Below are 265,550 nucleotides of genomic sequence, written 5' to 3'. Positions count from 1 at the left end.
CAAAAAGCAAAAATTAACAGAATAAAAAAAGACAAGAAAAAAGAAAAAATACAAAAAATTTTAAAAAAAGAAAATACAAAATACAAAAAAGAAGTAAGTAGAAAAGGTTAAAAAATAAATCCATTTTTTCATATCTTTAAGCTCGTTTGCTTGTTTCCTTGACCTCCTCACGCCTCCCTTTTTTGTATTCCAGTTTACATAGTTAATTCAGCAAATCCTTACCCTCTTTGTTTTTATCTTAACTCTATATCTTAACATATTGAACTTCATATTTTCATCTAATTATCAATCCTTTTTTACATATTCTTTTAACTTTGTTACTAAAGCCATCTCATTTCAATCCTACATCATTTTAACATTCATTAATTTTACAATGTTTCTGCAAATAGTCTTTAAATTTCTTCCAATCTTCTTCCAATCTTCTTCCACCAACTCTTCTCCCTGGTCTCGGATTCTGCCAGTCATTTCCGCCAATTCCATATAGTCTATCACTTTCATCTGCCATTCTTCCAAGGTGGGTAAATCTTGTGTCTTCCAGTACTTCGCGATAAGTATTCTTGCTGCTGTTGTTGCATACCTAAAGAAAGTTCTGTCCTTCTTTGGCACCAATTGGCCGACAATGCCCAGGAGGAAGGCCTCTGGTTTCTTCAGGAAGGTATATTTAAATACCTTTTTCATTTCATTATAGATCATTTCCCAGAAAGCCTTAATCTTTGGGCACGTCCACCAAAGGTGAAAGAATGTACCTTCATTTTCTTTACACTTCCAACACTTATTATCGGGCAAATGGTATATTTTTGCAAGCTTGACTGGTGTCATGTACCACCTGTATATCATTTTCATAATATTCTCTCTTAAGGCATTACATGCCGTGAATTTCATACCTGTGGTCCACAACTGTTCCCATGTCATTATCACAGCAAATACCAATCGTTTCTGCAGCAAGTACAGCTGTTACGTAACGTGTAAGGCTCAGGTGTGATTTCTTCAAAAGCTTTTCACAAGTTGCAAAAATGCATCTGCTTCGGGGTGATTTGTCTTTCTGTGGGAGCACAGTGAAGAAGGGTAAAAACATTCAGAATGAGGACAATAAGTTCTTACCTCATAGAATCCTAGAATTGTAAAGTTTGAAGGTATTCTCCCCTCCACCACAAGGGTCACCGAGTCCAGCCAGGAATGATAGCTAAAGGATCCCTGACAGATGGTCATTAGACCTCTGTGAAGGAGAGTCAACCACCTTCTAAGGTAGTCTGTTATGCTGTCAAGCAGCTCTTATAATTCTTTCTAATGCAGCTGTTTTAACAGTGGTCTCCAGTGGCATAGCGACAGTTGCCAGCACCCGGGGGAAGGAAAGTATTGTGCCTCCTAATCGGCACTATGTGCTGCTGCTAGGTGGAGCTTGGGAGCAGCGACAGGACATGCATGTGCGCCTCCTTGGACTGGGGTGCTGCCACCACTGAAATCTCGCTTTCCGCCCGCCTCCCTCACTGGCAGGGGACGCCACAAGGGCTGCAAGGACCTATCCTCTCCCAGGTCCTGCTTGGTGTGCTGTTAAGGTGAGGCCGGTGGGTGGAATGGGGTGCAGCTCCAATCAGGGCAGCAGCTGCAGAGATGCGCCCCTAAAAATATTTGTGCCTGGAGCAATCGCCCTGGTAGCTCCCCCTCCCACTATGCCTCTGATGGTGTCCTATGTTATTGACCAGATACCCTCACCAGCAATCTAGCTGCCCTATTCTGCACCAGCTGGAGCTTCTAAACCAGACCCAAGGTCAGCCCCACATAGAGCGCATTGCAGTAATCCAGACTCAAGGATACCAACACATAAGAGGTAAGTAACTAGCTCTGCCTTCAGTGACAGGAGGACCCTCCTTGCTTCAGGAACAGCCTACTTTAAACATCAATCACCTCTAACTGAATAGGGGAGGCTCTGCTCCATTGGGAGCTTCTGAGCTGGGGTCCTTGGGGGAGGGAAGTGCAAGGTCCAATGCAACTGGAGAGGTGCTGGACAAACATGGTTGGCTCACGGTAGTGTACCTGGGTTGTTAGAAACATCTGGGGCTGGCTCCAAGGTTAACTCCTGTTCTCAGTTCCCAGCCTCATATCTTGAAGATGGGGAATCCAACCCCAGGGTCATAAGATGATTCCGTTGTGGCATTGTGGAAACATCATGTTATCCATATTACATTATCTATAACTGTTATGGATTAAGAGACCCGGATTTCCCCCCTCAAATAATGTAGTGAAAGTACTACCAAGTAGGAAAAGAACAGCTTTCAAGCAGGGTGAAATAAGTAAATGGGGGTTTGTGAGAGTAAAGGTCTCCAAAAGCACATTTTTTTTTGGTCAGAAATGTTTCCCTGTGTGAAGCAATGCTGCTGCCAACGCGCAAAATTACTTGGTTCATAAATTGAATCGAGTAGGTTTGCAATTCCCGAATGTATTAGCAAACTCCAGCTTTGTTGCAATGAAATTTAATATTTTTGTAATTCAAACTGAGATTGATGTGTATTAATTCATGTTTTCTCTACTTGTGTGGTCTGTATACCTGATTGTTGAACCCCCACATCATGTTTGTCTATGCTCATATCCTGGTTGTTGTAATATTTTCACATAGCCAGTCTTGTGTAGTGGTTAGAGTTCCAGACTAAGGACTTGGGAGGCCTGGGTTCAAATCTCCACCAAGAAATGAAGCTCACTGGATGTGACCCTGAGCCAGTCACTATCTCTCAGCCTAAACAGGGAGGAGGGGAATTATGAACACCACCTTGGGCTCCTTGAAGGAAAGGTGGGATATAAATATAAAACATGTAATACAGGTAACACATACATACCTAATTCTGAAAGGAATGAAAACTTTCTCACCTTATATTTGAGAGGAACAGCAATCATTCTTCTTGCACCATTGACTTTGCCTTCAAGCTGCTCAACTAAACAAAGCATCCTGAAAGCAGGCAGTCTGATGCATTATTATTATTATTTATTGAATTTATATACCGCCATATACCCGGGGGCCTCAGGGTGGTTCATAGAATAAAATCAAGATATAAAACCACAAAACACCTAATAAAAATAAAAACAGCAACCCAATACCCCCTCCCCCACAAAAAAACACATTTTAAATGAGCATAGAATGTCAATCAGTTCAACCAAAGGCCTGGTTAAAAAGGTACGTTTTTGCCTGGCGCCTAAAGGTGTATAATGAAGGCGCCAGGTGAATTTCCTTGGGGAGAGCATTCTACAGATGGGAGCCACTGCAGAGGAGGCCCGTTCTCGTGTTGCCACCCTCTGAACCTTTCAAGGAGGGGGCACACGAAGGAGGGCCTCAGAAGATGATCTCAGGGTCTGGGAAGGTTCATATGGAAAGAGGAGGTCCTTGAGGTATTGCAGTACTGAGCCGTTAAAGGTCAAAACCAGCACTTTGAATTGGGCCTGGAAACTAATTGGTAGCCGAAGATATGCTCAAACCATCTTGTTCCAGGGAGCAACCTGGTCGCTGAATTCTGCACCAGCTAAAGTTTCCGAACCATCTTCAGAGGCAGCCCTACTTATAACACATTGCAGTAATCTACAGTAAACTTGAGGTTACCAGAGCATAGACAACAGTAGTTAGGCTATCCCTGTCCAGATAGGAGCGTAGCTGGGCCACCAGCCGAAGCTGGCATGGCTCTTAGGAAAAGCTAAATGTGATGGTGGAAGCACTTTGTGGGCTTCGAGCATGGCATTGTCCCATGGAAGTTGGAGCAAGCTTGCTTTCTGCTGCTCCAAAGGTTAAAGCCTGAACTGATGGATTCAAACTACCAGAAAGGAGGTTCCTACTAAACATTAGGAAGAACCTTCTGATGGTAAGAGCCGTTCAACAGTGGAACAGACTTCCTCGGAAAATGGTGGATTCTTGTTGGAGATTTTTTAAAACAGAGGTCAGATGGCCATCTGATTTAGCTGCTATTTCTGCATTGCAGTGGGTTGGAGTAGATGACCCTTGGAGTTCCCTTTGAACTATTCAATTCTATGATTCTATGAAATTGGGTTGAGAGCTTGGGCGCCCTGCCAAGAGATGGAATTGTGTTCCTCACAAAATATGCTGCACTAAATTTTCTACTCCACCACCAACGTGTGTGTGTGTTTGGGGGGGTGAACAGGCTTGTGGTACAGGAAGTCCCAGATGGTCTTGGAAGGGGGAGCAAACCAGACTTATTTCAAGCCAGCTAAAGAATTGCCCAGTAAAAGAAAGAGGCATTGAACCCCTGCCTTCGAGCTCCCAAGCCGGTAATTGACGACAGGATCATCTTTCCTCTTTCTCCAACAAAGAGCCTCCAGAGGCCTCTAAAACACAGCAAAAACTCAAGTTGTTGGCTCCGAGCCGCCCCACAGCCCTATGGCACTTGCTCCTTCCTGCATGCAAATTACTTAATTCATCTCTCCCCTCCCTCCCTCCGCCTAAAAGCTTTATTAGCGTTAGGGGAATAGCAAGCCTCATGTGTAAAGTATTGAGCTGGCTGAGAAAACGCATAGCTCTAAATAGCGGCAACAGCGGCAGCAACATCATCAGTGTGCAAGGTCTTTAGCCTCCATTATGGACAGTGTAACACATTTTCTGCTCTGTCTCGGAGGCAGAGAATTTCTGCTTACCCCGTGCACTCCCAGAGGAAGCTGGTGTATTATTCATGCTAGTTTATTGAATCACACGTGTGCCAACAGAAAGCCTTAACCCCATTATTTCCCCTTGCTCCTTCTCCACCCACTTCTTAGTGCCACCCTGGAGAGAATCACATAAGAACATGATATAAGAAAGCTGGGAGAGCCTGCTGGATCTTGTCCAGCAACTGTTCTCACACCGACCAACCAGATACACTTGTGGGTGCTTGTGCACGAGTAGTTTTGCACTGGCAGCCTTGTACCTGGTGTTCTTAGAAGACCCCACCAAAAAACCCCCACCCAAATCAGTGCAGTTTTGAAGGGTTCAGTCCACCCATCCTGGTTCAAAATGGCATGCAAGGGTGCAGAAAAGTCTATTTATGTATGCGACCACGTCTGTGCGATTGCTACTGGCCCAGAGATGGAAAGAAGATAGTCCCTACCAGAGAAGAAAGGCAGATCAAGTTGATGGAGTATGCCAAAATGGCAAAAATGACCGGAAGACTCAGAAATCAAGAAGACCAAAATTTTAATAAGGAATGGGGAAAATTTATAATCTACCTTATAAACCATTGTAAACAGCTAAAATCATTAGTGGGATTGGAATAACACGTGTAGTTTAATGGTGAATTTTGGACATAATGGAGATGCAAAAGACTTAGATTATTATAAAAGATGCCGGAGGAAAGGACTATTTGAAAAACCCAAATGAATAAATTTACCAACTCCCCCCCCCCCCAATGGCATGCAGACATAGATGAAAACCTGCTCCTTTGTATCAGGAACCATCATGCAAAAGTTGGTTATGACGTTATCTTAAGAAGTGTCTAGATGCACAGAGAGCAAACAAACAACTTTCCAAAATGTCTAATCAATTAGTTTGTATGTCTTACTTTATATTAAAAATAGAATCATAGAGTTGGAAGGGACTCAAAAGATAATTTGGTCTAAACCTCTGAAATGCAGATGTGGAATACAAATTATGTCTATATGTAAGGAGCAGTATGGTACAAGAGGTTGATCCATGTGGCATCCCTGGAGATGAGAACTCTGTCCTGGGTGGAAGGAAGGACTTCTGGCACGGCCTAAGGCTTCCACCTCTCACATCTCCATCAGGACATACCCAGCATGACTCTTGAAGGTGAACACCCGCCATTTGCCTATAATAATAATAATAAATTTTATTTATATCCTGCCCTCCCCAGCCAAAGCCGGGCTCAGGGCGGCTAACAACAATCAAATAATCAAACAATCAAATAAACCAACATTCTAAAAATATTTCATTATAAAAATTAATTAAAATCAAGTTGATGGCAACCATTAAGCAAAACTCTGTGCAGGTTGCCAGAGGAGGGAGTCAGGCTGCGCCCTGACCAAAGGCCTGGTGGAACAACTCTGTCTTGCAGGCCCTGCGGAAAGATGTCAGGTCCCGCAGGGCCCTAGTCTCTTGTGACAGAGCGTTCCACCAGATTGGAGCTGCAGCCGAGAAGGCCCTGGCTCTAGTTGAGGCCAGCCTAACCTCTCTGAGGCCTGGGACCTTCAGGATGTTTTTATTTGCAGACCGTAGGTTTCTTTGTGGGGCATACCAGGAGAGGCGGTCCCGTAGGTACGAGGGTCCTAGGCCGTATAGGGCTTTAAAGGTTAAAACCAGCACCTTAAACCTGATCCTGTACTCCACCGGGAGCCAGTGCAGCTGATATAGCACCGGATGAATGTGGTCTCGCAGCGAAGACCCCATAAGGAGTCTCGCCGCGGCATTCTGCACCCGCTGGAGTTTCTGGGTCAGTCTCAAGGGCAGCCCCACGTAGAGCGAGTTACAATAATCCAGTCTGGAGGTGACCGTCGCATGGATCACAGTGGCTAGGTCAGGGCGAGAGAGATAGCTGCAAACCTCCTGCCACAGACCCTTTCTGGAGAAAGAGAAAGTATAATCCTGGCTGAAATTTGCCCCATCCAAATATATGCTTTCCCAAGGTGGGGGGAGAAAGATTGCTCAGTTGTTCAGAGCCGGATATCAAAATTGGTCTATTAGAGCTGATTCTTTCAAGTCAAATATATGCTTACCTGCTCCTTGCCGAGAGATTCAGATCTTCGCCATGGGAAGGGAAGAGGGAGGCTTTTAGCAATTACACCTGACTGATCCTGTCTTGTTCCAAAGCCTCAATATTGGAACGCTGGCTTCTTAAGGGATGTGGTTTTAAAAGAGCAAAGTCTTAAGGCAAATTAACTCCCGTTAGGAACTAATGAAAACTACAGCCGGTGAAGTATCAATTGGCTCTCCACAGTGTGCACAAAACCATTCAGTGGTGCCAAAAGTCCTCTTGAGAATTGCCTTAGACTCATCACAATGGCAGTTGTAGATTGATGTACTGACTGAACCAGTTGCGTCTTCTAAAACTTATTTGGGACAGAGGGGATGGCTGGCGACGGTGCTGCAAATTTAATTTTATGTATAAATCTGAATTCTGGTTGGGGCTATTGGAGCACCTCTCTTGTACTCTAGAAGTGAGAGGGAGCGGGGGAGAGAAATGTGTTATGTTGACATTTTAATGCTTCAATATTTGCACATCCTCAAATGTTGTGATGCATTCCTCTGAGCAAAAGATACATGCAAAAAATTGGCATTTTGGGAGGAAAGTGTGTATTAAAAGGCATATATATGTGAAAATAACACACACAATGTATTAAATTAGGAGAAAGGTCTTGTAAACTAGGTATATTCGGCAGAATTACATGCCATCTGCTGACGTAATTTTCACGATGGCTTCTTTAAAGAATTGCAAACTGGTGAAGAAAGATGTATAAGAATGGGGAAATGTGCAACAGAAATTGACAGCTCTGTCCATCACTATCTGCTCTGCTCAAAAAGAAAGGTACCCTTGGTTACAACCCTTTGTCAACTGCTGTGAGAATCACAGAACTGTAACACTGGAAGTGAACCCAAGGTTCATCTAGTCCAACCCCCTGCAATGTAATTCACAAGTAAAGAAACCCTGACAGATGGCCATCAAATCTCTGCTTAAAAACAGCCAAGGAAGAAGTCATTGTTGCTGTTGTTTCTTGCTGTTGTGAATGGAAAATAATCATTTTTTAAAAAACCAGTAGCCTCTTTTCACTGCCTGTGTGTGCAAGGATGAGTGAGGGGGCACAGGTAGGCCTCTCTACCAAGCAACAACAAGAGAGTGAGGAGCTGTACAGCTGTGGCAGATTCAGCTGAGGAGAAAGGTGGCAAGCAGGTTGCTGATCACCTGCCATTTACTGCAGCCCCCAAAGGTATCTCCACTTTGTCGTAACACAATGCTAACACATTAACTACTGGGAGAAAATGGGTCTCTTCCAATTTAGGACTCCAATGTTTCTTTTGAGGAGTATTCCAATGTGCATTTGTTCACTTGGTGGCTTGGCAGAGGTGAGACTGCCACCTGCTACTTTTGGAGCAGCAATGACTGGGATGGTGCCATGCAGTCGGTGGGCTTGCTTGCTAATTCCTTTTGCTGAGGGGAGCAGTAGGAGACTGATTTGTAGGCAGAAGTTCCTGGGTTCAATTTACTTATTTATTTGTTTATTTGTTAAATTCCTTTGCTGCTCTTCATCCGAGGATCCCAGGGTGGTTTACAACATAAAAACACAAAAATATGTAACATAATAATAAGCAAAATGAAAATCCCACCCCCAGTTTAAAGGGCCAAAGGTCTGAGAGAAGAGAAATGTTTTTGCCTGGTGCCTAAATATATTAACAAAGGCACCAGGCAAGCCTCTCTGGGGGGAGAGCATTCCACAAATGGGGAGCCACCACAGGAAAGGCCCGTTCTTGTGTTGTCATCATATCTTATTATATCCCAGTAAAGCTGGGACTGACTCTAGTCTGAAACCTGAGAGCACTGGTACCAGTCATTTTAGGTGATACCAAGCTAGATAGCATCAGGATCTGGAGTTCTGGATATGGTATTAAAACAGACTGCATTCCTGGAGCCTTTGCTGTTTTCCTTGTCTCTGAGGAGACACACAGGCCACTGTCTCCATTGGCAGTTTAAGTGAAGCATCCCCACCACTGCATGGCTGTGACAGATGACGAAGCATTCAGAACTACAAAGCCTTCAGCAAATGCATAAAAAAGAGACCATTTGGTTTGACTCACTGTTCTTTGACCACTAATGGAAATTCTTTGCAGCCATTGTTAACATAGATCTTCAACTTTCCGAAGGATTGTCACATGGAAGACGGAGCAGGCCTGTTTCCTGCTACCCCAGAGAGAAGGACCCAAACCAATGGATTCAAACTGCAAGAAGGGGGATTCTGACTAACGTTTAGGAAGAACTTTACAGTGGTAAGAACTGCTTGACAGTGGAATGGATGACCTCAGAAGGTTGGCGGTATTTAAACAGAGGTGGGATGGCCATGTGTCAGGGATTATTTAGTTGTGATTTCTACACTGCAAGGGGTTGGATTAAAGGATTCTTTGTGTCCCATCCCGCTCTACAATTCTATGATGAAGGTGGAAATGGAACTGAAAGGCACAGTTACAGCTGGAGACGGATGAATGTGCCAGTTTGGATTTATTTCTCATTTTTGCAATCTTAAATCCAATTCTCCACATTTTGACACAGTTCAGCATTGGAGCAGATTGGTGGACTCTCCTTCATTGGAGCTTTTTAAACAGGTGCTGGTCTGTCAGTGATTTCTTTGGCTGTGATTTCTGCATTGAGGGAGTTAGACTAGATTTACCCTTGGGGTCCCTTGCAGTTCTATAATTTTTTGTTTCTATGATACCTTGTATGTTCTTGCAATATGACTTCTACAGCCCCTGAAGCCAACCCATGATTTGCAATGCCCAGATGTGACGCCCATGAGATGGATGGGGCTTCAGAACCATCTCTTCCTCAGAGCTGCAGTTGCTGGAGGACTCTGTCTCCCAGATCCAGGCCCATTACAATCTTCACATATGCTGGACCTGCTTTTTTCCACATTACAGTGGTACCTCAGGTTACATATGCTTCAGGTTACATGCCCTTCAGGTTACAGACTTCGCTAACCCAGAAATATTGCCTCGGGTTAAGAACTTTGCTTCAGGATGAGAACAGAAATTGTGCGGCGGCAGCGGGGTAGCAGCAGGAGGCCCCATTAGCTAAAGTGGTGCTTCAGGTTAAGAACAGTTTCAGGTTAAGAACAGAGCTCCGGAACGAATTAAGTACGTAACCAGAGGTACCACTGTATTGTTATCAACATACTAAGGAAAAAAGAGAGCAGCAGAACAGTGAAAGTTAAAATGATGTTCTAGAGAAATCTATTAAATAGGACATTGCCGTATATTTCTTATGTAGAATAAACTTATTAATATGTAATTATTCAATAAATATTAATAAGAGCTCATTTCTGGTGAAATAGGAGTTTACATGTCCTTAGAGTTTAATTAACACAAAGACTATATTAGTTCTGCGTTTGCTCTTAGCCTAAAACAACACCTCAGGAAATGCTGATGAATTTTGGTGACTTTTGTAAATATATTCTCTCTTTCCTCCTGAACCCCTCAAGCCTCCCTCATACCAGAACAGTTTTGTGGTTTGTTTTTTTTAAAAAAAGATATTCTACCACAACCCTCCTCCCCAGAAAATATAAATTCCTTTTATCTGGATTTTGTTTTTCTAATTTCCTGGCATTTTTTATTTCTAAAGAGAGAACTTCAAACCTTCTCTCAACAATCTTGACAAAACTTTGAAATGTTGTGATATTTCCAGGATTTTTGACAAGCTGGAATGTCAGTGAAATGTCATGATCAATTTGTGTTCTTTCTACGGCAGAATTCAAAGCTTCGGCTTTCCCTGCTTTTATTCATTTAATTTTTAAACGACTGGATGTTATTCTCCCACTCTGAAGGAGAAAACACATCTACTCCTCTGAGCGTACAAATATTATTTTCTTTAATATGCCACCTGACTACTCAGTGTTGTTTTGGTTGTACCTTCGAGGTCTAAGAATAATGGCTTTTCACGTCTGCAGAGTTCCTACAGATGGAGACTGTTTTGCAAGGGAGGGGGGCTCTTGCAAGGGGGGAAATGTCAGATGTTGGGGTTTGATAAGAATCTGGAACATTCTGTGCCTTCTAAGATCTGTGTGTAAGACATCAGAAGGCAGTTGGCTTAAGATTGCCAGGCTTGTTTTGGTGGAAAAATCTCCCCCACGAAGACCTGAAAGAACAAACTAGCAAATTCAAATAACACTTAAAAGAATAGGGATGGGAGTGAATTTTCCTCAGTTCACCTACTTCATTTCCCCTTTCCCAAAAGTAATGCACTGACACCTCAGAATTTGCAGTTTTCCGAAATATTTGTGTTGCACTTCCATGAAGTAATGCAATAATTGTGCACAAAACAATTAATCTATTATTAAAAACAAATGCAATATATTCTGGGAAATAGCTTGTAGAATAAAGCAGAATTATGTGCAAAAATATAAATCAGGAGAAATGTGTATAACAGTGCATTCAATTTTTGTAAGAAATGTTGTGGAAAAGGTGAGGGGAACTGAACTTAAAACTAAGAAAAATGAGGGACTGAATGAAACCAAAATAAGAAAATTCATCAAACCCTAGTTGTTTGTTTATTATTATTATTATTATTATTATTATTATTATTATTATTATTAAATTTGTATACCATCAACAACTGATTGAGGTGAAGATTCACGCCTTATCTGAAATGCACATGCCTTATAGCTAAACCTTAGCTTTTAGGCTGTGCTTCTCATGTTCTCAAATATTCTCCAATAATGGTACTTTCAGATGGTTGTTTATTGTGGGGTTGACAATTCTCCATGCATGCTTTAAAAAACATACAACACCTTCCATATGATGTCATCAGCTCAAAAGGCTAGGCTGTATCTTCACCATCCTATTTAATTCAGATTTACCCTTTCTGGGGGAAACCCACTAAGTAAGAAACTTGTTGCCAATTTCCTCCTTTGTGATATCTTAGTGAGTTCTCTGCAATATTAAACTCCTCTCTGGAGACAATGTGAGCAATCCTTCCCTTTCCACAGCCCTCTAAAGCAGGTCAGTTGTGTTATGGGCTAGGAGTGGAGCTGGAGGGCTATGGCTTGGCTGCAAGAGATCCCACTGTAGAGAGAAGAGTTGAACTGTCGCCATCCTGCCTCAAAGACTTCATTTGCCCAATCACTGCAGCAACATCCTGAAAAAAACTGATGTTGGGATCCCCCTCCAGGACCCAGGAGTCATCACTTGTGCAAAATATTAAAAACAGTGCTTCTCAAAAGTTCATATCCCATGCTCAAAATTGAATATGGAACGTTCTCCCTAAATTGAAAAAAAAAAAGTTTGAGAAACTTTGGTATTGCTCTTTTAAAATTAAACTTTCACCTTGTTTCCATGGACAACTTTACCTTGTTAGCTACCAGTGACCTACTTTAACTATTCCTTCTCTCTTGGGGAGCCATTGATCAGAATCTCAGAGGCCTTCCGCCTGGGTTCACATTTTCAAACCCTTCAGATTTCCAGCAGGTTATTCTAAGAAGCACTATTCTCTGCCTGCGCAGGAACTTTTAGAGACCGATTGCAAGAGCATTGATGGATTCTCACTTCCCTTAGACTTTCTGCCTATTATCCCTAATAGACGTCCAAGCCTTTTAAAGAGCACTTCCCATTGCAAGCTTATTATTTTGTTAACTTTTTTTAAAAAAAACAAAACCTCTGCCATGCATTGCTGGCGCACAAATTACCTTCTGCTTTCTTTACTCATTTCTAGGAAAAGGTGGAAAATAATGTTACATGCTCTGAGCAGTGAGAGATTTCAGGGATTCCAGGCACTTAGCCAGGGTTCGGTTTCCTTGGAACGAAGGTCAGCAGAGACTGTGGTGTCTATAGGGTATATAGAATCATAGAAGTATAGAATTGGATGGGACCCCAAGAGTCATCTAGTCCAACCCCCTGCAATGCAGGAATCCCAGCGAAAGCATCCCTGACAGATGGTTCTACTTTCTAATGTATATGAACATTAAGGTGGAGGCGCTCACAGCACTCACACCCCAACAGATCTCGCTTCTCCATTAGTCACAGCATTGGACTCCAGCACAGATCAAGGATGTACCGTATTTTTTGCTCTATAAGATGCACTTTTTCCCCTTCAAAAATTAAGGGGAAATGTGTGTGCGTCTTATGGAGCAAATGCAGGCTCCTTGGCTTCAGCGATAGCAACGTGAAGCCTCTGAAGTGCAGAGGGAGAGCTCCCCCCGCACTCCGGAGGCTTCGCCTTGCTTTCGCTGAAGCCACCTGAAGCCCCCGGAGCGCAGCGGGAACTCCTGCTGCTCCGGGGGCTTCAGGCAGCTATCCACAAGCCTTCGGAGCGCAGCAGGAGTTCCCGCTGCTCTCTGAAGGCTTGCGGATAGCCGCCTGAAGCCTGGAGAGCGAGAGGGGTCGGTGCACACCAATCCCTCTTGCTCTCCAGGCTTCGCTTCGCTGGAGAGGTGCTGCACAGTTTTCCCTCTCTGCACAACGCCCTTTCAGTGAAGTGGGAGGAGAAATGGAAGGGGCTCCGTTTCTCCTACCGCTTTGCTGAAGGGGTGCTGCGCAGAGAAGGAGAACTGCACAGCACCCCTTCAGTGAAGCGCGAGGAGAAATGGAAGGGACTCCGTTTCTCCTGCCGCTTCGCTGAAGGGGCGCTGAGCAGAGAGGGGGAGATTTTTTTCCCCTGTTCTCCCCCTCCTATGGTCCGGTGCATACTATAGAGGGAAAAATACGGTATTTCTGTCTCCAGCTTCTAGCCTGCTTTCTGCCCAGCTCACCCACAACTACATTCCTAGTGTTCTCTCCACCTAGTAGCTAGGTGAGGGTTGGGGATACCCACCAATTTGCCCAGAGGACACCATCACTTGGTTGTAGCTCTTATAGCCTAGCCCATTCTTTTAGGATGCTGATGGAGGTACCTAAGTGGCCAGCTAAGGCCATTTTCTTACGATCACCTAGTTATTATTTGTTTATTTAATAAAACTTGCACACAGCTTGATTGCAAAACAACAACAACCTCAAAGTGGTTTACGAAGATAATTAAACAATGAAATTACCAGTAAAAAACAACGTTCAAAAGATAAAACCAGTAATCAACTAAAAACAGATTAAAACATGCATCAACATTCTACATGTTGGGACAGGCTTGTCTAAACGAGAATGTTTTTTTTCAGGTGCTAAAAAGAGTACAGTGAAGGCACCTGCCTGATGTCAATAGGCAGGGAGTTCCAGCGTGTAGGTGCTGCAACAATGAATGATCAGTTGCTTGCAAATGTGGAATGGGAATTTTTTGGCACATGTAACAGTGCCAGTTCAGCAGATCAAAGTGGTCGAGTGGGCATACATGGGGCAAAGCAGATAAACTGGTTCCAACTTGTTAAGGGCTTTATATACGAAGAGTATATGCAAGAACCTGATTCAATCACACGAGGATCACAGTCACAGCTTGTGCTCCTGAGCTTTGAAATGCCTTCAAATCTAAAAACAAAATCCGAGCCTGTGATGAAAAACTATTGTACTAGCTCCTCTATAGCTACCACAGAATTCAGCAGAGATTGTTTTGGTTTTGGCTGATAAAAGGCCTCCTGAGGAATGAGGCAGAACATACTCTGTCACTAAGGAGCAGCATGGGCTTGCTTACAGAGGTCTATGCCCACGTAGTTGGCACATGTACAGAGCCCTTTCTCACATGCATTGATGTGTGGACAGCAGGTAGGGGCAGATTCCGAGCAGAATAGCAGATCTGCTTCCAAAAGAAGTAGCAGGAGTTAAGGTTTCCTCTCAGTTTCTCAGTTGCCAATCTTCAGCTCAGTTCTCTACATTTCCATATCAGTTTGGAATACATTTCCTTTCTTTTCTCTTCTCCTCTTTTCTTAAGTCCTCATGGAAATTCACGAGCATTTCAGCACAATTTTCTCCATATGCACACTTTTGCATGCATGTAAACATATTTCATATGCAATTTTGCCTAACAGACACATTTTTACCCAGCAATTTCTCTCTAATATTTTTGTTTGTTACTTTCACCAACATATTCATTTTCATGCGCACTTTCCCCTGGTATATGGGTTGTTTTTCTTTTTTTACATGGTGCTTTGCTGGAGAACTGCCTTGCAAAATTCAAAGACGTACACAGTTTGAAGGACGGGTGTGTTTTGGTCCATGTATTATTTCAGGAAGTGCAAATTAGGTAGTTTTGCTTTTAAGGTAAAGGTAAAGGGTAAAGGGACCCCTGACCATTAGGTCCAGTTGTGGCTGACTCTGGGGTTGCGGCGCTCATCTCGCTTTCTTGGCTGAGGGAGCCGGCGTACAGCTTCCAGATCATGTGGCCAGCATGACTAAGCCACTTCTGGCGAACCAGAGCAGGACACAGAAACACCGTTTACCTTCCCGCCGGAGCGGTACCTATTTATCTACTTGCACTTTGACGTGCTTTCGAACTGCTAGGTTGGCAGGAGCAGGGACCAAGCAATGGGAGCTCACCCCACTGCGGGGATTCGAACCGCCGACCTTCTGATCGGCAAGTCCTAGGCTCTGTGGCTTAACCCACAGCGCCACCCGTGTCCCTTAGTTTTGCTTTTAAGTGCAAACTTAATCAAATACGCCCCCACTCCCCAAACCCCTATTAGGACCTTCTGCATCTGTAATGTAAGTTGGGAGAGAGGAAGGATGTGGTGCTCTCTTCATCTCTTTAGACTGGACAGATTGATGCATTGCCGCTAGTCCATCTTAATTTGTAGCACCACAAGGCAGAAAGTGTAAGCAACAGTTCCCAGGAGTGATCCATGAGGTGACTCTGTTGTTTTACACCCTTGCTTCCAGGAGAGCCACACTGAAATGTCCTAAACAGCCATGATTTGTGCCGCTAGGAATCTACAGCCAGTGGCTGCCATTTTTGTCTGAGGCTATAAACACATTATGTAGGCAGTTTTGCATCGGACAGATCTAAGTTGACGACTTGCTATTATCTCAGATCAGTCTAGAAATGCACACTCTTTCCCCAGACTTCAGCTGGATGGCTGTGATGTCATAGAACATTCATGAACATTACTTCTGGGGGCAGAGAGCAGAATGTCAACTTAGCTGAAGCCAATAAATAAATAAACAAACAAACAAATCTTCTCATGGAGATTAGGGAGAAAAGAGACTCAGGAAAAGGGGTGGGGAGACGCAGGGGTGGAGCAAGAAGTCAGGAGAAGGACTGGGCAGTGTGTGTGTGGGGGGGGGGGAGAGTTGGCATAGGCCATACACGTAGGCCATAAAGTGTGCAGAAGAAGGCAACCAAGATGATCAAGGCTCTGGAAACCAAGCCTTATGATATGATGGTATTAGTAAGAGGATATGTTAATTATATTTAATCCTCTACAGACCCACATGTGTGGGTTAATGGAGAAAGGAGAAAACAGCTGCTGCCTGTTTTTAAAACTGTGGGGTGAGCACATAAGGAACCCCAGTAGCGAAGTATTAAATCCCATTATTAGGCAGATGAATGAGGCATAGGAATAGGTTATTAAACATTTTTATGCTGCTCAACTGACTCCCATTTTGCCCCCTTTTCAAGAAACATACAACAGACTGTGAAGTAAGTTTAAAACACTTTACTTACAGTTTCTAGTTCTCAGACATGCATCTTTCCTTACACAAGAGCAATAAAATAATGCAGATAAAAATATTCTTAGAAATACGGCAAAGCAGCCTTGAACATGTGTCTGAGGCTGGGAACTAAGTTGAGGCATGCCTGCCTTTGTTGTTTGCAGCATGAAGAGAGGGGGAGACAGGAAACAGGCTTTACTTCCTCTCAGGAGAAGAGGGTGTGTCACCTCACTGAGTCTAGTCATTAGAACTCTGTGGTCTTTAACCCCTTGTTTTCTGCTGCTCTAGAGGGGAGGACTCTAGCCAATGGATTCAAATGACAAGAAAGGAGATTGGAAGTCACTTTGGAATGCCCTGGGCAAGATAAAGCGACTAACAAGTTCAATAAACAATCAGAACACCTAAACATTAGGAAGAACTTTCTGACAGAGCTCTTCAACAGTGGAAAGAACTCCCTCAGAAGGTGGTCTCTCTCCTTCTTTGAAGGTTTTAAGCACAGCTTGTATGGCCACCTGTCAGGGGTTCTTTAGTTGTGATTCTTGCATTCCTGGAATTCTATGATTTTACATCCTGAAATTATTCCCACCAAGCACTTTCGTTGTAAGCCTGTGGACACCAGAAGTCCAGTCTGCTCTCTGTGCCTGCACCAGGTACCTTAAATAAGCCAAATGGAGATACAGAGGGATGCTTGCAATTTGTCTTCCTTAAAAAAAAAGTTCTCCAAATTTGCTGCCATAGGAAATGCAATCTGTCTTGCTTTCCCTCTTCTGCTGACACAGTGTTGGACTAAGGCTGGCTCCTTCAAAATTAGGCCAGCAGATGCCACTTTCCTTGGTTTTTATGGAACATTTTTTTAAGGCAGTCTGTAAATGCTTTGCCATCTTGGTAAAAAGCTCAATATGAGGGCCTGAGATCCACAATGGCTTGCCTTGCTTTCCATTTGTTAAAAGCCACTTTGACTGACCTTTTCCTTCTTCTTCCCCTCCCCCCTCCCTGTTAATTTGAGAGGAGCCCCAGAGTACCCTGGGAGAAGAACAAATTGAAGACTTCCACTGTGGCACTTGAGAAACGTGGATTCAGAAAGCCAAACCCTTTCCACCTTCAGAGATATAGCTAAATGTCGCCGAGGAATTTCTCATCTCTTGAGGCAAATTAAAGAGATATTGGTCTCCTTTGCACGTCTGACAGCTGCAATTCAAGCTCCCGGGGTACCCTCTCCACACCACCGCCACTCCAGTTTCCTTCTAGAAATTCATGTCAAACTGTCTGCACATTGGAGCCACTTTTTAATAGCTATGCTGAACTTAAAATGAAATAGAGATATGCTTGCCCACAATTAAATTTTCATGCCAATCATATTCAGAAAAAGAGGGCGCTGGTATGAACTCCGGAGGACCTTAACCCCATTACGACTGACGTTTGAATGTACCCTTTGCACACAGACTGTGGTATTTTAAAGGTTAACCTCATTCACACTTGAAAGTAAGATGGAGAATTCTTTCATTATTGCTGCCGCAGAGGTTTGCACGGCAGCAAAACACCGCAGGATTAGGAGACTAGCACAGATGCCCCAGAAAGATTCTAGGGCAGCAGGTATGCCCTCTGCCCCAATGTTCTTGGTTATTTGCAGTATCTTTAGAGGCAACTCAGGAAGCAACTGGGCAGGGTAGCTTCCAATGGCCTGGTGTCAATTTTATTTATTAAGAACATAGCAAGAGCCTGCATGATTTGGCCAATGGCCCATCTAGTTTAGTATAGACATTAGGATAAATACCTGCCTGCACTTTACAGATTGAGCAGGCCTTCCTTTAACTGGGCTGTATTCACCGTATTTTTCGCTCTATAAGAAGCACCAGACCACAAGACGCACCTAGTTTTTGGAGGAGGAAAACAAGAAAAAAAATATTCTGAATCTCAGAAGCCAGAACAGAGGGATCGCTGCACAGTGAAAGCAGCAATCCCTCTTGCTGTTCTGGCTTCTGTGATAGCCACACAGCCTGCATTCGCTCCATAAGACGCACACACATTTCCCCTTACTTTTTAGGAGGGAAAAAGTGAGTCGTATAGAGCAAAAAAATATGGTAATTCACAAAGGAATTCACAACATGGAGGGAGTTTCAAAGTCTGGGAGCAGCCACCCAGGCTGAATCTAGACATATATAAAAACCCCCCTGTGAAAATGTTTTTTAAAAAACAAAAACAAACATGTTTTAAAATATATTGAATTTGCCATTAGCTCACCATCACCATCTAGTGCATTTGTATAATGCATTTAAAACACACTTAAAACATTATATTTGCAACTGTATAGCTGAATCTCAGTAATGCCTATGACGGTGGCGGGACTGCTAAAAGATGGAACAGAATGTCTCAGAGGAAAAACCAGACTGCAGACTTTGATGTAATGTGTGCCTTGCTGGGTATCAACAAAGAAGTAAGGGAAACATAAGGGATAGGGTAAACAAAGAGTTACCAAATGTTATTTTGTCAGGATAGAGAAAACACTTGCTGTGAAATGTATTGCCCTCTGACATTAACTGCAGCTGTGGTTACAAATGCAAACTGAGATGCTATCAGGGCAGGTGTCAGAAGCAGGGCAGCGATAACTCTCAGGGTGTCAGTGAAGTTAACTCTTTATTCAAAGAATCAAAACAGCTCAGGAAGCCAGGCCTAGTGAGCACAGCAACTTTCCCCCATAGATCTTGCCCCAATGAGGCAGTTGTGAGGACTTCCCACAGCTCCCTGTCTCCTCCTCCCCTGGGTCCTTCACAAGCAATCTGAGACACCAACGCCTTGTCATTCTTTGCTCCACCCTCTTCATACCTCTTTGGGTTTGGAGAGACCAGGGGGAGGGGAGCTGGGCATCACAGGAGGGGGAGACAGCCTGACTTCCTCACTAGCCTGACTCATTGCTGCCTTTTGCCCTCCTTGCCCTCCTCTTCTCCAGCCTCCTCTTCTGCCTCTCGTTCTGGACTACTTTCTGCCACAGACTCTTTCAGATCACTAATCCTTGTCAGCCCTTCAGCTTCTGACACCTCCTCCCTGTCTGCTTCCTCTTCTCCCTATGACCACTCATCATCATCCCACCACCGGCCCTGGCTCTGAGCCTTCATCCCTTGGGGGTTCCTCAGCTGGTGCCTTCCATCACTCCTCTGCATCCAGTCAGTGCATGACAGATGCTATCACCAGAAAAATTAAATTTTGCTGAGATTTCTGCATGCTGCTGATTCGGCTATTTGTTTTTCCTGCTATGCAGTGAACCTGGAGTTTCCGGAAACAAAATATCAGCTAAGAAATATAGCCAACTTTTATGCAACAGAACAGAGAACTAATTACAGTGGTACCTCGAGTTACATACGCTTCAGGTTACATACGCTTCAGGTTACAGACTCCGCTAACCCAGAAATAGTACCTCGGGTTAAGAACTTTGCTTCAGGATGAGAACAGAAATTGTGCTCCGGTGGCGCGGCAGCAGCGGGAGGCCCCATTACCTAATGTGGTGCTTCAGGTTAAGAACAGTTTCAGGTTAAGAACGGACCTCCGGAACGAATTAAGTACTTAACCCGAGGTACTACTGTATATCGTAAACCACCCCATGATCGTTGGATGAAGGGCAGTATAAAAATTTAATAATTGTAATGGTTATAGGGGTTGCTCGTGCGTAAGTTGCCGCCACTCCTGGCTAGGTTGCCTGGTTAAACCTTTTCTGTCTGGACAGCCCTTCACTTCGTGGCTGCTTCAGTCGCTAGCAGAATCCGTCAGTGGGCGTTTCTTGAACCTCTTCCAGCATAGAAGTTCTTTGACGCCAAGTCTCCGCCTACTCTCCCTGCGCGGAAGTCTTCTGCGCAGGGTGGGTGTGGGCAGCGGAGGACCCGTGCTCTCCCCGCTGGTCTCCGGCGAGGAGTCCTGGAGCCCTCTCGCCGATTCCCCCATCTGCCCCCCTTTCTCCCTGGTGTCACGCTGATTTCCTTCCCCAGCCGATGAGCTGCCTCTCTCCCTGCTGGGCCCTTCTCCAGCATCGCTTTGGAGCCTTGCCTCCGCCTCTAGCTCCGATGGCAGTTCCCTGACAATAATGAATAAAAAAAAATAAGAAGACCAGGTTCACATAAGAGAATATGGTCTTTCAGATAACCTAGGCCTAAGCTCTATAGGGCTTTATAGGTCAAGACCAGCACTACTAGTACCACTCACAAACTTTACTTCATCTCCCAGACAAGTTGAGAGTGTATGATGCCTATGGACAGACTCACAAAAATGGACCAGGGGCAACCAAGACAAAACTGCTGTGGTGCCACATGGAAGGTGGCCCAGGAACAGGAAAATTAAAATGCAGTCTTAGAAACAGTCTCGTGTTTTCCAGATGGCTGCATATTTGAAACTGCTTTGCCAGGGCCAGGAAAAGGTTCTCTCCATCATTTTTCTTTTTATGGTGAGAATCAAATCTCTCCCCTCTCCCCTACCCCCTCAAAAACAGTTTCTGGGCATGTTAGAAAATAGCCTCTGCTGGGCTCTGAAAGAGAGCCTGGGTTCCGCACAAAAGGGCTTGCCTCCGAGCCTCCGTTTGAAATGCAGGCTGTTCCTCTGCCTTTAAACGGCGGGCAGGCTTTTCAATAAAATATATAACCCACAGACTGCAAAATGATTAATGCGATAGCATTTCAGAATTTTCCAACCTGCAGGGTATCCCCAGCGCTCGCTCCACATCTCGGAGCAAAGCTGATTAGAAATTCTAATGGGCCATCTCATCTCACCTGGTAATGAGATGCCTGCCTACCTCGCTGCCTCTTTGCACAAGGCTGGCGTGCCAGTGATGGAGCCGCACGTTTGCCTGGTCACGGGTTACTCTGCAAGGTTGATGGGGAGGGAGACTTCCATTAACCTGAAGAAGGGAGGGGAGAATTAACTCCATGGGTGTGGTGTGGCCGTCCATCTTTCCCTGAAGGCTAATGGCACAAGGAGGGGATGGGTTGAGGCCTCAATCACAATTTAGACTTCACGTTTCTCGGAGAGACTTTGACACATACAAGGTCTCCTACTTCCTTTGTGAAGGGCACAAGGGGGTGGGTGGGATGGCAATAATTGACTTGGTGCCCTAATACAGAGCTTGGTCTAGTTGGCACCAATAACTGGCAATACCACCAGCAGCAAAATGAATCTGGTCTTCCTCTTCCCTTCTCTCACAGAACTGACTGATGAATCACAGAATTGTAGATTTGAAAGGGATCCCCAAGGATCATATAGTCTGACCCCTTTCAATGCAGGAAGCACTGCTAAAGAACCCCTGGCAGATGGCCATCCAACCGTTGTTGTTTATTTTTTTAATACATACAATTTTTAATGTTCTTAACAATAAATATAACAAGGAAAGAGAAATAAAGACCAGATGAGTCCACCACCTTCTGAGGGAGTCCATTCCACTGTCAAACAGCTCTTACTGTCAGAAAGTTCTTCCTAAGTTTTAGCTGGAATCTCTGTTCTTGCCATTTGAATCCACCTGTTCTGGTCCTCCCCTCTGGAGCAGCAGAAAACAGGCTTGTTCCACGTTCCACGTGACAGCTCTTCAACTACTGGGAGATGGATATAATGTCATCTCTATCTCAGTCTGCTCTTCTCCAGACTAAACTTACCCAGTTCTCTCAACATTGGGCATAGCCGGGGGAGGGGCAGCTGCCCCCCATCAAATAGATAAATAAATAAAAATACTCAGTGCTTTTTTTCTATAAAAAATGTTTAGGGTATTCCTGTGTCCCCCCAGAAAAAATCACCGGAAATACTTAACTAACTGACCAATTGTGTCACAGATAACTCAGTTCTGCCCCCCACCAACATAAAACCTTCCTCCCCTAAAATAAATTCTGGCTACACCCATGTTCTCAACCATTCCTAATGAGGCTTGGTTTCCAGGCCCTTTATCATCTTGGTCACCCTCTTCTGCACATGTTCCAGCTTGTCAATATTCTTCTAATGTACCTCACAGGGTTGTTGTGAGGATAAAATGGAAAGAGGAAGACCTCCAGCTTTTTAATACTAATACTAATACTAATACTAATACTAATACTAATACTAATACTAATACGAACACTAATACTAAAACTAATACTATTGCCAGCAGCATCCCCCACACCCAAGATCTGCATGGGACAATATTAGAATATTATAGAATATTATACAACCGATACAAATAAAATAGCATTTTATACGGCTGATACAAATTTGAAACACCACATTTCAGCAGATGCATTTAAAAGGCAAAGGTTTACTAAAAATCAGACCTCTTGGTTCCCTCCTGACCTGACCTTGGCATGCCACGTTTCAGAAACTCTGAATATGCTGTGGGCTTCAAGCTGAGGGCGCTAAATTGTTTACCTGTTGAAGGATGAATGAACAAGAGAAGGTGGAAACAGCGCAATTCAATGAATAGGGAAAAAATCTGGTGTTGTTGACATGGCCCAATATCCAGCTCAACAAGAATTGTCTGCATCCCTTCAATAAGAGGATTGAGCTGGCTCTGTCCATTAAAAGTGAATGAAATAGATTCATACACCACAGAGGTTTAAAATTTAGGCTGCATGTTATGAGCGTTCACGTTTACTATGCTCTTCCAGTTTGATATCTCTGTTTTCATCATCTGTAATGGAAATATAATAATCCTGTCAATATTACCCTTGCATTCTTGAAAAGTATTTCTGTGGGAGTCAACCTGTCATGTTATCTTAAATTACAAAATTGTGTATCCAGCTGATTAGATAACCAGAAAATTGTAGAATTGGAATGGAATCCAAGGGTCATATAGACCAACTCCCTGCAATGTGGGAATCACAGCTCAAGAATCCCAGACAGATGACCATCCAACCTCTGCTTAAAAGCCTCCAAGGAAGGAGAGTCCACCACCACCTTCTGAGGGCGTCTGCTCCACTGTCAAACAGTTCTTACCACCAGAAAGTTCTTCCTAACTTTTAGTTGGAACCTCCTTTCTTGTCATTTGAATCCGTTGGTGTGGGTCCAACCCTCTGGAGCTGTAGACAAGCTTGCTCCATCTTCCATGTGACAGCTCTTTAGATATTTGAAGATGGATCTAATATCACCTGTTCGTCTTCTCTTCTCCAGGCTAAATATACCCCCCAAACCCCACAGTCTTTAAAGGCTGCACCTCAGAATAGCACTTTTGAGAAGAATTCTAAAGCAATAATAAAGAGGGGTGGGATTTCTGGTGAAAAGCAGATGGGGTACTGGTTACTTTTAGTTTGACAAATAGGTCCTCCATTCTCACAATGTTCTGATTTTTTCATAACTTTGGGGTAAGTACTGGCATACTAAACTCTTCTGCTTTTCCTTATTTATAAAAAGCAGAGACTGGTTAAAATGCCATAGAAGTTTCGTTCCTGAAAAATTTGAGTTTAGTGTCTGCATTTGCCATCTTGTGTTTTGTAACGTAACCTTACTGTGGCTCCCTTTTTCACTATCCTTGTGGTCATAACCTCCTGGGATAAGAATATTCTCTAGCATTTGGAACTTCTTTGCATTCTCATGGCACAGTGTTGGTATAATCCACCCATGTAAGGTAATTATAGAGGCTGCAAATCTTATTTAAGAATCCAGCAGGGCACATTTGCGGCTTTTAAGGCTACTGTTTTCCTTATGCCACTCAGCAAATGACAGTGTTGTCTACTTCCCCCACCCTCCTGCAAATTTGTATGAAAGTGTTTGCTCTTTCCATTATGTGTTTCTTCTTATAATTGTAACGGATGCGCACAACGTGCTCCAGGGATACAGCAAGTCATAATGTGGCGTTGAAATGGGGTTCCGTGCCACCAGCTGGGTTTGAAATTAAGGGGAATAATACACAAACAATATACCTTGATGGGTAATTTTAGAAAACTACTGGACCAAATAAAATTAGATTTTTAAAACCTAAAACATACAGCAGGAAGTTGGCTTTCTAGCAGGATGTTTGGTTAGTTCACAGCTTTAATCAGCCATCAGTGCTCACATCAGCCTCTCAGAGTTGCTGTTAAGCATCGATTTCCACACCCCTGCAGCACCCAAGGATGTGTTTTAAACTTGGACCAAATTGAATTCTAACCAACTTGAGCTTTCTGCAGCCTGATCCGTCCAAAATGCTCTCTTTCATGTTGGGAAGTTAGATGCCACAGTTAAATTGTGTGATGTACTTTCATTTTGGTCCATACTCACAACAACCTCATCACTTGTTCCATGGAAGTCAGTTTTCAATCAGATCGCATGATGACCTCTTGCCACTCATGTGTAGATGCTCCCTTTTCTTCCTTTCCCTGCACTTCTTCCCACCCCTTTGCCAAATGTAATAGGATCATAGATTTGTAGAGTTGGAAGGGACACCAAGGGTCATCTAGTCTAACGCTCTGCAATGAAGCAAAAAAAAAATTCTTGACAGATGACCATCCAGCCTCTGTTTAAAAAGCTCCAGGGAAGGAGAGGCCACCACCTTCCAAGGCAGGCTGTTCCAACATCAAACAGCTCAAATGTCAATGGAAGAGCTGGTCATTTGCTTCCTTATTAACATTGATTTCATGTCTCAGTTTATTATTAGATGTTCATTTTGATTAAAAAAATGTATATTGAAAAAAAGAAAAGAGTCCATAAAAATTAAAACGTACAGCCATATTTTTTTTAAAAAAATCCTTATAATAGTGAATGTGGAGGCATGAATCTGGATCTAAACTGAATCAGGCAATCTCAAGATTAGTTTGGGCAATTTTCCAAAGTTCCAAACTGGGGTCTGAACAGAATCTTGTGCTTGATGCACACTCCTAATTAAGACTGCTGTAACATCAGCCTATGAAGAGGAATCGCAACAGATTAAAGTTGAGAGGTTCATGCTGATAAGAATATAAAAATCTGTTGGATGTTAACAGGCTCCCCAGTGCTCTGTTCACTATATGCTGTCTGGCACCTGGTGAAGGCCTGGATCTTTAAGGGGGCCTTTGAGGGAAGCCGAACTGACAAGCCCCTCTGTGTGCTGATTCTATAACGGCAATAATATTGATATTGGTTATTGTTTACTTATTTGTGTAGCCAAAGCCATTACAAAGCCAGATACATAAAAATAACACACATTGTGACAAATAAGAATTCGCTCCACTGATGAATTTAACGGATCACCCCCACAAACTTTCTGTCCTGAAAAATTGTCACTCTAAAGGCAAAACATGCTGCCTTTTCAGAAATGTAACGGAACCTGTCCCCTAATAAAAGGCTATTCAAGTACAGTCATACCTTGGTTTTCGAACAGCTTAGTTCTTGAATGTTTTGGCTCCTGAACACCACAAATCTGGAATTGACTGATTCAGTTTGCGAACTATTTTTGGAAGCCGAACATCTGACGGGGCTTCCATGGCTTCCAATTGACTGCAGGAGCTTCCTGCAGCCAATCAGAAGCTGTGCTTTGGTTTCTGAATGTTTTGGAAGTCAAACGGACTTCTGGAATGGATTCCGTTCAACTTCCAAGGTACAACTGTATTCAATTGATCTGTTAGCTGAGAGATTTAAATCTTTGCACAAGGCCTCTTAAATTGGGCAAACAAGTAGGTAGCGGGGATATTGATATTTATGCCTGATTGGCTATTTATCAGGTTGTAGAGAATTACGGTTCACTTATCCCTCCCTGTTTGTTCTGTGGTCAGTTTGTATGCAAATATAATGAAAATCTATCTCTATCACAGAGCTGCCTGAAAGATATGAAACCTGCCCAGTGCCAGAAGGGTTAGAGAGGAATGCTGAGTGTTTGGGTGCCTATTCAGTGCAGAGAGGATTTGACCAGAGTGGCTGGACCAGGGAAGAAGGGGTGAATGAAGATCTACATCAGGAAAAGGGGGAATAAGAATCTACAAGGGGATCTGCTGTCCCAGTGGAACATGGCACCTGAGGTTGTCACCTCACCTTGCCTCATGGGAGGGCAGAAGAAGCCGATGGGATGGCCCAGCATTTTCCAAGCAAGCACAGCTAGCAAAGTGGACACAACAGGCAAGCACAAGATGATGAATGACTCCCATGTCTCTTTGCTAAAGCACTCTGATAAAATCACAGCTAAAAATAATTCTCTCTGATTAGGAGCTAGGCCTGCTTATCACAAAAGAGCTCTCCCGTTTCCCTCCCCCCAGCCTAGTTTTTAAACTTCTTTGATAGTCTTGGAGAGAAATGTTTTCACTTTTGTGGACAAACTGTCCGTGCGCAGTTGTCTTTTTTTTTAGGAGTGCGTAGTCAAATGATGGAACTTGCTTCCACAGGAGGCAGTGGCCACCAGCATAAATGGCTTTAAAAGAAGATTGGACAGAATTGTGAAGAAGAAGGCTGTCAATGGCTGCTGAACACAATAGCGATGCTTTGCCTCCACAGTCATCAATGCCAATTGCTAGAAACCACAGGAGGGGAGAGGGCTCTTGTGCTTGGGTCTTGCTTGTGGTTGGCTACAGTGAATACGCTGGACTTGAGGGGCCATTGCATAACCTCCAATATTTGTCAGATGAAAATAGGGACATTTCTCACTCCCCTACAACTGTCCCTCCTCGACCCCCCCCCCCCCATTTTTTGGTCATGCCCTCCCTGCAGAGCATTTCCTATCAGAAGAAGAGTGAGTATGGTGTAGTGGTTAAAAGCAGTGGACTCGTAATCTGGTGAACCGGGTTCGATTCCCCACTCCTCCACATGCAGCTGCTGGGTGACCTTGGGCCAGTCACACTTCTCTGAAGTCTCTCAGCCCCACTCACCTCACAGAGTGTTTGTTGTGGGGGAGGAAGGCAAAGGAGAATGTTAGCCGCTTTGAGACTCCTTCGGGTAGGGATAAAGCGGGATATCAAGTCCAAACTCTCCTCCTCCTCCTCCTCCTCCTTCTTCTGAGTGCCACCCCCACTACACCAACACGACACAGCACACACACCCTCCACAGTCCTGAGAAAACTTTTTAACCCCAATATTTTATTTTATTTTTTCTTTGGTAGATTTACAAGAAGAAAAACGCACTGCAATAAATAAATTTTAGAAAGGGACAAAATTAGACTTGGACACAGAAAACTCTGCTCACTCCCCCTTTCTTCCCGCCCAGGGTGGCCCAGAGGCGGAGCAAGGGGGTGCGGTGGGGGCGATTCTCCCTGGGTGCCATCCTGAGGGGGGGGGTTGACATTGCCACGCTGCCCCCTGGGCCGGTCGCCGCTTGCAGTACCCCCTGAGTCTGTTGCCACATGTGGCACCCCCCTGGGATGCTTGCCCCGCTCCCTGGGCACATGCCACTCCGGGTGCTGGAGCACCTAGCTCTGCCTCTGGGGTGGCCCTGCCCTCTGCCTACCCCTCAGAGCCAGAGGGCTGGGCCTCGGCAGCGGCACCCTCTCCTCCTCCGCTCCCACTCTCCAGCATCTGCCACAAGCTGCCCAAGAGGAGGCCAGCAGTGGTGGCCATGGAGAGGCAACAACATGTTGCCTCGCAGCCATCACTGAAGCCATCCCTCAAGACAAGTGCCAGCTCATCCTCCACCCTGAGCTCATTGCAGGCAGCACTGGCAGGGAAAATAGGGACATTCCAGGATCAAATAAGAAACCAGGATGGTTTCTGTGATTCCAGGACTGTTCCTGGAAAATCAGGATGCTTGGAGGGTGTGCCATTGGCCTGATCCAGCAGACTGTTCTTTTGCTGTTATGCTCATCTGGTTGATCCTGTGAAAGCAGGATGCTGTAGACATGTCATTGGTCTGACCCAGCAGGCTCTTCTCTAAAATCTCTAAGCAGTGTGGAACATTCAACAGTAAACCAAGAAATATAAAACCGTAAATATAAACAACAATTTCTGGATCTAGAACACTGTATGTGGATTGGTTCCTCAGCATCCTTCCCCACTTCAATCTATTGACAATAACTGCTGCTTATGTACATATATATATTAACTTAGCCTAGCCTACCTCACAGGGCTGTTGTGAAGATCAAACGGGAAGGGGAAGACAAAGTACAGAGCCTTGAGCTTTTGGGAGAAAAATCAAGATACAAAAGTACAAGTAACAAATATGCAACTCTCAGCAACAAGCACACGCACACAAGATTTTGTCAACCTTGACAAACAAACAAACAAAGACTGTTAAACAACAGTCTATAGGAATTTAAACTTGCTGTAGCTGTAAAGTGTTCCATTATTTTGTGGTTGTACCGTACTTGCTTATTCATTTTCTATTTTTGGTTTAAGGATAGTTTATATTGATATACTTTATGTTAAGAAATAACAGTCCAGTGATGATGAGCAGACCAACAGCAGCTGTGTGGGGAACTGAAATATCATTTTGTTTCTCAGTAGGAAGAGAACCTCATTTATTTCAACTGAGTTACTATTGTTTTATTTTCCAAAGGCAGCACACTTGTGTTTTATTTTCTAAAAGCAGCACACTTGGGGAGTGAATGAAATAATGTGGACCCAAGGAAAGTGCTTTAAGATACCTACTGCAGCATACTCTTCCATCCATCTTTTCCTGCTTTCCCTGCTGCTCTGGGAGGACCCCGTCCTGAGTCCCAGGTGGGGGTGGTCAACATACCTTCCTCTGATGGCTTCACACCAGTGATTAAAGGTAAAAAGGTAAAGGACCAGTCAAAGGTGACTATGGGGTTGCGGCACTCATCTCGCTTTCAGGCCGAGGGAGCCGGCGTATGTCCACAGACAGCTTTCCAGATCATGTGCCTAGCATGACTAAACCACCTCTGGTGCAACAGAACACCATGATGGAAACATGAGCACATGGAAACGCCATTTACCTTCCTGCCGGAGCAATACCTGTTTATCTACTTGCATTGGTGTGCTTTCAAACTGCTAGGTTGACAGGAGCTGGGACAGAGCAATGGGAGCTCACTCCGTCATGGGGATTCAAACCGCCAACCTTCTGATTGGCAAGCCCAAGAGGCTCAGCGGTTTAGACCACAGTGCCACCCGCATCCAACACCAGTGATTAAGTGTTCTTAGCAATGGTGCTGCCTGCCAAACACCAAAGCTTTCAAATTGTCTCTACATTTTCTTTTATCATTTTCTGTAGAAATGTCATGGATTTAATTTTATTAAAGTAAAGCCTAAGATTCTTTAAAAAATAAATAAATCTTGAGTCTTTTTTTAAAAAAATGAAAGCAAGGAGCCTGGGATCCCTGTACACCCCTGTTGGTGGCCCTGCTGCCATCTTTCATTTCATTTCTCTGTTTTCTATGTTCTATCCTAGCTGCATAAGGAAAAAACTATGACTGTGAGAGAAAACGCAGCAGACAGGAGAAATTCTGATAACGTGCTTTGGCTAATGGCAAATAATGGGGTGTGGAAGAAGAACCAAGAGCAACTGACGTATGACACAGTGACAATGGCTTGTCTGCATGGACACACGCTAACTCCCGTTCTCTGCTTCCACCAGCCAGCTAAGCAAACAGAATTCTCCATGGCTTTAAGAAATATATGATAGGTGATAACTGTGAGGGCATCAATCTTCATGAATTGGTGGGTGGGGAGAGAAAGGAGCAATCAAATGAGAGTTGCTTTGTCTCTTCTGACAAATGAAGATAAATGCAGGGTAATGCTGTTGACAGGCTATTTAGTTAGTTAGATCTGCAGAACATACATTTGGGGACTGGAGACACAGGTGTCAGGCACAGGAATAACGTGATTGCCTTCCCATATGGAATGCATAGTGGGATGTCAAAGCGATCCATATAGATATCTTCTCCATCAGATAATTTAAATGTGCTGATCAAAAGCTCAAGCCCGTTTGAAATACCACATTTAGTTGTGAAAAATGATTGCCAGCCAGGAGAAAGTGCCTTAAATAAAAATGATGTGGTGAATATTGATACCTTGAAGCCTTGCATCCGATTGTGATTCAGCCCAACAGCCCAAGTGCATCACCCCAATTTCTCTAAAATTAGGGATGGGTGAACTTGTCTCAGTAGAAATAATTTTTCTCACTATTGACTGAATCCTGTGGTATAATCTCCGACAAAACTTTGCCATTCTTACATGCCACCCCCCAAACTTCACAGCAGAGTGAGATTCCAGTGGTTCCAGTTGCACTTACCCAGGGTCTGGGCTTCCTTTTGGAGATGAGGCATGACACAGACTGTGGTGTCTTCATGATATATGGGAGTTCAAAGCATTCCAAGAGGGTCTCTTGCTTCTCCCAAGGAGCCTGGAAAGACCATGGAGATGATAATGGCAAGGTTGCAGGTTTGATCCCCATAGGGACAGCTGCACAGGGGGTTGAAATAGCTGGTCCTCAGGGTCCCTTCTAACTAGAATTCTATGAATCTGTGATAGACACAGCAGGCTTGGGTCTCAGAACAGAGAAATTAGCCATGCTCCCTATCTCTTTGTTACAGCCTGTCACAGCCAGTCCACATGGTGCCCCTGGCCCCACTGCTTCCTTGTTGCTGCTAACAGATGGAAAAGGGTTTTCCTCTAGCGTACATCATCCAAACTGAAATGCTAAACCCTTCTTGCCTCTGTCCAACTAACACACACTAGGAGGAACTCCATCCTCTTGCTTTCTGGCACGGAATGTCCTGACGGCTCATCTTTTGATGGCTCATCACCAGGCTTTGTCTCCCTAACGACCCACACTGGCCTGGCTTATTAACATAAATTTAATCCAAGGGTTCAGTGTTTGACAACTCCCCAAACCTTGATTAATTCTAACTTTTATTGGACCCAGGAATTTAGGGTGTATTGCACCCTACAAACTCATAACACTATTTCCCAAGATCCTGGAAGCATATTCAGTGTTTGCACCTGCTCATTATAAAGTGTGCCTTCCGAATGTGTCATGTGTGATTTGACGTCATGGCACATGGCTTAATGTCCTATGTCAATACACTCCGTTCTCAGATTTAGCAAGGTTTTTTCTGCCCCTGTGATGAAACTGAAGGGAGGAGGTGCAGCTGGAGCTGCTGGTGGTGGCAATGATGGATGGGCAGAAATGTGGTGGATATAACACCAAAGAGCAGCTATTGGTTACAGCAATCAGCATCTGAGCATGTGCAAATATCGTGACAGTTTATGCACAGTCATGCTGATTGTGCACTCACAGAAACTAGCTTCTAATCAATCTCGGCTTGAGTTGTGCAAATATTTCAGTTTGCATGACAGAGGACCAGGCATTTCCAAATCTATCAGATTTGACCTTGAAGCTGAGCAAATTCAACTTTCAGTGGCATCGCTACCCATAATCAATTCCTGAGGCACTTCTAATCCCAGAGTCAGGTATTTCTGCCTATAACATGCCATTCTACAGTCCTAACTTTAAGCATTTTGCTCCATCAGAACGGAATAAGGCATCAGTTTCTCAGAGCGAGATGACCCTTCTCCATGTAGCAGAGGCTGGTAATGTTGGTGCATCAATCATATTTTTAGGGTTTGGGGGGAAAATGTTATGGATGTTGGATGTAGTCCTGCTTTTCATAGATAGCTCACTGGCTACTACCATCTCGCTGAAAGGAAGGCAGTATTTTCCCCATGATGAATACAGAATGTTTATTCCCCAGCATTTGATATGAGGAGATTCTTCCTGCAGAGAAAAAGCCCTGTGCCAAGCTAACCAGAGACGGGGGAGAACTAGAGGGCTGAGGGTGGGATGGGTCATCCTTCTCCTTGTTTGTACACCACAAAACCAGGCCCTCACCCCCCACAGACCTCTCTCCACAAAAAGGTGGCCAGTGGAGCATGGCTAGAGACAGAGTCACGAGACAGAGACAGATGCAGGCAGAATAAAAAGGCTGGAATGGATATGCAGCTTCTGCCTGCAGAGAAGCAAGCCCCTCCTTCTCCCTTACATGCCACCCTTACTGTTGTTGCTGGAGCCAATCATCCCATTGCTGTCCATGGAGGCGCAGGTCAATTCTGTGTCCAGGGCAGCTGTCTACCAGCTCTATCTGGTACGCAGGCTGAGACCCCACCTGCCTGTGGACTGTCTTGCCAGAGTGGTGCATGCTCTGATGATCTCCTGCTTGGACTACTGCAGTGCGCTCTACGTGGGGCTACCTTTGAAGGTGACCTGGAAACTGCAACTAATCCAGAATGCGGCAGCTAGGCTGCTGATTGGAAGTGGCCGCTGAAACCATATAACACCGGTCCTGAAAGACCTACATTGGCTCCCAGTACATTTCCGAGCACAATTCAAAGTGTTGGTACTGACTTTTAAAGCCCTGAACAACCTCGGTCCAGTATACCTGACAGAGTGTCTCCACCCCCATCGTTCTGCCCAGACATTGAGGTCCAGTGCAGAGGGCCTTCTGGCAGTTCCCTCACTGTGAGAAGTGAAGTTACAGGGAACCAGGCAGAGGGCCTTCTTGGTAGTGGCACCCACCCTGTGGAACACCCTCCCATCAGATGTCAAAGAAATAAACAACTATCTGACTTTTAGAAGACTTCTGAAGGCAGCCCTGTTTAGGGAAGCTTTTAATATTTGATGAATTATTGCATTTTAATATTTTGCTGGAAGCCGCCCAGCATGGCTGGGGAAAACCCATCCAGTTGGGCTGGGTATGAATGAATGAATGAATGAATAATTACTGCTTTTAGAGACAGGCAGAAGCTGCGGGTCAATTCCAGTCTTTTTATTCTGCCTGCGTCTCTTTCTGTTTGCTTCCCTTGAGTCACATTTTTCTGAAGCATTAGGGGGTCCCTGGACACACTCCCTGCACATGCCTATGTTCTTGATGCTCCAACTCTGGAATTTTTTTGTGACACTTCAGCTGCCTTGATAATTACCGTAACTAGCCAAGCACATTTGAAATCTTTACCTAATTGATCCAGGATCTCAAGTGGTGGCAGAGTATTAAGACTGCCTTTCCATCACTCAAGATAAAATAACATTTTGGAATATCTGGGAACCATACTTGACTTGAAGATATTTTTCTGTGTTAGGACCCTCCAACCTGACCCAGCACGATCCAGTGTATGAGGCATGTAACCATACTTAGTGCTGTGTTCTCTCTGCTGCATAGTGGTCTCAGTCTCTCAAAGAAACCAGATACCACTCTCTGGGAAAGAGCAGGTTCAGCAGTTGTAAAGATGATACACAATCCTTTTGTGGTAGTCATTTGGAGTCCTGGGAAGACAGATAAAAATGTATATATGTCAAAGCAAGCAGAAATATCTCACCCTTAACATCTATTCAGAAAACCCCGACTCAGAACTATTCAGGAACTTGGAATTGTGAGACCAATACTCCTGTTTAAGAATGAGAATCTGCTTTCTTTTCAGAAATTGTCTGGAAATAAACATTTCTTGAAAATGTCTGGTAGGAGACATGCTTTTTCAATATTTACAATGTTCACAAATGTGACATTTGTTATATATTATAACTAGACATTAGAGAGGGATAAGGAAAGATCATAATATGAAAATCTGTTAGTCCAGGAAATGGAAATGGGGAAGAGATCTGAACATCACTTATGTGGGAATGCATTTAGTTCAATGCATGTTCAGAGTTAATTTGGGTAAATCTGAAACATTCGACATAAAGCATATACCCCACTTCTGCACTGTAAAACTGTCTTGGCTAACATGATGGTCCACCATGTGATTTGCTTCCTAATTAGTGGTAATGTCAAGACATAAAAAATGTTTGTGCAAACTGCATTTCAGATTACTGAAGACCATTGCAGACTTTCAGTGAATCTGTTAACTATTCTCCTTGTAAAAGTTCGAGTCTTTTTTGTCTTCTCCTCTTCCTCCTCCTCCTCCTTCAGTGTATTTAAATCCTGCCTTTTTTTCAAGTTGGGATTCAAGGCGGCTGACAACATTTAAAATTAGTTAAAAACAATAGTTAAAGTACACCAGAACATGTTTAGAACCAGCAATTAAAATACAAGTTTGCTCTTACAGCAGCCCAGTAATCAGAATCATCTGCATAAGTTTATTAATAACCTGTTATGTGCTTCTAAAATTGTTAGCAATAAAAGAATTACCCAAAGCTTAAAGGCTGTCTGGAAAGGATGTAGCAGAAAGCTGACATGGGGGTAGGAGGAGTCATGCACAAAATGGCAAAATTATATTAGAATGCAATTAAATTAGGGTTGCCATATTTCAAAAAGTGAAAATCCAGACAGAAAAGTTTTAAGCTGATGAGCCTTTTTTTTTGTTTTGGCTGTTTTTAGAAATTGGATGTTTCTGAGCTATTTCTGAGGCAAATCAGCAAAAATGACACTGCCAACATGGACTGCCATAAGTCCAGATTTTCCTGGACATCTAACTGATTTCCGCCCAGACACTTCTTGCGGCTGCAGTATTCTGTATATGTCTAGGGAATTCCAGATGTATGGCAACCCTAAAATAGGCTGGGTCCTGCTCAGTCATTATGGACAACAATAAACAATGACAGGTTTCAATTGCTGCATTTAAAAAGAAGACTTCTTTTTCTTCATCATTGCTATCACTGCATATAATTCATATTGTGTGTGTTTATATATGTGTGTATATAGATAGACATAATGTCCAATTGTGGATACAATATCCAATTTCTATAGTACCATATGCATTTTTAAAAATACTAAAAATAGCAATTTTAAAAAATGATCATCTTTGATTATTTAAGAAAGCAGCTGAACTTATTTCTAGCCAACCTCATTGTCTTGGGGTCAATGCAATCACTTTATTTGGTAGGCAACTGTCACCAATTTATTTACCATCTAAGCATTATGAAATGGAGACGTCATGTTATTTACGCTAATAAAAAGTAATAGGTAATGAATTTCCAATTAGCAAAACAGATGGCAGCCAGTGGTATTTTAATGACACTTGTCAGGGGGGTGGGGTACTCTGCCTTCTGCTCCAGCTCTTGGAGAAGAAATGCTTTGATTATATGGAACGTTTTAGAAATAGTTTTTGGCAATGTGAGGTCTACTCCCTGTTGTACAGATCGGGTCATGCATCATTTCTAAGGGAAATTGGGACTGTTAATTTATTTCTCAGGCTGCTGTGCAGCCAGGGGGTTTAGATATCTCAAAGCTTGGTACTGCCTGCATCCTGTGTAGCCATCTTCTAAAGGAAGTAGAAGTTTTTTGGATTCACTGGAAAGGGGAGGCAGCAGAGATAGGTGCTTTTGCTGCAACACTTTTGCAAGAATTCCAGCTGAACACTTGCAAAAGCTTGAGGTACATCTGAGGTACAGTGGTACATCTGGTTACAAACTTAATTCGTTCCGGAGGTCCGTTCTTAACCTGAAACCATTTTTAATCTGAGGTACCACTTTAGCTAATGGGGCCGCCCGCTGCCGCTGCACCACTGCCGCAAGATTTCTGTTCTCATCCTGAGGTAAAGTTCTTAACCCAAGGTACTACTTCCAGGTTAGCGGAGTCTGTAACCCAAAGTGTTTGTAACCCGAGGTGTTTGTAACCCGAGGTACCACTGTATTCAGACTGCGGTCTTGTACTTCCAGTCCTCATGGAATTCAGTGGGGCCTATTTCAGAGTAAAGTACAGTTTCTTTGGCATGACCCTACACCAGAAATTGGGACAGCAGGGATCACTTCTGATGGTAAGGTAACTGCTGAGTATTAACAAAACTGCAGTGTCTTAAATGTCCACTATTTCTGTGCAAAGGAGGAGGTTGGGGAGAGAACCAGAACAGGTAGAGACCACACAACCTTTTTCCCAGCAGGAAGGTAACTGTGACAGCAGAGAGCCCTTCTGAACCAAGGTAAGAAACTTTAGGTTGTAAGCATTTGCACAACTGGTGCTGTGGTCTAAACCACAGAGCATAGGGCTTGCTGATCAGAAGGTCAGCGGTTCGAATCCCCACAACGGGGTGAGCTCCCGTTGCTCAGTCCCTGCTCCTGCCAACCTAGCAGTTCAAAAGCACGTCAAACTGCAAGTAGGTAAATAGGTGCCGCTCCAGCGGGAAGGTAAATGGCATTTCCGTGCGCTGCTCTGGTTTGCCAGAAGCGGCTTAGTCATGCTGGCCACATGACCCGGAAGCTGTCTGTGGACAAACGCTGGCTCCCTCGGCCAATAAAGCGAGATGAACGCCACAACCCCAGAGTCGTCTGCAACTGGACCTAATGGTCAGGGGTCCCTTTACTTTTACCTTTACTGCTTAAATGTTTACTGTTTTGTTTTCAAGGGTGGAAGACAAGGACCTCTTTGATTGGGTCAAATCAGCATATTATCTTACTTTTGTCCTGGGAAGGAGGGCTGGATGGCCTTGCTAGTCCCTTCTGCCCCCATGTTCCCTGTTTTCTACAGTGGTGAGCATGCTTCCAGCCCCTCCATGACTGAGAAAGTTAGGCGGGGTGATCTGGATTCAAAGGCACTATCCTGGAGTGACCCCATCAGACCCACACAGCATTTCTTGGCACACGTAGATAATTGACTCCACCAAGAGGTTGGCAGGACTAGCAGACCATGGGGAATATCAGACACACTAAAACATATTCTGCATCTCCAAATTAAAATTAAGCCCCAGCTCGGTCAGATCCCCTTCTGCTAATCCTTTCACAAAGGCCCAGCTTTCCAATCACATCCCAGACATGAACTAACTGCTGTTAGAATAGCTACCTAGATTAGTTCCATATTTACAAATAAAATCCCTTCTCCAAAGGCAATTTGACTTCTGGCCATCCTTGAGAGGCAGCCACTTCAACCAGGATTGTGCTGAAGAGGGAAATCTGTTTGCCAGGCAGAAGGGGATACCCATGACCAAAGGGGGAATGGAACACCAGGGGATTTTGAAAATTTAATCCCAGGGGCACCCTCACTCCCAGTGGTGGCTGGTGCCCCTTAGGACTGGTGGGGCAGAAGTCAGTGAGCCCAACAGTAGGTGGAGCCAAAGCCGGTGTCAGGCAGAGCCAGAAAAATCCAATTCTGCCCCCATCATTCTTCTCCTTGCTGAGTTCTATGGAGCCAACCCTGAGCCTGGAGAAGAGAAGGAAGTGGCTTGTCTCTTAGTCTTGTTGTAAGGAAGGAGATAGGAACATGGAGGCTAGCTGAGGGCAGACTGCATTGGTATGGCAGGGAGCTCTTTGCCCTAATGGAGCAGTCTCCTGGTCCTTACTCCAGTCCCTGACTTTGATCAGGGCTGCACAAGGTTTGGTGAAGAAGTTCAACTTTGCCCCAGCCTTGATTCTGATGAAAATGACCCCTTCCCTGTAATGCACTTAGTGGTTATTTGCATCATTAGTGTCCCCCTTCCAACAAGGCTAATTGCAGCACAGCAGGCCATTTTTCCACCTCTATGTGCTACATAGGGTGGAAAAGAGGGCAGGATTTCTCCCACCTGCACCTTTGATAGTTGCACAGAGCATGAATGGAGAGACCAGTTCATTTCTTTGGTCCCTTTCAGTTTTTGCATGCCATTGCAACTTTTTGCTCATTCATAAGTCAGCTCTGTCCTGCTTCTGCCTCAGTTCCAAAAAGATAGGGCTTTTTTTCATCCAGAACTCAGTTCCGGCACCTCTCAGGTGGCACCATTGCCATTGTAAGAGAACAAGGGTGAGTTCTGGCACCTCTTTCTTTAGAAAAAAAAGCACTAATCATTATCATCATCATCTACAGAAGATCATGAAATATACATTTAAATATAATTTTTAATCTCAACATATGCATTTCTAAATATATTTTGGTATGGTATTTTTTTTTAGCTGAGAGCTGTATTATAAACTTTGGTGAAATCCAAAGACTAGCTCCCTTCCATTCCCTGTATTTCTAGCCTGGGAAGTGCCAGTTAGGCAGGATTCATTTTTAAGGAAACAATTTTCTCTCCCAACCCCAGATTTCATATTGGGAAGGGCACCTGCTTTGCATGCAGAAGGCCCCAGGTTCAATTCCTGGCATCTCCAGGTAGGGGTAGTGTTTTCTTAATTATATGCTCCCCAGGTAGTTTTGCTGACCCACTGAATAAGTGTTTTAAGAAACAAAATTGTGGCTATTGAGCGTACACATGTAAGTGGGCACACATGGAGACGAATGGAACGGGGCACAGATCCCCTTCCTTTCCTCTCCAGAATGCTAAATGAGTTTGAGCTACCACTGTTCTCTACCAAGTAGAATGTGATCCATTGTGAGATTAGATGCTCCTGTGCTTTTTGAACATAGGGAGCTGCCTTACACAGTCAGATCTTTAGTCCTCCTTGCTACGTACTGTCAGCACAGACCAGTAGTGAGCCTCCAGGGATTTAGAGAGGGGGCATTCCCAGGCCTTCCTGGAGATGTTATGGGGATTGAACCTAGGACCTTCTGCATGCAGGGCGGATGCTGTACTACTGAGCTACAGCCTTGGGAAGTCAAGCAGAGTGGACAGTTCAATGTATGGCAAGTAAGCTAGGAAAGCCTTCAGCAGCATGTTGGGGTCTGTGTCGGACAGCGCTCCTTGCCACGCTCACGGCTGTTTGGAGGGATTTTCAGCTTTGCTTCCAATTTTGTCGAGCTGCTTTCATATACCTGTGATATTTGCAAGGCAAACAAGGACGTAGTTCTACACCTCTGCCAGGCTTCATTTCCAATGCTAATTGGCTGAACTAAGCCAAGCTTTCAGTTTCACAGAGCACACTATAATTTGTGATTTGAATATATATAAAGCAATAAAAACTGGTGCGCACATTCAGAACATATTTCTCTACTTCACGTTGAGGAGTCACCAGTTTTTGAGCAGTGGTGGCTCATGCCTACTATGACTGGCAGGGCAGAAGGCATGGAGCTAGCTCAAACAAGAAATTGTGCTATTTGACTCAAAGGTGAATAGGGCATCCCCACCCCCCACCCCAATTCAATCTACTGAAACAAATTGGACTGGTAGTTGAGTCTTGCTCACTTGTGGCCATCTGCATCTTCCATTACACTGCGGGTAGCATAGGAGGTGCAGAATATGTTCTGTTTTCCCCCTGCTCTGTTCTCCGCCCCCTTGCCACTGCTGCCTGCCTCCCTAGAATTGGCCACCTGAAGCAGCTGTTTCACACTGCCTGGTGGTAAGACTGGCTCTTTCTCAAGTTCATTCCCTGGCATCTACAGGTAGGGCTGGGGAAATCCCTTTTCTGAAACCCTGGAGAGCAGCTAGATGGACTACTGTTCTATCCCAGTTTAAGGCAACTTCTGATATGTGAACAATGCTCTGCTTCAGGAGCGCTGAAACATCAGGAGATCCTGTTTTAGCATGTTAGACTAGAGCATTCATTGCATTTAGTTAACAAATGGCGCTTGGGGGAATGCAGTATCACATGTGGCGGTGATTACCTGCTATCTTGCATCAACAGGCTGATAAACTGTTATCATTAAATTATGCTCTCTTGGATTCAAGGCCATACATCAAGCTGGTATAAAATCCATTGCAAGCCTATCAGAGTGCTCGGCTAATGGGGGGGAAAGCCTTGTTATCTTTTGCTAGAACTTGGCCAGGGCATCTATCTGTCAATTATCTCCAACTCCCTTGTAATGGAATTGGCCTAATATGAAATGGCAAAGATTCACAGAAGGTAATGGCAAAGTTCCTGATCCTCTTTTATACCCCATGTGTTCCGGGGGTGGGAGTAGAATTTAAGAAATGGGTACATGGCACCTTTATGTGTGAGGGTAAACAAAATTTTAGATATGTTTGTGCTTCTAAAAATCTGTTTCAACAAGTTCAATTGAAATAATAAAATCATAGAATTGTAGAGTTGAAAGAAATCTCCAAGGCAAGGGTCATCTAATCCAACCACCTACAATGCAGGAATCTCAGCTAAAGAGGCCCTGATGGATGGCCATATAACCTTTGTTGAAAAACCTCTAGTGAGTCCACTAGTTTCTGAGGTAGTCTGTTAGACTGTTGAACAACTCTTACCATCAGAAAGTTTTTCCTACTGTTAGATCAGAATTTCCCTTCTTGTCATTTGAGTCCTTTGGTTTAGGTCCTACCCTCTGGAGCAGCAGAAAAGAAGCTTGCTCCATCTTCCATGTGACAGTCCTCCAGATATTTGATGATGGCTCTCATATCACCTCTCCATCTTCTCTTCTCCAGTCTAAGATTCACCAAGATTCACTAGCTAAATGCTGCTCACTCTGCATACTAGAGGGTTTCAATAGTTTCAGACTCTGCTATCCCAACATGTTGGGACGCGGGTGGCGCTGTGGGTTAAACCACAGAGCCTAGGACTTGCCAATCAGAAGGTCGGCGGCTTGAATCCCTGCAACGGGTGAGCTCCCGTTGTTCAGTCCCTGCTCCTGCCAACCTAGCAGTTCAAAAACACGTCAAAGTGCAAGTAGATAAATAGGTACCGCTCCGGCGGGAAGGTAAACGGCATTTCCGTGCACTGCTCTGGTTTGCCAGAAGTGGCTTAGTCATGCTGGCCACATGACCCGGAAGCTGTACGCCGGCTCCCATGGCCAATAAAGCGAGATGAGCGCTGCAACCCCAGAGTCGGCCACGACTGGACCTAATGGTCAGGGGTCCCTTTACCTTTACCTATCCCAACATGCCAATGAGAAGGATGTTTCTTCCATAGCAGAGGAAACTGGACCACAGGTAAGGAGAGGACCATCATACTCTCTCTGTCCTTTGTGTTCCCCCAATTCCCCTAACAGCCATTGATAACCCCCCCTTTCTCAAAGGTAAGGAGATGTGTGTGTGTGTGTGTGTGTGTAACACTCTCTTTTTAAAGCTCCAAAAGACTCCAAGTTTTCTCTGAGCATTAGGATAAAACGTTTGCTGGAATCAAGTGAAGGCAAGTCAAGGAGAGTTTGCACATCACTAACCAAAGCATTTGCTGGAATTTTGGAGCCAAAACTAGAGGTGTGAGTGGGTACCTAGCTGAACACTAGTGCTTCTGCCCCTTTGAGCCATTCCAAGTTTGACAGGATGGGGAGGAGAGCAATTGCTCATTGCCCATGATCTAGGCTCTTTGTTAAATCTTTAGACAAACTTTGCATCTTGGATTATGCTTAAAAGACAGAACAGAAAGCCCCTTGATGTTTTTTATCTTATCATGCTATTCAGTAAGAAGCATTTACACTGGTATCACCACACCCGCCCTGTCCTCCTGCAAACTATCATCTATAGCAAATCTTTAACTCTGACAATGCTACTTAGCAGATAACCTTTCTTTTCCTGCATTTTGTTTCAAAAAAAAAAATCAATGAACAAAAATATCAAATGTTGTGCCTTTTCCATCCTCTTAAATGCCTTATTTTCAGACGCCTTGTTTGTGCTATGATAGACCCCTAATGTGCAAGTGTTGTTTTTTGAAAATCCATCTTATGCAGGTCCTACAATATTGTCGCGTCTGTAACTAGTTCTCTGCTCACCTCTCCTTTTGCAGATATTAATTTTTTGTTTATAGGAAAATCTATAGAGTTTGAATTATCAAAAGCCTGCTTCCCTGGTGGGGAAAGGCACAAAATCAATACTGAGATATTGCCTTATTTAATGGTTGTTGTGAATAGCTCTGTTGTGATGCTTTCAGAGAAGTGAATTAGGAAAGCTTTACGGAGTTTAGTTAACAGCGCCGGTCAGTACCTGCCTTCTGTTCTAGCTGCAGACATCTCTGGCCTGTCTTGTCGGAGATTAGATGAGAACATGTTACAGGTGTCCCAATTTACCAATATGTCAGGTAACTCTCCTGGATTTTGGAGGTGGCAGGGTGAGCAGATCATATTTGCACACAAGTTTTGCACGATGTGCAAAACTATAGTTCTGATGAGGAAATAAACGATTTCCCCTGCAGCCTTGTGGCTAAGACTGACTGACGTACAAGAGCTGAGCTGAATGTAGACCCCACTTTTCACTGACAAAGAAGATACGCATCCAGAAGAATCATGTGGTGGTTAATTTTTTCCTGACTGGCATCACTTCAAGCTTTAGCTTGGGCTGAGGAGCTTGAATGCTCCCCACCACCAACCCTCCACTTCCCTGCACAAAGAAAATGAATATGACAGAAGATGGGTTCAGTGGCCCTTTTCATGAGAGGCTACATCTCTATGTTCAGGAAATAGTAGTGGTGGTAGAAGATTTCTTACCTGTGCTTCACCACCAGGTCCCAAAGTGGGTTACAACAGTTTAAAATTCAGTATTAAAAGCAATTAAGTCAAGCTAAAGGGCTGTCACATGGAAGAGGGGGCAAGCTCATTTTCAGCTGCTCCCGAGGGGAGGTCCCAAATCAATGGGTTCAAATTGCAAGAAAAGAGAGTCCGATTAACATTAGGAAGAACTTTCTGATGGTAAGAGCTGTTTGACAGTGGAATGGACTACCTGGGAAGATGGTGGGCTGCCCTTTGTTGGAGGGTTGGAGGGAAGGAGGCGGTCTCTTAGATATTTGAACAAGCCATAGGTGGAAATAGACACTCCTTACAGGGGCCACTTAGGCCTTAACTGACAATGTTGGATCCAGGTGTAATCCTAGGACCTTAGCTATGATCCTGCTCCTGGCAGGGGAGGCAATCTTCCCACCATCTGGACTCCTCATGATTCTGTTTGCATTTGTTTAGACCAGGCTTCCTCAACCTCGGCCCTCCAGATGTTTTGAGACTACAGTTCCCAGCATCCCTGACCACTGGTCCTGCTAGCTAGGGATCATGGGAGTTGTAGGCCAAAAACATCTGGAGGGCCGGGGTTGAGGAAGTCTGGTTTAGACATCTGTATTCAGGGATATTGTAGTGAGTGATACATATATATAATATGAGAGAGGACCATGCAATATAAAAGCAAGAGAAGAAAGAAAACACTTGCTGAGCACTAGTCCACACTATTCCATGGTCCACACAGAGAGTCAGTTTCGTGTAGTGGTTAGAGTGTTGGACTAGGACCTGAAAGACCAGGGTTTAAATCCTCACTCGGCCATGAAGCTCACTGGGTGACCTTAGGTCAGTTGCTGCCTCTTAGTCTAGCCTACCTCACAGGGTGGTTGCGAGGATAAAATTAAGAGGAAGATGGATCAAATACACAACCTTGAATTTTTCAAAGGCAGTGTGGTATAGTGATTAGAGTGGCAGACTAAGACCTGGATGACCAGGGTTAAAATCCCTACTTGGCCATGAAAGTCACCAAATGACCATGGCCAGTTCTCAGCCTAACCTACAGGGCTGTTGTGGGGATGAGATGAGCAGTGGGAGAACCATGCATGTTGCCTTGAGCTCCATGGAGAAAAATGTGAGCTATAAATGCAAAAAAATAGTAGTAATAATAATGATGACTACAGCAGTAACCAATTAGAGTTACTGGTTTAGTCAAGATGACATTCTGACTCCACACTCCCATCATCAGAATTTGAGTATCCTTTCTAATTCCTATCCTAGCACACATGACTGATATATGGAGGAGTACCGTCCAAGGCATTTGTTGTTGTTTAGTCATTTAGTCGTGTCCAACTCGTCGTGACCACAGCACACCAGGCACTCCTGTCTTCCACTGCTGCCCTCAGTTTGGTCAAACTCATGTTAGTAGCTTCGAGAACACTGTCCAACCATCTCGTCCTCTGTCGTCCCCTTCTCCTTGTGCCGTTAATCTTTCCCAACATCAGGGTCTTTTCCAGGGAGTCTTCTCTTCTCATGAGGTGGCCAAAGTACTGGAGCCTCAGCTTCAGGATCTGTCCGTCCAGTGAGCACTCAGGACTGATTTCCTTCAGAATGGAGAGGTTTGATCTTCTTGCAGTCCATGGGACTTTCAAGAGTCTCCTCCAGCACTGTAATTCAGAAGCATCAATTCTTCGGCAATCAGCCTTCTTTATGTTCCAGCTCTCACTTCCATACATCACTACTGGGAAAACCATAGCTTTAACTATACGGGCCTTTGTCGGCAAGGTGATGTCTCTGCTTTTTAAGATGCTGTCCAAGGCATAAAAATCCCAAAACAATTAAATGTTCCATTTGTTGTCATGGCAGGAGTTTAGATGGGAGTCACCCAGGGAACAAAAGCCTCCAACTCCCAGCCAATTAGGCACCAATTGTTTGGGAAAGTTTTGAAACGCTGCTCCCTGCCAATTCGTCAGGTGGGCAAAACATCTTTGCCAACCAAGAGCTGCCTAGCTGCTGGGGCACAGCAAGGGCTGCTTGATTGCTGCAGCCCATCGTGGTGCTTGCCAGAGATGGCTCCAGTCCTGGCTGGGAAAGAGCCGTACTCCACAACAGCTGCTCTCTTCACCAAAATGGCCCTTTTCAGGAGCCAAGATCATCGTTAGTTGCCCTGACAAAAATCCTTGCCTCTCTCACACCACACACCCTGTCCCAAATGACATCCAGAATAACCCAGACACACCAAGAAGTATTGTACTGCATCCTGCCATTATCATATTGTTGTTTTATTTCTGTGCTTTGAAAATAAATAAGAAGAGAGAGGCAAAAGAGAAACCCAACTACAACCTGCCCAGCGTGGAGGCATCCACTGACATTGGGTGGCTAACTTTTGGGGGCCTGAGAGTTAGGGTATCATTGGTCAACCCTCCAGGGGCCACCCGACTCTCTCTCTCTCTCTCTCTCTCTCTCTCTCTCTCTCTCTTTCTCTCTCTCTCTCTCTCTCACACACACACACACTGCCTGTACACAAACAGGACACACAGTCCTCCTTCTGAGCTCAGGACAAGGATGGTCGCTTTCTTCTCACTCATCAAATGATGGGTTAGATGTCCAGGGATGGGGCAACTTGCATTTTCTCATGGCCAGGGTTAACCAGCCAAGCCTGTTCTGTGATTGGTTGTGATTCCTGCATTGCAAGGGATTGTACACTTTGGTTTCTGGTTCTGCAACCCAGTATTCAAATTAGAAGAAAAGAGATTCTGACTAAACAATAGGATTAACTTTCTGACAGTAAGAGCTGTTTGACAATGGAATTGACTACATTGGAAGGTAGTGGACTCTCCTTCCTTAGTGGTTTTTAAACAGAATTTGGAAGGCCATCTGTCAGGGATTCTTGAGCTGTGATTTCTGCATTGTAGGAAGTTGGATGAGATGACCCTTTGAATCCCTTCCAATGCTACAGTTCCTGATTCTCCATTTTCAGTTCTTGATTTTTTTGGGGGGGGAACCCTATCATGGTCGTGCAAATATTCATCATTTTCCAAAGCGCTGGATTAGGTCAAGGGTGATGAGCACAATTCAGCAGCCTCCCACAGACCCATCTCAGCCCTTCCACCACAAACCCCGTGCTTTGCTCTCTTGCCTTGTTCCCTTATCACATGATGAATTTTCCAACCCAAGCACTAGCAATTAGGAATTCCACTCTCGTCAAGGAAAGTGATTAGCAAGAATGTACGTCGCTAACAAAAGCCAGCTCAATTAAAGAGAATAACAAGCTTTTTACAGCAACAAAGGACGTTCTAAGTAGGCCTGGGTGAGTAAATAAAGCAGTAATCAGGGTGATTAATTTAAAAATTCTCAGAAAGGTCTGCAATGGATTGATATTCTAAAAGTCTAATGGATCCCCCGAGAAAAGCGAAGGAATCATTTGGCTAAAGAGTGAAGGAAGCCTCATTAATTGCCAGCAACAAGGGGGAAGCAGCCACATGCTGTCAAACATCCTTTCCTCAAGCAGAGGAGAGCAGCTTGCTTAGGGAGACTCCATGCTGTGGTGTTGGGAGACAGGCACCTTGAGTCTTCCAACGAACCTGGAGTCTTCCTCTTTGACCCCAGTTGACTTCCTGACTCTGGGCTAGCAGGAAGCATACCCGCCAACTCCCTTAAACCGGGGCACACGTCTCCCCAGCCATGCTCCTGTGGGATTCACATGACCCACATGAGATCACGGAGCCCAAAAGACACACTTTTGAGGCGGCCATGTTCTCACACAAGAGCACAGTGCCTTAAAAATGTACAGTGGTACCTCAGCTTACATACGCTTCAGGTTACAGACTCCGCTAACCCAGAAATAGTACCTTGGGTTAAGAACTTTGCTTCAGGATGAGAACAGAAATTGTGCTCTGGCGGCGCGGTGGCAGCGGGAGGCCTCATTAGCTAAAGTGGTGCTTCAGGTTAAGAACAGTTTCAGGGGGGGCCACTAGGTGTAGCATCGGAAGATGGCTGACAATAACATCTCTCCGACCCACACGAGGTAATTTGGAGGCTATGATGGGGGTAATTAGTCTCCTTAAACCCCCCCAGGATTGTGGGGGGGACGGCCCTTGCCTGCTGTGCCCTATACCACCCCCGAATTTGTGGGGGTGGGGGCACTAGGCACAAAGCCCTCCTGTGGGATTCCGGCACTCCTGGACGCCGTCCCTGATTCGCGCCACTAGTTGCAAGCATCTTCAAAAGAAACAATTTGGACGAGATAAATTGCACATGCTTCAAGGAAAAAGGGGGAGTAAAGACTGCTGACAGAAGAGATCTCTGATAACAAGACAAGAATAAAATATGAGAAGATACGTCAAGATACGGTACAACAAATGACTGAGGGGGGAGGGGGGGAAACCTGCCTTCCCTTTTTTTATGTGACTTAATAAGAATCCCCTCCCCTAATGAGTCAGAAACTAAGGACTTAAGCTGTGGATTTAAGGCTGTGTGGAGATAAACTTTCGAACCAAAGCAATGTTTCAAGATGAAGCTGGAAAGCTAAGAGTTTTGGAATGACGCAGTTAAAAATGCCGTTGCCATTTTGGGAGGCATTGTTGGAGCTCTTGGGTCTGGGAGGAGAAAGAGAGAAATAGAGTTGTTTACATATCGTGGATCAACTCCTCGGTGGGACTTAAGAGCGACAAATGCCAAATTTATGATGGAAAGAGCGATGCTATCTACGAAGGAGATATATGGAAACCATCTGGACTTAGTTGAGGAACGGGAAATCCACACAGGATTATTATTTTGCTTATCGGCTTAAGGAAACTAACAGAAGAGATCGTAAAGGAAAAATAGAAATTATATGAACAAGATATGATGTGGAAACACCAAGATAAGACTGGATAGAATTATGAACTTTGTCTGGACTGATTGGGACTGATTTGGACATTAACACAGTAATAAGAAGATGATCTGAATCCCCCTTTGGATCTTGAAGTATGGGTTCCCCCCCCCCCAAATTTAAAAATTTGGCTTTGTAATTTGGAATTTATGCGATGTGATTTAATTTGATGTGATTGGCCAGTTAATAAAAATTATTTTTTTTAAAAAAAGAACAGCTTCAGGTTAAGAATGGACCTCCGGAACAAATTAAGTATGTAACCAGAGGTACCACTGTACTTTTTGGGGCATTGCGATAGATCGTGACTCCCATGAAAACACTTTTTGGGGGGGAAATCTCAGTGGGATATTATGCAAGATTACAGTGCCCAAAATGGCTGCCGTGCTCTAACAGAGAGAGAGAGAGAGAGAGAGAGAGAGAGAGAGAGAGAGAGAGAGAGATCCCCTTTTCCGGGACACTTGTGGAGTATGAGGGAAAACCTCTAGTTGACTTCCCAGCTCCTGGTTAACAGGCAGACCCCCAGTTTATGTCCCACCTTCAAGCTAACAGGCAAAGCCCTAGTTACAGATAGGTAGCCGTGTTGGTCTGCCATAGTCAAAACAAATTTTTTTTTTCCTTCCAGTAGCACCTTAAAGACCAACTAAGTTAGTTCTTGGTATGAGCTTTCGTGTGCATGCACACTTCTTCAGATACCAGCACCTTAAAGACCAACTAAGTTAGTTCTTGGTATGAGCTTTCGTGTGCATGCACACTTCTTCAGATACTAAGTCCAGAAAAAAAAAATTGTTTAGGCAAAGCCCTGGTTGACTTCCTGCCTGTATCCTTCCCCTAGTATCTAGGGGGTCCCCAAAGAGCTGCTTGTCTTCAAAAAGGACACCCTTCAAATTGGCCTTGAATGTCACATAACCACTACCCCAGATTACATAGCCAAGTGCTGCTTCTGGCGGCTACACACTAATGTAGATGCCATGGCTTCCAGTGAGGCACCTGCACCCTTCCACTTGTCCTCTGGTATGTGGCTGCTGGTTGTGGCTCATGCTCAAAAAATCACTCTGTCTTCAAGGGAGGAGGGAGGATGCCAGCTGTATCTCTTACTACCATGAAGTGGCACCATGCCACACATGAAGGCTTTAATTGGTGCCCCTGGGGAGGAGCCTTAGATTCTGAGCTGCTTTTTTAAAAAGTCTCAGTGGAGGAGAGGGCTATTGATGGCTACTAGCCACAATCGCTGTGCTCTGCCTCCACAGCTGGAGGCAGCAGTGCTTCTGAATACCACTTGCTGAAAGCCACAGGAGAAGAGAGGGCTCTTGTGCTCAAGTCCTGATTGTATGTTTATCACGGGCATCTGCTTGGCCACTGTGAGAAGAGGATGCTGGACTAGATGGGCCATTGGCCTGATCCAGCAGGCTCTACTGATGTTTGTATTTCCTTTCTAAAAAGAATGTTACGGGGCAAAATGTGCTGCTACTTTCTAAGTCATGAAGTGAGAGTGGTGTAGACCCCATGCACATTTTTCCTGCACTGAGGAATTTCCCCAATTTTTATTAGACAGCAATAGCATCGATGTGTGTCTCTGTGTGCACCCACATGATCAATACTGTGTGATCTCAATAACAAGAACCAGCAGGACACCGCTGGCTTCTCATGGTAAGCATGAAGCTCTCGCAAGTGATTGACCCTCTAATTTTGTGTTATTCCACACTCGCCATGGCAGTCCTTTCTGAGTGGTGGCAAGAGCACACATCAAAATTTGTAATGTGCCAACTGGTCCAAAAAGCTTGGCAACCCCTGCCATAAATGAAGTCCTAAATCTCAGCAGGAGTTTTGAATGCTGGAGGGAGCACGTGAGTAGCCGGGTGAAAACCAGACCTTGGATATAATGCTGCCAGTGGCTTCACAGCTGGAGAGTTTTGTCCTGGGGCCCCACAAATCCCCCCCCCAATGTGAGAACTATCCTCTGGTAAGGGTGGTGGCAGGGAATATTGAAAGACAGGGATTTCAATTGCATCTCCAGTTTGGAAGAACGTGCACCCGACCCTACGCACTTCCTCTGTATCAGCAGGAAATTCAAAATAAAAGGTATTTTTGTTGTAAGGAGGAAGGCAAAATAAAGGCCCCTCTTTGCTGAATGCTAAATGCAGGGGATAATTTTAGATGCCTTCTGGTGTTGCGTGGGAGATATCTCATCCCCTGGCAGTAAACAAAGGGGGAGGCAGCCACTGAAGTGAAAAGGAATTCGGAGTGAAGTGAATGCCACCCAAACAGCAGGGAGCTGCAGCTCTGAATGGACGGACCGCCTTGCTACTTAGCTTTCATCACAACAGCATCTTAGTGTGCCGAGTACGTCTTTTGCACCTGGTACTTGGAATTCAATTGCCTGATGTTTGGAATAACAACAGAAGACCAAATGGAGGAGAAAAAGAAAGGATGCTGAGTTCAGAAAAGAACCAATTCTTGGTCCCCATAGAGACAGGGAGGGGGAGGGAACAAGTCTCAGATTCTCATTTAGATTCTTCATCATGGCTACCTCAGCTGACATAGAAGCCAGGTGAATGAGGCCCTCAGTGCCCTCCCTGGAGCAAAAAGCGTCCTCTCTTTATGGGTGCAACATACTCAATCTATGTGCCAATTAAGGAATGCCAGGGAGTGCAAAGAGGCACCCTTGGTGGCCTGCTCCCCACAAGACTCACCCAGACCCAAGCCTGAGCATTTTCCAGAAATGGCATAAGATTTTCTTCTGCTTCCGGGAGGTGGGGGGTGGCGGTGGCTAGTATTTAGTGACTTGGATAGGACAGAGTAATGGCATATTGTTATCTTGCTGTCAGTGCTTGGGATGGGCTTCAATTAAACAAACAAGGGTTTGCATATCACAGATTAGGAAAGGTACCAACAAGTCCAAGAAAATACCAGTGTGGCTAATGAGCAGAGTCCCCTAAAAGGGACACAAAGCTGGGGAGTCTTTCCCAAAGGAGAAAAAAAAACAAAAAGGAGCACAACTTCTAGTAAAACAAATGTCCATTGATGACAAGTCCAGTGAACAGGATGTCATAGGAGGCTTCCATCTTCTGCAAAAGCAAACAGGACAAAGCAACACACACACACACACCCCTCCCCCATTTTTAGGGAGATCATTTGAAGGAGTAGGTGTCCCATGTCATTTTTAGTGAACCAATGGCCAAAAGCTTGATTTGGGTTTTGCATTTGTTTGACCTTTGAAGACTGCTCAGAAGCATCTGTTCAGAAGATTGTTCTCAGCTGTTGCTCACAGTAGGTCCCACCTCCTGAGGGGACAAGATCCTTGCTTTGAACAAGATACTATCTATTAGCCCTGCAGGTTCACCCCTTCTTCACTCTGGGTTGAGCTCAGAGGTCTCCTTGTGGCTCATGAAGACCAGCAAATGTCTGTCCCTTCTCATACAAAATGCCCTGCTCAACGAGATCTTATTATTGTGACAAATTACCTGTGTCACTTAGTCATGTAGCATTTTTCTTTCTTTTCTAAAGAATATATATCCAGCAGTGGTGCAGTGTACAGAAGACTGATGAAAAATTGGAGACAGCTTCTGAGCCCTTTCCTCCTGCTGGTTTTTCCTCCAAACACCATCTTCCACTGGGGGTGTCTGTGGGTTTTGAGAAGAAAACAGCTGAAGGGTTAAGAAGACAGTAAGAACTGTTCAACGAGGAACTAATGGACTCTCCTTCACTGGAGGTTTTAACAGCTTGGATGGCCACCTGTCAGGGATTCTTTAGCTGTGGTTCCTGCATTGCTGGGGTGGAACTAGATGACCCTTGTTGGTCCCTTCCAACTCAACAATTCTATGATTCTAAGTCCTTCCCTTCTTGCCAGTCTTTTACTGGTCTCTGTGTTATATAGTACAGCGTTGTTTGACATAGGAACTTTTTTTTTATTTGGTAAATATTGATGTGCTGTGAACCATATCACTTTACTGTATTTGATTCTTTTTTCCCCAGTTTGATGCCCGAGCCTTTCTGCATACATGGCACTAGCCTGTTCTCTCCTCGCAACAACTTTGTGAGGTAGTTTAAGCTGAGAGATGTAGATTAGATGCCACCCTGGTAATCTTTCTGGGTGAGTACTGGCTTGAATTTGGATTCTCTGCAGAGAGTGCCTTCCTTCCATCTTCTTCTAGCCCATGTACCACATTGGTTGTCTAAAGTCCATTAGAAATGAGAAATAAAATAGCAAACACAGTAGTCTTCATGGAGGTTTTGCACATCTGTTTTTGACAACAATGTATACAAGACCAGGAAGAGCATTCACCATTAAATTATGCCTGTGTGTTGCCAAGTGTGTGTGTGTGTGTGTGTGTGTGTGTGTGTGTGTACAGCACCTGGTGGATTGCTCCCAATATCTCTGTCCCTGATCTTTTATCTACAGCAAAACAATCTGTCCCTTTGGGATTGCAAAGAGCCAAGCAAATGAGAGCGGCAGCGTGAAGGCTTGGAAGGCTTCCAGAGGATTAGTTAAGGAAGACCTCCCTCTTGCAAATACAAGTTGGCCGCCACTAATCAAATTATGCTCCTCAAGGTCTTTCCCTTGCTAAGCGCTGCAAAATTGTTTCTTGACTAAGCAAAACAAACAGCCTGACACTTTGCTTTTCACGGGGGGTGCCCCCCACAGGTGCCCCAGAGAGCTGTGCGGTATCAAAACATGAGTGTAAACAGGTAAGAAAGTAAACAAACCATGATTAAAAATGCAGCTGGATAAATGAAATGCTAATGAGTCTCTGTAATGCACAGCGCAGGTCTTGTGCCAGGGAGATTCCTATGTCAAGAGCCCACATGGCACAGGTGGCACTAGGTGGCACTCTTTCCACAAGAGCCTTTGCATGCAACTCCCAGGCTGTTTGGGCATGTCTGTGAGATGCTGCATTTGCAGGCAGCTTTTCCTGCTTGTATCTAAACGGAGGTCATCTTATGGAGCAACCTCAGGAAGGGAAAACAAGCAACTTATTCCCAACATTTAGTCAGATTCTCCCTTCTTGTAATGGAATCAAATGACAATAAAATTCCAACTAAACATTAGGAATACTGTTTCTAACACTAGGAGCTGTTTGACAGTGGAATGGACTCCCTCAGAAGGTAGTGAACTCCTCTTCATCAGAGGTTTTTTAAGCAGAGGTTGGATGGATATCTGTCATGGATGAAATTGAAGAAGGGATATAACTATTTTAAATAAAATCTAGTCATCACCAGCAAGCATTGGGGGCGGGGGGCAGGGAACATGAACTCTATTTCTAATGTGCACTGATAATAACATACAGAGAAACTGAGGCATCATTTACATCCAAGAAAAAAATATTTTCCATCACGCTTGCCGAACATCTGCCTCCACCCCCTACCACTCCACACATAGCAAGCTAACTCTCCAGTACCGTCTTCTTCTGTTGCAGATTCCATTTGCTGGAGATCAATGCTTTATGGTCACATTAGTGTTTTTCAAATTGCATTCCCCCCAGTTTTAGCCTAATAAGAATTTGCAGCACCCCTCATGCAAGAAAATGGGGGCCTTTCAATACAAATGAAAATTCCCTTTCATCAATTATTTCTGAAGGGAATCTTTAGTTCCCTGATTAATCTGGCTGATAAGTTATAAAAAGTGATTACTGCAAGTGCAAAAATAATTATCAATGCGCTGAAGCAGCTAGCCAGTAGCTCCTGTGCTCTCTGCTGGTTCTGACTCTTTCATAAATGGAGCATCTGGGTTTTTTGGAGGGGTGCTGTACTTCACAGAGGAGACAGTCTTTTATTTGAAGGAGTCCTTAACATGAAGGACTATCCTACCCAAGTATGGTTTACAGCAGGGGTCAAAAAGCTTTTTCAGCAGGGGGCCGGTCCACTGTCCCTCAGACTTGTGGGGAGCCGGACTATATTTTAAAAAAATAATAATGAATGAATTCCTATGCCCCACAAATAACCAAGAGATGCATTTTAAATAAAAGGACACATTCTACTCATGTAAAAACATGCTGATTCCTGGACCATCTGCGGGCCAGATTTAGGAGGTGATTGGGCCAGATCCGGACCCCCGGGCCTTGGTTTGTCTACCCATGGTTTACAGATAAAAAGGAGAATGAGGCAGGTGTGTGTATGTGGCAGTAGGAGTAAGAGTGGCAGTGAAGTTGCTCATCCACAGCTACCACCTAAGAACACCTGAACATCAGAAGAGGCTGCTGGATCAAGCCAATGACCCAGCATCCTGTTCCCACAGTGGCCAGCCAGTTGCCCCAGTAGGAAACCTGCAAGCAGAATTCAAGCACTAAAGTACTGACCCCTCATGTGGCTTCCAGTAACTGGTATTCAGAAGCATTTCTGCCTCCAGTTGTGGAGGCAAAGCACAGCCAGTATGGCAAGTAGCCATTGATAGCCCTCTTCTCCATGAGCCCTCAGTTTGCCCTCAGTCAGCCGCCACCTGCCAGCTGCCTTACTAAAAACCAGATAGGGAGTGTCTGCTTCTTATTGCTTTGAGCTCCACTCAAGATCTAGGAGATCTAGGATCTTAGTCCACCAACCTCCACTGCCTTCCACCCCTTCAGTCCCAGCAGGCTCCAGCCACCACTGCTTCTCCACCATGGGGAGATTATTGTATCTGTTGGTAGTTTGGATGCAACTCAGTTTGCCAAAGACAGGTTAGGGACCTCCAGGCTTCAGGCTCTCACCTGTACCTTTCCCCTCTAAGCTAGTGGTGTCCAAACCTTTTCCCAAGATGGCCAGATTTGATTAAGTGAAGGGCCGTGAGGGCCAACCAAAGGGCTGACCAAAGTTGTTAACCTTCTTTTATGGTTGAAGTTGTTGTTGAGCTTTTTTTAGGATTGAAGTTGTTGAGGGTTTTTTTTAGGATTTTACCCCAAGAAATAAACTGCCACAGGGGCTGGGTTAAACTGACCGGCAGGCTGGATTAGGCCCTCGAAACAGACTTTGGACATGCCTGCTCTAAGCTAACTTCTCTCTTTGTTGTTTAGACTGACCAGGAAAACATGCCCTTCTGGAAAGGCAGAGCTATTCCCAGTATCTGACGTCACCAGAGTGGGCATGTCAGAGAGATGTTCTGGCAAGCTTGGAGAGAGACGTAGAGGTGGGGATGGAGATGACACTCACGGTTCCCACCTTAGAAGGGAGGAGATGAGAGAGCAGGTTGAGGAAGCCCTCTTCCAGGTTCCTTGCCAGCAGATTCTCCTACTCCTGGTAGGATCCCCCAAATTCCACTGGAGCCCTCCCCCAGATCTTCAGCCAATCCTCCATCTGCAGCACCTGGACTTGACCAGCCCATGGCATTGCACAAGAGGAGCTCTGGTACAATACATTCGATTCAAAGCTCTGTGGCTTGCTTTCCCAAAGTCCTTCTATCATCAGGACTCATCATCTGCATGGACAGAATTCTTGTGCTTTGCATTGTTTTGCAGTTTCTTCAGGGACTTGTCATTTGGGGAGGGGGGAACCAAAGTTTGTCCCTAGAGCTGGGATGGGGGGGGGTCAATACATGCCAGAATCAAGTACTGCCTTTGGTGTAAAATCCGCAGCCAGCTGATAAGCTAGCATTGCTCAATTTCCTTTTACCCAAATTTCCAGAGGCAGGCCAGGTTTAAGTAACTGCCTTTGTTCAGTTTAATGATCCCATTGATTTTAATAGCCGACCTGCATTTCCATTGACTTTAATGGGAGTTTTGTACAGCTAATAAAACACACACAGAGAGAACAGCAACACGTTTGCAACTCTGCGAGGAACTACGTTTAAAAGCATTTTAAGTGGGCCTATATTTTACCTATTATAGTATTGACCCGTTTGCCTCCCTGCGAAAGTGCAGCCCTTGTGAATTCATTGCCTAGTAAAATCTTGCAAGGCGAAAGCATAAAATAAACACTGGACATTTATTTCTTTGGAGTTACATTAGCATTGTGCTTATGAGACAGGCACCCCCACTTCCCCAACTTATCACAAAACCCAGTTCAATAGGAAATCTTCTATCTAGCCAAGCAATGCTCATGAACCTAAACCCTAGTATCACAAGAAATCTGCTGCAAGATTAACTAGGGGTCACCAAAATTAAGGAAAAACTGAAAGAATTGAATCTGGGACATTAAAGATGATTTCAAGACCCTTCCCCATTTTTAAAAGAGAGAGAAATGACTCCTCCAGCCTCCTTTCCCCTATCCTTTCTCAAAGCAAACACCATTCTGCAAAGGAGAAGCCCCCTCCCCAGAATGGCAGCCCTCCCCTCCTGAGTAGGGATGGAGAAAAAACCTGCCCATTTCAGTTATCCCAGTTTCTTAAATTCAGTTCTCCACATTTCTTCAACAATTTGCAGATTCCTTTTTCTTAAAAACAAACAAACAAACAAACAAACAAACAAACAAACAAACAAACAAACAAACCCTATTGAACATTTTTCAGCATTTGAGTGCAAATTTCTCCTAATGAGTGTGTGTGTGTGTGTGTGTGTGTGTGCACGCGCAATTTTGACAAATGTACACATTTGTGCAAGCAATTTTGCTGAATATAATGCATTTTGGTATGTTGCTTTCACCAATCGGTTGGCTTTGATACAGACTTCCCCCTAACATATGCATTGTTGTAAATGATCTATGATTGCAGAACTACATTGCAAAATTCAGATAGGTGTGTATTTCGAAGGATTGCTGCCTTTCAGTTCTCGCATTGTTTTGGCAAGCATGAATTTGAAAGATTTGGCTTGAAATGTGAACTGCATCAATTTCCCCCCACATCCCTCTTTCTGAGTGTCAGTAAGAACCCCCCACTCTAGAGCTGGGCTTATGCAAGGCTGTACATGGAAGAGTTATGCTCTCCTTAGTTTGCTGATAAATGCCTATGGCAATAATAATAATAATTCCTGAGTTTTGAGAGCAAGCTATGTAAGGTTGGTGAGGATTATTGCCCCAAACTGAAGAGAATGGGTCTGAGGCTGCAGGAGAGAAAGGGACTTGCTTGCTTAAGGCACCTCTTGATGGAGTTGCGCTGATTTGGGATGAGGATTTTCCTGACTCACTTTTCTCAATAAGATGTGTGGATCTTGTCTGAAAATCATACTTGGACCAAAAGTTTTCAAAAGTTTCAATGGAATCTATCTAAACCAGCAAAAAATAGAAAAAACCGGAGCTGTGTTGTGGATCCACAAAACAGGTGAAAACTCCATTTCATGGAGAAATTGTTAAACTGCTTTATATCAGCCATTCTTATCTTTTTGACCAAATATAGCTCTCAAACAGGAGACTCTGTAAGCAGAATGTCAAGAATGTGGGACAAATAGTCTTGATTTCATTATCTTTGTTTTTTAAAAAATCATTAAAAACTTCACAATAGCCATTCATCATTTAATACTCAGTATCTGACACAGAGCCTGGTTTGCACTGAACTACAGTATGAAACAAGCTGTAGTTTACTGTGACTGAGCAAGATGCTGGGGAATCCTACTCCAGAATCCCCACAGTGCTGCGCTTTTTATCCAGGCTGCTACAGATGGAACAGGCCTGACTCTAACCTGCTGTGCTGTCCCAACTAGGGCTTGTGAATTGTTTCCCCTACAGCAGCCTTTCAGCCACATGTACCCACACTCTGCTGCTTCACACGAAACCATGGCTTGCTTTAAATAATGGTTTGGTGTGATGGATGAACTGTGCCACAGTCGGTTTCAAAATCCTTCTTGAAGTCATCCATAGTATCTGAAGGACCATATTCTCCATACGAACTTGCCTGGGCTCTGAGATCTTCAGGGGAGGCCCTCCTTTCAGTGCTGCCACCCTCACAGACACGTTTGGCGGGGGCGCAGGAAAGAGCCTTCTTGGTGGCTGCTCTCGGCCTTTGAAACACCCTTCCTAGAGCAAGCTAGACTGATTCCCTCCTTGCTGTCCTTCCACTGGCTGGTGAAGACTATTTTACCTGACAGGCCTTTGGGAACACTATTTTAATAGTGTTTTTATTGTTTTTATTATCTGTATTTTAATACATTTGTTTTTTATAGTGTTTTAGTTTTATGAAAGTTGAATTACTTGTTAATGATTATCTTTCGTGTTTTTAGCTTTTTGTACTTTATCTGTGAGCTTTTTGTACTTTATCTATGTTGTTTTTAAGCTGTGTAAGTTGTCCTGAGTCTGGGGAAAAGGCAGTATTATTATTAATATTGTTATTATTATTGTTGTTATTAGTGCTTTACCTTATTACATGTTGATCTACAAAATCTCTAACAGCCAAAATCAAGATGCAGCAGCCAACGGAACCCTTTCTTCAGAGCCCCCTGATTATCTTTCCTTCCAACCAGCCTCTCTCTAATTTTGGAGACACTGCTTTGAACCCAGAGGAGCTCCAGCCGCCGGGGAGCTTGAACTCCGTTGTCCAAGCCTGCCTGTGTAACGAATCTGCCCATATAACGAGTCATTTAAAAGGCTGCCAAAACGACAAGGATTCTGAGCGGTAGAATTTCTAAGTCGGAACGGGAGAGGCCTCCGTTTGGGAAATGTGCGATCATTGCCGTGCCAGCTCAAGCGTGACTCTCTGACATCAAGCGCTGTGCAGCAGCCTGCAATTAAAAGGCTGTTATTAAGTGTCATTTATTAGGAGGGGCTATTGCGTACGACTCTTCAGCAAGCCATGTGCCAGCTTCGCTTAGCTACAGGTTTTATGGGGGATATTTCCCCCCACCGCCACACACACTCTTTTTGCTCTCTTGCTTCTTGGCTGCTCTGGAGAGCGCTTTCTCTCCCTCCTCTTCTTTCACGTGTCCTCACTGAGAGTGTAATTTGCCTTTTGCTCAGGTTTTCTCTTCTTCTTCTTCTACTTCTTCTTCTTCTTCTTCGATCACTCGTAGTCGAGTAAGAGTAAGCAAGTCTTCCAACTTCGTTGAACAAAAAGAAAGGCTAAGATGCAAAGTCTCTGTACAAAGGCCATAGAACTATGTCACTTTCCTTGTCTTGGCCAGAGGATTCATGAGTTCCCAGAGCCAGGCACCCCATAATGGTGAAATGCTGCAAAGGACATTCTGGGCTGGTTATGCAACAATCCCACAAAACCCTTTTCCAGCCTGACTGGAAATCTTTTAGCTTTCCTCAGAATCTCTCAGATGTTTTGCCTGAGGAATTGATTGTTAATTTTATTCTTTTTAAAAATTGGATATTCTAAGTTGAACTATGAGGTTCTTCCCTCAGACTGTCTTGGAAGTAGTTCCAGAGATGGTGAATAATTATCATCATCATTACTATTAATATTATATTATATTTATATCTCTCCTTTTTCCTAGACAAGGGTTCAAGGTGGCTTACACAAATTAAAACAACACAGAAAAGATACAAAAAGCTAAAAACATGTAGAAGAGAATCATTAAAAAGCAATTAACTCTAGTAGAATTGAAACAATATAAAAAACAAATCCATTAAAATACAGATAATAAAAACAGCACACACTATTTAAAAGTGCTTTCCCTAAAAAAATTAAAAAGTTTCCAAAGGCCTGTTGGAATAAAACAGTTTTCACCTGCCATTAGCAGGACAATGAGAAAGGAGCCAGCCTAGCTTCTCTGCTCGCCTTATCATCAAAACGACGTGTGTTTTAGCAACTATAACACAACTATACCAAACACACAGGCAAAGCGTACCTCAGGGGCCCAAGCCAGTGAACTGAAAGGCTGCAGCCTATGATCATGCCACAGTTGTACAGGCTGATGTTGCTTCCAGATTAGACTACCGCAATGTTGCACTGTATGTGGGGCTGCCCCTGAAAAGTGTCCAGAAACTTCTGTTGTCACAAAGCACAACAATTAAGGTTGGTAACAAGAGCTTGGTCTTTCAACCACATCACCACAATGTGCATGGGCTCACGATCTGTTGCTGGATCCAATTAAAGGGATTGGCTCCTACCTTTAACGACCTTGGTGGTTCATGAGCTAGATCCCAGAAGGACTCTGTCCTGCCCATGGACCTGTTTGCAGCGTGCTGCGGTTGTTGGGAGAGGAGCAGCTGCCCATGTCCCACTGCTCAGAGGGTGTGTGGAGGCTGGTGGGATGGGGAGGCCTCAAGGCCTTGTGATAAGTGGTCCTCGCCAGTGGTACTGTCTGCTCTGGAAGATGCAGCTGATTACCTCCTTGGACTCAGGTTATCGCAGGCCTTCTGAGAAAATGCTCCAGCTGATTTCAGTTCTCCCTTGATCTGTCTGCCTGCTTCTGTTTTCTGGGATGTTGATTTGGGTTCTTTCCCCCCACCCCCTGCTAATGACTGCCTGCTGTCTTGGCTCTTGTAATGTTCTAGTGTTTCATATCTGGATTGTTTGCTGCCATAAGAATCCCACCGGAAATGGAAGCTGCAGGGGATAAGCATTTTTATAAACACAATAAATTAACACATAAAGCACCATTTAATCACCCCAATGAAGTGTGAGGGAATGCCCTTTCAATTGTTTCATATCTATATTAATAATCATGGAGAAACTCAGGTTGGGAGGAGAATCTTAATCCCCCCCTGTTTGTTCTTGTGATGAATTCCTGGAGGGGGAAAAAACCAATCTAATTTTGCCTCTCTTTTTTTTGAAAAATATATGTGATTTTTTTACTTTTTGATAAATCATTCATGCCTGGCACCCTGACCCAGGCTGGGAGGCAAAGGGGGATTCTTTGATGGATGAGAATGATGGGACCACTTTTGCAGGGGGCTTCCCCACCCCAACACTAACAAGCTCTGTTGACGACCCTCCATGTTGCGATTCCATGACAAACGAATTCTCCCTGACCTGAGTTGATCCGCTGCTAGCAAAGGAGTCACCACCATTTCAGAAACAGACGCTTCATGCAGAGGCCTAATTACCGTGCATGGGGGTAAGCATGTTGGGGGAAGCAGCATCAAGACATCAGTGGGTTCCTGCTGCCTTTGACAGCTTGGCTGCATATTGAACGAGGCTCAGAACTTGAAAGCCTCTCCTTTGGGTGGGGATTTCAGGCACATCATTAGAAGAGGAATGAGGGAGATTTGAGGGTGACACCATCAAGGACCAGAGAAGGGCACCGCATTGAATATCTCTGTAGAACAAGTGCAGGCTGTTTTGCCTCCTAAAAATGCACAATGTTAGATTCTGCCAGAGGATTTCAAAGTGGCTGAAGTCATTCAGCATTCATAGAATTGGATTTTGGCAATCAAGTTTCTCTTTTTCTACTGGCTTCCCTTAACGACTTGGGTGGCATCTGAACAGTATTGTTCCATACCACCCCACTCTCTGGGCACTGAGAGTTTCCAGTGGTTTCAAGTGCATACTCAGGACTTGGTTTCCTTGGAAGGAAGGTCAGCAGAGACTGTAGTGTCTTTAGGACATATGCTATGATTTTATACATTTATACAACCTGAGCATAAGGCAGAGTCGCTCACAGCATCAACGTCCCCCACAGGTCTTGCTTTTCCATTAGTCACAACTTTGAATCAAGCACAGAGCAATCATATCCCTGTGTCTTCACCTTCCAGCCTGTTTACAGCTCAGCTAACACACTCTCTCTCTCGCTGGCTTTTGTTCTCCTATCTAGCAATTAGAGCAACTTCTTTGGTTATGCTAATTGAGGGTCTTAACTGGTCAGCTAAATCCATTGAGTAGACAAAGGGGCTGGTCTGACAAGCTTGCTCTCCTACCTTCTACCCCTAAAGATACAGGACCCCAGGAACTGGAAGGGACTCAGAGCATCATCCGGACTGAACCCCCCCCCCACAAACCTACAACATTGTAAATACAAATGTCACATGGGTTAGCTCCATTTTTGTAAAGAAGCAGGAGCCCAAGAGAGGATGCGGTTGTAGTGGCCACACTCGCTCCAGGAACTCTGAGTGCATGAAAGAAGGAGAAAAACATACACAAGAGCTACTACATTATGCAATCAGAATTGATAAACTTGAAAGGAGAGAGGAGTCTACCCTGAGGTGATTCAGTCTCTGCCCTTCTCAACAGTTGCAGGAGAAGCCAGTGTTTTTAATTGGCTCCCATGTGATCATTTTCATAGGAACATTGATACCTGCCTTACAGTGAGTCAGACCATTTCAGTCTTGCCTACACGGGCTGGCAGCAGTTCTCCAGGGTTTCAGACAGGGATCTCTCCCATCCTTACCTGGAGATCTCAAATATTCTATCTGGGACCTTCTGCATGCAAGACAGATGCTCTAGCCTTCCCCATCCATCCTTTCAGTGGACAATCACTTTGTTACTCTAGAACTCTATGTGGTGAGCATAACAACTCATGGTTTTGCTAGGCCTGGGGCCACATTTCCATGCAAAAACTGAAGGAGGAATATTACTTTGTGGTGACTTTTCTGTCACCCCAGGTAGCGTCTTTATTTCCTTGTGATGATATTTCTGGCCCCTTCCATTCCCTTCAGAAGGTTAGAATTAAGATCTCTTCACCACCTCAAATTGCATTAAGCTCTGGCACTAATTAAAAAATGGCATTTTGGAGTTCGCTTGGCTTTCATCACACTGATGAGAGATTTTAATTGCATTTATACACATCAAATAGATGGAGGGATATAAACAGGTTTTTCCAGGGCTTTGAGCTAGCAGGGAGGCTGGAATGAGGTGTATTTGATATCAAAAACACCTCTGCTTAATAAAAGGCAAAGTCTTCGATAAGAAGATGGTGAGGGAAGAGCAGCAGGGAGGAGAGGCCTCTCCAACTCCAGCTTCAACCAGAAAAGTGCTCAAGCTTTTATCTCACAATGCTGAGGAATTACAGACAAATTACAATATTTTTAAAAAATAAAATTCTCTTCTCCTTGCCTGAACACAAAGGGCTGATCCACACATGCATGTATGCCACTAGCTAATCCCTGGATGACTTGCAGCTGAACACAGAATCATAAAACAATCTATTCCAATTCCCCACAATGCAAGAATCACAGCTAAAGAATCCCTAACAGATGGCCCTCCAAACTCCTTAAAAACCTCTGACGAAGGAGAGTCCACCACCTTTCAAAGTAGTCCATTTTGCTGTTGATCAGCTCTTACAATCAGAAAGTTTTTTCAAAATGCTGAGGTGGAATCTCCTTTCTTGTCATTTGAATCCATTGGTTTGGGTCCCACCATCTGGAACAGCAAAAAATAGGAGACCTGTTTATTGAGCATTCCCTCTGATTTGCTTGCACGAAGCTTATGTGGCAGTTCAACCTGTCATGGCTGGGGCTGATTGTGGCTGGCGGGCTGGAAGGCAGGGAGCCCAAGCGGTAGGTGGAATCAGAACCAATGACAGTCAGAGTTAGCAAATTCTAGTTTTGTCCCCATCTTCTTCCTTTCTTGATTCTACTAAGGTAACTGTGAGGTGGACGAGGAGGAAACTGACAGGTGGGGCTGCCCCCTGGACTGCTTCTAAACCAGAAGGCAGGCACATGAGGGCTGGCTGAGACTTGACAGAGGTTGGTTGGACAGTGCCCCATTTGCCTTAATGGACCAGCCACCATTGGGTTTAGACTATGCCTCGTATTTATTGAGTATTCATTCTGATTTGCTTAAGGAGTGATTATATGACAATGAGCATTCACCCTGATTTGCTTCCAGGGTATTTAAACATCTTCCCACTAGTCCTTCATTTTCAAACTTTTCAATGCATTTCCCTGTTAATTTCCAAACCTCAAAAAGGATCTGTGTAGAGCGACAGAGAGCTTTCATCCATTTCATTTGCAGAAATCTAAAGCTGTAGCATGCCATTACCTCCCTCCTGCAAAATACTGATAGTCTGCAGGCCCCTCAATCAATCTGAATCCTCACTGCATATTCTGTCATGGAAAGTGGCAAGATAGGCTGACAAGTTTATTGACCCTGAATTTGGATCTGATGTGCAGGCATTTGATTTATTCTGTCTTGAAGAATCTCAGCTGGACATTAATGCTGCTCATCGGCAAGGTTTCAAAATGCTGGCTTTCCCAGATTTTCAAGCAGGTTAATTGGGTTATGGGAGTGGAGCCTTGGAAGTTCCCATTTCAAGAGACACACAAGAATCATAGAAGGGACCACGAGGGTCATCTAGTCCAACCCCCTGGAATTCAGGCCCAACGTGTAGGCTGGAACCCATAACCCTGAGTTTAAGAGTCTCATGCTCTATTGATGGAGCTAGCCCTTCATGGTTGGATATAATAATAAAAATATTTTTTTATTTATATCCCGCCCTCCCCTGCCAAAGCCGGGCTCAGAGCGGCTAACAACAAGTAAAAATAGCACATAAAATCACACAGTCAATTAATTAAAATACATTCTAAAATCAATTCAGAATCAAATTAATGGCAACCATTGGGCTAGAGTTGTATGAGGATTACAGAAGGAGAGAGGGGGTCAGACTGTGCCTTGGCCAAAGGCTGGTGGAACATCTCTGTCTTGCAGGCCCTGTGAAAAGATGTCATGTCCTGCAGGGCCTAGTCTCTTGTGACAGAGCATTCCACCAGATTGGGGCCACGACCGAAAAAAGCCCTGGCTCTGGTTGAGGCTAGCTTAACCTCTGGGATCTCCAAGATGTTTTTATTTGAAGACCGTAAGGTCCTCGGTGGGACATACCAGGAAAGGCGGTCCTGTAGGTATGAGGGTCCTAGGCCGTATAGGGCTTTAAAGACTTGAAATTAATAAACAATGGGTTGTTCAAACTTGGATACTGAAACACTTCTAGAATTACCTCTGTTTTCTGTTAAAACGTTTGACAGCTGAACTGGCCTAGCCTCAGTTGTCTACACTCCAGTGACCTCCCACTTGATTACTGTAATGTGCTTTATGTGGGGCTGCCCTTGAATACAGTCTGGAGGCTGCAGCTTGTGCAGAATGCAGCTGCTAGGTTGGCAACTGGGCAGCCCAATGGAACCATGTACTACTGGTCCTGAAGGCACTGTGCTGGCTGCTAGTGATCTATCAGGCCCAATTCAAGGTGTTAGTATGCACATATGACATCCTAAATGGATTGGGAACCAAGTACCTAAAAGAGCACCTTCCCCAGTATCAACTATATTGAATCCTATGATTGGCAAGTGAGGCCTTGTTGGTGGTGTCACTACTGGGGGCTGCCTAGTTGGCTCTGACCCATGGTAGGGCCTTGTTAGTGGTGGCTCCCTGGTTGTGGAATGACCTCCCTGGGAGGCATGTCTATCTTCATCATTAACTTTCAGGAGGAATTTGAAAACATTCCTGCTTACTCAGGCATTTGATGGCTGAAGAATATTGTTCCCGACAACTCTGAAAATTCCTGGATGGAAAAAGTTTGAATCTAACTGCCTTTAAATCTGTTTAACTGTAATTGTTGTTAGCATGTTTTTACTGTTTTAGGATGCTTTAAACAAATTATGTATCTTTTTGTTACCCTGGGCTTCAGGAGGAAGGACAGGACATAAATTCAATTAATAATAATAATAGTAAGTAATAATAATAACAGATATGACTTGCATTAATGGCATGTTCACTTTTTGGGTACACAAATGAGGGAGGAAAAATTTTTTGGGTGTTTCTTTTGTATAAATTCTTTTTTATTATTATTTAAAATTTAAAACAATGTTACCTCATACAGCAAACTGTGCACTTTGATATATCACAGTGTCTTAAAAAGGAAAATAATCAGATTTTTCTTTTTCTTTTAAAACGTTAAACTCAATTTTTTGTTTTGTTTTTTTGGAAATTTTATTTACATCTGCCTAGAATGATCTGCAAGTAACACAGTTACTATGAAACCAAAATTATTACAAAATGTTTACAAAAAACTATATTCATAGAAATTTCTGCATGTCCACAAAGGAGTATTTCCCCTGAATGTCACAGAGACCAGTCCTGTCAGTTGTTGTTGTTGTCAAGAGGGAAGTTTGGAATAGACAGCAAAAGGGCAGTTTTGACAATGATGGTCCACAGTCCTTATTCTGGTACAGCTGCTGGCTGGGTCACCTTCCTAGAGCCAAACAGGTAATCGTGATCAAGCAATGTGAGTTTGTGTGGTTGTGAGAACGTGTGCGTGGTTGGGCTGGCACTGCAGCTCCACATCTTGGTGACAGTTCAAGATCTGAAGGTACCTCCCAGAAGTCACCTAGGCTGTCCTGTTGCAGAGCCACATGGATAGAGGTGCTGGGCACACCACAACCAGGCTGAGTATCAGTCAGTATTTGCTGGCCAACAGGGGAGTGGAGAGGACATCTTTGCTGGAGCTTCCAGGGCACTGCCCTGGCCAAAGGTTCAAGGGCTCCATTTTCTCCTTTGCAAGGCCTTTGGCAGAGTAGCGACAACCTTGACCATTTCCCTTCCCTGTGTTACCTCTTATAACTTGAGCAAAAGCAAACTATATCCCCACCCCCACCCCAAATCACTCCCGACATTCTCTCCAAGTCATCATAAAATCATGGTTGGTTGGCTAGCCAAGACACTCCCGCTATTGAGTTCAGTATCTTGTCTCCATCAGTGGCTGGTCATATACAGCCAGGGCAAAAAGTGGTGAGCTGTTCCACACATACACTCATGATACAGGTGAACCTCTGATTCAGTCTGGGTAGCAGGAAAGCTCTCAATCGTTTTTATGCACACACTGAAAACATTTGCCTGAAGAGGCCTGGCGTAGAAGACAAACATATGAAAAAGAACAGGTATAAAGACTTACAGCAACATTAAAAGCGCACAGCCCTCCCCACTGTTTTACATGAAATTCAGAGACTGGCTTTAGTAGGTTTTGGGCAAATTCACCTGCGATGACAAACTGATGTTGCAAAGAATTCCGAGATAGCTGAATGGTTGCTGATCTAATCTGCTGAAATAAATTGATGATTTATTCAACTGGAGATGAATCAACAAAACCAGCAGCAACTTCAAGTGCCACTATGAATTTAAAAAGTTTTGAAGCCTGTCTGAGCTAATGGATTTGAGAATGATTGAACTCTTTTGTCTTCTTGGCAAAATGGCCTCCTGCTTCCCAGTAGGGATGGAACAGTGACCCCAGCCTCCTTTTCCTAGGTGGCAGGGAGGAGTTGTGTGAAATTGATTGGAGGTCACTGGCAGATGTTTCAGTGGGTTACAGTGGCCTTGTTCGCACAACACAGTAAGCCAAACGAATGTGCACAAATCTTGGCTATGGCTTGTAGTTAGTGCGGAGAGAGCTGGGTTCAGAAAACAGGCTTAGTGGGTTGTGGAAATCCAAAAAGACCCAGCTCCTCTCTGGGAGCCCACCCCAGTAAGCCATATTTTGGGCGGATACCCTTAAGAACATAAGAGCTTTTTGGATCGGGCAAGTGGCCCATCTAGTCCAGCATCCTGTTCTCTCAGTGGCTGACCAGATGCCTGTGGAAAACCAGCAAACAGGAATCAAGCACAAGAGCATCCTCCCCTCCTGCTGTTTCCAGCAACTGGTATTCAGAAGCAACCCAACCTCCAATTGTGGAGGCAGAGAACAGCTATCATGGCTAGGAGCAATCACTAGCCCTCTCCTTCCAGCTAAATTCCCCTCTCATTAACTAGCTTGAGGGCTGTTCTTGAATGCTTTGTGATAACTGTTTCTTCAAATTTTGCTAAGAAGGTCAATTTCTGTCCTATTTGGTAGGGCAGCTCGATGGCAGAAAGTAGCAGGTTGGGCAACAAGGGTAAGAAATGGGGGGAATGGGGGCGTAGAGAAAAACCTTTGCTTGCGGTCAGAGCCCAGAACAACTGGAGGAAAGCAAGGGGGCCACTGGGCGGGAGGCAAAGTAGCGTCAATGATGGGTGTGAATGGCCAAGCCCAAGACTCTGGCCTCCTATGTGTTATATGCCAGGGACACCCATTGTTTTTGTCAGTGAGATGCCTCTTGCCTCTTAATGTTTTGGTGCTCTTCTCCCTACTGGGTTTCCTACACCTGTGAAGTCAGGCAGCTCTGAATGACTTTGGAGCTGTGCCAGGATCTGTATCACTTTGAGGGTCCCTTGGCCAGCAGAACCTCTCCCTTCTCTCCTTTGGAAAGTCTCATCTGTTTTTGAAGGCGGCAGGAACTCTGGTCCAATCTGCCATGGGTCTTTAAGAAATTGCAATTTGCATGAACTTGGCCTTATATGAATGCTGGCAGAAAGAGGCAAGACTTCATGAAAGGAGGGTTAGAAGGTGGACTAGGGAATCCGCTCCCATCTTATCAACTGTTACCAGGATTTAGAGTCATTCAATTAGACCAGGGCCTGATTCTGAGTCTCTCTCTGGCCTAGAACTGGTGGCAACAGTGTTGTGGGATGCCTTTCCTGCTGCGATATAAGAGGCCTTCCATCACTACTGGCATTCTGCCAGCTCTGGAAAACACGGCCATCTAGGCCAGCATTTTCCTGAACTTGCACTTCTTGATCCAACTGTTTAATTGTTCTGCTTTTCTATTGGCTTGTTTTAGTATATGGGAGTTCTAAATGTTTTGATGAAATTCTTTTATTGTGCATTTCAATTATGTATGGGTTTTATAATTGATTTTATGCTTGTAAGCCACTTAGAAGCCATTGTGGTATGCAAGCAATATATAAACTGATCAATGAATGATAATAACTTTCCCCAGCTGTGGACTGAGATGAATTAGACTTGGCAGGTAATTGACTACTGAAATTTTGAAATTAGGAGACTGTTTGGAAACTTGTCTTGCAAATGTGCCTTAAGTCAAGTCAAAACAAACCATTGCATCAGTCTTAAAGCTGACTGAATGTGGAAAGAGGCAGCTTTGCATGCAGTTGCACAACCTGTCAGTCTCCTGCTAGGTTTTCAGGGAAAAGACAGTCAGTATTTGGCAATACCACAGAGTCGCCCATTCACTGTGTTCTTTTGAATGGCAGGCAAAGGGCAGTCTTTGGTCATTTGGAGAGAGAAAAAAATCTGTCTGGAAGGAAAAAGACAATTCATGGTACCCAGGGGAGAGGCTCTTCTGCCTGAAGTACACTTTAATGACTTCTAATGGTAGAGATTTGCGCAATGAGCCTATGCACACAAAATTGGGAATAAGCCCCACTGAATGCAGTGGGACTTATTTTTGAGTAATGCACCCAGAAATGTACAGACTTCAACTCATCCAGAATCCAGATTGACCACCAACAAAATGCCTAGAGTGTTGCCAAATCTTCCCCAACCACAATTAAATGCTGAATTATAATCCACTTTTCTCATGCCCCTCCTCTATCAGTGAAGTCATCATGGTCATCATTACCCATTTGCGGATTATGTTAGCCTTCCTTAGGGCAACCTCTTTCGCCCCAAGGATGGTGGCTTTGCTTGGTCTCACATAACGGACTTGGAGCAGACGGCACCCAAGTGTTGCAGGAGCCACTGTCTGAAGGATACAATTCCTTCTTCTCCTCCAAGTGCCAGGAATTCACACCTCCAAGTAGAGGCAATGCTTGCTTGTGTCACTGTGGACATACCCTCTCTCCCCTTAACGGTTCCTGTCAGACAAATGGAAACCCAACCTCCCTCCCCCTCCCCCTGAATAAAAGAGGCTTCCCCTGCTGTCTTCTCTCCCCAGGTAGGAGCCCACAACACACCCATGCAAGACAGGTGTCTGGTGGCCCACTGGGGGCTTCCTGGTGCATGAGAGTCCAGCACAGTGCTGAGGCCACCATTGGGTTCCTTTACGGGAAAGGCTCGTGACTTTGACCAGGAGTCTCCTCCCCTGCTCTCCAACCCACAACTCTCTCCCACGCTGTCTCTGGCACATGCTGCGCAAGCCAATCCAGATTCCACCCCCCCACCCCCAATGTGGTTGCTTTGTTTATTGCCATACTGAAATGGAAGCGTCGGATTCGCAAGCTTTGCGGCGGCTCTCCTCTGCCCCAGATCAGTCCATGCCCTGGCTTTATTTATGTCTTCCATCCATTTGAATGTAAACATGAAGGCTCCTCCTGGGTGTGTCTTGGGGAAGGGCAGGGCTTGGGTGCCGAGGAGTCCATGGTGCTGCTTAAACCTTGATCTGGAAAAATAATAATAATCAAACAACGACTCCCAACTGAAGGCGTTGCGATCCATGCTTCGGGTTCTTGTATCCAAGTTGGATGATGGCTGAAGTTACATTGAAGGCCTTGTTCTCAAAAACTGGGGGTTTGTTCTCCCTCCTTTTCTCTGCTTCTGCAGTCCTGGTACGCCTTTCTCCCCACACATCTCCAGCAAGCCCCTCCCTGGTGTTTGACCCTCCACACCCCATCACGGGAACACGGGGGTCAGTCCCGTGTTGCAGGCCATGTTGTCCTTGCCTGGAAGCCGCCTGTCATTGAACGTGTGCATGTTGATGACGGCGTCTGTCTTCACCATGACGGGGGGCTGGGGCTTGTGTTTCACCCGGCGGTGGCAGGTGAGAGAAAGCCTGATCTCGTCGGCCATGGCGCTGCAGAAGGAACGCTGGAAGAAAGGAGGAGGCACAGGAAGGAGGCTTGCATTAGACTTGGGGTGAAATAACCTTGAGGCAGAAATCAGCACGTGACCTGGGAATGTTGCAGGCACAGTGAACCTGCAGTGGCTCTTGCTTGCTGAAATGGGAAGCATGCAGGAAACAGACTTGTCAAGGACCAAGGGACCATTACAGGCCGGTGTGCTGTGTGTACATATGAGCATGCTGCCTGGGGCAGAATTGGAGCCAAGAGGACAAGTTTCTAGATCTCATGGTTGTTGTACTGTTACTGCTGCATTCTCATGAGGAAAGGATTTATAAAACACTTTTGTATGTTCATTGTTGGCAGCTCTGGGGGCAAAGTCAAACGGATGCATTAGCAACACTGAAGGTTATTTTATTCATTCATTTATTTAGACTAGAGTATTATTCTCAGTATTAAGGTATTATTATTACTAAAGTCCCAGGGCGGGTTGCTGTGTTAAAACACAATACAAAAACAAATTAGAGCTATAAAAATAAGGGGGGGGGTTCCTGAAAATATGCACCTCAAGTGTCAAAAGCCAGAGTAAGGATGTACGTCTTCAACATTCTCTGGAAACTATTCAATGTGTATGTGCCAAATACTACCTCTGTGGGGAGGGAGCTTCACAGCTTAAGGGCTACCACATATTGTTTTTTATATTGTGTTTTAATGCTGTAATCTAACATAGAACATTATTGCGAAGGGCAGGTAAAAATTATTAAAACATAATAATTGTAACAATAATTAATAATAATAATAATACAACCCCATTTCAAACATCACACTGAATGTGCACAAGCACATTCCAGAAAAGGGGAGGGGCTGCTTTTGGACAGAAAGTTCCTTTAAGGAGCTCATAGGGGTTCAGGTACATCCCTTCCTTGTTCAGATTGTGGGTTTTTTGTGGTGGTCAGATTGGTGGTCCCTGTGTGGTCCTGCCACAGCCCATACCTGCTCCCGTTCTGCCGTTTTGCGCAGCTTGTAGATGAACTCCAGGGAGGCCACGAAGACGGAGAGGACCAGGCCAGCCGCCAGGACGATGAAGAGCCCCCCGATGTTCTGGATCCCAAGGGCACTGGCTTCTTTGTTCTCCTCCTCAGGGCAGCCATTGCTTCTCCACCACTTGTCCTTCAAGGCATGCAGCTTGGCCTCTTCTTGGAGCTGGAGGATCGCAATGGTGATCTTGTCCCTGTAGGGTGAACCTGAAAGTGGGAGGCATAGAGAAGATGGGCATGCCATTATATGCAACGCAAAGAAAGCCAAAGGCTCTGCACTCCAACAAGCTGGATCCCTCTCCCGCAACCCAACCTGGAAACACTGCAGGAGCCAGTGAGCCCCCAGCCCAGCATTTGGAGCAGCTACTACGAGCATGCCCTTCGCAAACCCAGTTCTTGCATTCCCCTGGCCAGGCACTGCTTTTCCTCACCCATAGGAGTGCCGATCCCATAGCCCTTGGAGTCTATAAGACCCCCAATCTGAGTCAGGTTGCAGTTTCTTTGGGTGATGTACTCAATGGTGGTGGATTCCATCAGCAAGGCATAGTCAGAGGTGAGGGCACGCTGGATCCCTTCTTCGTTGTTCTTAACGAGAGCTGAGGGCTTGCTGCTCATGAAGGCCCACATCTTTTCAAAAGTGGAGATCCTGGATTTCTAAAATGGCAGACCCATGGAAAACAGAAAACAATGTATTTAATAATGGCAGGAAGCCCAAGGCTGCAAAAAAGCATCTCTGCCACACAGACACTCTTCCCTTCTCTGCCCAACCTGAAAGCATCACAGCGCTTCCTCCTTCCACTGATCTGTCAAAGGTGTTTCATGTCCCAGGAGATGCTTATGGAATAAGGCATGCCAACCCTGGAACTCAATTTCAGCACTGCAAGAAAGCAGTTGGTCTGCAAAATGCTGGTGATGGACTATGGCTTGTACTATGGTTGCACAGGAAAGGCTTACTCAACTGTACTCTGCAGTTGCCCAGATTGTTTGTTTATTTGTTTATTTGTTTGTTGGTCTGTCTGTCTGTCTGTCTCACTCTCTCTCTCTCACTCTCACTCTCACTCTCACTCTCACTCTTACACAATAATTCTGGGAGCAACCAACTGTTCTCCTATTGCTTCTCATGATGGATGGTGTCTCAATTCTGGTTTCTAAGTTGGTTGATAGTACTTTCTGTCAGTACACAGAACAGCCTTTGCCAACCTGACAGCCTGGCTATACAAAGGAGCTAAAGGACTGATGAGAGTTGTAGTGCAAAACATCTAGAGAACTGGCTTGTGTTGTGTATAGGATGCACACACATTCTTGGCTCATCTTTTTTCTGAATGTAACACCCCTAGAATACCAGTGGAAAGGGAACAAATGGATGATATTCTTCTCCCTCTCTCTTAATGCTGGAATTCTGGGTCGCCCAATGCAGTTGTTGGGCACAAGGTTCAGGCATGGGCATAGCCAGGATTTTTGTTAGAGGGGGAGACTTTTGATAAGGGGGGGGCAGAAGCTCAGTTAGTTAAGTATTTTTATTGATTTGGGGGGCAACTGCCTCCTTGCCCCACCCCTGCTACACCCATAGGTTTAGGACAGGCCAAAGGAGGTATAGAGTTAATGAATGAGTAGAATTCATTGCCCCAAGATGCAATGATAGCCACTGCTTTTGGTGCCTTAACAAAATAAATGAATACACGGAGAGGGATGTGTCTATCAACATCTGTTACCTAACCAGAACTTTCAGATACGAAAACAGATACGAATATCAGAAATGGGAGACAAACAGGCAGCTGACATCACCTCCCTGCTGGGGGGCCTGAGCTAGAAGCAGAATGAAGGACCTTTGCTTCCTTCCAGCAGGGAGTATTCTTTTGTTCCTCTAAAACAGGGGTTGTCAACCTGGTCCCTACCGCCCATCAGTGAGCGTTTCAGGATTCTAGGTGGGCAGTAGGGGGTTCTACGGCACAAGCTGAATCCTCCTTCCATTGAGCACTGGTGGGCGGTAAGGAAATTTTACCATCAAGAAAGATGCATTAGTGGGCGGTAGGTATAAAAAGGTTGACTACCCCTGCTCTAAAACAATCTAAGTTACAATTGGGTAGTCCCTACTCAAATGTTACTTAGTCTTTCCTACCCCGGAAAGCTATTGTGAAGTTAAATTAGGGAAGAGCTGCAAAATATTTCACACACTGAAGATAGCTACAGAAATACAATCTCAGCTGGCAGCAGCCAAGTTGGCAGGATGGGGGGAGGGGCGGCAGCGCTGTTATTGACTTTCACCTAAATCATGCAATGAAGACGATATGGCTCAGTGCTTCAGGGTATGATATACTACTTCTTATTACCATCAAGTTCTCTCAACCCAGTTGTGGGAGTTTTCCGCCTTGGAGGAGGGAGGCCTGCCTCACATCACTGAAGCCATTCGGGGGCCCCTCCTGTAGGAGCCATTATCTTGTCTTTAAATGCACTCTGGACTGTTTGTTGTTATTGCTTTTGTATGGGAGGGAGGTGCAGCTCATTTCATTTGCTGTTTTAAAAGTGAGAGTCATAAACGGTAGCTAAGGAGTCATATACCAACCATTAGGCAAAGAACATTTGAATTCCAGCACTTTCCACAACAGATTACACACCAAACAGAACAGAATCCAGCCACATTTGGGCATAACCCTGAACCATAACACATTTATCTCATTATTTCACTTATATCCCACCTTTTTCTCCACGGAGCTCAAGGTGACTTACAGAGTTCTTCCCCGCATTAATTAATCCCCACAACAACCCTGTGAGGTAGGTTGGGATGAGAGGCAGTGGCTGAGCTCAAGGTCACCCAATGAGCTTCATGGCCAAGTGAGGATTTGAACCCTGGTCTCCCAGGTCATAGTCCAACACCCAAACCACTACACCGCACTAGCTCCCCACCACACATGCTTTTATAAGGAGGGGCCACCCACTTTGAATCTAGCATGACTACCTGTTCCCCTGACCCAGTGCAATAGCCAGACGTCCACTAAAGATTTCTTTTGGGTGAATCCCTCAAATGGCCTTGGGGAATTACATTTTCTGCCTGCTCCATACTGTTCTGGCATTGGGGTTTAGAAGGCTTTTCTCTTTAGCATGCAACAGGATGCAAAATGTGCCATTGGGAACAAAGGTCCTTGCACCAGTGGGAGTGTCACTGATTTGGGATTTACAGTGATGCAGGGGCCATTGGACTGTCCTGTATAGTAAATAAGAACTGTTGACTCCTACAGAGAAACTGCCCCTGTGGGTGGGGAGAGCACACTTGTGTTCATTCAGCATTTTTCTCTTTTAGTGTGGGGTGCCTGGTAGGGAATTTGTGCAGTTGGAAAATCTGCTTTTAAAAAACCTTGAGAGTGTCATGTTTATTGATTTGATTTACTGGTGACTTTGTATATTTGGTCACACCTGGAAGGTCATGAGGGCAGATACAGTAAGGAGGTCAGGTGGGCTGCCCTGTGTCCAGTTTTATGGGAGTTATGAGGCTTGCAGGAAAACCAGGCCATGGCCAGCCAGAAAACTTAACCAAGCAGAGGGCCTTCTGGACCTTGGACAGGTCCGCTCCACTTTACCGTGGGGAGGAGTTGCTGTGGACCACGTGGCCACCCACTCTCCTCAGGGGGCAGGGGACAGAGTCCCATGTTGCCCCGGGGGATCCCGGCTACCTCAGCGACCGGCCAGTCAATCCGATGGCTGGAGGGGGCGTGGCTGGGACCATTTAAGTGGAGGGGTGAGCCGGAGGGCTTCCTCTTGGCTCGCTTCCTCAATCTCCCACCCTCCCTCCCTATTTTTTGCAGGTTTTCTTCATTGGCCTTGCTATGGACCTTGGTTGGTTGCCGTTGAGGGGCCTGGTAGGAATTTTTCCACTTGGCAAATTGGCACGGGCCATTTGGCTTTCGCCTACCTCGTAGCAATCGTCACAACTTTGTTAGGTTTGCGGTTAGGCATTGTTTGACCTTATGAGGGGGAGGGGAGCTGTGGCCATCACCTGCCTCTCCAAGCTTAAGGGTATTCTGTTAAAGGAATCCAGGGATGTGGATCTTGTCCAAAGCCCGGGGCAGGGCTAGGGCCATGACCAGACCCCGACGGGAACACCAGGGGGAGCTTGAGTTGGTATGCATTGACGAGGCTCCCCCTTCTGGTGGTTTACCATTACCGGACTCCCTGCACAACGGGCAGCAGTCAGATATAGTCGGGTCCATTCAATGCCTAAGCCAATACCGCTCACATTCTGTAATCAATAAAGTTGTCCTTGCGTGTGTTATTCTTCAATGAGGGGGTGGTTTCAGGATCTCGACACGCAACTACCTGAGAGCTTGTCCCTGCAGAGAGCAACAGCCAAGAGGTTATGAGAGGTGTAGCCACTTCCAGATTCTGAGCCATAATAATAATTTAAAAAGGAAACACATGAAAACAAAATATGGCACCAAAAAGAATGAGACATAATTGGACTTAAAAACAAACAAACTTTCCAAGCAGATCACATATTGGTCTGATGCCCATAAAAACAAGTTGTTAATTTTTTGGCATTTGATAAGTTCAACAAGTGTCTAAATCTGAGGTCCCCTTTTGGGCTTGAGCTTTGGGAACAGCCAAAGATGGTCCCTTCAAACCGGATCATCAATACTGAGCAGCTAGTAAGGCCCCAAAGTTCAAGAAAACAGAAATATTATTTGGATAGAAATATTCCAAAGTAGGTAGCCCTCCCAGCCCTCCCTCTGATTGTCACTGGATATAGCCAACAAACCAGCTGGGGTCGGACCCAAGCAGAATAGTGATATTATTGCTTTCCTAGATCTGGACACTATAGATTCTTGATGCAACCTGTAATTTTGAGAAACAGCCCCCAAACCCCTAAACTTATTTGCCTGCAAATTGGCATGCCTAGGGGCACCTATCTTGTTTTTAAAAAACACATAAACAATCATTCTGAAATTTTGTAGAATTCGTGCCTTCAGGAGTGAACTAGCCTGCAAATTTCATCCAATTCTGTCCCATAATAAAAAGTCATAGATGTTCTGCTTTTAAAAATAATCAAACTTAAAAGTAACTGAGCATATTATCCCTCCAACTACCTTTTGAAATGGGATGGGGGGTGGAAGGAACATACTTGGATAGGAACCCCCCTCCCTCCCCCCCCAAAAAAAACAGATCACCAAACAGACCAGCTGATGAAGGGCTGGACTGAGGCTATTTTCCATACTGCCAAAACTAGGTCTGACCTGAATCATGTGGTCTGTGCACCCCATTACAACAAAACATATAGGAAACTGCTTTCATTTTATCACCTTCAACTGTTTTTAAAAACTATAGCTTGTCTCTAGTCTACGGTCTTCAGCAGGCTTGATTTCCACTAAAAAGTCTTGGGGAGCAACTATAAAAATATAAAGCTATATCTCCACTGACCCCCCCCCCCGTTTAAAGGCCTAAAAGCTATGGTGGGGGGTGGGGGTATGCATGCCATGTTCTTTTTTATTGCTGTAAATGTCAGTCATGCTCCAATGGAAAGCATCTTCAATTAGGGCTAGGCTTTGATTACATGCAAATTAACTCCCACTTTCTATTGCTGCATCACCTCGGAGAGAGTATATTCTTTTTTTAATAACCATATTAGTTGTCAAATGTCCACTGTAATTGCTTGCCATTAAAAGCTAACAGTCAATACAGCAGGCAATTAACAACATCAGCTTTTGAAGTTAATCAGGTATCTGTCATCTATTGATTTAAGCGCCATGCAGAGATTAAAAAAAAAAAACCCACACACCCAACAACAACGGAAGATTTATTGAGATGCTACACCCTTTGTTACATCATGATTGGATGTTATAAACATACTCTAGTCTCTAGCAAGTGAATTTCGGTTTAAATGGGTTGTTTTGTTCAAATTAATAGAAGCGCTTTGCAATAGCAGCTGTTTGACGGGCAGCCCATCTGCTAATTTTGGCATCCATTCTTCTTTCATGGCAAGCACACCCTCTGTGCAGGTTGCCAGGAAACCCTGTTGCAAATCTCTCTCACACACACTCACACACCCTGCCAGAACCATCCCTGGACTGAGGAGGCCAAAAGACTCTGGGTGCTGCATACACCAGCCTTTGCTAATTTTAATGTTTAACATTTTAATGTGTTTTTATATGCACTGTAGGATGCCAGAGTGGCTAGGGAAACCCAGCCAGATGGGCAGGGTATTATTATTATTATTATTATTATTATTATTATTATTATTATTATAGCAAGAAATGCAGAGGTCAGATGGGGGCACCAGTGGTGTGAGAGACTTTGAGGTCTTTGCCTGAGCTAGTCCTGAATGAAAGATGTTGCTATTCATGGAATGACAGCAGCATTTAAAGAGACAGGACACCAAGGCAATGCAAGTAAGCTCCACGGTTAGGACCCATGTGAGCAGCAGGAAGCCACTGTCTGAAGGAAACTTATAGAATTGTAGGGTTGGAAGTCCAACCCCTGCAGTGCATGAATCACAGCTAACAACCTGAGGCTTTTGCTTTGAGTGTTTGAAGGGGTCTCTATCCCTCTCTTTCTTTCTCCTGCCACCCATCTCCTCCCTATCCCCTTTGCCCACTGGGACTGCTACCAGGTTTCTGCCTGTGCTCAGAAGAGTCCACCACCCATCAGGACTTGAAGAAGGCAGCCCACCTCTCAGGCAAAGCAATTCCTGAACCATAACATTTATATACTCCTTGAATGTAAAAAAAACCTTCCAAGCAGAATCATCCCACACACATTTCAAATGCTTTTCATTTCTAAGAGGAACATCTGCTTTGTCCAGACACATGTCAAAGCACTGTTCACACATGCATGCTCCTCACTCGCTGATGCCTTACCTGTGTGAAGCTGCACGAACAGAATTTTGCTATTAACCTCAGTTTAGATCAAAAAGAAAAAGCCTTTCAGTAACTGGTTCACAGTACAGTCATAATTGTGGGGCAATTATGTATATGCATGTGTGAACACCCTGATCCACAAACTAATAAACTGCCCCTCACTTGCAATAGAAGGCAAAAGCCTTGTGTTTGCATCTGTCAAGAGGCTGGAACAAGAGGATGCAAGGTGGCTGTCAAACAGAGCACATCCTGCTCCCTCCTTCTCTCTCACTCCTATAACATCATCATGCTTCAGGGTTTCCTCACCCTTACTTGTGAAGGAAGCTGTATTTTTAAGGTTTGGTCAGCTGCAAACACATATTAAACACCAGTGTGAATAAGCACCAACTCTTCAACATATGTTTTTCAGTTCCAACCGGGATCAGCAGTTAAGTGAAGCTTAAGTATTTTCTCTCAACAAGTGGCCCAGGGTATTGAGCAAATGCAGCTCTCCAAACATCTCTGTTTAGGACTCTTCCCAGGACACTCCTTTACATTTCCCCAATTTGTACAACAAATTTAATTCCCACTTTATTTCATATATTATGTTGTTTTTGGAACAAGAGAGTTACGTACATGCCTATGCTAAAAGGAGTCCCAAATCCAGGGACCAGCTCAAATTTCATGCAGCTAATTAAGAAACACAAATTTGGCTTGACCATTGGTCGCTTTCCCAAGAGTCAGGTCTCATCCAGAGCCAGTGTGGTATAGTGGTTAAGAGTGGTGGACTCGTAATCTGGTGAACCAGGTTTGCGTCTCCGCTCCTCCACATGCAGCTGCTGGGTGATCTTGGGCCAGTCACACTTCTTTGAAGTCTCTCAGCCCCACTCACCTCACAGAGTGTTTGTTGTGGGGGAGGAAGAGAAAGGAGAATGTCAGCCGCTTTGAGACTCCTTCGGGTAGCGATAAAGCAGGATATCAAATCCAAACTCTTCCTCTTCATCATCATCCATGCCATACATTGAAAATACATGGCTTCCCCCCAAAGAAACCCGGGAACTATTGTTTGTTAACTGTGCTGGGGTTGTAGCTCTGTGAGGGGAAACAACAGTTTCTTTGGGGGGAGCCATGTGCTCTAAATGGATAGTGGGTGGATGTGACCTGTCCAGATTCCACCCCACAGCAAACAGAATTTCACAGGAGGCACCAGTGTGGGGGGTGCAATGAGCAAAGGGTTCTGGCGTCTGACAGGGAGTTCAAATCCCAGTTTCTCCTTGAAGCTCACCTGTCTTAGCAACCGTGTTGTCATGAGCCTAAAACTGAGAGGCCTCTTTTTGAAGAAAGGATGGGATAAGAATGCAACATTTGCAATGGTCTGCTTTGAAAACAATGCCTGACTTTCCAGGGACAGCATTCATCACAGGAACATAAAACGAGTCTGATGGATCAGACCAATGGCCATCTAGGGCAGCATCCAATTCTCACAGTGGCCAACCAGTTGCTTCAGTGGGAAACCCACAAGCGGGACCTGAGCACAAGAGCCCTCTCCCTTCCTGTGGTTTCCAGCAGCTGGTATTCAAAAACTGCGCTGCCTCAAACTATGGTCATCAATAGCCCTCTCCTCCATGAATTTGTCTCATCCTCTTTTTAAGCCACCCAGCTTGGTGGACATCACCATCTCCTGTGAGGGTCGGTTCCATAGGAGGTGATGACTGTGGCAGAGTGTGTCTTCATGGCGCCTGGGGTGGGGTGCGGAGGGTGATGTGAGGAGGGTGCAGCAGGGCAAGCACACACCCTTCCAATTACTCGGATTGGACTGATTTGAAGGGTGCATGCCTGTTGCATCCTTCTCATGCTGCCCTGCCAGTGCTCCCCAGAAATACAGTGGTACCTCGGGTTACAGACGCTTCAGGTTACAGACTCCACTAACCCAGAAATAGTACCTCAGGTTAAGAACTTTGCTTCAGGATGAGAACAGAAATCATGAGGTGGCGGCAGCGGGAAGCCCCATTAGCTAAAGTGGTACCTCAGGTTAAGAACAGTTTCAGGTTAAGAATGGACCTCCAGAACAAATTAAGTTCTTAACCCGAGGTACCACTGTAAGTGCCTGAGGCCATTGCTCTGGCAGCCCCCCCAACACTACACCCCTTTGCCCAGGAGTACCCAAACTTTTTTCAAAGAGGGTCAGATTTGATGAAGTGAACATATGTGAGGGCTGACCACAGTTGTTGAGCTTTTTTCTAAATCATTTTATCCCAAAGTTGTTGGGCTTTTTTTAGGATTTTACCTCAGGACATATACTGCCACGGGGGGGGGGGCGGATTAGATTGACCGGCCCCCAAAATGGACTTTGGACATGTCTGCCTTTGCCTGACTCTTATTGCAAGCCCACAACTTCCCTTCCCACCCTCACTGGCCGTCATTTGCCTTTGCACCTATCCCCTCTCCTCTAAAAGCCACACTTTAGGTTAAATTGTCAAAGAAGGAAATTAACTTTGCAACAGGGATAATCCGCCTGCAAGGCACTTCCCCCTAGCTCAGGCTTCCCCTCTTCACACACGCATTTACAACTGAAAGACACTTTCAAAGCCCCCTTTAAATCTCTTAATTAATTTCCGTCTTAAGCAGCATTGTGTTAAAAAAAGAAAGAAAGAAAAGAAAATGTGATATCGTAGTCTGCTGGCTGTCTCAATTAATTTCTTTTCAAATTGTGGAAATAAATGCAAGTCTCTTTTCATGCCTTGATGTGCTGAGTTGCTGAGAGGGGGGACAGCAAGAAAACTGTCCCACTGATGGCAAAGAAACTGTAGAGACCCCAACCAGACCAGATAGGTAGACTCCTCTTCTTCCCTCACACTCCACTCATGGCCACGGGAGTGTTTTCTGAACTTCCTTTCACTTCAGAGCCTTTTTGCTTGAACAGGACCAGAACCTGATGAAAGGTTTACAAGGGTTGAGCCCAAACTCTCATCCTAGTGAATGACTGAAACCAGAAGAGCCCTCCTGCTGGGTGGGAGCAATGAGGGCCTGTCCCGTCCAGTTTCCTGTTTGTGCCTTTGGAAAGAGGCCTTGCAGGCAGATCAGGAATCTGGGAAAGCAGAAAGTTTCACAGCAAACTATGAAGAAAGAGCTGTTTGACAGTGGGAGGCTGGGGTCTCTCCTTCCTTGGAGGTTTTTCAGCAGAGGTTGAATGGCCATCTATCATGGATGCTTTAGTTGCGATTCCTGCATTACAGGGGCTTGGACTAGATGACCCTTGGGGTCCCTTCCATCTCTATGATTCTACAAAATCTGGTTTAAGCCAGTTGTGGGTCCTGCCTCTTCAGAAGTGAGCTGGATATCGTCTTGATGGAAGAGGTGGCAGTGGAGGGATGGAAGTTTATAAAATTATGCATAGCTTGGAGAAAGCAGCTAGAGAAAACGTTTTCTCCCTCCCTCATCACACTTGTGGACATCCAGTGAAGATGCTTGATGGAAGATTCAGGAAGTACTCCTTCACACAACACATATCTGAACTTTGGAACTCCCTCCCTCAGGAGGCAGTGAGATCATTCCTGCCTGAGATCATTACACCATCTTGGATTGATTTACAAGAGGATTGGACAAATTCATTGAGAAGAGGGATATTGATGGCTGCCAACCACGAAGGCTATGCTCTGCTTTCACAGTTGGAGGCAGAATTGCTTCTGAATACCAGTTGCTGGAAACCACAAGAAGGAAGAGTGTTTTCCCCAACTGTTCAGCCCCTGCAAGGAGGCTGGACTAGATGGGCCATTAGCCTTATCCAGCAGGCTCTCCTGATGTTCTCATAGTCTCATGATGGGCGAGGGTCAGGTAAAGCAGTTCTGGCCAATGACAGCACTGTCATGTGAGACGCCAGGAAAGAGTGACTGCGAACAGGCCGCATGATCACAAAGGCAATTGCTTGAATCCTGGGTCTGAGAAATGACAGCACCAAGTCTCATGCAGAGAACCAACAGATGTTGGTGCAGAATCTGAGCACACGTCTTCGAGCTGCTGCCTTTGCTGTGGCCTCACAAAACCTCCTGTGTGGCCTATTTATACCCTTTTGCTATCAGCATGGCAGAGCAGGCCAATTGGTTGAAACTAAACACCTGCAGGGCATGAGAAACCCCTGCCTTCCCACATCCTAGCTCAGGAGACATTTCCCATGGCAAGAGGAGATGCGGAGAGATGCTCATTCGGCTGTGCGAGGACCACCAAGGCATGTGCACGATTGTGCATTAGCACATCCAGGCAGCAGCAGCAGCTGCAGCAGCTGACATCTATTCAGCTTTTATCCCTGGATCCCTTGCTGGATTTGGGTGAATTTCCAGCGCTGCTGTGTTGCTACTGCTGTGGTGTTTTTTCCACACCAGTTCATCATTAGAAAACCAGGCCTTGCATGGGGGACACCCCTAGCTACGAAAAAGGCAGATTCCATGCTAGGGATCATAAAAAAAAAGAATTGAAAATAAAAAAATGCCAGTATTATAATGCTGTTAATACAAATCTATGGCGCAACGACTTTTGCATTACTTTGCACATTTCTGGTCACCTCACCTCAAAAAGGATACTGTAGAGTTGGAAAAGGGCAAGCAACATGATCAAGTGGACCTATGAAGAAAGGCTGCAGAGTTTGGGACTTCTTAGTTTAGAGAAAAGGTGAGGAAGATACGACATGGTAGACGCTTATAAATTTATGCATGGAGAAAGTGGCTAGAAGAGAGTATTTCTCCCTTGCTCATAGCACTAGAACTTGTAGTCATCCCATGAAGCTGCATGTTGGAAGATTCAGGACAGATAAAGGAAATGACTTCTTCATGCCACACATAGTTAAACTATGGAACTCACTGCCACAGGAGGCAGTGATGGCTACTAACTATGAAACTTAGGAACTCTGTTTTCTTGAGAGAACAGGATACCTTGTGGGCCTAACAATATCCAAACTTTTCCTTTTGGATGGGGGTAGAAGTAAAGTCTGCTCCCTCCCTCCTGCCCACCACCCAGAGGAGGGCTTGGGCAGGGAGCACCCCTTCTAGAATGTCCCTTGTTCTGTTCAAACCTAGTTTCTCACTGGCAGCATGAAACCTCATCACAAGGCTACCTAGACTGGAGATAACTTTGAGCAAACTTCCTCAAGCATCATCTACAATTAAGCTTCACAGGTCAGTTCCCACCTCTGCATTGGCCTCCGGGCCTGGTATATTGCCTTCCCCTCTGCCTCTGGGTCCTGCCTCCCCACTCATTGCAGCAGGTCTGGGTTTAGGCACAGAGTCCTGCTGCTGTCATGCCTCATTTCAGCCGTGTTCTCTGTTGCTTTACAAGACATGGACACACTTTTTGTTGCCATTGACAACTCTGACTATATCCAGGAAGGATGCCTCCTAAACAGAACAACTTTACAAACACATTAATACAAAGAATAACTGTGCAATCCTTGTCCTCACCTGTCGGTCACAGCCAAAGAAAAATGCATCCCATCATTTATTTACACCCCACAGTTAAGCTGCCTCTCAGTGTACCCCTAGAGAGGTCATTATCCAATATTATAGCCTAGGAGCTTGAAAACGGCCCTGGGCTGTGCCAGGGGTCTTCTGCAACACTCACTTTCCCACTCTCCAGCCTGCTATTCTCTTGGTGCAGTGTGCTGGCAAGACCTGCCCCTGTGCTAGATTTAAGTTGATAAGCATTTCCTGCATTGATAGGTAGGAATGATTTCCTGCTGCTTTCCGTACTTTCCGCACAGGTCAAAATCGCACACACACACACCTGGCAAGACCAATCTGCCATAACCAGTAACCAGCAGTGCAAGACTCATTGCATTAATTGAAATCAATGTGTGAACTCCAGGCCTCTGGCCTCAATTCCCCCTTGGATCCTGATCTTCCAGATGCGAAAGCTCCCTTCCTCGTTTGCTCCTTTTTTTTTTTTTTGCTAATTATTAGCAGCTATACAGCATTTAGCCATTGTGTGTGTCTAGTGCTGCATGATGAGTTCTCTCTCTCTTTCTCATGCACACACACATGCGCACACATGCACGCAGCACACGCACACACACGCGTGCGCACACACACACACACACACTGCAAGCTCCCTCCCTCATTCCCAAGTTTCTGCTTCTCAGCCGCCTGGCTTGACAGTTGCTCTCTGGGCACACAACTTGCTAGTCAACCCAGTGCTTTTTTTCTGGGAGCACTCAAGGGTATGCAATACCAGCACCTATTTTTCTAGAAGAAAAGCACTGAGTCAACCCACATTGGCAGTGACCTTGGAAAGCCAAAAGAGGGTTGGTGGGTATTGTTCAAGGAAGATGGGTGGTGCTACCAGCCACAAGCACATTGCTCTGAACCAACCCGCCTCCCAGTGCATTTTTGGGTAGAGGAGAAGTGAGGAAAGGCCAGCCCTGACATTCCCAGGGAGAAGCAGGGGAGAGAAGGGGCCTGCATTCCTCTTCAGATGCTCCTCGCTGCCTTTATCATGATTGATGCTCCAATCCCACAGCCTGGCTGTGCATTTCCACGTCTGCCTGGAAGTGAGGATCGAACACACTCAAATCTCACCTTGAAGAAAGTCATGGTGGCGCCATCCTTCACCGCCCCATATTCGATTTTGGTTTGCTTGGCCAGGTCGTCCGCCGAGTCGATGGGTGACTCCATCCTTTCCACGGTCAGGAAGGCAGCCAGGTTGGCCGTGTAGGAGGAGATGATGATGAGGGTGAAGAACCACCAGATGCCCCCGATGATGCGGGTGGAAAGGGCTTTGGGCATCAGCTCAGAGCCTGGGAGGAAGGAGAATAGGGTGAGAGTGGAACAGACTGGAAGGAAGTGCAGGAAACACACAACCTTTTACACACAAACACACACACACACCTCAAACCTTATTCATTGACACATAGAACTGTAGAATTTTAAAAGGCCCCAAGCAACCCCCCTGCAATGCAGGAAGTACGCTAAAGAATCCAACCTCTGTTTAATGACCTCCAATGAGGGGGATTCTGTCACCTTCCGAGGGAGTCTGTTCCACTGTCAAACAGCTCTTAATGCCAGAAAGTTATTCCTAAGATTTAGTCAGAATCTCCCTTCTTGTCATTTGAATCCACTGGTTCAGGCCCTACCCTCTGGGGCAGCAGAAAGCAAGCTTGCTCCATCTTCCATGGGGCAGCCCTTCAGGTATTTGAAGAGGGCTATCCTATCGCCTATTTGTTGCTGAATTGTAACTGTTGCACAAATTAATCCATTTTAAGAATGGAAATGAGCCAGACTGCTGTGCTCAAAGAAATAGTCGTTTACCTTGTAATGCTTCCAGACCCTGCCGCCGCCTGCCCACCCCCTCCACCAGCTCCTGCTCCTGACCTTGGGCACAGCCAGCAGTTGATGAGGAATTTTCAAACCAAAGTAATTAACGGAACAGCTTTCATGTGATTTAAATAGAAAGCCGCTTGTGAACTTTTATGGGTGTTTTGTTCTACCGTTTAAAATAATAATAAAAAGAGGCGCTTCTTTTATACAGAGTGGTTTTTCAGAAGGGCTCACTCTAGGGAGAGGCTTCAAATGCACAGGCATTTTTTAAAAAGTATCCAATTTGGGGGTGGTGGGGAGAGAAACGATCAAGGGTCTAAATAGCAGTTGGAGGTAGGAAAATATGTGGTTTTTTTAAAGGGTATAACGGCCCTGTAATGACTTTGAGTGAGGAGGGATGAAGGACATGAAGGGCTCCTCTATTTTGGTACTGGCCCCTCCTGGTGCCTATTAAAAGCAGAGAAGCTTTTTTTTTTGGGGGGGGAGCTGCTGCTGCTGCTACCGACCTCCAAGGACATCTCTGGTCTGGAATTGGGGGATCAAAAAGTCAGCTGAATCAGGGCAGGATTAATTCGGGTGGGGGCAGTACCACCCTGGCTATGCAGACGGTCCACAGACCCCAGACTTATACTAATACTAAAATTTATTAGTCAGTTTTTTTTGCCACGGCAACTCAAAGTGGCTCGCAAAACAACCTACAACCTTCCCTATACGTATGTTAAAACCGGGAGGGGGCATTAAAACATCCCACCCACTCCAAAAGGCCATAGATAGCTAAAGTCAAAGTCTTGGTTTGAAAGGAATGTTTCTGCATGACACCTGAAGATGTATCATGACGGCACCAGGTGAATCTCCCTGGGTAGAGCATTCCATGAATGGGGAGCCACCACTGAAAAGGTCCGTTCTTATGTTGCCACCCTCCAGACCTCCTGTGGGTGGGACACATGGAGAAGGACCTCACGTGATGATTGCAGGGTATGAGCCTATTCATATGGGATGAGAGCGTCCTGAGCCATATAAGGTCAAAACCAGCACTTTGAATTGGGCTCTGGAAACTATAGCATCCAAACCAGGATTGTGTTATGTGCTCAGACCGTCTTGCCCCACAGGAAGCAACCTGGCCACGGAATTCTGCACCAGTTTCCAAACTGTCTTCAAAGCTGGAGAACACAGAGCATTGGAGGGCCAGGACATCGGAGACTCGGGTTCTGAGCTTCAGGAGGTGACTTCAGCTTGTTTTTATTTTATTTTAAGGTTTTCATTTCTCAATATATAATAAACAAGGCTGGCTTGTTGAGCCCACAGAAGCATCCTGTAGATGCTGGGCTAGTTAGAGCCACATTCTGCCCCATGCCACACCCTTGCTGGGCTTGACCATGTAGCATTTGATGCCAGTGTGCATCTAGTCACTTGATAATCTAATTGCTAATCTCTATCCTCTGGCCAAATTCTGATATATTATCCTCAAGTTATAAAATCTCCTGATTTCACCATCATTGGCAATTGGCAAAAATGGGAGAGATTTCAAGGTTTTCAGGAGGGAGTGAAAGAGAAGTGACTGGAGACCACCACCATTATTATTATTATTATTATTATTATTATTATTATTATTGCTTAGCCTTTGTCCCAAGGTCTAAGGTAGGCCAAAGATCTGGCCCACTAGCAGGCAGCTCCTCCTCTCTCCCCATGTGGACATCCACCTCCTTGGGAGGAGGGAGGCCTGCAGGAACAGGGAATCATTGTAGGGTAGCCAGAAGATAGAGAAGAGCTGCCTCCTAGGTTTAGCGTGGTTCAGATACCAATAAAATAAAAGGTCATGCTATAAACCTTTTAAAATGAGTGCCTAGTGCTTCTCCTTTTTCCTGAGGCTTTTGTACTCAGTGGACTTGCAAGTATGAGAGAGCGAGGCAGACCCACGAGGCTACAATCCTAGCACTGAAGAAGCGGTTCTGAATCCAAGGGCTGCATGCAACCCCAGAACCCCATTTGGTGAACCGAAACAAAAACCAGTGTGGAGATGCAGCTTGTTTTACAAAGCAAGTTGTGCAAGACACCTGGATTTTTGCCTCTGGAGCCATATAGCAACAACCATTCCCCGTCCTTTCTCGGAGTTTCCTGACTAGCCCACAGTGCTGATTTGCTTCTGGGAACTGCCTTAGACTGAGTCGGACCCATTTGCCCATACAGCTCAGCATTGCCTACACTGACTGGCAGCAGCTCACTCACCAGGGTTTCAGGTGGGGACTCTCCCAGGCCTACTTGGAGATGCCATCAGGGATTGAACCTGAGCAACCTCACGATCATAGGAAGGTGTCTTATACTCAGCCAGACCACTGGTCCATATAGGTTAGTATTGCCTACTCTGACTGGCAGCAGATCTCCAAGAAGGGTTTTTTCCCAGTCAAACCTGATGCTGATGGGAATCGAACTTGGGAGCTTCTGTATGTAAAACAGATGCTCTACCACTGAGCTATGAAGTGAGCGGCCCAGGCAACAGAGGCAGATCCCAAGGGCAGTAAACCTGCCCTCGGCTGGTACAGCTCTATTAATGGGCAGAGCCACCAGTGAGGTGATGGATTTTGGCCCCTGGCTTCCACAAGGCGGTGTTGTCAAGCACTCAGGGGAGAAGGAGGAAGAGCGAGTTGGCTCCGTCATGGCAGCACCCGAGAGCCTCCTCAGCAGAGGAGAGACAGAAGCCGGTCTTGACAAGCACTCCTGTAATTGTTAAGAAACAGACTCCACCATTTCAAAACCAATGTCTTTGCTTGTCATCGTCTGATGACAGAAACTCCCCGGCTGCCTCGCGACAAAAAGGGAGAGGAGGCGCAACATTATTTCTCTTGCTCCAGAGGCAATTTTTTCTCTCTTTTGACAAGCGCAACTACGTTTATCTTGCACCTGTCAACACACAAACACACACACAGGTACACACCAAACAAGAGTGGCTTGCGGGAGGGGGGTGTTTGCTCAGGGGAGGGGGGGGGCCTACCTTGCTGCATCAGCGCTCCCATGCCAAACCAGAAGCTGTTGAGGAGGGTGAAGTTGTTCTCCACAATGTCCGAGCCTGGGTTGCAGGGGTGGGCGTCATACCATTCGTAAGGGCTAAACCTGCAGGGAGAGAGAAGGCGGGCATCGAGGGAGGACTCCTAACAGACAGGGCAGAAGAGGCTGGTGCAAAGAACAAACCAGCTTCAGAGGCAGCTGGCACAAGTTTGGCGCTAATCCAGCTGGTCAAGGGCTATCTGGGGCTCATACATTTTTGTCTGTTACAGAGGAGTGCAGGGGGTCAGGGACCTTTGTGTGAGAGAAAGGGGGGGAGAGAAGTGCCTCTTTCATGTGTTTTCACCCTCCTTGCCCTTTCTTGTTCAGATGACGTCTGCCATTCAGGACTGACTTTTCTTAGGATACCATTGCCATGCATGGCACTTGATAGAGTTGCAGGAGCAAATGAAGGCAAATCCCTGTCCGGAGAGGATTGCATATGCCTTTACATTTTAGAAATCCCTTTCTTTTTGAGTAGCCGTATCATCCCTGTTTAATGATGATGATGATGGTGGTTGTGTCATTGGTGGACTGGTGCTTTTCTGAGGACAGGTCTCTGTCTGCCCTGACCAGCTGACAGTCTAAGATTTGACACTGAGAAGGCAGTGGGGGAGCCTGTGAGTGGGGTGGAGTCAGGGATAAAAAGGGGGTGATGACAATAACCTCTCTTAGCCGTGGATCTGGTCCTATACCAGCTGCCCCAAGATTGCCACTTTTGTTTTACTGGTAGTTTCCAACAGAAGGGCAGAGCAGGTGACCTGCTTCCCCTATCACCCAAATTTGGCTTACAGAGCTACATACAGCCGTACTTTGGAAGTTGAACAGAAGCCATTCCGTTCGGCTTCCAAAATGTTTGGAAACCAAAGCTCCTGCAGCCAATCGGAAGCCCCGTCAGACGTTCGGCTTCCAAAAATAGTTCGCCAAAACGTCCGACTTGCAAGGCGTTCAGGATCCAAAGTATGACTGAATTGACTCCCCCTTCGAGCATCTCAATGATCAGGCCAAGATGACAGTGGTAGGCCTTTCCCAGGAAGCCTTGGCTGGCGTTGTCATGTAACATTCTCATCTCTGCTCCTTCCTCTTGCTGCAAAGATCCAGTCAAAGCCAGACCAGTTAAAGGTGGATTTGAGGAAGAATGCAGGACCTTTGGAGCGCCTTACTCACATTTTCCAAAGGTCCTCCGTTTTGCAAGATAATTAAATTCTGCATAATTGGCATAATTGCTTCGGAACCAAACAAATTAATTAGCATTGCAATTTCTCCCTCTGTGATTCCCCCTGGCTTTACAACAGCCTCATCTCCTCCAAACACTCAGCTGAAATGGAAATGGAGAGATCTGCAAAGAGGAGGAGGAGGAAGAAGAAGAAGGAGGAGGAGGAGGAGCTTTGGCACATTTTATTATTTTGCCTCATTCATTTCCTGGTGTGTAAGCAGATACCACATTCTTGAATGACAGAGGGGGGGGGCTTTGGCATTCCCAGACAATAAGGAGCCTCTGTATTTGCAAAAACAAAGTCATGGCCCAATCCAACACCCCCCCCAAGCCCCTCCAAATACAGAACTTCATGCCTGCTGGTGTGTGGCAGCAGTAGCAGCAGTAGCAGCGGGGCTGTCCTGAAACCCCAGGCGTCAATGCACAGCCAGCCACAATTAAACGTTGTCATTCATGTTGCTGCCTTGACTACACTACAAAGCAACACCAGGCAAAAGTGGCCACCTAGAAGGTATCATTCTACATCTCTAACCTCAGCGACATTTGGTGGATTCAGGCTGCAGCTCCATCAATAAGCTTCAAAGCCTTATTAAAAGCTCTGATGGATCAAAACACTGCCATTTTGGGTCTCCAAGCAGCCACAGAGCTGGTTTTAAGCAGCAGTGACCTATGGTGGAACTGATGGAGGCCTTTATATGGTGGGGAGGCAGGGGGAGGCTGGTTTATTTCAAGAGAGGCTCATGCCTTTGAATTAAGGTGTGCCAATTTTGGCAACATTTTCCCCCTGCAGGCTAGAATTCTGGAGCTGGGCAAGGGTCAAGAGTGAAAATGTTCCCTATTATTGCTGGGGGCGAAAGATCCAATTTCCTCCTTCCCATGTCCTGGGACCCTCTCTCTGCACCCTCTTCTGCCCAGAACCATCTGTGCACAGCCTTAATTATGCAGAAGACCAGGTGCTGCTCAAAGAGATAGATAAAAGCCAGGAAGGTTTAGAGGGGAAAGTTACAGTCACAGGAACTTTAATTGAAACCAAGCCAAGGGGAGAAATTGCGCTTTGCTCTGAAATACACTCACACACACTCATGTGACTTGGGGTTTATTTTGCCTGGAAATCTGTGCAGATGAAATCATCAAAGAGCAAATGTGGATGGAAAGACAGAGAGGCAAAACTAAGCGGAAGACTGAAAAGCAGAAAGCAATTCTCTCCCATTGTGGCCTGGCACAATGCAAAAATGGAGTGGAATTAATTCATTCTTTATAAGAATTTTAACTGTTGCCCCAAGGCCAGACAGGGAGTGTGTAGCTAAATCAGGTTTTGAATCTATTTCTCCCAGATTATAGTCTATCCCCCAGAAAACTTATTCTCTTCACCTGCTCTTTTCCCCTTTTGAGCTGCTCTCTTGCACCGGGACACTCCCTTGAGGACTAGCCACTCCACAAATATCAGGTTCTTTGGAGATGACTCTCCTCAAAATTGGTGTCTAAGCCTCCTGCATTTCCCCCAACCCCTTTTTAAAAGCAGACCTCTTTGCCAATCCAGATGTGCCAGAGCAAACAAAGAGTCAGCCTTCCTCCCTGCGGAGCTGATTTTGACAAGTGCATTACATGAAATTAGAGTATTAGGCACTAAGCTCAGGTAATCGCCTCCAAATGCTGTAATGGCCCCAGGGAGCCAGCAAAGCATCATAAAAGCCGGAACACCGGGGCTAATGGAGATAATGATGCTGCCACCGCTGTGGTTCCATTCTGCCCCCCTCTCTCCTCTCAGATCCCAGCCTGGACAGGCTATTTTCCTGAAGGCAGGAACAGAGCTGACCCAGAGGGGATGGCCAGGGCCCCCAGCACCCACCATGTCCCCCCACTTCTCCCAATTATATCCTATTAACCCAACATGGGGAAGGAGGCCAGCAACCTCCCTACCTGCTACCAGCAAGAGACAGACAATTGCCTTTAACTGTGGGATGTGCTTTTAACTGTGGGATGTGCTTGCAGCGCGGAGTTTCCCATTGCACCAAATGCCTGCCATTAGCAACCGGGTCAGTGCCATCCTCCACTTATTTTTCAGGACGTGCTGGGCTATTGCCATTGCTCATTGCGTGTGCGCTGGGAATGGGGGCAGGAAGCTATGGGGACTGGAGCCAGGACTGGCTGCCATGGACAGAGGAGGGGAGACCCTTTGTAGGGCTGCTCTTTCCTCAAGTGCCATAAAAAAGGGTAAAGGACCCCTGACAGTTAAGTCCAGTCGCAGACAACTCTGGGGTTGCAGTGCTCATCTCGCTTTACTGGCTAAGGGAGCTGGTGTTTGTCCGTAGACAGTTTTTCCAGGTCATGTGGCCAACATGACTAAGCCGCTTCTGGCGAAACCAGAGCAGTGCATGGAAACGTCATTTACCTTCCCACCGGAGTGGTATCTATTTATCTACTTGCAGTTTTTGGCGTGCTTTCGAACTGCTAGGTTGGCAGGAGCTAGGACCGAGCAATGGGAGCTCACTCCATCAGGGGGATTCGAACCGCCGACCTTCTGATCGGCAAGTCCAAGAGGCTCAGTGGTTTAGACCACAGCACTAAGTGCCATGGTGGGAGTCAAAGTGGTACCCCTACACACAGACACCCTATCCCTCAAAAATGAAGGGACTTAGCATGCAGGGGAGAGGAAGGGATTTCCCCAAAGTTCTCTTAAGGGGTTGGCTTGTTCTTTGAGAAAAGATGACTGGCATATGTGTATGCAGGCTACCTGAAAGGCCGTCTTCTCCCATACCAACTTTCCTGGGCTCTGAGATCTTTAAGGGGGACCTTTCTCTCAGTTCTGCCACCCTCACCGGAGTGCTTGGTGGAGACACAGGAGAGGGCCTTCTCAGTGGCTGCTCCTAGACTTTGGATCTCGCTCCCTAGCATAGGAGCCGAATCCTAGGGACAGAGTTCCTTTTGGCGCCCCTTGTAGCTGGTGAGCTCCTTACCTGGCTATCACAAACAGCACGCAGCTCACTCCCAGGTAAGCAAGGAGGATGTACATCCAAATGTCAGGAGACAGAGGGTTCAGGAAAGAGAAGACACTGGGGTTGGTCCCATTGGCCTTCCGGTAGAGAATGCTGATCCCCAGAGTCATGAAGGGCTTGGAGAAGTCAATTGCTTTCTCCCGGACATGGGTGATGGTGAGTGGAGCGACAGCCAGGTCAGCTTTCTGTGGAGCAGGAGAGAGAGAGGGAGCAGTTGTTAGAAATGGAGGAGGAAAAGGGCGGTGGGCAAGGCTCTTGGGTCTCTCGAGTCACAATCTTGTTTCCCCAAGGGCTGCTATGAAGATCGATGTCTTGGGAATTTCTGGCCCACAGGTCAAATCAGGCCTCACAGTTGGGCCTGCAATGCCATTCCCCCCCCCCCCAGCCACACCCATCTGATGCCATGTGATGTCCAATATGAGTCAGGTAAACCTGCAGCTGCAAAGGAGACATTGGCAGCTTCAGAGCGCTGCCCTGGGGTTCCTTTGCAAACTCTGCATGCATTCTGGGTTGCTTAAAATTTAGCCCTGAATGGAAGCCACGCTATTGGGATTGGATTCACTTGGCAGCTTCTGAATCAGAGTTCCCAAATGTCCTAGCACACCCTTCCCCAAGCCAGTGCCCTCTGGGTGTCCTGGACCACAATGGCAAGCTAGCTGGGGCTGATAGGAGTTATAGTCCAGAACACCAGGAAGGTAGCAGAGTTGTCCTAGGAACTCAAGGGTTGAAATCACATCCCTGTTCTTATCCCTTTTGGTTTTTTGTGGGGCCTATAAAGTGTTTCAAAGGAAAGTTAAGAGAAAATTATACTTTGGTCTGATTGGCACAAATGCTTTTCATAAGGAAGACAGACACAGCAGGACCATCCCTGTTCTTTCCATAGCAGACCCAAACTACTGGTTCTCCATTCATGCCAGGGACTGTGGCCACTCCACCCTTTCAGTGGCCATTAGTGTTCACTGATGCCAAGGTGGATGGATGAGAATAAGGTTATCTATGACTACTAGCCAAGATTGTCATATTCTGTTTCCACAGTTGGAGGCAGTAATGTTTCTGAGTACCAGTTGCTGGAAACCACAGGAGAGGAGAGGGCTGTTGTGCTGGGATCCAGCATCTAGTTGGCCACTGTGATAACAGGATGATGAACTATATGGGTTATTGGCCTGATCCAGCTGGCTCTTCTTGTGTTCTTAAGAATGCATTGCATTTGGGGAAATTGCTGCAAAAATGCATATATCAGGAGAAATGTGCACAAAGAAGCAGTTGTTTCATGCATACTTTTTAAAAGTTTGCAAATGGGGTGAAAAGAACTTAAGATAGGAAAACAATGATAAACTGAGAGAAGTAGGAACTGACCAGTTCACTCATCCTAGGCTGCTACAGGAACAGCAAAAGTATACCAAGGTGGAAAAGGAGGGAACATCACATGTATACTTTAGATATTAGATAAATTAATTGTCTGCACCACTGGGAGACAAGGTAAATAATGCATATTTTATTGATTTTACTGGAGAACACAAGAGACCATGGAGAAGAAGATACTTGGTTGTTAGTTCCAGCAGATTTCAGCAGATGACTAGCAAAAGATTCATAATGGCTGATTCCAACATTATGTTCCTTCCTGGTGGGAGAGCAGGACAGTCTTCCCACCACACAGGGAACTGGAAGGTCACCCAAGAAGTAATGTGGACAATCTGATCACAGCATGTCTCAAAATGGTCAGCTGGATAACTGCTTTCCATTCCAGCTTTTTATTCTGCCCCACGTACATCACCATTGACAGCAAAATTTGATCATGCCCATGTCTGTCTAGTTACCAGCCTTCACCAAAACAATGGCTTGTTTGAACTTCATTCTCTCCTGCCCTTGTGGTTTGCAGCTGCAAGTGTCTGTTAAAGGATCCCATTCCCCAAATTCAGAATTGAATAAAAGGGATAGACAGCAGTGCAAAAATTGACATGCAAGTCAAGACTGCTAAAGCCACATCTCCAAAGTCATTTTTTTCAAAAGGCTATCAAGAGATGCACAAACATAACAAGATTTTAAAAAAGCCTAGATCAGACCACATTTAAAGACATCTAGGTTGGAGGCACAAAGCCAGCCTGAGAATTTTCACCAATCCTACTAGAACTTTTTTAGCTTGAGAAATTCATTCCAAGTGTAACACAGCAATGTCTGACAATGCGTCTTCCCTGAGAGAGTTTGTGAAGATCTCTACATATGTTTTGCCTTCAAATTTACCTTCCTTTCAGGTCAGCTGAATCAAAATATTTAGTGGACTCAGGCAAACATAAAGAGGCAAAGATAAACTGTGTGTTTCAGGAGTTCCTTCCCATCCTCTGGGCCCTTGTTTTCTCCATGCCAAATTCCTGCAGCTCAGAACATACAGGGCATAGAATCAGGGCATATCTTGAAAGCTTGCCCCTTTCCATTTGAGGGCAGTGATTTTGCCCGCATCTGCACTAAACAATCTCTCAGCATCAGGTGCAAAAACATTCCCAAACCAGGTAGCTGTAAGGACATAAATTGCTGGAATTTACTGTCAATAAATGCTCTGTTTATGGTGAAAGCATTAAATCAACTGTCAAATCATCCCCCAGGGACAGAGATTAGGACTGAGCTGCAGTTATCAGTGGGGAGGCATTTCTGTTCAAGAAAAACCCTCCGTTTTTTCTGTGTTCTTCATGCCAAGTAGAAATCACAGAGAACAGCTTATATTGGTGCAAAATGTCCAATAAGGACAAAAAGATGTAGCCGCTTTTGATACAAGCCTCTTCTGCGGTAGGAGTGTCAGAACAAGGCTACCTTGGAGCTATAAGGAACAGAAGGCAGAAGGAATTATGTGTCATGAAGAGTTTCTTTTGAACAAATTTTACTGATGCAGTTCACTGTCCTGGGGTGTTACAATGGGCAGGAGCTGAGGTGGCTTCAGCAAAAGATGAATTCATGGATAGAAGATTAACCAAGCTACCATCCCTGATAGATACATGAAGAACCACGCCCAGGATAGCAAATTTCTGAGTACAGTCGTACCTTGGAAGTCGAACGAAATCCGTTCCGGAAGTCTGTTTGACTTCCAAAACGTTCAGAAACCAAAGCACGGCTTTTGATTGGCTGCAGGAAGCTCCTTCAGCCAATTGGAAGCCGCGGAAGCCCTGTCGGATGTTCATCCTCCAAAGAATGTTCACAAACTGGAACACTCACTTCTGGGTTTGTGGCGTTCAGGAGCCAAAATGTCCAAGTACCAAGGCATTCGGGACCCAAGGTATGACTGTACTAGATACCGGGGGTGGGGGGGCAAAGAAGAGAGGGCACTGGTTACCTTTATGCCTTTCTTGTGAAAATCCCAGGCGGTATCTAGCTGGAATCAAAATGCTGTTCTAGGTGGATCTTTAAGACCAAAGACCACAACTTTAACCTTCTGCTATTTGATAGGATCATCTATGGATATACCGTTCATTAACCACAAGCAAAAGTGAGTTTTGCACAACACCAAAGAATCCTATATACCCAAACCTATAATGAATATGAAGAAAGCCAATTCCCACATAAACACATAATTTAAGAATGTAAGAAGAGCCTGCTGGATCCAGCCAATGGCTCAATAAGTTCGGCATCCGGTTCCTCCAGAGATTTCCAGCAGCGTCCCGAGGTGACAATGCTCAGGCATGAAGATCTGTGGAGAGGGTCCCCTTCAACCGCAAGTTGTTTGGGGATGCAACAGAGGAGGGGTGGAGCTGTGTCCCTGATCTCCTCCTCCTTCTCCTCCTCCTTCTTCCTGTATTTGCAGGATCTCGCTGTCTTCAAAGGTTAGCATCTACATTTTTGAAAATTGTGTGTGAAATGAATGGCCATGGTGTGGGATGGTCCTCTGAGCCAGCTGGGGATTTTCCCAGCTGCAGGAGGAAATGGCCATTTTGAAGGGTGGGGGGAACTGAACACATAAACCTTCCAAGGCACTAGATGTTCTTGCTTTTGTTGCTTCAGGCCAGCCTCAAAACAAAGGACTTTCTAAAAAGCTGTTTTTTCCCTTAAGGCTGCACTGCCTGTGGCCAGACCTGCCAGGATCACACAGCGGGGGGCAAAGTAGAGTCCCTGCAATCCCAAAATGCAAGTGCTGACAAATAAAGGGCAGCACTACTGGTTGTCCTCATCTTCACATCACAGGCCACCTGTGGTGGGAAACAGTGTGCCTTGGGCGAGTCACGAGTTACGTGACTCATTGACTTTCTGCACAGGGGGGAAAGTTGTGCGTCAAACGATGTGCTGACCAAGTCAGTTCTCTTGACAGAGAACAAGCATCACAGCTTTCTGCAAGGTTCCACAGAACTCAGGCATTTGGCCTGAAGTTACAGTGTACCCCCCTCAACACACACTGCAAAAGGATATCTATAGGATGCATCTATAGTTTGCTCAGACATGCACCTAAACACACTGACATTCATACTGTGGATGGCAGTGCACACACAACAGCAGTCCTCACACCAAGCCCCAACTATTGGAGGAAGGCTTTGCTTTATTGTTACATTTATATGACAACTTTTCCTCCAAGGAGCTCAGGGCGGTGTACGTGGTTCTCCCCCCTTCCTTTAATCCCCCAACAACTCTGCAAGGCAGGCTACACTGAGAGGCAGTGACTGGCCCAAGGTTACCCAGTGAAGTTCATGGCTGAATGGGGACTTGAACCTTGGTCTCCCAGGTCTCAATCCACCACTGTAATCACTACATTGCGCTGGCTTTTTAGAGTAGTCTGACTTGGAAGAAATAAATGCTGCTTCCTGGCTGGGCTGATGCAGTGCTGTGTATGTACATCTTTCTCCCACTCTTAAACCCAACAAATCAATTGCTAAGGGAGACATTCCGTGGGGTCGGTGGATGTAAAAGAGAGAGCCTCCCCCCACTTTGATGCCTCCAAACTGCATTCGGAGGGTAATTATGCCATTAATTATTTTGTTCTGTTTTACAGGTTCAGTCTGAGGAGGCCTCTGAATTGAAATTTGCATGGAAGACACTTCAGTGGGCTGGGAAATTAGAAGTCCCTCAGATTGCATTATTTTCTTCATGGTATTATTAGAGCATCAAGAAATTGATGCCGTTCTGGAGCCTCATGTGACTTCCTGCACACAGCAGCCCAGATTAATCACCAAATGGTTAAAATAAATGGTGAAAGGTGGATCTCCTATTAATAAAAGGATTATTAAAAAGACATCTTTCCCACAGGGAAGCAAGGCCCCTTTGCTCTCGTGTTATTGTACTACACCAACTGATTATCTGCGTAAAATGGTGCAAGCTGTCAGAACCATGGTTCCTGTAAAACGACAGTAGCCAGGCCAGCCGCAGCCATGGCAGCCAGGTTTTAGGATCTGTGGCTCCTGCCTCCCTTCTGCCCCGATACGGTGCACAGCTCTGAGCAAAGTCATTTACAGTTTCAATTAAAACGGAACCCACTTAGCATTGCAGGGGGGTAATTAATGTTTGTGGAGTGCTTTGAGGGACTCCGATAAAAAGATGCTCTCAACAGGCAGGTGGTAATTACTGTTTGAAAGTGCTCTTACGAGCGTGGTTGCTTTTTTAAAATTGCTGTTTCAAAGCGTTTCTTCTTTTGCAAAGTGACTTTGTACCTGTTGCTTGTGCGAAAGCACGTTGGCGTGTGCTCGTCCACAAGTGCCAGTGTGGTGTAGTGGTTAAAGTGTCAGACTAGGACCTGAGAGATCAGGGTTCAGATCCCCCATTCAAGCTCACTGGGTGATCCTGGGCCAGTCGTTCACTCTCAGCCCAACCTACTTCACAGGGTTATTGTGAGGATAACATGGGGCAGGGCAGAACTAGTCCAACCCTCTGCTTGCACCCTGGCATGCTGTAATATTATTCTTATTCACACCTCCTCTTGTCCCACTGGTTTCCCATGGGGAAAACTGCTCTTTAGTGCTCAGTTGGAGCAAACAGCAATTCAGGTTTTCCCCAGATGGACGTTTGCTCCGATTTAGCATTGAAGAGTGGTTTTCACTAGGAAAGGAGTGGGGGCAAGAAGGAAACTGCTCAGACCTAAGCCTAGAAAGCTCAGGTCAAGCGAAAAATTGATTGGACCCATGCTTTCAAGGCAGGGGTGCCACCTTTCTCTCAGGATTGTGGGTGCCCACCACCGCAACATGGACATGCAACATTGCCTGGACGTAGTGCATGTGATCTCACTCACACTAGGTGCAGGTGTGGGCGAGAGATGTTGCAAGTCCACATTGCGGCAGCCAGCAGCAATGACTCCTCTTCCTCCTCCTCCTATCTGCAGCCAGCGAGGCATCCTTCTCCATGGGGAGGGGCTTGGAGGCAGAGAGACTACTTCCATGTCTGAGCCCCACCCCCCAGAAAAGGGTGCCTCACTCGTTGGCCGAGGAGGGCAGAGCTGAACTGCTTCTCTTTTGGAGGCAGTGCTGCTGCCACCTGCCGGCCTTCTTCATTGACTTTGTGGGTGCCCAGCCCCCACAATTATATTATTGTGGGTGCCCAAGCACCCAAGGTCCCCTGCAGTTGGCTCCTATGTTTCTAGGCATGGGGCAAGCAGAAGCGTGGACAAGCGCTCAGACCCAGGAGAACAGAAACAAAAGGCTTCTCTCTGCTTTCCACTTGAGTGCCAGAGAACCAGGAATGGCTCAGAAATGGGCCAAGCTATTTTCCTGCTTTTTTATTTTATTAAAGATTCCAGTCCAACCAAACCTGAGTGAGGAGAAGCTTGCCCAATAATGCTATCCACGGAGGCTATCGAGCTTAGCATTTTCAGAGAAGGGTGTATTACTGCTAGGCGGAGGAGAACTGCCTCTGTCGCCTGCAAAAGATTTCTGCATCTACTCAGCTGGAAGGAAGAATCTGTTTACGTTCTGCTTTTGAAAATAAAACTGCATTTCCAAATAAATGAAATTGTTCCTCACACACCTGGTCCTGCTTTTTTTTTTTTTTAACAGCTTGTCCTCTGCTTTGCAGCAGGGTCAGGCTATAAAAGTGCAAGCATGGATCATCAAGCGGAGATATTGCCTCTGGGATTCTGGACCGCAGGCCACAGCTTAACTCCTTGAGAGACAGATTGCTTAGGGCTGGATGTGACTCCAGCCCATGCCTCTCAGAAACACTCTGCTTTTGAGTCTGCCTCTGATTCTCTGCCTCTTCCTTAGCAAGTCTTTCTAGTTGTTTGGGAGCTAAAAGGTATGTTTCACCAGACACCTTTTCTAGGGACTACAACAACTACCTCAGAGCATATACACAGAGCAATCTCTCCAAAGAAGCACAATATTTGGTTCTGTTTCTTGGTCACACTCAAGAGGAACATGTGGAAATGGATGATGGATGGACAGACAGATGATGCACAGCATAGTCTTAAGAAGATTGTAGATCTAAGTAACTACTAATAAACAAATGTATGAAAATTCAGATTCTCTCTCTCCACCAACACTTCAGTTTCAGTCCAAGCTGTTAGTTTCTGTGTGTTGCCACTGTGCAGTGCTCTTGGAGTCACAAGACTCTGTTTTGCATTCCAGAGCTTCCAGGCTATTGGAAGTCTCACGGAAGACAGGAGACGGATGTGATGTTACTGGTTTCCTGTTCCTTTGTTTTTCAGTTGCTCTCTGCTCTCACAGAGAGAGGATGCATTTTCTTTTCTGTCTGCGTAGTTAGGAATAAAACTCTTTTTGCCATGTAGCTCATACTATCTCGTCCTTCCCTGTGCTGGATACTCTGCGTAATGGGGGAACGTGCTTGGAACTTCATCAAGGCTCAGGTTGTTAATCACGTCGGAGGAGCTTGGAGGAGCTCGGTCGAACACAAGTCCGACACAAGCCAGTTTCAAGTGGATAGTATCCATGTCTCTTTCTCCTTCCTTCAATTTTCCTTCAATTTTTCCTTCAGTTTTTAATTTGATCATGGATGGGTTGGGGACAAACAAGCTGAGGCTTAATCCAGACAAGACAGAAATGGGGCAGAATCCCTCCCTTGGAAACTCAAGTGCACAGCTTAGGGGATGTTCCTGGACCTAGCCTTGGGCACAGATGCTCAACTATTGACTGTGGTCAGGACTGCATTTACCCAACTTAGGTTGGTGCACCAGCTGTGCCCATTCCATGAGTCACCAGAGATGGGCATGGTGACACATACCTTAGCCACATCTCAAATAGACTACTGCAATGTGTTCTCTGTGGGGCTGCCTTTGAGAAGTCTTCAGAAATTCCAGCTGCTCCAGAACGTTGTGGCCAGTCTGCTGAACAGAGCTGGGTACTGGGAGTATGTTACTTCTTTATGACAGCTGATTCGTGGGCTTCTGGTTAATTTTTTGAGCCCAGTTCAAAGTTCATCATGACCCTAAATAAATGGCTTGGTATTTCTGAAGTCTGTCTTCTCTCCTCCACAACTGTCCAGTTATTAAGATCTTCTGGAGAGCCTCTCCTCCCTATCAAGAGTTGTGTTTGGCTGAGGTGCAGGTGAAGGCCTTCTCTGTGGCTGCACATAGGTTTTTGAACTCCTTATCCAGAGAGGGTAAGGCATGCCCTCTCTTTAAGGGCCTTCTCCTGCCATATGAAAACTTTTCTTTTCTTTTTTAATGAGCATCTGACCTGTGAAGTGGTTAAGTTTTAACTGTCCTGTTTTTATCTGCTTTTCAAAACAATATCCTTACATGTTTTCTGGTTGCATTTATTGATGTTATTTTTTGCTGCTAGCCAGGTTGAGCCTCGTGGGTCCCTTCTGGAAAGCCAGGATAGAAGTATTTTAAGCAAGCAGGCAGACAAATGAAGGTGGGAGAGGGGGGTGATGCAGCACATAGAATCATAGAACTGTAGAATTGGAAGGGATCCTGAGGAACATCTATAGATAACAGCAAGGTACTTACATGATCAATCAGCTCCCTGATCATGCCGTTCCACTGCCCCTTCTCATCCTGGGCTCCGTACTTCCCATCCTCCACCACACGGATCTCATAGCTGAAGCCAAGGATTCGGGAGACTTCCCTTAGGAGATCAACGCAGTAGCCTTCAAAGCGCTCATTCCCGGAGAGCACGGTGTCCGACTTGATGAACATGACAAAGGGTTCCTCCTACACAGGAAGGAAGGAAGGAGACAGAGAGTAGCTAAACAACCACATGCAAGCTAAACCCACCAGCCACAGAAGCCCCTTTAAGTAGCCACAGGACAGATCTGGGTGTCTCTCTTTGCTTTCTGGCACTGCAGCCAGTTTGGTCGTTATCATGCCTGCTACCATTATAGCATTATAACACTAATGAGAGCCAGTGTGCTGTAGTGGTTAGATGGTCTGACTAGGACCTGGAATCTCCTTGGAGAAAACAGGAGGATATAAATGCAGCAGATAATTCAATATCATATTCCATCCTTAGAACTTGTTTTATTTTCAATGTGCTTCAAAAACTTCAGTGGCCACAATTCAAGGCAGAAGTAAACACCCTGAAAGAAGTCATTGAACACTATTGATTTTAATGGTTGCTCATCTCTGCTTTGGATTGCGGCCCCTCATGCTCAGCTGTTTGGAATGTTCTCATTTTACAGATCAGGAACTGAGGCCATCATACATTATTTTCCTAAGGATGTGGTAGAAGGCCAGAGTGGCTTCATGGCCACCTGCCTTACCACTGGACCTTACCGCTCTTTGGAACTCAGCCTGACTGCCCCACATAAAGATTGCCTTCCATGAAAGACCCATAAAAAGAGGCTTTCTCCATCTTTGGAACCTGCTAGGCAGGGTGAAGGAGCTACTTCAGTAGTACTGATTTTTGGGGGGCCAGCAGCCCTTTGGTTCTATAAACTCTTCCCCAGTTTCCCCTACCCTACCCTTTAAAAAGCACTCTTCAGAATAGCAGTTTGCACAACCCCCTAAGGACTGCAAGAACACAATAAAATTTGAAACAGTGACAATTAATTGCCCACTTAATCAAAATCCAATTAAAATTATTTATTTAATTGATTCAACAAAACCGATGAACTTGCTCCAGGGATTCTAGCATTTCAAAGTCTCATAGTCATTTGCACCTCTGGTATCTGCCCCTCCCCCCCAATGGCGTCACCATCTTGCCTCTTAATGCCCACCCTTGGTGATCCCGATGCCCCGCAAGGAGGCGATACCACCCACTTTGGAAACCACTGGGTTACCCAGTCCTTAAAATAGGACAAACAACTTGCAGCACCCAAAACTGGTACAGCTGGTGGACAAGGAACAGCTGAAAGCAAGGCAGCAGGCAGTATGCCCATCCAGGAAGCTGGTCCTCATGCCTTTTGCATTTGTCCTCAAGTCTAGAGGCCGGCAGGAGCAGCCATAAAGCCCCATTAATCTCGGGAGGCACAAAACAGAGTGGAGGGGGGCGTGTTCCTCCATATTTAACAGTTGAAGAAGCAGCATCATGTAGGAGCTCTGCTCGCCTCTGCGCCGCTCCTGGAGGTCTCAGACATTTCCTAGGGGGTAATTCTTGAACTCTGCAAGGCACTTATTCACGGGCTGTTTCACAATTTATTACTGGAAACGGTCAGACATTCAATTCGCAGGCTTTCAGGGCTCGCTAATCGATTTCTCAGCGAAGGTGCCCTCAATTTCAGGATCTTCACAGCTCTCCTGTGGCTCGAGGAGGAAAGAGCGGAACGGTCTGTTGGAGAAACATCATCGGCCAGCTGCCACCGACAAGGCGCTGCAGGATGAGCAGGAGGGTGTGAAAGGGGGAGGCAGGGAGGAATCCCAGCACCACGTCTTGGTGGCGGCAGCATCAGCAACAGCAAACAGGCCATCAAGTGGCAGAGCGGGAGGGAGATGTGGATGATTCCCTGCTTGAAAAGGGAACTGTTGCAGAACTCAGGCAAAGCAGAAGCGCTCGTCTCCACCTGCGTCATCAGCACAGAATCATAAAACTCTTGGAAGGGACCCCAAGGGACCTCTAATCCAACCCCCTGCAACCCAGGAATCACAGCTAACGAATCTGAACTCTACAATTCTATGATTCTATGACTTTATAAGGCAGTCTAGGGCCCCATCTGCACTATACACTGAAAGCAGTATCACACCACTTTAAACCTGGGAAGTGTATCGTGGATTCATAGAATTCTAGAGCTGAAGGAACCCCAAGAGTCATGAAGTCCAACCCTCTGCAATGTGGGAATCACAGCAAAAGGATTGCTGACAGATGGCCATGTACCTGTAGATGCTGAGAGCAGTTAAAGGTAAAGGTAAAGGTACCCCTGCCCGTACGGGCCAGTCGTGTCCGACTCTAGGGTTGTGCGCTCATCTCACTTAAGAGGCCGGAATCCAGCGCTGTCTGCAGACACTTCCGGGTCACGTGGCCAGCGTGACGAAGCTGCTCTGGCGAGCCAGCATCAGTGCAGCACACGGAAACGCCATTTACCTTCCTGCTATAAAGCGGTACCTATTTATCTACTTGCACTTAGGGGTGCTTTCGAACTGCTAGGTGGGCAGGAGCTGGGACCGAAAGACGAGAGCTCACCCCGCTGCGGGGATTCGAACCGCCGACCATACGATCGGCAAGTCCTAGGCACTGAGGTTTTACCCACAGCGCCACCCGCGTCCCTGCTGAGAGCAGTTAGGACATCCCAATTCTCCTCACAGAGCTACAGCTCCCTGAGGCCCCTGGGAAGAGGTATTTGTAGCTCTGTGAGGGAAATAGGGGTCTTCTAAGAATTCTCAGCACCCTTAACAAACTACAGTTTCCGGATGACTGTTTCAAATGGTATGATTCTGCTTTAAATCTATAATAGTGATGAGGCCTAGGTTTAGTATGAGGTACTGGCTAACCTTTTCAAGGTGACCAAGGCCTCCCCCTGCAGGCCCAAATGATGCTGTGATTCCTGCATTGTGAGTGGTTGGACTATCAGGCATGTCCAGCTCCCAAGAGACTGCAATCTACTCCCAGTATAAAAAAACTGGCAGTGATCTATCCATTGTCATTGGAAGGAGGAGCAGCGCGTGTGGGGTGGGTGGATTGCACAGAGTTTTTAAGCTTCCCCCCCCCCCCCCGTAACTTTTTGTACACGATAAGGATCCCACGATCTACCAGGATCAGCTGGGGATCCCTGGACTAGATGATCCTTTGAGTCCCTTCCAGCTCTACAATTCCATGATGCTATGGCAGCTGATCTAGACCCACAAGGACCAGCTGCTGATGCTGTAGCAAAGGCTTAGAGAAACTATCAAAATGGGGGGCTGATTTGGAATGGGGAGAGAGGAGCCTTTGTGTGCGGTTTCAAAGAGAGAAACTCTTCAATCTCGCTGCAGCATCCTCTCCAAGGGATTCGCCTGCCCCCGCCCTCCCCCTATCTTCCTCCTGAAGTAACAAAGCTCAGCACTCTGTCTAACACATCTGAATCTAAACCAGTGGGCCTCATCATAATTCATTAGAGACTGGATGGAAATTCACCCTGAACTGATGCCTGCCTTCAAATCCAATAGCAGGCCCGTGTGCTAAATGTGCTGTGACAGTTAGTGGCCAAGGAGACCAGCTGAGTATCCAAGCGTCGCTGGCTAAGTGAATTACTTTGGGGTAGTTTGTCACTTGGGTGCCTAAGTGTGTGTGTGGGGGGGGGGAAGGGGGAGCCCCAAGGGATGCTGAGAAATGTCAATAAGAGCTCCTGAGAGATGACAAGGGCTTGGTTGCAGTTTCAGAGCGGGTGGTTTGTGGGCTGTAGGAAGTTGCTCCCCAGCATAGGGCTGAGCAGAAGATATATTGGAATCCACTGGTGAGAGGAAGTGTGATCATGTATTTGTTAGAGTGTCAAATCTCCCACTCGACCTTGAAGTCCACTGGGTGACCTCAGACCACTCAGTGCTTCTCAGTTTAACCTACCTCACAGGGTTGTTGTGGGGATTATTTAAGGAGGAGGAGAACCATATACACCACATTGAGCTCCAATGGCTTCACTGAACCCCAGTCTGGATGCTGCCAAGGAGAACATTGTTTTGGACAGTTCCCTGCCATGCCCAAATAGTTCAGCCCTTTTGCTATCAGGATAATCTGTCCATACACAATGTAATGTATGAAAACACAGCTCAAGCTCCTTAGAAGGTGGTGGTGGGGTTACGATCTAGAAGTGGAAACAGCCAAATCTAGGAGGGGTTAGATAGAACCCTGCAACCACTTACCAGGACTGTGGTGACAATCAAGGATCTGTTGGTGAGGGAATCTGTCACATTGGGGCCTTGTCTTCGGGAGATTTCAGTGATATTCAGTCCATCAGATGGGCTCCACACACCAACCTGTGATGGAGGCAGACAAGAAATGAGCAAAAATTCAACCAAACCATCAGGCCAGACCAGTCAGGCCACTGAAGAGAGAGAGAACGGTCAAGGGAGTGGAGGTCAGATATTGTGAAATCAGTCTCTAGTTCAGGGGTGAGGAACCTGATGGCCTCCAGATATGGCTGGACTACAACTCCCATCATCCATGACCACTGGGTCACGTTGGCTTTTGGGGTTGATGGGAGTTGTAAGTCCAACAGCATCTGGAGGGGATTGCAAATGATCCCCATCCCTGCTCAAGTGAAAACAGGCAAAAAAATGAAAGAGAGGACTGGGCAGTGCTCGTACAAACTGTTACTTTGATGTAACACAACCTTAACATGATTTAAGAACATAAGAAGAGCTTGCTGAATCAGGCCAGAGTTACCCATCTAGTCTAGGCTGCTGTTCTCACAATGGCCAACCAGATGCCCCAACAGGAAACTCGCAAGCAGGATCTGAGCACAAGAGCACTCTTTCCTCCTCTGGTTTCCAGCAACTGGCATTCAGTATCATTGCTGTCTCTGACCACGGAGGCAGAGCATGGCCATCATGGTGAACTTATTGAGTCCTCTTTTAACACCATCCAAGTGCGAACAAGTTCCATAGTTAAAGTATGTGCCAAATGTATTGCTTTTGGCTGAAAGGGGAGGGGTCACATCATCTGGGCAGTCCAGGACCTCCATACACACTACCCAAGCTCGTGCCCTGGGGAGGTCACTTCATTGCTGCTAATACAGCTGTTTAACTTTGCCCCCCAAGCATAGTTCATTTTCTCTTGAGACAGACAGATGGCGGCAACAACAACAAGAACAACAAAATAAACAAGATGTTTATGTGTCTGCATGTGCGTATAATGACTAAGTGATGTTTCAAGCTATCTTAGGAGAGGATTCAAAAGACTTTGTAAAAACTAACACAGGAGGAAGCTGGCACATTTCACAGTTTCACCTGTGGATTATCTGAGAACCCCTGAGTCTTAAATGACACAGTCTGCAAGGCAAGAAGCCCTGTATTACATTTTAAAAGACCCCCCGCCCCAATCTGCACAACCACACAAAGTAACCACACAACGTTTTACTGATATGAAGTAAAACTTCATTGCATTGCAGGGGGTTGGACCAAACAACCCTTTGAGTCCCTTCCAGCTCCATAATTCTATGATTCTATTAAAACACCAACTGGCCCCCTTTCAAAATAGTTGATTGTTTATATACAAAAGACAGTTCCCTCCCTTGGTCCTCTCCTTCTTCCTGCAATAATCCATGTGTGGAAAGATTATTAATGGGTAGAATGACGTGGGTGGCGCTGTGGGTTAAACCACAGGGCCTAGGGCTTGCCGATCAGAAGGTCGGCGGTTCGAATCCCCACGACGGGGTAAGCTCCTGTTGCTCAGTCCCTGCTCCTGCCAACTTAGCAGTTCAAAAGCACGTCAAAGTGCAAGGAGATAAATAGGTACTGCTCTGGTGGGAAGGTAAACGGTGTTTCCGTGCACTGCTCTGGTTCGCCAGATGCGGCTTAGTCATGCTGGCCACATGACCCGGAAGCTGTAAACCGGCTCCCTCGGCCAATAAAGCGAGATGAGCACCGCAACCCCAGAGTCGGTCACGACTGGACCTAACGGTCAGGGGTCCCTTTACCTTTACCTTTATGATGACACACAAATGGCAAGCAAGAACCCTCACTGCAGTTTGTGACGATGATTTGGCAAAAGAAAGAAAAATACCCTACATGGGAGACCCAAGCCTGCTTAAATAAAAATAAAAATCCCTCAACAACACTGTCCCACTATCCCACCACTGCCAGCACTGCCACCATGCTAGCTGGATACAGGATTTGTAATTACACATGTTTAATGCCTCCATAATCCGTTAACTTGCAGGAGGCAAGGAAGATCAGAAGCTCACCGCTAAACCTCAGGCAAATGTAAACTATTAAACATAATGCAAAAGTACATATCAGGATTTGCTCCCGGTTTGGGCACACAATTAATTCAGATTACCTATTGACTGGAATTTAATGTCCTGACTCCACAGAGATTTGACACAGACACTCTAAAGCCTTTCTTGAGCTAAGAGAGAGCTTAAGCACACACACTCGAGAGAAAGAGGGAGAGAGAAAGAGAGCGTGAAAATGTGATAAGAACTCGCTGGAAATGACGGAAATTAACTGAGTCCCAGCATCCTTGCAGAGCATACAAGAAGCTGTTGTGGAATTTTAATGCCACATGCTGGCCTTAAGTAACAGTGTCCAAAAATTATCTTGAATAAGCACCAGTGCTGGAAGAAATACGAACACCAAAACCCTGAGAAAGTCTTGCAGAAGGTAAAAAAGTCTGGAGATATTTTTAGAATGGGATATATTTTTTTTCTCCCCTGGATGACCCAATTAAATGGATGTGAACATGGCAAGAGCCAGTGTGGCACAGTGGTTAGAGTGGTGGACTAGGACCCAGGAGAGCAGGGTTCAAATCCCCACTTGGCCATGAAGCTGACTGGGTGACCTTGGGCCAGTCATTGCCTCTCAGCCTAACCTACCTTATTGGGTTGTTATGGGGCTTAAATGAGGAGGGGGACAGACCATGTATGACATATCAAGCTCCTTGGAGAAAAAGGCGGGATATAAATGCAATAAATAAAATAAGACATCTTCACAATAACACCTCCCGTTTCCCAGAAAGCAACGTTTACTTGTAGAATCCACAGAATTAGACACATTCCTGGAGGACAGCTATTGGCCAGGAGAGCTAAAATAAAACCTCCATGTACAAAAGAAGTCCACTTGCAATGATCAGATGCTGATTTGCTGATCTCACAGCAACCATCCACAGGCAGTTAGGCTGAAAGATGGTGAGCTGGCCAATGAGATTTGGGAATGAGCAAGGGATGAGCAGGATTCACCAGTGCAATGCCAACCCTTCAGCTCCTATATAGTTCTCAGGGTCAATGGATAGTCTGGGGGAGCCCAGGAGAACTGCTCTGATCTTTGAAAAGAGGAAAGGAAGCCATGAGGCAACCCAACTGACCTTTTCAAGCCCGTCTTCCTTGAGGCTGATGATGTCCAAATCGAAATCCGTCCTCAAGCCGCTGGTTTTGTTGAAGACGATGCGTCCAGTGAGACCTTCCCACTGGGCCTGGGGAAAGAAGGGGGGAACATTGGAGGTTGGGGGATGTTGATGAATAGTGGGGGTGGGGGTAGGGAGAGACAAAGGAGCCATTTGTCAAGCTCATAAATCACAATCTGCTCCAGAGAAGCACAGTGCTTTATTTTAATTACTCCTTCCACCATGACTCTGCCCCTGAAGAGCCTGATTAATTAATAATCACCCCCGATTCCTCATGGGACTGCAGAGACTGGGGAACCCCATAAATCCCACTGTACTCTCAGCCCTGATTTACGCTCACCCCTTCCAGGTTGCTCACCATGGAGGGGAAATAACTCATTGGTCTGTTGAGATTTTGGCCAGTCACAGTCCTGGGGAGAAACACACACACACACACACACACACACACACACACACACACACACACACCACTTGCCTGGAAGAAACCACAAAGAGATTTACACAAAAACAACAACAGTAAAATAAAGAAAAAAAATCCAAACCATACTTTAAACCATACAAAAGTTAAAACACAAAAACAGATAGCCTCAACTTGCTAAGCACTTTGTTTAACCAATAATGTTTATGGCAGGCACCAAAAAGACTACAGTGAAGGAGCCTGCTTGAACTCAATAAGCAGGGAGTTCCAAAGTGTAGGTGCTGGCACACTAAACGATCAAGTTCTTTCAAATGCAGAATAGATATTATGTGGCACCTGTAGTACTGAAATTCTGCCAATTGAAGTGGTCACATGGGTATGTGTGGGACAGGGGTCAGCAAAGTTTTTGTGGCTGGAGCTGGTTCACGGTCCCGCAGACACTGCGGTGGGCCAGAGTGCATGAGTGTGCGCACACACGCATGTGCAAACACTGTTTCCGGTGTTCCTTCCGGTGTGGAGGAGGTGTGCACAGCTTCCCATTGGCTGCAGGAGCTTTCTGCAGCCAATGGGAAGCCGGCCAGTGTCGCAGAAGGCAGACCCCACTCTGCTCCGCATTGGTTTAGTGTGGCGAGAGCCGACCGGGCGTTGGGGGTCTCTGAGCGGGCAGCGGGGGTCCATGGGCCAGTTAAACAACTCCCATGGGTCGCTTGTGGCCCACAGGCCTTAGGTTGCCAACCCCTGGTGTGGGATAAGGAGATCTCATCAATAAACTGGTTCCAAATCATTAAGGGCTTTATATACTAACAGATGGTGACAGCAGTCACGAAATTAAAAGATGCTTGCTTCTTGGGAGAAAGGCGATGACAAACCTAGACAGCATCTTAAAAAGCAGAGACATCACCTTGCTGACAAAGGTCCGTATGGTTAAAGCTATGGTTTTCCCAGTAGTGATGTACAGAAGTGAGAGCTGGACCATAAAGAAGGCAGATAGCAAAAGAATTGATGCTTTTGAATTATGGTGCTGGAGGAGACTCTTGAGAGTCCCATGGGCTGCAAGAAGATCAAACCTATCCATTCTTAAGGAAATCAGCCCTGAGTGCTCACTGGAAGGACAGATCCTGAAGCTGAGGCTCCAATACTTTGGCCACCTCATGAGAAGAGAAGACTCCCTGGAAAAGACCCTGATGTTGGGAAAGATGGAGGGCACAAGGAGAAGGGGACGACAGAAGGCGAGATGGTTGGACAGTGTTCTTGAAGCTACTAACATGAGCTTGACCAAGCTGCAGGAGGCAGTGGAAGACAGGAGTGCTTGGCGTGCTCTGGTCCATGGGGTCACGAAGAGTCGGACACGACTAAACAACTAAACAACAACAACAGCAGCAACAACAATACTAACAGTAACACCTCAGCCTGGTAGCAAAGCAGCAACCAGTGAAAATATCTGAGAACAGGTGTTTTATGCTGACAGGGTCATTGCAAAGGGTCATTCAGCAACCATTTCTCTCCCACTACCACACATGTGAATAGGGCTTTCAGACCACGGCAGGTCCAAATGCAGCATTTTCAGCTTCCTCCCTCTCGTGTCACTCAGAGGGGTTCTGTGCACACTTAGGGACCAGCACCCTTCAACAAAGCTACTTCCATGTTTCAGCACCTATCAATCAGCAATGGTTTAACTGTGATTCCTGCATTGCAGGGAGGTTGGATTGGCGGCCCTTGGGGTCCCTTCCAACTCTACAATTCTATGATTCCATGAATCATTCTCCACTTTCAGCACCTCAGCAAACCTGAAATCACTGTTATTCTCAGTTTCCAGAGCCACCAGAACAATTAAACTCGATGTCATAAGGGAGCCTCTCCCCTATCTCTCTATCTCACACAGAGTGCCAATGGAGCAGGAGGCCAATGGGGCTGGAGAGGGGGGAGGTCCACCCTATCAAATTCCGTGCCAGCTTGTGACATTTGAGCTTTTGCATGGCCAGTCCTTGCCTGCACTTAATGAAAGCCGTTTTACATGCCGTGAACTTTAGGCCTGGTATTTCCCTGCTCCCGTCCATGAAATGCCAAGCCGTTAACAGGGTTTAGTGTTTTCCTGTCATATCGCAGTGAAGGAGGCACAATCTTTCATGAGGCTCCTTATGACATAGTCATTCCCACCACACGTCCTGGGGAAACCAAGCTCGAAATTACCCCAGTGAGCATGCTGCCCCACATCCCACGTTATGATTTCATACACAATGAAAATAAAGGTACTGTTAAGAAAAAGGAGACATATGTCAATATTTGCATCCCCCCCCAAGCCTGTCCCTAAGTATTTGAAGATGATGATCCTATAATATTTGCAGCTGGCTATCATATATAACCTTTTAGCCTGGTGAAGTGGAGACTGAGAGATGATATGGTAGCCATCTTCAAATATCTGGTGGGCTGTCACATTAGGGTGGTTCATAAAAATCTTTATTTAAAAAAAAAAAATCCCTGCTCCAAACGTCTTATCTTACGACACTAGGGATTATAAAGCTATATGTGAAATTTCATGCATATCAGTTAATACCTTGACCTTCCTCCACAAAAATAGCTGTTTACTCAGCCGTTTTCCTATGTCGTGAAGGCTGAAATTTCAATTCAGTGGGGCAGGGTCAAGATATTAACTACAGTTTTATGATATGAATTATTACCATAACCAAGACTAAATAATGCTATTTGGTGTTTATAACTGAGCAGAATGGAGTTACAATTCTACATATTGCAAACACAACCCTAGGTTCCCCCAGCTTACTGTTGCTTGCTAGTAAGGGATCTATAAACTTTGCTAAACCTTAGACCCTAAGAGACTTCCAGGCTAAGGTCTCCCAAGATCTCCTGATTAAGTTGCAAACCCTGCAAATGATCAATCCATATGCCAATAAAGGCTTGAGAATCTGAGCATATGATCGAGCTATTCTTCAAAGGGCTTGTTTTGATCCAGCAGACAAAAAGCTCAATGGAGGTTTAGTGGATCAGAATAAATTCTGAAGAACAGTTTGCAAAGCAGGGGTAGATTTGGAGGCAGGCACAGAATGGCTATAAAAAGTCTAGGCACTTTCCTGCTTGTGACAGAAGCTTTGGAAGGTCTGGCGCACACTGGCAAAAGCAGCGCAAGTTGCTACCTCTGCAGTGGGAATTGTCAGCTTCTTTAGCAGAGAAATGCCTTCTGTTTGGGGCCTCCCAAAGGACAAATGTTGCCTCTTTATGGTCTCTGCTTCTGGCAGCAGATTTTGCAAATGTGCAACTGGTTGAAAACACAGGGAAGCAACAGCCCTGGGCATAAAATAGAGCTCAGAGGAAAGAGGAAGGTGAATCTAAGGAACTGAAGACAGAAGCACACTGTCAGCATTGTCACCTCCTCACTTGCTAAGAACATAAAAACAGCCTGTTGGATGAGGCCAATGGCCCATCTAGTCCAACCTCCTGTTCTCACAGTGGCTGAACAGTTGCCTGGGGAAAACCTGCAAGGCAGACCCAAGCACAAGAGCCATCACCCCTCCAGCTGTGGTTTTCAGCAAGTGGCATTTAGAAGCATTGTTGCCTCCAGCTGTAAAGGCAGAGCATAACCATCATGGTTAGTAGCCACTGATAGCCATTGCTGTGTTTGCCTAGTTCAAGGAGCCAAAGGACCAAACTGATCCATAAGGAATTGTACTTTCAGGGAGAGGGAGAACAGAAGAGTGCTCAGGCCCTTTGCTCATTTTATGGCTTCCTGTTGCTAATGGATTAGCAATGACTAGCCTGTGAATTGCCCCCTTACTAGCTTCTCTGAATTGCCCCAATGTCAGTTTCTATTTCATTAGTGGATGCGGGGGGGGGGGGGGCAAGGGAAGGCACTTCAATTACTCATTACTTGCATTGTTTTTCCTTTTGAAAAAAACAAAACAATATTAAATTTGTACATCACCCTTCATCCGAAGATCACAGGGTGGTTCAGAACATAAAAATACAAAATGAGAACACAAAATACACCAAACCAAACCAATAACCCCCCTCCCACAAATATATTTAAAAGGTCATAGGATGTTAATCAGCCAAAGGCCTATTTAATGTTTTTGCCTGGCACTTAAAAGTATATAATGAAGGGGCCAGGCAAGCCTCCCTTGGAAGAGCATTTCACAAATGGGGAGCCACTACAGAAAAGGCCATTCTAATGGTGCCCCCCCCCCAGACTTCTCATGGAGGAGGCACACAAAGAAGGGCCTCAGATGATGGGTCTATATTGGTTCATATGGAGAGAAGCGGTCCTTCAGATATTGTGGTCCCGAGCTTTATGGGTCAAAACCAGCATTTTGAATTGGGCCCAGAAACCATGCAATTGGACCAGAATCACTGTAATGTGCTCAAATTGTCTTGCCCTGGTGAGCAATTTGGCTGCTGAATTCTGCACTAGCTAAAGTATCTAAATCATCTTCAGAGGCAGCCCTACATATAACATGTTGCAGTAAACTAAACTAGAGGTTACCAGAGCATAGACAACAAAAGTTAGGTTATTCCTCTCCAGTTAGGGGTGCAGCTGGGCCACCAGCCAAAGCTGATGGAAGGCACTCCATGTCACTGAGGCCACCTGAGCCTCAAGTGACAGCAAATGATGCAGAAATACCCCCCAGCTAAGTACCTGCTCCTTTAGAGGGAGTTTAATCCCATCAAGAGCATTAAAAGTTTACTGAACAGTGAAGTAGTTAACTAAATGTGGTATATAAAACTCTTGCTAAATTACTACCAGACTTTGAAAAGCTGGCATCACTGGATCAAGTTCACCAGTTTTGTTGAATTAATTAAGCTAAATAGTTTTAATTAGGCTTTGAATAAATGTGCAATTACTTGTTACTGTTTTGAATTTTACTGTGTTACTATATTCCTTAGAGAGCTATGCAAACTGCTATTCTGAATAATGCTTTTTATAGGGTAGGGGGCTCTGGGGATGAGTTTATGGAAGCAAGGGGGCTGTGGCCTGAAAAAGTTTGGGAACCACTGGTGTAGATATTCCATAAAACTTGAGTGAAGTGAGAGAAAAGGGCAAGCAGAGCAGCAGTCTGCTGTAGTCGGTTGCACTATTAGGAAGGAAGGAGACTTTAATTCGAGGCCAACATGTTTACACAGATTAACTCCTGGGCTTCTGTTCTTCTTCTGTCTTTGTCTGCAAGGCTCAAAAGAAACACTGCCATGGAGTGCCTCTAATTTCCACATGCATAATAGCAAGGTCAACCCTCAACCTCTTCCTTGGCAACCTGAATAGCACTCCAGAGCTTCTCTGTGTCTCTGTTGTTCTCATGGTAATTGCTCACACTTGAGCTGTGAATCTCTCATTTCTAGTTGCAGGAGATCACTCAGAGTGATGCACCTTGAGAGAGGGGGTGACAGGTGAAGTGGAACTGAGAGCTGGGACCAGAGGTCAGCTGGCCTCCCCTCATTCAGTGGTGCTTGGCTGCTCTCCAGAAGGTCTTTGCTGAGCATCACTTGAATGAGGCACCAGCCTCTTCCTCAGTGAGATGGAAGCTCCTCAGCTTCCTTGGTGATTTAGGAGGTTGATGACCTGCCCACTCTTACCTAAAGCTTCAGGCTAGTATCAGTCGCTCTAGTTGCCACCCCTTGAGATGCGGCCACCAGCTTTTCATAGCACATCTAGGAGCATTCCCACTCAGCCCCATGCCATTTATGCCACCCAGGGGAATGTTTATACAAGACCAGCTTGCAAAAGTGCACCTGTGCATACATGCAACCTGTAAATCAACTCTCTGCCCTGGAAACTGGAGGCATGACCCAGGCAAGATGTTCAGTGGATTGGGCACTTTCAGGCCCCCTTGCCAATCAAAAAGTCAAGTTGAGATGGTGATGTTGGAGGGTAATGGAGAGGCCAGCCAACAGCACAGGATCTCCATTGCAACAGCATAATTTGCTTCCACAGTTTGACAGGCTCCAAGTAAGTCAACAAGGCTTCCCATTGTTCCCGTCTCTGTTGACAACCAGTGATGGGGGGCTGTATGCTTGAATCATGCCAGAATCCATAGACAGAGGTAGCCAGGTTGCCAACTCTGAGAACTCTGCACAAAACCACTCAAAACTGGTGATTGGAATCTTTCAGAGGTCCTATGGCTGTGATGCCTTTTGATGATTTCTTCCAGGAGTACACATTTTTAAGGGAGTGGCAGTCTACCATTAAAAAATAAATACAAATTCTTTGCATGGTTTATTTTCCAAGAGAACATCTCCCCGAAGTGTGTACTGGGAAGTTCAAACATCCCTGCTTTGGCCTCTTGCAATGGGGAGACTCAGTTGGCTTCTCTGCCTCTTGGATCCAAGTGATGCTCCCTGCATGCCAAATGCAGTCAGGAAAGCTGTTTAGGCTGCAGGCGAGGGAGATGGTAATTACCCAAAACACAGAGAAAAATGAAGTCCCCACTTCATTCCCCTGACATTCAGCTCACTCAAGTCTGTGGCTCTGCCAAAACAGAGGCGTGCCTGCTGCCAATTTTCCCACGAGAGTTTTTGAGCTGTTCACTAAGTGGTTGACAGATGCACCAAGTAAACACTCCTCAACAAGAGAGAAAGGTGGGAAGGAAAGGCAGCAGATGGTGTTCCTATTTGACAGAGAAAAATACCAGGGGTGGAGGGGAGGCTGATAGTTTGGCGGAAGTACCCCTGTGCTGTGTGCCAAAGGTCCCGAGTTCAATCCCCGGCAACTCCCTTGGAAAACATCTCAGGTGGAAGGAGTGGGAAAGGAGTCTCCAGGAGACTCTGGAGACCTGCTGCTGCCAGTCGGAGTAGAGCATTATGGGTAAGATAAACCAAGAGTCTGTTTCAGTACAGATAAGTTTTGTAAGTTCATGTGACAATAGGCCACCATTCTTTGTGACAGAACTCAGTAGCAGAGCATCTGCCTTACATGCAGAAGGTCCCAGGTGTCTCCAGGTAGGACTAGGAGAGGCTATTGTCTTATGCTCTGGAAAGCAGCTGCCAGTCAGTGTAGACAATACTGAGCTAGTTAGATCAAGGCTCTGACTCAGGATAAGGCAGCTTCCTACATTTCTATTAAAAGGATTTGCCAGAGAGATCTTCAGTGAAGCCATCTATGGCATTGTCAAAGTTTTGAAAGGCAAAAAACATGGTGTGTCTAGCGGCTGGAAGGGGAAGCAAACAGCCCTAATCTGTACATTTATATAGGTAGGTAGAGAGATAGAGAAGTTGGGGGCTCAACACCAGCCATGGCTAGGCGTTGCAGAGACTGAAGCTTGTTCTACTCTTGTTTCACCTCTGTCCCTAAGATAAATCATGTTCCTTTGGTTGTGATCCAGCCTAGAGGACTGGTATTTTACATATGTATGCTTAGTCCTGGGTTCTCCTGAAGAATATGGGCAGCTGTCTCTCAAAATAAAGGTGCCAGATGGGATTAGAAGTGACACTGGCACAAATGCATTCAGAGTCAGACCCATTGAGCACAGTATTGTCTAGACTAATTACACTGTCTATTCAAACTGGCAGTGGCATTCCAGAATGTCAGGGTGTGTACCCCCAACCCACTCTATCTAGGGATGGCTGAGATTGAATTTAGGCTGTTCTGCAAGCTAAGTACGTGCACCTGGAGCTAATTACGACCTGTTACTGGGCTTAGGCTCATCTCCACCACCTGCCTAATTCAAAGCAATCTTTGCCTCCAGAAAGAGGCAATGGCCCAAGCAAAGATGCAGGCTCAGAATCATCCGAGCTGGCTTTCTGCTAGAGTGAGATCAGGACCATGGACAGCAACAATGAAGACTGCCCAGGGTGCAAATGCAAGAGTTTCAGGACCATAGACAGCAATTCTGCAGCACTGAGCACGCATCCCTTCACTCAAGATGCAAAAGCAGGTTCCATCCAGATGCATTGTACTTCTTACCTCTTTGATGAAATTCATGAAGCGTCCACCAAACCGCCAGGCTTTATGCCGATGGCACTGGAGGGAGTTGACAGTCATCTGTGGAGCCCGTTGGTAGCACACGGAGACAATGTGGACGGCATCGTACAACAGGGCAGCATCTGTCTAAAATGAAGGGGAACAGGATTTGCTTTGATAACAGCTCTAGGAGCAAGGGAGCCTTTCACCTCCCAAGTGATGATGATGATCATGCCACCTCCACTATAGGAAATCCTTTTTGGCCAAAATAGTCTTTGGTTCCAGCCTCCTTAGGTCAACTGAGCCATCTGCAGCATGCTGCTACTTCCATCTTGGTAGTCTCTGGTCCAGTTTACATGGACATCATTGAATGGCCGTCTGTCAAGATCATGCATCTGGAATCCTACAGAGGCAGGAGTAGCAGCAGCAAAGGGAAGGCAGTGAGCAGGGGAAGGATGAAACACTGTATCCCATTGCAGTTTCTTTATTCTAAATTGCCTCCTCCCAAAACACCTATTCCATAGAAGCTGCTGTCAAGATTTTGTGACATGCATTCATGTGTAAGGTGTAGTTCTGCTGATGATTCACAGCTGATTGCGTTAACTGCCCCCCACAGAGAAGCAACTGCTTTGTCTTCCCAACACGTTGTCCAAAACAGAACCAGACAAAAATAGAGTTTGCAACAGTTTGACATGCAAACTCCCTTGCCTCTTGCCCTCATCAACACAGGTTTGCACCACACACTAAAAGGCAGGAGTAGTTTAAATGGGCCATCGTACCATCATCACCCCTGTGATCAACCCTGGCTCAGGCTTGGGGGCTGCCTGCAACCTCTCCATAGACCATTTATCAATGATGGCAGAGACATGGGGATTCTCCACGTTCAAGATGCGGAAGCCAGTCAGGTTCACTCCAGAGTAGCGATATTGCTCTAGATCCAATGCATAAAGATCCTTTAAAAAGAAAGAGGGAGACTTCATTTCAGCGCTTTATCTACTTCCCCTTTGACTTCATTTAGTTCTTTTTTGGGAGGGAGGGGCAGTCTTCAAAGGGGGGCCAAGTCCTCTGAGACACTTCACCACTCTTATTGAAACTTGGCTCCCCTTGAAATTCAAAGCTGCTCTGCCTGAGCAAATTCCCACTGAAATTGGTCCTCCAATGTTGCTTTAGGAAAAGATTCAATGGTGTTTCCAGCTGGGAGGCATTTCCCTGTCTTGCATCAGTTAATTATGGTGCTGATTAATTATGCATTAATTCCAATAAGAGAATATTGAAAATGTTTGAAAGGGGGGGAAAGAAATAATTTGGAAAGTATGGCATTAAATCTTGTTATAGTTGCCACTTCCAAGCATCAAAACCCATCATTCTGGAATACTAGTATTGCTAATATTTTCACCATCTTGTAATTTTTCAAGTGCGGGGAGAGGTAGAGTAAGCATACAATTAAATTTTCTCAAAGCCACAAGCAGCCAAAATAAACCTTGGCAATGATGGTGCTTCAGTCTAAAATGGCAGTCTATTCTATTCATGAGAGAAACACAAAGCCCATGGGAAAATGACTGACTGTTTCAGATTTGTGCCATCTCTGGTCTTTTAGACTGCCCACCCCTCTAAGATCTGCATGCGCAGTGGGACACAGGAGTAATTTGCCCACTGCAAATTTACCATTCATTGCATGTAGAACATCACGCAGAACACCACATCTCCACCAGATATTATCATTTTGGAATATCATTAACCATTGTACAATAACAGATTGAGTGATTTGTTCCAGTTCCAGTTCTCAGCCTGTGGGTTTTACTGGTTAATCCTTACTCTACGTCCCACTGGACAGCTGATGAGCAAATCTGAACCTTGTTTGGGGGAACCCAGTTAACATCACTGCATTGGCCAGGATCTGGCAGGAGAAGTGCGAGCATTGACTGGATCACCAAATTTTCACCCACTTCCCACATATACAACCCAGAGTTTCTCATCTTACATTCATTAAACTGGATGGAGAGAGAAAAATGTGGTATTTTTTCTCTTGACCATCTCAAACCTCTACAAACAGGCCTGGTCCCCTGACCCAGAATCCTCCATTTCTGCCTAATAGGAGCCTCTTGTAGTCGGAAGATGTGCTCTTGGCCATCTTCCAGTTTGAGACCAATACATGTTACAATGTTAGGAAGAATTTCCTTCAAGTCCTCAAAAGACTTTTCTTTCTTTAATTGCAGGGCCAGCCCAAATACATTTTGACACCAGAGTGCCCCAAAATGGCACTCTCTCCCCACTAGGGAAGAAGGGGTGAGAGAAGATATACATCAGGAACAAGGAGGGAAGAAAGATCAAAATTGGGATCTGCTGCCCCTGTGGATTCTGCTGCCTGAGGTGGTCACCACACCTTGCCTCATGGGTGGGCTGGCCCTGTTTAATTGGTAGCCTGTTGGCTGTCAGTGCCAACAGCTAGAGTGCTCAGTATTTGAAGACCACCATCAAAGAGGAGCTAAGATGTTTCTTGACTTTATGATCCACCTCCACTGTCTGCAAGTGAGAGAGCAATAAGTGGAGGAGAGGTGGAATGGGAACCATTCAGGCAAAGTGCTGGCAGGGAACCCAGGCCTGCCTCTTGGCAGTCAGTGTGCACAGGGGGCATTTGCAAGTCCCACTCCAGTGCACTTCCTTAATACTTCCCAGGGCTTTGCAGAGCAGAGCTGGAATATTAATTCCTGCCGTCAAAGTGAGGTCTGCACTTCAGGAGGTCTGCAGTTTAAACCTACCACAAACTCATCTAAATGGGGCTTGAAAGAGAGGTGAGTGAGGCAGTTGCTCTGCTTCACAGGAAGGAGCAGGAACAGCTGACCCCAATGGAAGGGAAAGGAAATGGCACTCAGCAGCATCCCAGTTAACATTTGGCTGGGAGGACACAACAGCACCAGAAACATCTGTAAAGAGTTCTTTTAAACCTGTATCTCATGCTAGTGAATGGTTGGCCTGTGAGCCAATCTAAGGCAGAGCCCAGGGAAATAGCAAGGAATCACACACACACACAATTTCCCACCTTCAACAAAAGCCATAGCTACTGATGGTGCCAAGGTTAGAATTAACCTGGTTTGGCTTGCTGGCTGGCTTGCTTGCTTGCTTGCTTGTTTGTTTGATTAATGTAACACCTTTTCCTCTAAGGAGCTCAAGGTGGCATACATGGTTCTTTCCCTCCTCATTTAACCATTCCACCAGACATTTCCCAAATGCAGTGATCAGGAACCACAGGTGGGGGCTATAGTCTTCACTTGTTGGTGGCTAACTCAGACCCTGCCCCCACCCCCAGGCTCAGACCAGAACTTTTGCCACTTGGTCAAAGAAACAACTTGGAAACTCTTGGATTAAAATCAGCTCCACTATTCTTTTTGACTTTGACTTCGCCCTGACTGGTTTCACTCCTCATTTCAACCATCCTCATTTAATTTCCACAACTACCACATTTAGAGCAGGCTTCCTCAACTGCGGCCCTCCAGATGTTTTTGGCCTACAACTCCCATGATCCTTAGCTAGCAGGACCAGTGGTCAGGGATGCTGGGAACTGTAGTCTCAAAACATCTGGTGGGCCGAAATTAAGGAACCCTGGTTTAGACGGAGAGGCAGTGCCTAGCACAGCTTTGTGGCAATGTGGGGATCCAAACCTTGGTCTCCTGGGCCTAGTCTGACATTCTAACCACTACCCCACATCAGCTTTCAAATACGAATTTGTCTGGAACTTGTCTCAATCAGCTGTATTGCAACTTGAGTGCCATTCCCCTCAAAAGTTCTCATTTGGCTTGGAATGTTAAATGAGATTCTGCATATGCTCAGCCAGCAGTCAATGGACCAGGCACTTAAAGCTAGCTTGTATTGATTGCTGTGGAACTACATGAGCTAGTTAAATGGCATGTGATTTATAAAACAAGGCTCTGCTGCATGAATAAGCAAACTGAGTGTGCGTGTCTAGGGCAGGGTGCTGAACCATCCACATTCACTGCATGATCAACCATACATGTGGCCCCAAACCACAATTCCCCGGAAGCAACTTGATGGTACACGTGGACCCAGCACCAGCACCACACATGATCAGTTAGGAAAGAGCTCCAGGAAAGCTGGTGAGCTTTTTCTGAATGTAAATAGAGAATGATTGAAAATGCTGAGCCATCTCTAATCACAGCCAATGCTGATACCAGCTGCAACATTTCTTTAAGGCACACATACAGATGTGCTCTATCAGAAGGAAAATACAGAGGGTGAAACATTGGGGCTTCCAGGCAGGTCTATAGCCAAAGCTGTTTGCATTTTGTGGCTAGTCATTGGCTGTTGCTTACATTTTTGTATTGCCTTCTGTTGGATCACAATCCATTTTCTCATTCCACAAAGCATGAATCAAAAATCTTAACAGGGTCACATAAATATTTTGATTAAAAACTGCACATTTCAAAAGTTCACAAACAACATATTCTAGTTCTTTTATTTCCTAATTTTTTATTTCCTTCTGTTCTCACGATTTCACCTGATGCTTCTTCCATCCTAACAGCTATTAATAAATTAATTACCATTTCATGATACTCTGCTGTCAAGAGTACCCCTTGCACATCCCCAAAGGATTACATTTTTGTGTGTGTCTGTGGCTATGGGACATAAATAGTCACAACAATGAGCAGTTCTTGAGGCAGGTCCCATCTGTGCTGCACATTTAAAGCAGTACAATACCACTTCAAACAGTCAGACTCAGGATGATCCTCTGCAAGGCTACACACCAGCATCCCCCAAACTGGTGCCCTCTAGACATTTTGGACTACAGCTCCCATTAGCCTCAGTATCCTATGGCTGTACTGGCTGAGGCTGACGGCTTATAGTCCGAAACAGCTGGAGGGCCCCAGCTTAGTGAAGGCTGCTCTACACTTTCAACGTTTCTGTTTGGTAGGAACAGTTGCTCCCTTACCTTTGTCTAATGCCGACCTCTATTGCTTGCAGGGTCCACTGGGGACCTTTTAGAGAAACACAACAGACTAATTCCATCCTCCCTCCCAGGGGCCTCTTATGGCAGAAATGGCAGCTCCAAAGAGAACAGAGCCTGGAGCAGCAGCTGCTTAAAATATCTGTCCCACGATACAGCTGTTATTTCAGGGAAGTGGCACTAATTGTAATTGCTTATCTATTAATTTATTATAATTCTTTCTTGCTCTCTCCCCCCTCCCACACACTCTTTCTTCATCTTCACCTCCAGGCTTGTACTTGTGTGCAAAAAAAAAGTTCACAAGACTCAGCTGGGCCTGATTAATAGGAGGTTATCAGAGAGTTGCAAGAAGCTGTTGCAAATAGATAACGGTGGCAGCAGTAATTAAAATGTATTTTCATTTTGGTGGAAGGATGGAATGTTAAAAAAATTAAATGTGGATGTTTCCAGGCATGTGTTCGGGGAGCGGGGTATCTGGTTCTGTGACGTGGTCTGAGGGTGGGTGGAGCATCATTCTTGCTAATACTAAGCAGGTCTGGGGGTCTGTCCAGGACCTGGATGGGAGGCAATCCAGGAAGGAATTCCAGGTGTGTGGCCTTGAGTTCCATGACAACAGGAGAGGAGTTTATTAAAGAAATGAAGAGAGGAGAGAGCAAGATGGCAGGCAGAGGCCAGGATTTCCCACCTGCTCTACAGTGGGCTTGCTCTGCACACTTCAAAACTGAGCCTTCTGTGTTATTTGCCCACTCCTATGGAAGGGAGCTGGGTGAGTTTAGCTTGGAGAAGAGACAAGTGAGAGGTGATATCTGAATGTCTGCCATATGAAGGATTAAGCAAGCTGGTTTTCTGCTGCTCCAGGGGGTAGTACCTGAACCAATGGACGCATGTTATGATAAAGAAGATTCCAACCCAACATTAGGAATACTTTTCTGGTAGTAAGAGCTAGTCACCCTCCTGTATTCCTCATAAGGTTTGGTTTCCTGACCTTTGGTCATCTTGGTTGCCCTCCTCTACACACCTTCCAGCATGTCAATACCCTTCTTAAATTGTGGTACTCAGAACTGGGCACAGGACTCCAGGTGGGGTCTGACCAAGGCAGAAAAGAGCAGTGCTATTAATTCCTTTGATGTGGACACTACTGTTCTTTTCTCTCTTTTTAAAAAATGGTTCTTCCTAACTCTAACTTAGCTGGTGCAGTTTGAGCCAGAGAGCAGGTAACCCCCCTCCTCCTTTGTGGATACCAATAAAGGGCAGTAAGGCAGGTGTGTGGTCAAGATACTTTACCAGTGTGGTGAAGATAAAGTGGTAGTATTCCGTCATCATTCCCATTGCCATGGCCTGAGAAGAAAGCAAATGAAAGGTGAATTAAAAATAGAGCATGTGAATTTGTAACAGAAAGAATGAGCCCACAGAGTCTTGCGGGAAATAGGTTTACCAGCTTCAGTGGCTGACTTGGGTACTTTGGCACCCTGTGCGAGGCCAAAATTTGACACACACACACACTCATGCTACCTTCCCAGAGGCAGGTAAGGAGGTGCCAGGCTTTGGGAAGGAGGTGCTGCCTTACCAAAGGAGGGTAAGGAGGCACTGGGCTTTGTGAAGGAGGCTGGGAAAGCATTGACTAGGCTTTGGGAAGAAGGCAGGAGGACTCTAGGACCCTATCAGAGTCTCATGCCTCCATCCCAAAGCCCAGTGCCTCACTTACTGAGCTTTGAGGTGGTGCCCCCTGGCACATTGCCCAGTGCGTGTGCACTGCTTGCACAGCCCAAAGTCTGCCTCTGGAAGCTTTAACACTTTGGTGTCTGGGAATGCAATGTCTCAAGGCCCAAGGCAACCAATGAGTCCCCCTTTGTCACAGGGCATTCAATGCTGGGACTCACAGCAACAGAACCCTAAAAACCTTGACCTCCACTTGTTGGCAATCCAGCCTCCCAGGTTTGACTACTGACTCACTCACAAGAGCATAAGAAGAGCCTGATGGATCAGGCCAATGGCCCATCTAGCTCAGCATCCTATTCTCACAGTGGCCAACCAGGTGTCCCAAAGGGAAGCCCACAAGCAGGATTCAAGCACAAGAGCACTTTCCCAGCAACTGGTATTCAGAAGCATTGCTGCCTCCAGCTGTGGAGGCAAAGCACAGCCATTGTGGCTAGTAGCTGTTGATAGCCCTCTCCTCTATGAATTTGTCTAATTCTCTTTTAAAGCCACCCAAGCTGGTAGCCATCACGGCCTCCTGTGAGAGCGAATTCTATACTTTATGCACTGTGCGAAAATGTCCTGAATCTTCCAGCCTTCAGCTTCATTGGATGTCCACGAGTTCAGACTGAACTTAGTTGTCAGCTCCTCTGTCAGGCCTGCCTATATCCTAGAATTGTGAACAAGTGTGGTCCTCCTGGGTGCTAGATTCCACTTTCCTGAGAATTTCAACTTCCTTTTAAAATGCTTCTAGCAGAAAGTGTTTCACCTCTGGACATGAGTAAGTGCCTTGATGAGTCATTTGCCCCAGCAGTGCACTCTGTGGATTCACTGTTCAGAATTCAGTGTTCAATTAAAATAGACGCTTTGCTAGGTTTATTTAAAGATTCCCAGGAACAGTTTTATATATTATGTTTCAATAGCAGCTGCCAGAATGGAGAGAGCTAAACAATGGAAAACCCTAAATCACCTTTGCCAACCTGGCACCCTCCAGATGTCTTGGACATCAACTCCCATCAACTCCAGCCAGCACTGCCATACGATGCCAGGGCTTATGGGAGTTGTAGTTCAACACAACTTGGGGGGGGGGACCAAATTGGCAAAGTCTGCCCTAGATGAATGTTGCAATTCAATTTGCAAAGATCTGGAAAATAGCTTGGGCGGGAAGCAATGAACAGATCAGAGTCAGCTCACAGGGAAATTATTAAGTGCTTTCTGGAATCGTGGTTACCGTTTGTCACATAGGTCAATAAAGGAGGGTCCCAAACCCAGCCCCCATTCCCACACATGTCTGTTGGGAGTGATGTCCTCACCTGATTTATAACACAACTATTCTGTTAAATGCTTCCTGGACAAGCTATTATCTTTGAGGCAGACATGAAGAATGAAAATTGAACTCTTCACTATTTGTTTAACATATGTTGTTGATGCTGTAATGTACCTTTACAGACTATCTATCTATCTATCTTACTGGATCCTCTGGTTTGTTCTGCCAGCTGTGGTCTTGCTCAAGGGCTACAGTTCTGGCACAAGGTCAGTTTGAAATAAATAAGCCCCAAGAGGTGCTGCCTGATAGACCCACCTGAATTAGCCTAGCTACTTAAAGATGTGCTATGGAGACCAGCTCATGGATTTTGTTTTATACTCTCTCCCTTTCCAACACATTTTTTCTGATCTAAGATGACTGCAAAGGTACAAAGTCTATATATACATATATACACCTCCCCAATAAATCCCAAGCTTCATAGAAAGTGTGATGAAAGGAAAGGAGCTTTCAACTTGTTAGATCTGAATTAGCTCTGATTCCCTCTGTTTTGTGTGGGCCTTTAACATGCAACCTCACACACACAGCTGATTAAGTAATAAACAACCAGGAGTGGACCCCTCAGTCGTCAGAAGGAGGATTGCATTCAGTGCTTGGAAACTCTAATTAGAAATATTTCAATGGTCAAATTAAATTGCAGAGGTAAGTGTGTGGTTGGGAGTTGGAGAGGGTGACCGGGGATGGGAACAAAAGCTGTTCTCCTGTATTTGTCAATGACATCAAATCAATTAGTACAAATTGAAAGTGCCTGGCAGGTTGCAGAAAATGCTGCCGATATAGCCTGGGAAGGAACATTGCTGCTGGCGCCCACAAGAAGATTCAGCGTTTCCAAGGAGGAGAGGGATGGAGCTTAATGGGTGGATTGGAATCAAGATCCATCACTGCAGTGGCTAGCAAGAAAAGGTTGCTGCAGAAAAGCCCCCAGATGCAGCACATCTATGGCACTGCTGATGATTTGTGCAGCAGAGGATGGACAACCCACCATCTGACAATGGTGCTGCTGACAGACTCGTTTTAAAGAAACCTCAGTGACTGCTTGTGAAATCATGCAGTTTTATTCTGAAAGAAGCTGCAACAGAATTTTCCTGGATCAGCACACCCTGGATCTGGTCAGAACTAAGGGCAGGGGGAGGCGTGTGCAGGAAGGGGGCCAGGATAGAAGAGGGTGGCTGAGGGTTGCCAAGAGGCTTGGGAGGAGTTCCCATAAGAATGTAACATAACAATAGCCTGCTGGATCAGGCCAAAGGCCTATTTAGTCCAGTATCCTCTTCTCACAGTGGCCAACCAAATACCTCTGATAAACCTGTAAATCGGACCTGAGTACAAAAGTACTCAGGTCTTTCCTGTGGTTTCCAGCAACTGGTATTCAGATGCATTGCTGCCTTTGAACATGAAGGTTAAAGGGAGGCATGAAGATTGTTAGAAGAGCGGAAACACTCTTGCTTAGCCTTGCTGGGCTGAGAGTTCCAGCTGAGAGGCTGAAAATGGTGCACAGAGGCCCAAGAGGCAGCAGCAGCACTGATGCTGGCACTCCAGGCATTGATTCAGCCAACCCCCACCCTCTCCTGATGCAGGTTTATTGTAAGCCAAGTTCCCAGATTGCTTCTGCTAAGTGGAAAGGCAGGAGACAGGGTGTTAGCCTGACGAAGGGTCCCTCCACAACCGCACACAGTCCTCTCTCCTTTTGCCATACCTCTGAACTGCTGTCACTGAAAGCAGGTGTTTGAGGATGCTATGATTTCCAGTCTGACTGACAGCACCCTCCCCCTCCCATCCCGCCACTCTCTAGCCAGAGGGCCTCCTGGTTTTGTGCTGCTTCTGCTGAAATTACTAGGGCAGAATTTTGCTTGGAGGGACAATGGAGCAGTTTGCAGAGAAGTAGGAAACTGGGGACACTGGGAGGGAGGGAGGGAGGGAAACCACAAAGCACAGCAGAGAGTCTACTATACCTCTGTTTTCCTTTCCATCCTTTATCTGACCAGGATGTCACTGCTGGTGGGGGCAAGACCCAAGAGGTCTGATTTCTGAATCAGTGATGCAGAGGGAAGGGACCAGCCATATGACTCTAACATGCGCTGAAGTGTCAGCTGACTACACTGAGGCTAATCTGGGCATGGGGTGAGCTGGTCATGCATGGTTAGACTTGTTCAGCATGCATCTCTCTTTAAAGAGGCCACTCACGGCCAGCTCCAGAGAGCCTTTATGAAGGTGCAGTCCTGTAACATCTGTGCACATCACTGAATTGGGACTCAGAAGTAAGAGATGGGGTTTGATGCCTCTGATGTTACTCCTCAGTATATCAATAAGGTGAGCTAGGATAGGAACAGAAAGACCAAAACTCTGGTGGTGGGGATTCCAAGTGTCACCTTGGCTGAATTGGTGGCTATTATTACTATTACTATTATTTTTTATTGCATTTATATCCCACCTTTTTCTCCAAGAAGCTCAAGGTATCCTATAGGGTTCTCCCCCTGCTCATCTAATCCACACAACAACCCTGTGAGGTAGATGAGGCTGAGAGTCAGTGACTGGCCCAAGGTTACCCAAGGAGCTTCAGGGCGAAGTGGGAATTTGAACCCTGGTCTCGAGCTCCCTGGAGAAAAAAGGTGGGATATAAATGCAATAAATTAATAAAATGTCAAACTGAAGAAATAGCTCCCTCCCTCCTGCAAAATAGCTCATAGTTCCAAATGAATGCTACATTTGAGGATTTCCCCAAGCCGTCTGCACATGCTCAAGAGCACCCTAGCTATCCTATGAGTGAAAAATAATAATAATCCATGCACTATCAGCCTGTTCTGCAAAGAAGAGGCAGAAGGAGCCACTGCCTTGAAAAGACGTAAACTAACAGGCGCTGCAGGATATATCAATGCAAACACATTAAAGTGCCACTTTGCAGTATCTTCCAATTTGTGTGGAGCCACAGGCAAGCTCTGCACATTCCCCAACTGCCTGTGTCCTGGAAGGACCACACAGGATTTTCCCAGGCTGTGCTGCGCCTCCCCCTGCTCCCTCTCCCCACCCCTCAGATTCCTCCCGTCATGAATGGAGCAGACGGGCACAATGAACGATAATAGAACTGCCTAATAAAGGAAGAGTGCCCAGCACAGACGGCACATGAATATCAGAGGAGGCAGGAGATGTCAGTTCTGCTCACCCATTTGCAGAATGATCCCTCCCGGGCCCAAATCTCACAGTAATTTTGGAGCAGCAGCACAGAGTTGCAGAAGAAGGGAGGTCACCAAAGGCCCAACCAGGCCATTCGGGAGACAGCCGACCTCAAGCATTATGCTCTCTTTTGTGTGGCAAGACCCTGAAAAATTCTGCCCTGTACATTAATAGTTTTAATAGAGTAACAGCAAGCAAACAATTTCCCTCCCCGGGGTCTTTGCCCACCCTCCAGACAGAATTCAGATGTTTGAATTAAAGTATATCTTAGCTTAGCCTTGCATCCAAAGATTTGGCTAGTTGTTTTGAACCCAGCTCCCTGCCTCCCATGACTAAGGCCTTATCCACACTTACCTTTTGCCTCTCTCTTTCCAAGCACAGGTCCACATTTTAAAGCTGTGTGTCCAAGCGCTCTTTAAAGCTGAATTGGAGCAAACAGCAATTCGGGTTTTCTGCAGGTTGCCATTTCTCTGATTGAGCTTTAAAGAGAGAGTTTTCTCAGGGAAAGCTCTGGTGCAAAAAAGAGAGACCATCTCATTTTCATTGTATGTAAAGTTGAAGGTAAAGGTAAAGGACCCCTGGATGGTTAAAGTCCAGTCAAAGTGTTGCGGGGCTTATCTCGCTTTTCAGGCCAAGGGAGCCGGTGTTTGTCCGCAGACAGCTTTCCGAGTTACGTGGCCAGCATGACTAAACTGCTTCTGGTGCAACAGAACACCATAATGGAAACCAGCGCCCATAGAAATGCCGTTTACCTTCCCGCCGCAGAGGTACCTATTTATCTACTTGCACTGGCATTCTTTCAAACTGCTAGGTTGGCAGGAGCTGGGACAGAGCAACGGGAGCTCACCCTGTCGCGGGGATTTGAACCGTTCACCTTCTGATCAGCAAGTCCAAGAGGCTCAGTGGTTTCGACCACAGCGCCACCTGCATCCCTTAATTGTATGTTAGCCACTTTGGGAGCCATTCTGGTTGAAAAATGGGGTACTAAGGCTTGAAAGAAAGTAATCTGGTTGGCCACTGCAAGAACAGGATACTGGTCCAGATGGTATGATCCAGCAGGGCTCTTCTTAGGGTTGTTGTGTGTGTTTTTTACTGTTTCTCACTCATGTTCACCCCTGTTCTTTTATACCGCCCTCCTCCTTTGTATTGGCCCATGTGGTGAACTGGCTTGTCCTAGCCCCACCCACCCAGGCTCCGGACACCACATAATACTGGCATTCTCTAAGGCAGCAGATCCCAAACTCTGCCCCCACTCAACAAAAAACACTTGGAATTTTCTGAGGGTCTTAGCAGACCACTGAATAGTGTCGCAATTGCAGTGCACAGTGCAAGATGCTTCATGGTTTTTAATTGCAGATGGAGCTCTTAGATCACTGCCTAGGAGCACCTGCCCAGAAGCACCCCCCACCCACCCGATGGACCCACCTGCTTGAGGATGTGGACAGCCATGGTGTGGGTGCAATCAAAGATGATCCGGAACTCCCGGCCCCGCTTCATTTCCTTGAGCAAGGGGCGCGTGTCATCTGTGTCAAGGGGCAGCTGGCGGATTTTCAAGCGGATGTTGTATCTCGACGGGGCCATGATCAGCTCTTGCAGCCGGATGAGGCCTTGGAGAGAGCATGGACAACCACAAAACACCAGACACAGCTGAAGCCAGGTTTCAAGCCCAGGCAGCAACCCATCTCCAGAAAGCAAAGCTAATGGCTGCACCATCTTGGGTAGCTCCAAAGGAGAGGAACTTCTCCCCATTATGGTGCTACTTTTAACAAGAAATCCACTTGTGAGGGGATCCTTTCCCTTGTCCCCCCCACACCTTAACAGTATTTTACAGATCAGTCAGTAGAAGGCCCCATATCTTCTCCTGCCCACTCCACCCCTTTGCCAAGACCACAGCGGTAAGACCACTTTGTGGTGGTGGCTGAATCAGTAGCTCCCTCGGCTAGTCCACTTGTAGGGAAAATTGGATGGGGTTCAACCTCCACTCCTCAAAGTAGAGTTTTAAAGGGCATGTGGGAATCAGCTGAAAAGGGGGTGCCACAAATACACAAGTGCTCAGAGCATCACCCCCCCAAATGGTCATAAGCTGAGGCCACTTCCCCCTGGAATGTGAGGTGTTTACACAGAAGTATCCAAGGGGTCCAGGTGATAAGCAAACTTATATGCCACCCCACCTGTGGAGTCTCCCCTGACATGAAAGCCTGCTTTTTGGTGTTTTCACATTGCTGGCATACAGAGTATACTCTTCCTAGTGGCTTCAACAACTCAGCCATTTGAATTATCTCTTTGGAGTTTAAAATCCCTTTAGGTAACCTTGAAACATCTCAAGCTCATAGCAGCATCCTCTGGATTCGGCATCAGCACCACACATCTCATGGTGGAAAACCTCTCTGTGCACAGAGCCACAGTCAGCCACCTTCTCAAGGTCAAGTGGAATTGAAACTTTTGACAAATTGACTTCTTAGGGGTAATTAATTCCATTATGGAAAAACATTGGCCTGCTGCTCGCAATTATGATATTGCAGGAGCCAGAAACTCTCTGCCTTAAAAAACAACAAGACAAACCAACAAAATACTTTCCAACTGACACAACACGTCACTCTGGATGGGGAGACTGAATTGAAACACATACATATTCAGAGCTGTGTGCTTGTGTCTCTAACACAAGGAAGGGAGGATGTCCTTGTGAGTGTGAATGAGCAGCATATACGGTAACTTAGGAGGCAGCCATTCTGAGTTGTAAGGGTGCCCTGATTATACTCTTCCCAGAGATATCTGTGTTGTGTTCATTGAGCAGGTATTCACTGAGGGTAACACTAGATGCTTTGCATACATAATTTATTAATTTGTTTTAGTATATTTCTGGGCCGCCTTTCCAGATAATACCCATCCAAGGTGGATTGCAACAATAAAGACTATAAAAAGAGGAAATTGACAAGGCAAAAGCTGAAGCCATTAGATGCCACCAAAAAATAAGAGCCAAGAAAGTATACTTAGACAGCCAATAAAACAAGCTGCAGTAACCACAGGTTCCAGCCCAGTTGAGGTATCTAGTTCAATCCAAGCACAACCATCTAAAAGATTTCAGCTCCTGGGAATGGAAAACTATGTTGCCTGGGACCTTGGAAAGTGACCGTCAGGCAGCCCAGACAAAAGGGGGACTAGAAAGACTAGCAGCCTGTCTTCAATTAGGACTTCTTCATATACACATTTGGAAAGATGGCATATGATAAGCCATTTTCCCAAGAGAGCCAGGCTGCAGGAAGAGTGTGGGGTTTGGGACTTTTTTTTTTTACCAGAGAATGACAGAGTGCATGCAAAAAACGACCAAAAAAATGGACAGTCCTATCAAGAGCCAAACAACTCATTTGTGATTGTCAAGACTTCACAGGCTAGACTGCACATCCTTTGGTGAGATTCTGTATCAGCCTCTTCCCAAACATGGTGTCCTCTCAAGATGCTTTGGACTGTAGCATGGCCATGCTGGATGGAGCCGATGGGGGCTGTAGTTCAACAGATCTGGAGGGCATCAGGTTGGGGAAGGCTGGTCTATATTCTGCAGCAAACAGCAGATTGTGAAGACTTGGCTTTATGAAGGAAGATTTTTCTTTCTTTGCTGACTTGGCTTCAAATTTTTGATGCCTGCTTTGGAATTTTATTTGTATGCTTTGGTTGTTGTGACTGGGTTCAATTAGGTGGTTCTTTGTTTTTATATGATTTGCTATCTGATTGGTTAGCTGTGGTGAGCAAGCTGAGAGAAATAAAATAACATTCTGGCCACTATGAAGTGACTTAGAAAATGTCTGAAGATGAATAACTGGGTCAATTTTCCATTTTCATGTCAATGCCTCCCAACGTATGATGACTCCCATGTTTCTTGAAGGCCACTGTGTGGTCCAGAGGCTTCTGCAACATAACAAGGGCCCTTTGTCCCCATCAGAGCCAATCCAATGGGCTCCCACTAACCCTGCTTACCTGTACTGTCGTCATACACCACAGTGGCTGACCTCCATTTTAGGTACTGTACAAGGTCCAAGATAGCATGGCTGAGAGAGGCATAGTCCGGGTAAAGGTTGACATAGAAAGTGTCTTTGTTATCCAAAGGGTGATGCTTCCACCGCAGCTGGATGTGGGGGACCTCCAGTGCGTTGCAAATGGACTGGACGGCGTTGGTGCAGGAACCCTGGGAAGGCCCGAATATTGCTACAACACCAAGCGCCAGCTGGTCACAGGCTGGAATGGAAAGGGATCAAGTCCATCAGTCACACCAAGGCAGAAAGGAAGAAACAACCAGAGGAGATCAAGAAAGACGCTGGCCCGAGTCAAAGGCCAATTTGCACGATTAGGCAGCTTGCAAGATGAAGAATCTGGGCTTTCAGCATGAAAGGAAGTGTCAGAAGATTGCCTCCCTAATTCACTGAGCCAGCAACTCAGCCCACCTGAGGATCTTATTATTCATACCACCACAGACCATGATGCTTATGTCAAAGGCCATGCCTCCCTCCCACATGCTAATGGGGTGAGCTACAGAAAGGCACACATCTCACTTGTAATGTATTGTATTGTATTGTAATGTTTGAAGCAGCCCTGACCAGTCATATTTAATCAGTCACACCGAAATGTGTGCTCTAGGATAATTTTTGGGGAAACAGCATGCACAACCCTCCCACTTAGCCTGTTTTTATGGAGGGCTCATCCTCAAGGCCAGACGAAGCCCTTCATTTAGCAGATTAGGAGAGTATTTTGTTTAATCATCCTTTCGCCAGGGAAAAGATGCTTGCTTATGGCTGGTGGGGGAAGGAAGCCAACAGAATATATTTCATCTCTTGTTAGACAGAGAATTTTACTGACAAGACAAAACAAAACTGAGTCATTCAACTGGTGATGGATTTAGCAGCCCATTCAGTGTGTGGGATTTCCACCCTACATGAGCCGTTTCAGGTTTTTGCCTGAAAACACAAGGGTTAAAAGCGTGTAGAGGAGCAGGAGGGTTTATGCAAGCCCCGTGACCTGTATGTGGGAGGTTTATGAGAGTTACTGATTGCATGAAGGCTTCTATGCACTTTCAGTCAAGCATGCTTTGAAGTCCCCTTTGGACTTTCAGGCAAACACCTGACAGTGGCTATTAAGGAAGGCAGAACTGAAGACCTGAACCTATCCATTGGGGTAATGCATTTTGCATTTGCATTGCCTTTGTTACATTTATATCTTACTTTTTTCTCCTAGGAGCTCATGATGCTGCACATGGTTCTCCCCCTCTTCATTTAATCCTCACCACAACCCTGTGAGGCAGGCTGAGCTGATAGTGCGTGACTGGCCCAAGGCCACACCCAGTGAGTTTCATGACTGAGCCAAGGTTTGAAGGCTGGTCTCCCAGGTCATAGTCTGACACTCTAACCACCTCCCCACACAGACTCTCTGATGCAGACAACCAGTTCAACCCTTGAGCATACAAATCCCCCCTCATCTTTCCAGTGATTTGACATACTGTGCATGAATCTTCAGAAAAGCTGCACATGATGCTTACATGTCATTCCCAAGATAACATGAAGAAGGGAGAGTCTAAGGAAACTTCAGTGGCAAAAAGTATAGAAGACACCAAGACACCTGCCTCTTGTTGAGCAATGTTGTTCTCTTGTCCCAGAAGGGCTCGTATTACCTTCAGCAGAGATCCAAACAGAGAGCCATGATCATAGAGTCATAAATTCTCTTTGGGATCCCACCCTCAGAGCCTATATCTACATGGGGCTGTGCATGAAGACGACGCAGAAACTTCAGTCGGTTAAAAATGTAGCAGTCAGATTTGTGACTGGTGTTCCATTTAGATCTCATATAACCTCTGTTTTAAAATTGGTTGCCAGTTTGTTTCCAGGCCCAATTCAAGTTGCCCCAAATTACTCAGGCCCCAAATATCCGAAAGACCACCTCCTTCCCTTCAGATCCTCTCAGGTGCTGAGATCAACAGAGGGGGCCCTGTTGGTAGTTTCTCCACCTTCAGAGGCTCAGGGTGGGGTGGCCCAGGAGAGGACCTTCTCTGTGGTGGCCCCTAAGCTGTGGAACTCCCTCCGCACAGAGGTGTCTGCCACCCTCATTGTACAGCTTTTGGAGAATGCACCTTTTTAGCTTGGCTTATGACACACCAGGTACATCTTGTAGGACCCACCTTATTTTTATGGTTGTAAGTTGTTTCAATTTGTTTTTAATAGTGTGTTTTAATGTTGTGACCCACCCTGGGACCTTAGGGTGAAGAGCAGGCAATAAATAAATAAAAGTAGTAGTAGTAACAGCAACAGCAATAGCAACAACAACAACAACAACAACAACAACAACAACAACAACAACAACAACAACAGATCCCCGCTTCCTCATTAGAAAATCACAGTTGTTACTAGATAATCAGTTGCCCCACTGGATCTCCTAGGACATGTAGCTGGGAGCCCCTGAATAAAGGAGCAGCAGAATGATGCACTTCTGCTCTTGTAAGAACACAGCAGATGCATCCTAAGGGTCTCCCCACTCCATTCACAGTTCTCACTGGCATAGTAAACTATGGTATTTACAATGAGCTCTACTGGAAGAGCAACACATATTTTCAGCTAGGTCCATAAATTTTCAGGCTGCCACGTGCAAAATTAATTTTAAGGCACTGAAACACAAAGGAGCAGCTAGAAGAAGCTCTTTTTCCTCATGAGAGAATTTAGGGTGAGTACTTTTGTTCAGGGAGGTTTGTAACTGGGGGAAGAAAACAATCCAGGCTGAAATGTTGACTCAGCCCTGGTCTAACTGGAGAGACTTGGCAAAGCCCCTATTCTCCAGCCTCAGTTTCTCAAGCCTGGAAAACAGAAACAAAGTTGACAAGACACGTTTGAAAATGTGGTGACCCACAATAAGGTAAACTCCAGTATAAACTTTTTTTTTTAACATAGATGTGTCAACACAAGATTACAAATCCCCATCATTCCCCAAGGTCACTTGTTCTTAGCCACATCACATTGTGAAACAAAAATTAGGAACGAGCTAACCAAAAAAATAAAAATAAAAAAGTGTAACCATGGAAATGTTACAGGGATTTCTAAGCTGGAAATTAAATTTCCCCATTTGAAATGTGAGTAATGTAGCCTGGCAAATAAGCCAATTAATGTGTGGGAGATACAGGCAAACCTGTGGGCTCAAGAATTGCTTTCTTTTTCTTACTTTGTCTATTATTTCATGATACTTATATACCGCTCAATTATTTTTTAAAAAAACTATTCAAATAGATTTACAAAAAATGATCAAGCAATAAAATTATTGTCAAAAAAATTAACAATAATTTAAGACTTTTGAAAAGTTAACAGCAGATTTAGAACAAATTAAAACATGTATCAACTTTCTAACCATCTGGGTAGGTTTGCTGAAACAAAACTGTTTTTGTCAGGTGCCGAAAAGAGTACAAACAGTGAAGGTGCCTGCTTGATATCAATAGATAGGGATTTCCGAAGTGTAGCTGCTGCCACACTAAAAGTTCATGTTCTTACAAACATGGAGCAGGTATTATGCGGCAGCAGTAACAGTGCCATGGACAAATTCAATGATATTTGGAATCCATTCTTACAAATACTGTAATGGGTTACGATCTGGTGAAGTACAATAACAACCTTGTAAAATATACAGTTTTGGGGGTTTCCCCCTCCCCCCTTTGTTTTCTCTTCTGCACGGGTTCTGTTTCTCTTTCTCTCTCTCTTTTTTTTCATTTGTGTCTCACCACATTTGGTGCACGTATGGTTATGTACTTTTTGAACTTTCAATAAAGATGTTACCCCCCAAAAGAAAAACAGTACCGTTCTACCAATCGAAGTCATATTCAGTCGAAGCTATGTGTGCATGGTTTTTGTTTGTTTGTTTGTTTTAAAAAACCTAATCCTTATTTACTTGTCACATTCCATTAGCTTCAGCTCTAGATGGAATCACGTAAGATTTTATTTTTATTTTTTTAAAAAGCTTTAATTAGGTTTGGGTTATTGGATGTTTAGTCGCCTGGACAGAGGATAGCAAGCAAGGCTTTCTGTGGCACCAGGACTTCTTGGCACCAGGCTCAATTCCTGTGGAGATCTGATTCAGCAATAATGCAGAACTAATGCAAAGAAGTGTGGCACTTTGGTGACCACTTTTGCTGGAAAGTGATGATGGCAGCGATCATTAGCAGGGTTTCTCTCTTTCTGTACAACCCTTCAACTGTGCCTGGCGCTCTTACAAGGACAGAGCCCAGCCCCTCTACCCACAAAAGGCTCAGTTTTCTAGTTTTCTCTGGCCTGCCCACTTCCCTCCTGTCAACAGGCCAAATCATAGAATTGTAGAGTTGGAAGAGACACAAGGGGTCATCTAGTCAATCCCTCCTCCCATCTCTAGACCTGCATTCAACTTCCTCTCTGATTTTCTCCATTCTTCACACCATGTTCCCATCATCTATTCTTCTGCCTGTGGTGTAGTTGTTAGAGTGTTAGACTAGGACATGGGAGAACAGGGTTCAAATCCCCACTCAGCCCATGAAGATCACTGGATGTGATATTGAGCCAGTCACTGCCAACCTCACCCTCTGCTAACATGACTTCAAGAAATGATTGCCCCAAGGGTGGCATCCATGTATCTCCCACAGAAAGCTAAACCCTGTATGTTCTTCATGGGTTTCATAACACGCCAGGCCCACTGAGGAAGGGCAGCAGAAATGGGGTTAGGTCATGAGCTCTTAGGACATATCAAAGAGCCCAACAACTCCTGAGTTCAGCCACAACAACCAAGCACATCAACCTGTAAATGTTCTTGTCCGTGAAGTCCTTCACTGGACAGGACCCAAAAACTATGGAGAAAGAGGGACTTGTTCCATACTCACCTTTCTTCGTGGCTTCAAAGCTATCATGGAAGCTTATCCTCTGGATATCATAGGTTAAGGTTGTGTTGGGTAGCAGTGTTCTATTCCTATTGATAATGTTTGCTGAGAATCGGAAGGCTTGCTCCTCTGCATTCATTATCTGGGCATTTGGGCCGTCTGTATATTCAAAGATTCCTCCTGCAAGGAAATAACAGAATGTCATCACTGTCCAAGTCAAGGCTGCTCAATATCAAGACTCCAGTTGCACCTCTCAGCACTGCTTCACCTGTTTGGGGTCCCCAGAGGCACACTAGGGTTTGAGGCATTAAACACACCTGTGTGCCAGGGAGGCACAACCAGCCATGTGCATTATGTGCCCCAGATAAATGCCTATTACATATCTGGCGTTGTGCATCTTTGCTTTGCTTGTTCCATGTTGACCATGGAAAACATCAATGTGCCTTTAGTGTAGCCATATTGTCACAGGGAGTATGAAATGACTCTGTGAAGGTACAACTTTCTGTCTTGCCTTGCCTTCCTAGAGTCAGATGGCACATCTCTGCAAGAGCATAGTAGCTTCTTCCCTCAATCTGAATGTAGTAAATGTTTGTGAATTGTGGGTGTCAGTGTCGGGTGGAAGGGAGATAGGTGAGACACATGACTGGGTACAGATTAGGAATTCTGATTGGTCAATCAAGCCAAGGCTCACCCTAAAATATAGCTCTCTTTGGGCATTGACTGGATGAAAACAAGGCACTATTTGATGTGGTATTTAAGCTGCATATAGGCTGCCAACAGCGAAGTATGGGATAACTGGTTGGCTATTATAATTGTGTGAAATTCAGTTTTGCATCTGTTATGTACTGAGTTGAATAGGATCCAAACTGCAGCAGTCTGATTGGTCCTAGAACAATAGGATTCAGAATGCAGCAGTCAGATTGGTCCTAGAACAATGCAGCAATATGATTGGTTGGCACGAACCACCCAATCATGCTCCAGATAGAAGTGAATCCACAACCTGATTGGCTTACAGTAGAATTCCGGAATTAGCCAATCATGTGCAGCCCATTGTGTAAATAATGTATATAAAGCAGATACCTTGAGGGGACATTCATTCATTCCTCCTCACCACTATGAGCTGAATAAAGAGCATGAAATCACTTTGCGACTCTGAGTATATTTCACTGGCGACGAAGGTGGGATCCCGCTGAGCTGACTGCCACACACAGCACCGCAGCACCGCCACCTGCCGCACCGCTGCCTCGCACCGTGTATCCAGGCTTCAGCTCCGGGACACAAGGAACTCAGAATGGCAACCGACAGCAGCTTCTCGCCGTTCAACCCAGCATCTGGAGACTGGGAAGCGTATGCCTCCCGTTTCACCTTCCTCCTAGAAGCCAAAGGGGTCACCGATGAAGAAGACGCCAAGAAGAGGGCGATATTCTTCAGCGTCTGCGGAGAGGAGACGTTTGAAATCGCCCGGGCTCTCCTTGCACCCGAAGACGTCGCTACTGTTCCATACAAAACAATAATGGAACAGCTGAAGGGGCACTTTTCGCCACAGCCCTCTGTGGTGGCTCGTCGAAATGCCTTCTATGCAAAGCGGCAAGCCCCTGGGGAAACCATAACTGGGTTTGTGACCTCTCTCCGCCAAGCTGCCCGGTTCTGCAACTTCTCAGAGCTGGAGAACATGCTTCGTGACCGCCTCGTCGGTGGCCTGAAGGATGAGAAGCTGCAACGACGCCTCTACGCTAAGAAGAACCTAACGTTCCAGGTCGCTCTGGAGGAGGCCCTGGCAACGGAAGCTGCCGAGAGGTCGACGCAAGAGGCACGGCCGAGCCAGCCGTCCCAACCGAGGGTCCACCACGAAGACCTCACCGACGACTCAGGATCCAACAGGGAGGAGGTGCACTGAGTACAGCAGCGCACTCAAGCAGCCCACATACCACAGCTGCCTCGACGAGAAGCAGGGAACTGCGCAAGCTGTGGAGACAGTCACGAGAGGAGGACCTGCCGTTTCCGCAACGCAGAGTGCAGGCAGTGCAGAAAATTGGGACACATCGCCCGGGTGTGTCGAGCTCGGCCCACCCGACGCCAGGCATCAGATGACCAATCCAAGAGCCCCAGGTCCCGGGGCCCAACACACCAAGGCAACTCGACGGAGCTCACGGACTTCCAGGTATACCAGTTGCCCCACCCCAACGTAGAGAAAATTTATGTAGAGGTACAGATAGAGGGGGCCCCATGCCGCATGGAGCTTGACACGGGTTCAACTCTATCCATAATCTCGGCAAGGACCTTAAGGAAACTGTGTCCTACTGGGGGTCCCAAACTCAGGCCGGCCCCATTCACCCTCCGGGACTTCCAGAAACGTAAGGTCCCCACAATGGGGGTGGGGACCTTCAGGGTGCAATACCGAGGGCGGACGCGGCAACTGGACTTGCTTGTGGTCAAGGGCCCCTACATTAGCTTACTGGGATTGGCATGGTTTGGACCACTGGGGCTAGCCGTCACCGGGGTGAACCACACGAGCTTACAAGTGGACGTGGACGCCATATGCAAGGAATTTCCGGGGGTTTTTGATGGGAAATTGGGACAGTATACGGGCCCCCCCATTGCTCTACAACTTGACCCCGCAGTACGACCAGTCAGGCTCAAGGCCCGCCGGGTCCCGTTCGCCCTGAAACCCCGTATAGACGAGGAATTGGACCGACTCGTGGAGCAAGGCGTGCTGGAGCCGGTGCCTAATGCCCCCTGGGAAACCCCAATCGTCACACCCGTCAAGCCGAATGGTTCGGTCCGCATCTGCGCAGACTACAAATGTACCATAAACAAGGCCCTCACAGCCCATGCATACCCAGTGCCAGTGGTCAGCCATGTCCTTGCCACCCTGGCTGGGTCGAAAATTTTTGGCAAGCTGGACTTGGCCCAAGCATATCAACAACTGCCAGTAGATGAGGCCACAGCAGAGGCACAGACGATTGTGACGCACAGAGGAGCGTTCAGGGTAAAGCGGCTGCAATTCGGTGTCAGCGTGGCACCAGGCATATTCCAGAATCTAATGGACTCTCTCCTTAAAGGGATTCCTGGCGTCACCCCCTTCTTCGATGATGTGTTGATTGCCGGGCCCACACCAGAGGAGTTTGAGGACCGCCTCCGCACCGTTCTGCACCGTTTCCAGACGGCGGGTCTCAAGGTGAAGCGGGAAAAATGTCTACTAGGAGTGCCTCAGGTGGACTTTCTGGGATTTATGGTGGACGCAGAAGGGGTCCACCCGACTGGGGACAAGGTACGGGCCATTTGTGATGCCCCAGCGCCCAAGAACAAGACTGAACTTCAGGCCTTCTTGGGACTATTGAACTTTTACCATTCCTTCCTTCCCCACAAGGCGGCGGTAGCGGAGCCCCTACACAGACTCCTGGACAAGCGGGCCCCTTGGGTGTGGGGCCAGCGCCAGGAGGCCGCATTCCAGGCAGTCAAGGACTTGCTTGTCTCAAACTCGGTCTTGGCACACTTCGACGAGAGGCTGCCGGTGGTGCTAGCATGCGACGCCTCACCCTATGGCATTGGTGCTGTCCTGGGACACCAACTCCCGGATGGAAGAGAGGTACCGGTGGCATACTTTTCCCAGACACTCAACGCAACCGAGCGGAACTACTCGCAAATCGACAAGGAGGGTCTGGCAATCGTGAAGGGAGTAAAAAAATTCCATGATTTCTTGTACGGGCGGCCCTTCACCGTGGTGACTGACCACAAGCCCTTGCTTGGCTTGTTTGCCTCCGAAAAGCAGACCCCCCAAGTGCTGTCTCCTCGTGTCCTCAGGTGGTCAATTTTCCTTGCCAGCTACCAGTATGCACTGATTCACCGCCCTGGGAAGGCGATGGGCCATGCGGACGCCCTCAGCAGGCTACCACTACCGGAAACAGGCCCCGACCCAGCACCTGCACAAGAGGTTATGAGCCTGGAGCTGCTTCCCGACCGCCCCATTCAGGCACAAGAAGTTGCACACCATTCCAAGAAAGACAGGGTCATCTCCCGCGTCCTGGACTGGGTGTGGAGGGGATGGCCCAGCAGCAGCCCCGGGCCAGAATTCGCCGGCTACACAACCCGCAAACATGAACTGTCGGCCCACAAGGGGTGCCTGTTATGGGGAAGCAGGGTCGTTGTTCCCCAGCCCCTCCGCAAAAGGGTCCTCACAGCCCTACACGAGACACACCCAGGGGTAGTAAGAATGAAGGCCCTTGCCAGGAGTTATGTGTGGTGGCCGGGGATCGACGGAGAGATAGAGGCCTGGGTCAAACACTGCCAGGCCTGCCAAGAATCCCGCCCAGATCCCCCAAGGGCCCCAGTCCAGTCCTGGGAGTCCGCCCGAGCACCATGGTCACGCGTGCATGTGGACTTCGCTGGCCCCTTTCAGGGGAAAACATTCTTCATAGTGGTGGACTCCTACACCAAATGGCTGGAAGTCGCACTGGTACCGTCCACTTCTACGTCCGCAGCCATCCGGGTACTACGCAGGCTGTTTGCAACCCACGGGCTCCCTGACACTCTCGTCTCAGACAACGGGACTGCATTTACGTCAGGAGAATTCCAAACCTTCACAGCGTAGAACGCCATCCGCCACATCCGTTCGGCGCCATTCCACCCTGCCACCAATGGCCAAGCAGAACGCATGGTGCGGACCACCAAGGACACCCTTCGCCGCATGACGCAAGGGGATTGGGAGTACCGCCTTGCCACATTCCTCCTAGCACAACACAGCACCCCCAGCTCAACGACTGGCCGGAGCCCCGCTGAACTACTAATGGGTCGGCGCCTTGCAATCAGATTGGACCGCCTACACCCCGATAGAGCTCAGGATGAGGTAGTGGTGGGGGAAGGCAGGAACCCCCGGACCTTCGAGGCCCAGGACCCAGTGTACGCAAAGAATTTTGGGGCAGGCCCAGCATGGGTACCCGCCACAGTCACCAGGGTCACTGGTCCCGTGTCGTACGAGGTGCTAACGGATGGGGGGCAATGCTGGCGCCGCCACTGCGACCAGATACGGCGACGATTCCCGGGAGAAAACCAGGAGGAGGAAAGGTCAGAGGAGTCCCAAGGGAACAGAGGGGCAGTGAGGCCCATAGAGCAGGAGGGGCCAGCAGGAGAGGCAGAATCAGTAAATACAGAGAGGACCCGCGAAGCCAAAAGGACACCGGAACCAGAACCACGACTGAGCGAGCCGGTTGCACCAGACCAGACAGGCCCATCACAGCCAGCATCCTTGGAACATGAGCCAGAACCTGAACCCCGGACCAGGGAACACCCCAGGCCGCAACGCACACGTAGGCCACCGGCGTACCTCGAGGACTATGAATGCGACCTCCCGGGCAGGACTGGAACTTAGAGGGGAGGGGTGTTATGTACTGAGTTGAATAGGATCCAAACTGCAGCAGTCTGATTGGTCCTAGAACAATAGGATTCAGAATGCAGCAGTCAGATTGGTCCTAGAACAATGCAGCAATATGATTGGTTGGCACGAACCACCCAATCATGCTCCAGATAGAAGTGAATCCACAACCTGATTGGCTTACAGTAGAATTCCGGAATTAGCCAATCATGTGCAGCCCATTGTGTAAATAATGTATATAAAGCAGATACCTTGAGGGGACATTCATTCATTCCTCCTCACCACTATGAGCTGAATAAAGAGCATGAAATCACTTTGCGACTCTGAGTATATTTCAGCATCCCTCCCACCAAGTCCTGCAAGGTTTTCTATCTGGGGGCAATTGAGGTTCTGGCCAGCATCCATGTCAAGAATTCCTGAGATGAAACTTTTCAATTGATTATCCCATAGATTTGGTAAACAAAGTTGTGGTGAAGTTAGAATGGGATGTTTGAAGTGTGCAGCATCATCTATGTAGGATTCTACTTCATTAGCACTCCTCCCCCTCCATACATTAAAGGCAAGTCTCTACTCTCTCCGTTTAGCATACAAATCCCTTATGTGTTTGGTTCATCATAAGGTTTAAACACCAACGTTCCTCATCTCTCACACCAGTTTAAGAGTATAAGATCAGAGTACAAGCTCCCAGTTCCACTGGATCACACAAAAGGCTGCTCATGGAAATGACTAGAGGGGATGGGAATTTTGGACTTTATCCTGAGTGGTGTCCACAAGCAGCTGCAAGATACTAGTCCAACTGGGACAATAGCCGCAGTATTTTCAAATTAAGTAAACTGTATCCATTGTTCCTGACTGCACTAATACCTTGCAGCAGATTGTGGACATCACTCAGGGTTAACTTTAGGGTAGTGCCCCTTCTACTCAGTTCCATGCACAACTGCTCCATCTAGAAATTTAAGATTTTACTATTACCCAACTTTTCAAAACAAGCATATTTCTTCTGAAATAGAATGTTCATGAAGATTCTGTAGCACCCAACAGTTCAGCAAATGGCTTGGGCTGTTGATGAGCAAGTTAGCCAATATAAATCGATTTTTCTTTCTTCCCAGAGTCCTCAAGTTCTTCCCTAGTTTTAGACATCAGGTTCTCTTTGCCCCCCTCTTTTCTGCCTGCTCTCCTCAGATTTGCCTCTGAGTTCAGACAAGCAGAAACTTCACTCTGAGCCAACTTATAGGAGCAGTCTGGGTTGCTGGAATGCACACACCATAGAAGGCCTGCTTTTTGCTGTTCAGAAGTTGTTAATGCCATTATCTCTCCCCAAAGGCAGAGCAGTTCATGTCACAGCATTGCAAAGCTTTTTCTTTCTTTCTTGGCTCTGCATTTTCAAGGCTTGTCCTCTATTCCCCACTGACACTCTCTCCAACTGAAGCACCAGAACCCAGGCGGAAATCATGTAATTGTATCTCCTTGTTTCAGAGACGTGGAGAGGGGGAATCTCATGCCTTCCTTCCTTTCCTCCTTTCCCCCTCCTTGCTCTCCTGTGAAACAGTGTTGAGGGACCTCAACCAGGCACTCTCTGATTAACAAGCAACTCAAAATAATTAATGGATGAATGAAATACGCAGATGCAGCCAGTAACAGATGGATCTCCCGATTCATTAGCGGAAAGCCAGCTTCCCTTTCCAGTGTCAGGAGAGCTTGTCTGTTGCTGTTTCTTAACACGGCTGGATCCTTTGCAGTTCTCCAGGCACTTAATTATATTTTATTGATTTGAATGCTAGCCTGCCTTCTGCCAAGATAATCCATGGGAGCGTTATCTCCTTTCTTATCTTCACAACAGCCCTGCGAGGAAAAGGAGGCTGAGGAAGCAGGGCTGGCCCAAGTTCATCCTGGGTGCTTGATGGCTGAGTGGGGATTGGGATGAGAGTCCTCCCAGTGGGATTCCAAAGGAAGCTGCAGCCAGCAATTAAATCTCCATTCTTGCCATCAAGATGCCCGAATTCTACACTAAGGAGAGTCTCTGAAATCTGCAATTTCAGAGCAATTTTGTATCTGTTTATTTTGCTTTTGCCTATGGTCAGGTGGGAGGGACACACACAAGAAAATCCACAGAGAATACAGAAGCACCATTATGCATTTATCATCATTGAAGGTCCCCCCACTCCCACCCCCAAGAGCTTCCCAAATGTCACCTGGCGCTAGTTATGCATTTTTCAAGCTGATCGCTGCAGCTATAAAAGCTGGGAAATGTACTCTTAAGAATGCAGGCAGAGGATTTGTTTATATATCTTAGTACTGTACTTTAAAAAGTCAGAGAGCAGTCAATCAGAAGACTCACAAAGATGTGTCCATAATAAAACTATCAATAAAAGCACAGGTAAAATCAGCAAAACCTTTAAGACAAATATAGATAACTAAACTATATCTTTGGGTAGGGTTGCTAAAATAAATAGGTTTTCAGCAGCTGCCCCATGAGAACCTAAGAACAGCCTGCTAGATCTGGCCAATGGCCCATCTAGTCAAGCATCCCATTCTCACAGTGGCCAACCAGATGCCCCAGAGGGAAGCCAGCAAGCAGGATGCGAGCACAAGAGCCCTCTCCTCTCCTTTTGCAATTTCCAGCAAGTGGAATTGAGAGATATTGCTGCCTTCAAACATGGAAGCAGAGCGTAGCCTCCACCATAGCCAGTGGCCACCAAAGCCTTCTACTCCATGAATCTGTCTGATCCTCTTTTAAAGCCATCTAGCTTCAGGGCCATCACTACCTCCTGTGGGAGCAAGTGCCATAGTTCAACTCTGCACTAGGAAAGGACATTCTTTTATCCATCCTGAATCTTCCAACATTCAGCTTCATTGGATGTCTGCAAGTTCTAGCATTTTGAGAGCCAGAGTAAAACTTTTATCCGCCCACTCTCTCCATGTAATGCATAATTTTATAAACTTCTATTTTGTTGCCTCTTACTCGCTCTTTCTCTAAACTAACCCCTCCCCAAAGCAATATTTCAAGGGAGGGGCCTGCCAGAACCTGACCAGCAATTCTAAGTGTCAGCAGAGGCACCCTGCCCCCACCCTGTGAGTCCCATGTCAACCTGCTTCAAACATGTGACTGGCTGGCTCTTATCAGCCAAAGGGGAAGTCTTGCCCATACCCTGACCACTCCCCATCACCAGCTCCCATCACTCGAGCCTGTCGTGAAACAGTCAAACAAACTGAAAAGAGTCTGATAAAAACACTCTTACCAGCTAGAACACTCAAAGGGAGCATTCTCCTCCTCCTCCTCCTCAATTAATTGCACACTTCAATGAGAGCAGATCAAGCAAAATGGCACAGGATGGTGTCAATAGCCTCTACCAGCTCAGTCCTTCTTGATGTTCTCAAGAATGGAGGATAAAAGAGTACTACAACTCTGTGAGACAGCTGAGAGTTGCAGTTGCCTAAGTTCACTCAGCTTGCTGTGTGGTCCAGCACTCTAACTACTGCATCACACTGGCCCATTTGTTTTCAAACAAGGAGGGAAGTGGCTCTGGTGTCCCTCAACATCCAGAAAGCCCTCAAGTTCCTTAGGAGTTCTTGCTTGCATGTTTTGCTGCAATTTTGAGATAGTTTGTTATATTCTTTTAATATGTGGGTGGCTGCCAGCTGCTGTTGGTTGTCCTTGGGCAAGAATGGTGGCATAGATTTAAAACAAATAAATAGATACTGCAATGCTCTGAATTCCACATCTGAGGGGAGGATCCTTCTGGGGCCAATCTAAGGTGGCACTCAGCTCTGCTAGCAATGAGCTCTGCTAGCTTTTCCCCACCCCCAGTACCCTCCGAGATGACTCCCATCATCTTCCCCATGAAGTATTTATGAGATGACAACCCTTTTCCATCACAGCAGCACTCTGACTCCAACTTGAAGGGATCAATTATTCAAAATAATACAGTCAAAGAGGACCTTCTTGTTTGAGCGCTACATTAGGAAGAGTCCCGAGCCCTTGCCAAGCATCCTCCAGCAACAGAAACACTTAATGTGGAGAGACAGGGGAGCATCTGCTCCTTCTGCCCAGCATGAGCTGAGACGGGGAAGGCGGCAGCTCCAACTGGCAGACAGAGCAGGGAGCTGCTCCCCCGCAGTTAAATGGGGTTGTGGGGTGGATATCTGGGCTGCCCCACTCCCTCTCCATCCTTCATGGAGCACCTGGGACCAGCTGAAGCAGCCTAGCTATAAGCGCCACCCTTTCGCCACCAAATGCCACGCAGAGATTTGCGCTGCCTTTCGTATCACATTGAAGTGACAGCCGGCTTTATGTCGCTTTGGTTAATAAACGGAGGATATTGTGTCCCTCTCAGGCTGCTCCCTTTCAAGAGAAGATTTTCTGTTTCCTGCCCTGCCTTCTTATACGATACAATACAGCAGCTTTGGGATTGGGATTACATTTGCACTTGATCCGAAATAAATTAGCACTCCAGGCATCCATTTGGACATAATAAGCTTTTCTTCCAAGGAAGGCAATACAACTGGGATTGGGGGGCTGGACAAGACGGCAGCTGTGAGCCCCAGATTAGGCAGAAAGGGCTTTGCTGCAAACACAAGGCGACAAAACAAATCTCCCCTGCTGCATCCAGGGGGGCTGCAGAAAACCTGGAAAGCGACACCATTGCATTCAAGCAGCCCATTCTGAGGGTGGCTTTGAAAGGGATTTAGACAAATCCATAGAGAGGGCTAGTCACTGGCTACTCGCTATGATGGCTATGTGCTGCCTCCACTGTCAGAGGCAGTGGGCCCTTCTGAATACCAGCTGCTGGGAGCCATAAATGGGAAGAGTGCTCTTGTGCTCATGTCCTGCTTGCAGGCTTCCCAGAGGCATCTGGTTGGCCACTGTGAGAACAGGATGCTGGCCTAGATGGGCCTCTGATCTGATCCAGCAGGGCTTTTCTCAACTCTGAGCATCTCCTGAGCTCAGTGGCAGAGGTTCTGCCTTGCAAGTAGCAAGTCCCAGATTCCATCCACAGCAGCTCCAAGTAGGCTTGGGAGAGCATACCCTCCAATCTTTCTCTGATGGAAATAGGGACATCCTATTCAATAATGATTCCTGCCAACCTAGCAGTTCGAAAGCACATCAAAGTGCAAGTAGATAAATAGGTACCACTTTGGCGGGAAGGTAAACGGTGTTTCCGTGTGCTGCTCTGGTTCACCAGAAGTGGCTTAGTCATGCTGGCCACATGACCTGGAAGTTGTCTGCGGACAAACGCCGGCTCCCTCGGCCTATAGAGTGAGATGAGCGCGCAACCCCAGAGTCGGTCACGACTGGACCTAATGGTCAGGGGTCCCTTTACCTTTTTATTCAATAAGGATGGTGATGATGATGATAATGATGATTGCTATGTATACCCTGCCCATTTGACCAGGTTGCCCCAGCCACTCTGGGCAGCTTCTAACACATATAAAAACATAATAAAACATTAAACACTAGAACACTTCCCTATACAGAGCTGCCTTCAGATGGCTCAGGGGTCAGATAACTCCATACCCTTCAACATTTCTCCAATGAAAGTAGGAACATCCTACCAAACCTTCCAACATTTCCTTGAAGAAAATAGGGACATCCTAAGGAAAAGTGGGACATTCCAGGATCAAATCAGAAACTGGGATGGCTTCTGTAAATCCGGGACTGTCCCTGGAAGATAGGGACCCTTGGAGGGTCTGAAAGAGACTCCTTTCTGAAATCCTGGAGACCTGCCACCAGTCATTATACACAATATTGAGCTAGGTGGGCCAATGGTCTGACTTGGTATAAGACTCGCCATAGCTCAATAGACAATCTGAATGCCTGATCCACTGGTGAGATTTATCAATAAGGGAGTCACCTCTGTTCCATGACTTGGCAAGGGTCAGCTACTGTTCTGTACGGCATGCTATACAAGGGCAGACTGCAAGAACTCTAGAATGATGAATTGGAAAACCCATCCTTGCCTCTATGCTATATTAGGAGACCTTTCATGTCCCATTTCGTTCAGCTCTGTTGCTACAGTTCCTTTGTGCTGGAATCCAGATGCACATTGCCTGCCGTGGTCCATGCGCTCATCCTCTACTCACAGGATGGAGCAACTCAGTGGCACCTGCGTGCAAATTCCGGGGTTGCTGCCACTGCAGCACCCGACTCCTTCTGGGTGACAGCTGCGCACACCCTCCCACACCTCCATGCAAGTTCTTTGCAGTCATTAAAGAGCCTAATCACTAACTTGGAGCAGTTGATTAATGCATAATCTTAATCATGATTACACAGTGTAATTGGCGTTAATTTGGAGAGTCAGTTAATTATGAAAATAATTGTCGCAGCTTCTCTGTTTTAATAAAATGGAAGAACTGCGCCTGAGTTATAAATTAAACAAGGGATGTAGCCACTCCAAGGTTTCAGGAAATATCCTTCCAGATTCTTGTTGTTTCTAAGGAAGGTACATTTTCAAAAGAGAGCACCAGCACCTAAGAAACTTAGCAGGAGCAGGAGACAAGCCCTTGATATCACACACACACACACACACACACACAACATACACACATTTGTGTGGCCATTTGCAGTTTCTGGAGCTGACATCATGATGGGCCAGAAAGTGAGAGACTACAGGCCTGACCTCTGTGGCATATACAACATAGTGCTGTTCTGCAACTCCCATCCATTCCAATCAGGTTTTATTTTGTAGGATTGTGTTCCGTGGGTAACAAATCTCTGAGATCATATGTAGGAACATTGTTGGTCATTCCCTGAGCTGGCAAGGCTCATTTCACAGTAACAAGAAACTGAGTCTTTACTGTTATAGCCCAATCCTGTGGAACTCTCTGCCAATGGATTCAGTGGGTGCCTTCTGTACCAACTTTTAAATGCCTGCTGAAAGCTTTTCTATTCAGCCAGGCCTATGCAGGCATTTAAGGGTACAGGCATTAAGAATACATCTTTCCACAGTGGTCAAGTGATGTCAGTTTTTAATCGTTTTACTGTATGTTTTTATTGCTGTAAACCAACAAAGATTGGGCAGGTGGGATGGTAGGAGGGGTGTCCCACTTTGCCCTTCCAAAATGTTGGCAGGTATGTAAAATGTGATGACAGTTTCAAGTGTGATGTTGTCAATAAGGATCAGGGCAGAGTATTATAAAACAAAGGACTTTATTTAAAAACAAGCTTTCTTTAACTCCTAACTCTCTCTGACCCTCCTGCTCTCGCTCTCTCTACTTTGTGTGCTGAATCACTTCCTGGTAGCTTTCCTCTTAACCTGTGCCTTCCTTCTGTGTCACTAAGTTTTTCTCTCCTTGACTGCTGTTCTAACCTTCCTACTTAGTTCCACATCCACTGATACAATGGCCAGCACTTTGAACTGCACTTGGAAGCAGACTGAAATAGAAGAGAAGTAACACACTTCAGTGTCACCACCCTCAGCTCTAGATATATGTCTGACAGCCCCATGTTGAACAACTAAAGTTTCCCAATGTTCTTTGAAGGCAGCCAGAGATCAGATGAACCCAGTCTTCCTTTGTTACAGGAAGACTTGCTTGACAAAGGCCACATCTATGTCCTACTGCAGGGGTGGTGAGCCACTGGTCCTGGTCCCATTCCAGTGTATAACCCCCTTCTGGCCCATCAGTGCCTCAGCCAAGGGCCTTGCCACTGGGACTGGAAAGGGGACAAACTGAAGGAGAGTGGCTCCCTCAGGCCTATGTTCTTTTTGCTGCTTAGTCTTCCGAGCTCCCTGCTGAATTTTTCCAGCCAAGGAGCTGCTAAGAGTTTCCTCCCAGTGAGGAAGGTGATTCCATCAGAGTACCTGGAAACAGAGATCCCTGAAGGCTTTCCACATGTCTCATCTTGGAAAAGTGAATGTTCCAGAACAACCAAGATCTGCCAGAATAAGGCTCTGAGTAGCTAGCTCCCTGTTGAAAAGACCCAAAAACTTCACCAAGGAGCTCATGGAAAATTGGAGAGAGTTAGCTCTATGGGTGATGGCATCTGCCCAGATAAACTGTGGGGGTCTACAAAAGGAGTGGAGGCTCCTCCTCTTGTTGCTGGCAAAACCTCCCCACCCACAAAAGCCGTAAAAAACAAAACAGATGTTGGGAAAGGTCCCAAGAACAAACTACATTCCTGACAGTAACAACCACATTACGATCAGCGGTGGCGGCAGCTTGCAAAGTAGCGAAAGCTGGCAGACAACCCAACGTGCATTGTGTTAATATTTTAAAGTCAAGATTCGCTTTGGTTCATGTTGTGTGAAAAGATTCTTCACACATACAAGGAGAGGGAGGGAGAGAGGGAGGAGGCATCGGAAGGAACTCTGTTCTTGCAAGTTCACAGCAAAGGCAAACATCACAGCATTCACCTTGATTTACTGCTTAAAGGCCACCAAAGTGCCCTTAATTTTTTATACATATAAAAGGGAGAAATATTGCTGGGAAGATGCTTTGAGTGTCATGCAGAGCCACAGGGAACGCCTGCACTGCCATCTTCAAACCCCCTCACTGCTTTCTCTCTCCCTCCCTCTTCCCCAGCTTCATTCACCAAGTGTTCAGTCACACCAACCTCCCTACAGAGCTGCCCCACACAACAAACAGAGGCTGGGTGTTTGCACGCCATGTGAACCATGCACATCCTTCAAAGCTTCAGTGACAAATTGGCCATGGAAACAATGGGGAAAGTTGCTTTGAAAGAGAAATCTAATATGACCGAGCAGATCTGCCGTCTCTTTCAGCATCCCCACAGAGGAAACACAATGGCCTTCATCAACTGGAACATTCATACTGGATGTCCCTCCAAAGGGCACTTTTGTCCCTCTCAGTGGCAGTGTGGGTCAAACTGACCTAAGCCAGAGCCCCCACAAAAGCTGTCATTCCTGCCTTACAGCTTCCCTGACTCAGAATCAGCGGTCAGAGCAGAGCAGAGCAGAAAAGACAGCCTATACTGAGCTCTTCCTTCCCTCTGCAGGCACTTTTGCCTCAGGGTATTCATTGTGGGTCATATTGCCCCATGTTTCTGTGAGGGAATATGTGGCAGTGCCCCAAGGTGAGAAGAGCTAGGTTAAGGTGACAGGACCAGATCCACAGTAGAGACACATTAAAAACCACTGGGTATGGGAAGGACCCAATGAGTCCTAGTATTGCCTCAAGGCACCAATTCATAAGTTCAGCAACGGAACTTGAGTGAATAGACAGGGAAGTGAAGGAGAGGAGGGTATCATGGAAACATAGAATTGTAGAGTTGGAAAGGATGTCAAGGGTCATCTAGTCCAACCCCTGCAATACAGGAATTGCAATTAAAGAATATATGGAAAATTGCCATCCAACCTCTGCTTTAAAACCTCCATTGAAGGAGAGTCCACCACCTTCTGAGGGTGCCTATTCCATTGTCGAACAGCTCTTACCCCCAGCAAGTTCTTCCTAATATTTAGTCAGAATCAAGGAGAGAAGTAGGTGGTAGAGTCTTGGTCCTCCAAGACAGGTCAATGTGGGGAAGTTCCCTGAAGGTGTGAGGGTTTAAAACTATGGCTTCACAACAATAGAGCACATTTGCCACACAGCAAAATGTACACCTGGAAATGTCCACTCACAATGTCCACCCTTAGATCCCGGACATTCTTTTCAAAAGGCAGCATTTCCTAGGTTAAAGTCCACATTGCCTACTCATGGGATGTGATCCTGCTGGCATGCTCCAAAACGAGAAAAACTTGTAAAATGGGTAGTTGATCCAAATTCTGCCCTCAACATACACAATTCCCAAATTAAGCTTTCTCAGCCCTGATTATGCAGAAGACATCAAGAGAAGGATCAAACATAGCAATCAGCCCTTTCTTTTCTGTCCTGAAGATTGCATTAAACCTCTGGCATTTCTGTTTCTCAGAGCATTTGATATTGTGGTTGTTGTTGATGATGATAATGATGATCTTCTTTCTGGCCACTGGATAAGAACTCATGGCAACACTGCCCAAGTATAGCAGTATAATCACATACGAACAAACCATCAACTGGCTGTATGGAAGAAACATTTCTTTTGAAAATCGCCCCTTGTACAGATTGATTGTAAACAAGGTGGCTAAATTTAGCACACTCTGTCAAAGACCAAGCTACAAAAAGCAGCTCAACAGCAGAAATGCTACCCTGGCCAGCTCCTTTCATACAAACCTTGGCTCAGCAGATGCCAAAAGCAGAGAAGGAACTGGTTTTCGCAAAACTCAGCTGTCCCAGGCATGAGTCACCCTGCACAGGATCAGATGAATGGGAACCAGCTCTTCCTGCTGTTCATTGGTTACTTGGCACAGAGCTGGCATGGCATTAATGGCTGAGCAGGAATCAGAATTCAAATCCCCACCTCTGCTATGGAATCTCAATGTGGCCCTCACACCTGCCATTCTTCTCCCCCCCCCCACCCCTGTATCATCCCTTCTTCTGCAATGTGTGTCCTACCTCACAGGGCTGCTCTAAGAAAACCAGGTATTATTATTCAGTTGGAAAATGCTTTATGACTTTAGTTTATTTCCATTGCTCCCATTTTGCAAATGTGGAATGGCAAGGAAGATCAACAAGGCCTTGCTCAGGGCCACATGAATAGACCTAGGAGAAAGACCACAAAGACGAGGTTGCCCTGCTCTTAAACAGAATAATCAGTGCCACAATGCAAACATCACAACTGACTTGGGGAAGGGCCAATAGCTTGATTTATTGTGGCCTGAGGTTCTGAAGGCTACAGCTTTCATCTTTGTCAAAGAAGGCACAGGAGGCAGCAGGGATATAACACATCTGGCTGGAGATGGAAAGGAGAAATAAGTCAAGTTAATGAGGCGAAGACTAAAGAAAACAAGGAGGCTTCTGAGCTGGATGAATGAGCACAATCTATGTCCAAAACGTTCACTGGAGAATGTTGTGTAGATCCTAACAAATGGCTGGGATACTGAATATTAACATATAATCAAGTAAACTGATCATTTGGAACAGTGATGTTGTTGATCTTTGTTTTGCTTTGTAACATGTCCAACCTGTTCTTCCTCCAAAGAGCTTGGAGAAGTTTGTGTTGACCCGGTTCTCAGCTTCCAGGACCATAACCATTTAGCATCATGGATGGATGGCCATCTGTCAAGGGTCATTTACACGGGGTGGACTAGATGAGCCTTAAAGTCCCTTCCAAATCTACAATTCTATGCTCATCAGTATAATCTCAGGTCATTTTCTGGGTCAAATGACCCTGAGATTGGTAGCCAATAAATGCTCTCAGACTGTCGGGGGGGGGGGTCCTACCACCACGAGGGGCTGACTTTTGCCTTCTGCTTTCTAAATGCACGTGGCATAATAATATGCCCACTGGTCTACTTTCCACCAGACAGGAGAGAGGGAAGAAGTCAATTTACAGCCTCCAAAGTAGGACCCATAATTGCAGCTGAATCAGAGGCAGCTGGAACAGCAAGTAGCCAGCAGATCAAATACCATCCTCAATGAAGACGTCAAGTGGTGAGAGGCAGGCATGGCCCTGGAGAGATTCCAGAGAATCTGCATTTGCTGCTGTGCTGAACAAGGTCCAGGGGGCATTTATTTCCTCACCAAGTAAGTTCATTTTAGTGAGAGGCATCATGAGGGGTGGGGGTGGGGAGTTGGACAAATTCACACGATGTACCTCCTGGCGAGGCACCCAGAGGGTAAGTCACAAGGCTGTTATCTAGGGTGGGAAAACCCGGGACAGAATGCCTGCTCATTAGCAAACATAAAATTAATAAGCTTATTTGATGAATAATTAAGTCAAGAGCAGCTCTACCTCTCCATCCCAGCCAGAGGGTTGAATCCTCCCCAATCTTTTGTCTTCCTCCTCCAAGGAATTGTCATATCATGAAAGAGACTGGTTATTTGTCAAAATATGTAAAGCGCTATGGAGGGGCGGGGTAGAGGAGCCCACTCATCAAATATTAACTGTACGCTCCATTTTATTATGCCTGCCTCCTTGTATTTTAAATATCAATTGGCAGGCAGGTTAAGCACTTATTCACATCCTCTGTTGGATTTCAAAAGCGGGCTAATTGCTCCCTGGAGTGCCTCAATCAGCAAATGAGAGAAGGCACTGATTAGAACCAGCTCCCCTCTGGAAGGGATTGACCCCCAAAACTGTGGCAAGCACTTTGGAAAGTTGTATGGGGGGAGAGGTTGTGGGTAGATGGTCCCTACACCCATTGCTCCACCCCTATCTATAGCTTCACATCTCAAGCTGTTTCCCAGTGTTAGGAAGGGATCATAATTATCCTCCCCAACACACAAACACGAGATCCCTGCTCTGCATTAATTAACCTGAATGAATCTTCTGACTCCACATTTACAAACATGCACTTGCTATCAATAACCTTAGCCATAAACAGGACCTGAAAGTGTGTCTGTGTGGCGTTGGAAGTGGGATCCACACCTGCTATCTCACAGTGAGCAGATCAGGCTTGTATTTGACACTGATCTGTGTTACACACTTAAATGTCCCAAGACATATTTCAGTACAACCCAAACTTACCCACTGGGGGCGGGGGTCAAACCATGGATGGGGAGTTCCATCAAGATCACAAAACCACCACCACCACTGAATTTCTTGGCCTGAATGAGGCCTGCAGATGAGGATTTATGGCAAACAGTAGCTAGCTAGCACACATACGTATAACTGCACATCCTAAAGTTTAGTTGGGATAATGCAGAAGTCCAAGCAGCGGAGAGACCCTTCCTCATCCTAGTACCCTCTTGAGGTTTCAGACTCCAACTCTCATCAACTCCAGCCAGCAACCAAGTTGGGGAAGACTGGTGTGGGGTGTGGCAAACACCCTGGAGGTCACAGATATGCAATTCTGTAAGCAGGGGAAGCTATATTCCAGAGCCAGATGTCATAGTGAAGAGATGTAAGATAAAAGCATGTGGTACAGTTCTCTGTGGACACCATGCAACTGCAAGGGATGCCGAGGTGGAATGTTTGAATTTTCTGCCACCATTTTCTGCCACCATTTCTGCCACCATTCCCTGTGCCCAGAAACCTAGTATGTCAAGGAGAAGAGCTTCAGCCTAGTCCAGGTGTGGGGAACCTTTGACCCTCCAGATGTTGGTTAACTTTAACTCCCATCACCCCTGGCCATTGATCATGCTTGTGGGAACTGATGGGAGTTGTAGTTCAACAACATCTGGAAGGCCAAAGCTTCCATACACTCCTGGCCCTAGCCAAACCTTTTATCTCTGAAACGAAACATTATTTTAAAAAACAATTCCAGGCAGAACAAAAGTTTTGCTGGTCAGTTGTGGCAGAGCATGTAAATATCTGCTGTTGTGTAGCTGCATAGTTTGGTGGGAACGACCATCACATGCAGTGTTAGCTGTGAAACGTGTAGGAGCTAGACAAAGCCTGAAGCAGCCAGGACCTCATGCCTTGCCTGAAGGAAGTTTTCCCAGGAAAAGGCACTTTACTGAGCAGTGGCAGAGCCTAGAACAAGACTCAATTCTCTTTGGAAATGTGGCAAATGCCTACAGACATTTGCAAGTCCCTGTGTCAGGCTTCCAGAATAGCCTTGCCAACTGGGCTGTAAATCAGGAACAGGCACGCGACTTGAAGGCAAAGAACTTTATTGCTTCACAACCAGAGACACTCGACACCGACGCTCTAGGGGCATGAAAGTTGTAGAATTTAGAAACCCGTCCCCTCCTTCCCTTATTTAAGCGTTTCTCTCTGTACATTCTTCCAGCATGGTTCAGTTTTTCTTATCCGCTCTTTCCATTTTTCAGCTCTCCTTTCTCACACTGAGAAAGGTAAGGGGGAGGTAGACGTGCCCGCAAGAGGACTGTCCTGCAATGTAGAAGATGTAGCCTCTGCTCTCTCCCTATCAGGCCCACATTGTACCTCTCCCCTTTGCCTCCACTCTCTGGCTCCAAGACTTCCCTGATGGCTCCCTCTGTGGATTGCTCTTCCCTGTCCCGCCAGTCTGAGTCAGGCTCAAAATCTCCCTCCTCCCCAGTGTTACTCCCTGGTGCTTTCTGGGCAACTGGCAGCCACACCACTCCTCCTCGTCTAGCCAGTCCCTGACACCCTGGCAGCATGAGAGGCATGTTGGGTCTGAAAGCTTCTCCTGAACCTAAACAGTGCCCAGCCCTTTTCAGCACTGACTCCCTCTACTTCTCTTCTTGCCAGTTTCACAGACAAATTGTCAGCCCAAATGCCACTTATGCAAATTGCTCATTATTGTTGCATTTGCAGCAGCAAATTTGCAAGAAAGAAGATCCTCTGAGGCTCTTGCTTAGAATAAAAAAAAAGTTAACAAACCCAAACCTAAACTAGCTTCTGCTAAAGAGGAGGCATTCAGAGGCTTTTAACTGCAGCACCTACTTCCTTCCAATATAAATCACCAAGTTGTTTCACTTTGGCAAACAGTCCCTTTTGACAACACCACTTGCTTCCCTGCTAACACATCTAGGCAGCCTCTGAAACAGTCAACTTCTCTGCCTCCCATCAAAATAGTACTAAAAGGAACACATGAAAAAGTGGGTGCAGAATCCTGCCTCCCCTCCCCTAAATGTCACAGGAAGCAAAAGAAATTGGGGGAGAGAGAGTGATTTATACAAGGCACAAAAGGAACCCTAGGCATTAAACTGCTCGGGGCATCAGACCTCCTGCCTTGGAAATGTGCCACTTTAGACTGTTAATGGTGAAAGAGCAGGAAAAAATGACCAGAACTGAAATGTTTAACCACTACCCCACAAAGAGCCCTCAAATTGATCTATGCTCCCCAGTTTTCAGAGCAGTTCAAAGGAGCCAAAGGGGAGAGGGATTTCTACAGGAAAAAATAAAATAGGCACAGCAAACAGCAGCAAGTAAGTGGTCAAAGCTAAAGCAAATGTGGGTCTCCTGGAAATGCCTGCATTCCCATCTTTTCCCTGTTATTCATTTATTGCATTATTTGTCTCCTCTTAAGTGTGCCTTATAAAAACATAGGCAAAGATCACAGAAAGCTTTCAATGAAGTTTCTCCCCCTTTGTCCCAAACATATTCCTTTTTTATTCAAGGACCAGACAAGAATGATAAATTTCCTTCACAAATACTATGAAATGTGAAAAACAAGAGTGTTGCCACCATAATGTCAGATGGGCTGATACTTCCATAACAGAAGTTGATACACACCTCTTCCAAGGTTCCCGAAGTACAAGATTACAAAGTACTTTGCAAGGTTCCTTATAAGAGAATGGCCAGAAGGGAGCCGAGCAAGGCACATGCGTAACAATAAAGGCACACAGGTGATCTTGCCCCTTCACTCACAGAATCGTAGAATTGGAGAGTTGGAAGGGAGCCCAAGGGTCATATAGTCCAACCTCTTGCAATGCTCCCTAGATCTGTCCTCAGGTCAAGGAAAGGAGGACAATTTATAATGGTAGCCAGGAACCGCCATACCTGCTGCTGAATATAGCAGAGCTGTTGTAAGTCATGGGGACAAACTGAGCACATCGGTGCTGGAGCTGAGTGTAGTGCCCTCTTCCAGCTGTAAGAGGGGCCAGAGAGCCTGTGAGCTTCAGGGGCTAAAAAGAGATTGGTTTGCCAGGCAAGTTCATTAAGTGTGACAAGGGGAGAGCAATCTGCTCGACCCCACATGCCAGTTGTGCTCAGCTGCCTTAAACATGCCAGACTAAGTCTCTTACTCTGGTAAGAAAGGAGTCACACTGCTGTCCCTTTAAATATACAGTGAAAGCTCCCCAACCTTGCCACTTCAGTTTGACCTGGCTTAATATGATGGGACACAGTAGCACATCAAAAGCATTGGGCAAGGACTGAAGGGAGGAAACAGCAGGAAAGTCTCTAAGGCGGCAGAGGGGGAGGGGGCAGAGGTTACTTTGTGCTGGAAGTGCTGTCCATGGTCCTGAAAAGAACCTGGCCAGGATGGGTTTGAAATGCAGGGAGTCTATAGTGGAGTCAAGAGTCTTCTTGCCAGATTCTGTGTAAATTCTATACCCCAAGCTTCAGTACGGTTAAATGGCAAATGGCAATTCAGTGTATACAAGTATAACTTGATGCATGTCGGGGTGTGTGTGAGAGAATCTTATGCATGTGGCTAAGGAGTTAAGCATATATAAGTATTTTAGTTTTAATGATAAAAAATATGTCAAGATATTTATAATATGACAGAAAATAGAGAAAGATGGAAAGGATTTGCTGAAACAATTAATAGAAGTGGAATACAAAAAGGGAGGTGAGAGGAAGTCGAGGAAACAAGGGAATGAAAGATAGAGTATGGAAAAGGTGTGATGTATGTTTTTAAATGGTTATTGTTTTGTTTTGCTTAGGGTTAAGGTGGGTTAGGGTTATGTTTAGTTTAGTTTAATGTCTTTAGGTTGTGTTTTGTATTGTTTATATATTGTATTGTATTGTTTTTGTTTTCTTTCTTTGTTTTTTTATTTTGTCTTTTTTCTTTTTCTTTTCCTTTTCTGTAAACTTTAAAAGTAATAAATATATTTTTTTTTTTTAAAAAAGAGACTCTTATGCATGTGGGGTGGTGACTGAGCAGGAGCAAGACCTTGGGGTCCTAGTACATAGCTTGATGTAGATTTTGACCCAGTGTCAAGCAGCCATGAAAAAGGCAAACTCCACGCTAGGGATTATTAGGAAAGCAATTGGGGAAATTGCCAATACTATAATGCCATTATAAAAATCTACAGTGTGAGCCCATTTGGAATACTGTGCATTGTTTGGGTCAGCTCACCTCAAAAAGGATATTCTAGAGTTGGAAAAAGTTCAGAAAAGAAAAACCAACATTATCAAGGGACTGGAGCAACTGCTGTACGAGGAAAAGTTGTATCACTTGGGGCTTTTCAGTTTAGAGAAAAGACCAGAAAGAGGTGGCATGGAAAAAGTGGGCAAAGAAAAGCTTTTTCTCTCTCCTAATTCTAGAACGTGTGGGCATCCAAAGAAGCTGATTGTTGATTCTGGACAGATAAAAGTAAGGGGTAGATGGAAACACGTGGCTCCCCTCCTTAACACACAGGGTTAAGTCCATCACTCACAGCAGAACAGGAGACATCCGGAGTCATAAGAATATAAGAAGAGCCTGATTGCTGTATCAGGAAAATGACACCCCCCCAGTCCAGCATCCTGTTCTCACAGTGGCCAACCAGATGCCTGTAGGATTCGAGCACAAGAGCCCTCTCCCCTCTTGTGGTTTCCAGCAACTGGTATTGAGAGGCTGTCTCCAACTATAGGGGCAGAGCAGAACCATCATGGCTAGTTGCCACTGAAAGCCTCCATGAATGTGTGTAATCCTCTTTTAAAGCCATCTAGGTTGATGGCCATCACCGCTTCCCTTAGCAGCTGCTTCCACTGACATGTAGGAGGCAGGGAGCCACCACTGCATGCTGGAAGCACAGGTAGGGACAGCTCTCCACCCAACACAGCGAATCTGCAATGTATTTGGATTTCCGACTGCCACCAGGAAATTAAACATACAAACCCTTCCACTGGAAGAGGCAGCTTGTGTTCAGTGAGTGATGAACTCACTGTGCCTCTTGTGCGTCTTCTGGAGACCCAGACTTTGCTGTGATTGGCTGCAGGAGGCAGAGCAACACAGGAGTTGAGGGATTCTATGAGGACATAGAAAGCTGAGCAGAAATCAAAATGTGTGTCGTCCCCTTCGTCTAGAGGAGGATTCGCTTGGTTAGAGAACAAGAAACCGGGGGAGAACAGTAAGGTTTTCCCCCACCACCAACCTGTAATACATGCTCCCAAGAGACACTCTCTTTTTTTGTTCGTTTTGGCATTAAACATTCTGTTTGCATTATATTAGATATTTCCTGTCACTTAGGGTGACAGTATTCTCCTGTGCATAAGCTATTTAACAGATGAGCAGTCAAGTGGCAAAGGAACTACATTATTAATGTTTCTGGTTAAATTAACTGATTAAAAAAACACACACACCCTAGGTAAAATGTACATATCAGCACTTTATGCAGACTAAATGAGAAATTAATGGAATATGGCGGGTGATTTTTATAACGAACAGCAGATAGAAACTGCCTGGAAAGGTAATGGAATTTACATGTTAGGGATATATTAGCTGGGACAGAGGGGCAGAGTGAAGGGCACCAAAAGTGATACTCAAAAGTTCTGAATTCTCCACCAACATTTGGTAGCCGAGGAGGAAACTTGAGTCAGACTTGTCTTCTTTCTGCAGTATAAATCTGGAAGGTGCAGATCTTCTTGCCTCAACTCTAGTCCCAAACAACCTCCTGGAATGAAGTTTAATGCTTCATTCATCAGTGGAATGGACAACCTTGGAAGGTGGCGAACTTTGCTTCTCTGGAAGTTTTAAGCAGAGCTGGACGGCCATCTTTCAGGGATTCTTGAGATGTGATTCCTGTGTTGCAGGAGGTTGGACTAGATGACCATTGTTGTCCCTTCCAACTCTACATTTATATGAAAACAGAACCTGGAAAGATGCAAGATAAACTCCTCCATGTAAAATGCTCACGCTCCCTTGCTTCAGGAGGCTGTGTGTGTCTGTTCACTTTTGTGTGTTTACTGTAGCTCCACTGGCTCAAATGCTTTCCTTTAGAGATGAGGTGGATCAGGAAAAGCCACCCAGCCAAAAATAAACTCTCGCAGCTTTGCTGGCTGTCAGAGGCTCCCAAATGAGGCTGGTAGCTCCAGATAAATGCTGCACTGGGGATTATAACCAGGTGGTGCTGTAAATCCCAGATGTTTGAGCTGTAACAAATGCCATGGCACGAAAAGCCCTGGGTCCCTGCCATACTGCCATGTAAGCAACCACTGCGAAGGAGGGGAGAGGAGGGAAATGGAGGTGTGATGCTGGCAGCCCACAGTCCCTGCCCACACCTGCTCTTTCATCTCAGCAGCCCCCACATGGGCAAGCTGGCACAGCAGATCTTCTATTTTTAGCAAGACTGACATGTGTTTGGCTTGGCCTAGGCAGGCCGTCCCTCTGCCATTATACTGCAACTGCTTGTCAATCATGGCAAAACTCACTCTGTCACAAAATGCTTCCATTTCCTATGGATGTGAAAAAATGGAACCTGTGGGGTGGGCAGGCACCAGCATGGCAGGTAGAATAGCGGAGGCTGAGAAAGAAAAGGGCAAACCAAATGAGCAGGTTTTCAAAGATGGAGTGGCAGGGAAAAGATGCTCTGGGTCCAAGAGGGATCATAGAATTGGAAGGGACTCAAACCTCCTCCAACCTCCTGCAATGCCTGAAAACCTGGTCCAACCTCTTGCAATGCAGAAGACAACATGGTGCATGGCAAGAGGCAGCCAATGGTAGCAAGGAGACCTAATAGAAGAAAAGAAGCTCTTTTGAAAACTCCACTGAGGCTTTGACAGCCTTGTCAATTGCCACTCATCTCCCCCCTGGTGTGTGTGTGTCAAGGACCTCTGGGGAACCAGGCAAGGACATTCAGCAGAGCACGGTCCCCATTCTTTCTTGGACTAGGTGAGCCAGTTACATATGAGGACTTATTTGCAAGGTGAGGCATAATTCATTTGTTTATTTCATGTTTATCCTACCCTTCCCACCAGAGACTCAGAGCAACAGGTATCATTCCCCCCCCCCCCATCCATAAGCATATTATCCCCAGAGCAACCCTGTGAACCAGTGTGATGTAGTGATTAGTGTGATGTAGTGCCTGAATAGGGCTTGGCAGACAAGGGTTCAAATCCCCACTCAGCCTTGGGTCAGTCCCTGCCTCTCAGCCTAACCTATCTCACAGGATTGTTGTGGGGAATTAAATGAGAGGGAAGACCATGTGCGCCACCTTGAGCTCCTTGGAGAACAAGATGGGTATAAATGCAACACAGTGGTACCTTAGGTTAGGAACTTAATTTGTTCTGGAGGTCCGTTCTTAACCTGAAACTGTTCTTAACCTGAGGTACTACTTTAGTTAATGGGGCCTCCCGCTGCTGCCGCGCCGTAATTTCTGTTCTCATCCTGAAGCAAAGTTCTTAACCCAAGGTACTATTTCTGGGTTAGCGGAGTCTGTAACCTGAAGTGTCTGTAACCTGAAGCATCTGTAACTCGAGGTACCACTGTAGATAGATGATAGCTAGCTAGTTAGATATAGGCCTGAGAGATAGCATCAGGTCACCCCACAACTTGGGTATTCCCAGCCTAATAAAACAACCAACCACTGCTAGTTCTTGCACAAGCCACAAACTAATCTCCCACAATTCAATATTCTTCATTCACTGACGAATGTGGACATTTGAGAGGAAAGTAAAGATGACTGCAGGCTTAGCTGTAGATGTCTTGAGGGGCCCTCTTATCTAAAACAGTATTCACACTCACACACCTCCACTCCTTACATCTGGAAGTCCCAGCTGCCTTTGTAGCATGGTGTTTGCTTGTGTGCTTGACTAGAAGCTGCTGTTTTGACATTTCTTTCAATGACCCACTTTGACTCTGAAAAAAATGTGCCAAAGAGCAACCCCTGGTGGTGCACCATGCAAGGTTCCTGATCAAGGAAGCAGATCAAAGCGCTAATCTGAGATCAAAGGCCTTCAGCACTGCTACGGCAGAAACAAATTAAGTTAGCAACAGATTTCTTGAGGATGTTTACATTGCTGATTAGCATGAAACAAGATTAAGCTAAAATAACCCATCCCCAGCTTTTCTGGCATGCTTTATTAATTGGAGAAAACAAAACAAAACCCATACAGCCTTACAAGAATAACTCCAGATCAAGATAAGAGCCAGCCAAAATGCCAAATCAGCTTTTAACTTTGGAAAGGGACATTTCAGAAGGGAGTGACATTTCCATGGAGGCTGGGCCGGCTCAGAGTAAAAGGTCAGTTCACATGGCCATTTTTAACTCTTGAGCTCCATACAGCTTGTCTTTTCCTGTATATCTTTGATGAGTTAATAGCACAGCCTTACACCGAGACAGACCATTTGTCCAACTAGTTCAGTATTGTCAACACTGATTGGCCATTGCTCTCTAGAGGATCTTCCCCAGCGTTCTCTAGAGATGTCAGGGATGTTAGGGTCTTATGTATTCAAAGCATGGACTCTACCATGGGTGTAGCCAAGGGGGGACAGGGAGGGGCAGGGAGGCCTGGCTACACTCATGGATCCTACCACTGAGCTAAATCCCTAAACCAGCCTTGTGATTAAATGATTCACTACGCATGCTAACTAACAGGTTCATACAGCAATGGAACAAGCTGCTGCAGGCAGTCATGAGGGAATACTCCTTGGATGCCATACAACCATCTTAGGGACTCCATTCTGGATTTGTGTAGGGTTTACTCCTTAGCTTTTCTTCTCCCAAAGTTGTCCCACAAGGCAGTGGTTATGGATTTTTCGTCAGGGTTTACTCCTGAAGCCTTTCTCATGAATGAGTACAGCAGCAAGACAGAGGACGTTTGTGGTCAGGGTTTTTCTCCTCCATTAGCATGTCTACGTGTCCTGTCTCTTGCAAGGCATCAGTCCCTTGTATAGTAATTCCTAGAATTCTGTAGAAAAGCATGTACAGTGGTACCTCAGGTTAAGTACTTAATTTGTTCCGGAGGTCCGTTCGTAACCTGAAACTGTTCTTAACCTGAAGCACCACTTTAGGTAATGGGGCCTCCTGCTGCTGCCATGCCGCCAGAGCACAATTTCTGTTCTCATCCTGAAGCAAAGTTCTTAACCTGAGGTATTATTTCTGGGTTAGCGGAGTCTGTATCCTGTAGCGTATGTAATCTGAAGTGTATGTAACCTGAGGTACCACTGTATATCTTCACAGTCTGAAAGAATCATAGAATTGTTGGGTTGGAAGGGATCCTAAGGGTTATCTAGCCCAACTCCTTGTAATGCAGGAATCACAACCAAAGAATCTGATTATTACCCAACCTCTGTTTAAAAACTTCAAATGAAGGACTATTCACCAGCTTCTGAGGGAGTCTCTTCCACCGTCGAACAGCTCCTACTGTCAGAAAGTTCTTCCTAATATTTAGTTGAAATCTCCTTTCTTGCCAGTTGGATTCATTGGTTCAGCTTCTACCATCTGGAGCAGCAGAAAACAAGGTTGCTTCATCTTCCATGTGACAGCCCTTTAGATATTTGAAGACTGCTCTCAATCTGTTCTTCTCCAGGCTAAACATACCCAACTCCCTCAACCGTTCCTCATAAGGCTTGGTTTCCAGACCCTTTATCATCTTGGCTGCCCTGCTCTGCAAACGTTCCAGCTTAATTTTCTTTATTTAATTTCATAAAAATTATAGATCGTGTGAGTGTAAAAAAATACCCCACCTCAAAGTGGTTTACAAAAAAAATGTAAAACAGAAATATTCCCAATAAGAAAAATTAGCAACAATAAAGCTTTAGAAAAGTGAAAATAACAATAGACCAAGAACAGATTAAAACTCACACCAACTTTCTAAACATCTGGGTAGGCTTGCCTAAACAAAAATATTTTTAGCAGGTGCCAATAAGAGTATAGTTAAGGTGCCTGCCTGATTCAATAGGGAGGGAGTTCCAAAGTGTAGGTGTTGCCACACTAAAAGATTACACAAAGCATAATGGATCTGCTCCAGTAGAATAGCTCCAGTAGAATAGCTCAAGGACATGGTGTAGGCTGGAGATCTCTCTCTTGCCGAACAGGTCAGCATTATTATTTATTTATGTAATGAATATATATCATTAGGCAACAGTTTGCTCGTTTTGTAACAGAAGGAGATATGAGCACCCTCATTCCTTCCAACATCTCCTGGCGTGAGCCTGAAATGCAGAAACCAGAAAATGATTTGTGAATGGGTTTTTTAAAAAAATTTTAAAAAATCAAGCAATCCTCTATGATTCTATCTATACTGAGCCGCTGAACATCAGCTGGATAACTCAGTTGGCTAGAGCACAGTGCTGATAATGTATCCTTTTAATGAAATAGATATAAATAAATAAAATAAGCAGAACTGCCCCCAAAGCGCTTAAGGCAGAGTCTACATGGCTCTCCATCCACCTGCCAGGGCCACCGTTTTTAGAATTCTTGCTGCTGCAACATTCAGACACCAGATCCTGCCTGTATCTTTCAGCTCCTCATCACCCACTAGCTTCATCCTACTGCTAGCCCCCGGGAATAAATCAGGAGCCCAGAGCTTTGGCATTTACAGTCGACTTTCATCCTACAAGCACCCTTTAAACCTCAACACATGGTGGGAAAACTGGAACGGTCTGAAAGCTAACTGTTATTGGGCATCTGTAAAAGGCAGCAGGGTTTATTCAAGGCAACCAGGCCATAAATAAACTCTCAGCTGTAGTTTTATTATTCTGCCATGTGGCCGTGTTTACACAGGAGCCTTACGTCCTCCTAAAACTGGAGTCCAAACAGACAAAGAGAAGGGGAGGGAGCAAGCTAGTAAAATAAAGATGGGCCAAAATGGTCAAACAGGCAGCTAGTCAGTGAAAAAAAATGTTTTAGTCTGGTTAGAATAAATTCCCATAAACTGAAATTATCTAGGGGGTCGAGCAAAAAAGACAGAATTTTTGCAGTATGTTGTGATTTCATATCACTTATGAATAAGGGGGAATACGCATGGTCCCTCCAACTGAAGTATGAGTTACTTGAAAATATGGTACAATAAATAAGTTACAACCCACCTATGCGCCTCTCCATTTTATTTTATTTTGTCATATGTTGCACTTATCATACCTCTATTCATATGGTGTACACATGATAAGAAAACAAAAAAATTAAGTTTAACATTTTTGTTTCATCCACCTCATGGTTAACATATTGGTAATCACTACAATATTTTATTTTCCTAAATATGTAAAAGTATTTGTTAAGCCCAGTGCTTTTTTTCCTGGGGGGACGCAGGAGTACGCATACCCCTAAACATTTTGTGAATCTTTGAACTTTTGTCCATTTACTGTATTTATTTTCCCCGATTTGAACTATAAAATGGTGATTTTCATGAGTCAAAATGAGAGTACCCTTAAACTTCTTTTTTAAGAAAAAAAACACACTGGTTAAGCCTCAAAAATATTCTGCTGCTCTTGTGTTCCATGTCTGCACTGAGGATGCATAATGGTTTTCTTTTGGTATCTTCTCTCTCTCTTCTCTTTTTCTTTTCTTTCTGTAAATTTCCCCTTTTCTTATAATTGTACAACTTCAATAAAAAAATGTATGAAAAAAGAAAAAAAGTGTGTTGTGTGTGTCCTTACCAAGATTTAATGGAAGCGGCTGAGTTAGTTCGTGGCCCAATATGTGAATTATGCAAGTGCAGAATCTGCCACCATCTGGAAAGGAATTTCATATTCTGAGAATCTCCATATTCCAATTCCTGGCCCTTATGGCTGTGCAAAAAAAGCCTCGAGGCATCTTCACATTCTCCCTCTCCCTGTGTTACCCAACCACCTTCTGATCCCACTTTACGCCAAGCAATTCTGGATTACTGGAGCACCTGCATCTTTGATACAGAATTATGTGCGCACAGAGAGCAAATGGCTGAGGAGCCATTTTCTGATCAATGCAGGAGCCCATCATCAGCTTTTTAACAAGCAGTGGGGAGAAGTATAAAAATAAAATACCCTCTTTACATAGGTTGTTACAAATTCTGATCCTATATAATATACTGTATAGGACTTTGAAGGACCACACAGGGCTCTTTGCAAAGGAATCATTCTATAAATGATTATATGAAGGATAGACTCATAGAACTGGAAAGGGCCCTCCTGTGTTGCAGGGATCATAGCTAAAGAAACACTGAGCAACCTCTGTTTAAACTTTTAAGTGAAGAGAGTCCCCCGCCTGCCAAAATGGTCCATTCCACTGCTGAACAGCTCTTACCATCAGATAGTGCTTCCAAACATTTAGTCAGAACCTCTTTTCTTGTAATTTGACTCCATTAATTCATGTCCTACCCTATGGAGCTGCAGAAAACAAGCTTGCTCCATCTACCATGTGAAGGCCTTCAGATATATGAAGATGACTATCCTATCACCTCTCAGTCTTCTCTTCTCCAGGCTAAATATCCCCAGTGTATGCTGATGACACACAGCTCTACTTCTCCTTTACACCTGCAAATGTGGCAGTGTAATGGACTGGACCATAGAATCATAGATGACAGCCAATAAACTGAAGCTCAATCCTGATAAGAGGTCCTGATGAGGTACTGTTACTGGATGATTCCCTAGGCTGGATAGAGGGGAGGCTGCCTGTTTTTAATGGGGTTGTACTCTTTCTGAGTGAGCAGGATGAAGCTTGGGGGTACTGCTGGATTCACTGCTGTCACTTGAGGTTCAGCTAGCCTCAGTGACACAGAGGACCGTCCATCAGCTTTGACTGGTGACCCAGCTGTGCCTCTATCTGGACAGGACTAACCTAACTTCTGTTGTCTATGCTCTGGTAACCTCTGGGCTAGATTAGTGGAACACATTATATGTGGGGCTGCCTCTGAAGACGGTTCAGAAACTTCAGCTGGTGCAGAATTTGGCAGCCAAGTTGGTCACCAGGGCAAGACAGTTTGAGCATATAACACAAGTCCTGGCCTGACTACAGTGGCTGCCAATTCTTTTCTGGGTCCAGTTCTGTTTTTGACCTATAAAGCCTTAAATGGCTCAGGACTGCAATACCTCAGGACCACCTCTCCCCATATGAACGGACCCAGACCCTGAAATCAACATCTGACATTCTTCTTCATGTGTCCCCTCCATGAGAGGCTCAGAGAATGGCCACACAAAAATGTGGTGGCTTCCCATTTGTGGAATGCTCTCCTCAGGGAGGCTCACCTGGCACCTTCAATATATATATATATATATATATATATATATATATAGGCATTAGGTGCCTTTGGTTAATTAGACAATCTATGGCCTTTTAAACTGTTGGTGGGGGGAGTTATTGTTTTGTTTTTATGTTATGTATTTTTGTGCACTCTTTCATTGTCTCCCAAGACAGGCAGGTGTCAACCAACTACAAATTGCTCTGTGATCCTTGGATGAAGGGTGTTACAGAAATCAAATAAATAAACAAACAAAAAACAAACCCCAACCCTTCCTCATAAGGCTTGGTTTCCCGATTCCTGAGCTCTTGTCTGCACACCTTCCAGTTGTCAATAACCTTGTGAAGAGCCCTGCACTGTGCTTTGAAGTCCTGACAACCAGCTAATTGGTGACACTTCAGAAGCCAGCATAGAGCACTTCTGAAGGGCTGCCAACCAGCTGATTGCCTTCAGAAACACTGCACATGGGGCCTCTGAAGTGTCAAAAATCAATTGATTACCAATCCACACCTGATGTCATATATGATGTCAGTGACTAGCAGGTGGACATGGTGGCTAACTGGGGAGACCCCTAACTAGCTCCATAGGTGAGATCCTCCCTACCCCTCCTCTATATATGAATAGCAAACTCATTTTTTGCATGTGAATTTCGATGTATCCAAAACCACATAAACCATACACAAGAGGGAAATGTGAGCAGGCCTGAGGGAAATTTTATGGTTTGCAAAACTACCCCCCCAAAAAAAAACTACCAAAAAAACCTATTTGGCTGCGGGAGGCATGAAAAACAGTCCAATGAAGACTGTGTATGCTCAGTATATGCAGAGCATTGACTGACTGCTGTGGAAGTGGTGCAGAAATTGGGAGGAGGTAGAAAGAAAGCAAAATCCTGGAAGAGAATATGGTTGGTTGGTTGGCTGCCAGGCTCCCTGAACAGGAGCACACAACACAGCCACGTTTTGTTTCTTTACAACATTCACATGCATTTTAGTACAGAATGCACATTGTCCTGTCTTATCCCCACCCCCACCCCTGCAAATGTTAGAGCAGCAGTCTTCAAGTGAAAGAGGGGTTAGCTGTGTCCAGTTCTGGGCACCACAGTTTAAGAAGGATATTGACAAGTTGAAATATGTGCATAGGAAGGTGACCAATATGATCAAGGGTTTGGAAACTAACCCTTATTAGGAACAGTTCAGGGAGTTGGGTATGTTAGCCTGGAGAAGAGAAGATCAAGAAGGACTGAAGGGCTGTCCCATGGAAGATGGAGCAAGTTTGTTTGCTGTTGCTCCAGGGGGTGGACCCAAGCCAATGGATTCAAATTACAAGGAAGGAGATTCCAACTAAAAGTTAGGAAGAACTTTCTGGTGGTAAGAGCTGTTCAACAATAGAATGGACTACCTTGGAAGGTGGTGAACTCTCCTTCATTGGAGGTTTCTAATCAGAGGTTGGATAGTCATCTACCAGGGATTCTTTAGCTGTGATTCCTGCATTGCATGGGGTTGTACTAGATGACCCTTGGTGTATCTTTCAACTCTACAGTTCTATGATTCCCTTGTAGCAGCCATCATACCTGACAGATTTATCTCAAGTCTCCTGAAAGACATGAGAACAGAAGAAACCCTAGCCATGTTTGAGCAGGCAACAGGACACATTTTATGAACCTATTCCCCTTTCTTATGCCAAACTAGTTGGTTTGCCATGTGTTTTTTCCTCATTCCCCCATTGCTAGTAACACAATTACTCTTTATTACATAATGACCTTATTCCCAGGTCATGGTAAGCCTTGCAAGACAATCAAATGACAAAGCAGCTTCCATGCCAGGATCACCAGCTCCCGAGCATAAATTGAATGGCACCTGCAACATGTCCTTCAAATCACTAAGAAAGAAAAGGAGGGAGGGGAGAAAGAATGTTGGCAGGGGAAGCTGTTTCTGTTTAATCCCATTCATTCTCCACAGCCAGCCCTTTATGAAGGGGAAGATCAAAGGTCCATAATAGATTTCAACAAGTTTCAAAGGACGCGCACGCTGAGCAGACTTGAAGGTGCAGTGCCAAATGGGTGATTAAATTGCTCTGTCCGGCTCCTGTGCTGAAGATATAATTGTTGAGGGAGAGGGCTGAGATTTAGAGGCCTTATCTTCTGCATCCAGGTAGGAAATGTGTGAGCAGGCAGAGCCTGGGTTCTGGCAAGGTGCCCCAAAGGAGCAGGAGCCCAGAGCTCAAATGAAATGTTGCAAGTCATGCTGATGCAGGAGGGATGGAGATCAGGGACTCTAGGATTAGTCAGAGCTGCTTTCCATCAGGGTTGGAACAGGACCAACATAACCCCCAGGCCTTTTCCGTTCACGGTTCCTGCATTTCCTCGTTTTCTTTCTATGTAATTTTTTTTTTTAATGCAAGTATCGTAGAAGATGTGGGTGGCACTGTGGGTTAAACCACAGAGCCTAGGGCTTGCTGATCAGAAGGTCAGCGGTTCAAATCCCCGTGACGGGGTGAGCTCCTGTTGCTCGGTCCCTGCTCCTGCCAACCTAGCAGTTCAAAAGCACGTCAAAGTGCAAGTAGGTAAATAGGTACCGCTCCAGCGGGAAGGTAAACAGCGTTTCCGTGTGAATCTCTATTTCACCAGAAGTGGCTTAGTCATGCTGGCCACATGACCTGGAAACTGTACGCCGGCTCCCTCGGCCAGTAAAGCGAGATGAGCACCACAACCCCAGAGTCGTCCGTGACTGGACCTAACAGTCATGGGTCCCTTTTTATCGTAGAAGAACATAATTGTAGAGTTGGAAGGGATCCAAAGTATCATCTAGTCCAACCTCTTGAGAAGCAGGAGTCACTGATGGGTGATCATTCAAACTCTGCTTAAAATCCTCCAATGAAGGAGGGTCCACCATCTTCCAAGGGAGTCCATTCCGTTGTCAAACAGCTCTTACTGTGAGAAAGTTAATCCCAAGGTTTAGTCAGAATCTCCTTACTTTTCATTTAAATCCATTGGCTTGGGTCCTCCCCTCTGGAGCAGCCATAAACAAGCTTGCTCCATCTTCCATGTGACAGCCCTTCAGACGGTTGAAGGTGGATATCATATCACCTCTTAGTCTACTTTCAACACATGGAAAAGTTAAAATACACTTCATAAAAAAACAACCTTTCTGTAAGATAAAATATATTTAGAGCAGTCATGGGAGGTGTTGGTAGAGTGGGAGCACTTACCCAGTCTCCCAGCAGGTAAGTCTCTGCTGTTTACTGGAGAGGGAGAGGAAATGCACCAGGGGATCCAATTCAGTGGTGCTGCTAGTGTGGTGCAAAGGAGAGTGAGAAACATTTGCTTCTGCAATTGTTATAACAACTAAGATCACTCCTGGATCAGGAAAGCTTGGCCACAATAGTTCATGCATCGGTTGCTAAAAGACTAGATTGCTGTAATGTGCCCTATGTAGGACTTCTCTTGCAACTGATCTGGAATCTGCAGTTAGTGTAGAATTCTGCAGCCTTGCTTGCACATAGCAGCTGTGCTCCAAGATCAGCACTGGTTGCCAATTTGCTACCAGGCCAAGTTGAAGGTGCTACTATTAGTATATACAGGGTGTTTTCTTCAGCCAGAACCCACCGGAACTGAGTTCCAGCACCTCTTTTGCTTGGGGCTGTATGGCGTGGTGATTGGGTTTGCGTGATGATCGGGTTTGCTTGTCAATCGTTGTGACGGAGGTGGAGGTCGGCGTCAGCAGAAAGTGGCAGTGAAGAAGAGAAGGTGGGTGCTCCCATTAAAAAAGCTCAGCAAGTTCCACCATCTCTTTTTTTCTAGAAAAAAAGCCCTGAGTATATAAAGCCCTTAACAATTTGCAACAGGTTTGCCTGCATGGTCACCTTACCCCATATATATGCCCAGTCAACAGCTTTGATCTGTGGAACTGGCACTTTTACAGGCACCACCTAATTCCCATTCTGCATTTGTAGGAAATCAATCTGTTAGCATGGCAGGTCCTACATTCTGGAACTCCCTGCCTACAGACATCAGGCAGGTTCCTTCACTGTACTCATTTTGGCACCTGCTGAAAACATATTTGTCTGGGCAGGCCAACCCAGACATGTAGAATGTTTTAATCTATTTGTACTTTATTGCTGGTTTTATCTTTTGAATGTTTTAAAGAACTTTCTGACAGTAAGAGCTGTTTGACAGTGGAACAGACTCCCTTGGGAGGTGGGGAGCTCTCCTTCCTTTGAGGTTTTGAAGAAGAGGTTGGATGGCCATCTGTAATGGATGCTTGTTGAGATTCCTGCATTCCTGGACCCTCGGGGTCCCTTCAAACTACAATTCTGTGATTCGGTAAGTAGATAATTCACCACTGTTCCCCATACAGATTGCTTGGAAGAGCTGAAGGCGCAGAAGGGAGAAAATATCAGTCCATCAGATGAGAATGGCAGACATAGGATTTCAACTGGAGCATTTCTGATCCACAGGTCAATCTCTCAGAGCCTAGCCACGTGTGGCACTAATGGAAAAAGCTAATGCAATTCTAGATGCATAAACAGGAATCTAGTACCTAGATTAAGGTAAGTAATAGTGCCACCCTATTCTGCCTTGGTCAAACCCCTCCTGGAGTGCTGTGTCCAGTTCTGGAAACCACAATTTAAAAAGAATATTGACAAGCTGGGACGTATGCAGAGGAGGGTGACCAAGATGACCAAGAGTCTGGAAACCAAGCCTTATGAGGAATGGTTGAAGGAATTGGGTATGTTCAGCCTGGTAAATAGGAGGCTGAGTGGTGACATAAGAGTCACATATCTTAAGGGCTGTCCCGTGGAAGACAGAGCAAACTTATTTTCTCCTGCTGTGGATGCTGGACAACCAATGAGTTCAAATTATTAGAAAGGAGATTCCAACTAAACATTTGGAAGAACTTTCTGAGGTTAAGGGCTGATTGGAAGTGGAATGGATTACATAAGTTAGTCAACTGTCCTTCATTTGAGGTTTTTAAGCAGAGGTTGTCTGGGAACCTTTAGCTGCAATTCCTGCATTCTATTATATTACTGTATTATTCTATTTTCATTTGGTCCAAATAAAAGTTACACTTCTGTGATTTTTAGAAGCACTACCATTGTTCTAAAGCCCCAAATATTTTTTTTAAATAAATTTTTATTGATTTTCCAACATATATTGACACAATACAACTAACAACACATAAACAAACAAACATATAAACACATATAATTTCATAACCTCTTTTTCTTAAACCTTGTTTCAACGACTTCCCCATACCTCCCTTTTCTGCATCCCTGTTTTAAGCTTTTCCAGCAACCCCTAATTTAAATTACTTATAAGTCACTTTCTTTAATCCTTTTTCTCTTACCCAATTATTTGTCACTGCAATTCTGTTTTACATTACCCATGACATTTTAGCACTCATTAATTTTACAACAGTTCTTAAGATAAACTTTAAATTTCTTCCAATCTTCTTCCACCGTCTCTTTCCCTTGGTCACGGATTCTGCCAGTCATCTCAGCCAGTCCCATATAGTCTATCACCTTCGTCTGCCACTCTTCCAGCGTGGGTAGTTCTTGTGTCTTCCAGTACTTTGCTAAAAGAACTCTTGCTGCTGTTGTAGCGTACATAAAAAACGTCCTATCTTTCCTTGACACCAATTGGCTCACCATGCCCAGGAGAAAGGCCTCTGGTTTCTTATGAAAGGTACACTTAAGTACCTTCTTAATTTCATTATAGATCATTTCCCAGAAGACTTTGATCCTTGGGCACGTCCACCAAAGGTGGTAGAAAGTACCTTCAGTTTCATTACATTTCCAGCATTTATTATTGGGCGTATGATAGATTTTTGCAAGCTTGACTGGGGTCATGTACCACCTATACATCATTTTCATAATGTTCTCTCTTAAGGCATTACATGCCGTAAACTTTATACCGGTGGTCCATAACTGTTCCCAGTCAGCAAACATAATGTCATGACCAATGTCTTGTGCCCATTTAATCATAGCTGATTTAACCATCTCATCCTGTGTATTCCATTTCAACAGCAAGTTATACATTCTTGACAAATTCTTAGTATTGGGTTCCAACAATTCTGTTTCTAGTTTTGATCTCTCCACCTGGAAGCCAATTTTCCTGTCCTGTTTGAAAACTTCATTTATCTGGTAATAATGAAGCCAGTCTCTTACTTTAGACTTCAATTTCAATTTCTCATAAGAAGTTACACTTCTGTAATTTTTAGAAGCACTACCATTGTTCTAAAGCCCCAAATAGATGATACAGAGTCAGACGGTGTAAGTCTTTCAGCTGAAACAACCAGCATCAAGCAACTGGGGTGGATTACTGATTCAAGCAGAAAGTGGGTGTTATGCTTTCCTGGTGGAGCCATGCACACTCCCTCTCCCCACAACTCATGCAAACCAGCTATGAGTCCAGAAATTAAGAGAGTCAATTACGAAGTCTCATAATTGGAACTCTTGTGATTTAACACCAATTACAGGAGAGGCAGAGCAGGGGGAAGCTTATTAATGGACACAAATCCAATTAACGGCAAACTTAAGTCACTCGGCAGAATGAAGAATTATTAAGGGGTGAAATGCAGGAGAGCTGAACAGAAATACAGGCTGATCCTTGAATGGCTAACGAGGGGTTATTGCTGCCATCGCCCCACCCCAAGTGCCAGGTGTGCCACAACCTTCCACAGGTGTTGAATTTGGAAGGGACGGACCACAACAAACCTGGAAAACCAACCTTTGCAAACAAGGACCCAGAAACCTTGACAGGATTCAATAACTCCTTATTTATATTAGTATTGCCTTTCTATGTCACCTTTCCCTCCAAGGAGATTGAGGTGGCATGCATGGTTCTCCCTTTCCTCATTCAACCCCCACAACAACTCTGTGTGGTAGGTGAGGCTGAGAGACAGTGATTGGCCCAAGGTCACCCAGTGAGCTTCGTGCCAAGTTGGGATTTGAACCCTGGTCTCCCAGGTTCCAAGCTGACACTCCATCCACTACACCAGCCTGGCTTTCCTGGCAGGCTTCCTGTGGGCTGCCTTTCCTTTAGGATTCCTTCCAACCTAGCATGAATGTGGGCTCTCTTAAGGGCTGGGTGGGGGATTCCAAGAGGAAGGCTCTGAGGCTCCAGAATGAGCCAGCTAGTGGAGAAGGCAAATGGACTTGGAGGACATGGGAAAATAAGGAAAGGGGTGGCTTTCAAGGCACCTGTATGTAAGGTGCCTTGGGGGGTTGAGGCAGAACAGGGCAGGGTGCTTAGGCAGAGAGGGTGCATGGCTATTGAGGGCAACCTGGGAGAGTGCTAGCCTCCCAGCAGGAGAAGGTGGGCTGTTGCAGTGTCCAATCAGAGTCCAGGAAAAGGAAGGGACTGTCCCTCAGCAGAAAAGATACATCATTTTCTCACTTTGTGATTATATTTCTCTATGTTTAAAAATGATTTTGTAAACTCACCGTGCACAGTTGATGGACAGGTAGGGTGGCTGAAGCTGTCCATGTCTGTTTGCCTGCTCCTCAACCTGGTAAACTTTGGCTTTCTCTCTCCACCATTTCTTCCCCTGTAATTGAGCTTCTAGTTTGCATTGAATATTTATAGGTTAGAATCCATTCTCTTTTTCTCTATCAAACTGGGGGAGAAGATGGGGTTTTGCCCATGTTTTCCCCCTTCCAGCTCGACTCCGATTCTGCAGTCAGCCCACAGAGCTGGGTGTAGCTGCCTCAGTGACATAACCATACGCTACAGAACCAGCAACAGCAACATTGATTCCCCCCCCCCCAAACAATCAGATCATATATTTTAATTATTATGGCTCTGAAATCCATTTGTATGAGTTACTACTTGTTTTTAATTAAGGGAAGTCATTGCAGCAGTACAACATTGCTGGGCAACTTGAAGTGAATTTTGGTGTGTATGTGTGAGAGAGGATTTTGTTTCTGAAGCCAAAGGATATTGCAGAGTTAGAAAATGTTCTGGAAAGGACAACCAGAAGGATCATACGGATGGAATTATTCCTCTACAAGGAAAGGTTGCAGCGTTTGGGACATTTTAGTTTAGAGAAAAGGTGAATATGGGGGAAATGACTATGTTCTGCCTCCACAATTGGAGGCAACAATGCTTCTGAATACCAGTTGCTGGAAACCGCAGGAGGGGAGAGGGCTGTTGTGCTCAAATCCTACTTGCAGGTTTCCCACAAGCATCTGGTTTCCCACTGTGAGAAGAGGGAGCTGGATCAGATGGACCGTTGGCAAGCTGATCCAGCAAGCTCTTCTCATGTTCTTAGGCCTCTTTAATGTCCAGGGAATTCCTGGGCATTATGTCCTTAATAATTCCATTTATCTTCCAAAGGAACTGTTTCCCACAGAAAAATGCCTTTGCTCCTTTGCCAACCTGCTTCGGCTTCCAGTGCCCTTTATTAGGACAATGGCATCAAGGCATGCCTTCAGTGGTTGATGGCTCCACCTTCCCCCACTTAAGCACAGCATGGGTGGTCCAATTAGTACTTGGCCTGTCCCTCCCCCGTGCTGGAGAGACATGAAAGCTCCCTGTTGGGGAAGGCTGCAATTGTTCTACTCTCCATCTGGAGGATGAAAAGGACAAAGGCCACTCCCATCCTTTCATGATGAGTTGCTGCTGGTTCCCTGCCCGCCCAGGAACCACCACTCCTCTTTCCTCCTCCTCGTCCTCCTGCTGCTGCTGCTCACATCTCTTGCAGTGGCCACTTAGCTTCTTCCTGCCCTCCGCCCAAATGCATAGCACAGATTTCTACATAGCGCACATAGCTCTGGGAGCTGCAGCAGGTCTATTTGCAGAGACAAATGTGTACGCAGCCTTATATCTGTCTGGGCACCACAGTTGAAGAAGTGTATCAACAAGCTGGCAGGTATGTAAAGGTGGATAACAAACATCATTAAGAGTTTGGAAGCCAAGCCTTACAAGGAACAGGAACAGTTGAGCGAGTTGTGCATGTTTAGCCTAGAGAAGAATGAAAGGTGACAGGACAGCCATCTTCAAAGATCTGAAGGAGGATGGAGCAAGCTTGGTTTCTGCTGCTCCAGAGGGGAGGACCTGGACCAATGGATGCAAATTACAAGGAAGGCAACCCCAAGGAACCATTAGGAAGAACTTTGTGACAGGAAGAGCTGTTTGATGGTGGAAAGGATTCATGCAGACGGTTATGAACTCTCCTTCATTGCAGGTTTCTAAACAAAGATTGGATGGCCATTTGTCAGGAATTCTTTAGCTGTGGTTCCTGCAATGCAGGCAGTTCGACTATATGACCCTTAGGTTCCCTTCCAGCTCTGCAGTTCTGTGATTCTATTGCCGTGATCCCTTTGGGGTTCTCTCATCATGGGAGGCTCCCATCTTGCCCAAACCTCAGGGGGAGAGGGGGAGGGAGAGTCCCAAGAGCCAAGTTTCCTTCTGAGGAGACAGCTGGCTGGATGCTCCCATTAGCAAAGAGCTTGCCATGCTTGCTGAATCAGAGGCAGGACACAGCAGTTAAGGCAACACACATATGCCCTCCCACTGCTTCGGCAAAGAAGTGGCTGTAATTGCTTTTCTTAGATAAAAAGAGAGCACACCAGCAGCTGAGGCCCAAATTGGAGCCACTTTCACACATTCAGCAGGAGTGGGAGAGAAATCCCTCCATGGTTATAAACTGTAAGAGATTACAAGGCTGTTCCTCTGGGCCCTGCAAAAAAAACATCTTCTGGGGCTATCACCTATGCCCCCCACTTCCACTTAAAATATCTGTCTGTGTGTGTGTGTGTGTGTGAGAGAGAGAGAGAGAGAGAGAGAGAGAGAGAGAGAGATCCTATTCAAAGAGGGACTTCCTTGACTCAAAACACATTTATTTTTAGATGCTATGTGCAGCCTCCCCCTCCCCATCCACTGAGCCTGCAGATATTCCTCACACTTGAGGAGCGCATGGGAGGGGTGGGGGCTGCCCCAAATATGCGTTGCCCCAAGGAGATGCCATCCGTCATCTTAGAGAATGGCGTTCGGGAGCACTCAAGTGGAAGAAGGCAGAGCAGAGAAATGGCGTGTGGCTGTTCAAACAGCACCTACGGCCTGGACGGAAAAACAACACAGCTCTCAGCCCAAGGTAGCACGTTAAGTTTCCAAAGCTCTTCGTCTCTTTATTGTACCACTTGGCGTAGTGTGATTTGAAGAGGCAACATTATTGCCATCTTGCAGATGGAGGGCTGAGAACGTACATACACACCACCCCGATGGAGAACCAACCTGAACATAAGAATATGAGAACAGCCTTTCCTGTCTACTCCTTTCCTGCATTGCTTATGTAAAAGGGTGTCACACAGGGGGAGCAAGGGCAGGGATCATTGCCCTGCCTCCAGTGTTGGTCGCAACACCTGAGTTTGCTGTCTCTAGAAGTCCACCTTTTCAGAACTGCCACCTGCCAAAGAAAAACCCAGGAACAAGCAGCAGCTTATGCACAGCATTCTGTCCAATCAGGGGGTCCTTTACCTTGTAGCCAACCAGCCTAAGTTAAGGACATAAGAAGAGCCTGCTTCATTTTTCCAAGACAAAGGAAATGCTTTTTTATCCAACAATCCTCTGGTGTCTGTTTTCTCATTCCTTCCACCACAAATGTATTCAGCAATAGGCAAGGAGTTCCAAAGTATAGGTGCCGCCACACTAAAATATCAAATTCCTAACAGTGTGGATTGGGTATTATGTGGCACCTGTAACAGGGCCCATTTCAGCAATCCAAGTAGCCAAGTGGGCATATATGGCATAAGGCATAAGGCAATCTCATTTTTAATTGACTACTGCAGGAAAGAGTGAAATAAAAATGGCAGGAAAAGATTAAAGGCCTGTTTGGTCCTTGCAAGCTGGCAGGGTCTTGGAAAGGGATAGGTGGTGAGGAATGGGATGCTGTGCTGATTCCACAAAGGTCCCCATCTCCCTTCTGTCTCCTGCCCCCAACATCTTATTCGCCTTAAGGGTTGTCCCAGGTTAGGGAACGCAGGTGGCGCTGTGGTCTAAACCACTGAGCCTCTTGGGCTTTCCAATCAAAAGGTTGGCGGTTCAAACCCCTGCAATGGAGTGAGCCCCTGTTGCTCTGTCCCAGCTCCTGCCAACCTAGCAGTTCAAAAGCACACCAGCACAAGTAGATAAATAGGTACTGCTGCAGCAGGAAGGTAAACAGCATTTCTGTGCATTCTGGTTTGGTTTTTGGCATGGTGTTCCATTGTGCCAGAAGCGGTTTAGTCATACTGACCACATGACCCAGAAAGCTGTTTGTGGCCAAACGCCTTGGCCTGAAAGCAAGATGAGCACCACAACTCCATATTCAACTTTGACTGGACTTAGCCGTCCAGAGGTCCTTTACCTTTTTACCTGTCCCAGGTTGTTCCTGGGGTAGCTTTGAGGGACTTTGGAAGCAGATCCCCTCCTCTGAGCAGTAACAACTATCCCCCACAACTCCCCATTAAATGATCCTTATTTGCTTTGGGAAGACAATTTTCCAGAGCAAGCATCTGTGTCTCTGAGATTTGAATTCCTTCCCAAGAAGGCTAATGTGCGTTCAAGCTTGTTCGTTCACCTCCCTTTGTTGCTGTCCTTTCTTGTGATGGTTTCTGAAAAGGGATAAAGGCATTTAAAAGGCTTCAGAAGGGAGCAGCAACCTGTGGTTGCAGACGGGTGATGCTGCCGAGCCGGGGAGGCTGGTGAATTATTTATCAGGACCTAGTCTGCAGTGAGTGAGCGAGAGGAGCAGAGCGGCATCTTCAGTGGAAGGACTCCAGCTGTGCAAAGCAGAGGTATGCCTGGACCCAGGCAGGCATGACCGAGAAGGACGAGCGGGGAGCGAGTGAGCAAGCGAGCACGGGGTGGGTGTCCATGAACTCTGGGCAAGGGGCCAAGGAAAGAGAAAGTCATGCTATGAGTTGGGAGGGGTGTCAGTCTGGATGATATGGTGCGCCCTAATGTTTAGCAGGAATCTCCTTTCATAAAATCATACGTAGAGTTGGAAGAGACCTCATGGGTCATCTAGTCCAATGCCCTGCAGTGAAGAAATCTCAATGAAAGCATCCATGACAGATGGCCATCCAAGCTCTGCTTAATAATGTTATTCCACCCACAACACAAGAATCTCTGTGAAGAGGATACTTGAATTGACAATGCATAAATAAACCTACAGTCATACCTCAGGTTACAGACGCTTCAAGTTGCGCTTTTTTGGGTTATGGACCCGCTGAAACCCGGAAGTACAGGAATGGATTTCTTCTGGGTTTCGCGCATGCACAGAAGCACAAATTGCAACCCACACATGTGCAGACACAACTCTGCGGGTTGCGAATGTGCATCCTGCACGGATCATGTTCACAACCCGAGCATCCACTGTATTGCTTGTGTACTGTGTACTGCATATGAAAGGTAAGAATGTACCGCCAGTGGCGGAGGAAGCTGCTGGGGCACCTGGGGCGGTGCGCCAAGGGGCAGGGTGGGGCGGGGTGGGGTGGTGTGCACCGTGGGGCCTTCAGAGTCTGCCTGCCTCCTCCCACTCAGCTGTCCTACAGCTGGGAGAGAAGGCAGCGGGTGGACCGTTTGGGCAGCGTGGAACCTGCGTGCGCCCAAGCCACCACGTCTCTCCCAGGAGAGATACGTGGCTTGGGCATGCTGCAGGCCCTGCAGTGAGTGCCACCCGACATTTTGTCACCCCCCTCAGTGATGACACCTGGGGTGGACCGCCCCCTTCCTCCGCCCTTGTGTACCACTTTACAAGTTTCTGTTGTTATATTTTGTTCTTGTATTTACATGAAAATCAATAAAAATTATTTGGATTAAAAAAAAGGAACACCTCCAAGGAAGGAGAATCCATCACCTTCTGAGGAAGTCCACTCCACTGTCAAACAGCTCTTACCATCAGTAAGTTCTTCCTGGTGTTGAGTGGGAATCTCCTTCCTTGTATTTGTGCTGGTCCCCCTGCTTTCCAGGCATGGGTCCAAGCACTTTGCCATTTGCCCTGCTGCTTTCCCTGCTGCTTTCTGCTGAGTCAGAACAAACATTAATCTGCAGAAAAACCAATGGCATTTGTTCTGCGGTAAACAGCAGGGTTTCCCTGGGGAAAGTGGCGGGAGAAGTGGAAACGTGGAGAACAGTAAAAGTTACATTTCAATAAGGAGCTATAAATCAGTACATTTCTAACCAGAAAACTTTGGTGTGGGTGGGTGGAGTGATTTTCTTGGTAACCATCTCAAGAGGGAAATGTTGGCCCCTTCCCTAAACATTCATATTGCTAAGTATATTTGCCTAACCCCTTTTTTTAAAAAAAAAAACCTAAACTAATATTCGTAATAACATTAGAAGAGACTACTGGATCAGGCCATTGGCTCATCAAATCCAGCAACCTGTTCTCATGTTAGCCAACCAGATGTCCCAATGAGAAGCCCACAAGCAGAAGTTGAACACAAGAACACTCCCCCCTCACCCCTGTGATTTCCAGCTACTGCTATTCAGAAACATTGCTGCCTCCAAATGTGGAAGCAGAGCACAGTTTCACCACAGTGAGAAACTATCAACAGCCTTCTCCTCCATGAATTTGCCTAATCCTATGTTAAAAACATGTAGGTTGGTGGCCAATCTTCCGATATTCAGCTTCACTGGATGTCAGCGAATTCTAGTGTTAAGAGAGAGGGAGAAAACCTTCTTCTCATCCACTTTCTCTAGGCCATGCATGATTTTATAGGCTTCTATCACGTCACCTCTTACTCTCCTTTTCTCTAAACGATAAAGGCATAAACACTGCAACCTTTCTCCACAGGGAGTTGCCCTTCCACCCCCTTGATCATTTTGCTCGCCCTTTTCTGAGCATTTTTCCAACTCTACAACATCCCCATTGAGGAGAGGCAACCAGACACTACATAATATTCCAAATGTGGTTTCACCAGAGTTGATCTAAAAAAATGTAGTATAAACACCGGCAACTGGGAAACATTGGCTTGCGAGCGCTCCAACTGGAGAACAGCCTTTACCAAAGGTGTCATGTGCTTTCAAGATGCTTGAACTCAGGACGAAGAAACGTGCTAAGAGGAAGGCACGCTTGGCAAACCCTCCCCATGATCAACTCCCGCCCAGAAACCTTATGTCCCTACTGCAGAAGGATGTGTAGATCCAGAATTGGCCTCCACGGTCACTTACAGACGTTTAAACCTGTGTTTATGGAAGACAATTTTACTTGGCTACAAGTGATGATGATGATGATGAAGAAGAAGAAGATTCAGCTGCAAAGGAGGCATTAGAAGGCATCATCTACAGACATGATAACTGTTGAGTGATGGAAGGGAGAGCCTCACCTTTCTTCCTTCCTTCCTTCCTTCCTTCCTTCCTTCCTTCCTTCCTTCCTTCCTTCCTCATCCCAAACCACCAGGCTTCCTTCAGCAGCTAAGATGATTCTAGTTTTTCTATCAGGTGCAGCCCAATCCCTGCCATGCCTTGTGATTCCCAGTAACTGCAAGGAGGATCACAGCATAACAATCCTATCCTAACTATGTCCACTTAGAGGTAAGTCCTGAACATGGTGGGGTTTACTCCCAGGTATATGGGGTTAGGAGGACTGATGCTTTAATCAGCAACACTTACTCCCCTCACCCCCCAAAAAACCCCAATTCTGTCACCACTCTTTCTTCAACTGTCATCCTAATGCAGCAGTTAATTTTGCAATGTAGGTATGACAGGGGAAAAACTGAATGCACACTTTGATGGATCTACTGCTGTGCTTTTAACTGCTCAATTAATTTAACAATTAAAAAAGATTATCTCACAACAGGAGTGATATTTTGATTATGTTTCATGAAAAATGCCATTTTCTCCTAAAAACAACGCTAAAAATCATTTAGGCATTCTGCATTCAGAAGGTGGGGAAGTGGGAATAAACTCCAGTTGTTTGCCTGGATACAAGGTAATCCAGTCTTTCACACCAGCTGCATTTTTAAACTACCTCATGGTTAAAATGCTGCTGTGGGGACACTGAAAATGTCACATTAAAAAAAAAACCCAACAAAAAATTTCAATACATCACATACATCAATTTGAAATGCAAAAAAGGGATGAAGGTATAAAAAGTACAATATTCTGTCACATGAGAATTGTAAATTGCAGTTCACTCTCAACTTACACTGGGGTTAGGTTCCGGGGATAGTGCATAAAACACATTGTGTGTAGTTAAAAATATATTGGGTTCAATGGTGGGTAGAATTGCCAAAGTCTTTTCTCCCAAATGTCTGCCCCCTTTTCACCTCCTTTTTAATTATTATTATTTAATTGCCAAGCTGAATGTGCACAAGTTAAATGCGCATGAGTTGTGAGTTAGCTGTATATTCGTATTTGATAGTTATTTATTTTCATAACTTTAGCACTCTTCCTAGCTCCTATTACATTGTGTTTTATTACAACCAAAATGCAAATATCATTTCATAGAATCATAGAATCATAGAGTTGGCCCACAAGGGCCATCGAGTCCAACCCCCTGCCAAGCAGGAAACACCATCAGAGCACTCCTGACATATGGTTGTCAAGCCTCTGCTTAAAGACCTCCAAAGAAGGAGACTCCACCACACTCCTTGGGTGTTTGCAGCTTAAGGGTTAAGGCTGTTCTCAGCGTTAGTCAACCACCCAACAGTGTGGGAGGTGAGTGCATAGCAACCAGGAAAGCTGGCATAAACTTTACTTAGGTAGCCCTTCCTCTGATAGGCTTTCTAGCTTTGAGGGAGTTTTCTTCCAGCTGTTTAGCTGAAGGTCTTCCTGCCCTGAACAAGGTGCAACAAAAAGGCAAAACTTCTGTTTCTTTCTGCTCCAGTTAAATACTAATTGGTTAAGTAAGTAAACTCTTACCAGGATTTTCTCTTTGAATTCTGCATTTTTAAGTGCCTCTGCTAACATCTAATATAATTCTGATTATTAGAAACATCACTTAATTATTGGTACTTCAGAACACATAAAAACTATGCAGAACATTAGGGAGTTAAGGATTTCTCTGCCAACATAATACAAAAAGAGGCCTTATTTCCACAGATTTATTCTGTTCACAGCTTGTTTCTCTTGACCTTATATAGTACACTAGTTTTGATGTTAAAGCTAATTACCAAAGCCAGGGGTCATAGGGGGAGGGAGCCTTTCATTTTGAAGCACATCATATTTTTGCTGCTACGATCATATAGGAAGGTAATTCTGTATGCTTCTTATTTTTTGCGCAAGAGGTAATTTTGCAGCAAGATTAATGAATCCAGTGCTTTAGCATATCGTAACATTTCATATATTAATTTTTCAATCTTTCCCCAGAATTTCTGTCCTGAGGGGCATGACCACCATGTATGAAAAGAGTTGTCCACCTCTCTTCTGCACTGCCAGCACATTTCTGAATATTTTTTATTTATAGCATTGACAACAAGCATCATCTACTGCCTTGACATAACTTTGTACCATAGCCTGACTTCACAAGAATTTAATGATCACTTTCCTAGATTTCTAACATTATTACCAGTGTCTTTTGCACAAATTTCATCATGTCATCTTGATTTGCAATCATATTTTAATAACAGATGGTAAATTCTAGATAATCTGTGTTTCCTTACTTAAACTGGCTCCTTCAAATGCTGCTAATTTTCTTAACCTTCTATTTTTATTTAGATGTTTCAGAACAGTCTCTTGGTAGAAAATACTCAAACCATACTAAATTCAAAAGATATTATTTTTTTCCTAATGTTGCATAATCGATCATTCTTCTATTTTTAAATAAATATTTCTACCTAAACAGATAACTTCTTCTTTGATACTGATATTTGTTTGGAGCTCAGCTAAGAGTGATTGCAAGGGAGGTTTAGGTCTTGGGACCTTTTGTTGCGGTCCCATTTTTTTAACCAACTATATACTAAAAATTCCTTTTCACTGCCATTGTTCTGTACATTCCCATAATATTTTATGCAACAGCAATTATTTATTTTCAAATTTATTTTGGGGTCTTGATTCACATTTTTTAAAAAAAAACAGGGAACGTACGTACAAGTTTTGGTTAATAATTGCACAAAGGTGCTTGCAAAGTAGTTTGAAGGCTTTAGAGTTGATGCAGGGCTGTGGACAGAGACCCTTTGTCTGGAATGCCCTAAAACCAACACTTGAGCTATTGCATGCCATTTACAATTTGCCAGCCCCACTCTGCCAAAGAAAAGAACAAAATAACATACAATGAGTCAATTAGCTAATGACTCATCTAGTTCAGCATCCTGTTCTCACGGTAGCCAACCAGGTGCCTGTGGGAAATCAGAGAGCAGAATCCATTCACAAGAGCATGATCTCCTCCTGTGATTTCCAGGACCTGGTGTCCAGAAGCACCTCTACTCCATGAATTTGTCCAATCTTCCTTTAATTGCATCCAAGTTGGTGGTCATCTCTGCCCACTTTCTTTGGCCTAAATCTTCCAACACTCAGCTTCACTAGCTGTCCACAACTTCTAATGTTACGTTTCTCTATCCCCTTTCTATATGTCATGCATAATTTTATAAGCTTCTTTCATGTTGCCTCTTACTTGTCATTTCTCTAAACCAAGAGGTCTCAAACACTTCCCCAACCCTGCCCTAGCTAATGGCTGAGTGGGTGAGATGCTAGGTACACAAATTACTCCTTCAGACTAGTAGAGTCCAAATAAAAGCCTGTTCCTCCCTTTGATCTCTCGGCAACATGCGGTTGATGCTGGAGATGCACACAGGCAAAAATATCTTTACAACTATTTTTGATAAGCAGAGCAAAGCAGGAGTAGGTTGTGGGGGGAGATAACCCTCAGACTCTGAATCAAACTGCAGGAAGCAGGTTGATGCACTGTGATTATCTTGCTTCTAAGAGGGGAAGCTGCCAAAGCAGAGAGAGGGGAAAGCACTGAGGGAAAACACATCAAGGGCAAGAGAGCCCCTTGACACATCTTCAGACAAACTTTGGATGTTCCCCCTCAGGTAGCAGAAATGTAGAGAGATGACTACTCATTTCCACAAAAGAAAGACATCCAGAGTCATAAAACTCTTCAAGGGCTCTGAAGTTCTGCCAATGTAAGGGAGATTCCACTTCTTCTACCTGGGTTGTGGAGAGAGTGTCACTGTAGAGTTTAGTCACTAGGAGTGAGATGTATCTCAGTGGAAATATGACTGAGGCAACCAAGATGATACAGGGTCTGGAAACCAAGCCTGATAAGGAATAGTTGAGGGAGTTGGCAATGTTTAGGCTGGAGAAGAGACGACTGAGAGGTAATATGATAGTCATCTTCAAATATCTCAAGCGCTGCCATGTAGAAGATGGAGGAAGCTGCCATGTAGAAGTGGAGGACCCCAACCGATGGATTCAAATGGATTGCGACTAAACATTAGGAAGCACCTTATGATGGTAAAAGCTGTTCGACTCTGTAATGGACAACCTCAGAGAGTGGTTAGACTCTCCTTCCTTGGAGGTTTTTAAGCAGAGGTTGAATGGCCATCTGCTGAGGATTCTTTGGTTGCAACTACTGCACCACAGTAGTGAGCTCCCGTCGTTCGGTCCCAGCTCCTGCCCACCTAGCAGTTCGAAAGCACCCTTAAGTGCAAGTAGATAAATAGGTACCGCTTTATAGCAGGAAGGTAAATGGCGTTTCCGTGTGCTGCGCTGGTGCTGGCTCGCCAGAGCAGCTTCGTCACGCTGGCCACGTGACCCGGAAGTGTCTCCAGACAGTGCTGGCCCCCAGCCTCTTAAGTGAGATGGGCGCACAACCCTAGAGTCGGACACGACTGGCCCGTACGGGCAGGGGTACCTTTACCTTTACTGCACCACAGGGGGTTGATCACAGGGGGATAACCCTTGGAGTCCTTTCCAACTCTACAATTCTATGATTCTATAATTGGATAGAGCTTAGTAAAGGAGGTCTGAGGCACTTGCTGCATTTCCAGTGCTGGGTTTTTAATCTGTGTTTGTAGGATATTTTCCAAAAAGCAAAGGCATCCTGTACTAGTTGTAAGAGATGTTGCTGTTTCTCCACCCACCATCACACCAGTTGGGATCCTTAAACTGTTCCTAATTTGCTCGCTCAGAGAGCTTCATGGTTCTGCGTTCCTGCACTGCCCTACTGCCATGCCCTGTGGGCTCCTTTAGCAGGACAGGACAGAACACTAGTCCTCACTATCCTCAAGAAAACAATGACGCAGAATGGGCAGGATAGGCTGTAAATGAAATCTTGAGACAAAATTACCCATTTATTGTTCTCTTAAGCTACTTTTCAGCACCACGGATAGCTGCTGGCTATAGCCTTGCAGAATTGCTAAAGGGAAGATAAACCAGAATGCCCATTTCAACTCTAAAGAAGCATCGCATGCCAAACTGGCCTGACCCAGAAAAAAATGCTGCTTCAGATGACCAAGCTAAGAGAAATTGTGGACATTTCTACAACCAGTGCAATTTAGTGTGAGAACTGTCACATTTGGAACCAGGAGACAGAGTTAATATCAAGCTTGAGGGAACAAAGACATGGCAGCCTCCATCAAGGGACAAATAAACAAACATCTCTTTGAAATCAAACACTGAATCATAAACAAAAAACTGGTGACACCCTCTTTCGACTCCTGAGTAGGTTCAATTGCCAAAAGTACAAGTTGCATGTAATTGAGATTCTGCCTTCTAAGATTGACAGCAATATTACTACTCAGCTCATTACACACTCTGGTCAAGTTATTCAGAAGCCACTGAGATGCAAGACCACTTCAGAAGCTACAAATTTAGGGTGATAGAAATCAGATGGGGGGCAGCAGGTTCTAACACACTCAGGGAGCCTCCATAGATACTAAATGCTCCTTATAGGAGGACCATGAGCGGAAAGGTGAAAAGAATAGTGAGGAGGGTGCATTTAGACAAATTCATGGAGGAGAGGGCTATTGAGGGGTACTAGCCATGATGGCCATGCCCTGCCTCCACAGTTGGAAGCAGCCATGCTTCTAAATATCACTCGCTGGAAACCACAGGAGGGTAGAGGACTCTTCTGCTCAAATCCTGCTTGCAAGTTTCTCAAAGGCATCTGGTTGTCCACTGTAAGAACAGGATGCTGGACTAGATGGGCCACTGGCTTGATGCAACATAATTCTTATGTTCTAATGTACATCAGTCTAATTTGTACTGCTTTAAGGAGTTTAGAGAGGAATGGCTGAAGACTTAGATCAACAGTGCTGGCTTCCTTTTTGTCTCTTTAAACCAAGGGGGGGGGGAGATGTGTGGAAAGTGTCCTTGGACAGCTGCAACACTAGATGGTGCTGGATTTAGTTATTTCTAGGTGAGTCAGTCCTTTCCTCTTCTGCTCTTGTTTGAGAGACAAACAAAGATTGTCCTCCTGCTTCCTGATTGGTGCGTCCTCAAAACATCCAATGACATGGGCCTTCCCAAGAGATGCAAATGGAAGGGGAAGCCAGAAAGTCACAAGGTGGAAATGCTGAAGGTGGCGGTGCAGAGGTTTGAGAGAGATGGATTCTGTTGCTCTGAAATAAGGTTTCTGAAAGCAACGTACCCCACTTCATCCTGATTTCCGCTGAGCTCTGTTCCATCCTCCCCCCATTTCCCCCCTGCTCTTTGAATACTTAATAGAGCTCCTTTACAGTGAAAGAGCATACACTGATTTCAAGCCTGTTTTACATGTATTATTTATTGCAGACAGTGAAATGTTATATTTTAGGAGAGATCTCTCCAAATCTTATAAATATGCATGGGGTAGGAAAGAAATAGCCAATAGGGGTTATGATTTTTTCCCCCTTTTTCTTCCCACTTAAAAAAGACTGAAATATGCTCAGATGCTAATAAGCAGAGACTCTTTTTGGAGTTAATGATGGTTCAGCTTGGGTCACCTCCTGCCTGTGTCAAAAGATGCATTAAGATCCACTTAATGTAGCAAATAACTCTCCAGTACTTGGGTGGTGACCTTTGTTGTCCACATGGAGACACATTGTGTATAAATAGGCAGGGAATGTACGGCTGAAGGACACGGTTCCCTTCAGCTCAATAGCAAAGAGGGCTTTTGGAAAAACAAACATCCAATGTGGGGGCAGGCTGGGGATTTTGAAAGTCAAGTGCCTGACTCTTGGGACTTTGATGGTATTGAAAATCCAACATGCTTTGGGGGTAAAATGACATTGAGAAGAAAAAGCAGGACAGGACACTAAATAACATTGCAATCCTGAGTTGCCTCTTGCTCCACTAAAATGAAGGCAGTGGTGGAGGTGGTGGTGGTGTTGTGTGTGTGTGTGTGTGTGTGTGATTCACACCTTCGGATTAGTCTCACACACACACACACACACACACACACACACACACACACGTCCCTTTGGATTAGTTATGAGATCAGCAGTCAGCCAGTCCTCAAAAGTCATGACACTTAAGGAAAAAGGGACAGAGAGGGAGAAGGAAAAATGTTACCATTCTTAATAAATCCAGCTGGGATGGAAACGGTTCATGTAGCCTAATAGGTTTTAATTCTTTTCTATTCTGAACTGTTGCTATTCTGAGTTGTTGTTACTAGTTTTCATTTCATCTCTATATCACTTTATATTTTGAGAAAAAAATATCAAAGTAGTTTACAACGTACATTAAAACATCAAATAAAACAATCCAAAATAAAACATTACAGAAGAAAACCAAATATAAACTATATATTCAAAGCAAAGTAATGAACAGGAAACTAAAATATTATCTTAACAATTTCAAAATGAGACATAAAGGAGGTCAAATATAGAATGCACATTTAATACATATAGAAAACATTTGATTTTATTGTAAATATTTCAAAATAAGACCCACTCTGGTACCTGCTGGTGAGGGGCAGGTAATAAAATTATTATTATTAGTATTGAAAATAATGCACAATATTGGCCAACTCTCCTGACTTTATGGGTCTTCTGTTCTGAAATCTGCCTCCAGTGAAACACACAAACCTGTATCTAGTTTGCCTTCTGGGGAAATGTTGGTGTGCTTTTTATAAATTTGTATTACTGTGTACACACATGCAAAAAGATTCCAGTCTCCTCTCATTGTTCCTCTTTATTATCACCATTATCATCTTTCTTCCAAAAAGCTTTTAAGAGGCTGCACATAGTTTTCCAGCATTCTATTTTATTCTTGCAACAACCCTGTGAGGTAGGCTAGGTTGACAGGTGGGGCCTGGCCCCTGATCACCCAGTGAGCTTTATGGCATAGTAGAAATTTGAACATGTGTTTCCCCAGGCCTAGTCGAACACGCCAACACCTGCACCACACGGGCCCTCATGATTCCCATGAGTCTCTAGAAGTCAAATCTCACAATCTGGAGAGAAAATATGTATTTTAAAAGGTTTATTTAAACATTCACAATTAGTATGGAAGCAGCCCAAAATCAAGGTGGCACAGACCAGAGATTCGTCCATGCTTATCATGTTGCCAGCAAAGTGTTGTGGTTTACTCTGCTTCAGAAAAACAAAGAAACAACACCCTTTCCTGTTCTCTGCAACCCCCTCACAAATCTGCCTCCCATTATCTTGCAAACATAAAAGCAAGCAGTAATTATAATGAAGTGGTTGGTTTGGGTACTTGTGGAACATGTGCGGATACTGAGATCTTCCCCACTGGCACGGTGCATGGATGCAAACTGATATATTCTAATCCCTAAAGTATTTTTCTTTTCACAGTCTACTGTGTGCCTCACTCTAATTAGGCCTAAGCTTGTGTAACAGACTTCCACTGCTTACCACAGTCTCCATTCCCTTACAGTTGTCTCCCTTGTGTTCAGTTTAAGATTGTAAACCCCTTTGGGGCAGGGAACCGTCCTCTTGTACTCTGTAAAACACACTGCATATTGATGGTGTGGCATCAGTAACAGCAACAAGAATAAAACTTAAGGCGAGCGAGTTGAGAACCGCATCATTACTGAATCTGCCTACTGATAACAGAAGACGCACACAGACTGCCTACCATCACCACCGGTGTATTCCCCCCCTCCCCCACGTAGCACCATTCCTGTCCTACTTCTGTCATGGACACAGATGGGCTCCTCTCACAGACGAATGAGAAAGCATTCCAGGGCACAGCCTTAGGGAGTCTGGTTAATTTCCAGGTCACAAGAGGTGTTTGGTCCAAAACGAAATCAATTTCTCCACTTTCTTCAGTTGGGCAAGCTTAGAAGCCTGTTGTGGTGCTCAGGAGAGCATCATTTGGCCAGCTCCCATTAGCTGCAAATGCTCGAGCCAGCCATCCAAGGAGATGGAGAAATGGGTCAACATGCCTCAGTCCTAACCGTGTGCGGGTTTGGTGTGTTACAAAAGCAAGCAAGCGAATGGTGTTGTGCACACTGCTCTCTAACCAAGGTGTCATCAGGACAACCCTAGTGTGGCCATTGAGAAGAGGGGCCTGAAGGTGTGGGAGCTTCAGAGATACCTGAAAGAATCGGCTTAGTTGTGGGAAGGGGGGCAAGAACAGGGGGAGGAGGAAGCTACCCTTGGCTTGTTGCAGAAGAGTATGAAATGAACAGACTCAAACTGAACATAAAATGAAAAGCGGGAAATATAAACCCCTAAAGCCTTAGATTTTTTTTTTAAAAGGATTAGACAGATTCATGGAGGAGAGGGCTGTCAAAGGCTACTTGCCATGATGCCTGTTCTCTGCCTCCACAGCTTGATGCAGTAGTGCTTCTGAAGGCCGGAAGGCTGGAAACTATAAGAGGTGAATATCTTATTGAGCTCAACCCCTGCTTGTGGGTTTGCTGTTGCGGCACCTGGTTGGCCACTGTGAGAACATGATGCTGGACTAGATGGGCAACTGGCTCCTCATATGTTCCTAAAGAAAAAGGCAAATCTTGAACACAGTGCATTAAGATCTGTAAGAGAATAAAAACCAGAAGCCTCCTTTAAGAAGCCAATATAGTTATACAGTGGTACCTCGGGTTAAGTACTTAATTCGTTCCGGAGGTCCATTCTTAACTTGAAACTGTTCTTAACCTGAAGCACCACTTGAGCTAATGGGGCCTCCCGCTGCTGCCGCTCCGTCGGAGCACAATTTCTGTTCTCATCCTGAAGCAAAGTTCTTAACCCGAGGTACTATTTCTGGGTTAGCGGAGTCTGTAACCTGAAGCGTAGGTAACCTGAAGCGTATGTAACCCGAGGTACCACTGTATATAGGTTGGAGATAAGATGCGCTGGTCAAGTGCAGGCCAGAGAGAAGCTGGCAATCGGGAATACTCCTAACAAACATAGAGCAAATATTTTTAGACAGTCAACAGTTAAAAATTAGGCAGAGGGAAACCCCCAAAAAGGTTTGTTGCCCCTCAGGGAATGTTGAAGGAGGATTATGTGTTCACAAGAGGACCAGATTCCATCCTCATGGTGCCCAAGAATGAAAAACTCAGTTGCTTGTGACACTGGCATCAGCCTCCTATCCTTCTCCTTCACTTATTCCCAAACAAAATTTGGCATAGTTAGCACGAATGCAATAGACAGCATCTTTGCCCCCCCCCCGGCTTTATGGCATTGGAACGTCCATTATTGGCACAAGGTGGGGATGACACTGGCCTTTCCCATCCAAGAAGAGGTGCCGCCAGATCTGTCATCCTCACTAGAGCCACCTGCTACCCCATCCTTGGGTTTTTAAACCCTAAATTCTTATCATTCATTGGTGGGGGTTTCCGGGAGGAAGCCTAACAAGGAGAAAGGAGACTTTACAAAAGACTGTCCTTGAGCTCTGTGGATGCCTCCTTCCAGTAGAGATCCCGAGGCTGCTGCACACAGATGACAAACATCCATCATCTAGCAGAAGCTCCCAAGTGGAAGCAGAGCAGAACTCTTCAAATTGCAGGCGACATCTCTTGTCCTTTACAAGCAAAGTGCAGCAGGAGAGAAATGGCTTCCTAGTCATTTGCATTTGGATCATTTACTGCTCTGTGCTCATCGGCACCCTCTCCACTCAAAATCTTAAAGCATCTTTTTACATAGCTGTTGTGAGCAGAAATTAGACCTATGGATTAAACAGTGGCCTCAGTCTGATGTGGTACCCAGCAGATACTGGACCACTGCCAAATGCGAGACTTTTAATAAAATATGCTGAGCATGCTTCCTAGAGGCAGCTATATTTTCTTACTAAATTTCTTCAGTTGCATGAGTTCCTGTGGCATTGAGCCACTTCGTTCACTTCTCTGCAGGCAACACATGTCTATTAGAAACATTTGAGTTGTTCCCTTGGCAATTATCCATTACATGCTGGGTCAGACATCAGAATGACGACCTATCTCAGTACTTTGCCACATCACTTGCTGACCAAGTGTCCCTTGGAAGTTCAAAGATGGGAAAAGATGGAGGCAGGCACCCAGTGTTCTCCAGCTGGTGGGAGTTGTAGTGGGGGAAATGGGGGGGGGGAGAGAATCCCTCCATTTTTTCCCCAGTTGCATTTTTCCCAAGTCCACTACTAGGGAAGTGATGCTATTTATTTATTTAGAGATCACAAAGCTCTCTTGTGATGTACATAATAAAACTGCAGATAAAACACAGCTAAAATCCAAAAAACTAATACATACATGTACACATTACATAAAATAATTATCAATGAAACGCAGATAAAATCAGTGAATTTTACAAAGCAGATGTAAGTCACTAAGTTATATGTCTGAGTAGGCTTGCTGAAATAAAGAAGTTTTCAGCAGGCATCTAAAACAATAGAGGAAGGATACATGCCAGCAATCATGCTGCAGCATTCTGCAATAACAGTAGTTTCTGGATCAATGGCAAGGGAAGCGCTACATTGCAGCAATCCATTACTGAAGTTATCAATGGCTGGACTATTGTGGCCAAGATATTTTTAGTCCAGGGATGACTGCAGCTTTAATATCAGCCAAAGCTGATGCAGTGAGGGTGCCTGCCTAAAGTGAGAAGGAAGAGAGTCCCAAAGCGTAGGTTGCTCCCACACTAACAGATGGACTCTGCAAAAGCAGGTCATTATTTTGCACTTGTAAAAGTGAAAGTTCCACAGATCAAAGCAGCCAAAGAGGCACAAGGTGATCTGTTAAGGAAACTGAACCGAAACAGCTAATATGCCAACTGTGACCTGGTAACAAACTAGCAGCCAATGCAGATCTTTGAGCACAGGTGAAACATGCTGACAGGGTCTCACTCCTCCCGGCAGCCATGTTGCAGCATTCTGTACTAACTGCAGTTTTCAGTTCAGCCACAAGGAAAGCCCCACATTAGAATGTGGGCTCATCCACACTTCCACCTGCCCCACAGCTTCCCCTTGGGAAAACCCACTGTTTACCACTGAATCAGGGCAAGTGTCAACTGGGTTTTCTCCAGATGGCTGTTTGCTCTGATTTAGCACTAAAAAGTAGGTTTTCCAGGGGAGAGTGGCAAGGCAAAGGCAAAACTGCTCAAATCCATCCATAGAAAGCATGGGACAAGCAGAAAACCACTCAGACCCATGCTTTCTATACACAAGGCAAGTGGTAATGTGGACAAGCCCTGTGTTGCAGTAATCCAATCTTGAGCTTCCCAGTGACCAGACAGCTATGGTGAAGCAATCCTGTGGTAGAAATCTGTTGCCTGTGATGTGGGTCCTCAAAAAATTTGTTGAATTGGGGGGGGGGGAATCTCAAGCAAACTGTGGTAATTTGCACTAGGGGGAAAATCTGTTTGCTTTGGAAAATCGACTGCTGCCCCTAGATTTAACTTGGCATCCTTAGTTTACTTGTATTTAGTAAATAAAGCTAAAAGCTTGGAAACTAACAACCCTGCGTAATATTGGAATTGAAAGTGGCACCCACTCATTGTTCCTAATGGACTTATGAAACAGAAAATACTCCACTGAATAACTTTTTTCCAGTTTTTATTGGTTATAAATAAGCAAGCTCTTTATTTCCATCCCAGGTCACTGCCTGTGATAATGTTTTGAGGCAACTGTCCTGGGCAAAGTGTGTTTCATGGGTCTGGCACAGATATATGGCTTTACATATAAATTATTCCATTTGATGTTTCTTTCTCTTTTGTTTTGGTATGCACAACACACTTAAAGGACATGATAGAAGTATTTAGAACATGTGCATAAAAAGAGGATTCTGATCTGCAGTTATTTAGGTATGAGTTTTTGTAGGTCATTCCAAGTGCAGTATTGTAACTGGTTCCTCCATTCCATCTCTCATCACTCCATGAATCCACACCAGGACCTGGACATTCCTACCAGTAAGACTTTCACACTGCTTGGTATCAGCTTTAATTCATTCACCATCACCCACTCAACCGCAAGCTCCAAGCACTCATTCAGAACAGAGATGGCAATTCCTAGTTCCTTGGGTTAACACTTAACATCATCATCACTGCAGGAAATGAGAGAGGCTGTCATATAAAGTGTTATGGAACTTCAATGGCATTTCTTGGGACCTGTTAGGAGGTGTGAGCTATTAACGGCATTTTTTCATAGGTTGGTAAAGGGGGGGAAAGTTACATCTCATCTGCAAGACAGAGTTGCCCTTCTAAACCCTAATGCAAAAATAAAGACATCCGCCCCACAAATCATGATGATGCCAAATGATCCGACAGCTCATAGAGCTGGAAGGACAGGCAGCCTACATTTGGAATGAGATCCCTCAAGGGAGGAAGCAGGCAGCAGGGACAACAGAGGCGTGAGCTCAGAAAAGAGGGCTGCGTGACTATGATTAGGAGGCCACTCATGTTTCCAGTGGGAGTATCTCAGATCTGGATTAGCCTGAAGTCTTCAGCCTTCTTTCCCACTTCAAACATTGACACAGTTGTCTCTAATGCTCCTTGTCATACTCTATAACTATCAAACCAGGTTCATGAAAGCCTTTGCTAGCACTAACAGCAACCACAGAGACCAGAGTTTGCTCTACAGATGGGATGGGGAACCAAGAGTCCGATAGCATCTACAGAAGTGGATCCAAAAATGGGTGGTACCACCTTCTAAGGGGCAGTGGGAGGAGGGAGTTAAAAGCAAGGGGAGGCAGGGGAGGAGCTGGAGATATAAGTAGCTATCAGACTTTGAAAAGCTGGTGCCACTGGATCAAGTTCATTGATTTTGTTGAATTAATTAAATGAAGTAGTTTTCATTGGAATTTGAATAAATGCACAATTAATTGTTATTTTGAATTTTTACCTTCCTTAGTGGGTTGTGCACAACGCTATTCTGAACAATGCATTCTATAGGATAGGGGGCACTGGGGATGAGTTTATGGAAACAATGGGCCAGTGGTCCGCAAAATTTGGGAACCACTAATCTAAAAGAACACAGCTCCCATAATTCTTGACCACTGGCCAAGCTGAGTAAGGCTGATAAGGAATCTGATAACACCAGGAGGACCACAGATTTTCCCTCCACATTCTACAGGAGTTCAAAGATTTATCTCATTATTTGCCAGAATATTCAGATGTCTGAGATTGTCCAAACTCCTGGTCATTAATTACAACATTTCTGCTGAAATTATCATGTCACAAAGATGGTAGTGAGACAGCAGCTGAAGGACATGATAACTGCAGCTATGTAGGAGAAACAGCTAGTTGTCCATTGGGTAATGAGGTTACCCTCTACAACTAGTTCCCAACTAGTTGAACTATTTGGTAAATCTATATGCCAGTCCACAGTGCAAGTCTCACAGGTTAGGGGTGGATTTTGTGGATGTTGGCTGCCATAAGATTCAGGCAGGCTCACATGGTTAGAGGCAGCCCCCTCCCCCCCTCCGATAGCCAGTCCCTAGCCTGTTTTTTACCCTGGGGATTGGGCTAGGTAGGGCTAGGGGATACATCCCATGGTGCCTAGAAGAGCTAGAAGGCTTTGCAGCCACAGGTTGATTCATCTTGGGTCAGGACATGGATGTGGAAGAAGAGAAGAAGACAGTAATGGAGGTCAAGAGTAGAAAAATAAACTGTTTCCACACTGGGAAGGTGACACTCTTGTCAACAACAGTCTGTACCAAAGAGGAGTTTGCTGGCTTTTCCACCCTGTAATAAATTAGCAATTAGCCCCAAGGTCCACATCAATGTAAACCTGATTGAACCGAACGTCCAGGGAGTCACATATTAGATTTACATCGTGGAAAAGCACATCAAGGAAAGCAACCCTCATTATTAAATGTCCCTGCAGCACAAGCCACCTCCGAGGACAGGCTTCTTCCCGCTGAACGGATTGGGAAAAAATGCTTTCAGAAGCTGTACACATCTTTCTTCATCTGCCCTAAATGAAATTATTTAGCACTTGACAATTACACAGTCAAGGGAGCCAGGATTTACTGAAACATAAAGATGCCACCAATAATTTATCTGCGAGGGAGGGGGGCATACAAGGGGAACAGCAGAGCGGTTATCTCAAGCAGCTTGTAAACTGTATTTGAACCGCAGCTTATAAGGAGAGAACAAGAGCCATTTGCAGCCACAGCGAGCTCCCGATTGCTGGCTCCACACTCGCCATAGGCATGGATTGCAAGACAATCGCAAAAGCTGGAGAGATCACGCAAGACATGTGGTCACACCAGGGGAGTAAACAACTTGCCTGGTTGCCTGGTTTAGGGTAATTTTCTGAAGTGTTGACTCATGGGGCTTTGCATCCATCCATCCATCCCCTTCATGGATCTGTATCCAGAGTTCACCTGTAAAGAGACGAGTGGGCTAGCCATTGTCATCACTCCTGTTGCCTTCCATGGATGCCCTGTACCCATGGTGGTTCAAAAACATGTGAGGTGCAAGTTAATGACTCCTAAATGATCTCTTGCCCTGCAGAAGTAACCAGCATAGGTTTGGTTTTGTTTGCTTTGCAAAGATACAGCCTAGGTGCCCTTTTTTTCCTCTCTCTCTCAGGTGTCCTGTGTTAACCTAAGAACTGATTTTCTGGATCACATCATCTATACTATTTGCCACCTTGTCTCCAGGTGCAATTGAAGCTTGTCAAATTTTAATTCCTAAATAGGTTCAGCATCATCTGTACTCCCCTGGACAGAGGCCCTTCTCTGTCTCCATCATTGGCTGGAGTGGGGTCAGTGGGAACAAGGGAGGGGATGACTTTCTGTGTGACAGCATCCACCTTGTGGAACCCCCCTGGACCATCACACAGAATCTTCCCCAACAGGTGAATACTTTAGCTTGGCTATGTCTCCCTCTTATATTTTTGGGTGCCCCTGCTCCACTGCTCTCTCATCATTTTAATGTATAAATCATAGAAGTTGGAAGAGACCCCAAGGTTCATCCAGCCCAACACCCTGCAATGCAGGAACCACAGCTAAAGAACCCCTGACAGATGGGCCACCATCTTCTGTTTAAAAACCTCCAATGAAGGAGAGTCCAGCACTGTCCAAGGTAGCTCATTGCATTGTTGAACCACTCTTACTGTCTTACTTAGCCAGTTTGTATTATTGAAATAATGTTTTGGTCTGCCTTGAGTGTTCCCGTTGCAATGAAAAGGAAGAGCAGAAGCCTATAATAAATAAATCAACACATTATAGTCACTGGCTCCTTCTAGCCTCATCAGTGCAGCTGCTTTGACATCCACCACAGTGCATTAGAAATCCAGATCAGCCCAGAATGACTTCTCCTTCTTGGGCATCCGCAGACAGCTGGGACACTAAAGGGCCTCGGCAGTGAGTTGACCTCATCTGCATTCTTCCCAAAGGGACCAATAAGCATCCCAGACCAAAGCGCACCCCAAGCCAGGTGCCAGAGTCAGCACCAAAGTGGGCTGGCTGCTTCGTTCTTGGACACCAAAGACAGCTTGAATGCTGAGCCAGCAGGTGCTCCGGAGGTGGAAAGGTACTTAGGGAGATTAAAGTGCTCAACAAGCAGCATCTTGGCCACAGATCCTTAAATCACTCTGATGTCTCCAGGTTGCGGAAATGGCTATAGTTTAAAATGGATGGAATAATTCCCAAAGAGGCATTGCAGAGAAGCTGGCATGGGAAGGAGTGGGGAGAGAAATTGGCTGTCATTTCTCCCCAGCAAGGGAAGGCTATTTCAGACCACTGACCCAAGCAAAGCTATCTTTCTGGCAGTATCTATCAGAAAGGGAAATATTCACAATGCTAGACCTGCAGCAGGCAGTGATCTGGCTGGCTGTCCCATCTATGCAAACGCATTGGCTCTTAAGTTCTGAGCATTTCCCCCCAACAACAGCCTCTCGTCCCTCTCAGGGGCACCCTTCCTTCCTCCACACCACCTCCCTCCAGACATGCATTTTTATAAATGCAGTAAATAAATTCAGCATGCAATAGAATGATTGCATTAACAGGATGCTTTTATTTTAATCAGTGTTCAGCCTCTCAAACTATTGATTGCTTTTATACTTCAAGGAATTTCATATTTTTAAACACACATACACACATCAGATTCCCCTTCCCCTTTTAACTGCAGAGATCTTCTAAGGATGCTTTGTCTGGCTGTTTTAATTTTTGATTATGTGAACTACTTTGTGTGAGCGTTTAAATGGAAATGCATGGTATTCATTTTTAAACAGATACAGAAGTAATCTCATGTGGTTCTCCCAAGTGAGATCAAATAAAGCCCAGTTTCAAAATATCAGGGATTCCCTGGACATTAAAGAGGCATAAGAACATGAGAAGAGCTTGCTGGATCAGGCCAATGGCCCATCTAGTCCAGCACCCTCTTCTCACAGTGGGAAACCAGATGCCTGTGGGAAACCTGCAAGTAGGATTCGAGCACAAGAGCCCTCTCTCCTCCTGTGGTTTCCAGCAACTGGTATTCAGAAGCATTGCTGCCTCCAATTGTGGAGGCAGAACATAGTCATTCTGGCTAGTAGCCCTTGATAGCCCTCTCCACCATGTATTTGTCTAATCCTCTTTTAAAGCCATCTAGGTTGGTGGCCATCACTGCCTCCTGTGGGAGGGAGTTCCATAATTTAACTATGTGCTGCATGAAGGGATTATTTCCTTTATCTGCCCTGAATCTTCCAACATTCAGCTTCATTAGATGGTCACAAGTTCTAGTGTTATGAGAGAGGGAGTTGTAGAGCCTTCTGGAGTGGCTTACAAAGATCAATACAAAATATGGTTTCTAGCCTCAGACATATAATCCAAACATGGCATTAGGAACATAAGAAGCTGCCTTAGGCTACAAATGTATCCAATTCAGTATCGTCTACTCTGGACTGGATAGGGCCGCCCCTGGATTTCTTTCAGTCCAAAGGGTCCCCTCCTGCCCATCACCAGCTGTTCGGGGTGAAAGGCTTCCATATTGCAAATCCTCCCTCTCCACAGTGATTTATTAACAGAAGATCAAAGAAGAGGAGAAATGTACCAGAAGAGAAGTAGATTTGGGTTCCTTGGAAATATGCAAAAATTGTCCATGCATTTTGTAATTGCATGCATATAATTTTTGGGAAGCCACTGCATTTTGAATATTCAGGGTTTGATTAAGCTGCAAGGCAGGGTTTGCGGTTCAGATGTGCATTACCATTGTTTGCATTATTCTGATGGCATTAGCAAATTCTCTCCCCCCCCCACCACCACACTTTTGCACAATCAAAAGAAAGAAAGAAACTGATTCTGCCCCATTTTGAATCCCAGTCCACCCACTATGTGAATACAGCCTTCGGTGGCTTTTTAATGGAGTAATGTGGCTGTTAGGCTGAAAGGGGTTCCCCACCAGCTTTGAAGACTGTGGAACACCTTCTGCTTCATACTGGCAGAACCTACATTACTCAAATTTCCATTCTGGGAAGCACAGCCTTTGCATAAACATCCAGTTCTTCCCAATTTCCCTGCTGGATACTGCTACTTGGCAGCGCTGAGTCCAAAAGCCCTGCAGAGACATCCTGCTGAGATGTATCTGGAGAGCAGAGACACAACATGGCCCAGGATGAAGGGTAAGGGAAAACATGCCATTGCCCACCCAACCAAAGCTTGTCACCAGCAAACAGATTTCCTGTGTGAAGAAGCATTTCAACTACTCTCACCTAGTAGGAGGCCGTCCATGATTTGCAGGAACTTCATCTCATGGGACTCTGTTCTTCTTAAAATATACTTGATCTGTGTGGGTTTCCCCCATTTCTGTTTAAATGAAAGGCATGTCTCATAGAATCATAGAATTGTAGAGTTGGAAAGGACTCCAACTCCCTACAATGAAGGAATAACAGCTAAAGAATCCCTGGCAGATGCCCATCCAACCTCTGCTTAAAAGCTCCCAAACAAGGAGAGTCCACCACCTTCCAAGCAGAGGTGTAGAAAGGACAGGTGGTACCCGGTGCGAATTTTTTTTTGTCAAACTCCCTTCCCGCCCCCCCCAATCGACGGCTTAGGGTACTGCTGGATTGGCATTCCCCCTGGTGTTCCTGCCACGCATAAAGGGCACCCCAAAGGACACATGTCAAGGCAACATATATGATATAAATATGATATGATAAAGGGTCTTATTATTATTTTCTCTGTCTCTGTCTCTGTCTTTGTCTTTCTTCTCTTTTTTTCTTGCTTTTTATTTTTTAGTTTTTTATTATTCTTGTTCTGTAGACTAGTTTGATTCTTATTGTATTTTATATTGAAAAATTTCAATATTTTTTTCTAAAGAAGTGCAAAGTAGCCTCACATTAGAATGGGAACTAAGGATGGTATCCAGCTAAGTGTTACTCAGAATAGACTCATTGAAATTAATGAACATGACTAAGTTGGGTCCATTAATTTCAAGAGCTCTACTCTGAGTAAAGCATAATTGAACACCACCCTAAATCTCTCCCCCCCCAATCCCTATCTGCTATAACAGGCATAGGCAAACTCCAGCCCTCCAGATGTTTGGGACTACAATTCCCATCATCCCTGATTACTGGTCCTGTTAGCTAGGGATGATGGGAATTGTAGTCCCAAACATCTGGAGGGCCGGAGTTTGCCTATGCCTATGCTATAAGAACTCTTTGCCCATCAGGAAACTGTGGCTTCCTTTTAAAATACTCATAACCTTCCTGGAGAGATTGTGTGCGCAGTGATGGGGTTAGCTGCATGGGTGCCCAGAGCGGCAGCCATGCCATGCACCAGGGGGGAGCTGTGGGGGGGGGCACGATCCACCGCATGCTGTGGCATCAGGCACTGGGGAGAACCCCCCACGGTGTGCCTTTTTGTCACCCCCCAGGGATGACACCCAGGGTGGGCTGCCTCCACCACCACCCCTTCCTATCCCTCTGCTTCCAAGGGAGTCCATCTCACTGTCAAATTGCTCTTACCGTCAAAAAGTTCTTCCTAATTCTTCCATAAGGAAAAAGTTTGCTTTTAGAGTAGGGCTGGATAACTTTTTCCTACTGTTACCCAACTCTCTGAGGGACAAATAATAACAGCAGGTATCACCACCCCACGCGCTCTCTCTCTCTCTCTCTCTCTCTCTCTCAGGTACATTCCTGGCTGCACACACAGGACACAGACAGGTGAAAATTAAGTATCTTTTTAAAGATGCTTGTGCACAAACAGGCAAATATTTGCAAGCCTGCTCAGAACATTTGGTGGAAAGTAGGACTTGCCGATCAGAAGGTCGGTGGTTCGAATCCCTGTGACGGGGTGAGCTCCTGTTGCTCGGTCCCTGCTCCTGCCAACCTAGCAGTTCGAAAGCTCCTCAAAGTGCAAGTAGATAAATAGGTACCGCTCCAGCAGAAAGGTAAACGGCGTTTCCGTGCACTGCTCTGGTTCGCCAGAAGCGGCTTAGTCATGCTGGCCACATGACTCGGAAGTTGTACGCTGGCTCCCTTGGCCAATAAAGGGAAATGAGCACCGCAACCCCAGAGTCGGCCATGACTGGACCCAATGGTCAGGGGTCCCTTTACCTTTACTTTACTAATTGAGAGGAGGGCACAACAACACACATTATTAATGCATTGTCCATTAGTGTGGACAGCAAACAGGGAGATTTTGGAGGCATGAACTTGAAAGAGCTTGCGTGTGGACAAAGGTACACTAAAACACACATGAAAACAGACACATGGATGCCATAGGATTGTATCCTACTAAGTTTTACTCTGAGTATTCCCACCAAAAAAAAAGGATCTAACTTAGTCATGTTCCTCAATTTCCAGTTTGTCCTTGCTGCTTAGGAGTACACCCCCCAGTCTGGCTCACCCTCTGTTTCTCTGGCCTGGTACATACCCTCCAACATTTCTCTGACGAAAATAGGGACGTCTCATTCCATAATGATAATTTTACTATTTATACCCCACACATCTTACTGGGTTGCCCCAGTCACTCTAGGTAGCCTCCAACATATACAAAAACATAGTAAACCATTAAACATTTTTTAAAAAACCTTCCCTATACAGGATTGCCTGCAAATGGCTCAGGGGTCGGATAACTCCATATTCTCCAAGGAAAATAGGGACATCTAAGGAAACGTGGGACATTCCGGAATCAAAACAGAAACCAGGACAGCTTCTCTAAACCAGGGACGTCCCTGGAAAATAGGGACACTTGGAGGGTCCACTGGTACACAACCCTAATCTGCTTCTTTGTGGGCACAAAGGGCCTTTTGTGTATACACACACATGCAGCCTTGACAGATCAGACTTAAAGTCCTTTCAAGAGTGTTTACAGAAAAGGGATTGGGCAGGAGAAGAGAAAGAGCCTGTTAATTGCAACTACTGGTCATTGGCCTGACTGTCTGCAGTGTTGATAGGACTGAGGACCACACCAGGACTGAGTGCTAAAGGGAGAGAAAGAGAGACACAGGGTGTCCTCAGCTAGGCCTGTACGGATGGCTCCCTGCAGCAGGTCTCATAACACATTTCAGAAATAACTCGCAACAAACAGCTTCATCCTGCCCAGTTAACAACAGTGCCATGCAGCTCCAGACAGCCATTAAGGCACACAACACAGCAAGCCTATTAAATTGCTTTCTGTTTAGAGGCAACTAAGAGGCCCCCAAAGTGTCTAGAACAAAGGTCGGCAGTAACTGGACAAAGCCGTTTATTTCCATGGGATAAAAAGGAAATCCCCAAATATATGTATGTCCAGTAGGCTGGTCAAGAGAAAATATTTCAAAACTGATTACGGCAATTTTTTTCCCCATTTGCATAGAACAAGTCTGGCTCCAATCAGCTAAAATTAGCCTTGACTAAGCCCCATTGAAAGCTATAGGGTGTACGTTAAATCACAAGTGTGGTATTCCTCAGCATTCAATTTATCCCCTATGGGGTTCACTTTATCCCAGGGGGTCTGCGTAACCCACCAAGTGGGGGGGGGCATCCATTGCACCATTCACAGAACAAAAACTACCATAGATACATCAAAAATTTCAAAAGTAAGGGGTCCATGGCTTGGCTTTTGAAAAACAAGGGGTCCAAAGTACCATACTTTTCTGTGTATAACACCCACACACCCACACACACACCTGTGTATAAGGTGCCTGCCCAATAGCCACAGCGACAGCAAATCAACAGCAGCCCTTGTCGCACCCACCAATAACAAGCACACAGCTAGTGGAAGCAAACAATCCCACGTCACCAATATGCACTGACCGTGTATAAGGACCCCCCCCCCATTTTTTAGCTTAATTGTCTAAGAAAAAACTCTCATCTAATACATGGAAAAGTATGGTAGTTGGAAAACTGGGAACCACTGCCCTATGCTGTTTAACATCTACATGAAACTGCTGGGCGGGGTTCAACTTTCTAAACATCTGGCTCAGATTTTCTAAACATAAGTATGTGTAGCAGCACTGAAAAGAGAAGAGTAAATGTGCCTACCTGGAATCAATAGGCAGGGAGTTCCAAACTGTAGGCATTGCCACACTAAAAGATTGAGTTCTTACAAATGTAGAATGGGGTATTATGTGGCACCTGTAGCAGAGCTAGTTTTGCAGATAAAAGCCACTGAGCGGACATACATGGAGTAAGGTGGTCACGCAGGTAAACTGGTCCCAAATGGTTAAGGGCTTTCTATACTAATAGCAACACCTTCAACTAGGCCTGGTGGCAAATCAGCAATCAGTGCAGATCTCTGAGCACAGGTGTTACATGCTGACAAGGCCTCACTCCTGTCAGCAATTGTGCTGCAGCATTCGGCACTAATTGCAGCTTTCAGACCAAGCGCAACGGGAGCTCCACGTAGATTGCATTGCAGTAAGTTAAATTATTGTTAATGGCGCCGGATTGTAGCACTGAGCTCTGCCACCGGGCAGCAGATGAACCTGCCTTTCCTTCAGTCTCTTAATTCATCTGTTTCCTTTGGTAGATTTTGAAAAGCCTGATAAAGAAGGTCTTTCTCAACATCCTGCTACCAGGGAGCACAACCCACTTGGGGGCGCCACAGCTGTGATGTAGAATGGAAGGCGAGAGGCGGGGCAGAGGGGCATCAAAATTAGGCATCGCTTGGGGCGCTGCTGGAATTTAAGACCCCAAGGTCTGCCACTTCTCTTCTTTAATGCTGCAAATAGTTTGTGGGACTGAGCACTTCCTCTGATGAAGCCTTCTGGTGGAAAGCGGGTTGCAATCTAGCTCCTTGCCTAACTCACTCTCTCTCCACCTCTCCCATTAATACAAAGGGCCAATTGCTCTGGCAGGTGCAATGTCATTTTGCCATTTACATGATGTATTAGGGTGGTCTTCCCGCAGACATGAAGAAAAATGGATCGGGCAAAATATTTATACGTTTGTGTGACTGGAAAAAAGCCAAGAGTCCGCCTCTTATGTTTATTCAGCAGCCACAGCCAATCGGGAATCTTGATAACCTTAGAAATTTTGCTGCAGCTACGAACTATTCAACAGGAACCTCCAAAAGGCAGTGGAGGGAGCAGAGGGTGGCAGGTGGGGTGCTTGCCCCCAATTATAAAGCTACTTATCTGTTTTAGTGCATGGAAATTCAGTCTTCAGCAGTTTTCACTAGTCAACAGGGGGACAGAAGATCTGAAGGTAGATCCATGATATCTAAGACACATGTGTCCCCTTCCCCCCCCAAAAAAAATCTAGGAAGTATAGTTTTCCCCTCACAGAACTACATTTCCCAGCAGCTTTAACAAACAACAGTTCCAGAATTTTTGGAGAGAAACCAACCTGGGTGGCTTTAAAATAGGATTATACAAATTCATAGAAGAGAGGGCTCTTGATTCCTATTAGCCATGATGGCTATGCTCTGACTCGACAATAGGGGGCAGCAATGCTTCTGTGCAGGAAACCACAGAAGGGGAGATCTGGTTGGATATTGTGACAATGGGATGTTGGACTAGATGAGTTATTGGCCTGATCCAACAGACTCTTATATATATATATAAATATATATATACATTTTTATTGGTTTTTGCATATATTTTCCAAACAGAACATCTCATCTCATCTCATACATCATTTGGCTATTTTAGCCTAAGACTTCCATCAACCACGTCTAATGATTTTCAAACCTCCTCTTTTAATCTTACATTTATTGCCCTAATTATTACTTTTAATAGTCAATAATTTATAATCCCCCAGCAGACTCTTCTCATGTTCTTATGTCCTTCCTGATGCCCCCATTGGCACACTGCAGCTTGCAATCACCACTGCTACCTCTCTGAGATCAACTGAGGGCCTCCTAACCTAGGTAGCTGAGCCCTAGCAGAGCTCCTGCAAAGATCTCCCTGCCCTGGTCCATAAGGAGCAGGCAAGGGTAGGTTGTAGAATACGTCCTTCCATCTCCCCCCTCCCTTGGACTGCTCTCCCAATTATCCCACAAAGAACAGAATATAGAACACAGCATAATTCTCTTGTAGAATCGTTAAAGTTGTCACTCAATTAAATCATGCTCAGTTCACTCATTATCTTAGTTGGTTAATCAAGTTTGCATAAACCCAAGACGTAGGCAAATTGTAAAGAGAGCAGCATGGGGAATACCTTCATGCACATCCCCCCCCCCACTGTTGTGTTGCTGGAGAGACTGTGAGGATCAGTGGTATTCAATGCATGGCCTGTGGGCCGCATCCAGACCTCCAAGCTCCAGGAAGCAGCCTGCTAGCCCCTGTGGTTTCACCTCCCTGTTGGCTCTGGAAACAGGGTGCTCTGCCCACACTTTGGAGACTAATCTCCGAAGAGCCCAGGCCACTTCATTTCTCAGTTAGGAGGGATGGTTTACCTGCATTCTTAGCACTAAGCACAGTGCTAAAATCTGAGGTAAAGCCTAATTGCTCTTTTAGGCTAAAAAGCAGCATTTTCAAGCACCTCAGTGCTGAAGTGCGGCAGGGCAAGGGAACTCTGCATTATGCTTTGTGCACAAAAAGGGCTAGATGCCCCTGGTGGAGTGAGAGTGCAACTGCAATGACTGGTATACAGAGGGCAACCCAGTGGAACTGAGCTTCCGACAGGAACTGACCAGTCGACCAGCCAAATGCACCTGAAAAACCCACTGATATTATCACACACACACACACACCTTGCTGCTGTGACCTCCCATCTTCTAGCATCACCACTGAGGTACAATTATGTTTTTCCTTCATTTATTCTGCTGCTGCTTGCCTGCTCCCCACCGTGCTTCAGGACTAAGCATGCAGGCATTACCTTTGGGATAATCCAGCACAAGGATGTGGGGGGCGGGTGAGGGGGAGCTTTTCCAGCCCAAGGGTCACATTTCCTCTTGGCAACCTAGATTTACAGTTTAGGCTTAGGCTACTTGAAGGACAATATTCTCCCATACGAACCTGTCTGGGCTCTGAGAACTTTGGGGGAGACCCTCCTCTCTCACAGCCATGCTTGGTGGAGACATGGGAGAGGGCCTTCTTAGTGGTGGCTTCTCCTAGACCAGGGGTCGGCAAGGTTTACCTCGCCTGGGCTGGTTCACTCCAGTGGAGATCCCTCCGTGGGCCAGACTGCACGTGAGCGTGAGCGCACGCACCCGCGATTTCCGGCATCTGCATCTGCACAGATGTGATTTCCGGCATCTGCGTCTGTGTGGACGCGATTTCCAGCACCGCAGAAGCGAGTACCCGCACCACGCTGTGCTGCTTTAGTGCAGCGCACGGGAACTCGCCAAGCAGGTGTCTCGGTTCAGGGGTGGCTTGGGGGCCAATTAAACGACCCCCATGAGCCACTTGTTGCCCATGGGCCTTAGGTTGCCTACCTAGAACTTTGTAACGCCCTTCCTAGAGAAGCCAGACTGGCTCCCTCTTTGCTGTGCTTCTGCCAGCAAGTGAAGACTGTTTTATTCTGACAGACCTAGAAAGGACTTTAATAGCACTGTACTGTTTTTACTATCTGTATGTTAATAAAGTTGGTTTTGATTTTCTTTTCATTCCTTTCAACTATTGTCTTTTATACATTTTTAACATTTTGTATTTTATCTGTGTTGTTTTAATTTGTGTAAGCTGCCTTGAGCCCTGATCTGGGGAAAAGGCAGGGTGATGATGATTTTGCGGCAAAGTCTCCTGCCCAGCCAAAACATCAGCAACAGTCCAGACGTGCCGACATCAGAATTCCTGCATTGCAGGGGGTTGGACTAGATGACTCTTTGGGTTCCTTTCAACTCTACAGTTCTATGATTCTATGACAACAGCACCACTGTCTCCCTTTCCCAATACAGTGGTACCTCGGGTTAAGAATTTAATTCATTCTGGAGGTCCGTTCTTAAGCTGAAACTGTTCTTAACCTGAGGTACCACTTTAGCTAATGGGGTCTCCCACTGCCGCCACGCCGCCAGAGCACAATTTCTGTTCTCATACTGAAGGAAAGTTCTTAACCCGAGGTACTATTTCTGGGTTAGCAGAGTCTGTAACCTGAAGCATCTGTAACCTGAAGCATCTATAACCCGAGGTACCACTGTACTAGGCTTGTCTCTGAAATGTAGACTGGAATCCCCTCCAGGCAAGGACCCTGCACCGTTTTTGTCCTGTGTCCTTCTACAGAGTCCGGCACCACAACCAACAACCGATAAATATTTAGCGAGTTGTTTAGCACTAGGAGCCAGAGGAATACCCACCAGCCCTCCCATGGCAAAGACAGCCTAGCAGGGCCTAGAAATGGACAGCAAATCCTCCAGCCAGCCTTTGCTCGGCCAGGAGGGCCAGAGCAGTCTCTCATCATCCCAATTACTCTGCTGGAGAACAGATCAAGGAAAGATGGTGGAGGAGGCACAAGCTTTGTTCCCGAGCATCTGGCAGTTTCCTTTTCTTGCAGAAGGTGAGAAATAATAGGGCGGGAAGTGGGAGGCTTTTCCAAACACATAATCAACTCCCCTGGCCTGATTGATACTTGCAGGGTCTCACACAGAACAGGGCAAGGAAAAAGGCTTGCCCTGGTGCCTTGCTGGCTGCCTCTTCTCCCTGCAGGCCTCATTCTCTGCTTTGCTCTGAGCGTGCGTCACCATGCCAGAGAGCAAGGGGCGTCCCAAGTGCTTCTGAGTCAGTCTGCAACCAAAAACAAGCATGTCCAAGTGCGTGGAATGGATGCCTTGCTGGGCGCCACATCTCAGAGGCAGAACACTTGCTTCTCAGGCAGGAGCATCTATGCTGTTGAGAGCAGTACTGGGAGAGCCCTTTGTGTCCTCAGACTTTGGAGAGGAGAGCAACCAAAATGATCCAGAGTTGCAGTGTTTGAGACTTCGTGATTTAGAGAAAAGGTAAGAGGTGACATTAGAAGTTTCTAAGATTATGCATGGCATGGGGGAAGTAGAGAAAAGTCGCCCCTCTCTCATGACACTAGAATTCCTGGCTATCCAACGAAGCTGGATATTGGGAGATTCAGGACATATAAAAGGAAGAACTTCTTCACACAGTGCATAGTTAAACCATGGAACTCTCTCCCACAGGAGGCAGTGATGGCCACCGACTCAGATGACTTTAAAAACTTCACTGTTTGGTGTTCCCTCAGGCAGACTTGTGTTCATATGAAAGCATCCACAATCAGACAGAAGTATCAGCGTGGAAGGGCCACTGGGGGAGGAAGAGGAGTGTAGGGGGAGTGCGCTGCCCCAGGACGCACGCCAGCCCCGTCCCTGCCTGCTCTCTGCCCCCTGGTGCCGAAGCATGAAGCTCCACCCCTGGGAAGCAATAAAACGTTTGCGAGTGAATGACATTTGGGAGCCCACGTTTCAAATCCCCCCTCAGACAGGAAGCTTACTGGGTGACCTTGGCATTGCCACTCAGTGTAGCCTACCTCACAGGGTTGTTGTGGGGATTAAATGAGGAGGGGAAGAAACATGTACACCACATACATAAATGTAAAAGTATTGTGTCAATGACAGGTTGACACCCACAAAAAAAGCATTTATCTGAATGAACTTTAGGTGCATCACAAGGTACTTTCAACAGAACAAAGTTGTTCCACTTTGTGAGTTTTTAAGCCAGAGTCTAAAGTCTTGAAATTATGGGCTCATCCACACTTACCTTTCCTCCACCTTTCTTTTATATATATATATATATATATATATATATATTCCCCTTAGTTTTGCACATTTTTGTACATATTATCTTTCACATATATCCAATTTCAATGTTCCCTGAATCTTCTGACTTCCTCCCCTCCCTCCCATGGGTTCTTAAATTAAAAATTAATGTTTTGCATAGTATAATTTTTCCAACTATTACGTATCCCTAATTTATCATAGCCAATTTCACATTACAAATGTCATTACAACACTGCCAATGCTTGCAGTGGTTTTTTAAATAAACTACAAATTTACTCCAGTCTCTAGCGAATACTTGATCTTCTTGGTTTCTGGTCTTTCCCGTCAGTTTCACCATTTCTGCATAGTCCATCAATTTTGTCTCCCATTCTTCCTTTGTTGGTAATGTTTCTTCTTTCCATTTTTGGAATAGTGGCATTCTCACCGCCACATTTCTAGGTACGGGTCCAAGCTTCCCAGGTCTGTGTCTGACAGCTTTTTTTCCTTCCCTGGTGCTTTCCCCACAACCTGCTCTTTACTGCTGAATTGGAGCAAGCTGCAATCTGTGTCAACCCCAATTGCCATTGGCTCTGATTCAGCAGCAAAGATCAGGTGTTCCTGAGGAAAGCAGCAGGGCTTGGGAATGAGCTGGTAAAGTATGGGCCTGTGTCTTGAAAACAAGGGGCAAGAGGTAACTGTGAGTGAGCCCTATGACAGCACGCTCACTTTCCTGTTTACATTTCTTTAATGAAATCAGAGTCTCATTAAAATTCCTCGACTAAGTAACCCCAGCCTAATTCACTCTCCCTCGCTTTTCCATTAACATTTAATCATTCTTTTCTGAACATTCTGTTTGGTGTTCCCTCAGCCAGCCTTGTGTTCACATGAAAGCATCCACAATCAGACAGAAGTATCAGCGTGGAAGCGCTAAAACGTTTGTGAGTTAATGACATCTACCCCAAACTTATTAGCAATTCACTCAACGCCTCCCCACCTCTCCCCCGATGGGTTCTCTGTGGTGTCAGCAAACACTGGCAATTACTGAATTAGGAGGAGACGTCTTCAAAAACCACTTTTGCTTTGCATTACCTTGCCCTTATATCATCCACTTCCTTGCCTGAATGCTAAAATCGCAACGGCGTGTCCATTCGGAAAGAGGCACGTTTGCGAAGAGAGCGGAAAGTTTAGCTTTCCAAATCCAAATAAGGTCTCTCTGGAGTAACAATCAACATTTGATTCTAGTTTCACAGACAACAGCTAGAGCTGAAATCTTTCTCTCTCACACACACACACAGAGGAAGATACTAGGCCAAATTCAAGGTGTCACTATTAGTATATAAAGCCCTTAACAATGATTGATAATTTTGCTCTTTTATCTCTGTAAACCACTTTGAAGTTTTCTTTACAATCAAGAGGTATATAAACTTTACAAAATAAATAAAATATGCCTGTTTCCCCTTCCTCAACTGCACCTCCCAATCCTTCCCTGATTACTTGCCTCTTCCTACAGACCCTCGGTTCATCCTGGGCTCAGCTCCTAATGGAAGCTATTTTTAAAGGTCTTTTTCAAAGACACATGTCAGTCACTCAAAATGTTTCCAGACAGGCTGTCTCTTTAGGTGCAGACATGTCTCCCAGTCCCCTACGGATTGACAAAACCCTATGATCTACTTCACGAAGCTGCCCGTTTCCCCACGATAATTTTTATGATTAATATCAGAAATTGTAGATGCAGGCACAATTCCTTCCCTATATTCACATATATTTTCTCCCCTTGTAGACAGAAATGCATTCAGGGAAAACCTATCTCCCAGACAGCAGCCGAATTAGCATCAAAAAGGGCCAGACCAGTATCCTAGTTGATAACCACGGCAATGCACTCTACATGGGGCTACTTTTGAAGGTGACTTGGAAACTACAACTAATCCAGAATGTGGCAGCTAGGCTGGTGACTGGGAGTGGCCGCCGAGACCAAATAACACCAGTCCTGCTACATTAGCTCCCAGTACACTTCCAAGCACAATTCAAAGTGTTGGTGCTGGCCTTTAAAGCCCTAAATGGCCTTAGCCAAGTATACCTGAAGGAGCGTCTCCACCCCCATCGTTCAACCCAGACACTGAGGTCCAGCTCCGAGGGCCTTCTGGTGGTTCCCTGACTGAGAGAAGTGAGGTTACAGGGAACCAGGCAGAGGGCCTTCTCGGTAGTGGCACCCACCTTGTGGAATGCCCTCTCATCTGCTGTCAAATTAAAAAAACAACTATCTGACTTTTAGAAGACATCTGAAGGCAGCCCTGTTTAGAGATTTTTTTAATGATGTTTTGCAATTTTTTATATGTGCTGTAAGCCGGCCAGATGGGTGGGGTATAATAATAATAATAATAATAATAATAATAATAATAATACACCTTGATCCAGGCAAGATGTTTAGGGAAGCTTTTAATGTTTGATGTATTACAGTATTTTAATATTTTTTTGGAAGCCGCCCAGAGTGGCTGGGGAAGTCCCAGCCAGATGGGCGGGGTATAATAAATTATTATTATTATTATTATTATTATTATTAACAGAGTCTGCATCCAAGAGTGGCCTAGAAAATCGGCAAGGCATAGAGCCATTCCATGTCATTTTCATAACTATACTCATAAAAAGAAATAGCCCCCGGGGGGGAGAATTTACACAAAAACATTTGAGCATTTCCCCCTTTTGTTTAATCATGTGAGCAAATGCACAATTTCACTGACATCCTTTTAATTCAAGTGTCTGTTACAACTTCTGAGCTGGGGGCTCCATTTGACTGACGTTAAAAAGGCGAGTGTCGCTCTGCATCTTAACAAACTTCAGGTAAAGGTAAAGGAGCTCAAAATTTCACCACTATGCTTTGCGCTAACTAAGCAGGGTGTTGATATGCTCAAATCACTTGTGCGTGCAGCTTAGCTGGAGCAGGGAATGGGGAAATGAATGAATGGCAGGAAGAGAGAGTTGCTTCAAGAGCACATGCAGAGTGAGTTTTACTGTCTTGACCTTTGAGGTTGGTATTGATCAACACACTGACATGGAGGCGACGCTGTTGGCAGCCAAACAACTGGACCAGGTTTCTGGCCCCGGGGCTTGCAGGCAGGAGGGGCCACTGAACCAGACTCCCCCCTCAGCACCAGGGACTGTAGAGCAAGAGCCAGGGCCCTCACAGGCCCTTTCCTTCAGGCCCAAGGAACCAAGGACCTCCAACTCTACTCCACCAGCCCAAAGGAGTGAACCAGCTACCCATCGCCAACAAGAGCATGGGTCCGTCTTGACCTTTGAGGTTGGTATTGATCAACACACTGACATGGAGGCGACGCTGTTGGCAGCCAAACAACTGGACCAGGTTTCTGGCCCCGGGGCTTGCAGGCAGGAGGGGCCACTGAACCAGACTCCCCCCTCAGCACCAGGGACTGTAGAGCAAGAGCCAGGGCCCTCACAGGCCCTTTCCTTCAGGCCCAAGGAACCAAGGACCTCCAACTCTACTCCACCAGCCCAAAGGAGTGAACCAGCTACCCATCGCCAACAAGAGCATGGGTCCGTCAAGTGTTTGCAGTTGGCTAAATGGAGCAGAACAGGAAAAGTGGGCTGGAAGCATACAGTTGTAGAATCATAGAATTGTAGAGTTGGATGGGAAACATCTAGTCCAACTCCTGCAATGCAGGAATCTCAGCTAAAGCACCCATGCCACTTGCTGTCATAGTGACAGACATGTTTGCTAGCTTACGCCATCCTGCCCTTTAGTAAGGTTCTCAGGGCATCTTACAAACAAGGATATAAAAAAAAGCTTAAATGAATCACACGTTGTCCTTTCATTGGCACTGTTCATATTATTATTATTATTATTATTATTATTATTATTATTATTATTATTATTAAAGAGGCCTCTCATTTGGTTTTCAGAATCTACTATGATTTTTTTATTCATCCATCCAGGAGAAGCATTTCATGTGTAGTTCTCATTCAATTGGCTGCATTCCATTTATACAGGAGATCTTACTGGTGGATTGGGCCCCTAAAACCCCTGCTAGATTCAAGTGCTGCTGTCTGATACTTCTTACCCACCCCATTTTCTGCTGCTACATCTCATTGTTCTAATTTCTTAATTTCTTGAAATGGGAATAAATCACCGCATTAAACAGGAAATATAACAAGGGGTGATGCATTTCAGGCATCAGTGGCGATTTGTTTTGCACAGACAGTGGACCTAATATAACCTGAGCTAAACAGATTATTTCTTCCTCGTTCTGTGGCACAGATAACCCCATGTGTTCAGAATTCTGATGGTGAGCTATTTATGGAGTGAATATAAATATACACAGAACAGTGTAACTCCAGGCCCTGAATGCAGACTGAGCTTGCTTGAGTGCAGACAGAAGAGGTGCCCAGCAGTTCTGAGGACAACAAGACAGAGAAGCATTCTGACTCAGTTGCCCAGTGACAATGGATGTCTTCAGCCAGTAGGGCACTTTGCATAGGATGACTCCATCCATTGATTTTCATGGCTGACTGAGGTTCTGTGCCCTTAAATCTCACCTGCCACCTCTCCACCTACCCCCCTCATCAAAGCTCACCTTCTTGCTAACAGAGGGCAATTTCACTCCCCAACTTGCCCCTCCCATCTTCCTCCTCCGTCTGAGGCTTCATCCCTTAGTGGTTTTGCAGAGGGGGAAGAAGTGCATCTAGGTTGCTAGGCAATGACCAAGATAGTTTGTATCCCATGCATCAAATAAGCATGGAGGTTTGCAGGGAACATGACGCAAAAGTTCATCTTCAGAAGAACCTTGGCTTTCTTTTCATTTTTGTAAAGAAGCGTTTTCTAGTGTTTACAACAGTGAAGATAAACTAATGGAAACCTCAAAGTGATGGCAGGGGACATGGTAGGGAAGATCTGAACAATGATGCTCCTTCAGATCCTTCAGATTGTTGAGAGCTTTAAAGGACAATGGCAAAACCAGCACTCAGAACTGAGTCTAGAATCTCACTGGGGTCCCAGGGAATGGTCCAAAGGCACATCAGGCTGCCAACTAATTCATGGAGGAGTGGACTATTGATGGCTATTAGCCATGATGGCTATGCTCTGACTCCACAGTTTGAGGCAGCAATGCTTCTTAACAGTGGTGTAGCATGGGGAGCACTGGGGCACTAGCCCTGGTAACAAAATTCTTAGGGGCACTAAATTTCAACACCTAACACAGCTGCATGCTTCCATCACTGGGCTCTGTTGAAAACGGCTTCTCCATGCGGACCAGAAAGTGACCTCTCCAGTCAATGGACCAACTCTTCTTTTCTTATCTCTGCAGCTGCGATCTCGTGGGTGACTCAGTCTCTGTAAAGCAGTTGAATGTGCATGTGTACTCCATCTGTTTCCCTCCCTCCCACACTCTCCGCCTTGCCCTGGGCCCTGGCAACCCACGCTATGCCACTGCTCCTGAATACCAGTTGCTGGAAAGCGCAGCAGCAGAGAGTGCTCTTGTGCTCGAGTCCTGCCTGAGGGCTTCCCATTGGAGCATTTGGTTGGCCACTGTGAGAACAGGATGCTGGACTAGATCCAGCAGGCACTTCTTATATTTGTAACTTGCTGAAGCTAAGCAGGTTTAAGTCAGGTCATTCCCAGTATGGGATACCTCCTGGGAACAACATGCACACTCCACATATTCCTTGATAGAAGAAAGGTGGGATATAAATGTGAGAAAAGAAGGAATCAAAACTGGCAATCAGCAGAGTCCTGTGAAGTGTTATGTGGCAAATATCCTGCAGTCTAGCCCTAGATGAAGCACATTACATCGGTCTAATCTTGAGACCACAGGAGACAGGTATCACGGTAGCTGGATTCTTATTTCCCAGGAAAGAGAGCAGCTGCCATACCAAATGAAATTGCAAAATGGCATCCCTGGCCACAGAGGCCACCTGAGCATCACAATGCAGAGCCAGGCCCAGCAGTAACTCACAACCTGCACACACAGTCCTGGAGTGGGGAGGGAGGGCACAAGCTTTGGATGAAGCGACCCAGCCACCATGAATAATCCCAGGCTCCCTGGACTGAACTTAAGTCTTTTGGACTTCACCCAGCTTATTAGCAACTCATCACTGGTTCAGACTCCAACTCAAGGAAGCAGAAAGCCCGATACATCCTGCCAGTTGACAATGGACAAAAGGATTTTCCTTAATAGCCTCTGATTTATGATTTATTCATTGATATCTCACCCTTCCATCCAAGGAGCTCAAGATTTTTCCATCTCCCCCCACCCCACACTTTATCCCCTTTGTGGTAAGATGACAACTCTGTTTCTGCCTCTCTGTGTGTCCAAGCTTCATGGTTGCATGAGGTTTGAAACTGGGCCTCACCACTCCTCTTCTTCTGACACACAAACTACTATACCACACTGGTCCAGCATGTACTGGAAAGACAATGTTCATAATTTTATTTGTATCCAGCCTTTCCACAAAAAGAATCATGCTAAAAGCAGTTTCCAACAAAGAAAAATCTCAAAATCAGCCATCACCGGAACAATAGCACATATATCAATAAACAAAGAAACCATCGTCTCAGTACTATAAATAAAATAAGATTACATCAACAAAGTCCAACAGCAAAAATAACCAGAATTTCACCTTGGCCCTAAAAACGCCTCTCCTGTGATGTTGCTCACTGTCAGGGGTGCCAACTTGAATATGGGGGGGGGGGCATAATAAATCTCAAGACATGATGCACACACACAGCATTTGAATGGCAATGCCCATCAACTGAGGGGGTCCTCTCAAAAAAAAGGGGGGTCTTGGCCCTTAGGAGTTGCCTGCTGTGTTCACTGACCCTTTCCTGCCGCAAGTTCTTATAAGGCTTCTGCTGGTGAGGGTGGGGTAGCTCAAAACCCATGCAACGGTATTGCTCCTGGTCACCTTGTAGGACCAGGCTGAAGGCAGCCCTGGGTGCCTGCCTGTTCCAAGCAGAGTGAAGAATGACTGGCTTTACTTGAAGAAGAAGAAGAAGAGGAGGAGGAGGAGGAGGAGGAGGAGGAGGAGGAGGAGGAGGAGGAGTTTGGATTTGATATCCCGCTTTATCACTACCCAAAGGAGTCTCAAAGCGGCTAACATTCTCCTTTCCCTTTCTCCCCCACAACAAACACTCTGTGAGGTGAGTGGGGCTGAGAGACTTCAAAGAAGTGTGACTAGCCCAAGGTCATCCAGCAGCTGCATGTGGAGGAGCAGAGATGCAAACCCGGTTCACCAGATTACGAGTCCGCTACTCTTAACCACTACACCACTACACCACACTGGCTCCACACTGACTTTGCCACTAGCTCCCCCTTCTCCTGCCCCACAACTCCTCACCTGCCAAGAAAGTAGAAGCCAGCAGTGGAAATGGCTTTGGTGCAAAAGTACTCCTGCTTAGGAATCCCTTTTCCTGCTTGGAAATGGCCCAGGGCAAGTCCCAGCATCCCTGGAAGAAATGGAGGAAGCCCACTCAAAGCAGATGCAGCCCCCCTTCTGACATCTGCCTCCCCCTTCCCTTGCTCAAGAGGTTATTTTTTAATATTTGGTATGGGGAAGGGGTGTCCTTTGAGGGATTTGTGTGCAGCCATTTGAAATGCCCCTGCACCCTCTGGCCGAAGTGCATCTTTAAAATATTGCGCTAGAGAGATCTGTGGTCTAATGCAATCTTTTGCCACGGACATTTTTAGACATAACATCACACATGTGCAGGGAAAACACAGCACATTTCACAAAAGGCGTTCTTTGAAGCTAACATAAGAAAGCCTTATGTCTTGGGTGAAGTGTCTAGAGTCCCGCAGAGAGTCATAAAATGAAAATAAAAAAAACATTCAAAATGTGGGAGGATTATTTAGTAGCAGCAGAAGCAGCTCAGAATAGCCAGATCATTCACAATCTTCGCAGGTCTGTATAACCAAACCTAGCCGTGTATCATAAAACTGATGCTCAAGGAAAATCACCAGAGAGTCCACAGGGTGGGGAATCACTCATTTGATAATGTGTCTGTATCTCAATCTCCCCACATGTGGGGAAATGGCACATTGGAGAGATCAGTCCATTAAACAGCAGTTCTGGCAAGGAGCACAGTGAAGCGATCTCTTTTTAATACCCTCTGACCTGTGGTCTCCCTTCTGAACAGCAAAAAAAATAATCTCCTGGCATCAAAGCAGACGTCTGGGGTCAACTCCCCATGGAGTAAGGGGGAGAAGGTCGGGCCAGAAAGTGAACCAGACACCGTTCCACCATCTTGACCTTAATGCATGCCACCTTCTTCTCCTTTTTTCTTCAGAAAAACAGAAACAAATCCATCCCTACGAATTGCATTTCTGATTGTCAGGCAAAGGGAGTTGAAGATGTTTACAAATCTGTGAAGGGTTTGTCAATGGAAGCACTTTTCTAGTAGAAATGAAGAGGAGGAGAAAGAGTCAACCACTTCAGAAAGAACGGAGGTAGTTTACACATCACTTAACACAAATGCTTGGAAAAGCCTCTAATGCAGAGGGCAGGCAGGATCATTGCCTCCCTCCCTCCCCCCCCCCACGCTCTCTGAGCCCCAACCAGGACACAGGGACCCCTGCCCAAGGAAGAGCAGCAGGAGGAAAACCTTCCGGGAGTTTCTCTGTTATTTGCTGTGGCTTATGATGTGGTGTTTTCAGATTCATAAATGTGAAAGTACACAGCAGGAAAGAACTGGAAAGTGCCAAGGGGCCTCTCCACACAATCCATTCACTGTGCTATAAATGTGCCCACATTTTTATTCTTAAAACATGTCTGGAATAAAATACATCACACACGTGCAAGAATAAATCTCATTATTCCCAAAGTCATATCCATTTGAAATAAGCACAGGCTATGCTGAAAGCAGAAGGAGGCTGTTTTGGTCTGAGAGAAAGAGAGAGGAGAGAGAGAGAGAGAGAGAGAGAGAGAGAGAGAGAGAGAGAGAGAGAAATCCAAACTCCAGAATTGGACATTACCTTGACCAAGATCAACCCAAATACTATATAGTGGTACCTCGGGTTAAGAACTTAATTTGTTCTGGAGGTCCATTCTTAACCAGAAACTGTTCTTAACCTGAGGAACCACTTTAGCTAATGGGACCTCCCACTGTCACCACCACGCGATTTCTGTTCTCATCCTGAAGCAAAGTTCTTAACCCGAAGTACTATTTCTGGGTTAGCGGAGTCTGTAACCTGAAGCGTCTGTAACCTGAAGCGTCTGTAACCCGAGGTACCACTGTAATAACATCAGAAAAGCCCACAAGATCCAGCCAAAGGGGGCCCATCCAGTCCGGTATTCCACTTTCGGGTGCCTGTCGGAAGCCCACTACCTAATTGTGATTCCTGGCAACTGGCAAAAAGTAGCTGGCAAGCTTTCGAGAGCATCAGGTTGAATGTTAAGCAAAGTCTGAGTAATCTAGCTTGCTGCCGAATGCATCGAAGACATAATGCAGAGTTGATGACTATTAACTTCAAACCAGCTCTGTCTCCTTCCTCTTTTTGCTTAATCTCCAACCCTCTGAAACTTGCTCCCCATTCTGTGACATTTTGGGTGGTCCAAGTAACAGTATGGCTCAGTGATGGATTTGGGGATGGGCTGCACTGGACACCATTAGACCATGTAGTGCTTGAAGAGCCATTGCCAGACAGGTGGCCCAATTCTCTGACTCATTAGAAGTCAGCTTCCTGTAGCATGACTAGCAAATCTGTGCTTTGTGGAGCCACTGCACATTCTGAAGTCTGAAGACTGCTGGTCTTCCAGGGTGTTGCAAAGATTTTCCTGGCAGCAGCCAGCAGATAAAGAAGAGGATGATGATGATGATTACATAATTAAAGAGACATCTGCATTAATTGTAAATGCATAGGTGTGGTATTTCAATTTTCCAGTAGCTGGGGGGAATTTTTTAAGAGACTGAAGAAGCATATACACCCCCAAACACTTTCCAAGAGGGACCCTGAGTTAGCCAACAAAATCAGTTCTTCTACCTGCTTCCTCCATCCCACAGCAGCAACATCTCATCGAATACTAAACCTTTGATTTAGAGTCATTTTGTTCTCATCTTCTTAGCCCACTGAGATTTTCCTGGAAAGAAACCTGCAGGTCACACCTCTGAAAATTCCTATTCAGGTGTACAAGAGCATTTGCCATTTCCACCTCATCCTCCACTACTACCAGTGTGAATGCAGTACAATGGTATCTCACATGCATTTAACTTGCAATATTTCAACCATACGTGGTTGGAGGTGAGTTGGTTGAAATTGTGCAAGTTAAATCCAAGCAAGGCAGAGGGCTTGAAAAAACTCCTTTGGTGCCCAGTCTGCTTTTGGTTACCTGGCACAGAAAGAGCTTTTATGCTCTCTGCCTTGCTTGGAAGGGAGCAAGACCTACTAAGCACACCAGTCCTGGGAGGTTCTTGAGATCTTGCAAGGTAATCTGAGCTTGCACAAAGATTCATAGCCTTCCAGAGCTGGTGCAATGAGTGCACCTAGTCCACAAAGCAAGGCAGAGAGCTTAAAAGGTATTTTTGCACCAGGTCTGCTTACATTATCCAACACAAGATACTGGGCAAGGCCCGCTTGGCACATGAACTCTGTGGTTGCTAGGGATTCTCTCCCTCTCTATCTCCTCCTTCTCACCCACTAGCTGTGGGGCAGCTCCAAGGGTTTGGGTATACACAATTTTTGTGTATAGCATGGGGGGGGGGACAGAGGTGGTTGCACCAGACGCAAAACTGTTAGGAGGCACAAAATTTCAATACCCAGTGCTGCCTCAATACAGCTGTGCGTTTCCATCACTGGGCTCTGTTGAGAAAACAGTTTCTCCATGTGAACCAGGAAGTGACTTCTCCAGACAACAGAACGATTCTTCTTTTCTTATCTCTGCAGGTACAATCTCCTGGGTGATGCAGATGCTGTTGGGCAGTTGAATGTGCATGCATACTCCATTTGTTTCCTTCCCTCCCACTACCCCCCTTTGTGTGGCCCTGGGCACTGGCAACCCATGCTACGCCACTGTACATGGACCCCTTGGAACCAAATCCCCATGTAAGATGTGATTGCACCATACATAACACTCCCAACTGTCAGTTCATAGTAGCCAAGCATTGCATCCTGTATCTTCCATTGCTCTGTATCCAGAATAAAATAATAAAATTTTAGTGCTGCATATTGCAAGGGACTTGTCCCACCACCAGATGCACATGGCAGAGTTATGCCCAGAGTTATTCTCTCTGAAGCAGAAGGCCACACAACCTCTATAGGCAACTGCAAGCAAAACAGAAAACCTAAATTCTGGAAAACTTGGTGCCAAGGAGAGACCGCCGGCTCCCGGTGAACGCCAGCTGGAGATTAATAGCCCAATATTTCAACCGCCGAGGCCATCATCCTTTCTGGGTCACCTGATTAAGCAACTGTGGGGCAGTGTTCCCTATTATAGCACACCACCAAAAGCATTATGTCTTTGTTATGCTAATGCCACAGCGCCGTACAATTTAAATAGCACTTCCAGAAAAATTAAGTATGTTCATTGACACAGCGAAATGTTTTCACCCTCCATGTAACCTTCACAGTTTCTGTACAAAATCTATCAGTCAGTAAACTATTCATCTGTGAATGCTTACCAATTATTATGCTAATGCTTTACAATACGTTACTGCCGATTCTCTCTAAACGCCACGAAATGCCGCCGTCTGGCAATACCTCACCCATATTATAGCCCTATCAATAAACAACACAACAATATTTGCAACTGGAGTTTCAGCTGCAGAAACGGAACAATGTATATTCTTCCCCCCCCCCTCCTTATTAGCACTACAATTTAATGTTGTGAAGAAGAAAAAGAAGAAGCAAAATTATACGCAGAAAGAAATGAATTCCAGACCCGAGCCGAAACCATCTGCTTAGTTTCGTTTTGCTTTAGTTACTTTAGAAAATGACTTGATGCCCCCACCCCATGATGACGGATTCCCTGATTTTTCTTCTTTTTCCAAGTCCTTGGTGATAAAAGGAAGCTTGCTAAAGCCCACAAGACCAGTTGCCAAAGCCTGCCTCCCCGAGCCACCCAGAAGGGAGAGCGCAGGGAAGCCCCCATAGCCCAAAAGCAAAGGAGCCAAGAATCCCTCGGTTTATAGAGGATGATCCCCAGCTGAGCTGAAATCTTAGAGGATGTGGGAAAGGCCTCTCAAAAAGCTTTAAATCAGGTGGTTGAGCTTGGACAGCTGCTTTTTGCAGCCAAAGCTCAAGAACAGACTTGAGGTGTGTAGAGCTGTGAGAGGGAGCACACTGTTCCTGGAGTCTTAAAGGCCAGCTATGTGGTGTGTGTGTTTTTCCATAGTTTTGTCTACTCTGGGATGAGAGTCCAAGACTTGGAAAAACAAAACGCAAAGAAAGAGTCTTGATTCCTGTACAATTTGCTTCATGCTGCAACAAAAGGTCTTTTGAACACGAACATTTTGGCACAAACAAAAAATGGAACGCACAAAAATGTGCATCTGCTTCAATATTTTCTCATATTTGTTGAAAATGTAGCATTTGGGATCTCCCAGCTAAATGGAAGACACCATTTATCACTATTTATATATTGCATTTACACCCTACCCTTCCTCCCAAGGAGCTTAAGGTGGCATGCATGGTTCTCCCCCTGTCGAGGAATGGTTGAAGGAGTTGGGGATGCTTAGCCTGGAGAAGAGAAGACTGAGAGGTGAAATGATGACCACCTTCAAATGTCTGAAGGGTTGTCATGTGGAAAACGGAGCAGGCTTGTTTCTGCTGCTCCAGAGAGGAGAACCCGGACCAATGGATTCAAATCACAAGAAAGGAGATTATGACTAAATGTCATATCCTCCAAAATTCTTACCTCTGGATCCAGGACATCATGTCAGGAGCGGAAGCATCAGGAAGGAGCAGCGGCAGCACCACACTGTTCCTCCACTGGTCTCTGGCACACCAGGGAACTATGAAGGCCGCTTCCTCAGGGCTAGCCCAGCACCACCAGGCTGCAGCTCCACTCCTAGGTCAGGCCTGACCAGGGGGTGGAAGTGGCAGAAAGCAGGAAAAGTGGTGGCGGTAGTGCCACACCTCTCCTCTCCTGGGCTCTGGCATGCAAGGGAGCTGCAGAGGCCACTTCCTTGGCACTAACCCAGTGCCACCAGGATGCAGCTCCACTCCTTGGTCAGGCACATGAAGAAGGTCCTCACTTAATGATCGCAGGGTCTGGGCAGGTTCACATGGAGAGAAGCGGTCCTTGAGGTGAGTCCTGAACCATTTAAGGTCAGAACATGTCCGTATGTAGCAGTAGACAAACAGGATGTGACAGGAGTTGACCAACCTTTCCTCTTTCACTTGGAAGTCAAGAGCAAGCCAGCTGCTCAGGTGCTGTGGCAACTGAAAGTCATCATCCACTTCCTTTGGGAGTGGGGGTGGGGGAAGCTGGCACTTAATCCCCCGATGCATCATAGACATCTCCATTTGGGAAGGCCCTGGACCAGTGATGGCCAAACATGGCCCTCCAGCTGTTTAGGGACTACAACTCCCATCATCCCTGACCACTGGTCCAGTTAGCTAGGGATGGTGGGAGTTGCAGTTCAAAAACAGCTGGAGGGCCAAGTATGGCCATCAATGCCCTCGACTGACCAATCTAGTAGACTGGCAGCCTGCCCAAGTCACAGGCATTGTTGACGACTGGTGGCAAAGTGTTGGGGTGCCATGTGGCCTGCTCTGCATCCCTTCAGCTTCCATGCTTCCCTCAGGTGGAGGACACTGTCCTAGTGCCAGTGTTGAAGTCCAACATTTTTTCCTTCTGTCCACTTTGCTCCTGCTCCCTTGCATAATTTCACACACACACACACACACACACACACACACACACACACTTTATTTTCAATTCTTCCCCAGAAGAACACAAGTGACAGAGGCGTCTCTTTTGGATTCCATTTTTTACTACTATTACTTCGAGGTTAATGTCCGTGAACTCACTTATTAGACTTCTAATGTTATGATGACTTCATTTAATAACGCTAATTATAGCTTGTGATTAATCCTGGCCACGGTTGAGGCTTAGAGGTATGTTCCAATAGGCTGCAGAAAACATAAACACATAAGGACACCCTTTTATTTACTGTGTAGTCCAGAGAAACTGGATCCCAACGCCACAGAACACCCACCCAGCACTCCAACTCCATACCCATTTCCAGAGAGGCAGACACAGGGAAAGGGGGCAACCTCTTGACTGCAGCATGAGTCTCCCACCCTTACAGTTATGACACATTGCTCCCTTCATCTCAGCAGGTGGGGATGCAAAGACTTTTGGGGAAAATACTAGGGCCTCCCCCAGCCCCCCCCCCACTGCTTCAGAGTCTAGTTCAGTGTTTCATGTTGCGCAGGGCTGGCCTAAGACATTCTGAGGCAAACCACAGAATCTTGTGAACCACCCTGAGATCTTGGTTGAAGGGTTTTATATACAACATCATCACTGCTGCCACCACCACCACCACCATCATAGTGCCCCTCTCCACCAGGGAAGAAGGGGTAAGAGAAGGTCTACATCAGGAACAAGGCAGGAATAAAGATCTACACTGGGATCAAGCAAGGAGTGAAGATCTACGCCAGGAACAAAGAGGGAATAAACACCAACATCAAGAACAAGGGGAGGGGGAACAAATCTAATTTACCGAACAGTTGTCATGGGGGGGGGGCTGCTCTGAATCACACCACACAGGTGGAAGACTCCAGGAGACCCCACTAGAGAACTAGCCAAAGAGTGAGGACAGGGAAGATCCTTGGAGAACGGTTTATAACTTTAACACCCCACCTCCACTGCCCCATAGCTCTGTGATTGGAGAGGGTTGGGTGAGATTCTAGCCCAAGATTGCAAACTGGAGCTGTCCATGAGCAAACTCCAGCTCCCCTCTTCTCCCCATGCTCCACACCCTGGTGTTTCCTTTACAGAGCATTGCTGACATTTGCTTTGCTTTTATCATTTTGGAAGCAAGCTGTCTGTCTTACATTGCAGTTGTTATTTTGACTCAAAAGCTGGTGAGGAGAGGTTGAACTTCTGCTCTGAATTCCTTGGTGGAGACCTTCGATTTGTATGGAATTGCATTTATTGTGCAATGAAGTTGTCTCAGTTTTGTCTTATTTATGCACCATTGTGCTTTCGATATGATTGTTACTGGAATGTTTGTTAATTTTGAATGGTGCAATTATTACTGTGAACTGCTTTGAGCTTAACATTGTTGTTGGATAAGTGGATTACAAATACTAAATCAAATTATACAGTGGACACCACATTTCAGCTGAGGATTGTGGCTGTTTTCATTATTATGCTGCTATTTATTTCTTTTGTAGGATTGGTTTCCTTGTATCTAGTAAGATGAATGCTGCAAATGCACTGGAAGAGCAACGTACAAGTTTTCTAAATAAATAAAACAAATGGATAACAGGTACTGCAAGGGTCAACAAGGGCTGGCCCGAGACATTTTGTTGCCTGAGGCAGCAAACAAGATGGCCCCCTACCAGTCCACTTAGAGATCTCACTGCAATGAGGTAGCATCCTCTACCAGATCTGGGGGCAGCGGACTAACTCCTACCATCACTACCAGCACGGCATCTGCCAGCTGAGGCATCAGCCCCCCCCCTCTGCCTAGTGCTTGGGCTGTCCCTGAGGTCAAGACAATCGAAACTGCAAATCCCTCTTCCAGTTAAAAATGCAGTTTGTGAATAATAAGTGCTGCCAGGAGGGGATAAATATGGAGCATGATTCCTTCCACACAGCCCTATGAAAGAGTTGATTGTAGTCTGTCTACAAAGAAGGATTTCTCCTCTCCGCCCCCAACAAGACAAGCCTTTATAAAAAGGTATTTAATGTACGTAAGTGTCAAACATTCACAGGCCCCCGATAACAGTTGTAAACAGATCTCTATAAAACACAATTCCATGACAGCATCAAGAGAACATTCATGTTATCAGCATTATCCCTGGGAAGAAAGTCTGGGGGAGGCTTCTCTTAATACGGCGTTCCGCACTCTAACTGTTCCATTAATCATCCTTCGGAGGCACCCAGCGCCTGCCTGCGCAGGGTCAAACCCAGACACTTCATAACATTTTTTACAACTAATTCCTATAATTTATGAGGCAGCAGAAATGACAGTTTTGAGTTCAAGAGGCACGCGGGTTGACTTTGGGTTCCTTCAGCTATCCGTCAAGGAATACGCCAGTCATTTTGCTAGATGAGGAACTAAGGGCAACAGCCCTGACCAAGGTTGGGATTCCACACCTGCACACGCTAAAGGACATGTTGATGGCAAGAACGTCCCCAGCAGCAGCCACATGCTAGGCACAGCATCACATCTGGAGACATCGGGAAGACTGAAGTTATACTTTCAGGGAAACTACTTGGAGCTCTGCATGACATAAGATCTACCACACTCCCTGCCCTTGGAAACCTTATAAGAACCTGCTACAGGAGAGGGACTGTGAGCAACATCACATGAGAGGTGTTTCTAGGACCAAGGTGAAACTGACAAGCTTCTATCTTAAGGTTACCAGAGGTCCCCATTTCCTGGGGACAGTCCCCAGATTTACAAATCAGTCCCCATGCAAAAGCCATTGAAGTTGAAAAGTGTCCCCGGATTAATTGAAAAAAATCTGGTAACCTTATTCTATCTTATTTTTGGTTTTGGGTGTTGTAATCTTGTTATATTTATAGTACTGAAATTTTGTTTTCTATGTTGTCATAGTTGCTATTGTACTGTTGTTTGATTATGTTCCAGGCATCTGATATACAGTACATGAAATCTTATATAGCATGGAACACCATCTAAAAAGCGAAACACTTCCCAAAATGCACCAAACTCCACCACAATCACGCCCTCCAAACCTCCTTTCTCAACCTCTAACTCTCCTCAGAGGTTGGTACAAAGGCTCCTGGGACTGCTAGCCATTTTCCCACTCTTTCACACCATTTTTGCAGGTTTCCCACTCTTTGGGGGCCATTTTTGCCCTTCCCGTGCTTCTTTGCAGTTTAAATCAATTTATTTATTTCCTGGCGCCGTGTGTATGCGCAGTTGCACATGAGTTGAACATGCCTAAGTAGGGAGACGCCTGTATTATCAAACTGTTTTGCAGTGTTTGATTTTGAAGTGCCTTCCTGTCTCCTTTGTTGTGAGTCGCTGTGTGTGTGTGTGTGTGTGTGTGTGTGTGTAAAAGCGGCGTACAAATAAAATGACAAACTAATGAAGTGGAACATATGACTTTTAAACGCATTCATTAATTTACCATAATCGCAAACTGTTCCTTTCAGCGCTCACTGAGCCAAGCAGGGTGTGACCCAACTCCCAATGGCTTCGTGAGGCACCAAGTCAAGGCAGGTCATCTATCAGGCTCTTCTGCAAAGGGCTACACAAAGCCGCCAAGAAACAATGGGTGCCTTGTGCATGTCAAAAGAGCCACAGTCATCTCATTCCAGAGAAGCAACGGGGAGGAAGAGATCTCTGTGGCGCAATGCTGGGTGGTCCTAGCCTCTTGGGCACAGCAGCCTCTCAAGAATCTACCCATCCTTAATCAATTAAGAAACTTTTCCCCAAAACAGACCAAGAAAGCCATTCAGTGGGTCCTGAGGGAGGGAGGAGGGGAGCAAAGTCAGACAGAGAAAGGGGCTGGATGGTGATACAGAGGGCAGGGCTGATCGATTCTCCCAAGGGCTTTTGAAAGGTTTCTTTTCACTGTGATGTACTTCTGCTGCAGCTGGAAAAGTGAAACTCCAAAGTGCCAGCACACAGGATCTGCTGCCACATGTGGAGTGATGAAGCCATAAAACTCAAATATAAAGTTAAATAATTTACCATAAATATCTGAGGCTCCGGGATTATTCTCTGCATTGAGCAGCCGAGACTCCAACGATCTCTGCATTCAGCGTGCCGCAGATGGCAGTGGAGCCAGACAAGAGAGCCCTTGACAAGGCTCCACGGTTGTAATTACTCCTGACACAGCTGCAGTTTATTCCGACGCCTCCTTTGGTTTGGGCAGAGACAGGGGGAGAGGAGTACATACATTTGGAGAAGAAATGATTTTCACCCATTGGACAATAAAGCATTTGAAATGTAAAGCGAGGCGGGGAGGGACACAACTTCTTGTGACACTTTCTGAAACTTGGACAGAAGGACGCGCGCTTGGCTTCCAAGGCAAAACTAAAAATAAATTCAGCCCCGTGGCAATGTTAATAGAATACTGAGCAGCTACAACAATCTAGCAATTGCTCCTGTTCTCGCTGACAGTTAGTGGGAAACATCTGCACCTTTTGCATCCTCCAAAGATCTGCATTCTTGAAAGGAAAACTGAAGTTCCTTACAAGAGGGTTAGTGCAGAACTCTTCCCGCCAGGCAGCTGCTAAGGCAGAGTCCGTTGGGGGCTGCTCCTATCACAGACCAAGATTCTCTTGGTTTTCTTCATAGCCTAAGACCAACAGGATTGTGAAAGTCCTCCAGTCTATTTGCTTTAAGGAGTCTCCTTTTGTTCAAGGATGCAATATGAGAGTCAATGTGGTACAGGAGTTAAGACTGGTATTCGACTGGGACTGAGACCAGAGTTCAAATCCCTGCTCTGCCATAAATGGAGCTCACTGGGTAACCTCGGGCAAGTCACTGCTTCTGAGCCTTACCTATCCCACAGGGTTGTTGTGAGGAGGGTAATATCAGTGCACACCACCTTTAGTCCCTTGGAGAAAAAGGTGAGATAGAAAGGCATAAAGTAATAAATGAAAACAATATTTTCTAATATGTATTATTTCAGATATAGGTCTGGTCTGTATGTAATGCTAGGCCAAACTATGGCTTAGCATGAACTAGCAAGGATGTGGGTACAGCTGTTTTGCTCCTTCCCTAGTCCTGTGGCCAGGGGCAGAGGAAGGGGGTGCAGTGGGTGCGGGCCACCCCAGATGTCACCAATGAGGGGGTGGGTGACAAAATGCCAGGCGGCACTCACCACAGGGCCTGCAGTGCACCTGAGCCATGCATCTCTCCCCAAACAGTCTGCCCGCTGCCTCCCCCTCAGCTGTAGGGCAGCTGAGTGGGAGGAGGCAGGCAGACTCCTTGGAGGCCCCACGGAGTGTCCTGCCCCGGCTTGCCCCACCCCCGCAGGTGGCTGGCCCCGCCCCCAGGTGCAGGGCACGCATGCTGCCCCAGGCACCCAATCAGCTTGCTCCGCCACTGCCTGTGGCTGCACTACCCAGAGCTATGCCATGGTTTGGTTTGGCTTACTGTTACATCTGAGCCTGAGCTGGGGGGTTTGTCTCACTCTGAACAAGTAATGAAATGCAGCAAAGCAAACTGGGCCACAGAATACATAATCATGTTCTCTGTGAAGCTCAGATGTTGAAATTTACTATTTTGAATAATTAGGCAGCAGCTGAATTATGACAGTGAGAGCTGTTTGACAGTGGAATGGGCTCCCTCAGAAGGTGGTGGATTCACTTTCACTGGATTCACTTTTCAAGAGAGGTTGGGTGGCCATCTGCTAGGGATTCTTTAGCTGTGATTCCTGCATTGTAGGTGGTTGACCTAGATGACCCTTGGGAACCCTTCCAACTCTATAATTTTATGACTCCATGATCCTATGAACTATAGGCCTGGCTACTTTTTTAGTAGTAGTGGCTGTTGGGCCACGGAGACAGAGCCAAGTGGGTTTGGAAAGGGCTGACCCAAGACATTTTGGCACCTGAGGCCAGAGCCATAGCTATGGGGGAGGGGGGGCTAGCCAGGTATTTTGCCCTGGGTGAAGCCTCCAGAGGGACACCATTGAGGCTCCCAGCCTGCATGTGTGTTTGTGTATGCAAATGCACATGGGGGGGTGTGCCAAACTGGGTCTTTGACCCAGATGAAATAAAGCCTAGTTTTGTGTCTGCCTGAGGAGAACCACAAAATGGTGTGTGTCCCAGCCCAGGAAGAAGGGATGAGGGAAGATTTACAACCGTTACAAGGGGTGAATAAGGATTTACATCAGGATGAAGATGGGAGTGAAGATCTATATTGGGAACATTTGACACAACACCAAAGAGGCCAGGCTAACCACGACCATTTTAACAAGGTTTGGTTTCCTGTTATTAGCTATGTAAATAAAAGCTGTAACAGTACCAGACACCCTGATCCCCCAACCCACCCCCATCACTGGGCCTACCTAGGGTGAGACCATAGGCACCAACTTGAACAAAATATTGGGGGGCTGCCCCCTCCCGCAAATACTTCTCCACCCTCCCTACCCTTCTGTGGAGCACAAGTTCCTTGGTCGTGCGTAACTGGGCACAGGCCTCCCCTGCCTCCCCGCTCACTCGCCTCTCGCACCCCACCAATGTGCAAGAAATTTCTGCCCATCTGCCTGCTTGCCTGCCACCTGCCTCCATCCCCCAGCCCCACCTGCTCACCTCTCCTACTGGTCGGCCTGCCCACCTGCCTCTTCCCAGCTGCCCTCGCTCAAACACAGAAATGGTACCAAAAGCAGGTGAAAAGAGAGCTGCACCCATCTTGGCTGGGGGGTGGCTGCCCAAGGGAGGGAGAGATGGAGGTAGGGAGGCACTAACGTGCAGAAAATATTGGGGGACCTGTCCCCCCATTTTTATTGGGGCGCCCAAGGAACCATGTTCTGGATCCCTGATGCCTTAGTACTGCAGCTGGGGCTTGTATGTACTGTACTGTTTTCACTCAGTTTGTTTTGTGTGGTTGCAATCTGATCGTACCACAAAGTTTTATTGTTACTGTTTTTGCATTGTTGTAAAATCTGTTGCCAACCACCTGTTTGCAGTATCTGAACAATATTGAGCCCTCATCTGCTCGCACCCATACGCATTAAGATTGTGTGATTGTTCTGTATACTAGGCACGCCGCTAAAAGGTTTATTTTAAATATGTGCTTAATAATCCCCTGCTTTTTAAATGTGCAATAACAATCTATTACATTCTAATTAAGTTCTTATTTGAGTCATTTAATTAAGAAAGGGACTATAGCAAGTACCAAAACACTTTGCCTTTCTAGACTCCAGGATCCACGGTTTCTCACACCGAAATTAACACTCACTGCAAACACCTCATTTGCCTGCCTGTTTAATCAGTTCATGCATGTTTTTGGAGGGTGTAACTGGGTGATGAATGGTAGTGCCTAGTGATACTGGTCTGGTTCACACCTCGCTTTAAATCATAGATAAACTAAATCATAGTTTAAAGGCAAACATGCAGGGTGCTTCACTGTATTGCTGAAATAGCGGATACTGTGCTCTTTCCCCAATAGCTAAGGCATGGTCTGGCTTAGAACCACAGCCCATGCATTGTTCCTCTCCAGATAAACCATGGTTTGTTTGAAGAGAAACAAACCATGAGCACAGATTCAGATGCAAGGCTGCTTTCATATTACTTATTACTACATTTTTCATTATTTTTATTTATTTATGTATATAATTTCATCCTACCTTTTTCTCCAAGGAGCTCAAGGTGGCAAACACATTTCTCCCCCTCCTCTTTTAATCCCCACAACAACCCTGTGAGGTGGGTTAGGCTAAGAGGCCATGACTGGCCCAAGGTCACCTAGTAAGCTTTATGGCTGAGCAGGTCCTGGTCCGACATGCTAACTGACACACCACACTGGATCTCACCTTTATAACCCACCTTTCATCCAAGGTGGGATATTTGGTTTCACCCTCCTTCCCATTTATATCCTCAATGGCAACCCTGTGAGCGCTGGCAGAGGAAGAGGGGTGCGGAAGGAGTGAACCACCCCCGGCAGCGCAATCCCAGTGGGGTGCCATCGCGGCTGCCCCCCCCCCCCGCACGCTGGGTGCCACGCCCCCATAGGCAGTATGCCACACCCCCAGGATGCGCACCACGCCCCTGGGATGCACGCCAAGCATGCCCCCACCTGCTCTCCACACACACCCCGGTGCTGGAGCATGAAGCTCTGCCACTGCCTGTGAGGTAAGTTAAGCTGAGAGACAGAGAGACTGACCCAAGGTCACATACAAAGCTTCATGACTCAGTTGGGATTTGAATCCTTGTCTTTGGAGAAAAACAAACCACTGGTCTAGGTTCAGGCGTGATGCTAAGGCAGACCATGCTGGCAACAAAGCAGCAGCAGGACTGGGGGAGGAGCAGCCTGCCTGTGATTTCAGCAGCAGGGACTAGCGCCTTGAAACCATACCTAGGGTTCGATCTGTTGTCATTGTTGTTGTTGATTATTATTAAATTATTACGTTGCCCTTCATCTGTAGATCTCAGGGCAGTTCATAGGATAAAAATACAATATAAAAACACAAAATACAAGAACAAAACAATACTCCCTCTTTCCCCCCATAGCCTCCCACAAACAAATTTAAAAGGATACAGGATGTTAATCAGCCCAAGGCCTGGTTGAACAAGGCCAGAAACCCTTGGGGAGGCAAGTGGGGTCTGATCTTCTGCCACACTAACTGAAGGTGTGTGGTGACATTTATACAAGGAAAAGCATTTAACTTGTGCAGTGACTGAAACAGGAAAAGATCCCAGAGCTGAAGCTGCAGGTGCAAATTCAGTCTTAAGCATCATCCAAGAATAGGGTTAAACATAAGCAAGGGTCATCCAACACATGGGCATAGCCAAAGGGGGGGCATGGGGGCAGCTGCCCCCTCTCAGATCAAGTAAATCAATAAAAATACTTCACTAACTGAGGTTCTGCACCCCCCCCTAACCTAAATCCTGGCTATGCCCATGATCCCATATCCTGATCCCTCAAAGTCTCAAAACTGTCCCCCACCACAGACACACACAATGACACCTTTTTGTGTGTGTGTGTGTGTTTTAAAGATACCTGCAAAAGTCATTGTCACCAGAAGCCGAACAGACGCCAGCAATGGGCTGTTAAATGCTGCAACACGGAGCCCACTCTGATAAATTGAAGTAATTGAAGAAAAATGCAAAACAGTCTGCAAATTGGTCAGACAGGAGACTAAAAGCTTCTCAAAATCTGAGTGCTCACCTCTCAGCAGCACCTTCTCAAATGATTCTACCCATAATTTACAGGCTCTCCTCCCCCACCCCTCTTTTCCCTCTACAGGTAGTTTTTAAAGGGCATTCTATTATTACTATGTGTGACATGCACAGTTGTGTCTGGGAAACAGCTGTGGAACTGTAATGCTAACAAACAATTTCACAGAAAATTCAGTTTGCAGAACAGGGAAATGTGACATGCAGCAGGGTCCAGGGCACTGTCCTCCGGTTCTCTCACTTGCCAATCAAGGCAAAAAAAATAAAAATGGAAAGAGGCAGAACATAAGAAGAGCCTGCTACATCAGGCCAGTGGCCCATCTAGTCCAGCATCCTCTTCTCACAGTGGCCAGCTGGATGCCTGTGCAAAGCTTGCAAGCAGGACACAAGCACAAGAGCCGCCTCCCCTCCTGTGGTTTCCAGCAACTGGTATTCAGAAGCACTGCTGCCTCCAGGTGTGGAAGATCATAGCCATAATGGCTAGTAGTCATTGACAACATTGTTCTACTCCATGAATTTGTCCAATCTTATTTAAAGCCATCCAAGTTGGTGGCCATCACTGCCTCCTGTGGCAGTGAGTTCCATAGTTTATCTGTGCACCTGCGGGAAGAAGGACCTTCTCTTACCTGCGCTAAATCTTCCAACATTCAGCTTCATTGGACACCCCCAAGTTCTAGTACAGTGGTACCTCGGGTTAAGTACTTAATTCATTCCAGAGGTCCATTCTTAACCTGAAACTGTTCTTAACCTGAAGCACCACTTTAGCTAATGGGGCCTCCTGCTGCTGCTGCCGCGCCGCCGGAGGAGGATTTCTGTTCTTATCCTGAAGCAAAGTTCTTAACCTGAAGCACTATTTCTGGGTTAGCGAAGTCTGTAACCTGAAGCGTATGTAACCTGAAGCGTATGCAACCCAAGTTACCACCGTATTAGAGCATGTGCAGAAAAGTTTCCTGAGCACTCCTTGGCCTCTAGAACCATCTTGTGTGGCAAATCAGGTGGCTTGCTGGCCAATTTTAGGGGACATGGTGCAGGCAAGAGACAAACCAATGTGACCTTATGCACCCTCCTTCTGGTGTGGGCTAGAGCAGGCTTCTGACACTTCCTCTCAGGCTGTCTTCCTGGTCATAGCTACTCAGGCAGGAGTAGGCTCCCCTGAATACAATGGGTGTTTTGCATCTGAGAGTTGGTGGTGGTATAGAAGTTACAGTGCTCTAAAAGGACCTGGGAGACCAGGGTTCAAATCCCCACTCAGCTCACCGGGTGACCTTGGGCCAGTCACTGCCTCTCAGCCAAACCTATCTCACAGGGTTGTGAGGATAAAATGGGGGTGAAGTCTGCAGGCCACCCTGAGGTCCTTGGAGGAAAGGTGGAATGTAAATACCGTATATACTTTCTTAAAATGCTTACAATTGCACTCTGACAGTCTAGAATGGCTGTGTGGAAAACCAGCAGTAAATGGAAGATGTCAGAGAACAAGAATGAATTCTTGTCTCTCCAGGCAAACCAGGAATCGTATCTAAAGGCTATTTTATTAAGATGCAGTTCCTACACAAACACTTTCAAACGGAAATAAGAGAGAGAGAGATACTTACTCACTCCACATTGCCTCTAAGCTAAGATTGTAAGTTTGTTTAAATATTTATATGCCACATTCTCTGACATTCAAAGGTACTTGAAGCAACTTAACAAGAAGAAAAGCACAGAAGTAGCAAGGAAAAGCAAAGTCCAGATTTATGGCCTCAGATTCAGGTAGCATTTTCAGCAGGAGAACAATTGCACAGTCAGAACTCAAGGCACTTATCCCAAGGACCAGATGAGGCATCTTAAAAGTAAAGTCCCATTCAAAATAACCAAATGCACAGAAATAGCATGGGGGACACCTGGCTTCACAGCAGTACTATGGGTCTTAGTAAGCCACAAGCTTAACATGAGTCAACTGTGTGATGCAGCAGCAAAAATCACTAATGTAATTCTAAGTTACAGCAACAGAAGTGTATTGTCCAGATCAAACAATTGCACAGTCAGAACTCAAGGCACTTATCCCAAGGACCAGATGAGGCATCTTAAAAGTAAAGATTTTCTTCTCTATTCTGCCTTGGTTGAATTGATGCTTTTGAATTATGGTGCTGGAGAAGACGCTTGAGAGTCCCATGGACTGCAAGAAGATCAAACCTATCCATTCTGAAAGAAATCAGCCCTGAGTGCTCACTGGAAGGACAGATCCTGAAGGTGAGGCTCCAATACTTTGGCCACCTCATGAGAAGAGAAGACTCCCTGGGAAAGACCCTGATGTTGGGGAAGATTGAAGGCACAAGGAGAAGGGGACGACAGAGGACGAGATGGTTGGACAGTGTTCTTGAAGCTTCTGAAATGAGTTTGACCAAACTGCAGGAGGCAGTGGAAGACAGGAGTGCCTGGCGTGCTCTGGACCATGAGGTCATGAAGAGTCGGACACAACTAAGCAACTAAAAAATAACATTCTGCCTTGGTCAGACCTTATTTGGAGTACTGGGCACCACAGTTTTTAAACAACATTGACAAACTGGAACATATACAGATGAGGGTGGCCAAGATGATCAAGGGTCTGGAAACCCAGCCTGATGAGGAACAGTTGAGGGAGTTGGGCATGTTTAGGCTGAGAGGTGATTCAGATATCTGAAGGTTTGTCACATGGAAGATGGAGAAAGCTTGTTTTCTGATGCTCCAGAGGACCGGGTCTGAACCAATGGATTCAAATGACAATGATGAAGATTCCAGCTAAACATTAGGAAGAACTTTCTGATGGTAAGAGCTGTTCAACAGTGGAGTAGACTACCTCAGAATGTGATGGACTCTCCTTCATTGGTAGTGTCTAAGCAGAAGTTGGATGGCCATCTGTCAGGGATGCTTGAGTTTTGATTCCTGTCTTTCAGGGGGTTGGACTAGATGACCATTTGTTTCCTTTCCAATTCTACAACTCTATTGCTCTAAAACCCCACACTGCAGCAGGGAAGGGCCATGTGTCACCAATCCAAGCTCCTCCTCAGCCCTTGGGACTTCTCTGAGTCAATTTGCTTAGGCTCCTAGGGCTCAACAATATAGGCAACCATAAATCAGCTGGATGCAAAACTTGATGGGAGTTTGAGTCCCAAAACACCTGTAGAGCTACTACTGTAGGTTCCTACCTTGGAGGCTGAAGGCAGCTCAGGTGCTTTCTCCTTTCCGGATTCTGTCAGCTGACATCTCAAGGTGGCTCTCTCTTGAATGTGCCAATTATTACCCAGAATGGCTGATTTCAAGAGTAATTATCCCCATTATAAATTGAATCAGATGGTTTATAACAGCCATAAAACATACAACATGGCTTTAAAAGAAAAACTTCATTGGCTCCCCTGTGGTTTACAAGTAGTTTTCTTCCAATAAAAATGCAAACACGCACTTTTGTTGGGAAATGGTCATCAATAATCCCTTCCACAGACTTGTCTTTCTTTCCCAAACAGGCAGGTCCATTTCCTTTGAGGATCACACACGCACAAACACCAGCTCCTTGGTTTCTCCAGATCTTCTTCCAAATATGCAGATCATCACAACAATATGCAATTCCGGCTTATTCCTGGTGCAAACTGTCATCATTTATATGGAAATACATTCCCCACAAACTCACAGAAAGGGACAGTCAGCCACACAAAAGTGACCTTAATATCACAGCAAAGGTGCATGTCATCCTGTCTGTCTCTGTGTCTGTTTGTGTGTGTGGTGTATCAAACTGACAAGCAAATGTTAAATCTAGTCAAACTGTCCTCAGAAACGGCCTATCCAGAAGGCAACAGGAATGCTTTCCAGCTGCATTTGCAACAAGGCACCAATGCTTTGCGATGATTAGTGCCCCGTCTTGAATGGAAGCGACCTTTTGTGTTCTTTCTAATATGAAAGAAATGCTAAGTACCTGATGCCAGCTGCAGAGGAAAGGCAAGATCACAGCACTGCAAGCCAGAGGCAAGATGGCCTTTAAGGTCAGACACTTTAAGGAGAGAATTAATGTGTTTGCAACAGACGAGAGATCTCTGTAGCCATTTCAAACAAAGCAACTTCTTGAAGGAGAACGAGGCTCTCTCAAAGGCATCTGCAGCTCCAGGTTCAAGAAGAAGTTGACTGAGATTCATATCCTCATTACCAGAGGCCTGTTAGGCACCCAGCCCCATCACACAAGTTTGGAAGAACGGCCCAAGAGTAAGAAAAAATCCATCCTCAACAACAGCCGCAGCAAAAGGAGAAAATTACAAGGCACCTGGTGTTGTCCTAGTTATCCATTCACAACCATGAATTGATGGAGTGGTGTTAATTTGAGGGTTTAGTAGTATGGAATTAGGATTACAGTGGTACCTTGGTTTATGAAGGCTGTAAACCCAGAAGTAGGTGTTTTGGTTTGTGAACATGTTTCGCTTCCTGTTGAGTGTGTTCCATTTGTAAATTGAGTCCCCCGCTGCTATGGGAACGCATGCCTTGGTTTAACAATGCTATGATTTAAGAACAGACTTCCGGAACAGATTAAGTTTGTAAGCCAAGGTACCACTGTATTGGTGGGTGCTATACCACAAGGCACAAGAGCAAAGATCTTCCTCTGGAAAACTCGGGTTATGTACACGCCAGCAGCTGAAAATGCAGCATCTGTCCCCATCCCCGTCCCCCCACATTTCAAGTAGCATTGCTGTACATGCCAAAGTCGGGGTGGGGGTGTCCTCACCCAATGAGCATTACCTGCTTGGTTTCTCAGTGTCTGTAACCCTGTCAATTCATGAAATTGTCATCTGAGCATGTGGAATAGCTGTCTGAGATGTACACAACTCAGCTTCACTGCAAAGTGCACATGGCTCACATTTTCGAATCGTATTGAGGCTGGTTCTAGGGGAAATGCATCAAACAGCACTATTTTTCAAGAAACTACAGGATGAATAGGTGTAGCCAATGGGGGGGGGCAGGGGGCAGCTGCCCCTCATAGATCAAGTAAAACAATAGAAATGCTTAACTAACTGACCAATCACATCAGTTCTGCCCCCAACAAAAGTCCTGCCCCCACTAACAAAGTCCTCCCCCAAAAAAATAAATAAATCCTGGCTATGCCCATGACAGGATGGATTTGGATTGTAGCTCATGTTATGTGTTCATGGCTTCAAACACCTGTGGCAGGAACAGTTCTGCCCTTTTCATCCTCCTCTGGCCATTGATTTCACACACTAAGGTAGGACTGCCCACCGATGTCTTCTGGGTGTCTATGAATGCTAGAGAATGGATATCACGGGAGCAAGGAGAACACTTCATGGAAGTGTGAAACTAGAACTCATTGCAATCAGTGGTGGTGGGAATGCTACATGTTAATCAATGGTTTATCATTGCCAACTGATTCCAAATGGTTTCCCTGAACTGGCAAGTGTGAGCGTCTTATTAGTGGTGTTGTTATGCCAATGCCCTTATTCCACACATGCACAAAGAAGCACAAAGCACAGGAAGTGGCCTTGATTGCAGATTTAAGCTTGAAAGCTTGTGGGCGAGTGTGTCCAAGACAAGATGAAGAGTTGCTGAAAAGGTTGCTCTGTGGGCTGGGAAGGAACTTAACACAAGTGCAGGCTTTTCCCCATGGCTCACAGAAGCAAATGAGACAAAATATCAAACACTGAGAATGGTGCGACAGAGAAAGAATCTTGCAAATTTGCACCACCAACAATGACATTTTCTTACCACATATTCTCTGATACAACAGAGCAGATTGTGAAAACTCCATGTTTCTGAAGCCAAGCAGATTCCTTTCTTATCATGGGTGCAGTTATGTTCAGTTTTGTCCAATGGTTATGCCCAAACCAGACTAGTAATCAAAATGGAAATTCTTGATACTCACCCTCTTTGCCAAATCCAGAGCTGGCTAACTTGTGCCCCTTCAGGTGTGGCTTGACTCCAACTTCCTTCACCCTGGCCAGTGGCCATGCTGGTTTGGGCTGCTGGCAGTTGGAGTCCAACCACATTTGGAGGGCTGCAGGTTCTCCATCCCTGGCCTAGTCCCCTGAAAGGAGAACAACAGCTGAACATTTTAAGAAAGGCCTGAGGAAAACCTCTTCAGTTTGCCCTGCACCTGAAATCAATGGCAGTGTGACTGGGGCACATAGCTGCTTCCTGAGTTACGTCATTGGGGTCCATCTAGCTCAGTATTGTCCAAACTGACTGGCGCTGACTCTCCAGGGTCTCAGATGGGAACATGGGGCCTTTTACATTGAAAGCAATGACTCTGCTCCTGAGTTACCACTGAGTAAGAAGAGAACCTGGGCCTCTTCCCTGCAGAAGATGAGAAAAGCCACTTAAGTTCCCAAAGCAGGATTTGGATTTGGTTGGGAAACCAGAACATTGCAGGAATGTTGTTTAAAGGCATGATGAAATGGTGGCAGGACACATCAGCCAAAGCCATCATTCCCACAAGTGTTGTGTTTTCTCTCCAGCCATGTCTTAGCTGTTGTTGTTGGCAGAGAGATGGAAAAAGAGAGAGAGGACATTTGGGATGAGGAAAAGAGCAGCAGCAACAACAACAACATATTCCTGGAGTAAAAGGAAGATTTAATTAGGTTGTGAGTCGCCTCCAAAAAAAGAGTACTAAAATTAAATGTGAATTCATAATGGACAGTATTATGGGTAATGAGATGCAAATTGGGCTGGGTTACAGCTTTTAGTGTGCAATTTGCTTTCCCTCTAATTGGGAGAAATGGATCTGGCCCCAGAAGCCAGGTACTCAAAATGTAAAACAGCCTCGTAGCAAGGAAAGGAGATGCTGCCACTCCAAAACCAAATAGCCAGAGCAACATGAATATTTCAATATGACAAAACAGAGCAAACACTAACTTTCTTTTAGCTGAACCTTCAGCCAAGCAAAACAGGCAACACACTCCAGTGCCGTGTGAACAGTGGACGAGGGTCCATCTAACATGGGGATCTGTTGGGAACAAAGCTGTCCAAGACCGTTTCCATTTGGGAATGTTTAACTTATATCCTTCCTTCACAGGGCAAGTCTGCAGCTAAAGTCAGAAGGCTCAGGAACACAATGAACTCCCCAAGCCACACCTAGCATCTGTTTCGGGGTCAGATAAGTCACTGCAAGCTGTCATTGCCCCGCATATTGTGCAATTTAAAGTGAGCACTAGTCTTGCTGCAAGGCTCAGATATTCTTGGATCCTTCAACATCTATTGAGCAACTGAAGTGGCAATTCTGGGAGCAGGCCCATGCAGCCTGGGGGGAGGAGACAGCAGCGTATGCTTGCCCCGGGCCTTGGAGGGCTAAGCTGACCAGGGGTCCTGCCAGGAGCCTGCTGGACTTACACTTGCCAAGTACAAGACTCCCACCCCAGGCCTCAGACAAGCTCTGCATGGGTCATTCTGGGAGTAAAACCTACTGAGTTCAATGAGATTGACTCGTAAGTAAGCACACACAGGGATTACACTATGAATTTTGTTTATTTCTATGAGCTGATTTATGGCCAGTATCTCTGTTTTCAGTAAGTGTACACTTGTTTCTTTAATCCCGCCTAGCAAAACTTTTCTAGAAAATATCTCTTTCCTCCCATTAGCAATCAATGGGGGATTTAAGAGAGTTGCACTGTCCATGCAGGAACAAACTGTCAAAACGCAGTTCATGCACCACATAGTTAAACTATGGAACTCACTTCCACAGGAGGCAGTGATGGCAACGAATGTGAATGGCTTCAAAAGAAGACTAGACAAATTCATGGGGAATATGGCTGTCAATGGCTCCTATCCATGATGGCAATATACAACCTCCAGTGTCAGATGCAGCAATGCTTCTGAATACTAGTTGCTGCAGACCATAGGAGGAGAGAGCGCTCTTGTGCTCAGGTCCTGCTTGGGAGGTTCTCATTGAGGTCTCTGGCTGAACACGGTGAGAACAAAATGCTGGGCTAGATGGGGCCCCAGACCTGATCAGGCAGCCTCTTCTTACAGCCTTATGTTATGTTCTTAATGGGAAGAGTCACAATAAAAATTATGCTGAACATCACACAAGGTTTGGGATGTCCTGCAGAAACATGCTTGCACCCCATGCTTTTCCCTCAGTGGCCACTGAGCCTGGCATGCCTAAGCTTTTTGCCTCCTCAAAAAGAAAGCTCCAAGCTTTACATAAGCCTTAACATCATCAAGCTACAAAGAGCAGGACATATTTAACAGTGGACCCACTCTTTGTATTAAGGGGACTTTGGAACACAGCAGTGCCTGAGAATGTACTGATCAGCCAGGGAAGCAGTGGCAGCCATGAAGTTCACTGTGTGACCTTGGGTCACTCCCTGTTACTCAGCCTAACTTACCCCATAAGGTTGCTGTGAGGATTAAAAGGGGAGAGGGAGAGGTATGCCACCTTGAGCTCCTTGAAGGAAAGATGGAATACAAGTGTAATAAACATACAGGAAAGAGAGAGATGGAAGAATTCAGGTGCTTTCTCTTTGCTTTAAGAGAAATAATTAAAAACAAAGGTTGCCAAACGTTTTAAACATTAAAAAATGGGGTAAGATCTTGCCATTTAATGTACAAAGCCAGCCCCTCTTTTTGAGGACACCAGAGTCACCTTTCATTTTTATTTCCTGGCACAGCAGGAAGAACGAAACAGCCTCCCCAAAAGAAGGAACAGCAGCAAGAAAGTCGCCTTTAGTCTCAGGCCCCATCAATTAAAACTTGTTCCCACCAATCAATTCAACCTTTAATTCAACCTTTAAACGACTGCATACCAACCTCAGCCCTGCAAACAACAAGGCCTGAGGGGCATGTACACTGTGGGCTTTGTCTTTATGTGCTTGAACAAAAGACCTTGGAAGAGGAAAACTGAAGAGTAGTGGGGAACATGGAAAACTCCAAGTCATTCTTAGCAAAATATCCTCAGGACACTCGAGAGAGAGCTGAAATCACAGCCTGGATTTATTGCTTTGGCACTGATCGATTACTTGAAAGCATTAGGTAGATAAAGAAATTGATTATTCAATAAATCACTGCATGCCCCATGAAAGCAGAGGGTATTTTTTTAAATAGGCAGGGGCCAGAGAAATACAAATCTGTAGTGGGCAGGCAAGAAACTCTCCAGCATGGAAGGTGAACGGTGGCCCATCACTTCCCACGTGTGTAAAGAGGGAGCCATTATTTCGAATCTTAACACATCTTAACAAGTAACCTTGAAGAAGCTACAATTGGTAAGGGAAAGAGAGAGAGAGAGAAGTGCTTTGCATGTTCACTTGAGTGCTAACCCCCAGAAAGACATGTGGGCCACACTGGGTGACCTCAGACAGAAATTCTCAAATAAAAGGCTTTGAATAAAAGCCCAGATTTCTCCCAGAGGATTGCTGCTCCTTGATATGTGGCTAATTGCAGGGGGGGGGGATTCTGCAAGTGGTGGGAATGTGCCCCCATCTCAGAAACTTGGGAACAGGCACCTTCCACATGACACACCTAGGACAATTTTAAAAAATCTAATTAAAGTAGATAAGAGATAGCTACGGCCAACTCTTATGCTACCCCTATTGCTACCCAGCTTACAGCCAGCTGAGCCCCAGATCTTTTCATCCTCCTGGCCTCTCCATCTCCTGGCTTTTGCACTTTTTTTTAATGAGGGGGATGAAGTTGTGAATGTGCTACTGGAGAGATTTCACCCAAGTCCTTTGCCCAGCGAGAGCCAGGACAGAAGCCTTTAGGGAGTGATGCCCTGCATGTTATTGAGTAAGAAAATAGGCCACAGGGGAAAGCATTGGGGCACAAATGCAAGCCAAGTCAAAGCTCACAGGTTGGATGCTAGCATAGGAGCCAACTCCCAGGGGCCAAAAAATATTTGAGGGGGCCGGGCCACCACAAAGTTGATTGGTATTCCCATTCAAATGGTGTGTTTGCACCATAATTGATCAATTATGTGGGGCAGGACATACCTGGGCCCCAACAATATTTTATTCAAGTTGGCACCCCTGAATATTAGGGCGGGGGCGGGAGCCCTGCAGCAGCTGTATCATCAACAAGATCTGCACCCTGCTCTCACAGTGGTCAACCAATGTGCAGAATCTGAGCACAATAATATAACTGGCATCACCTGAGATTCCTAGCAACCAGTATTACTGCTTCCAACAGTGAAGGTTGGACATAGCATTGGTAGCTAGCTGCCTCTGAGAATCCTATCTTCTCACTGATTTGTCTCATCCTCTTTTGAAATCATCCGTTGGTGGCCATCATGATAGCCTGGGGGGGGAGAGACTCTATAGTTTAGCTGTGTGAACAAGTCCTTTCTTTTACCTGTCCTGAACCTCCTAACTTTCAGCTTCCTTGGATGACCCCATTGAGTTCTAGCATTATGAGCGAGGCCTATCCACTTTCACTAGCAAATGCTAGAGGAATGAATGAATAAATGATAGGGGCGGCAATTCTACCAGGAACATCTACAGAGGAAATCTCTTGCCAAGGGACATGACTTCCTGGGGGACTGTCTTTGATTTTACTCAGAGTAACAGCAATTCATATTATATGCTGAAGCTGCAGGCCTGGCCTTGCTTGCCTTGCTGGCTTCAGTAATGGCAGAAAGCATCTACAAAGCTACAGCAGCGGTGACTCTGGCCTGGGACTCAGAGCCCCGGTCTCTTGTCTCTGAGCCACGGGGCTTTTTCCAGCTTCCCTGGGGAGCTCAAGTTCCTCAGCTGCACTTTTCAACTTCCCAAGAGAAGCCTAAGAAATCAGGGCTGAAAATATCCCCCGCAATGGGTCACCAAGACCTGGTATGCCAACGGTTTCATTTATTTATCTGAAGTGCTAAAATCTCCTACCTTTCATCTCAAAGCAGTAATCAGAGAGGGGCAACACCACCCCCTATATTTAGAACACTCCGTTGTGTTTTCATCAGCTTCAGATGCAGAAAGTCATGACTTTTTTATGTAATGCATCTGAAATATTCTACAGACGCTGGAAGAACCTGTCTGCCTCCCTCCCTCCCAGTCTCCCCTACATCCCCTTCTCAACCCTGTGCTCACATGTTCTCTGCTGCCCCCCCTGCCCTGCCCCCATTTTGCTTCTCTCATCCAAATCTGCTTCCAGACCTCTTCCTACCAAGCTGTTCCCAAGGGGCAGCCAGGTCCTCCTTTATCCATCATAAAAAAGACAACTACTTCTGCAAAGCCCTTCCCGACTCCCAGTGTCCCGCCTATTTGCTGTGGATTGTAACCCTTCCTTTGTGGCAGCAGAGACTGAGTTGCGCCTAGAGTCCTCAGCACAAAACAAAATAGCAGCAGCATGGAATGGCATTGCTGTGGTTGCACATGTACCAACTTCCCCCTGAAGCAGTCCACTGGGCTCATCCTGGGGGCAGAATTAGGGCCAGAGTCACAGCTGCAGGCATGGAAGATTAAGGCATGTGCGGGATGGAAAGTACAGTTAATGCACCTCTAGACCTGCAGATATGCCACACTTTTGTAATCTCCCCTCATCCAAGTGGAGAAGCAAGCAGCACAACATCTTTCAAACTGGGAGGAGGCATGTTTCCTGAGTGCAAGGGGGAATGACAGACTTCGGGGAGGACAGATCAGCCTATTTTTGTTTCATGGCAGTTTTGCACAGACTGAGGTCTTAGGTCTGTTCTCTACCACTTTTACAAATTTTTAAAAAATGCTTGTTTTATATGGATTTTATCCTCATACTTTGAGGTTTTTTCTATAATCAAGCGGCATATAAATTTTATGAAATAAAATGAATAAATACTTCCACTGATGTATTTCATTATGCTCTTCAATGCATTTCCCCTTCCAAAAAAAAAATATAATTCTTTTTTATACACTTCTATATAAAACATGCATTCCCCCCCCCCCTATTTTTGGAAGCAAAATTGCATTGTAAAATTCAGAGAAATGCACAATCCAGTTGATACCTGTATCCTACATAAGGGTGGGGCCAGCAATTCAGCCCTCTTGCACAGAGAAGGCCTTTTCTACTCCCCCCACCCCCGCATTGCCATTCAATGATTTACAGCTGCTTCTATATTCCTGATATGGCACAGCAAAAACAAAAACCAAGAAACCATTTGCCAACCCGGAGGCGGGGGTATGGTGGGGAGGAAATATTCTGGGCATAAAATGCAGTTTTGCATTTTTAAAAAATCACTTAAATAATAGCACCGTCACAACTAGAGGGATAAAATGGAGCTGGTGGCTGCTGCCCTTATGCTCAACAAATTTATTTGGGAATAAGCTCTGTTCGGTTGCACAAAAGGACAATATATAAATATCTATATTTAAGTGGAAGCAATAAAAAGGGGGGGGGCCTCCTGCTGCAGTGCCTGGAAACATTACATAAGCCCACTTCCTCCAAGAAGCTCCTCCGGCATGGCCAGGTGGTGGGATTTAAAATAACTCCCACGACTGCTTTCCCAAGTACTCTAAATTCACTGCAGAATAGTAGCAGGCGAGTCTGATGCCAGGTCCCAGCAGACCTCCCTAACTCAGCTAAGCTCGTGGCTTATTCCATATTTTATTTACTGTTTTATTGCAAGAGACAAAAGATGACAGCCGTCTATTTATTAAGCGGGAAAACACACAGCCTACATCAGGCATTTCTTTTCGCATCATGTTCCATTTTGGGTGCTTTCGAAACAGGCTGCTTTGGCCCTCTCTCAAACCTGTTGCTTTGAAATTCCCCCCACCCCACCCCATATATTCATAGGGGTCCCCAATGTTCAGCCACAGGGGCTTTACCTGGTGCACAGAGCAGCATCCCCACCCCTCCACCTCATTGAAAACAGCCTTGGAAGAAGCCCATAGGAGCCCAGATAACTGGTGCTGCAGCGGAGTGGCTTGGCTGCAGAGCGCAGCCCATGACACTATCTCCAGTTTGCAAAGATACCCACGGACCCCCAAAGCCCATAGCTTTTTTGCAACTCTGGGATAGGGGAGGAAAGCAGCCTCTTTCATTTCCAGAGCAACAGGGAACTCAAGCAGCCCTGAGCAGCAGCTGCCCACTGCTATTCCCAAGAGGCATTTGGTCTCTGTGAAAGTTGTGTTGATGACAGAAGGATCTGGGAATGAAGAGAGCCCCGCAGGCAATAAAGTCCCACCCTACAGGAAGCTCCAAAACGTGTTATTTATAAAACATATTTGTAGCAACTTTCAGCTCAAAAAAGAACCTGTGAGATGGCTTACAACAATGGGATAGCTACTCAGTTAAAAAGAGCATTCAAAGCCCAGAGCCAAACAAAATCAGCCCCGTAAGAAGACAAAATTTACACACACACACAAAACTGGAACAAAAATGTATCCATCCCCTGCCTAAAAGACAACAGAGAATGGGTCAGTCTAAGCACCCTGGGGTGGGGCACAGTGGCGGGGGGGAGTTGTTTAATTCTGGTAAGGTAAAGGGACCGCTGACCTTTAGGTCCAGTCGTGGCCGACTCTGGGGTTGCGGCGTTCATCTCACTTTATTGGCCGAGGGAGCCGGCGTACAGCTTCTGGGTCATGTGGCCAGCATGACTAAGCCGCTTCTGGCGAACCAGAGCAGGACACAGAAACACCGTTTACCTTCCCGCCGGAGTGGTACCTATTTATCTACTTGCACTTTGACGTGCTTTCGAACTGCTAGGTTGGCAGGAGCAGGGACCAAGCAATGGGAGCTCACCCCGTCGTGGGGATTCGAATCGCTGACCTTCTGATCGGCAAGTCCTAGGTCCTGTGGTTTAACCTACAGCGCCACCCGCATCCCAGTGTTTAATTCTGGTACTGCCACCCAAAAAGCCCTACCCCAACCACTGCCCTTGAAGGATAGCTCTGTTGGTAGAGCATGAGACTCCTAATCTCAGGGCCATGGGTTTGAAGCCCCACATTGAGCAAAAGATTCCTGCATTGCAGGGGGTTGGACTGGATGATCCTTGTGGTCCCTTCCAACTCTATGATTCTATGATGCACAACAAGCCTCAGATGACCACAGCTGAGAGGCAAGTTCATGTGGGAAGTGAAGAGGCAGCCCAAAACCCTCAGCTGGGTGACTGGTTAACCACATTCTGATTTTCATTATTGTTAATTTTATGCTAGAAAAACAGGCTTCTTTATCTCAGGGTTGCAGATAACTCTTTGGAAACCATTCAGACCAAATCTCTAGCTGCCAGCCTCTCAATAGCCTAACTGTTCAAAGTTTATCCCTGTCCAGACCTGAAGCCTGAGGTCTCCTCAGAGAAAGAGCGTGGGAGCAGAACCCTCCAGCAGATCTCCAAACCCAGTGATGCTGAGGAACCATCAGACCTGGACATTCTTGACACCAGCTGCCTGGATTAAATAGTGATCCCTCCAAACCAGGATTGCAAGCATGGATCAGGTATGACTGGAAGATCAGGAGAAGCATGGCCAGATTTCTAATGGTGCAAATGCTACAATTGTACAAGGTACAATTGTAATGGCCCATGCCTACAAGGGGGCCTAGATGCTTGAGCTTTCATGGAGTGGGGTGGGGGAGGAAGCCTTTCCCCATACTAGAAGGAAAGTTATGAAGCAAAATGTGCAGGCACCCCCCTAAGCAATTTGGGTGAGATAAGCCAGCCTGGCTGCTCCTGTTGAGTTTTTATGAGTGAAGTCAGAACTATGATTAATGAATGAGATATTTGGACACCAGGCTATAGGGATTCCTGTGCTCCTAAAGAGCTACTGCTTTCCTTTCCCTTATAAAATTAAAAGAACAAAAAATAAAAGTAAATAAATAATCTGCAAAATGTGCAACATGTGAGCTGTACCTAGTTTCTCTCACCAGTGATATTATTATTCTTTTTTATCAGTAAGGAAAAGAGGGGAAACATTTGTTTGGGGGTGGAAACACATGAAAACAAAGGCAGTTGCCAGTGGCATGGAAGCACATTAAAACCTTTTGCCAACAAGATAATGATGATGATTACAATGATGACTGCAAAAGTATCATGGAGAAGTGTGACATTATGCAATTCCTATTTAAGCGTATCCTGTGGACACTCTGCTCTTTTGGGTTTCCCTGCCTGTCTCTCCAAGGATGCACCAGAAATCGTGCTGGCTCAGTAGACTCTAGATGGTGAAAGAGGGTGGAAGTTCACCACACCCCTTAAAAGCAACAAGAAGCATCATTCAGCAACTGCAAAGGGAATCTGGCAGGTAAAGGTAGGAGGGTAGAAATCAGGACACATGTTAAGCGTCCTCAAAGCACAGCGCCCTCTGCTGACCATTCACACCTGAAGCACCAGCTGCCATTCAAACACCTGCCGTGGTGTCTGCAACAGATCGACCCCCTCTCATTTGACATTATTAACACAACGGGAGCTTAAGAGCTGTCATGTGAAAAGGGCAAGAGTCACCCTGCCAGGTGGGCAACAGAAGGATTTTGTCAAATCAAGGAGAGTTAATATAAAACCACGTCCTCGGGAGCAAAACGCACACACAACAAATGCAAATGAATTCAAGGCGCAAAGTGAAAGAGCAATATGGTTTTCCTGTTGTATGAAAAACAGGATAAGTTTGCCAGAAGATTAGAAATGACATCTGCATCTGTGCAAAGAAACAGTCCTGGGTCTTTCTGCTCTCCTTACAAATGCAACAGCCAGTTTAAGGAGTTTGAGTTGGGCATGAAGCACATTTGGAAAAAGCAGCCAAAGCATTAATGTCTTTCATTTTTATCAGTCCATGCAAGTGTGTCCTCTAACGCATTTTCATCACTTGGGGTGGGTTGCGCTTGCAACAATTAAATTTTAAGACCACCCTAACGATATCACAGCCCACGACACAATAGAGGGTGGCCGACAGAGAAAGCCGCCTGACTCTCCCACTGTGCTCCTGGCTGTGAGCTTCGCAAACCCTACGTCAACTACAGCCCTGTTTCCTGCACTGCTGCCAAACCTTAATATCCACGTAGATGGTTCTCAAGAGAGCAGGGATTAAGTAATTAGATTTGCCTGCCACAAAGAAGCAACAATGACACTCTCGCTCGAAATTCATCTTACAGTTTACACCCCAGCAGCCTCATTCTCACCTCACAGAAATCACCAAATGACTGTGTGACCTGAAATTAAAAACCCATTTTGGGATCAGGTTTGAGCAAAAAAAAAGGGAGGGGAGGCAGTTTTGGAAGTATCTCCCCCCCACCCCGAGAATTAACCATTCTCGTTTCATATGAAAATACAGTGTTTCAAAAACATAATATGAAATCAATCCTCAAAAAACACATCAACAGGAGAAGGGGAGATGGAGGATGCAGTTTCTGCTTCTGCAAAGGGGACAGATGGCTTCCATCCTCACTCCACACCGGCAGGTAAAATTCCATTATGCGCCAAGAGCATCGTCCCAATTTTGCATTTGCATGCCATAGAGCCCAGAAATTTAACGGCGACACAGCATTTACATGCATGTCACTAAATGATCCTTTGAGCTTTTCAAGTATGACATCTATGCACAGGAGAGAGAATTGGGGTGTGGGAGGCGAAGGCAAAGGCCACTTCAGAGCCTGATCAAGCTAGGCTCTACACACACACACACACACACACACACACACACGACCTGCTGCCACCAACAGCCTGAATCTATAACCTGAAAAGTAGGGTGCAACTGTATTTTATTTTTATTTTATTTATTAAATTTATATACCGCCTTTCATCAAAAGATCTCAGGGTGGTTCACAGAACTGTAATAAAAAACAAGAAACAATAATAAATAAAACATTAATGCTGGTTAGAAAATGGGAGAATTTTAAAATAGGTAGATGGTTACATACGCATACACACTGAGCTTATGGAAGCTTAAATCCACATCACAGAATTAAGTGAAGGGGAAGGGAGAGACAAGGAAAAAACCTAAATCCATATTATGCATGGATACACTTGGGCCTGCCTTAATCTTGGCTGCTGTATTCACAAAAGCAGCCTCTCATTGTTTGTTCGCTGTTTTGCTTCTGGAAGGGCTCTTTGTAATCTGCACCAGCAAGACCTAAATATCAGCATCTACATACAGATTTTATTTTTTATTTTTATTGGAAAGCAGACATGGCAAAGCATTGCAGCATTTTTTTTTCTTTGACATGACAAAAAAAAATCTGCTAGATGTGCATATGTCCTCCTAGTATTTTAAATACCATTCAGTCTTTTTTAAAAAGAGCTATTTCCCTGCTCCCCCCGGGGCATCAGGGAACTTTCAGACCTGGCCTGGTGCTGCATCTCTTCCTGTACGCTGGCCTGAATCTGAATGGACTTGCGTTTCACTCTGTTTGCTTCCCTCTCTTGTTTTAAAAGGATTTTTAAAGGCATTTGGAATTTCCGCGCTGGAAGGGACAGTTCCTCAAGCTAATGTTTTCTAACTTGGTCCTACCATTCCCAGGTGGTGAGAAGCCACTTGTCTGAAGCTATTTGCTTTGCGCGGGGAGAGTGTGCGAGGGCGGAGGGAGGAGGGGTGACATATTGATCTTCATTCAGTTTGTGTCTTCTCCAGTACGGCTAAGCTTTATTGTATCAACGGCCGTGGCTGCCGCCAGTGTGCCCCTCTCATTGTTTAACACTCGCCAAGACACAAACTTAGAGACAGGCGCTATGTCCCCAGATGGCTGTGGTGACACATCCCATCACTGCTGCGGTTGGGCGGGGGGGAGGGTAGGATCCAGGCAGAGATCCCAATCTTGCTTGCACACCGATGTAAAGTGATCAAGCCTCCCTGGCCCAGAGCCCTAATTCTGAGGAATTATCCTGACAAGATCACCCCTGATCTTGCAAACATCTCCGTACCGGTTTCACTTCGATAGCATCGATTTTCAATTACGCTTCCACAAATTGGGAGCCAAGTCGTCATCTTTCAAGGCATCGATCCAGGTTTACAGTGGGACAAATCTGGCATTGCCTCTGAGTCTGACTGCAGCTCCTGAGATCAGTGTGGCAAGTACAAGTGAGCAAGCAGGTGGGTCGATCCGAGGTGTGTAGAATCAGGTGAGGCTCTGCACACAACCCCCAAGGAATGTGGAATGCTGCATTCTCACATACATTCAAAGGGGGAAGCATTGCTCTCCAGGATCACTCATCTCCTGATACCGGGCAGAGTGTGGTCACATCAACACCCACACACCCACACACTTGTTGCACTCCTTAAAGGCTTGAGCGCACCATCCACCTTCTAAATCACTTCTTCCAGCCACCCCATGAAACAAGATTTTCTCCAAGCTATTCATCACATCCAAGCCAAATAAAATAATATCTGACTCTTTCCTCCAGATTCTTTCTTTTCTCACAGAACAATACCAGACACAATTGAACACTGCAGTTTTCAATTGTGAAATTATTATTTGGAAAGGGGGGTTAGGTATCAGGGAAATGCTGTTAAATCTCCCTGGAGGGGATGACTGGAAGCGATGTTTCTAAAAAGAAAAGCCAAACAGAATAATGAGTCCCAGGAATAAAAAGGCTACCCTCTCAAGGAAATGTAATTATGAATTGAATTTGCCCACAACACATTTCTGTAAAATAATCAATGAACTATTTTATTTTCGGCAGACTACAACCGCCCACATGCCTCCCTTCTGTGTTACTTGTATTTTATCCAAACAATTGATGGCACAACCTCCTTTCTCAGTCACAAATTAGCATAACTCATCTCTTATTTCAGCCTGTTTGTTTCGAAACCAGCATTGTGGCCTTCGTCCCAGCTGCCTCACAAGCCAAGAGCAAAAAAAAAAAAGAAGCCCCTTTCTTGCCGGGCTTACGACGACAGTGTACACAAAACACAAGATGCGCCCTTTCCAACCGCCAATCTGCAGAATGCTAGGGTGAGGAGAGCTGTCAGTGCTTCTATGCAAAAAAAATCTAATAATAAAAAAAATATAGCAGAAGCTTGCTGTCTGTGGGAGAACACCAAGGCTGATGGTGGCTACATTTTGGCAAGGTGCCAGACAGCTATTGTGTTTTGGTCCAAACCAATTTTCCCATTCAAGTCCACAGTGCATGTAGGACAATGCAGAAGGGAGATGGATGCTTCACCTAGGAGCATCATCACACTCTGGAGAGATACCGGCCACCTGCAGAAACCCAAGGATCCATGGCAACGAGACACTCCTCTTGTGAGTCTAAGATTTCACCCAGATTTTGACTCTGTTGCCTCCCCTTTTAGCCTCTGCATATATTTGACCTCTTTCAACAAGGCAGAATATTAATTGATGCTTCAATCAGATGAGTGATTTGCCACAGCAATCAAATGCGACGTCCGAAGGCTTCTTGCAATTGGAGAGGCTTTCGCCGTCTCCTTTAGGGAAGCTTTTGCCATGTTTCTCGAGGTTTTGCGATGTCACAGGCTGCAAGGCAGCACAAGGGGGAGCAGAGACTTGCTGCTGCATCACTCAGCAAGGCTTTTAAACTTCAGATGAATGAAAGGCAGGCAAGAAATGCGATTTAACCATAAATGCCAAATGAATTTGCTTCATGGGGAGTCATTCACTCCAAAGGACAATACTTTGTTCAATTGCATTTGCAAACTTACCAGCAGCCACCTCACTTACACCAGCCAATATTCATGTAAGACAATTGGGCTGTGCTGTTCCAGATTTACCCCCATGTTGCCTTTGAAATCCTCAATCCTGTGTCTGCAATTACATTTGCACCAGGCATAATAAATCACACTCAAAGAAAGATTATGCTCAAAGTTGCATGACATTTGCACGAGAAAACATGAAGATGTTCCAGTAAAAAACATCTTCCTCTGTTTGCATGCAATGCTGATTAAACCCAATGCTTATAACTCAGAAACGATGTAGGAAAGTACTGGAATTTTCTCTTTCAGTGAGAAAAACCATGATTTCAGCAAAAACAGAACCACAGATCTCCCCACTCCAAGCCGTCTCTTTTTTCAGAATCATGCCTTGTTGTCATTTAACCAGGCTGTTCTATTTGAAATTCAACAACTTTCCTGATTTTTTAGAACTCAGTTTATTGTAAAACCTGATTTAAGTTGACACAAAAGGACAAAGAAATGAAATTAAGAAAGCGGGAAGGATGAAATTGTAGCATTCCTAAAAAGGAAAAATGACAGTTCAGCATGGGAAAGCTGTGTTGACTTTGATCTAAACCTGAAATTGCCGCAGTTGCTACAAATTCTCTTGTCTCTCTGGCTGTTCAGTTCTCTTCTTTTATGTGACATTTTTAGAAAAGAGATTTTTACATAGAAAAGCATTAAATCTAACCAACATCTTTCCTTTTTTTCTTTTAAAAATTAAAACAGTTTTCTTCCACCAGCTTCCAGGGGAAAGCCTAGCCAAGCCAGATTTGAAAAGCAGAGTTTAGAAAATTATTCTCCATCCTTGAAAATCAGTTATACAGAGAGCTCTGGAAAATAAACAATGGCTCAGATACACCTGAGTGGTCCTCTAGAAATAATCCATCCAAACAAGAAGGTAGAATCCACAGCATTTGCAAACTACAAACTCTTCTCTGTTCTTTCTACAAATCCACCAGTGCCTTTTCACCTCAGAGAAAATTCCACACCACAGGAGGTGGAGTTCAGCTAGCTGGGCCAGCTCCCTCCCCTTTCGAATATCCAAAGGGGGCCATGTGCCCACTCTTGAATGGCACAAACACAACAGTATATCAAGCATCCAAATTCCTTGGATTTATGTTCCAGCCATGTTTACAACCAAGGTTAAACCTGTATACTCTCAAATTGTCAATGAAAGCAACACAGCATGGTGCATGTTCAGATGAACAACCTCCCCCCTCCCACAGCCCAAATGCACATTCATTTTTGCAGTTAGCATACATTAAGCATCAAATAGGACCCATTTGCCTGAAGCATCCATAGCACAAGTACAAGAGCTCATAAAAGGCTGTTGACCTTCCAACCATCTTAGATATATTTTTATTTATTTATTAAATTAAGGTGAGGAAAAATCACTGCATTATGAAGAGGCCCCTTAGGCCCACAGAGCAGCCTTCCTCAGGTGACATACATGCCAAGGCTCTTGGGGGCTCCTTTGATGTTTTCCAGCTCCCCAAGCTCACATTCAGCCATCCCAGGACAAAACGGACCCATCAGGTGAAGCCAAACAACAGTCACAGTTGCAATGGAACATCAGGTCCTGATGCCTACACAATCCAGCAAACACTGAGCAGCTCAGTCTATGGGAGTGGGACTAAAGAGGGTCCACGTTCAGGCACAACAGGGGCTACCCCATCCTCAAGAGATGGTGCACAAGCCCACAGGCACTGCAGAGAGCTTGGCTGGAAAGACCACCTGTACTGGACCAGAAGCCATACCTCACATTAGTTGGAAATCAGCCTGCTGGATGGACACTTGGAAAACAAGGACAAAAATGGAGGGAAGGCATTCACCAGAATCGCACCTCAGATTGCCTCTCTGTCAAAGACACCAGCTCTGGAGGGGTGGCTATTCTGGCTCCCTTCCCTGATGGAGGCAATTCAGCTGTTCCTGGGCCAAAGAACAAAGGAACTCTAGAGCATGTGTGAGCCCAGAGGCAGCTGCTTCCAGTGGAGACAGGGGGTGGGGAGATACCCTTACAAATGCCACCGTGCTCTTAGGCAACTCCCCTTCTGTTCAGTGGGGCAGGAGTACTTCCCTAGGGACCACGTTCTATTAGCTGGGGATGGTGTTGACCTCTGGAATCCTAAGGGCTGCCCTGGTATTAGAGCTGCCCCTCCCCTCTCTTCACCACACCATGCCAAGCAACAAAATCTCCTGCAAGAACTTCCAAAGACAAAGGGAACCACAACTGAACTATGCTGGAAAGGAGGCAGAAGAGAAGGCAGGGGAATGTTTTCTTTTAATTAAGGCACAAAAAAGATACTTTGACTTTTGGATTCACTTTGCCACATGGCTAAAAATTTACAGCGGTTCCTCTCTCCCACTCCTCTGAGCCCCGGGAGCAAGAAGAGAAAGCCTTGCGCCGGCTGGTGGAAAGCAAAGGCAAGAGACATCACCCTTGGCAGCAGCAACAAAATCTGGTACTATATTTGGGGGAAAGGAGTTGTCAAAATATTGGGGGAAGGGGGAAACCCTCCCCATTCAGAGGCAGTAACTGCTTGCTGGGAAACAGCATCAAAATTTCAAACTCCACATTTGCACCTGGCTCCTGTACAGAGGGAAATGTAGCCGCCAGCGCCTGGCCCTCAGCATCCCCTTTAGCGCAGGATGTGCTGGACCAGAGCATCTCGGAGGCGAGGCTGCATCCTCCGTAGCATCTTCTCTAGCCCGCATCCTCTCTCTGCACAGATCAGAAAGCGCCTCGCGGGAGAAGCCAAACTTTGCTTCCTGCAAAAAGCTCCGTCTATATCGGCAACGAAAGGGGGAAAGGACGAGTGGGGGTGCGGGAGGGGCAAACTTCCCGTCGCCTGCTAGACGTCTATCGCAGAAGGGGACAAGCCAAAGTAAGGAGGAGGGAGGGTGAAGAGGCAAGTCCCCCCCCCTCCTCGAAGCCACCTCTGGCTCAGAGACAGAACCCCCGCCAGCAAAAGAACTCTGTTCTTTGCAGAAATATATATCTATATCTCGACTCCGTCTTTAAAGTCTTGGGAGGGTCGTTTTCAAGGTCTTTTATTAAATAATCAATCAAGGTCGCCCCCCCGCCCCTATTGCCAGCCAAACGCCCCAGGAAGCCCCAAACCCAATAAAATCGCCCCAAAGTGGAGTGACAGCCCACCCTAAAGAAGAAATAGCATGATAGTGAGCCCTGACCTCCCTCCCCCCCCCCGCCCCGGTTTGTCGTCTCACCCACCGATGCGGATGACATGGGGCATCCCGTGGCAGGAGTGGAGCCAGACGAGCCCCAGGAAGAGTCCGGCGGCGGCGGCGGAGGCAGTGGAGGCGGCGGAGGAGCGGCGGCGTCGGTCCAGCGGCGGGAGGAGCGGGCGCGGGCGGCGGCAGCAGGTCAGCATCCTGGGCGGGCGGGCGAGCCAGCCAGCCAGCCGGGCTCCGGCTCCGGCGCCCGCTACACCTCCAGAGGCGGCGGCGGCAGCAGCGGGCGAGGCGGCGGCGGGGAGGGCGCCTCCCCCTCAGCCCGGGGCATCCTCCTGGCGGAGAGGAGCGGCAGCTGGAGCCGGACCTCCGCGGCGGCGGGGACGTGCAGGAGGAGGAGGACCCGGAGCCGCCGGAGCCGCCGCCGCCCCGCCACGCCCGGCGAGGCTCGGGCTCCCCCTACGCCCGGTGCGCGCTCGCCTGCCTGCCTGCCTCCTTCCTCCTCACAAGTTCCCCCGACTGGCGCTGCCTCCCGCCGCCGCCGCTCGCTCTGCCTGGCGCGGAGCTGTGCAGCCGCGTCCACACGGGGAGGGCGGGGGAGCGTGGAGGGGGCCTGCTGCTCCTGCCGCCGCTGCTGCGGGAGGATCGCGGCCGAGAGGTGCCGGGGCTCAAGCCTCGGAGCAAGGCACGCCCTCTGCCCGGCAAGCCCTGCCCCCGAGGCTCAGGCGGAGGGGGAAGGCACTCTGTACATGCTCGAGGGCATGCCGGCTAGGCGAAGGGAAGGAGGCGGTAGTTCCCGGTGCTGAAGGAGCTGTCCCGGTGCTGAAAATACTAGAGTGGTCTTTTTTTGACCCAACTGGACGGCGCGGTTCTCCAGGCGCAAGCGAGGAATTCGCCCAGTCTCCGGGAGAGGGACTTCTGGGAGGCACGTGGCCCGAAAGGAGAGCAAGGGAGGGCTTCTGAACACGTGCAGAGTGCTTTTCTCCTCCTGGCTGAGGCCGCGGCCGCCCCGACGGGGCTCCCCTTTGGGTAGCCGCCGACCGCTAGGCGGGAGGAGAAGGGGAAGGGGGAGAGGGGGGGAGGCAGCGGGGTTCACTGCAGCGGAACCTCCAGCTCTGGCCCTGCAGGCCTCGAAGGAGGGAGCCAGTTGGGAGCAGGGAGGGCCGAGGCGTGACTGTGGCGCCAAGCTTCCAGCTCGCGGGGGGGGGGGGGGGAGACTGCGCAGCCCGAGGAGTTCGCGCAACTCACGCACACAACGCCCATGTGAAATGCGCGTGTTTCTAAGAACTTGGACGCGGGCGGCGGGGAGTTTTGCAGGAAGGAGTGCTGAAAGGAAGAGCCCCCACCCCCTCGCCCGAAGAGACTCTTCCTTGGGAAAGCTGGCAAATATCCAGCTATCTGTGAGCGTCAGGGCGTGGGGTGAGGGACCCAAAAAGGGAAAGCTTTTCGGTGCGCTACATCGAGAGTGGAGAAAAGGAGGTCTGGGACGCGGGAGGCTCTGGTCCCTGCACTTCCAGTGGTGGCTAAGTGAGGAGCACTGCTTGAGCTTCCGCCGAGATAAACTCCGTTCTCTCAGTCAAGGGGGGGGGGGTGGAATCCTGGAATCAAAGGGTGCTTTAAGACCAGGAATATGTTCGTTTCAAGAGGGGTGGAGGAGGTGCAACCCGTCGCAGTGAATAAATGTCTGGCATTCGATTAGTCGCTTGCGTGGCTGGAGGAAGGAGTTCATTCCTAAGCAACTACCGGAGAGTAAGACCCAATGGCAGCACCCCAGGGCTGTTGTGTTGCCCTTGGACAAGGAAGAGGGTGGGAGAAGCTTCTCCTGAGCGTCCCTCCTGCGGCACAGAACCCTGTGCAATGAATAAATGACTCCGGTTGGATATGAGCATAGGAGTACAAGGCAATTGTACAAGGCAATTGTCAGACCGTTGCTCACGTTGCTCAGTACTGTCTACACTGGCTGGCAGCAGCTTTCCAGGGTTTGCAGCAGAGTTCTCTCCCAGCCCTACCTGGTGATGCCAGGGATGAAACCCAAGGACCTTCTGCGTGCAAGGCATATTCTCTACCACTGAGCTATGCCCTTTTCATTTATGTGGTGGTGGTATGTGCGGCTGGAGGGAGGAGTTAATTCCCTATCAGACATCACCCATCCTTGAAGGAGGTGGCAGTGGAGTGCAAAAGTACCACCAACTGGCCAGAGGTAGTTCCAAGAACGGCCTCCTCCCATACAGGCACTGTAGTAAACAAGCCTGTGCTGGAGCGAGTTTGGGGAATATATGGGTGATTCTCTGCCTCCACGAAGAGGTCTTGCTGATCCTACAGAGCTCGCCTTGGCATTCTCTCAGGGCCTCGCCTTCCAAGGCGAAGACACCAGCACATTTCATCCTCCGATTTGCTGTTGCAGAGTTCCAGCCGCAATCAAGAGTCGGGAGCGACTCGAAGCATCCTGAAATTGCTCAGCAACTGCAAAGCGAATAAATTTGTTCCAGGCAGGAAGAATCATTAAGTTAATCAGATGTGATCATTCTGCATGTTAAAGGGCAAGCGAACCCACCCACCTGCTCCCCGGGGGAAGTCAGAAGGGTTGATTTGTTCACCTTGCAACGCGGATCCACAAAGGGTTTGGAGAGATGCCAGAGAGAAATATGCATGCTCACCTCACCTTCTCTGCTTGCATCCTCCCGTTGCCTGGCTTCTAGGGGATGCTTGAAAGCTCATTAAAAGGGGTATGGGATGGTTTGGAAAGAGGGGTCTCGGTCAGAGCTGCAAAGCTGCTTACCCTGTGTGGTTGCTTGTGCATTTCGAAGTTATCCTAAAACGGCTGGCTGTCCCCTTGCCCTCCACCCTGCCTTGCCTGATCAAAGAGCTTGAAGTGCATTACAAAATAAAATTAAACAATTTATGCCCAGCCAGTCAACAAGGTGCAGGGATAGGCTAACAGTAAGCACAGTCCCCTGTGCAGAGGCACACTCCCATGTGTGCTTTGGAGGAAGCTCACCCATGAAATGTCAAGGACACGCAAGTGAAAAATATAACTGTAGTTTGCAAAAATGAAAAAAAAATGAGCTCACCTTTGAGTTAGCAAAAGGCATATGAGCAGTTCCTCCTAAGCAACAATGCAGCAACAGCAGCCAGGAGGCTGATGCCCTGGAACAAGTCCAGGACAAGCTGTGCTGCTATGAACCTTCTTAGGGAGATCATTTCAGGTTTTAGGAAAACCATTTTTATCTTTTAAGTTTTTATTTTATTACAAGCATTTCCAAACCTCTTCATATTTTTATAAAATCTTGAAATGGTGTATACTATAAACAGCATCCTTTAAAACAAAATACAGACTAAAATAAATATTAAAACAATAAAACAAGAGGAGATAAAAGCCTGGGCAAAAATACAGGTCTTGACAAGATGTCTAAAGCAGCTGGTGGTTGCTGCTCATGCCTAGCAGAGGTAAGGAGGGCACCCCACACAAAAGGGGCAGCAGCAGGAAATGCCCATTTCAGGCTCACAACCCTGGCTGGGACATTGTGGTATGGCATGGTGCCCCCAGTATAATTTCCTCAGGTAACCTATGTGATTTTACAGGTCTTTACAGGGGTAGGCAGTCTTTCAGGTAACCTGGTCCGAAGTTCAGGGCTTTATAAGACATCCCTGATGCTTGTCAGTCTCACTTCTTTAACTGTGCCCAGTAACTTGGGCCTCTCTTACTAAAAATATACCAGGCAGACTAATTCCTGCCTGAATCCTTGGAAAGATGTGGCCAATCAGAGCTGGCAGTACCTGGCTATCAGGTCACCAGCCCTTGAATTCAAAAAGTCTCAGACTTGTTAAGGACTGGGAGTGGAGACAGCAGGCAGAGTCCATTATTATTATTATTATTATCATTATTATTATTATTATTATTATTATTATTATTGAATTCAGTAGCTGAGCCCAGCACAAAAACTGTGTATTCACTGAAGCTGCACAGCATAAAATCCTCAGACAATTAGGCTGCTAGCCATTGGTTTCAAAGAAAGAAACCCTACTAACCTTGTCATTTTTTCCTAGTCACCTGGCAACCCTACAAGGTAGACAGAAGGTCCAGAACAACAGGACCTGGTTTTGCATGCTTTGCATGTGCTTTGCATGTGCTCAAGGTTTCCTGTTCCCGATACGGTTCACACTGGGACGCTGCTCTTAACGCTTTGGTTTGCTTAGGGACATAAAACCATTTCATGTTCTTCTCACACCCGTGAGCAAAAAGAGCAGATTTATGGGGAGACTCAATCCTATTAATTTTAACGTTGGGCTTTTCGAGAACAAAGGGAAACTGCTTACAAGAGAGGACAAATGTTGAAACATTTTATTAATCTCTAGAGAGAAAGGAGGGGGGGGATTGCTGATGGGACAGAGTATTTTCAAGTCCAAATCAAAACATGTTTGAAAGATGATCCACCCAGAAAGAGGTGTGAAATAAGCAATTTTGCCTCAGGGGCTTTTTAGTTTTTAGCAGTAATGAAGACAAAGGAAGGGCCTAGAAGGGAAAAAAAGTAAAGGGGGAGTGAGTAAAATGGTTGGTGGTTGAATTAGCCACAACTGCCTGCATTTTGTTTAAATTTATATGCATCAGGTACAATACAGCCACAATCAGTGTGAGTTATGAGGCCCTGTGTACACATTACAGAGATTCATGTGCCAGAGTTTCTAAATATGCCTGGGATTTGGCAAGGATAGATTCCTCGGTCTGGAGTGCCCTCTACTGAAATGTGCCCAAGTTCTTTATGTTTGATGGTTAGAAGCTTGATTGATGGGTTTGTTAAATTGAATTTACTCTATCGGGCTTCCCTCCCCAGACACACAAACACACACACCTCCTTTATAATGCATTCTTCCAAGATTTTGTAAAAATATTAAAAAACTATGTCAGCCTTCAGCTTAAAGCAGACAGCCTACACATATATAATGATTATTTAGAATGAAAGTTGCTTCAGTGTTCCTTGCAAATGGCGTCAAACAAAGGGGAAATGGTGGTGTCTGAAGGCCAGGAAACAACTCTTGCTCTCCTTTGCCTTGGTTCAGTTGACCACAAGACTACCCCATACAACCCCATTCTTTTAACTGCTTCTTCCCTCCATCTCTATCTTGCTGAGTTGACGTAGACTGTAAGCCTCCTGACCAAAGGCACATGTGCTAATCATGTCCCTGCAAGGAAAGGTTACAGCATCTGGGACTTTTTTGTTTGGAGAAAATGAGAGTAAGAGGTGACATGATACAAGGCTGTAAAATCCTGCATGTCAGAGAGAGAGAGAGAGAGGAGAGAAGTTCTTCTCCCTCTCTCATAACTAGAACTCATGGACATCCAAGGAAGCGAAATGTTGGGAAACTCAGAACAGTCAAAATAAAGCACTTCTTCACACAGTGCAGAGTTAAACTATGGCCTTTGCTCTCACATGAGGCAGTGATGGCCACCGATTTGGATGGTCTTCTTAGAATTCAGCTCATCTGCAAGCAAATTAGGCAGCCACACGGGTTTCTTTAGGTGCCAACCACTCTTCTTTCTTTTGGGAATTGTCTGGATTTGTGTCTTCAGTATTTTACCTTTAAGAAACTCCCACCCATCTCAAACTCTCTTCTATTTGAGTATTTCTGACCATGGGATATCACCTTGTAGCTCGTTAAGCTACTTGAAGTCAGCCTTCTTAAAGTCCAGGGTGCATGCCCAACTACACTCAGCTTTTCCTTGCCTGTGTATATGACGAGTTATCTCTTTGGGGTCCAAATGGGGATTTAGTCTGCCTTGTTGCCCCTGATTCCTGTCTTTCCATTGTCTTCCCTCCTTTCCTGCCCCCCTTACAGAGAAAAAACGTCAACCCCTTGACACATATTCCAGGGGTTTCACCCTCCATCATGTGCAAAGGTTCTTTTGTGTCCTAAGCCCAGCCTCCCACCACACTGCAGCCAGTCAGAACTCTCCTTGGCTAGAGCACAATCTGTAAGTCAAAAGTACAACTCCTGAGCGTTAAGCGTCATCCTCGGCCGCGATGCTGCCTGCCCTTGCTGAATATATTTCTATAGATTTGTCAGGGAAGCAAAAGCTACTGTACAAAGTCATTACTGTACAGCTGGAAAAAGAGAGGTAAAAGCCAAGCAGGAAAATATATGACCACTGTTGCCTGCCCAGAATGTGCCCTTGAAGGAACGACAGTCATACTGTGCTGTGTCAGTTTGAAATGAACAAAACACAATTGGAGAGAGAAAGAGATATAGAAAAAAAGCAAACCCCAAGTGAATGTGCTGAGCTACTGAAAACTTGAAATGGCTCCACCTTCTCCATCAGAAAGCCTGCCCAGACAACTCAACTAGATCTGCAGATCAGTATAGAGCTGGGGTGACTTTGTGAATGGGTGTGTATAAGGGTATAAGGGAGACTATGTTTATTTTTTTTTACAAGAGCCAGTGTGGTGTGGTGATTAGTGTTGGACTATGACCCGGAAGACACCTGGGTTCAAATACCCATTCGGCCATGAACAAAGCTCACTGGCTGTGACTTGGGGCCAATCATTTCACTTCATGTATTATATTTCTATGCCACTTTTCACTCGCACGAGTCACAAAGTGGTTTACAAACAATAAATAACAATAACAAAGAAAAACACTATAACCACCACATGAATCACATAAAACAGTTAACAAATCATCAGTAAAACAATTACAAATCTTCAGTGAAACAACCACCTTCTCTAAAACACTATTAACAAAACAACTAAAAAATAAGCTAAACAGCACAAGAATAGTCGTAACATTCACAAAGCATTACAGCACTCATTATCCACAAAACAGTACAGTGGTACCTCTACTTACGGACGTGATCCATTCCAGGGTGCCATTCACACCCCGGAAAGTCTGTAAGTAGAGCGTCGCTTCTGCTTGTGCGTGTGATGCAATAGAGTGCTCCTGCACATGTGTGAAGCGCGCAGAACACTTCTGCACATGCGGCGAAACCTGGAAGTATACACTTCTGGGTTTGCCGGGTTCGCAACCCGAAAATCCCCAACATGAACCTAACACAACTAGAGGTATGACTGTATTAACAATATTAGCAAACCAACAACCAAAACCAAACTAAGCACTGCTGAATTCACACGCACTCTTGTCACCCCCATGACTCATAGTCTTCCATTCAGTTCATCAAAAGATGCATACACATAATGCCAGTGGCAGAAACTCCATTCTGAGGGCTCCTAGAGCTGGAGTCAGTGCTGGATTTATGTATAAGCTATAGTTAAGGCCCCACTCTCTTGGGCTCCCCAAAAAAATTTAAAGAAAAAAAAAACCTGGATGTACATTTCCAAAATATAAGATAAAACACAAATAAAATAAAACCTACATACAGGAACAGTGTTTTGTGTTGTGTAGGCTCTATGATGTAAGTAATGGGCCTCGCCTGCTAGTCTGCTCCCTAAAATATCACTGGTTAGATACCTATTAGGTCCATAAATTACCATACAGCATATATTCAACACAAAAAACAGCAACAATTTGTTGCTGACAAAGGACAGCTGGACATATAAAGGGCTCCATTACCTTCAGTACCTTAGGGCCTCATCAAACCTAAATCTGGCTCTGGCTGGAGGGTGGGACAAGGCAGGTGGAATAAGCCATTGCCTGATGGTCAGCACAAAGTCCCATTCCCCTCACTGCCTCACAGTCTAATCTACCTCACAGAGTTGCAGCGGGGATTAAAAATGAGGTGTGGGGAGAACCATGTAAGCCACCTTTAGCTCATGGGGGGGGGGGATGTGGGCTATTATGTTCCACTGCTTTCCAGGCTCCCGCCTGCCGCAATGAGCCTCAGTCTAGAGCAGGGGTAGTCAACCTTTTTATACCTACTGCCCACTAATGCATCTTTCTTGATGGTCAAATTTCCTTACCAGCCACCAGTGCTCGATGGAAGGAGGATTCAGCTTGTGCCGTAGAACCCCCTACCGCCCACCTAGAATCCTGAAATGCCCATTAGTGGGCGGTAGGGACCAGGTTGACAACCCCTGGTCTAGAGGGTGAACAGACGAGGGCATTCCATTCCATTTTCTCCTTGCTGGCAGGTGTCACCCCATGCCAACATCCCTGTGTGGCTGGCAGTAGGTCCAGGAGCTGCAGCGACATCACGGACTGCTGTTGGGGACCCTTGTAGCAGGGTTGCCATACGCTTAGAATGTCCCACACATATACAGAATACTGCAGTCGACAGCAGTGCTCAGGTGGAAATCAACAAAAACGTCCATGGGAATCCGGACGTATGGCACACCATGTCGGCAGTGCCGTTTTTGCCGATCTCCCAGAAAAATAGCTCAAAAATGGCATTTTTTTGTGGTTTTGCAAAAAAAAAAAAAAAAAAAGGTGAGCGGCAAGAGTAGGCAGTGAGGGTGAACGGCAAGAGCAAAGGCAATGGAGCATCATGGGGGGGTGTCCTTGATTTTGTGTAGAAAAAGTTGGATGGTATGCCTGCCTGCTGTCTCAAACTTGATGAGAAGACCTTCAAGCAGACTTGGGCTGTTTCCCTGCTTTTGTCTTGCTGTGCATTTCCTAAAACTGCTGCTGCTTCCATCCAGGGCCTCATTTTGCTCCATCTTGGTGCAAAACTTACTAGAAGAGGAATGAAGGACAACAAGGTGACCCCAAGCTTGGAATCCTGAAATGACAACCCCAAGGAACTGGTTAAACTTTGCCAGCCTTTCCTGCCTGAGGCTAGATTTATTGTGGCCAACGGAGAATGTGAAAGGAGGAAAATAATTAGGACAGCAAGAGGGAGAGAAAGCATTGTTTAAATTAATTATGCCACAGACTGCCTCTCACATGGACTCATGTGGTGGGTTTCAGTCTCTGCCAGGTGGCAGGTGGGCTCCACAGGAGACCCAAATCCCTCTTCTCCAAGTGTGGGGGGGACGACGACACTAAACAAGGACGTTTGTGTTTCTTTCTCAGAGGCAAAGGGAGCTGGGAGGAGTAGGAGCAATAGGACCTTTTCCTTCGTCAAGGCTGAAAATAAAACTGAAATATTGCAATGCCCTCATACAGGTCTACTTGGAATACTGTGTGCAGTTCTGCTTGTGCATCTGAAAAGAGGATCATGAAGAGCAGAAAGGAGCTAAAAATGATTGGGAGGGGTAGGGTATATTTGTGACTTCTTATTTTGAAGGGGAAAGTATGTAATAGGGGACATGAGAGAGCTGCATTAAGCTAGGCAGGTTGTGGACAAAGTGGTTAGAGCAAAATTTAGTCATAATGGTTGTATGTCACTTCTAGTGTGTGTGTGTGTGTGTGTGTACACACACACAGAGAGAGAAAGAGGCCATTTTTTCATGCATTTTTTTTACCTGCTCCTGCTCAGTATCATATTTCAAAAATAATGTGTAAATTTTGGCCAGCACATGTTTATTTGTCATCATAATTACGTACATTCTCACACTCTGAAGTGTTTCTTTTTTGACCATTAATTCTAAGCTATTCCTGTGCACTACCTTGGCTTTTTATTATTCTAAATAAATTTAAAAATCACTTGTTGCCATTTATTTAATACCAACTTTAATATTTTTTTAATAGTCAAGAGTTGAAATAATAAAAAATGGAAGTACTGCCATCTTTACTGCGGAGATCCTATTTGAAAAAGACAAATATATATTTTGCAATTCCAGCAACATGGAACAACATTCTCTATACTAAGGTTCATAGTTATTTATTTACCCAATGGCTTATTTACCCAATATCTATATGTTTCTTGTAATTGTTTTTTCCATACATCTGCTATATTTATGCCTACAAATTCTGTTTTATTCCGTTTATTTAAGCTGCATTCTGTCATTCTACCATATGCTAAGATTAGTTTTTCTACTTCCATTAAAGAAATGAAGGGATAATCCAGAATTAATATTATATTATCTGCATATAGCTTGATTTTCTCCTCTTTGTCTTAAATTTTCATTCCATGTATATTATCATCATATCTTAAATTGATTGCCATGGATTCTACAGCTAACACAGACACAAAGTGGTGATAAAGGCACCCCATCTGGTGCCTTTAGCTAAATTAAAGATATTTG

General features: G+C 45.7%; 1 protein-coding gene across 1 annotated transcript; it reads right to left on the bottom strand.

Moving 5' to 3' along the window:
- Positions 1-69,108: 69,108 nt before the first annotated feature.
- Positions 69,109-255,701, bottom strand: GRIK3 (glutamate ionotropic receptor kainate type subunit 3). Its single transcript, XM_083625175.1, has 16 exons — positions 255,515-255,701; positions 136,435-136,611; positions 131,541-131,798; positions 128,994-129,175; positions 122,666-122,719; positions 117,201-117,374; positions 116,425-116,568; positions 108,065-108,172; positions 104,905-105,018; positions 100,645-100,848; positions 91,737-91,960; positions 87,514-87,632; positions 83,787-84,004; positions 70,831-71,053; positions 70,356-70,606; positions 69,109-69,390 (listed from the first exon to the last, which is right to left on the bottom strand). Exons 1-16 carry the CDS (start codon positions 255,672-255,674, stop codon positions 69,196-69,198), a joined length of 2,805 nt encoding a protein of 934 aa, XP_083481301.1. The 5' UTR covers positions 255,675-255,701; the 3' UTR covers positions 69,109-69,195.
- Positions 255,702-265,550: the final 9,849 nt, after the last annotated feature.

This window comes from Podarcis filfolensis (assembly GCF_964270895.1).
Source record: "Podarcis filfolensis genome assembly, chromosome: 8".
Taxonomy (NCBI): domain Eukaryota; kingdom Metazoa; phylum Chordata; class Lepidosauria; order Squamata; family Lacertidae; genus Podarcis; species Podarcis filfolensis.
This window is presented reverse-complemented; position numbering and strand designations above follow the sequence as displayed.

What these genes read in the sequence shown, in the direction of transcription:
- GRIK3 (XM_083625175.1), bottom strand. Translation starts at nt 255,674, where the DNA reads ATGCTGACCTGCTGCCGCCGCCCGCGCCCGCTCCTCCCGCCGCTGGAC. An exon ending in TGATCACAGGGGTGATGATG is followed by an intron (nt 116,569 to 117,200) that starts GTACGATGGCCC and finishes CCTTCATTTTAG; the next exon opens with ACAGATGCTGCCCTGTTGTA. An exon ending in TCATGAATTTCATCAAAGAG is followed by an intron (nt 108,173 to 116,424) that starts GTAAGAAGTACA and finishes TTCTTTCCCCAG; the next exon opens with GCCCAGTGGGAAGGTCTCAC.